General features: G+C 38.9%; 2 protein-coding genes across 13 annotated transcripts; one reads left to right on the forward strand and one right to left on the reverse strand.

Moving 5' to 3' along the window:
- The first annotated feature begins 33669 nt into the window (after positions 1-33669).
- ST3GAL6 (ST3 beta-galactoside alpha-2,3-sialyltransferase 6) lies at positions 33670-111630 on the forward strand. Of its 12 annotated transcripts, XM_045088251.1 has the most exons (13): positions 53517-53648; positions 72132-72330; positions 84757-84807; positions 85027-85282; positions 86784-86883; positions 89615-89692; positions 91666-91769; positions 92768-92831; positions 103059-103154; positions 105981-106167; positions 106271-106408; positions 109355-109507; positions 110876-111630. In XM_045088251.1, the coding sequence occupies exons 5-13, from the start codon at positions 86795-86797 to the stop codon at positions 110960-110962; spliced, it is 996 nt and encodes a 331-aa protein (XP_044944186.1). In that variant the 5' UTR covers positions 53517-53648; positions 72132-72330; positions 84757-84807; positions 85027-85282; positions 86784-86794; the 3' UTR covers positions 110963-111630. The 12 variants fall into 12 exon arrangements, with proteins under 12 accessions (XP_044944189.1, XP_004771966.1, XP_004771969.1 ...); XM_013045596.2 differs by lacking the exons at positions 84757-84807; positions 85027-85282 and adding an exon at positions 80188-80290; XM_045088253.1 differs by lacking the exon at positions 84757-84807.
- A 923-nt stretch (positions 111631-112553) lies between these two features.
- DCBLD2 (discoidin, CUB and LCCL domain containing 2) lies at positions 112554-217815 on the reverse strand. Its single transcript, XM_004771915.3, has 16 exons — positions 217237-217815; positions 194395-194622; positions 158023-158160; positions 137912-137963; positions 135166-135238; positions 134714-134847; positions 133033-133073; positions 131974-132189; positions 131061-131185; positions 125758-125908; positions 124918-125004; positions 124643-124768; positions 121316-121409; positions 119178-119227; positions 116790-116927; positions 112554-116141 (listed from the first exon to the last, which is right to left on the reverse strand). Exons 1-16 carry the CDS (start codon positions 217439-217441, stop codon positions 115672-115674), a joined length of 2328 nt encoding a protein of 775 aa, XP_004771972.1. The 5' UTR covers positions 217442-217815; the 3' UTR covers positions 112554-115671.
- Positions 217816-288358: the final 70543 nt, after the last annotated feature.

Here is a 288358-nt window from a genome sequence, read left to right on the forward strand (position 1 = left end):
CTCCTCTCACTCCTCCGGTAATGTAACCGTTAGGCCACCTGTAACACCGTCATTTAGTTTAGTTTTTTGTTTTTCTTGGTTTCATTGTGATAAGGACACACCATGAGATATATCATCTTAAATTTTAAGTGGACATTGTTGGCTATACACACGATAGCCAACCTCTAGAGCTTATTTATCTTGTTTAACTGACATTTTCTGCCTGTTGATTAAACCATCATTTAGCTGGGTCTGATTTTAATTGTTGTAGATATTGAACCATAGAGCATGTATCAGTATTCTTTTGCTTACGTTAATGAAATTCATTCATTCATATTTTTCATCAAACCGGAGTTTGTTCATGTTCATTGCCAAAGAATTTTTCCATTGTTTGAGTATACCACTTTTATTTGTCCATTCTTATTTGGGTGAGCATTTATATTGTGCAGGTTGGGGTCATTGTGAATAATATTGTGATAATTCGTACATGGCTGTACCAGTTTTCTATCTCACAAGGGGCAGGAGAGTTCCTGTTATTCTATATCTCTGCACTTGGTACTGACAGTTTCTTCTTTTTTAATTTAACCTTTCTGTGTGGGATAGATTGTTATCTTGACGTTGATACTTCCCTGACAACTACAGAGGTTGAAGAACTTTCCTACACTGGCTCATCATTTGGCTATCCCCTTTTGTGAAGTGCTTGTTCAAAAGGTTTTTGAGCATTTTTTTTTTTTTAAGATTTTATTTATTTGACAGACAGAGATCACAAGTAGGCAAAGAGTCAGGCAGAGAGAGAGAGGAGGAAGCAAGCTGTCCGCGGAGCAGAAAGCCCAATGCAGGGCTCAATCCCAGGGTCCTGGGATCACAACCCGAGCAGAAGGCAGACGCTTTAACCCATTGAGCCACCCAAGCGCCCTTTGAGTTGGGTTTCCTGTCTTATCGTTAACTTTTCCTACTAGTTCTTTATATAGGATCTTCTCTTTACTCTGTAGCTTGCTTAGTTGCTGCAGGCATTTGGATTCTCTAGTTCCTTTCCAGTCAACAGTCTATTCTTACCTATTGTAATATTATAGTAAGTATTGATATTTAGTATCATAGTGTTCCAACTTCTTTTCTTTTCTTCCAGATGATCTTAGATCTTCTCAGCCCTTGCATTGCCATACGCATTTTAGAGTTAGCCTGTCCATTTTTTTTTTTTCCCCACGAAACCTGCTTGGGCTTTCATTGAAGTTGCATTAAATCTGTAGGTCAGTTTAGGAAGCATTTTACATATTTAGTATGTTGAGTCTTCCAAGCCATGAATATGGTGTTTCTTCCACTTGTTTGTTTTTGTTTTGTTTTCTTTTGTGGTTTTTATTTTATTTAATTTATTTATTTGACAGAGAGAGAGAGATCAAAAGTAGGCAAAGAGGTAGGCAGAGAGATGGGGAAGCAGGCGCCCTGCTGAGCAGAGAGCAGTGTGGGGCTCAATACCAGGGCCCTGAGATTATGACCTGAACCGAAGGCAGAAGCTTAACCCACTGAGACACCCAGATGCCCCTCTTCCACTTATTTGTATCTTCTTTAATTTATTATCGATAATGTTTTGTTATTTTATGCAGAGAGATTGCATCTTTCATTATTTTTTAAAGATTTTATTTATTTTTTGAAAGAGACGGAGAAAGAGAGAGAGCATGAGCAGGAGGTAGGGGCAGAGGGAGACAGAGAAACATACTCGCCATTGAGCAAAAAGCCTCATGTGGGGCCCAATCCCAGGGTCCTGGGATCATGACCTGAGCCAAAGGCAGATGCTTACCTGACTGAAACACCCAAGCACCCCTCTTTCATTGTTCTTAACTAGATTTTGCTATTTTGATGCTTTTGGAAATTTAAATTTCTCAAGTTTTTATTTGTTCTTAGGATTAAGAAATATAGATTTGGTCTATATTACCCAAAGCAATTTGCACATTTAAAGCAATTCGTATCAAAATACTAACAGCATTTTCACAGAGCTAGAACAAACAGTCCAAAAATTTGTATGGAACTCAAAAGACCATGAATAACCAAAGCAATCTTGAAAAAGAAAGAGCTAAGCTGGAGGCATCACAATTCCAGGCTTCAAGTTATAGTACAAAGCTGTAATGATCAGGACCATATGATACTGGCACACAGACAGACACATGGATCAATAGAACTGAATAGAAAATCTGGAAATGAATCCACAACTCTATGGTCAATTAATCTTTGACAAAGCAGGAAAGTCTATCCAATGGAAATAAGACAGTCTCTTCAACAAATGGTGTTAGGAAAACTGAACAGCAACATGCAAGAGAATAAAATTGGATCAATTTCTTACACCATACACAAAACGAAATTCAAAATGGATGAAAGACATAAATGTGAGACAGGATGCCATTAAAATTCTAGAAGAAAACATAGGCAGTAACGTCTTTGACTTCAGCTGTAGCAACTTCCTACTAGATATCCTGAGGCAAGGGAAACAAAAGCAAAAATAAACTATTGGGACTTCATCAAAGTAAAAATCTTCTACACAGCAAAGGAAACAATCGACAAAACTAAAAGGCAGCCTATGGAATGGGAGAAGATATTTTCAAAGGACATATCTGATAATGTTACAGGATTTGTGTCCCCTTAGTGGCCACGGGTCTTGGCCACACTGGTTTGAAGAATGAAGTCATAGACCAGAAAGAGTGGTGAGCAGCAAAGTTAAATTCACTGAGCAAGTGTAAAAAAGCCCCTGGAGAGGGAGAGGGACCTGAGTGAGTTGCCTCCAGAGTTTCTAAGGTAAGGGGGTTTTATGAGCTCTTTTGAGGAACTATCTTAAGCAATCAGGGTGTGCTGAATCATGCCAATCAGGGCTTTGGTCATGTATTGTCTACCTATGGATTAATGTCCACGTGCTGATGGTCTTTTTTTGCTAACATCTGGAGGCTTATGTCTTAACTGTCACTTGCCCCTGACATTGATAAATGCTTTTGTGGTTAGTTGTCTTCTTTTAGGACATTTTGCAGAGGTCATTTCTGTAAAGGCTGCAAAGCAGAATGTCAGGGCAGTCCTGTCAAAGCTGAAAAACAGGATGTCAGTGCTGTTTTATCTTAGCCATCCTGACTCTATATTTCCTTGTTGAGGACCCTGGCCCTGACCACCTAACAGTCCAACTAACTCCTAACAATAAAGAGTTAGTACACAAAATCTGTAAAGAATTTATAAAACATGGGGCACCTGGGTTCTCTATTGGTTAAGTGTCTGACTCTTAATTTTGGCTGAGGTCATGATCTCAGGGTGGTGAGATCCAGCTCCGTGTTAGGCTCTGTGTTGGGCTCTGCACTGGGCATGGAGCCACTTAAGATTGTCTCTTTCTCTTTCTTTGCCACCCCCCTGCCTAAAAACAGCAACAAACAAACAAACAAACAAAAACAACAACAAAACTTATAAAACTCAACACCCAAAATACAAATCCAGTTTAAAAGTGGACAGAAAAGAGGGGCGCCTGGGTGGCTCAGTGGGTTAAGCCGCTGCCTTCGGCTCAGGTCATGATCTCGGAGTCCTGGGATCGAGTCCCGCATCGGGCTCTCTGCTCAGCAGAGAGCCTGCTTCCCTCTCTCTCTCTCTGGCTGCCTCTCCATCTACTTGTGATTTCTCTCTGTCAAATTAATAAAATAAAATCTTAAAAAAAAAAAAAAATAAAAAAAAAAATAAAAAAAAAATAAAAGTGGACAGAAGAAATGAACAGATATTTTTTTAAAGAAGACATACCGATGGCTAGCAGATGCATGAAAAGATGCTCAACATCACTCATCATCGGGGAAGTACAAATCAGAAGTACAATAAGACATTACCTCACACCAGTCAGTATGGCTAAAATTAACAACACAGGAAAAAACAGGTGTTGGTGAAGATGTGGAGAAGAGGAAACCCTCCTGCACTGCTGGTGGTACTGCAAAACTGGGGCAGCCACTCTGGAAAAGAGTATGGAGGGTCGGGGCACCTGGGTGGCTCAGTGGGTTAAGCCTCTACCTTGGGCTCAGGTCATGATCCCAAGGTCCTGGGATTGAGCCCCGCATGGGCTCTCTGCTCAGCAAGGAGCCTGCTTCCCCTCTCTCTCTGCCTCTCTGCCTACTTGTGGTCTCTGTCTGTCAAATAAATAAATAAAATCTTAAAAAAAAAAAAAAAGAGTATGGCAGTTCCTCAGAAAGTTAAAAATAGAACTACCCTATCATCCAGCATTTGCATGACTAAGTATTTACCCACATGATACAAAAATACTAACTTGAAGGGATACATGCACTCCAATGTTTATAGCAGCGTTATCAACAATAGCCAAATCATGAAAAGAGCCCAAATGTCCATCGATTGATGACAGGATAAAGAAGATGTAGAATATACATACAACGGACTATTATTCAGCCATCAGAAAGAATGAAATCTTGTCCTTTGCAACATTGATGGAAGTACAGAGTATCATGCTAAGCAAAATAAATCGGTCAGAGAAAGACAAATATGATGTCACTCACATGTGGATTAAGAAACAAAACCATTGATAACAGGGGGGAAAGAGGGAGGCAAATCAAGAAACAGACTCTTAACTGTAGAGAACAAACTGAAGGTTACTAGAAGGGGGTAGGTGGGGGGATGGGTTAAATAGGTGGTAGGGATTAAGAGTACACTAGCAATGAGAACTGGGTGTTATATGAAAGAGTTGAATCACTAAATTGTACAGCTGAAACTAATATTACACTATTACACTGACTAGAAATAAAATTCTAAAAACAAACAGGAAAATCACAAAATTGTTCGAATATCCCGACTTACCTAGGAATGAAAAACCTCTTATTAGGAGGATGGTGAGCAGCGCAGAGGTCTGAGCTTCTCAGGATTCTCTATATCTTATTGTAATTGTAGTCAGTTTTGACTTTCTAAACATTGGTTTAATATTTTATTAATTACTATATATTATTATTTTAAATATTACACATTCATTAAGATTGACCCATGTATTTATCTTTTCTGTCGTTCCTCATTTCTTCCTGTTTCATTGCACTTTCTATCTGGAACAATTTAACTTCATCTTTTTTTCTTTTCTTTAAGAAAGAGAGCATGGGGGCACCTGGGTGGCTCAGTGGTTAAAGCCTCTGCCTTCTGCTCAAGTCATGATCCCAGGGTCCTGGGATCAAGCCTCACATCGGGCTCTCTGCTCAGCAGGGAGCCTGCCTCCTCCTCCTCTCTCTCTCTGCCTGCCTCTCTGCCTACTTGTGATCTGTCTGTCAAATAAATAAAAATCTTTAAGAACCTTGAAGTTAAAAAAAAAAAGAAAGAAAGAAAGAAAGAAAGAAAGAAAGAAAGAAAGAAAGAGCATGTGCACGTATGAGTAGGGGTGAGGGGCAGAAGAGGGAGATAATCCTAAGCAAGTTCCATGGCCAGCGTAGAGCCCATCTTGAAGCTCACTTTTCACAACCATCATCATGGCCTGAGAGGAAATCAGGAGTCCAACACTTAACCAAGGGAGCCACCCAGGTGCCCCTGAAACAATTTACCTTCTGACTAAAGAACTCCCATTACTATTTCTTTTTCATTATTGATATTTCTTTAGTATAAATTGGTGAATATTTCTCAGGTTTTTTAAAATTTGAAAATATCCTTATATTGCTTGCATTTTAAGAAGACATTTTCAGTGAGTGTCAAATTCCCGTTACTGTTCTTGTCTTCTTGCTCTGATGTTAGGTGTCATTTTATGTTTGTGGCCTACCTTCTTTTGTTAAGAATTCAAAATCTGTCTTTTTGCTGCTATTTTGAAAATCATGTATCTTTTTCCTCTAGATTGTATTAATATTTCCTTTGTTTTTGTTTTTTGGGGGTTTTTTGACCAGTTTTACTATGATGTACTTCATTTTATCTGCATATTCATTTTATCTGTATTTAATCTGAACGGCGTTTATAACCTCCTGAATTCATGGCTTGACATTTTGTAAAATTCTGTCACTTGATCTTCAAATTCTGTTTCTGCTTCATTTGTCTCATCTGGATTTTTTTCCCCTTTTTTGTTTTTTTTGATACATTTCAATCATATATATAAGTATTTCACCATTTCCCATACATCTCTTATGTTTCTTCTTTTTTAAGATTTTTTTTTACTTTTCCAGTTTCTTTTCTCTCTGTTCTTTGCAGTGGATATTTTCTCCCAGTCTATGTTCTGATTTACTAAAGCTCTCTTTAATTGTTCCCCATTTGCTTTAATTAACTTTTAAATTTTAGTTATTAGGTTTTTATCAGTTCTATAATTTATTTTTGAAGAATTTTTATGTTTTCCAGATTTATGCTGAGATTTTATTTTGTCATCTAATTTATCAAACATATTAATATATTATATAAGGGTCATGTATAATAATTCCAATATTTGGATTTCCAATGAATATATTACTTGTAATGTGTTTTTCTCTTGCTTTTCTGTCATGTTTCATGTCCTGGTACACATAGTAATGTGTACCATTTGATTTATAGCCAGACAATATATATGACAAATTATAGAGATAATTTAAGACTCTAGACAATACCATCTTCCAGAGAGAATCTATTTTTGTTTAGCAATTGGATAAGAGAAAGATTAATTGTAATTTCATCAAAGATTTAATTGATTGGATGCCAGCCTTCATTATATTTGAGGGCACATCTAGCCCTTCTGGAGTTTCAAGTTAGGACTGGAGTGTTCACCCGGGCCTCTCCTTCTTGGTGGGCCTCAAGTCCAATTTTTGCTACCAACACTGTAAGACTGTTGGAAACTCCGCTCAACTCTTCAGCCTCTGCCTTCTGCTTACAAATAGGCAAATCTAAAGAGCCAAAGCCAAATTGGGCTCCCTTCTCTGTACTTTCATTCTGTCTTGGCCTAAGTTCCCTAGAAAAGAATTGTTTGTTGGGAGGTGTACCCCCGAGATAGTGAAAGTAAAGGGAAAAAGAAAGTTGGGCAAAAAGGAAGGAAAAGTGAATATAAACCCGTGTCTTATTGCAGAGGACCACAGCTACATGAACCGTCTAGGGACAGCCTTGTCTTAGAGCACTCTGTCAGATGGAGAAAGGGAGAGGAATTTATTCAGTGGCTTCCTCCCTGAATGACTTATCTTTCACTGGTCAACTTTTATCCCATAAGGCATTAACTTCTATGCATTTCCAGGTTTTTCAACTGGCCTCTTCAGACCCACTGGAGAAATGGAATTCTATGCCCTGCAGCATGTTGCTTCATCCAACTCAAGTACTAGGGAGAGAAATCAGATACTTGCTGAGTGCAGTGGGGGGCCCGTGGCCATAGCTGCTGCAGCTCCACCTGCATCAGGCACAAAGGAAGCCATGCTGGTGCCTGGCACTTACCCTGCAGCTGAGGCAGGTTGTAGAGTGGTTGATGAACCAGTGGTGACCTCAGGTCCATAGCAAGTTTGAGGACCTGGAAGACTGATAGGGCTTAGAAGATTTGAGAAGTTTCCTCAATTTGTCCAATGTGCTTTCTCCCAGGAATCTTGATCTCGTGGCTTCAGAATTCTCCAGTGTCTTCAAACTGATGGTTTTATATATTGTCCAGAATTTTAAATTCTCAAAGGGAGGTTTGACTTACAACCAAGTACTCCCTGTTACTAGAAAATTAAAAAAAAAAAAAAAAAAGTGATCTTTCCAAGATCTTATTATAGTAATACAAAATGTTTATCCTATGCACCACTGACCCCCAAACATAGGTGAAAACTAGTTGACATTAGATTTACAGTAAAATTAATGGAGAATCAAAATGTCATGTTCTCACTTGTAGATATAAATCACCCCTGAATTTTACATTGACTCCTCAGAAAAGTTCAGTCAGTATTTTTCAGTCAATGTCAAGCTGCCCTTGATTTTCTCGGATTAAGCCACTGACCATATTACTCATCTAATGGAAAGTCCCACCCTGACTTAAGTACTAATCATGGGTGGTGCCATAAAAGGGCATAAAATTTACCAACTACATCATCCCCAAGGCAGAAGAGTCATAACTGGTTTAATCCTGATTGCTTCAAAAATTCAATTGATACTGATGAATATCTCTCCTTCCCCTTCCCAGCTATAAACCTACTTCTAGTCTAAACTAGCCTGAGATCAACTCCTTGTGAAATACTGTAAGGATTTTAGAATCTCCTCACCTGTTGCTGTAAAACATTACTGACTCTATGAACCCTACAGATATTATTTCCTTTTTTTTTTTTAAGATTTTATTTATTTATTTGACAGACAGAGATCACAAGTAGGCAGGGAGGCAGGCAGAGAGAGAAAGGAGGAAGCAGGCTCCCTGCTGAGCAGAGAGCTGATGTGGGGCTCGGTCCCAGGACCCTGGGATCATGACCTGAGCCGAAGGCAGAGGCTTAACCTACTGAGCCACCCAGGCACCCAAAGATATTATTTCTTAATGAAACCACCTTATAGAAGTTTACTATGGTATCAGTTCTGTATTTTATGTAATATGCAAGAGAATGTATCAGTGGAAGGAACTCTATTAGGAGTTTTAGGTAAGAGTCTATTCTCCTACTTGTTACCTTCTCAGGACACCTACAATGGATCTCCTAATGTAAAGATCACCTTTTAGAGAATGGTAATAGATGCATGCTTATTGATAAAAACCATGGAAATCCAGAGAAAGATAGCTTTCTCCAAAATAACACTAAAGAGATTTTAGGGTAGTAACCCTTCTTTACTTCTTCCCAACCTGTCATTTGTCACCACCATGGGTCATCCTCGCTACTGTAATTTGAATGTGTGGTCACTGGGAAATGTTGACCTTTCCAAAGAGAAGAAGAACTTTCTTCAGTAAAGGGAATATGTATGGCTGTGGTTCCTGCTAGAAACTAACTTACAGCCCTCATCTCAATATTAATAAATACTTTAATCACAAAATGGTGTATGGAGTTTAAAAACTACGTGTGCAGTATGCTCTCATTTATTTGATATGTATGTCTGTAAAACTTACATGCATGTATGAGGATATACACTAAAATGTTAAATGTTTTATCAGGATGGAAATTATGGGAGCAATCTAATTTCTATGAACTTATTAATATTGTCATCATTTTACTTAATATGTACTTTTTTTTCCAAAACACTTTAAAAAAAAAACTGCTTGCCAGATGTTGGGCTTTTCTAGGTACAATACATGTGTTACGCTCCTCTAGGCAATTAGATCAGGTAATAAACATGAAATGCATAGAACAGGCCTGGCACATAGTCTATTCTAAATAAATGTTAGCTATTGTGTTTACTATATAGAAAATTAAACTCATCTTTTTCACAAACTGCAAATTTTAAATATCTATATTTAGGGTCTTTTTTTTTTTTTTTTTTTAAGTATATGTGCTGCCGAAGCAAGCACTATATTTAGGGTCTTAAAGAACTACAGATCTACAAAGACACCAAATGATCTACTAGGGATGCTTGCCTCTCTCTTTCTCTCTCTCTCTTTTTTTTTTTTTAAGTGAAGTATAATTGAAACAGGGAAAAAAGATTTATGATAACCTGTAAGCAAAAAAATATGCGGTTGGAAGTCAGCAACTCTGTGAATGCTGTCACTGGTTAGCTAAGGTTATTTAAGCTGGGCAGAAAAGAATGAAAAAATATCTGCAGAGGAAAATGATGGGCAAAGGAAGAGTGGAAGAGAGAAGAGATGGCAGAAATGGAAAGGAAAGGAAAAATTAGAAAGAATGTAAAAACTCATTGGAGAAGGAGAAAAGGAGAAGATAAAATGTAAGTGACAAATGAAAGAGGGGCATCTACAAAAACCAATCAGTGTTACTTACATTTGCCAGGTGTTCTGCTAAGTGTTTTACAAGAAATGGCTCATTTAATTATTAGAACAATCTTCTGAAATTAGCATTTTATTATCCCTACTTAACAGAGGAGAAAACTAAGATTTTCAGGATTTAAGTGATTTTTTTCCCCAGATCATGAATTGTATCTCTTTAATAAGATTATATCCACAAAAAAAAAAAAAAATGATTTTCTTTGAGCCTTCTTTGGTCTGATTTGTCTTTTGAGGGGTATGTTGTCAGATCTTTCCAGATTATAAAATAAAAAACCAAAATACCTTCCCCTTGCCTGATGTCCTCTATCTGGTCATTATTTACTATCAATCTGTGAAGCAAGCAGGCTTATTAAGGTTCAGAGCAACTTAATATGAAGAGAAATGTGAGGCCTAACTTTAATACTATGTCCATATTTTCTAAATTAAAAATTAAATTGTTAATTTTAAGACACTATATCTGCAAACTTATTATGTGTGAAATTTTGGTAAGGTGTAAAGAGAAAAAATCACAAAACCTTTTTTGAAAAGCATCAAATCAAATAAAATTTGTTTGGCTCCAGAATTTTAATACTGTTACCATAATACCTGACATCTATGTCACCCCTCATTTAGTAAGAAAATGAGGGGGAATTTTTAAATTTTAAATTTTAAAAACAAACAATTTTTAAATTTTAAATTTTTAAAAACTTAAAAAACTTTAAAAAACTTTAAAATTTTAAATTTTAAAAATTTAAAAAAATTTTTTTAATTTTAGTAAGAAAAAATTGTTTGTTTTTAGAAAGAGCTTAAGAGAAAAAATAGTCCCTGTGAGGTTTTATACTTTTTGCAACCTTTGGTTAAAAAAGAGTTCTAGGGGGCGCCTGGGTGGCTCAGCGGGTTAAAGCCTCTGCCTTCGGCTCGGGTCATGATGCCAGCCTCCTGGGATCGAGCCCCACATCGGGCTCTCTGCTCTGTGGGGAGTCTGCTTCCTCCTCTCTGCCTGCCTCTCTGCCTACTTGTGATCTCTGTCTGTCAAATAAATAAAATCTTAAAAAAAAAAAAAAAGAGTTCTAGGTTGGTAGTCATAGGGTCTGGGTTATTAAGCTCCTGCTCTGTCAACTGTGCAATCATTGCCTCAGCCCCTAATTTCTCTGAGTCTTAGTTTCCTGTGGAATGAAAGTTTAGATAGTATGTTTAGGTAATATGTTTGCAAAGATCCTAGGACCATGTAGCCTATAAAAAATAAGGGAGGGAATTCTCTGTGATGAGAATTAGGTCATAAGGAACTTTAAAATTAATATTTTAATGTTTCTAGTAACACTTTGCTAGAAATAAAAATCACAAGTTAAATGATGATTGTTGACTTTTACTTGATGCCATAAGTGATAGGAGACATAGTAATGGTAGATGATTAAACTGAACAAAAGAAACAAAATAAGGGCACCTGACAGGCTCAGTTTGTAGAACATGTGACTCTTGAGGTCAGGGTCATGAGTTCAAATCGCACATTGGGCATAGAGCTTACTTAAAATGAAACAATCATCCATAAGCGTCAAGTTAGTAAACACTATTCATCTTCAGTATTTTGTAATATTTTGTATAAGACATGCAATAGTCAACAGCTTGGTCAAAACTGAAGTAATCCAAAGAGAGTTTCATGCATTTTACTGATCTAAATGATAGGAATCACTGGAGTAACACAAAGTTAAAGTATTTTGGGAAGTCAGGAGGGTGTGGCGGAAGGAGAAGAAATAATTACTCAATAGCTCTTACTTGAGCTGAATAATTACTCAATAGCTCTAAACTGAACCATCCTTCAGTTAAGTCAAATAACACCAACACATTACTATGTTAAGATTCAATAACTTGATACTTAAGATACTTGTTTCCAATTTAAAGATTGGGAAAACTTGGGGTGCCTGGGAGGCTCAGTTGGTTTACCACTGGGCTCTTGGTTTTGGCTCAGGTCATGATCTCAGGGTCATGATCCGGGTAATGAAATAGAGTCTTGCTTTGGGTTCCCTGTTCAGCAGGAAGTCTGCTTCTCTCCCTTTCCCTCTGTTCTTCCCTCACTCATGTGCTCTCTCTCACACACACACAAATAATTAAATAAGTCTTTAAAAGAAAAAAGATTTGGAAATCATGAAAAGTAGAAAACTTGATAAAAAAATTTTGGGGAAAAAATTTTATTTATTTATTTGAGAGAGAAAGAGATAGCACACAGAGGGAGAGGGAGAAGCAGACTCCTTGCTGAGCAGAAAGTCTGAAGTGGGACTTGATTCCAGGACCCCCTCAGATCACAACCTGAGCTGAAGGCAGACACTTAATTGACTCAGCCACCCAGGTGCCCATGAGGAAAAAGAACATTTTAATTAAGTTTTTAAATAGTTATGTTCCTGAAATCAGTGAGTGAATATTTCGTTTCAAGCAACAGAAGACACTGCTGAAAGTGGCTTTAAAAATAGGGTTTTGCAAAATGGAATTGGAAGGGAGACAAACCATAAGTGACTCTTAATCTCACAAAACAAACTGAGGGTTGCTGGGGGGAGGGGCGTTGGGAGAAGGGGGTGGGATTATGGACATTGGGGAGGGTGTGTGCTTTGGTGAGTATTGTGAAGTGTGTAAACCTGGTGATTCACAGACGTGTACCCCTGGGGATAAAAATATATGTTTATAAAAAATAAAAAATTTTTAAAAAATAGGGTTTTGTTACTTTATAACCCAGAAATCTGGAGGAAACTATTTCCAGGTTTGTTAGAGCAGTTCCATGATTCATCAGTGTCAGGACGCCCTATATGCCATACGTGGTACATTGATTGACTCCATACCTTCATGCTTGCAAGATGTTTCCCCGTGTTCCAGGAACATGTGTAAATATGACAATGTTTGGGGCCCAAAACGGAGTCCCATGGGTCACTTTTTGTTAGAGAAGAAACCTTTTTCCAGACTCCTTGTTTTCCACTGCCCAGAACTGGTGCCCTTGCCACAAAGGGCATGCCCAGGGTCTAGCAAAGCAGTGCCCGCCATTTCCATTTCATAAAAGCCATGCGTTGCCGCCATGGAAAAGGGGGTATGCAGCCAACACACCCACTATTACATGTTGGTCTATGTCCTTCCAAACATTTCCTCCTCATAGAGTTTTTATCTGCACTGCTTAAATCATACTCTGTATCCTGCCTTTATACTTGTAACCTGACTTTATACTTCATATTTTACCATACGTATTTGTCCCACAGTAATAGTCTTTGGAAATTTTATTTTAAATGGTGACATAACATTCCATGCCAAGAAACATACCCTAATTGACTTAACTTGTCCTAAGCAGCATTCCTTTCATTTACACAATACTTAACTGGGTAGTAAGCACTGTATACCAGAGGCTTTACACCAGGGCCTCTAATCTTGACAACATTCCAGCAAGGTAGCTATTATCATTTCGCATATACAAATGAGGACACTGGATCTCAGAGGAGTTAAAGCTCACTGATACTCCTGTTGGTCCACGGCAGAATCGGGAACTTGAGCTCAGGCCCACCTAATTCCCACACCAACTAACACAATGATATTTATCCAACATTGTTGTGAAGGGCAAAAAAGAAATTAAAGCCCAAATGAGTGGGCCAATTCATAAATATAAATTAGGTAAGTTTTCTCTTGAGCAAAACCAACCAGAGCAAACCAAACAAAAACCCGAATTCATGCAGGCAACCAGCAAGTGGCCACAAAGCTGTAATGGGAATGTAGCTCTATAAACATGTATGTGAAGTTACAATTCATCATCTTACTTTTAGTAAAGAGCATCAGTCCTTACTCAATTTGCCTCAGTAGTTACATCAAGCTGATTGTGACATCTTGTTTTTCATAAACCTTGATCAGGCTTATTGTCATGCTTTGTTCTTCATCGTACTCATCATTTCTTCCTACAGTTGCCCCTGACAGTGTAACTAGCACATACAATTAATTAGTCACATTCTTCAGCTTCCTCGGGAAGGTTAGATCAAGTTCAGCTCCTCAAAGCACCAATTAGAAAAAGCTCCCGATTTAAATCTTTGAGGTCTAAATAAATTCCATTAGCCAATGGAACATTCTATAAACCATGTATTTTTACGGTATTTCCTATGTTACACTTCGTCCATATCCTCAAGCAAGGGGCAGTCTTTTTGTTCTAAAGATATTAAGAATTCCACACGGTTTCCATAGGTGTCAGCAGTTAAATGGAATACGTGAGTAAAAAATGAAAAACAGGGGCGCCTGGATGGCTCAGTCAGTTAAGTTAAGCGTCTGCCTTCAGCTCAGGTCATGATCCTGGGGTCCTGAGATCAAGCCTGTTTCAGGCTCCTTGCTTAGTGGGGAGTTTGTTTCTCCCTCTGCCTGCTGCTCCCCCTGCTTGTGCTCACTCGCTGGCTCTCTATCTCTGTCAAATGAATAAATAAGATCTTTAAAAAAAAAGAAAAGGGGGAAGGAAAGCAAGCAAAGATGGAATAAAGAAATGAACACACAGGGCAAGAGAAAAGTGGACAGTGCTAAAGTTCCTGTCAATTCTGTTGTGATAGAATAAATTCTAGGCCAGACTGAAAAACAGCACAGGGCACATGTGTCTAGCCCTCCAACAGGACCAGCAGAGACGCAGCCAAAAGGAACTGCTGTCACTGACTGAGTCACTTCAGGTTATGGTCTCTGAGGACTTCCCCTCCACCCTCCCCCAGAGACTTGGGCTCCTGGTTACAACAAACTCCCTCCCCGTATGGTTTCAGGCACTTTGGGCCTAGTCCACTTTGTTTTCCTATCCTGTTCCAGGACCTGCCCCAAAGGGCTTTCCCAAATACCACCTCTTTTCTTTTTTTTTTTTTTTTTAAAGATTTTATTTATTTATTTGACAGGGAGAGATCACAAGTAGGCAGAGAGGCAGGGGGGGTGGGGGGGGGTGGGGGGGGGGGGGGGGGTGGAAGCAGGCTCCCCACTGAGCAAGGAACCTGAAACAGGCTTGATCCCAGGACCCCGAGATCATGACCTGAGCCAAAGGCAGCGGCTTACCCCACTGAGCCACCCAGGCGCCCCTATACCACCTCTTTTCAATGACAAGTCCTCACTTCTTACTTCCACAGGCCCCTGCTGTTCTTGCCTAATGGTGTGGGTGGTGCCGGGAGAAGGGTGACAAAAAAAGGCTTCCTCCGGACTTGACACAGCAAAGCCAAGTAGGAAACGATGCTGGCAGCTTTCCCGGTGAGGCCAGACATGCACTAAAAAGTGTTGACAGTATGGCAGATGGGAAATCAGTCTCTCAGAGAGCAGGGAACACTCACAGAGCCTCGCAGCCACGTTGTCCTCTGCCCTAGTTATCAGGGGTTCCCTAGAGTCAATAAATCCAAACGTTCTCAGTCTGTCTGGCCACACCAAGATAATTTATAGGATTCAGCTTCATCGTGGTTTTTTGTCTCATCCTGATAGAAGCCTCTGGAAGGAGAAAGGAATTCATAAATTTGCTTCAGTTTAATCTTTGTGACTAACCAGGAAAAAAATGTTGTTCCTACTTTTTCTCCATGTTAGATTACTAATGTTCCCACTTGGCACCTCATTAATAATCCAATGCTACAAGTCTGGGTTTTATTTGAGACAGGAGCAAAATCATGTGTAAACAAAGATGTGAGAAATAAATCTTATTGGAATATTCAACATATATAATTATATATATTACATAATATATGATTTATAATATATACTATATAATTATATTTATGAAAACTCTTACTGGGATATAGTATATATTATGATTATATTTTATAATTATTTATTAGATAAGATTCATTAGCCAATTTTACAAGTTCATAAAAGAAGAAGAATAGATTTTGGATAAATACAGATGTCTGGCTTTCATTATAAGCAGAGTAACAAAGGACAACTTGACTAACTTTTCAGGCATCAATAAGTTTTTTTCATCACTGAAATGAAGGTGATGATATCTACCTCAGATGGATGTTAAGAATTATGAGAGAGGATGTCTATTGAGTGTATGGTATAAAATGAATGAAATAAAATATTAGTTCCCTTTCCTCTCTAACCCATCAGCCCAACAGAACATAGATTTTTTTTAAGCTTTTCAGTCAGTCAGCAAATATATTGAAATATTAAAATATTATGACTATCAAAGAGTTTACAATCTAGTTAGGGATATAATGTTAAGTCACATGGAATAACAAGAGAACAATAGAGTTCACAATTTAATCAAATAATCAATTATGCAACTTATGGTTCCAGTTAATGAATTATAATTGTTGAGAAAAATGAAATAAAAATGGATGAAAGGTTTTTTGTCATGTAGTCTTTCCCTCTTCTAGAATCTTCTAGGCATTCCGCAGAGCAAGAAATAAGTCTGAGTTAAAACTTAACTGTATAAAAATATTAATATATATTTTTCTATATAAAAATAGACTGACAGATATACTTGACAACATTTTTAGGGGTGCTCCAGACAAAGTTCTAAAATCTCTTTCAAAAACAGAAAAATCCTCTTAAGAATCCATGTTAAAATCAACCTCTCCTTCTGACCTTCTTATAATCCTCTAATGTTTTGTTGCAACTTTGTGCCTATCATGATGATTATAAAAGCATTTTATATAGATGAATTGTCCCATGCTTATTTGCATTTGATAAAAAATAATCAAAATGTATAAAATAGTAAGAATCCCCAAGCTCCCTTCTACTCCCATTCACCAAAGAAGCAGATAGTCTATCAAATGCCAAAAATAATAAAAATATGCAAATCTCCCTTTGGAACTATCCCAGGGATCAAAACTCTATAGGGAAAAAAATACAAATCTGTAAGGCTTTCCATCATTGCCTTTTACCTTTAAAGCAGTTGATAAAAAAAAATTTTCATTTGTAAAAGCATTTTCATATGATTCATGAATCAAGTTCCTTCTTGGCCATCTAATAAAAACCCAGGATGTTATTTACTGTGTCTATAGAAACTACTCTTCCATACATCTCTGGCCAATTCTTTGCCATCTGCTAAGGAACTATGTATGACGGTTTTACTCTCAAGAATCAGACAAAATCCTAAGTGTGGCAGAAAGGTGAAAAGTATCATCTGGATAAAAACCCAATAAACTCGGTAAAAATTAAAGAAAAGAATAAAGTAACTTATACATATTCTGCTGACTATGTGCCAGACACTGTTCAAAACATTTTATGATTGGAGCCCCTGGGGCACTGAGAATGTTTTTGATGAGATTAATATTCATATCAGTGGACTTTGAGTAAGGCAGATTGCCCTCCATAATGCAAGTGGGCTTCTTAGAATCCACTGAAGGCCTGATAGAACGAAAGACAGACTGACAGTTAATGGTCTGACTCTTGGTTTGGGCTCAGGGTGTAAGTTCAAGGTCACAGGATAGAGCTCTGCGCTCAGCGCTCAGTCCGCCTGATTCTCTCCCCCAATCCCTCTGCCTCTTCTCCCCCCTCAAATAAATGAGCAAATCTTTAAGAAACACCCCACATGTTATATTTCATTTAATTCTCCTAATAGTCCTATGCTGCAAATATAACCATCCCCATTTTTTAAATGAGAAAAGTGAGTTGAGAGACCGTCACTTACTCAAGGTCAGAGAATTATAAGTCAGCATTCGAAAGGATAAATGATTGTTCCAAAATGGGTGTTTCAGAAGCAGTAAATTTTGAGTGAGTATGTAGAATCTGTAGCTGGTATAATTAAAGAATGGAGTATTCTGTTCAGAAATTCCTTTAAATGTACATTTTTGCAAACCTCCCTTTAAAATAAATTAGTCTACTTTCTTTTCATATAAATGATACATGTCTGTATATGTTTATATACTACATAGAACAAATCATATATATGTGGTTTATTTTAAGGAATTGGCTCACATGATTATGATGGCTGCAAAGTCCAAAATCTGCAGGGTGGACCAGCAGCCTGGAGACCCACAGAAGAGCCATGCAATTTAAGTCTAAAGGCCATCTGCTGGCAGAATTCCCTCCTGCCCTGGGAAGGTCAGTCTGTCTTTCGTTCTATCAGGCCTTCAGTGGATTCTAAGAAGCTCACTTGCATTATGGAGGGCAATCTGCCTTACTCAAAGTCCACTGATATGAATATTAATCTCATCAAAAACATTCTCAGAGAAACATCCAGAAAAATGTCTGACCATGTATTTGGGAACCATGGCACAAAATTAACAATCATATATGTGTCCATCATATATATTTTTTTCATAAAGAATGAAAGATACTCTTTTGTGCCTTGAGGATCATGAATAGGAACATTTCAAATCACTGGATAAGGGCTAAAGATATAGAACATTGGGCCAAATTATGTACTGACCACTGGACAGAACTCAGAATTTGGTTTTGTAAGTAAATCCTGAATAGTATTAGCTTTATTTGTGATCTACCTCTTTCTCTTAAAGCCTGAGAGCAAAACAAAACAAAAATTAAATTAATCAAGATGCTCAAGTAAAATGAGATATTTCTTCACATAAATACTGTACCCATTTATCTTCCTATCTGAGGTCTACCAAAAAGTTGAAGAGTAGGACATGCTTTAAAAGTCATTTTTGGGAAGGATTTTATTTTTTGTTCATTTATTAATCAGAGGGATAGAGAGACAGAACAAGTAGGCAGAGTGATAGGCAGAGGGAGAGGGAAAAGCAGAGTCTGCGCTGAGCAGGGAGCCTGATGCTGGGCTCAATCCCAGGACCCTGGGATCATGACCTGAGTCAAGGGTAGATGCGTAACCAACTCAGCCACTCAGGCCCCCCTTGGACATGCTTTCAAATTCATTTTATGAGACCCACATTATCTTGATACCACAATCAGACAAGGACACCACACACAAAAAAGGAAATATCAGGCTAATGGACATAATGAGCACAAATGTAAAAATTCTCAAGAAAATATTAGCTAATCAAATTCAACAATACATTAAAAAGATCATACACCATAATCAAGTGGAATTTGTTCCAGGGTTGCAAGGATAGGTCAGCATATGCAAATCAATCAATGATACAACACATCAACAAAATGAAGGATGAAAATCATATTATCATTTCAATAGATGCAGAAAAAGCATCTGACAAAATTCAACATTCATTTATGATAGAAACTCTCAACAAAGTGAGTACAAAGGGAACATGCCTGAATATGCTAAAGGCCACATATGACAAACCCATGGCTAACATCATACTCATCAGTGAAAAGCTGAAAGCTTTTCCTGTAAGGTCGAAAACAACACAAGGATGCCCACTGTCTCCAGTCATACTCAACATAGTACATACCTCATAGACGTTGCAGGTTTGGTTCCAAACCACCACAATAAAACAAATATTACCAAAAATGGAGTCAAGTCGATTTTCTGGTTTCCCAGTGCCATAAAATTTATGTTTACATTATAATCTATTAAGTGTGCAATAGCATTATATCTTAAAAAACAATGTGCAAACCCTAACTAAAAACGTTAACCATTGTCTGAGTTTGAAAGATTGTGAGAATTACAGAATGTGACACACATAAAGTGAGCAAATGTTTCTGGGAAAAATGGCTCTGATAGACTTGTTCAACATAGAGTTGCCACACACATTTGATTTGTATAAAACATAGTATTCACAAAGTGCAGTGTGAAGCACGATAAAACAAAAGGTGCCTATTGTGGAAGTCCTAGCCACAGCAGCTAGGTGAGGGGGAAAAGGCATCCAAAATGGAAGGGAAGAAGTAAATCTGTGTCTGTTTGCAGATGATAAGATACTATATACAGAAAACCCCCAATACCATTAAAAAACTGTTAGAACTGGGCGCCTGGGGGGCTCAGTGGTTTAGGCCTCTGCCTTCGGCTCAGGTCATGATCTCAGGGTCCTGGGATCGAGCCCCACATCAGGCTCTCTGCTCAGCGGGGAGCCTGCTTCCCCCTCTCTCTCTGCCTGCCTCTCTGCCTACTTGTGATCTCTTTCTGTCTATCAAATAAATAAATAAAAATCTTAAAAAAAAACTGTTAGAACTGATCAGTGAATTCAAGTAAAATTACAGGACACAAAATCAATATATAGAAATCTACTGCATGTCTATACGCTAGTGATATACCATCAGAAAGAGAAATTAAGAGGAAACAATCCCATTTACAATTACTATCAAAACAATAAAATGGCTAGAAATAAATGCAGCTGAGCAGCTGAAAGACCTGTACACTAAAGACACTGATAAAAGAAATTAAAGATAGCACAAATAAATGGGAAGATATTCTGTGCTCATGAATTGGAAAAACTAATATTGTTAAAATGTCCTCCTATCCCCCCCCCCCCAAAATCCACAGTTTCAATGCAATCCCTATCAAAATTTCAATGGCATTTTTCACAGAATTAGAACAAATAATTTCGAATTTGTATGGAACCACGAAAGACTTGGAATAGCTGAAGTAGCCTTGAGAAAGAAGAACAGACCTGGAATATCACAATCCCAGATTTCAAAGTAGACTGTCACGTTATAGTATTCAAAAACAGTATGATGCTGGCATAAAAACAGACACACAGATCAATGGAACAAAAGAGAGAGCCCAGAAATAAACCCACACAGATATGGCCAATTAATTTATGACAAAGGAGCCAAGAATATACAGTGCGGAAATGACAGTCTCTTCAATAAATGGTGTTGGGAAAACTGGACAGCCACATGCAAAAGAATGAAACCAGACCATTATCTTACACCATAGACAAAATAAACTCAAATGGATTAAAGACTTGAATGCAAGACTTGAAACCTAAGACTCCTAGCAGAAAACAGAGGCAGTAAGCTGCTTGACATTGGTTCTACCAATATTTTTTAGATCTGACTCTCCAGGCAAGGGAAACAAAGGAAAATTTTAAAAATGGAACTACAGCAAACTAAAAAGCTTCTGTACAGAGAAGGAAACCATCAACAAAATGAAAAAGCAATCTACTGAATGGGAGAAGATATTCACACATCATATATCCAATAAGGGGTTAATATCCAAAATATATAGGGGCACCTATGTGACTCAGGACCCCCATGTTCATTGCAACATTATTTTCAATAGCCAAGATATGGAAACAGCTGTGTCCATTGATGGATGAATAGATAAAGAACATGTGATATCTATCTATCTCTATCTATCTACTCAGCCATAAAAAAAGGAAAATTTACCATTTTCAGCAATATGGATGGCCTTATAAGGCATTATGCTAAATGAAATGAGTCAGATGGAGAAAGAAAAATATCATATGATTTCATTTATATATGGAATCTAAAAAACAAAACAAATAAATGAAATAAAACCTACGGAGAACAGATTTGTAGTTCTCTATAACTACCGGAGAGGTAGGGGGTTATGGGGTAGGTGGAATGGGTGATGGGACTCAACTGTATGGTGATGGATGGTAATGATAGTGATCACTCTGTAGTGTATACAGAGGACAACGTTGTACACCTGAAATTTACATAATGTCATATACAAATTTTACCTAAAAAAAAAAAAAAAGAAGAAGAAGAAGAAGTAAATCCACATTCTACCTAAGCCAGAGCTGGGACTAGGGCAGATTAGACAAAACATGCAGATATTTTTGCTTTTTTAAAAAAGAGTATGACAGACCTCCCCCTACAAAATTACATACAAATGATTTAATTAAAGCAGTGTGTTAGTTCCCAGAATTTGTTGCTGGCCCAAGTGATGAGAAATTATCCAAAGCACAGTCACAAATACTCTCCAGATGGTACGCCAGACAGTCCATTGGGAGGCCAAGTAGAGAATAAGGGAATATATTCTTTCTCTTTACATGTAGTTTAGTTTAAAGTAAAATACGAAATCAAATATTCTTGTTGACACTTGCCCTTGGGATTATCTATCAATCACTTGCCATATACACCAAGAAAGAAAGCCTGAGGGATGGCTGAAAGGTAAACAATTTGATAAGGCACCCTCCACTAGGGGTTGCTACATATGGCAGACCACGTGGGTCTAGTTCAGGGGATTTATGTGTTCTAGTCCTATTTTCAACCCAACTGACCCTCACAAAATGAACGGGTGACTAAAACACATATTCTGGCAATGAGTTGAAGGTGCTAATAATACACAAATAAACAGTAAGAAAACTGCAGAGCTTCACTCCTGTTCCTACCACCAGCTCTTGTCAGACATATAAATTAGCAAAAATATTATTGAAATGCCAATTCATTTTTTAAATTTTATTTATTTTTATTTTTAAAATTTTTAAAATTTTTTTCACTTCGGTTGTTTTTAATTTTAATTCCAGCATAGTTAACATACAGTGTCATATTAATTTCAAGTGTACAATATGGTGGTTCAACAATTCTATTTTTTTTTTAAGATTTTATGTATTTATTTGATGGAGAGAGACACAGTGAGAGAAGGAACACAAGCAGGGGGAGTAGGAGAGAGAGAAGCAGGCTTCCTGCCGAGGAGGGAGCCTGATACTAGGCTGGATTGCAGAACCTTGGGATCATGACCTGAGTTGAAGGCAGATGCCTAATGACTAAGCCACCCAGGTGCCCCAACAATTCTAAGCATTACTCAGTGCTCTTCATGGTAAGTGTGCTCTTTAATCCCCATCATCTACTTCATAATCTCTCCACCCGCCTCCCCTATGGTAACCATTGTTTGTTCTCAATAGTTAAAAGTCTATTTCTTGGTTTGTCTCTTTTTTTCCTCTTTGTTCCTTTATTTTGTTTCTTTTGTTTCTTAAATTCCATATATGAGTAAAATCATATGGCATTTCTCTTTCTCTGGCTGATTGATTTCACTTAGAATTAAGCCCATTAACTCCATCCATGTTGTTGTAAATGGCAAGATTTCTTTCCTTTTATGGATGAGGACTATTCCAGTGTGTCTTGTGTGTGTGTGTAGCTCACATCTCCTTTATGTCTTCATTTATCCATGGACACATGGGCTGTGTCCATAATTTGGTTATTGTAAATAATGTTGCAATTAACAAATTTATATAGTATTATTATGATCTACGGATAATATAAAAAATAAACACTACTATTTATTTAGTTTAATTTTAATTTCATTTTATTATAAGATTGCAGAAATGGCCACACATTCTATTCATCACTGTTTGCATGTCCTTTTGCAATGTGACTATGGCAGCCACTCCCACGAAGAGCTAAAGTCTATTCTTTTGTCCCTTGAATCTGGACTTGACCACATGGACAAAGGGATAGAAGGGAAAATTACACAAGTAGAGACTTAAAAAGTGGTTGTATATTGGGGCTTCTTCCCTTCCTGCTTTTGGGAATGCATCAGCCACGGGCATGTAAGTAAGCCTGTGTTAGTCTGCTGGATGATGACCTGTGGCTCAGTACGCATATGAAAGCCAGATAACCACCAGATACGTGAGCCCACTGACTGCCAACTGACCAGGAAACATGAGTAAGTCTAGCTAACAAACAGAAGAACCAATCCACATGTCAACCCATATAGGATCGGGAGCTAATAAATAAAAGGTTATTGTTTTAAGCAACTAAGATTAGGAGTGGCTAATTACATAGTAAAAACTAATATAGAAATTAGTACCTGAAAGTGGATGGTTGTTGTTAAAAACAAAATCTAAAACATATTGCCTTGGGTCTCTGAATTGCACAGTCTGAAAAAACATGAAGAATCCAGTAACAAAAGCCAGAAAAAGGGTAACTAAACTATTGGTGGTTGCTGGGGGAAAAAAAAAAAAAGTGAGAAAATTGCTCTAGCTGGCCAGAAAAATGGCAATATGTATCACGTAGTTAAAAGCAGTTGGCTTGCAGTAACTTAAAAGATTAAATATATTTTTTCTTCTAATGAATTTATGGACCTTGCAAGATGATTTCCCAGCAAAATTTTGAAAGTGTTGATTGGTTTCATTTAGCTGCCTGGGAAGAAAGAAACTAGCTAAAGAAAGAATTTATAAAGGGAATTTATAGAAAACAGAACTGCTTCTCATCTCTAATCACTTTAGCCAGTAAAAATCCCTCAAGTGAAAGAAGTCTGTGGCCAAAGATCATATCAAGATATGGCTATTAAAATTGTATTAAGATATTTTAAAGAATTAAGGTCATATCTACTAGACCCTCTCAACAAAAAAAAGTGAGCCGGGTCTAAGAATTTTAAGAATTCTATCCCACAACAGACACACCCACAAATTTCTATCTTCAAAAAATTGTGATGTGGCTTTTCTTGAACCAAGTAGTCTCAAGTTAGATTCATAGCAAAACCACAAAGTGTTGAGAATGGTATTGATGAGGGGCGCCTGGGTGGCTCAGTGGGTTAGGCCGCTGCCTTCGGCTTAGGTCATGGTCTCAGGGTCCTGGGATCGAGCCCCGCATCGGGCTCTCTGCTCGGCGGGGAGCCTGCTTCCCTCTCTCTCTCTGCCTGCCTCTCCATCTACTTGTGATTTCTCTCTGTCAAATAAATAAATAAAATCCTTAAAAAAAAATCAGTATTTATCAATAAATTTATAAAAAAAAAAAAAGAATGGTATTGATGAAAGAACCACACACTTGGGGTGAAAAATTCAAGATTGCTCAAATTACACAATAGCTTCTGGAACCCTTGCTTTTTACTAGGAGGAAGCTATTTAGCTATAAACTTGGGCTTTGCCTTACAGAAAAGAACAAAGTCCCAGAAGACGGAACCAAGAGCTCAGAAAGCAGAAGCCAAAAGCCTTGGAGGACAATGGAGCAGGGAGCTAAAACTGACCTAATCAAGAAATATTTCTTGCTCCCAGAATGGAGAGACCTGGCAACAGATGTCTAATTGGATTTCAGAATCATTATAGACCAGTGGCTACTATGTGTTTCATACCCTTCCCTTTTTCAGTGTCAGTGTGTACTGTCATGGTCCTGTCTCTGGGTATGTTGGGGACAGTGGGTATAAGTGGGTATGTTGGGGACAGATAGTCTTTTTTTAGTTTTTTTAGTTCTAGAACAAGAGGAGACCATGAGGATTCTCATCTGATCTGATTTAGATCACAAGGCCCCACACTAGCATGATGCCATCATTAGATGAGATTTTGGGGGTCTAACATGTGGAAGGAATAATTATTATTTTATCCAAAGGCTAGACTGTGCCAGATTGCAAACATGGCTCTAATACTTGGTAGTTTCTTTCATCTTGATGAAATACATGTATTTCTCTTTGAATGTAAACCAGTCCTATGACTTATTTCACCATTAGTAGGTACCAAAAGTGATGTTGTGCCAGTTCCAGGCCTAGAACATCTTTGCTCTCTCTTTCCAGGTCAACCATCACCAGGTGGACATACAGGGGCTACCTGCTGCGTGATGAGAGGTCTATGGCCCAGTCACCCTTGTCTCTCCAGCCAACAGCCAACAGAAACAGGAGCGGAACTGCTTGATGTTTTTACCTGCTCAGAGATACCTGAGTGAGCCAGCTGAGTGAAATGAACCAGTTGAGAAAAGCACCCAATTGATCCCAGCCCAAATTTCTGCCCTAAGAATTATGAAATTAACACATGGTCACTATTTTAAGTGCATAAATTAGAGGCAGGGGAGGTTATCACGTAGCTTAAGTAAGTGATACAAACACCCAAATGTCACAGAACAATTTATTGCTATCCGATCCTTTCTCCTCCCATCTTCAATTCTTTCTCTGACATAAACCAAGGGTCTGTATAGCAGTGGGTCCGTCTGGGATACTGTAGTCCCTCCCAGCAGTCTATTTGTCCACATCAGCTCAATGCTATGTTATTCGAGGTAGCTTGAGAGCTGATGAGGCAAGTCACCCCCAATGTACCTTTTGCTTCTTCAGGTGAGTCTTGGCTATTCTTGCCCTTTTGTTCAACTCTGTAAATTTTGAATGAGTTGATCAAGTACAGTAAGACAAAACAATTTATTAAATCTACAAACAAATTGGGGAAAATGGACATTTTCTTTAATGGGCTCTTCCTAGCCATAAACATCTCTCCATTATTTAAGTGTTCGTTGGTTTCTTTTCATATGTTTTTATAATTTCCTACATAAATTTTGGTTATATCGTTTTCAGATTTATTCATATGTGCTTTATATTCTTATCATTAATAGAAAATAATATAAAATAAATAAAAATAAATTGGACTTATAAATAACCTTAGTCATTTTTTTAAAGATACATTTATTTACTTATTTATTTGCAAGGGGGAGAGAGAGCAAGCAAGAGCACAAGAGCAAGGGGTGGAAGAAGCAGACTCCCAGTGAGAAGCAGACTCCCTGCTGAGCAGGGAGCCCAAAGCAGGGTTTGATCTCAGGATGCTGGGATCGTGACCTGAGCCAGGTGCCCCAATAATCTTAATCTTATTAAGATAATCTTAATAAATAAATATGAATTAGATTTTTAAAAATTTTTTCAACTGACTGCACCAAAGTGTAAATGACTCATTAGTTATAGTAGTTTGTCTGCATATATTTCAATATTTTATTTAGACAATAATCTAGACAAAACAACTCTCTCTCTACCCCTCATGCTTGGATGAGTTCAAAGCAACAGCTGCAGATATATGTAAGAACAGAGAGAAGAAAAAGAAACAAAGCCAGAGATGTCCCTTTCTCCCACTAAAAGTTGCAAGCGTGAAGCAGACTGAGAGAGGGAAAGGAGGAGCTACTTGGATAAGAGGTGTGTAGTTTTGACAAGAGTGGAGGTAAATTATCATAAGACCACACCAAACTTTTATTTCCTAAGCACAGCGGCAAGAGGCCTGGCACAGTAGAGCACGCGTTCTCTTCGATGTCCCAATCTATGAAAGCAATCTAAGCTGTATGAAGAAAACAAGTGTGACATCTATTTAATGCTTGTCTGAGATAACAAGGAAACTCAGGTACCATGAATAAAAGCGGGAAGTGAAAACAATATGAAAGTTCCTCAAAAAATTAAAAATAGAATGACTATATGATCTGGCAATTCCACTACTGGGTATTTACCCAAAGAATATAACACCAACTCAGAAACATATATACACCGCAATGTTTATTGGAGCATTATTTAAATAGCCAAATTATGGAAACAACCCAAGCGGTCGTTGATAGAGGAATGAATAAAGAAGAGGTGGTACTTATATACAATGGGATATTGCTCAGTCATAAAAAAGAATGAAATCTTGCCATTTCCCACAACACAGATGGATCTAGACAGTATAATTCTAAGTGAAATAAGTCAGAAAAAGACAAATACTGGCTGATTTCACTTATGTGGAGTTTAAGAAACAAAGAACCTGGCAAAGGGGAACCAAGGTTGCAGATGGAATGACCCTTGCCAATCTGCTGAGTGTAAAGCAAGTGGAATATGCAGTGGCTACAGTGTAATCACAATGGCCTTTTAAATGTGGAATAAGGAGGAAGATGGTCAGCGTCACAAAAAGATGTGAAGATTCTATGCTGCTGATTTTGAAGACAGAGGAAAAGACCAGAAGCCAAGAAATATATGTGGCCTCTAAATGCTGCGAAAGGCAAGACGACAGTTTCTCCCATTCAGCCTCCAGAGGCAATGCCACCCTGCTGACAATGATTTTAGCCCAGTGAAACTCATTTCAGAATTCTCACATCCAGAACTTTAAGATAATACTGTGTTGTTTTTAGCCACAAAGTCTGCGGTGATTTGCCACAACAGCAACAGAAAAATAATACAGATCCCAAAGGGATGATATATTTCCAGAATGTTTTCAATACAGGATTGTTAGGGAAGACTATGGCTATAGAGATAATAAAATAATTTTTATAATGAATGTTAAAAAATGAAACACAGCACGCTCAACCCACTCACACGAGTTCAACAAACAGAAGCTCTTGCTGATTGAGTTGGACTTAATGAAATTAAAAGCATCATCTGCCTCTGGGAAAGGCAGGGCAAGGTTCATTAAAAATTACATTTATTGGCAAAAGAAGAGCTGAGTCATTATGAGCCTGAAACATAAAAATGATTTCAGTCATTCTACAGAATTCAAATGCCATAAATAGAAATAAATGCCCTTGTCTGCAACCAGTTCTTTCTTACTCTTTTCAGATATTTTGATCTTTTGCCCCAAATGGAAAAAAAAAAAAAAGTGATATTTGTAAGTGAAGCAAATAATTAAAATTTCATGACACTCAAAATATGAGTCATGAGGGCTATTTGGGAAACCTTTTACGTGTAGGAAATGCAACAGAACTTTAAGTTCACAGAGTAAGAGTCCAGTAATCCTTCTGTCTCTTTCTCGAAAGGGTTACTGCTTCCGTATGTGAGAAGTGTTTTCAACTGCTTTTCAGTGGCATTTGATATTACAGCAATGACCTCATCGTTTAAAATTTTCCTCTCGGGTCTTAATATGTCTTGTGTTTTAGAACTTTTACTAATGAAGGGATTTTGTGGTGGTGGTACAGTAACCTCAAAACATTTGAAGAAAAGACAAATTAGTTAGCTGAACGGTAACCAGGATTAAAAGGACTTCCTGTTACGGAGAAAGGAGCTGAAGATAAGGGTCTAGCCAGAAGAACAATCATTGACTTCATCCAGCGATATGAAACAGCACATTGGATTCCCTTTTCATGCTTTACCCTTGGCCTCTGCCCCTTGCTACCTAAGACCCTCCCCACAGCTACTCCAGACAGAACCCTACCTGGATATCCCTTCTATTTTCTATCCTCACATCTGATCAAAGCTCAGCTGTTTTCTCATTTCTCTGCTCCCATTTCTAGCTATTCTCATTAGGCAGCAGCTCATAAACTAATACCTATGTGATATTAATGTAAATGATTCCAGTATTGTTTTTTCTCCCTGGAAGCCAGTGATGACTCAGACCACTGTTTCTGTCCTCTAATTCCCATCCACCCACCCAGGGAGTGTCTTCTTCGTCACTGCCAAGTCAGTTGCTGGAATTTATGTTGAAAGGTGGCAATGGAGGGAGAACCTGAGAGGTGAGAGGGGGAAGGGAAAAGATTAAGTTAATCCTCAAAAGAAAGAGATAAGAGAACACTGGAAATTTAGGACAAATGAAAGGTGCTGGTGTAGTGTGGTATAAGGTAATCCGGGAAGAGGGGAAAAGGTAACACCTTTATAAAAGCACAAAAATTAGAATTCCATTTTATCTCTTAGTTACAAAAATGGAATTTTTGTAACTAAGAGATATTTGATATATTTGATATATAAAGGTAACACCTTTATAAAGCACAAAAATTAGAATTCCATTTTATCTCTTAGTTACAAAAATAGAATTTTTGTAACTAAGAGATATTTGATCTGGACTTCTATGAATGAGACTTTATGCCCCAAACAAAAAACTGGACCATATGGGTCAGAGGTTCAAAGGATTGCATACCAACTCAGCCTGGTTCACCCAGGAATTCTCCAGTCTTATCACTAAAATTTTCACATCCCGGAAACTTCAGTTTTTGTCAAACTGGGATGTTTGGTTATCCTAAGTCATTAAGGGCCAATAATGGCTTCACAGGTTCTGTTTCCTGAAAGAATAGTGAACTTATTTTTCCTGAGAATTAGTTGCTGAGGATAAAGAGAAAATTATGATGACATTTGTCAAGAAAAGGATGAGGAAAATGGAAGAAAGGCAAGAGGAAAAGAAAGAAGGCTGAAAGGGAGAGAGAGCGCGTACACATAACTGCACTTGTGTATGTGTGTGTGTATTTCAAGGGAGGACCTAAAGCAATCTTGACCTAAAGCAGTAGTTTTCAAGCAGGAGTGATTCTATCCTGCAGGGGTTATTTGGCAATGTCAGGAGAGAGTTTTGGTTGCACAACTGCTATCTACTAGAATCTAGTGAGTAGAGACAAGAGTGCTGCTAAGCATCCTACATAGGACAGCCCTCCAGAGCAAAGAATTGTCCAACCCCCAAAGTCAGGAGTGATCAGAAAAGCATATAGGAGGAGGGTTGGGTTTCAACCCTGTCTGGTTTTCAAGTGTCTAAAATGGCAATGGTAGTATAGAAATGGAGTGCTAGAAGAATATGAGCAAAAAAAAGGAAACGGGTGTCAATTTCTTTTATTATTCAGATGCGCAGGTCTAGGATAAAACACTTGACCTTGCAAGTAATGGTCAAAACTTTTCTCCAAGGTTTTCTGAGGTTAGGAAAAGGGGAGTATTCCACTTTGCTCAGAACCTATAAAATGTAGTGCCAAATTGGTATTAAATCAGTCATTAGAAAATCATCTCACGAGTGTTAGAACCAGCTCATGCATTCCCTCAACAAGCATAATGTTCTTTCATGCCAAGATTCTTGAGGTAACTGGTGATGCAAAGATGAACATGATATTCTGAGAATACAAAATAAATAATTATTTAAGATGAGCATTATGCCATGGGAACAGAAGAAAGAAGGTTTTTGCTTGAAGGTATCTCAGAATAGGTAAAATTTTACCTGGGCCTTGAAAAATGAGTAGTAAATGGGAGTAAATAATCCACCAGAGAAGGCAAGGGAATGATAATCCAGAAGAAGGCAAAGGTAAGGGCAAATCATGGGGGCTTTTAAGAGATGTGGACCTAGGTCTTTGAATACTCATCTTTGTAGCAAGTAGACTTCATGGAAAAAAAACAAGGAAGGGATTGTATATGAGAAGTTAAGGAAAAGATTACCAGGATGCCTACAAACTTCTCTGAAGTCAAACAACATATACATTGTCCCCCACACCCACAATTGTCCTTTCCCCTCAGAGTCAATCTACATATCCCTCCCTATTGGTCACTAAAATGCTCTTCTTCAATGTCCCTCTATGCACCTCTCAGGCCAAAGAGAGTTTTCTGTCCCTGCACTATGCACAGTTCAAACCATCTAATACTCATTTACCCCTTTGTTGTAATGACTGCATTTCCTGAATATACATCTTATAATTGCACATCTACATTGGGAACTTTCTAAGAAATGGACCAAATCCATATGGCTTGGTTTCCCCAAGGATTAGATTATCACAGTCATCAGCAATCACATGTACAGAATAAATGTTGGTGAATTAATATTATTAAAATAAAATACTGTCGCATGGGGACCAAAATGGAAGAGGACATTTAAGTATGAAACATTTAATATGGTGCTCTGGTTAAAGGTTATATTTAGGAGGGAAAAGAAAGCATTCTTCTAGACCTGTGATTAGAAAATATTATGTATTTAACACATGGTACATCTTGGACACGCAATAAATATTTGTCTAATAAATGTCAAACAAGATGTTCGAAATTGAGTTGATATTAACGGTTAGATTTCTTCTAATGTGTCAGGTCCCTCTTTATGTCAGCATTCTAGCTCTGTGCTTCTGCTTTCAATGCAGAATTGATAAATGATCAATTGCCCTGACATAGTCCCAAATGGTATGACCATGTTCCTACAGAGCTGCATTCTTTTGAGAGATAAGCAGATAGTGTTTACCTTGGCTGACACAGTATAGGGTTCTAAGGAAGCTTTTTAGTGGGTGGGAGTGGGTGGGACGTGGGTTCAGTCTTCTTTGAGAAAACCATGAGCCAATATATTGGACTTCATTTGGGCTTTTTCTTGATGGTTAAGCCGCCAATAGGTTTAACCAGAGTTATCAACAAACAAAAATTTTAGAATCATGAAAACTTCAAGCTGGAAGGAAGCTCACAGGCTCATTTTATCTCGTTCCCTGACTCTTGAGCCTAATGCAGCATCATTCTTGCTTTATTTTTTGTATATATTTATTGATGAAAAAATTTAAATATTTACATGTATTTATTAACTCATTCAAAATAATAAAAATAAGCCCATTACACAGTGTCATAATGTAAAACTATGAAAAATAATTATCCTTTCCAAACCAAAAAAGACTGTAATACAAGCTACATTGTTGTCTATGTTTATAAATCTCTTTAATATTTAGCTTAAGAGGCAACTGGAGTGTCATCTGTCTGTGCCTTCAGTCTCTTGCTGTATATTGTTTTGGCTGAAATAAATGAAGAAATTCCAGCCTCACACAGAAGAGTAACTGAAAAAGAAGGAGGCATTTTATTTTTTTTTTTTAAGATTTTATTTATTTATTTCACAGAGATCACAAGTAGGCAGAGAGGTAGGCAGAGAGAGAGGAGGAAGCAGAACAGAGAGCCGAGCAGAGAGCCCGATACGGGGCTCGATCCCAGAACCCTGGGATCCTGACCTGAGCCCGAGGCAGAGGCTTTAACCCACTGAGCCACCCAGGCACCCCTGAAGGAGGCATTTTAATATCTTTTTCTAATAATTGAGGATATTTTCTGCCACTATGCCAGAATTAGACATTGTCAAACTCTGAAAAGGAGACTTCACTCTTTTGAGCCTCAGGACTACTGTGAGAATCACATCACATAATATCCTTAAAGAGCTTAGGAAGGTGTCCGCTACATATGTGCATGTGTCTGGATATGCATACGACATATATATGACATATATGTATAGCTACATATACATATGTGAGGGGTTATTAAAAAATGAGATGGGGATGGAAAGACCCTAAAATATGAGTTACAACCCATAGGGATCAATTGATTGTTTAAATTCCACATTACAACCACTCTTTTTTTTTTTCTTGGTCCAGAATTGTTGCTCAGACTTGCTTGCTATTTTACGAGTGATTTAATACATGTATAAAAGAATCAAACTAAAATATAGGGAATATATTTTCAGTTTCAGAACCAGCCCTTGGGCACTGACTAAATGCAAAAACTTAAATGTTCTTAGCCTTCAGAAAAAGGTAGCATGCATTTTATATATATATATATATATATATATATATATATATATACACACGTACATACGTGTGTATATATACACACACATATATATTTATAAATAACTTTATATATAAAGCTTATATAAAATTTTGTATAGAGGGAAAGACGCAGACACTCACATCCCAGTTGTAAAATGTGGTTTCTTCACTTTGACCTGAGATAAGGTGGTTAAAAAACTTTGGTTGTTGATAAACTTTACGGGCTTTCACAACACAAAGACTCCCTCCAGGGGGTCAGATGATCAGATAAGTGGTCACTTGGGCGAAACTGAATGGCAAGGGAAAGACTGCTTCTTGTAGCTACCAGCTCCGGGAAGAGCACCTGGCGTGGACAGATGAAGAGAATTCTAAGAGCAGAGGCCTCTCTTTCCAGGAGCCAGCTAGTAGTACCAAGCATGTCAGGGGTTCGGACCCAGGCCTGCCTGAGCCCAAGGCCTGATCCTCTGACTCTCACTCCTCATTCTCTGGAAGGCAGGAGGCAGCGTCAGTGGCTCCCTCCTACACAGCGTCCTGCTTCCCTTCCTCATTTCACAAAGCCCCAAATCTGAAACCCCTTGTCCTTCTCACTGCAACAATGGGAGCTGAATTTGTTACTCTACCAAATTATGCAAAGAAGGTAGGGCTTAAAAGAAATCATCCCCCAAAAGGAATTTCCATCATCTCATATACAGCTGGCGCGAACCAGAGCTTAGAAAGGCAGGTAGTTTCTCTTGGATCTATCTGCGAATAAACTGACCCTGGGAAACCATTTCCTAAAAGCGATTCTTCTGGTGCCCCTCCCAAAGTGGGAAGTTTTGTTTGGTCGGGGGTTGGGTAGTTAGTGTAGGATGAGATGAACAATGTTATAGTTAAGGGGGGCCGGGAGTGTGGACCCCACTGCCTTCCTCTGTCCTCGGGCTCGTCAGACCAGGTGGCAAGGACGAACTCCTTGGTTGCTGGCAGCACTTTTCAGGCAGAATGGGCAGTAGAAGGGCTTTGGGTCAGCCCATTATTTCCCAGTCCTGACCTCCCTCTGCCAAACTCTGCCCAACCAACTCCCTCACTTTGGGGGGGTGTCCTTTTTTTTTTTTTTTTTTTTTTTTTCCTGTTGATTGAGCCAAAGGCCAGGCTCAGATCTAAGGGTGGGAAAGCCTTTAAACAATTTGCATTTGAAAAGAGGAAGTAGAAAAAAAAGAAAAGAAAAACACTGAGAGGCCCAGCCAGCTGTTTCCTACAAAGCTTTTGACAACTTCGCAGCTGTTCACTGTGCTTTTGCCCCAGTGGAAACCAGCTTGCACTCTAGCTGGGACTGCGGCTCTTCTGGTCTCCCTTGCCTCTCCTGACAGCTGTAAACTCACCACTTGTCATTTCTCTTACAAGGTAAGATTCTGGGATTATGCTATGTGAGCTCTGAGACCACTCGGTCCGTTTTCGACTCAGTTACAAGCAAAGCTGTACTTTTCTTACAAAAGCCAGAATAGATGAGGTCGTACAAATACCTCATTTCATCCTCGTAGTTGCCCAGTGAGGAGCACTGTATTATTATCCTCACGTCACAGGTGAAGAGGGTGACACATATGCCGCGTGTCCAAGTCATCTGGCTGACCCCCAGGCCTGACTCCACACTGAGGCTTCCAAAAAACATTTTCCTACCAGGTGTGTGCCTGTTAAAAACAGATTTCCAGGCAGCCAACTCAGAGACCCTGACTGGGCAAATGTGGAATGGAGTCCCAGTCTCTTTCCGAGAGATGGCTCTCTGGTGAAGGCAGGATTTAACCCTTCATGTGCTTCTCTACATCTTTATGTATCCTGCTTGGCATAGCCCTTGCACATTTCTCAGCTCTGATTAATCGTTCCTTCCTCTGCGTTCTCAGAGCACTCTGTTCTCATTGCTAGTACAGCAGGAAACAAACACATTGTGTTAAAATTAGCTGATGTTGTGTCTGTCTCCCTGACTAGTTACTTGATTTCCAGAATCCTGTTTCTCTTTTACTTCCTCTTCTTGGATTGCTTCTTCCATTGATCTTTCCATAGTTTGGTTCTCCTTACTCAGAAGCACAGGTGGGCATCCACTTAAAAGTTCCCTCCTCGGAGAAACCTTTTCTGAAGACCTTAAGAATCAATTAAGAAGACCATAACTCATTCACTGTCACATTACCCAATTTCATCATCTAGCATGAAGCATAGAGCTTCCCGCAGCAGGTGCTCAGTTAGGACCTGATTAATCAAAGGCAGATTCAGTACATTTTTAGGGCACTGGTAAAAGAGGTTGCAAACATTTTTTTTTTTAAAGATGTGGACGTATAGTTATATTTTTAGACTCTAGAAATCATGTGAAAATAAAATTAGAATCTTTCTGGCCTCCATCCCACTTACATTATGTCCTAGTATTATTTTTATATAAAATTATATATATGTATATACATATAAAGATTTTATTTATTTTAGAGAGATAAGGGGAGAGTGCAAGTGGGAGGGAGGGGCAGAGAGAGAGAGAGAGAATCTCAAGCAGAAGCTGCACTGAGCACAGAGCCAGAGGCAGGGCTGTCTCACAACCCTGAGATCATGACCTAAGCTGAAATCAAACACTTGGTTGTTTAATCGACTGAACCACCCATGTGCCCCATATAGAACTATATGTTGAGAATGGATTTCATAACATTTGGGAGCCTTGAATCTCTCAAGCTTTTAATCTGGCACTAGTATATGTCTGTTAACATCTTTGTGCTCTAAAAACATTTTGAAAATAAATTGGGCAGGTGATATTACCTAGTCCTATCTTGAAGTGGTTTAAAAACAAACAAAAAACAGCGCAAGAGGAGATAGCATCAGATTTCACAGGTTAAGGGCTGAGTCCTACAAGTCTGCCCCCCCACCCAGCCCCACTTTACGTGCCAATCCCAAATCCAGTTTTGTCACCTGTGCTGACCTACCAGCTATAGACTGAAGGGTCTAATGACCCCTCCTTGGACTTAATGAATTAGCTAGAGCAACTCACAGAACTCAGAGGGACATTTTACTTACCAGATTGGCAGCTTATTATAAAAGGATATAGTTCAGGAGCAGACAGACGGAAGAGATGCATAGGGCAAGGTATGGAGAAAGGAAGGGAGCCTCTAAATCCAAGAGCACCCCTCTCCCCAACTCTCTACCGTGTTCGCCAACCCAGAAGCTCTCTCCCACCCCCAGCCTTTAGGGATTTGTGGAGGCTTCCTCACATAGACAGGATTGACTCAGTCATTGGTCATTAGTGACTGGACTCCATCTCCAACCCCTCTCCCCTCCGCAGAGGTCCCGGTGTAAGTCTGAAAATTCCAACCCTCTAATTACACACGGTTGGTTCCCCTGGCAACCGGCCCCTTCCTTAGGTTCAGTCCTCAAGTTATCTCATTAATATAACAAAAGACACCTTTGTCACTCTCAACACTTAGGAAATTCCAAGGATTTTCAGGAGCTCTGTTCCAGAAATGGGGCTCAGCCCTGATAGATACAAGTATACCCACTTTTCAAAAGTTTGAGTTAGGTCACTTCACTTTTATGAAAAAGTTGTGTACCTCCATACCTGTTTTCACTAACTGAACACAATCTAAAGAGGATTTTCACTTAGTGGCAAGAGGGTTCCGTGTTCATTGTGCATGGAGCCCTTACAGAGGCAGCACAAACAAAGCAGTGAGAGGGGTGCCTGCTCTCAGCATCTCAGCCTCAGGCTGCCATAGCTTTGAACTTGTGTCTGTTGGCATCTGTGCTTTTTGTCTATTTATTTTGTGCCCCTGCTAGCAAGATGTGTCCCAAGGTATTGGAAAAGTCTAAGAGAGGTTATTTTGGGGGTTTGAGAATGGTCAAAAAATATTTTCACATAAATTTCAGTTTACAAAGGCTTTCACAGGAGTGCTGCACTTTCAGATAGTGGGGGAAATCTGTGTCTCTTATTATAAATTACAATATTATACCAGTCAAGGGGGGCCCAAATGCCAGAGCATTGACAAATAGTAGAAAATAAGAAAATATGGGTTATGCGCTTTATTTTTTTTTTAAGGATTTTATTTATTTTTCGGAGAGAGAGCACAGGCAGGGGGAGGAATAGGCAGAGGGAGAAGCAGGCTCCCCGCCGAGCAAGAAGCCCACCTGGGCTTGATCCCAGGACCCTGGGATCAGGACAGGAGCCAAAGGCAGAAGCTTAACTGACTGAGCCACCCAGGCATCCCTGGGCTATGTACTGTAGACCTGGAAACACCATAAAAGTGATTGAAACGTAGCAGCAGACTTGTGGAAACCATCGCTTTCTAACTAGAAAAGGGTCTGCGAGAAGTGGAAACGCTTGGTCTTTTCAGACATTGTAATTAAAGGTTGCCTGGACTGACATCGTTCCCTAGACTCGGACATGACAGACCAGATTTTCTTGCTCTGTCCAGTTTTTAAAGAAAGGATTCTTACAAATGCGTTGTCCATTACCAAGTGTTCAACAAACTTTGGCAGAGATGTGCCTGAGAATGAAACAACTTTTTTTTCCCACCTGTAAATGCCGACAGGGGTCCTGTAAAATCTATAAAGAGGAGCAGCACGAGAAGAGAAAAGCATGTCACCATTATCTCCGTTATCTCCGAGGAGCTGTCCCTTTGCAGAACCTAAACTGGGCCAGCAAACTGTTTCAACTCATTCTGATTCAAAATGAGGATCCGATGGAGGGGGTAGAAGAGGAAATGCAGGGAGAAGCCTAAGAAGATTGTGAGGGGATTGGGGGTGAATGGTCCAAAAAGGATGTTTAGCAGAAATCAGGGACAGTTCTCTCTTCCACACAAGGGAAGAACGGTTATTAAATCATCTTTTCCGGCAGCCTCCGTAATTTGTTGTTGCTGTTAACATAGTTCCCTATCTCTTGGTTTAATTTTTGCAATAACAGAATTTGTTTGTGAATATATAGTGAGTTCAGTGCAGTGCTAACACATTTTGATATCATAAAATTGTAGATATTTTAGAAATCAGGAAATTAGAAATTTTTGCCGAGGCAGAAATTAATTCTGGGAGGGATTTAGTTAATGCAAGCAACCTATTCCATTTCTACACACCCTGTAGTGTTAACTGTAATTGGCTGGAAGGTACATATAGCGCTTTAATGATATGACTTGATCCAAGAGATAAAATTGAGGATAAACAGATAGAAATGAACCCAAAATGTGTCTAACAGAATCTCCTACCAGAAAATCAGGTCAGTAATCTGCACTCAAAATTCATTCTCAAAGTCAGCATTTTGATTAGACCAACAGAGAGTCTGTGGTTATTTTCTGCCGATAGCCTGCATTGTCAAGGGGTCTGTGCTGCTAGTTTTTTTTTTTTAATTTTATTATTTAACACAGAGAGAGGGATCACAAGTAGGCAAAGAGGCAGAGAGGGAGAAGCAGGCTCCCCTCTGAGCAGACAGCCCAATATGGGGCTCAATCCCAGGACCCTGAGATCATGACCTGAGCTGAAGGCAGAGGCTTATCCCACTGAGCCATCCAGGTGCCCCTGTGCTGCTAGTTTTATAAGCAGGGTGCTTCCTGGGCTGAAGAAGGAAATATGTGTGCTTTTTCTAACACTGAGTATATTTGACTATATTACATATTAGTGTAATAAATGACAAACTAAATGATGATTCCAGGGTTGGATAATCTAGTTGTTCTTCCAGCCCTTCAGGGATCCAGACCCTTTCTGTATTCTCGCTCTATCTTCCTCAGATGTTAGCTTTGTCCTCACATGTGTCTGTCCTCTCCCACTTCAAGATGGAGGCCACATCTCCAGGCATCACATCTTCATACAAAGATGTCTCACAGTTGGAACAGAGAATGAGAGCATTCGCTTTCCTCATGTATCTTTTGAAGAGATGAAGCCTTCACCAAAAGACTTCCTCTCCTCTCACTGGCAAGATTTGGGTTGCAAATTCCCATTCCTGACCTAAATAACAACAAAGGCAGTGGTTAACCACGCTTGGCTCAGACCAATTCTGGTTTACATCCCTAGGGCTGGGGAGAAGCCCTGCCTCATTTAAAGTTTATGGCCGGGGCGCCTGGGTGGCTCAGTGGGTTAAGCCGCTGCCTTCGGCTCAGGTCATGATCTCAGGGTCCTGGGATCGAGTCCCGCATCGGGCTCTCTGCTCAGCAGGGAGCCTGCTTCCTCCTCTCTCTCTCTCTCTCTCTGCCTGCCTCTCTGCCTACTTGTGATCTCTCTCTGTCAAATAAATAAATAAAAAAAAATAATAATAAAGTTTATGGCCCACTGATTCCTGAAAATACTTGGGTTTCTATTGACAAGGGTATAGAAGAAAATGGATGTACTACAGACCACCCCATAAAGAAGGCAGTATAGGGGCGCCTGGGTGGTATTGGCAGTTCAGTGTCCTACTCTTGATCTCAGCTTAGATCATGATCTCAGTGCCATGAGATTGAGCCCAGGGCCAGGCTCCGTGCTCAGTGGACAGTCTGCTTAAAATGCTCTGTCCCTCTCTCCCTCAGGCCCCTCCCCCTGCTCTCTCTTTCTCTCAAATAAATAAATACAAATCTTAAAAAAACAAAGCAAGACAAAAAAAGACAGTGTATTTTGACAGCCAGTGGTGCACAGAGAAAAGATTATATCATCTTCAGGAGGAAAAAAGGAACTTATTATTCACAAGTTTTTTTCCAGTATGGAGATGAATGTTTTTTCCATTTCCACTTGGGCTTGGATACTTTCTTCTGGATAGGAGTAAAGTAAGTCTAACTTCTTTTGCTGTGCAGGCTGCCCTAGCATAATATCAAAATACAGTCCTCACGTGACTCCAGCTCACACCCGGGGGCTCCTCAGCCGTCCCTCGTGGTGTCCAATCCTTCACTGTGTCTTCTCACTGCGTGTCCCTCATTTCTCCCCAGCTAACTACAAGAAACTGAACTTTTAAGACCCGGCTCTGGAAAACCTTTCCAAGTTCTCTGTGACCATGATATACTCCATGCGCTCTAGTCACTGTCCTCTCCGCCTCCCCCTCAACATCAATATCTATGGAACTTGACATGCTGGCCAGTGTGCCCGAGGCCTTATCCAGAATCTCACTGAATCTTCATCAGAGCCCCATGGGACAGTTCTAATTCTGCCTCAATTTCAGAAGGGACAAAATTGGGGCATGGAGAAATTAACTAACTTGCTTAGATAACACAGTGTCTAAATGGTGAGGCCAGGGTTCAAAATCAGATGATGAGTTCAGGGTCCTGGCTCATAAGCACGGCGCTCCACAGTCTCCTACAGAATCTTCTGTATCCGCAGACTGCTCCTTGCCCTGTGCCTGGCACATCATGAACACAGATATTTGCTGAGTGAATGAATGATCCATAGTAATCTTCTTCTGTATAACACCATTTATTAATTTCTTCCTGAGACTGTAATGCCCCATATTGAAAACACTACTGCAAGTGTTTTTTGACCAGAAAAAATAAATGACATAGGTGGGAAGTCAAACAATATCACCCCCGCCGAAAAGATGTATATATATATGAAAGCCCTAAAATTATGAATATGCCACATTGAATAGCGAGAGAAACTTCACAGACATGATTAAAGATTTTGAGATGGGGAGACTATCTAGGCAGACCCAAGGCCCCAAGCTCCCTAAAAGAGGAAGACATGGGGGTTCAGAGGCAGAAAGGGCATGTGTTGAGAGAAGCAGGCATTGCAATTGGAGAAATCTGAAGATGCTACCCTGTAGGCCTTGAAAATGGGGGAAGGGACATCCATAAACCAGGGAACATAGGTGGCCTCCAGAATCTGGAAAAGGCAAACGGACCTCTCCTCCGGCCTCCAGAAGGAGCCCAGTCTTGCTGACAAATTGGTTTCAGACTTCTGGCCTCCAGAACTGTAGGAAAATGAATTTCTATTTTGTCAAGCTAATAAAGTATACTTTACTGTAACAAACTTTAGCAGTGGGGGACACGGGCAAAAAAAAATTGAGCACAGATACTTTTCTTAATGTGGTTATTTTGTTTCTACTGATAACTCAGCCTTTTGATAGTAGGCACGTTGGATTTTCAGACTGCAAGTAGATGAAAACATAGATTCTCTCCATTTTCATGTTCTCCTTTAAAGCATCTGGATGCCTGTCCTCTTATGTCACCAGCTCCTCTGGATTGTCACCACCGCCCTAGGGCCTGCTGCTGCTGCTGCTACTGCTCAGTTAGAGGTTTGTCTCCCAAGAGGCTTATTCCCAGGAAATGACACAGTGCCCCCGTCCTTCGGGCTGCCTTCTAATCACAAAGTCTAACATTAGCTACGTATTTGGACATAGTCAGATTTTAATTCTAAATTTCTAAAACCTCTATGGGAGAGGAAAAGAAGAGTTATTTCCAATCAAATCATAAAATATCCCAACTTCAGAGTATTTCAAATCTGGAAAGTGAGTGATAGAAGGAAGTTTCTAACTTCAAGATAATCATTGCATTTAGGATATGAAATATTTATTATTTTACTTAGTTTTGCCTACCTACTTAAATTCGCATTTTATACGTCACATATGCCATGTTCTTCCTCCTGTGAAACAGAGCTATTATCTGCCTCACAGTCCTTTAATAAGGAGTTTTATTTGGGAAGTTGGTATATTTAATCCCCTAAATCATGCTTCTTAAAGGGCGTGGTCCCTGGATTGGCAGCATCAGTGACTTCTGGGAGCCTGTTAGAAATCAAAGTTCTTGAGCCACATGCTAGTTCTATGGAATCAGAAACCCTGGGACAGTGTCCTGTAATGTGCATTAGGGCTTGGAGCTATATCAGGGTAATCAGGGTCAGAGTGTCAGGCATCTTTTCAGAAAAGTCACTCACATCTCAGTGGCTAAGAATCCTTGGGTAGAAATTTTCTTCTGGCAAATTCTGAGTATATGTTTACTCTATTTTAAGTTAAGGTAACCCTAAGAAAGGAAAATCCCTAAGGAAAAAAAAATGAGTGAGGAAGATTATTTTCTGCATAGAAGAAATCACAAATGTCACCTTTCAAGATGGTCCCATTAGTCGTCTCTAGTTTCCACAGCTAACAGTTACAATACCATAAGAAACAGTATCTGTTCACAAGTCTGCTAGTCTGCAAGCATCATTAAGGCAGGCAATCTGTCAGCTCCCCACTGTTTTCTTTGAACCTCACCAGTGCAGGACACAAACATAATCTCAGTAAGCACCTGTAGTCTGAATGCCTATCTCCCTCAAATCACTTCTCAAGGCCAGAACTCCAATATCTAGAATTCTGCATGTCGGAACCCTCTAAGGCTGCTGTGCTGGGCATTTGGTGGGTTCTCAATAAAATCTAAATGAATGAGTCAACCTTTAAGTACGATGTACTGATCAAATTCCAATTCCACTACCAACATGATCATAACATTTGGCTGGAAATAAGTAGACATGGGTCGGTGATAAAGGAATTTCTGTTGTACTATTGATGAAGTCCCAGAACCTAAGTCAGGTTCGGTGGGGTGAGGTTCGGAGCCAACGGCTAAGAAAGAATTCTTAAGACGTCTCTGGTGCAAAAATGTGGTTTATTAAAGCACGGGGACAGGACCCGTGGGCAGGTGGAGATGCAGCTGCCCCGGGGTGTGAGGGATGGCAGGTTATGTACCCAGCAGTTGAGGGAAGGTGAGGGGAAGGAAGGGTTCAATGGAGTTTTCATATGCTAAAGAGGGCCTACAAGGTGCCAGGATGTCCCAGGCCTACCTGAGGCCTTGCCCTTGCGGCTTGATCAATGTTATATTTAGACCAGCCATTAACATTAAGATAGTTGGGAGACTTTTTGGTGGGATGTCACAATCCTGCTATCAATCGTCTTTGTTAGTGAGATTTAGGACATTTGTAAACCAAGGGAGACTCCTGTCTAGCAGGATTGTGAGCTCTGCTAAGTTAACTATTTGCTTATTGTTCATGGCAGTCAGGGCTGCCCGAGGGATGCTACACGTATGACTGAGGGGGAGCGGATGGAGAGGGGGGTGAGAGGGGTGCAAGGCGCCAGCTTTTGCTTTGTCTTCAGCCAGCCTCGTGCTCCCTCATCACTATGATTTTGCAAAATATTTGACATTAGAGCACTTAGATTGTGCAAGTTATTTCTGCAGAGATGAAGTAAAGCCAGCTAGCAAAAAAATGCAAAGTTATTTCAAATTAACCTGAATTTTGATCAGGATCCATTTTATTACGTCTGAACTAAAACATGGTTTATAATGATGACAAATCATATTAATTACTTACACAATAAAATATTAAGTAAGGCTGATAACTGTATGCATCCAAGAGTAATATGGTGGTGATTTTATAATAAATCTGTCACCTGCAAGTTTGCCATGTAATTTTTTTGCAGGCATATTTCTCATGTCCTAGCTTTTATATTCATGGTTGATTTCATGAAAGGACCCCAGCCCTTGGTTTTCTAACTGGATATGGAGAGAATCAAATATGCAGCAATTTTGTTTCTTGTTGTAACTGGCTTAGAGAGATGGAGAAAAAGTAAATTAGAATACTGAAGGAAAGAGTCTTCCCCCCACAAAAACAAGCTCATTAAAATTTGTTTAACCATTAACCAAAGTTAAACACTTGTTGTCTTGAATATGCTGGTAGGTATTGTGTGTGTGGCTTTAGGTGGGGTTATAATTCTTCTCACTTGTCTAGGAATCCTTTGTTCTCTAAATTCAGAGGAGTATCTCCCAAAAGAACACAGTTTGGGAAAGGCCACTAAATTCCAAAAGCAAGTATTTAATCCATTGTGAAATAGTATTTGTAAAGAGAGGAACTTGGAAGGCCCACTGAAGGCTGCATCAGACTCCGTACTTGTTAGGCCACTCCTAGATGAGTCTTTATTTTTAAGGACAGAAGACCATAGTTTCAACTAAGGAAAAATAGAAATGTTAATGTAATGTTAAAATTTAGTTTGAAAATTAAAAAAAAAAAAAGACATAAATAGATCACTACTTTATCAACATCCAGAAACTTGGGATTTAAGTTATATCTGTTCTCTCTCCCCCCCTGCCCCCATCTATGTCAGAGTTAATTGAGAGATTTCTAAGCAAAAGCATTAGTTCCCTTTCCCTCTGCCAAGGGAAGGTATGTGCCTGGGGTCTGGACTCACTCAGACCTGGGTATGAATTTGATTTTATTTCTGTTTTCGTTTCCTTCATACTGTTTCAGTAATATTGAACTCCTGGGTTTGTTACAATGAAATGGGATATTGAACACAAAACCCCTCCTTAGAGCTCCACAGATGTTACTGTTTCACCAGCCCTCTCACATCTGCCTAAGCCTTCATTCATTTGGGGGCTGCCACACTCTGCCTTGTGTTGTTAGAGAACCTTTAGTAAGACTTTGTCTTAACCTCTTACATCTTCTCACAGACCCCCCATGGAATCCCCTGAAACCTCTTACATCCGGCCCCCCACCCCCCACCCCCCCACCCCCGCCGACCCAATCCCTGCTATAAATATCCCTCCTCCACCCCAAGAAGATAACCAAGTTTTGGGGTTTTGTTTGCTCAATGACTTTTTTGTTACAGGTTTAGAAATTAACGGATCTTAGAAGACATCTCAGCTTGGGCTGTTGTTGCTTTTCAGAAGACTGACAGAGAGGATGGAGTCCAATATGTCTTTCATTCTAGTGGGGTAAAGGGTCAGGGAGGCAGGCTCCTTCCTGCCTCCCTGGGGAAGCAGAGAGGCAGTGAGAAAAAGAGGGAATCATTTCAACTGAAATCAAGATGAAGAGCTCAACAAGAGATATTTGAAGATTCTTGAGGGACTAAGCTCCAGGAATGCAAAAATGTTTGCCTGTTTTCCCCACTAGCAAACTATTCCTAGCACCTACAGCAGGTGCTAGGCAGATAACAAGCAAGTTATTTATTTAATGACTGAATATGGACTGTGTTAAGGACATGAAGGATGAAGTTCAGGTAAGATGGAGAAAAAGGAGGAGATCAAGGGGGTGCCTAGGTGGCTCAGTCATTAGGCGGCTGCCTTCGGCTCAGGTTATGATTTTGGGGTCCTGGGATCGAGCCCCCAGATCAGGCTTCCTGCTCTGTGGGGAGCTGGCTTCTCTCTTTCTGACTCCCCCTGCTTGTGCTCCCTCTCTCTGTGTGTCTCTCTCTGTCAAATAAATAAATAAAATCTTAAAAAAAAAATCAAGTATAACTGTAAGGTTTTAAAGGTGGTAAGGCAGAGGAAAAGCATTATCAGTAATAAAAAGGAGTAAGTGAAAAGGAAAAGCTGGTCAGAGTGGAAGACTAAAAATGTGGCTTTAGATTTGTTGACCCTGCTTTTTGTGAAATACTCTGCATGCAGCAGGTGCTGACAAATACACACTGAACTGAATACTTAGCAAGCAGTGGAAGATGTAAGACCCAGAATTAAAGTAGTCAGAACTAGCAGTAGATGACTCCCGAGTCCCTTCCTGGAAATGAGTGAACCCTTGAGAGATCCAGATCCAGAATAAGTGTGTTCCCCTCACGGCATGGCATGTGCACATTTTCTGAAGTCATGTACAAATGTATTTATTAATCGCCTCTGTTAAATAAAATTTAGGGACAACTTCCAAATATTTAGTATTGGAATTTTATGGTTTTCCAGCCTATGGATTAACATTTTGTCTGACAGATTCTCCATGGCGGGACTCCTAACTCTAAAGGCCCTAGGAAGATTCAATGGTTTTCAGCTTTTTAATCTATAGCCGGTAAAACTTTTATCAACTATACAAAATTTGGTGGATCCAAATCTACGAACTAGTTGACTTGGTTAAAATGGCATGAATTTATCATGTGATGAGTACAGAGACTTACAGTAAAGTCCTGCCTACTCCCATCTCTCTCTTTAAGCAAAAACAAAATTAGGTGCTTCCCTTCAGTCCCTTAGGTAGATTCAGAAACCCTCGATTTTATACTAAATGATGATAAAGATTAAAGTTATTTATATTTACCATGTTTGAAGCACTTCGGATAGCTGCTGGGTTAGTGTCTCGCCATGTGGCTAATATGCTGACAATAATTAACAGTCCTGTGCAGGATTTGGAAAAACTGCTACCAATATGGCCCCCAAGTGCAGAAAAATAAATTTGGAAGCTTACCAGGAGATACAGTTAAGTCATATTGTAAAAATTGTAAGACAAAAATTGATGACTAGTTTGACCCCAGGAAACAATTGTCAGTTTGAATCCTTCATTTTACCTTTACTTCAGATGTTCCTGGTGGTTCCTATATCTAGAACTCTTTATTACTGATACTGATTCTCTTGTATTCATAATGTCCTATAGTGGAATAAGCTCTTCGGGGTGGGGAATCGAAATGACTGCTGAAGAGTACAGGACTTGCGGGCTCTTGGGAAGCTGCCGAACATGCTTTCCTTGTGATAACCCTGATGCCATTACAGTTAATGTTTCTGCTACTATAATTACCCTAAAAATGGGATCTATCCCCCAAAGCGATTTCAGGCGTGAAAGAGAGTATACTCAGGCACAAGAAATAATGACTAGGGCCTTGAAGAAAGGTTTCAGTAATCTATAGTCTATGTATCCATGGAGAAGGTATTCTGGTTTGGAGAACTGGTACCGTGGGAACTAGAAATGACCACCATACCATGTCAGTTGACATCTTGATATCCACACACAAAAAGCTAATGAAGGTGTCACAGGATTCTCATTCAGTTAACCAAGGTTGTAAGTTTTTATGAAATCTCATACTCTAGCATAATGGTCATTAATTTTCTCATATCCTTCATCTTTTGAATAGAAAGGCACAATGTCACAGATGTGAAAAGAGAGCCTTGGAGTTCAAACTGGGTCCAAATTCTAGATTGGAGATGTAAAAGTTCTGGTCCTTGGACAAATTATGTAGTTTTGTTGTCTTCATCATCTCAGTTTACAGGTTGCTGTGTGTAGTAAACAATATAATCTATAAAATCACCTAGAGTCTGGCAGGAGTATAATAAATACGAGCTCACATTTGAGCTTATCTAGTGGCTGCCATCTTGCCTTCTTTCTTCCCCTTTGTACTTGGTGTCTCTTGATCTTATCTTCAGGTACAATGGCAGAAAGTTGGGAGAATTCTTAGGTATTCATGGGCAGTGGTTCTTAGTGAACTTTCCAGAAGCAACTTTGTGTCCCAGTGGTATCTCTCTACTTGGCAAGTCACTCTCTTTTAATATCCTTTGGTGATGTGATAATCTCCTACAAGTTTGGGAATAGACAAGTTCCTTTAATTCTGAGGTTGAGAATAACAGAAACCCAAAACACAGTCACAATCAAGGTTCTGATGGAAATGGTACAAAATCACCCATTTATATCAAAGCTTTTGTCATTACCTCTCAGAAAAACCACTGATCACTCCCCCAACTCCCCAAGAAGTAAAGCTCAATTTGTTATGTGTCTCTAAGCAACCACATGTAAAAATTCCTAAAGCACAAAATGGTTGAAAAATTCTCCCTTTTTTCAGTTAAAAATAAATAGTGAAAAATCAAACATTCAGTATTGTATAATTTAGAAAGAAAAATCCTCCAGTGAGAGCTAACATTCATAGCTTATGCGTATTCCTTCTAAAACCTTGTGCACTAATGTCAGCTGTATTATAACTATCATTATTTCTTGTTCTTAAAAACACATTTAACAACATCAGAATCCTACTAGGCAGTGTGATACTTAAATTTAATAATATCTTGGACATTATTCCAAGTCATTAGGTAGAAGACTAGCTCATGGTTTTAGAGACTCTACAGAATTCTATAGTATATGTGTACCCTATAATTCCAAACTTTACTAAAGGCAATTTGAGTTATTCCAGTCATTGTAAGCAAGATTTATAAGGCAATTCTTTTTCTTTTTAAAAGAGTTTATTTAGAGAGAGAGAGTGAGAGCAGGAACACAAGTAGGGGGAATGGGAGAGGGAGAAGCAGGCTTCCTGCCAAGCAGGCTAGGGCTTGATCCCAGAACCCTGGTATCATGACCTGATTGAAGGCAGATGCTTAAAGACTGAGCCACCCAGGTGCCCCTCTCAGGCAATTCTTATGTACGACTTTATATAACTGTGCAAGGATTATCTGTAACAGGAGTTTTTATTGGTGGGATTTCTGTATTAGAGTATGCAAATTCAATAAGTGCAGTCAAGACCCCTCAAATTTACTAGAATATAAGCTACATGGGAAGAGGAATTACATTTCCTTCACTGCTTAGATTAGTGCATGGCATAAAGCAGACATACATAAGGAATATAGGTTTTATTTTTTTCTTCAGAGAGCTGCTTGTCCATGTAGTTTATCTATTTTTCCATTAAATTCTTGTTTGTTTGTTTTTCCCCTAAGAGTTCTTGGTAAAGTAAGAAAATTAACCATTAGCCACGTGTTGCAAATACTTTTACCCAGCTTGTCTTTGTACGTCTGTGTATTTTGCCATTTGGAAGGTCTATATTTTCATGAAATCAAATGTATTAACCTTTTTCTTCATGCTTCTTTAATGTTTAGTTTTTTTCCCAGCAAAATAAAAACAAGACTCATATAGGTTTTCTTCTTATTCTGTCAGTGTGGCCTTGAGGTTTTGTTTTGTGTTCACCTGATATTTCTATTTTGGTCTTTGTTGATTGGGGGGGGGAAATGCATTATATAGAATGGAGAGTACACAGGTAGGGAACCACCAAGGTAGAGAGCTCAGATTTATGCCTCAACATGGACACATTTTTATTTGGGATTTTTAATCTCTTTCCCCAAATACATAAAAATAACTGTGTTGTTATCTTCTTTTAATTACAAAAATTATTCAAGTACATTGTAAAAAGCTCAACTTATCAGAATATTTAGAATAAAAAGCAAAAATCTTCCTCCACTTTCTCTCTCTGCCTCTATAATTCCACTCTCTAGAAGAAATCTGTCCATGCTCCCTATGGATTCACAAATATATACACACATATTAGTGGTCCTTTATTTTTTTCTGCTTGATATTAATACCTATGACATACCATACATACATTCAACATATAATTTCTGAATGTAGAATTTCCAAAGCCAGTGTAGTGCAGCTGCTACACATCACACATCAGTGAACTGAATGTATATACATACACATTTATAATAGCTTTGCAATGGCTGCATTCATGGTTAGGATACACCACAATCCAATTAGTCACTCTATTCCTGGGCACTGTTTTCCTGCTTTTAAACATTATAAGCAATGCCGCTATGCCCACCCCTATTCGTGTTTTTGCATTTATATGTGATTATTTCTACAGATCACATCCTAAAAGATGGATTTTCTGGTTTGAAGGTGACAAGCATTTATAGCAGATTGGAGTTGGGGAAGCCACGAGAAGCCCCTTTATCATTCCCAGCTCACTGTAAGGACTCCTTCCTTGCACCCTGCTTCAGGAGTGCTACTGAAAATAGTTTTGTTTTGGTTTGGTTTGTTTAGAGAGTGAACTTTTGAACATGAAAAGATCAAGTAGAAACTCATCTGAGTGTGGGCTGATGTATGCTTCGCCCAAGGATTTCCACTTTTCCGGATCCATCCTATAAAAACCTTCTCCTGAAATGAAACAGTGTAAGTTCATTAAGCTCTAATCCAGCTGTGATGAGAGACAAGGGGGTTAGCTAAAAATGTGAATCAGTGGGCTCAGTGCCCCAAGGGAAGGTACCTGTAATACTTTGACAGAATAATCAGTCATGGAACTGGAGCAGAAATTAGCAGAGCATCTCCACAGTTGGGGGAGGGTGGTACATCTCCCTCCTCTCCCTGGAGTGGGAGTGCTCCCATCAGCTAGGACCGTGGTCCCGGTTTCCAACACTTCTCATGATTGCGGAAGTTCTCTGAGCAAGATGTCCCAGGGTGTAGAGGTTTGCAGACTGCCCGCCGACTGCCCCCATCCAACCAGATGCCCTACCTTGGGGTGTTTGTTCAGGGACCTGCTGGGTAACCAGAAGGGCTGCCTGTCCTCTTCTGGACCAGGTAACCAGGAGTCAGCTAAGAGATCCTCTGTCTTTTCCCACCCCTACCTCTTTCCCACTCCTCTTTCCTCCTTTGCTTGGCTTGAGGCCAAACTGTCATCCAAGAAGGAAAGGTAAAGACCTTTAATTCGGGTATTGAAATTCAAGCTCATAACAACCTTGTAAATTTGATAGCAATCACCAAATTGCCCTCTACAAAGGAAGTTCGACTTCATACTTCCTTGAATAGTTTGACACCTTGATGAAACGCATTAAGCTCATTAACCTTAGTTTTTGCCAGTCTGACTTCTCATTATTATCTACGTTTTCTTAAACAATGTTAGTATAAAAAGACATGAAAATCAATTCACCTGTCTATGGACTATTTGTATTTCTTCCATAAATTGCTTGCTTATGACCCATGTCCTATTTTTAAATGGGGTATCTTTTTTTACAGATCCATAGGAACTCCTGACATGTTCTGAATATTAACTCTTTTAACAATACACTGACGTGGTCTTAATTATGGCTTCCAGCATACAGATAGTTTATATGTTCCTGTGCTTAGAACACACTGAACCCCAGCGCCATCCTCCAGTTTGTGGAAGGACAGCAAATACAGTTCCTGAGACGGGGCTGCTAAGAGCTCTGAAATCTTGACAGAAGTAGTAGAATAAGGAGATGCTACTGTTGACGAAAGTTGCAAAGAAGCTTCCACAGAGACCTGCACTTCTTCCAGCTCCAGCGGTATTGAGGAAATCAACACAATGGTTATTTTCATATGCAAATACGGGGCTGAAGCCCAGCTCGCTTTGGAGAAGTTAAGGCCGTGCTTAACAGAAAACAGTTTCCCCACTCTGCAGGGATAGGCAGAGTTCTAAGTGAGGAGAGACACTGCCTCCACCCTGTGGCTTACTCTTTTTGCGATGCACCTGTTCTTTAAATAATTGCTTACAGTAGATAAAACCCCAAGACACCCAGAAGACCAGGCTGGCAGGATCTTCCCTTAGAGGTGAAGGAACAATGGGGTGCAAAGATGATGACCTTGGTCAAACTCAGTCTTGGGCCAGATACTATTTAAAACTGGAGAACCCCAGCCTTGAGCAATGTTAGAAAAAAGGAAATTTCTTTTTGTTATTAACTTAGAAGGGAATGATATTGTGAGAAAGTGGCCTCTTGTCATTTTCCAGCTCTGTCACTGGTCCTGGGGTTTACCAGAAGTGACGGTCCAGTGGAGAGCATACCACTTTGAGCAGGTCTCCTCTATATGAAGTAGACCGTCCTACATCGATCATGCCAGAAAAGCCTGTTCTTGGGATAGGACAGGTCGCCTGTAAAAGTGATATAATATAATCTATCTTCAGGGGTTTGTTCTTTTGGCAGGACCTACATTGGGATTGAGAAAGAAGTACTATTTTCTTTAACCTTACTCTCTGCTGTGCTGAATGGCATCCCAGGGTGGTGTGGAAAACCTGACTTTTACTTGTCCCTAGGGTCACAGAGGCCATATCCTATGGAGGAACAATGTGATTTTAACAAAGAGATTGTAGCATCCATAAGCACAAAAGAAACCTAGAAAACTTGGCCAAACCTGTAGGTATGTACAGGTTTGTATGTATGAATGCATGTACACTGCCTAAATATATTATGATTTGGGATCATTAAAAGAATTTGCCCAAGAGTCCTCTCCTCCTTCCTGGTCCTTCCCCTCTAACTTCATTAGAATACACCTTTTATACAAAGGCTAAATTACATTTATTTATGGTGTCCCCCCCCCCCCCCCCCCCCCCCCCCCCCCCCCCCGCCAAACAATTACCAAAAACACTATCCCAGAGAGAGCTAAAACCCTATAATCCCATTACTCTGCTTAATTCTTTATCATCTTCCACAGGAATTCAAAATTTTTGCATAGTTGCAATCATGTGCCCATAGAACGATATATCCTGTATTTGAAAAAAATTAATGTTACACAGCTCAAAGGTCCCTGCCCGCATAACGACACAGACATGAGCTCTTCTGGAAAGAAAACTGATCTTGGTCTCAGGCACTTTCATTTGAGTCATAGCTTCAATGTAGACAGAATGACCTTGGGCAGATTTCTTTCTTTTTTTTTTTTTTTTTAAAGATTTTATTTATTTATTTGACAGAGAGAGATCACAAGTAGGCAGAGAGGCAGGCAGAGAGAGGAGGAAGCAGGCTCCCTGCTGAGCAGAAAGCCCGATGCGGGACTCGATCCCAGGACCCTGAGATCATGACCTGAGCTGAAGGCAGCGGCTTAACCCACTGAGCCACCCAGGCGCCCCTTGGGCAGATTTCTTAATCTCCAGACTGTATTTCTTCATTTCTAGAATGAGATTCTTCTCGCTTGCAGGATGGAAGGGAGGAACAGATATGATGCATAGGCAACTCAATGTTGGTCAGTGACCGGTCTTATTTCCTGAACTGATGGTTTTTGTGCCAAGCACTGGGCCAAGAATTCTTTAGATCGTCGTCTATTTAAATCCTGACAACCCCTGAAGATAGGTTGCTTTATATCTCTTTTACAGGTGGCACAGAGGAAGAACACTGAGGCTAAGGCACATGCTCAAGGTCACAGGGCATGCCAGTGGAGGAGGTGGAATGTGAATGAGGTTAGGGTGAACAGTGTCTTTTTGGCCACTCCTATAAGGCAGCACAAATGCCACATAAGAATAGCAGATGACCTGTCCCCTTAGCACATGACTTTGCAGATCCCCAAATCCTAAGGACTGAGTGAATGAGGTATAATACTGGCTTAATTCTGAAGATCGTGAACAAAAGAAGGACAATAAGGAACTCAGACAAAACTAAAAAGAGCAAAGCAACCTCAAGGAAAATTGACCTAGGTGGGCAAATTTCCCAAACATCATTCACTACTCTGATGTCTCCGGAGTGACCTTCAAAATTTCAAAATTTGTGTGGGTTACTTCAAAGGCAGTTTGTAGAAAAGGAAGGAGATAGGCATGTTCTGAACACTCAAGTTTTTTGATTGGTAAAACCGGGATAATAACAAGTGTTGTCTCCCAGGGCTGTTGTTAAAATTAACACAAATACCAGAAGGCCCAGCACAGATGAAGGACTTTATTTCAGTGCGGGGACACGCTGCCGCTTTGAATTAGACCCAAGTCTGTGGCTCTTCTCTCTGGGGTCATTTGATGGCATGTGATTACGATGTTCACTGTCCAAAGGCTGGAGCTACTAATTGAATGCTGCGAGACAATGAATTACTTCACAAACACTGAAATATAAAAAGTATTCAGAGCCATCCAAGTATGAGGACATTATTAATTTATGCTTTTCTCAAGAGAGCTACTTTAACAAGAAAGAAAAATCCACGTCCCACCTTCGTTCTTCTCCCTAAAGTAACGTCTCCTCCAAAAGACAAAGAGCACTAACCCATTTGTCCTTGAAAGGCGGAGCCCAGGAATTCTCGAGTTCTGAACACCCCCTCCCTTTCTGCTAGGGACCAAACCGCCTGCCTTACTTGGTGTCACAAAGTCTCCGGTGCGCCAAGCAAATGTGTTTTTTTCTGCGGCCCGCCGCCCCGGCGGGGAAGGGGAGTACCCTGGCCACCCCACACTTTCCCCGCTGCAGCTTTCCAAACAAACCAAGGCGGGATGGGAGTGTCTTCTTGGCTGTGGAACTCGATCCTCCTACCTTGTCCTGAAGCCACCCGCTGCTCTTCCCCGGCCCTCCCTTCGTGGTGATTTTCCTGTCCGGGACGCCCGGGAAGGGCGCGCGGCTGGTGTCCGCCCAGCCCGAAAGGTACGGGCTTTCCCGCCGCCCTGCTTTCCGGCCTCCCTGCTCCGGGGACGCGGAGCCCCCCTCAGTCTCCCTCTGCATTGCACCTTCCTCCGTGAACTTGGGGGCGGCCGTGGTCACCGCGCGTCTGGCGCCAGCAGCCGAGCAGGAGGAGCTTCCCCGCGGCTCCGGAGGTGCTCGGCGCAGTCTCCCGGGATCCGGACCGGGCGCGGAGCGCAGCGCACCGGCTGGCGGGCGCCTCCGACTTTCCGCAGCTTGCCCGCCTGGTCGGTGGAGGAATCGTGCCCGCGCCAAGCCTAACCCGGGCCACCTTCCTCCGGTTTTTTCCGCCGGCCTTGGGCTTCGGCGGCCCGATGCGGCAGGCGCCGCGGGAGCAGCAGCAGCCGGCTGGAGCGAGCGGCGGCGGGCGGAGAGCAGCGGGCCGACAGCCGCCCAGCCCCGCATACCCCTGCAGTCTTCGCTCCTGGGCCTTGGAGGGTAACTCTCTCCCGCCGGCTTCCCTGCGCGTTTGCATTGCCCTGGTGAGGGGGACTGGGGATCGGGGAGACCGAGTTCCCCACGCTGGTTGGGGCGGCCTGGGGTCTGTGCAGCTTTGAGCGTCGCGGGTGGGGGGCGCGCTGAACCGACAGCCCCCTCCGCGCACTCTGCCGACCCCGGCAGCGTCCGAGCGCTCGGCCTCCTGGTTTAGGGGCTGGAGAGACTGGACACCCGGGGCAGAGAGGACTTGCCGGGCGCTCGGACCCCCAGGGCGGGAGGAGGGGCGTTGCGAGTCGGGAGGACCTGCTTTGGGACCCGCTTTTCTCAAATCTCGGGAGCTTGGGCACTCGCGTGCCGACAAGGGTGGGGGCTCCTTGCTCACCTTTGTTTTGCGAAAGGGCCTATCCGCGAACGGGGGCTAGAGATCTGGAAGGTTCTCGTCTTTTATCTTAGAAAAATTTCCAACAAACCCTCCTTCCCGCCACAGTAGAACTAGACCTAACAAAACAAGCACCGAGGCAGTTTGGGGGAAAGAGCGGTGGTTGAGAAACTCTCAAGGTTTGGGCTCCCGTTAGTTTTCAAGGTAAAAAAGAAACGACTTGTCATTTTGAGGCCGTTGCTCTAGGGTTCTCTGGAGATCTCAGCCTCTTTCTTCTGTTATTTTGGCTTAAAAGAAAATCTGTAGACGATTTCTAGAAACTAAATACAAACCCCAAACACCTTCTTACAGGATCTTCAGTAGAAGGGGTGGGGAGAGAGGTGTGTGGGGGGGAGTGGGGGTGTTGCTTGCTGTTAAAAGGTAATATTTAAAAACTGTATGTGGGAGAGGGGATAGGAATAACATCCGTGGATGCCATCAGAAACCACAAAAGCCGCAGATTCTAAACTCAAAAAAGTCACATGCATCTGAGTACTCTGATTAGGTGGAGAGTTAAGGGACTGCAGGAGGGCCAGAAACTCCTTACCCTCCGTGGCTCTTCTGACCGTTTTCACACTGACATTTAGGTTTCTGATGGCTGCGTGTACTGTGCTATCGTGTGGGTGTTTGACTTTCCGGTCTTCAGACTTCCTCTCCCAACTGCAGTCGGTGACACTGTCTCATTTACACGGAGATGTTCGTTCAGTATTTGGGAAGATTTGGTCAGGGTATGAGGTTATTTTCCTTTTGAAAATAAGTTGATTTGACATTTGTAAATTGGTTGTGTAGCTTCCTTTTCTTCTCAGCAAGGACTGTTTTTCACACCCAGATATGCAAAAGAGACACTCAGATTGTTTTGTAGTCTGTTGTCACTGAATAAGGCCAGTTGCCTCAGGGACACTTTATTTTATTGTTTTTTAAAGATTTATTTATTTCAGAGACAGCAAGTGAGGGGAGGAGAGGACAGGGAAAGGGAGACAAATCTTCAGGCAGACCCCCTGCTGAGCACAGAGCCCAACACCAGGCTCCATCTCTGGACCTGCTCATGATCTAAGCCAAAATCAAGAGTAGAACACCTAACCAACTGAGCCACCAGGCCCTCCGACTCAGAGACACTTTAGGTAATGGCAGCTTTGGTTTATAAGGAGAAAACCTTTTCAGAAACTGATTGTATCACCCTGATTGGGCTTCATGAGTCTTCCTTAATTGTTCATATGGAGGAGGAGATCTTCATTCCCTGCTCAGTGGAGCTTCTTTCCTGGAGTGATATTTTTACCGTAGTCCCTGAATGTCACCGTACCAGATTATATGTCTCCTTATAAAGATGCAACAAAATGAGATCACATTTCAGATTTGTTGGAAATAATTCAGTTTGTTCTTCTGCCCCAAATCCATAAAAATCTTTGAGGCTCAGAAAGGAACAGATACTAATTGGCAGAAGAATACCACTGAAAGACTGTTAAAGAAAAAACAACAACAACAAAAAAAACCAACCCTAAAATGTAAGTCTGTTTTTTGTGAAAATTGCAAATCTCAAATTATCTCATTCCAGAACATAGTGGTAGCTGTTTTCTTCTGTTGGAGATACTTCTGTGTTCCACCTTATGTGGAATATTGTAGGAGAGAGGTGAAATATGCCACATTTCCTGTATGTCTCTGATAAACATCTTCTGTTAGCCATGCAGATTACCACTTGGCTTCTGTGGAAACTACAATTCCATCCAGGGTTGGGGGCCAGATAGTTATTTAATATACATTCCAGCTGATTCCAGTAACATAAAGCTCACATGGCAGGCACTGTGATCCCCGGTGTGTTAACGTGTGTTATTTTATTAAATCTTCCCATCAACTGTATGAAACAGGCATAATTAGCTCCATTTTATAGTTAAAAAAAAACTAAGATTGTCGCAGCATAAGTGACTTAGAATGGATCACATAAAGGTCTGCTTAACCTCTGCCTTACACCCTCCCAGGAAACCTCTGTAGTGTACATTCTTTGTGCATATCGTTCAACTTTGCCTTGTACACACTCAAGGGATATATCCTCTGATCTGAATATACTTTCGTTAATTCCTCCTCACTTGAACAGGTGGTCTGCATACTTTGCCCTTCCTTCTGATAGCTCCTGACTTTCATCAATTAGTCATCTTCTGTCTTCTTTGTATCTTTGATGTGCCACTTTGGTGTGCTATGTCTGGCCAAATTCAGGAGGCTATGTTATCTCCAAGGCATTGTGTTCCAAAAATTCCTTTCATTCTGGATATATTTTCCCTGAAGTTCCTACTCAGCCTTCTTTCCTAGAAGAAGCCTACCCAGGGGCATATCCCTACTCTGAGAATTTCAGTGAACTTCTGCTGTTTATTCTAACTACAGTGGATAACAGAACACATCATAACTTCCAGGTGAACCCTTTATGGGTTAAAAATAAAAATATATTTGTTATTACACTGTATGTTAATTATACTTCAATAAAAAACGTATTTGATTTGTAGCAGGCTTGGTGTATAGTGTACAAAGGATACAGTGGACATAGCAGCATGTTAGTAAGAAACTGTATTTCTGGTTCTATATTAAGATGTTAGAAGTACTGTTCCCTCACATGGTGAGGTGGCAGGAGTTCTTTCCCCAGGTGGTGACTCCCAGCACTGAATAAGCAATGGGGTCTTAGACTTGATCAGGAACTTGGCTGCCATAAGGTCAGGCTCAGAAAGGGTAAGATCCTGGGGATGAGTTTGAGAATAAAAGAAAATTAAGGAGCAGTAGGAACTGAGTCTCTGTTCCATGGCCCTGTTTCCTCTTCTGGGAGACTTTTTGTCATCCTCAGGGTTGGGGGATGGGCAGCTTACCATTTATTGTCATCCTTCTGCATTGACTGGAGAGGGACTTTCCTCTTCTTGGACCACTGGGAAAGAGAGGAAGGAAAGCACCGAGCCCTTGGGATTTTTTTTTTTTTTTTAAATCACGGACACTGAAAAGCTGGGTGAAAAGATGTTCTTTTCCCCCATTTTTTTTTTCTTGCCTTTTAACCGAAGACACTATGCTTAGTAGCATGTAATGCTGGTCTTTGAAGGATTTTTTAAACCTTGACCTGCTTTCATCTGGTTGGGAATGGAAAGGTCTGTAGGAGATGAGGAGAACGAAGTCTCCAGTTGAAGACATGGCAAGGAAGCTGGAGATATTTGCAAGAGAAGCGACCAGCCATAGGTTGTGGAAGCTGGTCCAGAGTTGGTGTGGTTGTAGGTTGCAGTCACTGTGGTGGAAGATAGGGGTGGCAAGGGAGCAGAGAGTGGTTTTTGTGGTAAATCCTGGGTGACTTTCTGCATAGTCATCCTTAAGGTAGGAATTGAGTTTCAACTAAGGTTTACTGAGTATCTGTTACCTACTGGGAGATGTTCTAGGTGCCAGAGGGGGGGTAGGGCATGCATTGTTGAACAAGAGAGACTGCGACCCTGCTCTTAGAGACCTTATGTTTTTGTGGGAAAGAGAGTCAATAATCAAGGTACAAATAAATGAAAAAAATATCTTTCAGATACAAGGCAATACATCTCGGGGTGTGCTAGAGAGGGAGCTTCTCAGAGGAAGTAGTATTTGAACGGAAATGTGAATGATGAGAAGCAGCTGTCAAGTGAAGACCAGAAGGAAGAGCTTTCTAAAAGGAGGGAACAGCAACTGCAAAGGCCCTGAGGCATGAATGGGTGGGAACATTTGGAGAACTTGTAGTTGGAGAGGAGTGCAAACGGAGAGTTTCAAGGTGGGAAACAGTCATCTGAAGCCTTCAAGTCTTGGAAAAGAGCTTGAATTGTGTTTTCATTAGGATGGGATGCCACCAGAGATTTTTAATTAGAGATTAAGTCCATCTTTGCCTAGCGGGCATGGGCTTTCCAGTTGGTGTCTCTCACTTCCTCTCCCTGTCGTCCTTTTTCTCTATCCTTCTCCCTCTGTCTCCTTCTCTCTCTCTCATACACACACTCACATGCACACACATTCATCCCTAGTCAGCTTTACGTCTCTCTGTTAATTGGCCATCAGTGATTTCTCCTTTCTCACCCCAGGCCAGGGCACAGGCATCCATGCAGAGAGGCAAGGCTCAAAGGACCCTGGGCCCTGAACCTCTTGTCTCTGAAATAAATCCATATGCTCATAGTTTCATCATCATGCATACAACTCTGCATCACTAGCTCTGAGTTCTCAACCTCTCTTCAGACTGAGCCTCTAGATAGCTCTAAGAAGTCTCTGCGTTGCCTGGGTGGTATCGGAAACTAGATACTAAAAATTACGTTAATCAGGCAAATCAGTTGCAGTTGATATCTTTCGTAAGATAGTGATCGTCAGAAGAGGTGAAAATTTAAGTAATCCAAAGGCCGTGCCTTTTCCTGTATACCTGCTCCTTCTCTCCCAGACAGGCTGATGTCTATGCGGTCTGTTAGGGGAGGTGTGTGTGCTTTTTAGAATACAGTTCTAGTAGAAATGTGCAAGATTCTTGGACTCTTTGTTACGGGAATATCCTATGCCTGAGAAATTTCTTTTGTATTGGTCTTTGTAGATGATCTTAGAGTAATACTTAAATCATGAAGGCTTACGTCCAAGCTATTATCTCCTAGTAGCACTGGTTTATCAGAAATGAACAAGTCCTCAGCATTTTAGCCATTGTCCTTTGACTCCAGAAAAGTGCTTCATCGCCAGTATATTACCATCTGGGGGAGCTTGGTTCACTCCTTAGAGAGAAAATTATTATTGAAATTCTTTAGCCAGATGCTCTTTTATTTATTTATTACCTTAAATACTTCTTGTCACTAATATACATAACTGGAATAGCTCACTTTCAGCTTTTTATATCTGTCTCTGGTTGATGGCATAAAATCTGGAATACCTTTCTATCTGATAAGGCAATGATTACATCTTGTCCTGTTCACCGCTGGTGTACCTGGTGCAGTGTCCAGAATGTTACAGAGAGAGCAAACATTTGCCAGATGATGCAATCAGTGTCCATGGATTAACCCACAGTGTTGCTGTATTAGCTCAGTTGTAATGTCTTTATAACTGTTACGATTCATTTTTATAACTATGAAGATTATCATCTTGGTATCTCAAAAACTTTACCAATTGGAGAAAGCAGGTGAAAGATGAATTCATCCTTGTGGATATGTATATATAAATTAAAACTCTCTTGGCTTTGCAAAGTTTCTTCTTTTTGAAAATATTCTAGTGTACCTGTGTTGACCAGAAAGAGACCAGTATGTAAATATCAGATGGATAGTTTGGTTTTTTTTAAAGATTTTATTTATTTATTTGACAGACAGAGATCACAAGTAGGCAGAGAGGCAGGCAGAGAGAGAGGGGGAAGCAGGCCCCCTGCTGAGCAGAGAGCCCGATGCGGGGCTCTATCCCAGGACCCTGGGATCATGACCGGAGCTGAAGGCAGAGGCTTAACCCACTGAGCCACCCAGGTGCCCCCAGATGGATAGTTTTAAATTTGTTTCCATGTACAGTAAACTTACTTTTCTTTTCTTTCTTTCTTTCTTCCTTTTTTTTTTTTTTGAGTAAGCTCTAAGCCAGGATTGAACTCATGATCCCATGAACAAGAATCACATGTTCAATCAACTGAGCCAGCCAGGCACCCCAGTAAACTTACAGTATACTTTATGTAATTTATAATTTGTAATTTATGATTATTTGAGTTGGGTTAGTCGGGTCTGTGGTCGTACTACTGAGGAAATAAATGTGTGTGCCAAAGGTGTGAATAACAAAGTCATTTCCCTCTTTCATAGCACATCTTTAAGTCCACGATTTCAGGCACTTCAGTAGGCAGAGACATGCATTTCTCAAGTCCCAACACTCTTTATGGACTTTCTTAGATTCCTGTTAGGTATCATTTAAGCTAATTAAATGAGATACATACAAATGCCCTGAGGTGGCAAAAGTTCTCTTCCTCAAGATTGCCAGAGCTGGGAGGAATGGGAAGAGGAGGGACGTGGGAGGGGCCATCTGGGGGCTCCAGCTGAGACTCACAGTGACAAGTTTCTCACCAAGAAGGATGTCTTCCAGAGCACTGTTTTGGTTAATAGAGAAATTCCGTATTCATATTTTAAAAATTCTAAATATTTAGAATTCTGCCTTCTAGACTTTCTGTCCCACAAACACATAATGCTATATAAACACAGCCTTCTGGTTTTCCAGCTGTCTCCATGGAGTCCACTCCCCCTACTCCATCAGATTTCAGTCCTCAAAGAGGTTCTCAGTCCTTTATGCCTGACAGTTGGTGGCATTTTCTTCTTAGAAAATATTCTATTGCAGATATTTAGGGCAGCACAGCAGATGGTGCTGCTTTTATTAAAATTAAAAATGTTTGAAAAGAAACTAATAAATAAGGTAAAATGTATGAAACAAAATTAAATGCTTATATTAAAACCTTGTGCAACCCTTTAGTATTTAAGAGTTGTTTATGTATTAGAGGGTAGAGGAGGTGTAGAGATTAAAAAAAAAAAAAAAAAAAAACCCAAACAGCACCCTGTTTTAATGGATAGTTTATAGCAGCTGTATTTACAAGTTGAAAATGGGTTATCCAGGTCCATTTAGACAAGAACAATTAGATGATAATCCAGGCCTTCAACTAGGGTATGAAAGGATATTCAATTCCTTTTTAGCAACAGCGATTAAATTAATGTATAATTTTATTTAACTGATAGAACCTGAAAGCTAAAAGAACTTTCTGTTGTAAATGTAAATGATGTTTGTGAGATAAAGGACACTTCTCTCAAATTACTTTTGCTATTTGGAGCAAAAATTTAGGTAAATGTCTAAGTAGTTTAGCTAATTACTCTTGCTTGATTCTGGCTGTGCTACACATAAATTAGAAATAGAATTTTTTGATAAGCAGGATATTGAGAGAGAGTTATGCCTTCTGATCATGAAGTAGCTATATATGTTTTCCAGGTACTGAATTGTTTGAAGGACAAATCTGGGCCTCCTATTACAAAAAACAAAAATGTTTTTATACCTTTGGTGGGTGGGGTCTTCTACTCCAGCCATAAAATGATAGAGTTATATTCTTACACAAAATCTTCTACTTAAGCTCTCCACCTGTGATCACCAGTATTCCTGTCCATGTACCTTTTATGATAACATCCTTTAAGCATGGTTTTTATTATGGAAATTTTTTTCTACTCAAGAATCCAGAGAATTTCTCCAGCGGGTCTTTGAAGTTTTCTGTTATCTCATGATGCTACCTTTCACTTTACTCTCCCATTTGGACCTGTAGTCACCGCAAGCCTTCCAGTGCTTTAACTAGAGATGTTCTGTTGATACGTCTTGCCTTTCTTTCACCTTCCACTCGACCCTTCCCCACTTAGGCCAGATGATAACCTGTGTTGGTTTTCTAACTTCATGGCTTATAACTGCCTCACTCTGCCTCAGTTGCCTAATGATTCTTGGCATCACTTTCCTTATTTATAAAATCGACATAATGGCCACATCACAGTATTGCAATTAAAGAAAACACATACAAACAGGTCAGCATAGTTTCTGCCAGATACCATTTAACCGTATTACGCCATTATTATTGTTACAACTCTGTGATGATAGCTATTATTATAACGCTATTCTCCCTCATGTAGTTAAAAATTAACTTTCTCCAGAAAAACTTTCTGCTTGACTTCATCAAGCTCTAATTTTCCCTTAGGTCTGTTCCATCTTAGCACCTGGCTTCACTTTGGACTTTATTACTGTACTCGTGTTGTTGTATTTCTTTATTCTTTGGTGAATAAAAACAAATGTTTGGGCATCTATGATGTGCCAGGTGCTATGCTATTTATTAGAGAGGGATCCAAGGTCACATGGAGGAATGCGGTGTGTGTGTGCATGTGCACACACGTGTGCCCCCACACGCATGCATGTGTAGGCATGTGGGCTTTGGGTGGAATTGGGGATGAAAATCTTTTGGTTGAATAGCACTAGGAGTTTTTCACAATAAACTAGGGTTAAGAAGTAAAAATTGCTCTATTCAGATGCCCACTAAAAATCTTAACATCTTTTAGCCTGATTTTTGTTTGTTTGTTTGTTTTAAGATTTTATTTATTTATTTGACAGACGAAGATCACAAGTAGGCAGAGAAGAGCCGGATGTGGGCTTGATCCCCATGACCTGAGCCGAAGGCAGAGGCTTTAACCCGCTGAGCCACCCAGGCGCCCCTAGCCTGAGTTTTTTTAGATGGTTTAAAAAGTATGATAGTTACTGTTATTCTTGAAACAGCTTTACACATACTTTCTTAGACTCTCCTCTGTCCGCATGCGAGTGAAAGTAGAATACAAAAGATGATTCTGAGCTATGGTGGGGAGGGGAACAGTTGGGAAGGTGGGGAAAACGTTCCAGAAAGCGCAAACAGCATGGTCAGAGGTGCTGGAGCATGAAACAGTGTTGAGAATGACTAAGAACTGTGCAAAGGTTAGTGCTTTTAGATCATAATGTTCAAAGTCAAGCATTTTAGGATATGCCACAGGAGAGAATGTAGGTGTCAGCTCAGTCAGACTCAGAGACCTATGGCCTGTATGTTTAGATCTCCCTAAGAGGTTATGCACTTGGGGAATGAAGGTCTATATGGACAATTTATAATAGGCAAATTCTTCACATTGCTTCTAACATTGAACTTGGATTTTACATCATGGAGTATGAGAAAAGGGTGGAAACATTAGTAATGGTGATGTATCATTGATGTTAGAGCTCTCATTTTTAATAACCCAAGTATTTCAAACATAGAAATCTTAAATGTCATTTGAGATTTCTGAAGCATGGGATTCTATGTGCAATGTGAGAATAGGGACAGAGATATACAGGGAGAAGTGTTAAGAGATCACTACAAATTCAGAGCCTTGAGACTTTTGGTACCCTCTGATACATTTTACACAATAGAAAGCCAAGTGTTTCTGTTCATAGCTTCCATTTTCTATAATTAGATGCTGTGTGTTTTTACTCCAAAAAGAAGTCTTCTGCTAAGTCTGAGTGGTGTCCAGCATTTTAACTCTGTCCTTTGGTGTTGATTTCTCTTGCCTGGAGATGAAGCAATCAGACCCAGAGCACCCTAACCACAAGAGTTTAGAATTCCCAGAGAAGAATGAGATGTGAAAGAAAAAACACTGGAACTTACTTGAACTGTAATTAGCCTGAAAATGGAATGTGTGGGAGAGGTCTGCAAGGAGAGCAGGAAAACAGAGGGCAAAGCAAAAAGTGCCCTAACATGTCTCCAGCACTCTTGAGGGGAGAATGTATCCTTAGGACTTATAATGGGTCTCTGCTTATCAGACAGAATTTTTAATTATCACCCCTTTATAGAAGTTGCCAATCTGCCAATTCAAATATATGTATTCCTTGGCCTTCACATTTTTCTCATCTGAAGTAAATCACTTGAGCATTTGTGGTAACACACCTGTTCCTAGGAATTGACCATCTCAGGTAAACTGGCTGCTCAAGTGGCTGACGCTTGGGCGGTGGCTTCTCTCAGACAATGCCCCTCTCTTGAGCCTCTGCTAGGGTTCTTGGACGGCTCCAATTTCTCTATTTTTTTTTTTTTTAAAGTATTACGGAGGAGTACAAAACCATGTAAGTGTAGTTTGCTACATTTCTTCCCAGTGAGCCCACCCATGTATATACCTCTAGATGAAGAGCTCGTGCGTTGCCGCCCTCCAGGAGTGCAGTGTGTGTGGGCTCCCACCCTGTTGCCGCTTCCCACACCCCCAACCTAACCACTGTTCTGACTTTCTCGGCCGTATGGTAATTTTTTCTTCTTCCATTACTCTTTAATTTGAATTAACATCCAGGTATTCTAAATAGCTCTAGAGCGTCAGAGTCCTCCTGGCTGAGGGTGAGGACTGGGCATTTCAGGAAGCGTATTCTGAATTGAGTTGTGGCCCTCAAAAAGGTCATGTTGAAGTCCTAAATCCGAGTACCTCAGCTTGTGACCTCATTTGGAAATAGGGTCATTTCAGCAGCAGTTGGTTAAGATGAAGTCATGCTGGAGTAGGATGGGCTACTAGAGCAGTGTGACTGGTGTCCTTGTAAGATGCAGCTTGTGTGCAAAGACAGAGACGCAGAGTAACACCACGTGAGGTCCGTGGGATCGAATGATGCACCTGAGAAATGCCCATGAGTGCTAGCAACCCCAGAAGCTAGAAAGAAGCAAGGAAGGATTCTCCTCTACAGGTTTCAGGGGGAGCTTGGCTCTGCTGACACCTTGATTTTGGGCTTCTAGCCTCCAGAACTATGAGACAATAAACTTGTGTTGTCAGAAGCCACCCTATTGTGGTACTTTGTGCTTGCAGCTCTGGGACACAAATGTAGAGGGTCTGCAGTGGGCATGGTGGCCTGATTCCTCGTCTCTGCGGCCCCTGAGGGCACCTTGGCCTCGGGGCCGAATTGCCCTGGCTACGCTCCGTCCAAGCTGCTCCTGTCTAGACTGGCTCACAGAGCACTCTGTCTTACTCCTGGTTGCTCGGTGTCTGTGCTGTGCCCCGTAGGGAGAGTTCATTACCATTATATGGCTTTTTCTTTATTTCTTCACTAGTGCTTTCATACTGAGCCAGGTTGGTTTCCTGACATACCCGAGACCAAAGCCCTGCACATCAGCCCTCTGTGCCTTTCTCTCATTGCCTAGTGGGTCTTTGCCGAGGTGTCCTTAGCATCGTACTACACCCAGAGTGGGGCCACATCCTCCATCCTGTTTTCTCCAGTTCCTCTGGTCCAAATCCTTTTTTATGGGGGTTGGGGGGAAAACAACTTTATTCTTTACGAGAAATCTTTATTTTCAAATAGTTATGGCATGCTGTAAGTAAAGGTTTCATTTTGCCGACATTAGGTATATCAAAGGCCAGTTCTCATCTGAAAAAAATTAAAGAAGCAGTCAGATCAAAAAGGTGTCTAACAGGCTTTAGTAAGTAATAAGGAACTATGAAGAGCATATTGGATAACAGAGTACTTTATTTAGGGAAGAATTAGTTTTAGTCTGCCTTCCAACTTAACTATTTTTTTTTTTTTTTTGAGTTGAGTTTCAGGTGTTAGAGAACCACAAGGACCGTACTGTTCTAAGGTCCGCAGGGTGACTCCATGGATTCAGGCAACTTCCTCTGGTCTTCTTTTTTACCCTTGCTTTGGGATCTAGGGACTCACTGGTGGCTTTTGACTTAAATGCTCTTAGCATAAACTCTCTTTCTCTTAGCTTTGTATGTCTTAGCATATACCCCTTCCTTTCGGTTCAGAGGTCATTACATACTGCTACTAACTATGGAGCAGTCTAAAGGACATTTTTAAAAAATGACTGGACATGGGAAGTTTCAAAGGTTTAAGTGATCCTACTTTTGGCTTCTGTTCTATTTGTGGTGCCTTATTCTCATGCTGAGTCTCTTTCAGCTTCTAGTTCCTACTGTATATACTATTCCTATTTCTATTTTACCCTTTGAGGGGGAATGAAAAAAAAATCGTAGCTTTTGGGCTAATCGTGTATTCTGTACAATACACATATTATGCAATGAAAACTAATAAGATGTGCACCTGAATCTCTTGGTAAGAGGTTAGAATGAGGCCAAAGGTTATGTTTGGTATGTTTGTCTTGGTTTAAATGTGTGACTGTATGGACTTGCTCTCTTGACTCAAATACCCCTTACACTCTGAGATCTTGTGCTGTGGGATATCTGGGTAATAAATACCTGTGGTGGATGGACAGATGGATGAGTGGATGATGAAGCTGCTCCCTCTTGGCCAGTTATTTTATTGAACTGCTGGTAGGATAAATTTAACTTGGGTTCAGGGCCACCTCTAGAAGCCTGGAAGTATTTTCCTAAGCTCAGGAGGATTTCTTGGGCTAGAGTCCAGGGATCTAGAAGTGTTATCTCCTTGGCTTGCCTATGGAATGTGCTAAAACATTTGGCTGGTTGTGCGAAAATGGGGCCACACATTGGGACCCTCTCAATGTGATGGAGCTACTTCTTTCATTTGAAACCCAGATTTCTTTTTCTCTTTACCTACGTGGGGATGCTGTATATTTCTTTGGAAATCTGCTAGGAGACTTGAGTTCCCTTTCCTTCTGAAGACAAATGTCCTTCTTCAAATTCCCTTTTGCATTTCCGGACTAAGTTATCGTATAGTATGAAGAATGCAGCCATTAGTAAACAGTTATCCATATTTTAAAAATCTGCCTTTTGAGGCTTTCCCAGAAATCTTTTTTTATAGAAAAGAATGTTAAAGGCATAGCAGTCCCGGAGATGGTTCTTCACAGATTTGTAGAGTTAATTTCAGTTTACACTTTATAATAAAACTTGCTACAGTGTCCTTGAGCTAAAAAGTTTCATTAATGTAAATCAATGATTGTTTTTAGTCACACTGTTTATAGGTCTAACAACTATATTTTATGGCTTTGTCTAATTGTCTGCTTTATCAACATTGACCCTGGCACATAGTAGGCACTTGCCAATCCCTTGATTCTAAAGAAAAATTTGGTTATCTTTCTGTGTGGTTGTACCTTGGATTATTTTCTGGCCAAAGCACAGAACAAAGCATTCCAGAGAAATGTTTGTTTTGTTTATCTGCTTGCTCAAATGCTCTGATTTTTCTGCCCAGTGTGGTGTGCCCAAGAAGAGAAAGTGGTTGTAGGATACAGACTATTTTCTCCACCTACTTTCTCTTCACTATGTTTTGTCTTGAACAGGGTTAGTATAGATTCAATTTAGCTGGAAATTTACTTTCCCATTTAAAATACACTTAACTTCCCCTTTTCAGAGAGTGATAGTATTTTAATTATCTAGGTATTTCTATATGACTTGAATTATCAAAGATTTCTTTCTTTAGAGAAAAACCCTATTTAAAAGGGAAATTTCAATTTTATCTTTTTTTTTGTGTGAAGATTTTATTTATTTATTTGACAGAGATCACAAGTAGGCAGAGAGGCAGGCAGAGAGAGAGGAGGAAGCAGGCTCCCTTCTGAGCAGAGAGCCCGATGTGGGGCTCGATCTCAGGACCCTAAGATCATGACCTGAGCCGAAGGCAGAGGCTTTAACCCACTGAACCACCCAGGCTCCCCCAATTTTATCTTTTTAAAAGATTTTATTTATTTACTTGAGAGAGAGAGAATGAACTGTGGGGAAGGGCAGAGGGAGGGCGAGAGAAACAGAGAGAGAGAGAGAGAGAAAGAAAGAGAGAGAGAAGCAGGCCCCTGCAGAGCAGGAAGCGATTCCAGGACCCAGAGATCATGACCTGAACTAAGGGCAAATGCTTAACTGACTGAGCCACCCAGGTGCCCCGGAAATTTCAGTTTTAAAGTATTTCCAGCAATTTGTAAGATTCACTGTCTCAGTAAAGTATTTTATCTAGATTGGAAAAAAATTTTTTTTTGGCTCCAAAATGGCATTTAGATAAGCTGTCCTCTGAAAGCAACCTGAATGTCTGTTAGTAAGGAATGGATAACTTTATGATATATTTGGTGGATAGAATATTCTACAGAACTTGAAAAGAATGAGCCAGACCTTTCTGCACATTGGTATGGATGAAACTCAAAACCTAAAATGTAGAGTGAAAAACACAGATTTCAGAATGTTATATATTTGTTATGTAAATGTTAAACATTACTTAGAACAATATCATATGCCAGATAATGTTTATGAATGTGTGTGTACAGTGCATGCATACGTATGCTTATGAATAAAAAGTGGACTGGCTCTCTATCAAATTCATGATAGGTTGTCCCTGGGAGAAGAGGAGCAGAGATAGGGAGGGGCACATAAATGTGCATTTTTAAAAAAGTCCCTGGGTTGGGGGTGCCTGGGTGGCTCAGTGGGTTAAGCCTCTGCCTTCAGCTCAGGTCATGACCTCAGAGTCCTAATTCGAGCCCCACATCGGACTCTCTGCTCGGCAGGGAGCCTGCTTCCCCCCATCTCTCTCTGCCTGCTTCTCTGCCTGCTTGTGGTCTCTGTCTTTCTGTCAAATAAATGAATAAAGTCTTAAAAATAAATAAATAAAAAGTCTGAGAAGATATGGTTATTCAGTTAATGGGCTCAGGGACATTTGTTATATTGACATATGGACTTCTATTAACATTTTTGTAATAAAAAATTCTGTGTAACATTTCCTAACGGAATAGGTTCCTACCAGGAACCATGTATTTATCAAGACTCTGGGAATGAGAGACTAAAGCTATTCTAATACATCTCATTCACGATGCCATTCTGTGAAAAACGAAAAGTTGACAGAATAAATCTTGAATGGGAGGAAAGCTCCAGATTCACCTGCTCCTGGGAAGTTCTCGTGGCTTACGGGTCCAGAATAAGGACTCAGGCAGCAGACCGCCTAGACCAAACCCTGGCTTGCCACCTTCCGGGTTTGAGACCTTGGACAGGTAGACCTTTCTAAGCCCTTCTGTGTCCCTAGCTGTAGAATTTGAGTAACATTGCCCAGGCCAGGGCTGAGGAGGGCCTGTGAGCTCATGCGAGGGGTACACACTCCCCAAGATCAGCTGTTAACTGTTTCCAGCATTGTTCTATCAACAGCCTCAGTTCTTATGTGTGTAGTTTTCATTCTCACCTCAGAATCTTTGCAAATGCTCTTTCCTCTGCCCAGAATGTTTTTCATTTTCATCTCTCTCTCTTGTTAACTCTTCAGTGGAGTTCTCCGAGAATTTCCCCAATTCTTCAGAGAAGCTTCCCTGTCCTCGACTTGGGTCAGTCGAGGACATACCGCAGCTGTAATTTAAATAATTACTTGTGAACCGCTTATTAATATCTGCCTCTCTCCTGGTTGGTAATCTTTTTTTTTCCTTTTCTACTTTATTTTTAGTGCCTAGAACAATGTCTGATAAAGAATAGGCATTGAGAAACTATTTATTGATTAAATCAACAGTTATTGTATAAGATGGTGGAAACTTTTGGAGGTAATTTTTTGAGCAAATAAATTTGGCTCACTTTGCCAAAAGGATTAACATACTAGTATTAGTAAGTGAATCTAGGATTACGTGATTTCATAAAAAAATACATATCACATGTATTGGTTTACTTATAAAAATATTGTAAAGTACCCCAAATTAAGATTTGCATCATATTTGTAATTCGGCTTTAGATAATCATCTGATGGATAGTAATATAAGAATCATCACATATTTTCATGTACTGTGGAAAGCAGGAATATTTTCAGTACTTTAATCTTAAGATTTTATGTAGGTTCATCTGATTGCTTGCCCTCATGTTAATTCACTTTTTTTCTTTTAAAAATAGCAAAAGAGGCATTAACAGGTGATACTTCCCAAGGAGCAAAATAAACCAGGTTCATTCAGAATTAACTGACAAGTAAATAAGCAGTTTGAAAAAAATGGCTTTTGTCAATTGGATGGAATGCTACTTGTAACCTTTAAGCAAACTGAAACAGCCAACTCTGACTTTCAGAATCAGAAGAAGGGCAGGAAACAGATTCCCTCTTACTTAGTTGTTGGTTTATTTACTCGGGGAGAGAAACATAAGAACACTTCCAAATTTAAGGAAGGTCTGTGTTCAGATATTAATTAGTGCATTTCTCCAGGAAAGATACCGCATAGGATTTTTGAAGTGATTGAAGTCCAGATTTATTAGATAGGGGAGCAGAGCCAGAAACAGGGACTTTGAAAACACTGAAGGCATTTTTTATGACTCTGATGGATGGTAGGGAGGTGAAATTTCAGGACTAGGTAAATAATGCAAAGCCCTCCATTGAAAAAGGAGACCACAAATTGTAGCCTTGGGAGAATTACCCCTTCCCCACCTTTGCAGACACATGACTTTATACCACAGATATGGTATATCTATGGTATATAAATTTGGGGAAAAATTTATAGCCATATTTTCTTTCACTCTACTTCTCTGTTAATGTTGTATAGGGAAATCATAAGTAACTGCATTTTTGATTGCTGAATGCATATTTACAATAGAGTTGCTTGGTTTTAAATATTTGCCAAGCTTGGAGTGTGATCACCATTTTTTTTAATGGAAGTAAAACATTTCCTCTTTAGAATTGTGCAAAATTATTGTTCAAAAGCATGACGGGGGCAGGTACTGCAAGATACTACAATACAGACTTTCTTTGAATTTTGAATGTGTGGACTCACAAAATCCTGCTAATTACCACTTACCCTATTTATTAGTCATCTGCCCCCAGATCAAGGTGGGAGAGTACTTTTGAAGTCATACAATTAGAGGATTCTGTGCACTTTGGGGAACACTAATTTAAATCACATTTTAAGGCTGGTAGTCGAGTTATATCCTGGACACTCTTGACTCACAGCCTTGCATTACTGGGCAGCTTGCTAGAAATGCAGATTCTTAGGCCGCACCCCAGACCTACCTAATCAGAATCTACAGTTTATCAAGATGCTCAGGTGATGCCAATGGACATTTAAGTTTGTTAAGCTCTGCTGTCCAAATGCCCCCAAGTGATTTTTAGAACAGAGTGTTTTTAGTAACAAGTGACTCATTATCTAATAATGTAACCTGTTATCTTTCCTGTATTATCTTTAGGCAACCCAAATTTTAGCAAGTTCTCTCTTTCTGAGCTGAAACCTAACTCCTTGAATATTGCGTTTACTGGGTTTGGCTTAATAGCCCCCCCACCCCACTCAGCCTTCAGAACCAGGCTAATGCCTCTTCTTCATGATGGTCATTCAAACAGGAACTGGGCGATCCTGTTTCTTGCCTTGATTTAAGTTTCTCCAGGTCTAAGTCAGTCCCTTTCCCCCAAGCTCTTCCTGATATGATACTTTTTGGGGTTTCTTTACCCAATGTTCAGACTAGATAACTTTAAAGGACCCTTTCAACTTCAAAATTGTGATTTCTCCTTTACTTTCAGTACTAGTGGGCAGAAGATGACAGAAACCCAGGAGCTGTACTTTCTTTGCATTTAAGGAGAATGATTCTGAGGCACAAATGTATAATTATCCATAATTTCCTTAGGCTCAAAATTCTGCTTCACAGTAGAGACTTCCATTATAATAATAGCTACTAGAGAGCACCACTTTGCCTTTCTTGTAATATCTAAATGCATCTACTTCTGCATTTCAAAAGTGGAAATAAGCATTTTTTTGTGTCTCTGTGAATTTTCAATTTCAAAGAAAAAAATTCCCTGTAATCCATGACTTAACACATTAGCAGATTTCGTTTTCCTCTAGGGTCATTCAGTAATGTGTCACATACACATCCCTCTTATACATAGAAATAATTTTCGTGTTCTCAGTTTTTAAAATGTTCCCTTCTTTACTTGGTGGATTCTGAATATTTTTTCATGGTATTTAATGATTTTCATAGTAGTTAAGCACAATTATTTCCTTATGGTAGGACATCAGAATTCATGACTGCTTAAGTAAAGTATTTGTCATATTTTTATTGGTTTGGTTCTTTGATATTTGTTTCCTAAGGATTTTTTAAAAAATAACATTTTTTACTACCACATATAAAGAGCGTGCAATTTTTGTTTTGTTTGTTTTTGTATCAGGATTAGTCTTGTGTAAGAAAAGCTGTAGCAAGAGCAGTTTGGGATATTTTTTTCAAAAAAAATTTTTTTTAAAGGAAATAGCCCACAGCACATTTTTAAACAAGTTGTTCTTGTAATTTCTCTATGCTTCCTTTCCCCTCATTTTCTTCTAGATATTTTCATTCTTCTTGACCTCCTCCTCGTTCTCCTGTCTGTCTCCCTTCCCTTCCTCCTTGGAGGGTTTTCAGAGCAACCGTGTCCCCCCTCACCTCTGCATTTAACAATAAAGCTGTGTGTATGTGTGGAGAGAAGCTGAAAAGTAAGACAGATGGTTCTTTCATTACCGGGTTATTTTGGATTAATTGAACTGGATTTTTTTGTTTTTCAAGAAGCCTGAGCTGGGTCCGGTGGATAGCCAGTCACGAGCTATAGTAATGTAATATATGCTGCCCATTTTGTTCTTGGATTTTTTTGTTTGTTTGTTTGTTTTTGGTAATTTCGTCACCCTGTCAAGCATTTTGGGAGGGGTCAGAAGTGAGTTTACGAAGATGATGTATTCATTGAACATTTTTTAATGGCTTAAAGTTTTTCTTGAGCAGTGAAGCCCATTCGTACTAAGCAATGCTATTTTTGTGTTTTCTTTCAGCACTTGCAAGTGGAGAAGCAGCCCAACTCTTTATCTTGGATGATTGCTAGTGGAGAAGCTCTGACAATTTAGCAGGTGGGCTCCTGGGCCTCTGGGACCCTTACTACATCCTTTGCCTTCAGGAGCAGAGTGACCTTCAGGAGTAAGAGTGACCTTCAGGAGCAGAGCGCCTTTGGGAAACAGATTCCTAAAAGTGCAGGTAAGACACTACCGCTGTCTCAGACTTCTTAGTTTGGAGTTTGAACACTTGGAAGTTTCTTATAAAATGTTGCCACCTCTAGCAGATGACTTTTAGATGCCTATTAATATATCTCTTACTAGTTCAACATATGACCAGAGGGGCCATGAGACTTTGAATATCACCAGTGACTGATCAGCATATCCCAAGTTGAGCTATAGAAGTTGTAAATACTTTGATTATTATTTTAAAATTTATTTATTTAAATAATAGCTATACTCACTGTGTGGCTAGAACTCATGACCTCAAGATCAGAAGTTGCATGCTCTTCTGGTTAAGCTAGCTGCCCCTTAAATTTATTTATTTATTTATTTTCTTAATGTGGATAGATCATCTTTGGGACTATTCTTAGCCAATATGGAAGGGAAAGAGTCAGAAACTGAAATACTGAAGTTAAAAACAGACCATGTGCATCATGGCTATTGTAGAAACTGCTATTAATAAACTGTGTAACCTTAGGCAAGATGCTTGCCCTCTCTGGGCCTTGTTTTCTCAATAGAATGAACTCTAGTTTCCTTTCCATCCTTAAATACTACAAGTAATAATAATTAAAAAAAAATTTTTTTTTTTTAAAGATTTTATTTATTTGACAGAGAGAGATCACAAGCAGGCAGAGAGGCAGGCAGAGAGAGAGGAGGAAGCAGGCTCCCTGCTGAGCAGAGAGCCCGATGCGGGCCTCGATCCCAGGACCCTGAGATCATGACCTGAGCCGAAGGCAGCGGCTTAACCCACTGAGCCACCCAGGCGCCCAGTAATAATAATTTTATTAAAGTACCTTAATATGATTTATAGGCATATTCTCTTTACTATTCCTGGAACCCATGTACAAATTTAAAATCCCACTTCATATATTTATTCTGGGAAAGCTCTGGAGCTCAAATGTCCATCAGGAATTAGCTCCACGTTTTACCCATTCGTCTAAACCGTCTTCCTGGTTGGTGAAGGCTTATCAGAAAGCCTTCTTTCTGAAGGCTTCTTTGCTAGAAGAAAGTTACTCTTCTAGCAAATTTGTTACATTACTCTTTTGTTTGAAAATTGTTTTTGTGAAGGACACCCATTGACTGAGAATATAATGCTTTCTTTTTTTTTTTTTTCAAAGATTTTATTTATTTATTTGACAGAGATCACAAGTAGGCAGAGAGGGAGGCAGAGAGAGAGGAAGAACTTCGCAGGCTCCCCGCTGAGCAGAGACCCCCCCCCCCCAATTTGGGGCTCGATCCCAGGATCCCGAGATCATGACGTGAGCCGAAGGCAGAGGCTTTAACCCACTGAGCCACCCAGGTGCCCCAACATAGTGCTTTCTTTAGTGGTACTGGCAAATTCGGACATATACAATGGCTTTGGGCTTTGGTCCTTGGGAATCTTTTGAGCTTCACTGTCACACCGAGATTACTCATGAGTGGTTTCAGGGTCCTGAGCCCCTGGGCTGGCAGAACTCTTGACCACCGCAGGACTCAGGCTGGACATGGATCTGCAGGTTTCTTATTGCCAGACATACCTTCATATATTGGAATCTGAGCCATCATCATCTTGGTGATTTATGGAACTGTCTTTCCTGCCAGTCTACACATCTCCTGGCATCAGATGGAAGTGCGGATTCTGGTGTGTCCTGTGCTCTAATTCCAGCCCTGCCACTTACTACCCTGGGGAAGGGATTCTTTTTTTTTTTTTTTTTTTAAGATTTTATTTATTTGTCAGAGAGAGAAAGAGCACAGGCAGACAGAATGACAGGCAGAGGCAGAGGGAGAAGCAGGCTCCCTGCTGAGCAAGGAGCCCGACGTGGGACTCGATCCCAGGACGCTGGGATCATGACCTGAGCCGAAGGCAGCTGCTTAACCAACTGAGCCACCCAGGCGTCCCTGGGGAAGGGATTCTTGAGGACGTTAAAATTTCTCTGTGCTTTAGTGTCATCACCCGTGTGGTAGGGATGACAGTAGTACCTTTCTTCAAGGGTGGTTTTGAGGAGTAAAGGAATTAAACATGTAGAATATTTAGAACAGGTCTATTATGTAAGTGTTCAGAATGCTGAAACTATTTTTATTGCCATCTGTTGCAGTTCCATTTTCTATTCCCATTCTCTAGGGCTGAGACACTCAGCTCCTCACCCCTACCTTGTTAGACATTGCTGATTGTCTCTTTCTTTCCGAATCTAGAATGCAATATTTGAATACTTCTCAGTGGCATAACAGCGTAAGATGAAACTGTTTGTCCACTCAAATTATTTCCAGAGTTCTTGATTTTATTTCTTGTTTCAAGACATGAATTTGATACGCTGATTCCAAGTCTGGGTTGTTTGTTTTTTTTACTAAAACTCCAGAGCAGTTGTATTATGAAAAGAATAAAAAGATGTTGCTTCTATAGCCAGAAATTGGGTCTAATTCTGACGTGAGTTTTGCTGGTGGATTACTTCTACCTTGAACCCCTTTCATTTTTTATTCCGAAGCAGATGAATAAGTCTTCCTATCAGGGATGCTTTGAAATGTTGAAATGAATGTGCAGAAATAGCTAGCTTAGTAATGGAAGCTTAATTTTCTGAAGCTATTATTAGTGCAGTGGCATTAGTTCTTCAGGGTCTTTGCCAAGATGTTACAAAGTTCATGTTTTAGTAAGACCTTGGTCTGTGGGCAGTTAATATTTCATGAGTTTTAAAAGAAGAATGAGGGGACGCCTGGGTGGCTCAGTGGGTTAAGCCGCTGTTTTCGGCTCAGGTCATGATCTCAGGGTCCTGGGATCGAGTCCCGCATCGGGCTCTCTGCTCAGCAGGGAGCCTGCTTCCTCCTCTCTCTCTCTCTCTCTGCCCGCCTCTCTGCCTACTTGTGATCTCTGTCAAATAAATAAATAAAATCTTTTAAAAAAAAAAATAAAATAAAAGAAGAATGAGAACAAGTTTAGGAGAGTCCTTACTGCATGCCCGACTTTTACCTGAGGGCTTTATATTTACGACGTACAGTAGCTCTCTTGGGTGGTATTATTGCCATCTTATAACGGAGGACACTAAGTTATAAAGAGATTAAGCAACCTCCCAGGGTCCTGTAACTGGTCAGATATGTAGAGCTGAGACTCAAACCCCCAGGGTCTGATCACTGTGCAGGCTGCCTTAACACCTAATTATGCTGCTACCTGCAAAGAATTAATTGTATGGAGTGAAGAGAAGATGGAGCCCGACATGCCAGGCTAAGCAATTTTACATTTATTTGGCAGATTGTGGAAAGCCACTGATGGTTTCCCTGCAGAGTGGGTGACAGAACGAGAGCTGGGCTTTGAGGATTTGGTGCCAGGTGCAGCACGTGGGCTGGTTTCAAGATAGATTAGAGATCATTGCTAGGAGCTGAGAAGAAACGTTCACATGGCTTTAGGGACCAGCATTAATTAAGACAAGACCTTGAGAACGCCCACATTTATGTGTGCCCGGGAGGAGGAGACCTGGAAATTGTAGGCAGAGAAGTTAGAGGAGAGAGACCCAGGGCGGTGAAGTGCCCCCCGAAGGAGGTGGCTTGGGAATTGAAAACCGTGAAGGTTGGAGAGGACTGAACAAAACCAAGACTAGTGGGTTATTACCATGTCCCTACCATGAGACTGGAATCGAGCTAGAGGAAAGTCCACATAAAAATGTCTTGTTGTGCCACGGACTCTACTACTTGTGAGTGAGATCCCCTTTGGCAAGTTTTTAAATTTTTCTAAATCCTGACTGTCTCTTCTAGAATATGGTGACCTAAGACCTTTCTCTGTCAACATGCCGTGAACTCTTTCTAGCTCTGAGGTCTGTAAATCCGGGGTTCAAGCTGTGAACAACAGTAATGGGGCCCGAGGTTGTAAAGGTTTGGCTGGTGATGCAGTTGACCATTTTAGGCAATGCAGAATGAAATATGTGCCCTGTAGATATGAGAGGAGTATTTCCTCTCAAAATACCAGGAGTATTTTGGTGATGGTGGTAGCAAGTGGAAGAAGACCGAAAACGATATAGGAATGAAAATGTTGAGGGAATTTACAAGGCAACCACAAATATTCCCTAGAATGTGAGGGAAATTCTTCTCAAGCCACTTATTTCAGACAGAATCTGACTGGTTTCTTCTGGAAAATTGAAAAGGCCAAGTCCAAAAGACTTAGCAAAGATAGCAGGTAATGTAGAGTGAGCTTCTGGTTCCTCTAAAAACCCTTTGGGATATCTCCCAGAGCCCTGACCCTCTGGGGGTGGTTCACTAAATTCACTAAAGTGAATTTAAAAAATTTAGCCACAGTTATTAACCTGTTAACATATAATATTCCTTGGAGGTTCTCTTTACCAGACTGTCTCCATCAGTACTTCTCAAACACACAGATCACCTGGGGGTCTTGTTAAAGCATCAATTAGTTTGATGCAGTGGGTCAAGAGTGTGGAGCTGCAGTTCTGCATTTCTACCAGGTTCCCAGGTGTTGGCAATACTGCTGGTCCATGGACCTCACTTTGAACAGCAGGAGTCTATAATAATTTACTCTAGGGGCACCTGGGTGGCTCAGTGGGTTAAGTTGCTGCCTTCGGCTCGGGTCATGATCTCAGGGTCCTGGGATCAAGTCCCACATCGCTTCCCTTCGCTGCCTTCGGCTCGGGTCATGATCTCAGGGTCCTGGGATCAAGTCCCACATCGCTTCCCTCTCTCTCTCTCTGCCTGTCTCTCTGTCTACTGTGATCTCTCTGTCAAATAAAAAAATCTTAAAAAAAAAATTTAAAATATTTTACTCTAGGTCTCTCAACAGATAGTCATATTTAGAAACAGTGTAATGGTTCCCTTCTCAGACTCATCTCGGGGAGTACACACCCATGATGAGCTCTTGATACTAACAGATGTATCAGTTCTTACTTCTGCCAATGATTTGTATTATTCAGTGGCATCAATAACTTGGATTGTTATAGGAGCAGTTTTTTGTGTTTTTTTCCCCCCTCTTTTAACTGAGGAATTCAAGCAAATCTGTTCAGGAATAGGCACGAGACTACAATATAAAGTTTTTATATAAAATTAAACATACATTTACTGTATGACCCATGAGAGCATATGCTTATTCAAAGACTTGTACTTGAATGTTAAATGTTGTTGCTAAAAGTAGCAACAACAAAAAATGTGAAAAGAGGGACGCCTGGGTGGCTCAGTTGGTTAAGCCACTGCCTTCGGCTCAGGTCATGATTCCAGGGTCCTGGGATCGAGTCCCACGTTGGGCTCCTTGCTCGGCGGGGAGCCTGCTTCTCTCGCTGCCTCTGCCTGCCTCTCTGCCTGCTTGTGTGTACTCTCTCTCTGTATCTCTGGCAAATAAATAAAATCTTTTAAAAAAAAATGTGAAAAGAACTAAATGTCTATTAGGTGGTGACTTGATAAATAGTTGTGGTAGAGTCATAAAATGGAATACTACGTGACTGTAAAAAAGGAGTGGATTCCTGATATAAGCAACATGGACAATTTTTTCAAAAGCATTTATACTAATTAAAATAAGCCAGATATAAGGTTCTTATCATATGCTTCTATTTAAATGAACTTCTAGAAAAAGCAAAAGTATTTCAATAAACAGATCAAGGCCCAGGGAGTTGGCCTTAAAGAGGAAATAGGAACGTGGGGGTGGAGGTTGATGGAAATATTTAGTATGATTTTAGTAGTTGTTACATGACTGTATACATTTGTGAAAACTCATCAAATTCTATACCTGAAAGTGAATTTTATTATATAAAAATTTTATCTCAATAAAGTGAATTTAAAAAATGTAGCCACAGTTATTAACCTGTTAACATATAATATTCCTTGTAGGTTATCTTATGAGTTGGGTCTTAATATAAGGAAATAGAGAAAATTTCCACTCTGGGAGAAGAAATGGGTCTCTGGGAGAAAATATGAATAAACAGTAGGAATGTAAGAAGTTCCTTTAAAAGCTTCTTTGTGTATTTTCAATGTAGCTGAGTCTGAAGAGAGAGATCTTGGAAAACAGGAACTTCAGTTCATTTATTTTTAGCATCCAGTATAGTATGCTATTAGCTGAATGATTTTAGTGTGTCCCACTGTGCTATTAAAAAACAAAATTCTGCTGAAAAGTCATTTCTGTCCTTTTTATATTCTTTGCAGTAAGCACAACCAATTTTCAGGAGAGGATTTGGTCATCTGCTTTGGCAGGGAAAGCTTAGCTTTAATTAGGTAAAAAGATCTGTTTACATCTGCTAAGGATGAAATCTGGCAAAAGCACTGGGTTTCTGGACAGACTGAAAGAAGAGTGTGTATATGTGTGGAGAACTAGCTGCCTATCATTGTATTCGCTGAAGAATTGGGGGAGGGGGAGAGAAAGTTAATTGTACATGTTTTCCCTTTGCCATGCAGAAAGAAAAAACTATGTATTTAGAAATCAGCCAGAATGTATACAGTTGGTCCAATTTGTTGAAACTAGACAGTTATTTTGTGGGTAGTGGTGCATATATCAAACTTTCTATTTACTCAGTAATGTCAGATTTTTTCCCCCTTAATTTGTATCAGACAGTAATAACTCAACATCTCAGATTTAAACTTTACTTTTTCAGGTATAAGATGGCATAGTAATTTTGTATGTGCTACTCTTTATTCTTTAATTATGGCCTATTGAGAATTATCAGGTCCTTCCAGCAGAAATCTCATCAATCAGAGTACTGAGTCTTTAAGATTTATTTTTTAATTATAAAGTAAACATTTTTCATACTATGTTTCTAGGTGTATTTTAATAAATGCCTATATTTAATGTGTATCATTCCCTTTTTTACTTTAAAAAGGGTGTTATGTGAATATAAAGTTGATGATGTAATAGTTAAAAAAAAACGGTGATTATAGTTTCCCATATATACAATTTAAAAGTTTTCCATAATGTACAGTTAAACTCAGATCCGAGTTTGAATTCTAGCCACTGTTGTGGTAATTCAGCATCTCTAGCATGGAGATGATGATATACTTGCTTTCATCATCATGTGTGAAAAGGGCTTAGTGTACTGTTGGGCATTTGGTGAGTAACTTAATCAACTGTGCTGTTATTTACACATGATCACCAGCACCAAAGGGTAACGGTCCTTTGTATGATAAGAGGCTACCAGGTACATTTGGGTCTTCCAGTTAGTAATAAGGACCATCCTTTAAAAAAGAGGTGGCAAATGATTTAAAGAGGACTGAGCCCTTTCTATGGGTCACTGTGGGGTCCTGTGTGTCTGTGTTGAGGCTCGGGCTATATGGAGATGGCCAGGTCTAGGAGGCTTAGGGGACCTTTGGGGCTGAACCAAAAAATCGAGACATTACTACGTGGCTAGAGCTGGAGCTACTCCTCACAGGGACATGTGATGACAGCGTAGTCAGAACGGAGCAATCAATACAAAGAGGAAGCCGGGCAGCGTGTATGATCTGCTGGCCAAGTTCACACAGTCTCACGTGTGTCAGTGTGAGCTGAGGACTGGTGGAGAGCTGTGTGGAGAAGGAACTCCCGGACGGCTGAATGGGTGCTGGCAGCCAGCCGGGCCACCTGGAAAGGCTGTGGAGGTGAGCCAGGAACAGAGGCCCCTGCCTGAGGGGAGAGTTGTGGCTGAAATCCTGCCCATGCCAAGGTATTGTGCCCACATGGCAGGGGTGATGAAGGGCCCTTCTTGGCAGGAGGGCCGTTCTTGTCCAATACGCACAAAGGTGCAGGTTGTTTGCTAAGACCGTTGAGCAGCAGTGCGTGGTGTGCAAAGCCAGACCGAGGAGTGGAAGAGCGGTCACTGTCCTCACGGAGGCAGCAGGGGCCCTGGGGAACAGAGTGGATGGGGACATGGTTCAGATACAAGTGACTAAAAAATTGGAAGTTTCGCTGCAGAGCCGCTGGGGTGAGAAGAGAAGAAGGTCTGCAGAGTTCGCCAAACAAGGATGTCCTCCAGTGAGCTGCCGGCATTTCAGGCCTGGTGAAGGAGACGGCGAAGGTCCGTGGGGAATCTGCTAGAACCTGACCAAACTGTGGAGGTGTCACTCCAGGGCTCCTCAGGCTCTCTTTCCTTGGGGCTGGTGGGATCAGTCTCAGAGCCTGGGTGGACCTGAGCCCACGGACAGGAGGGGCGTTAGGAAGCATCTCCCCCCCAGTGTGGTGGAAGTGTCCCAGAGAGGCCAGGCAGGCTGGGTCTGTGTGCTCAGTGTCTGGAAGAGCGAACATGAAGAGTGTTTCTTCCTTCATGTTGTAGGATGCTGAGATACCCACAGGGCTTTTGTGCTTGGTGAATAGAACAGTTATTCCAGAGCTGTTGTTGAACATGTTTTGTTCTCGCTGGATGTCGGTAAAACAAACTCCTTTTGATTTGAGAAGGCATGAGGAGAGTCCAGAAATAAAAATCTGACCACTTTCAAGTGTCATTCCATAGGATCCGTTGGTTTGTTTGTCCTTTTAAGTAATGCCATCAAGCTTGCCCGGAGGCTCAGGAATGTGCATTGAACCAAAGGCTCTCCTGTTTGCTTCTCCTATTTGCTTCTCTCGGTAGTCGAGTTTGAGAATCGTTGCCATAGGGCACTCAACAGAACCATGGAAGACAATAATGGGTTTCTTGAAATCCAGCAGAATGAGTTGGGAAGGGCAAGGGGTGGGAGTCATAGGGTTTTGCTTCTGCCCACTTTGTGATTGTAACCTTCCTCTTGGTTTCCTCAATCCCTGGGATTTATACTGCATAAGGAGCTGGTAGGATAGACAAATGAGACAAGTGTTATGTAGTGCTTTGTCTGGTGTCAGAAAGATGCACGCATTTATGAAAGCTCACATCAGGAGAGCGGCGTACAATGCATGGGCTCCTGTCAGATAGAAAAGGGTTGGAGTTCTGGGTCTATTATTTGTCAGCTCAGGGAAGTTACTGTTCCTGTCAGGACTTCAGTTTCCTTATCCATAAAATGGGAGCTGTAAGTTTACTATGATTCTGATCAGTCATTATCCATGGCGCTTTTGCCACATGCTAGGCATTTCTGGTAAAAAGAAAAAATGCAAAGCATCTAATTACGGAATGTGTAACTACATTCAACAGCTATCTACTTATCGTCTGTGTGACAAGTATTAGAAATGCTGAAAATGCAATGATAGATGTACTGTCTTGCCCTTAGGGAGCTCAGAGTCTCATCCAGATGACTACCATAAAATCTGTCATGGTCTCTGGATTTCAGTAAACTCATATTTTTTTCCCTCTGTTGTTCTCTTGCATTTACAATGGCAATGATTCTCAAACTTTGGTATGCGTAAGAATGGTTTTGGAGGGTGCTTGTTTCAGTGCACGTGTCTGAGCTCCAGAGATTCCAGTCCCGTAGGAACTCAGGAATGTGATTGTTACCTGTTGGGTCCCCCCAAAATGGGTACCCCAATAATGGGTCCATGATTAAAGGAGCGAGACTGATACAAAGCTAAAGTCAAGCAAAGCTTTATTTTGTGCCAAGCATCAAGAATCAAACCGACCGTCAAACAGACGGGTCCAGGCCGCCCCTCCCTGCTTTCCAGACTGACTTTTATAGAGCAAAGGCCATGTGGTTGGGCCTGGCCACACACAGGTGGCCAAAGAAATTGTAACACACACAGAAAGCCGTGCAGTCATGCTCGGTGACCAACTGAGTTACAATTTACCCTAGTAGAGATTTGAACCAGCCTATCACCTAGTTCAGAATTGGCGCCCAAAAGGTGCCCAAAGGGTGGGGCCCATACTCCTGGGTAGCTAGGAGACAGTATGCACCCCCACTGATTGGATACCTCCATCTGGTCTGACCCACCCTTGTATTTGGACTTTGTTACCTGGGACTGGTTTCCCCAGACTTGTTTTTAAGTAAATTCCCCTGGGCGGGGGTGGGGGATGGTGGTGGTGCAGACTAAATTTAAGTTTTATAACAAAATGGCAGTTCAACCGGGGTGGGGCTGCTCTGGCTGAATAGGCCCTTACTTTACCAAGCCCCCATCGGGTGCTGACCCTTGGACCTGCCACATCACTTGGGAGCACGCTGCCCTGGAGCCCTTTCCCTTTTACAGAGATCTGAATTTACTCTTTAGGAACTCTAGCTGCCAAACGAATATTGTCAGGAAGTTATAGATTAGAACTATCTTTTGGGCTCCCCTCACTCACGCCTTTTGTCTTGAGAGACAGGATGACACCAGGAATAGAACTACGAGGAAGAAATGGTTAGACCTTCAGTCTATTTCTGTCTTTCAAGCTGTGTGACCTAGGGCAACTCAGTCTCAGAGACTTCCAGTTTCCTCATTCACCAGGAAGATCATATGTCCGTGCCATTTATCAAGCTTGTCTTGAGCCTTAAGTGAAGTGAGGGACATAAGAGCATTTTATGAACTTTAAAGCTCCATATAAGACACACTTTTATTATTAAAGAGAAGGGAAAACCGTTGCTCAAGATGGAGCTCACTTTGACATATGGAGAGTATTCGTAGATCGATATATTATAATTTGAGAAGAAATAGTTGATCTCTGCCAATGATTCCTGTTCTCCCCGTGATGACTTGTACCCACACCTGAGATAAATAATTGCTTTATAACTTAAATTTTGTAAAGAATGTTATCGGCACCCTGGTTTTTGGAACAGCTGCAGCCAAGAAGCTGGGTCTGTCATGTTTTATGTCAAGATCTTGAAACTAGTTTGTAATGGAAGCTCCACCGGGCTTTCCCCCACCCCCACTTCCCCTTAAAGCAGGCACTCTATGTTAAATTCTGGTTTTCTTTTGAAATATTAGTTCAAAGCAAAATGGTCATTCCATTTATAGAATTATAATTAGAGAATCTGTTTGTTACTGAAGGTTTTTTCCCTACGAGCCGGCAGAGGAACTATACATGTGTATCACAAGGTTATCTGGGCTGGCCCAGTCTGCTTTGCAACTTGAATATGCTTTGAATTGCCCCTGAAATACAAGAGAGAGGCTAAGCTTTCTAAGTTTTTCTCAGCTGGTGTATACAATGGCTCTTCAAGAGTAGGTTCATTTTAATCTTTAAAAGGAAAAAGGAACGAAAAAAAAGAACGTTATTAGTGAATGAAAAAGAAAATCTCGCTCTCATACTTCTGTGCTTTGTAAAATAATATATGAATTTCCTGAAGAATGCATTTTTGGGGAAGAGATGAGCAAGTCGAATTGTAAATACTGAGTTCTTTCTCACAGTCTTCATCTGCGGTTTTATCTTACGTGTAAATAGGTTTTTAGAAGTTTGCTGATACTGGTAAGTGGCATCCACATTGGGTGTTTGCATAAATGATGTTATTGTTGGTGGAGCCTTAAATATCTGAGCATTTAGACAGATTGTTTTGTGACTGTATTGCCCCGTGGTAAAATACCTTCCAGGACAGTCTTGAGTAATTTAAAACTGTTCCCGTTCAAGTGTATCTGGTGGATTCTAAAACTCCCAGAGTTGCCAAACACCCCAGATGTCCGCCACCATCAGCTTGTACAACAAAAGGGGGTTAATTACAGTGTATTTTCAAGGGAGTTACAGGATATATAAATAATCCCATTGTGTTCTTTGGAGTCTTTTATATTTATCCTCTATCCATGTTTGGGTAATACCTACATGGTGGAGGGGAGCATTCTGCTGAGGTCACATCATTCAAAGGGATGAGACAAGCCAAATCCACATCAGTCCCCTGTGAGCACTGATAGGCCTGTATCTTGTCACCATGAAGCGTTGCTCATGGCCTTTGGTCAGGACTTAATATGATCAGGTCTCCCCTGTATGGACCCCAGTTCCCTGACCTTCCTCAGGGCACCTAGTACGAGGGGAGGAAGGAAAGCTAACATTTGCTGAACAGGTATAAGGGCCAGGCTCTGGGCTAGCTAACTTCTCTTCCATTCTTCAGTTAGCCATTTCAGTGATGCAGCTGACATCCAAAGGCCTCACTGTCTTAGATTTTTACCGATAATCCCAAACCTTAATTCTCTCCATCATTTGGATTTTACCAAGTATTTCTTAAGAAACATAGAACCATACCTTTTTTTTTTTAACCTACGAATAATAATCCTGCAATTTATTTCTTGCTTTTTACCATGAAGAATTTAAGGCAATTTAAAAAAGAAAACCAACCCATAGTACATCAAGATAGCATATATTACAAATGGCTGAGGAAGACAACACAAAGTGGAAAGAGATGTGCAGGACTGAGGGGATGGGAGAGCAGACCTAGATGTTCCTTACATGCTTTACTCCCTTTGCCATCAGAGGAAGTGGGTTTTCTGCCAAAACCACACGCAACTACCTTTTCCTGGTAAGCCAGTGAGAATGCTGCGTAGGCTGCATCAGGAGAGACCAAGGCTAACTTTGGCTTTCTCAAAACCCGTGCATATTACAACTTCGAAAAAGAGCACGGCAAACTTTAGTTTAGGAAACCAATAGCAGTGAAATACACAAACTTACTCAGCATGTATTTTGTGCCCTAGGTTGTGTGAGACAGCCATCATTTGGGGTCATCTACCTAATAGGTCCAAGAGGTAGGTTGTGTGCTCGCCCTTGTAAACAGGTGAGGATACTCGGGTTGGAAGAGGTCAGCTGATTTAACTAGGCACCCCCCAGAGTTAAGTGGAGCGGGGCCATGAGTCATGTCTTCTGATTGCTAAGCAGTGTTGACTTTTCAAGGGGAATTATGTATACTAAGGGAGATGTGTCAAGTTAGCTCATTTACCTCCTCTATTTGCTTTCTCCTTACATAGGCATTTCTAACTAACTTATAATAATGGCACGTGGGTGTGATGGAAGTAAGAAGCCGCAGCTGACAGACAGCAAGGGAGGGGAAGCCAGCCATCTCCATTGCATGAAGACTGCTTAGCGACAGTCCCACACCCTTCCTGGTTCCAGAGAAGCCTGGCACAATTATGACATTTGTTAAGATGACCCACCTTATCAAGGAAAGCTCAGATCCTGTTTATTATAGTCTCGTATGAAGACAAAGGAGTGCTTTATTTTAAGGTTTTCATTTGGTCTTATTTTACTGTTAAAAGGGAGACAGCATGATATTATTTAGAAATGTATCTCCTCAGACTCATGATGTCTACCCTGCCTTGGCATGATTGAGGTTAACAGATAAGAACAGGAATGGGAGGAGTGGCATGTGTAATTGCCCAGATGAACCAGAAACTTGATAAGAGAGGCAAAGAGATGGCCTACTTGTTTCAAATCACAAGCATTGGGAAATCTATTATAAGAACCATATGATGTATTGTCTTTTGCATTGAATTGCATGTGGAAGTGAGAACTTACTCATTTCTAGGAAGCAAAAGTGAGAACTAAATATGGTTAGGTTTTTAAAAATGTATATGTCTTATAAAGGGTCTTTAAAATGATACTGTAGAGAGGATAGTGTCCAGATGGATATGGTCCAGATGGATATTTATCCATCTATAAATGTATAATGGACCAAATTGTCTATGTAGTGCAAAAACAAGTAAGAAATTAGCTAAATTTACCTGTGCTATGATATTGAAAAAATCAAATGGGTATACTTAAAAGTCTATAGAAATTGGAGATGTGGGAAATCCTTTTTAGTAGATTTTTTTCTTAGTTTTTATAAAATGACTTTTTTGGTTTTTGTTTGTTTGTTTGTTTGTTTTTTAAGAGAGAGGGAAGAAGGTGGCTGTGGGAGAGAGAGAGAATCCTAAGCAGGCTCCATACCCAGAGCCCAACTCCAGCTCACGACCCTGAGATCACGACCTCAGTCAAAATCGAGAGTCGGACACTTAACCTACTGAGCCACCCAGGCCCCCTTCCCAGTATTTAAAAGTTACACAAAGGACCTGTAAAAATTACAATGTAGAGGGGGTGCCTGAGTGGCTCAGTGGGTTAAAGCCTCTGCCTTTGGTTCAGGTCATGATCCCAGGGTTCTGGGATCGAGCCCCACATTGGGCTCTCTGCTCAGCAGGGAGCTTGCTTCCCTCTCTCTCTCTGCCTGCCTTTCCGCCTACTTGTGATCTCTGTCTGTCAAATAAATAAATAAAATCTTTTTAAAAAATTACAATGTATAGCTTTGAAAATCATTTTGAGCATTGAAGAAATGCAGTGTTTGTTTACATCTTAAGGCATACATTCACTTTCTATGGAGAGAATGAAAGATTTTTTTTAACGTTTCTCAAAACAAGTTTTGGATATGGAATATATGTGTAAAATTCTGTTCTGAATGAGTTTTTTTCTTCTCTGACATGAGAAAGTAGTATGGAAGCCACCAGCTTTGAGACAGTGGTGCTGTTTGTTGTACCTGCTATGTTGTATTGTCTAAAGAGGCTGAGGAGAGAGAGAGAAAAAATGTTCCCTTTCTGCAAATTTAGTGGATATTTCAAAAAATAAGAGCCCTACATCATTTACTTCTCCTTTTCCTCTGTGTTTGTTCACTGATCTTGTATTTGAGCCTTTGCGTGAACCCATCTATGGAACAAATAATACTGCCTTTTCTTTGGACTTCATTCCTGTTTTTCAGTTGGGCCAGCCATGAGAGGGTACCTTGTGGCCATATTCCTGAGTGCTGTCTTTCTCTATTATGTGCTGCATTGTATATTATGGGGAACAAACGTCTATTGGTAAGTTTGCTCTTTATTATTTTTTTTTTTAAGGAATTTATTTATTTGAGAGAGAGAGAGAACAGAGTCGGAGGACGGTCAGAGAGAGAGAGAATCTGAAGCAGACTCTGCGCTTAACAAGAGCGTGATGCGGGGCTTGATCTCACGACCCTGAGATCATGACCTGAGTTGAAACCAGAAGTCAGTTGCTTAACTGACTGAGTGAGCCACCCAGGGTATCCCATTATTTTTGCTCTTTAAAAATAATTCCCAAACTAGGCTTTCACAGAGACACACAAATGATACTAGAGGGACCTGTAAAACAAACAAACAAAAAACAACCTCTTTAACATTTTGAACCTTTTCTAATAGCTTCCCATTATAAGTTGGAGTTTTACCACTCCAGTGTCTCCCATGTTGTACTCTAACAGTTTAAAAACTGATAAAATAGCATTTCTTTTTATTGACTTTTCAGTGAAGCAGTGATGTTGATTCCATATATATTTCATCTTGAATTGATGGAATAATTTTTGGACTCAGTGGTACTTGACTGTTGAGCCTAAAATAAGAAATTACTGATTAAAATATAGACACTACCTGTGGTTCTCTTTGTTTAAAAATATTTGGTGAATATAGGTGTACATTATGAAACCGTGTTGACTTTAAATGTTACATATAAAACTTGGAAGAGGTACAGGTAATTTTATTGCAAAGAAAAACGTATTAAATAAGCTTTTAATCATTTTCCTTATTGTCAGTCCTTTGACTAGGAATAAAGTTTTGATGATCTTTAAATCCTGAGTGGATGGTTGTATATGATATCAAAATAAATCACATGGTAATTTCCTGTCTTAAACTGTCACTACTCTTTGCCAGTTTTTCAGTAGGAGATCCTAGATCACGTTTCTGGGTTTTGTTTTGTTTTGTTTTCCTACTAGATAAAAAAAATTGATGCTTCTGAATTTATTTCACCACTGGTTGATTGAAAAATTATTGTAATGCTCTTCATGGAAGGAAGTTAGGCAGATGGTCCCTGGGAAAACCCTATGCCAGGTGGGTAGGTTTGGACCTAAGTTTCTAGGCTTTGGACTTAAATACTGAGCTAGAGGACTTCGAGGGTTTATTACACACTACATGAGGGTTATACCATGGGGATCTCTCCTTCCATCTTTGCCACATCTTATCTCTGTCCCACACTTAGTAATGGAAGACAGAACAGAAGAGAAAGCAGGGAGTTTACCAGATGGCTACTTCCCTACAAATCCTATTGTGTGTCACAAGGGGAATGATAAGGAAGACAATATAAAGAATCTGAATTCTACACAGTCTTTTGTCCTCAGGGTTTGAGGAGTGTTTATGACACGCTTAAGGTAACACACTCACTCCAGTCACATAAAGTACCGTGGGAAATTACCCCAGGTGGGTTTTGTGCTGTGAACTTGATTCCTTAAAAATTATTTAAGACAGATACCCTTTTAAAGCCACTCAAAGTTTGTCTTCACAATCTTCTAAAAGGTCTTCTGTTTGAATAACCTTAGAAACCAAGTAATGGCTTATAGTCCATTTTGTCCTCTGAATATAATTTTGTTTTTATGGTATAATGTCCTTGTCCACCATATTTACATGCCTTCCTTACATATAAATCAAGGGATTCTTGTAATTTGTGGTATTCACCAAAGATCCTTTTCTGATAAGGACTTCATTAGCTTCGCAGTTTAGAAACCTAGCAGTTCCAACTATGCGGAATTTTTTAACAAAAAAATTGAAAATTGAGACCAATTCTTTTAGTTTCAGTCCTGTGATTATAGAAGAAATTGGATTAGTTTTTTAAGATGAGTTCCTCACATCATTGATCATTAACATGTTCTTCTTCTTCTTCTTCTTCTTCTTCTTTTTTTAAGGATATGGGTCTTTTTTTGACAGACAGAGATCACAAGTAGGTAGAGAAGCAGGCAGAAAGAGAGAGATGGGGAAGCAGGCTCCCTGGTGAGCAGAGAGTGGGGCTTGATCCCAGGACCCTGAGATCATGACCAGAGCTGAAGGCAGAGGCTTTAACCCACTGAGCCACCCAGGCGCCCCATTAACATGTTTTTTTTGTTAAGCAGTAATGAAGCTGGCTAAATCTGGATCCTGTCACCGTGTTCCCTTCATTTATTTTTGTTGTCGTGCTCTGTCTTGTTTCACAATACCCTTTTAAATTGTGGAGACAAGCAGTCCATTCAGCAGACCCAGAAGGGCCTAACCTATGCCAAGAATAGAGGAGAGTTACATATGGCTCTGAATAGTGTGATTTGTGGAAGCCAGATCACAAGGCTGCGTCTGTGGAACTGCAGGTCTGTGTTTCTGTGGCAGGTGTCCCCAGATGTGGCATGGAGGACCGAGATAGCCATGAGCATGGGTGTGTGGTGGGTTTCTCAGGTTCTGGGTTGGGGGTACTTCTAAAAAGTCAGCCTGCTTGGGGCCTCCACAGTGTGGTAATCCTGGCCCTACTTGAAGGCTTTTTGTTTGGTGCTCACTGAATTACTTCTGGGTCACTTGTCACCTCAGCCTTTCTCATTCTCTTGCCTTATATCCATGCATCCTCCAACATATGCAAGGTACTGTCTTCCCTCAAGGGCTTCTGTGAGAATTTTTAGTTCCATGACTGAGTAGCCTTGAGGTGGTGGCACTGAACAGATTCCCAGGGCATTCGTTTTCCTCTGGGCGGGCTGCCTGGTTCTGGTTTCTGACTGACCCTATTTTTGTCTCCTAGGGTGCCACCTGTGGAAATGAAGCGGAGAAATAAGATCCAGCCTTGTTTATCGAAGCCAGCTTTTGCCTCTCTCCTGAGGTAAAAATCTAAAAGAAACTGTGACGGACGAAATGTTCAAAACGTGTTTGTGATCATTTTTCACACTTGTTTACTTTTTTTCATGTAAATCTTAGCAGTAGAAAGTAGACACTCTTTATTTAGGAAAGAGCTTGAATATCCTGTCTCTTTTTGTGCTTTTAGTCAGAGCTCTGCATATATTTTCAGCAAAGGCATTGAAGAACTCAGTCAGACCAGTATTCTTTTCACACAGGTGAGATTAGAGAGACTGATTTGTGTTTGATTATAAAAAAGTGAACTATTCTTCAGGGTTTTACTGCCCCGCCCTTGTTGTTCCCATGTTGTTTTTCACCTTTATTATTTTGTGGCTTTTTGTCCCTGGCCTCTAGGTTAAACTTTATGATGAGACCTTTTTCCTGACTTTGAGGGACTTTCAGTGAAGTACTTGGAATGTAAATAATGATCTTTATATGGTAAAGCCATATAAAGCACTTGTAGAATAGCCACAAATATTCTTTTCCTCTGTTCCCTCAACTTTGACAGATTGCTGGTCAATAGCTTCTAGAGAAATAGAGATAAATGACAGTCTGGTCATTTTAATTGTGTACAACAGGTATGGGCTTTTCAATATTTTACCCACTAAGGATCAAAAATGTCTATTTTCTTTTAGTATGTTACTGCACCTTTTCATTGCTGGTTCTTAACCTCTTGGGGCTATAGATTCCTTTAAAATCAACTCTCTAGGAAACTGCAGGTACAGAAAACATTTCTGCCTATGATCACAAGTACGCATGGCTAGGACCACTGGAAAGGAATATGTTTTACTTTGGAACCCAGTCTACACTGGGATAAATGCATTTTACCTTGGAACCCAACATGTATAAATAAGGCTGGATCCTTGAGAGTGCTCTCACAGTCACAGTTAAGTCTAGCGGACAGATCCTGCGTCAAGCAGGAAAGGCTCATCCTCACCTGTTTCCTTAGTCTGAACATGGTGTGAGCTCTCACGTAGCTCTGAAGACTTTAAGCTTATGGGACTTGTCCAAGGTTAGTGGCTCGTGAGTGGCAAAGCCAAAAGGAAACCGGAGCTATGTTACCCTTATCCCACTGTAGTTTATTTCCTTCTTGTCATACAGCCCCTGAAACCCCAGGGCACTGTGATCTGCACCTGCAGTTTTTAGACTCCGAGAGCAGAGCTGATAAGACTGGAAAATGGGGTCAAGCGTGAGGGTCAGAGTGTGCGATAGTTTGACTTGTTCCTTCTCTTTAATTAAAAAACCTTTTTTTCCTACGTCATACTGGCTCCATAAAGAAGTAGTATGGAGGTGAAATTCATTCAGTCATTCATTAAGCATTTGTAGCCTGCTTACTCTGTGCTGGGTGCTAAAATTGGGGGCACGGGGACAGGAGCCCATCCCACTCTCCTCACACTGCTCACTTGTCTGCAACAGGACCCGAGTGGGGTCAGCAGTGCAGGACAGAGCAGGCAGTGAGAAGACGGCACCCACAGTTCTTGTTCTTGAGAAAGTCTGAATGATATCAGAAGAGAGTTTAATCCTTGGCGCATCGAATTTTTATCATATTTTTATTTTCACAGCTGACACAACTTTGTACATATGGAATTTTAAATTGGGGAGTGGCGTAGCACCCATGCTTTTATTTTCCCTTATTGCCTCCTTTGTCTCTTCCTGCATGTGGCTAACTTGTTTTCGCTTGGTATTGGTTTGTTTTTGAATTTCGATTCCCACTCTCTAGCCCCTGAAGCTATGATATAATTTTGTTTCCACAGCCTGGAAGGTGTTTGCACTCTGGTTGTATAGTTCCATTGCATATTCCATTCTGTGATTTTTAAAGAATTTAAAAAATAATTACACATTCACATATAGTCAGTATATCAGGAAGAGTACTATACTGCAGTTGTCTTCAGCTGTGATTTTTAGAAGGCTACAGTTAATGTAGGCATTTGGGAAAATCGCTTTTTCTTTTTCTTGCAGGTTTCATCAGTTTCACCCTTTTCTGTGTGCAGCTGATTTTAAAAAGATTGCTTCCTTGTATGGTAGCGATAAGTTTGATTTGCCCTATGGGATAAGAACATCAGGTCAGTAATATTATTCGTTACCTAGCCCTAGTCATGTGAATGATGTTTGATGTGAACCACCTATTTATGTAATTTTAAGGCCTTAAAGGAAATGATTTGGAGATGGGATGAAGGAAATTAAATATTAATATAAAAACCCTACCCCTTTTTGAGGCAGTGTAGAATTTAAGAATATAATGGCACATTTGTTGTTTTTATTGAGAAACTGCTTTTTCTTTGATTTAGCCCCATGCTGTTATTCACGCGTCCTCATGCCTTAGTTGATTCCCGGTGTAGAATTAGCAAGGTGACCCTGTGAGTTGGGTGAATGTCCTTTCCAGCTCACCTTTCCGCCTCTTTACCTCTGAGTTTTATTTATTCCATCAATTTAAGATCTAGCTCCTGGATCAGCCTTTTGACCAGAGGGTGTTTTACTTTTGCCATATTGAGAGAGAATCCATCCCTCTATCTACTAACAACAGAATAGTTTTCTCTTGGCTTGTCGGCAGGGGAACTGGCTAGCTTTACGTTGTAGATCTAGGCGAGACCCGGAAAGCCCAAGAGGTGACAGGCTTACAGTTTTCCAAGTTAGATTTTGCATATTCAGCTGATCCTGGTGTATTGTATGCGTGGGTATGTATATGTTTTAAAAACATACAGCAGAGAATTTAATAATACAGCTAAATTTACTGAAAATTGGTTTCTAGACTAATGTCAGTTTGGAAGTCTATATTCTATACTAATGTCATTTGACGTTGATATTTATTGTTTTCAGATTAAGCATCTTTTCTTTTTTTCTTTTCTGTACTTTTTGTAATGTGTCCTCGGAGCATTTTTGAGTGTGCCTGTTGAATAGTGCTGGCTAAGTGCAGCTGTATTGTTAATTTTCACCATGGAATAAACCCCTGGGGCTGTTACCAGTTTGAAATGGGTTTGGGGGAGGGAAGGGGACAGATGGCTTACTAAGTACCTAAGAAGCCATAATTCCTTTTATTTATAATATTTCATTTGTTTTCTAGCGGAATATTTTCGACTTGCTCTTTCAAAACTGCAGAGTTGTGATCTCTTTGACGAGTTTGACAAGTGAGTTTATTTCCTTGCTTTTGTTTGACGAGTTTGAGCTAATGAGGTTCAAAATGTGCACCCCAATTTAAAATGTCTTCATACAAGAAGAGTCCTTAGTATTTGTGCATAACTAAAACCTCTAGTTATTTCTGTGATACTTCAAATAAAACACAAAATTAATTTAGAAGCTACATAACTGGTTGTCTTAAAAGTTTGCAGAGAGCCTTACGATGGTGAGCAGTCCTAGTTCCAGGTCAAGACACTGTATTCCACATTCGTCTTTTCTAAGTTGTTGGTACTGAAGAATTAACTTACAGCCTCTGTTGCTCAACTCACAGCCCCCTCCACAGGCTGTTTCCTGTACCTTCCTATGTATCTTTTTAACATGAGGGTCCTTTCAGTTTCACTTGTATATTGGATTTCAGAAGCAGCTCTCTTCCTCTTACTCAGAATTATACTGGAGGGAAGCAAACAGCTTATTTAGATAATACATTTTCTGACTGCAAAAGGTCATGGAGTTTGTAGAATACTCTGGTGTCAGGTTAGCTGTGTAGGAATGAAATTGCTAAAGATAGACTTCTTAGCAGGTATACTTTTAGAGAGGTAGAATTTCTTCTCAAATTTTTAAGCTACATTTTAGGATTTGGCCAGTGGTCCCATTGGATGGTACAGGTGGTCTGCAGATGTCAGGCCTCCATTGAAAAGGAGAATGACAGAATATTCCGTCTTGCTCAAGAGGACAGGGGAGCTATTTAGTGGAAACATAAGTGAGGGTAGTGGACAGGGGTATGAAAATGGAGATAGACTTTACAGAATAGCTAGAGGAACAGTGCTTGATTTTGTCTGAATTTATCTCCTTTTTCTCTGGGAGCCCAGATTATGAGTGTGGATTATGTAATAAATGTTGATCATTTCAGCTTGTATTTACTTGTTATCATTTAAAACTATGTCTTCAACTTAATTTCAGTTTTTGATTGCATATCAACACCAACCACATACGTTCTTTCCTCACCTAAAGTTTTATAGCTCCAATGGGTAGAATATTGTTTTATGCAAACCTTTGGCAAATGTGCATTCTATCATGCTTCCTAATTTTTACCATCAATCTTCAAACTATCCCTGACAATCCTTTTTTTTTTTTTTTTTTTTAATGGGGGAATTGAAACTAGACACACATACATAGTTTGCTGCAGTCAGCAAATGCTGGAGCCAGGATGTGAATCTAGAGAGTTCTGTCCAGTGCCTGAATGTTTGACATAAGAGTAACCATCACAAGATCCTTGTCCCTGTAAATGTGAGCTACGGTCAGGATTCTTGGGGTAGGGGGTGCGACAAGAAGTTTCATTCTTTCCTGGTTTTTTAGAACTATGTTGTACTGTATGTAGTTGCTTTCAGAAGCCCTTCTCACACAGGTGTTCATCATCTGTGTGTCCCTCAGGCAGGCTCTTCCCTCTCTTCTTGCTGACTTGACCTTGCTGTTCCCCACCCTTTGTCCTTTGTCACTGAGCATGTCCCCCACCCCCACCGTCAACCCGTGTCAGGCTCTGAGCATCACCCGAATTAGGAGAGGTGGGTATGGGTGGTGAGGAGGGATTAAAGATCTTGCTGATCGCACAGGAGCCCTTGAGTCTGAAGTTGTCCAGGGTCGAAGTAGAATAAAATAATGCAGTCAGAGACTTTTCAGGTAGAGAGGGAATGGAGAATGTCCTTGTAGGATGCCCGCAGAGTGCGCACAGGGGATGCGTTCAGATACTGAGTCGGCGTTGCTGAATGGCTTGTTTGACTGTGCAAACCTGTTTCCTAGGGACTTGAGAAAGAGTATTTTGAAAGCAGATCAGAATACACTTATGACACTACTACATTCGCTGTGCATATTAACTTTTGGGATGGGTTCACATGTAATAGTAAATTATACCTATATTTTAAGCAAGTCATTCTGCATTTCTCTGGAAGCCACTGTACAACACAAAGACTATAACAGACCAATCCGTGCCTGAGTAGTGTACTTTATATAAACTCCAGAAGGGCAGAATATACAAAACTACCTTATTGTTGCCTCTGAGTCATCTCACTTTGGTCACCATATATGACCTTAAACATCTCCCATTTCTCTTCTCCACCTGGGAAAATTGCTCAAGAGGAAGCAGACCGGAGAACAGTCTCTTTTTCAGGCAGGGGGTGGACTACCCCAGCCAAGGTGTCAGGAGGTGGCCACACACAGGCCTGGTGGAAGCTTCATGGGCCTGGGAGGGTATAGGTTGCTCTCTCTATTTGTATAGGTCTGTAGGTTGGGCAGGGCTGAGCAGGAGAGAGGGGGAACTCGGCCTTTCCAGTCCCTTCTGCTCTGTGGGTTGCTCTCTTCACGGATTTTATTCTCCCTCTGTCCTCTGTGTCCCTTCCAGAAAGGTTTAGACATTTTGTCATTGTTTCAAATCCAAATCCTTTCAGTTCTACCAGATCTAAGTCCTAGTTTTGTTCCCTTGCATTCCTTCGCTTGTGTGATGCCCTCCGTTGGGACACATTGCACAGTGAATGGCAAAGCTCTAAATATCAGATGTGTTTACAATATGGGAAGCTTCCCCTTTCTCACAGGTGTGACATAAATGAAGCCTGCATGTTGACGTTCCAGAGCCAGTCTTCTAGGATGATCGGCAGGGACCTGGGCTGTTCTGTTGTGAGTCTGCCATTCCCATATACAGAGCTTCCTCCTCAATATCCAGTATGATGGCGGGACCTTCACCCATCATGGCTGCATTCTGGCCAGTAGGGAGGAGCAAAGGGGAAGGCCACCCCCTGCCCATTAAGACTTGCCTCCTGCTTTAAGGACATTGCCCAGAAATCACATATAATACTCTTTTACGCCCAGGGGTGTGCTGCAGCCAGTTGGTACCAGCTTGAGAGCTGTAGTTCTTCCCAGTTCCATGTTCAGTGCCATCAAGGTCTAAAGTTGAAATTAGCCACTTGGGGGCATTTATACCATAGAAATGGGCAACACTGCAAACCAGGGCTTCTCCTATCATCTCTTTTTCTCCCAGAGAGAGCTAGTGGTTAACATCAGTTAGTAGCCACTAGGTTGTATCCCATTGGCTAGGGATATAATCACAAGGTCATACTGAGCTGGAAGGTGGGCGAGAAATGTAGCTTTAAAAGAAAAAAAAAGTTGTCTTTATTAAAAGTGGCTGTGTGCCCACATTAAAAAAAAAGTCTTATTTTAAGGGACAAAGGAAGCCTTATTGAGGGGCAACTGGTCTCCAAATATTTAGGATTCTGAAGTCAGTTACATGACTATACCAACCTAGCTGAGTGCTTGAGGAAGCCAACTGTGGTTTGCCTCTTGGAGAATTGATCACCCGTGAAAGCTGTTGAAACATATTGGTGTTGTAGTTCATTTTGAAGTGGCATTTTTTAAAGTTTTTAAATTTTATGTATTATTTTATGAATTTGACTTTTTTAAAAAAGATTTTATTTGAGAGAGAGCCCACATGCAACTTGGGGGGCAGAGGGGATCTCAGGTAGAATCCATAGTGAGTGCAGAGCCCGATACAGGGCTCAGTCCCATCACACTGAGATCGTGACATGAACTGAAATCAAGAGTCAGCTATGTAACTGACTGAGCCACTCAGGCACCCCCCTCATGAAGGACTTGTTACATATGCCATATTGGTCGGTAATGTTAGTAGAGTAATTCTCAGGCAGAGAGAACCTTTTCCTGAAGCTAATACCATGAAGAAGTTGGTCAGGAGATAAACAAGGAAGGGAACAGGAGTGTGTGTCTTTGGCCATGACACTTGTGTGAAAGACTCCTGGAGCTAAACCATTCCAGGCTTGTTCTCTGTTCTGCCTCCTCCTTGGCTATCCACTCCTGGTTTGCCACCAAAACACAAACCAAACCAAAAAAAAAAAACAAACCAGACTCACCTGTACATTTTCTAAGTTTTTGGTCATTTAGTAATTATAATAATTTGCCTCCCTTTGTGTAATCATATCTGTTAGAAAAATATCTGCGTTATAGAAGATTGCTTTTCCCCCTAGTTTTGTGACAGGGATCCTCTGTTCTCTGTGAAAAGAGGGTGACTTGCAATGGGACAGTGTATTACTCATTTTATTTTTCTTCTTATTTTAAGTATTTTTATTGGACTTTCTCCTTCGTATTGTTTGAGTTTCTCTCCTGAGTGATGGCCCAGCAGGTTGGGGTGGGGTAGACACTGGACCCTGAACACTGGACACTGTCCTGTTCTGTGAAGTCCAGGGAGCCAGATTCTAAAGCAAAGTGGTGGATGCTGGAGATGGTCAGAGGCAGGAAGGGTGGAGATCTGCTCCAACTCCCTCATTTGAAAGGTGAGAGAACTGAGGTGATAAGGAAGGTTATGTGGAGGTCTGCAGACGTCTGGTCTCAGGACCTCCCTCCACATTTTAACAAGCAGAGAAAAGAGGAGAAATTGAATGTCTTGAACTGAGCATCATCTGAAGAGATAAGAATAAGAGCAAGAGAATTCTGGAACTGTGAATTCTTTTGGACATATTCTTTAGGATTTCCATGCATTATATATTACATATATGTATTATATTATATTATATATATATATATATATATATATATATATATAGTATATTACATAGTTTATGCCTTTATCCTTAACCTCAAACCATTTTTAACCAGATGAACTTTAATATTCTGGCAGGGTTAAACCAAAACATCTCTGGGTACATGAGTAAGTTCATTAAAAACACATATATGTTAAATCGGACTTTTTTTTCTCTTAAAGATACCTGATCTCGGTAGAATCTTCTCTGAATAGATACTATCGGAAAACATTTTTCTTTGCTCATCTCTCACCTGAAGTTCAAGCACTGGCACTGAGCCAGCAAGTATGGCAAAGGGAAAAAGTCTCAAATGTTGACAAGCCACTTTTTAATTTTTTTTCAGTTTTATTTATTTGACAGAGACCCAGTGAGAGAGGGAGCACAGCAGGGGGAGTAGGAGAGGGAGAAGCAGTATAATTTGTTTTCCAAACCACTTTTTTCAGTTGAGATGAAATTTACATAAAACGAACCATTTTAAAGTAGACAGTTCAGTGGCATTTAGTACATTCACAAAGTTATGCAACCACCACTTCTAGCTCCTTTCAAAAAGACAAACCATTTTTTAAAAACAATTGGAGCAACCCTTTTCATGTTGGTTTTGTTTTGTTTTGTTTTCATATTCTTCCTGTTACGGAAATGCTCAGATGGGCTATCAGGCCAGGACTTAGGCAGCAGAGGAGATGCTTTATTTATTTATTTATCTATCTATCTATCTATCTATCTATTTATTTATTTATTTATTCCTAGAGAGAGCTGGGGGTTGGGGGAGAGGGTGAGGGAGAGAGAGAATTTTTAGCAGCTTCCAAGCCCAGTGTGTTAGCCTGATGTGGGACTCGATCTCAAAACCCTGAGATTGTGACATGAGCTGAAATAAAAGGTTGGGCACTTAACTGACCTGTCCAGGCACCCCTCCCCACCCACCAAATAAAGTGCTTTATAAAAAGAGGTGGGGTGTTTGAGGTAGCCTCTAGGTTCCTTTCTAGCCTCTGTGGCACTTTGTTCAGAAGGTACCGTGAACCAGCGGTTCAGAGTGACAACTTCGGTTCTCTTGCTGTCTTTTCCATGTGCCGCTGCTGTGGATTTCTCAGGGGGCTCGGGTTCTTCTCTTTCTGCTCCAAAGCACAGCTCACACGAGGTGTCCATGTTTGACCCACTTCATTAACCATTGAGGGTATTTAAAGAAATTGCATCACAGAAAAGCGACACTTAAATGTGCCCCTGTTATGAGGTCCATTTTGGGTGTCCATGTAGCTCCTGAGCTCTGGTCTATACCCAGGTCCCCGGAATGCTGCCATTACCTTAGTGGGACATGCTCTCCCTTGGCCAGAGCGGCAGAAACCCTGAATCACGAACTGTTAGCTCCCACGCAAATGCATGAGCCAGCTCTCCACCTCCTGCTGCCACCATCGCCTTCTGAAAGCTGCCACATTCTGTGAAGCACGCTTGAGTCCTGCTTTGATGGTTGTAGAGTAACCACACACAAATATCTTACCTAATCGAAGCCCTGTGCTAAGTCCATTGCTTGCTAAATGGGCAGGGATTTGTGACAGCTGCCTCGTAGTTCACCCAGGCAGGATCCATTAATGTTGTTTCAGCAGAGCTGGGTCAGATGGGCATCCAGCCAGGGCGGGAGCATGGCCTTAGACAACCTACAAAGAGGAAAAAGATATGGACTTCAGCAGTTGTCTATGAAAAAGAGCCCAGGCTCCAAAATGTCTCAGTGCCTGCATCACTAACCCACCCATTCTTCCCTCTGTTTTCAGTCAAGAGAAGAACTTTCAAACCATGCTCTTGCTCTGGGTAAAATCTTTTCTAGAGCTTCTAATAGACTTCTCTAATACCTTTCTGCCCAAAGTGGGGTCATGGGGCCACTCCAGACCAGCGACTGTTAGGCTTGTGAAAGCAGGGCTCTGTGAGCAGGCATGCAGGGTAATGGGTGTTGGGAAAATGGCCAGTGGGATCTGCACAAGATTGTTACACTGAAGATGTAGTAATATATTTTAATGTGAGTGATGCTACTGACAGGAAAAATGAATGTCAGAAAGCATTCAGAAGACAGGTCACAGATCATTTGAAATGGGCGATTCATGTTTACTTTCTCTGTCTTGATGGTTGTCGATGTTTACCTCTGCCTAAGGTAGCCAATCTTCTGGGTTTGCCCGGCTTGATGAGAAGCCTGCCGTTCACGTGGGGGAAGTGTAATCCCTCACCATGACTATTTCAGCACTTTTTCAGGTTTTCCATTAACAGGTTCAGGCACTCTGGAATGATTTTGTTTTCTGGGTGAGCGGTTTGGGGCATGTGTATTTCCCTACCCGTTTCTGGAGGGGGAGAAGGAAGAACAGATACCTCCTTTTCCAAACACAATGTGAGAAAACAGTCATCGATTGTTTGGTAACAACCAAACCAATTTCTAAAGTGCACAGCCTATGAATCAGGAAGTTAAAGACAGGAAGGTACAGTAATATAAAGGAGACTATTCTTGTCCTCTGGGGACTCACAATTGTCTGTAACTATTTGTGCATGGAAGTGGTATTCATTAAATATGGTAGAGTTATACAGTCACCTAAAGGACCCTGGAAGTTACTGTTTCACACCTCAGGATGCAAGGGAATCCAGGAGCCCAGACCAGGTGGATGAAGCCAAGGAGATGATGAATCACATTTTTGGTGAGATGGGTCCCTGCTGGGGAGAGCGTTGTGAGCTGTGTGGTTCAGACTGTATCAGTACATAGTTCCCAGAGTCATGGGGGCATTGTGAAAATTAGCTGTAGATGAGATGCTGTTGCCGAAGAGTAGTCCTAGGAATGCCCCTTAAAGAGTTTCTAGTATTATATATGATCCTCAGAAAGTTGTGCAGGTCTTTGCATTATCCTTTACCTGGCAGAAAAGTGAAATTTCCTGGACGAGATTTCCCTTCAGAGGTATTGGCAAACTGTTTCGATGGCCAAGGGCCTTCCTTCCAGCTGCCCCCTACAAAGCTCACAGAGAAGAAAATAGAAAGTGAAATTTCTTAAAGTGTGGTGACCATTCCATAGTAAAGTGTCTTTAGAATTGGAGTTCCTTTGAGTGAAGCAGTATCTCTAAGATTACTTTCCATTTTTCCCAAGTCCTTGGACCTCCTGGGACAATGAACAGGGAGAGGCCGTGTGGTTTGTGTACATACAAGGAAGGACCTTCTCTCTGTGGCTGATCCTGGGGGCTCTTGTAGTGGAGATCTGCCTCCAAACCTCAACTCCTTTTTCCCTTGATCGGAGGGTTCGGTAGGAACTGTGAGAGGAGGTCCAGGACCTTGAGCCTAAGTGGGGACTGGGAATGTGACATATTTGTATGATAGACGATTGCTTCCCTTATCACAATACTCTTTTGGCCACCCGTGATCTAGGGCTTGAGGACTTGCTGTAATCCAGTCTGATAAAAATAACACTGAGAGGAAGCCCCTGTGAGCACGAGGGTTCAGCCTGTGGGTTTATTGCTGAGCAGTGCTGAGGGAACTGGCCTTGCCTGGGGGTGCACTGAGCTGCCTCTTTCTGGATTCTGTTTCCACTTCAGAGATGAGGTTTGTGGGTCCCAGGTCCTTTATTGAGGCTCTGGGTTGAAACTCTGGAGACACGGTGGTATGAGTTCCTATCCAGCATGCTATGTTTGATGATGTTGGAGTCAGGCAGCCTGCTGTCAGGCTGGATATCCCAGGACCGCACGAATGCTGTAGCCCCTGGGGTGCCTGGGGCCAGGACTGGGAAGTGGCCTCCGGCCATAAGGGAGGAGGTTAATCTGGGTGCCATCATGGTAGCTGTCTCTCCTCCAGCCCCATGCAGTTCAGTAGGAACAGAGCAGGTATTTCGATCCTCCGTTCCTAGCGACTCCCTCCCCAGTGCCCACAGCATTGCTCAGGGGAGGTAGAGCCCATTTCAGGAGGTTCAGCTTCTGTTTTGTATTAAACTGACCCCAGCGTTCTGGAAGGAAGAATCAAACAAGCTGTGCAGGTGAGAATTGCCCTTGTTAGAGAGTATTCGTAAGATGGATCTGGTGAGGGTAAGGACAATATGCCCAGAGGGGAAAGGGTTTGGAATGTTTGCCAGTGTTCTCGTCTTGTCCATGCTACCTGGTCGCAGGGCAGAGCACCATTAAGAAAGTTGCCTTCCTAGAATTCTAGAGCATATTGTGATCTGTCCATGATAAAAGTTTTGGGGGCACGTCGTCAAGGAGTGCGTGGACAATGTCCTCCTTACCCAGTCTCTGACCCCGTGACACTGTCTTAGATTTGACTCTGTAGACACTGACTTAGACTTGACTCATTAAGTGGGGAGCTAAAAGCCCTAAATTAAAATGTGTGAAAAAGCATTTTCTAGTACTAAAAACTCACCAGATAGGTGAGTTAAGCAAATTCTAATGAGAAAAGGTCAACTTAATGCCTCTGTATGTTCAGTGGGTACATTATATATACTCTTTTTAACCTGATAGGGCCAGTGTGTGGCTTTTTCTAATTATTCCTATATTCCTGCATTCTCTATAATTATTTATTTTTAAGTTCTACACCCAATGTGGGCTTGAATTCATGGCCCCAAAGTCAGGAGCCACATGTTCTTCCAACTGAGCCAACCAGATACCCCTCTAAGTTTACATGTTCTACAGTATTTGTGAATTTTGCTACTCATTAATTTCCTAAATGCCTTAAGGTCTAGAGTTCATTTGGTCTGCTTTATTTCATGGTTTTTAGAGAAACAGTTTCTTTCTTTATACTTTTGCATCATGATGGTCTTGGAAGGACAGTCTTAGCAGGCTTCCACTCTGTTATGTCATGCCCCGTAAAGGAGAAGGATCTGTATTGTCATTTCTTAAGGCCTGGCCGGGAGGTGGTGAGAGCCTGGAAACAGAAGGGCCAGGCTGGGTTTGCTGAAAGCTGATGGTGCACAGTGCATGGTTCTAGGCTGATCCCAGCCAGCAACAGGAAGTCCCACTTCATCATCTACTTGAAAGCTCTCTGCTAGGGACACAGCGTGAACTTTTAGTTTATATTGGTTAAGCTCCAAGAGGCAGTACATGTTTGGGGAATTGAAGTGCTCATGGGCAGGACCGGGGAAGATACACCTTCCCCACCAGATTCCAAGCTGTCTCCACACTGATAAGACACAACAGTGACCCAGAGCTAGAACCTCAGTATTCTCAGGGAGTGAGAAATGCTGGTGAAAAAATGGACAGCTATGTCATGTATACACACTTGTATCAATATTAACATGCAGAATTGTAGGCCAAGTGGTATTTTTGTTGTTCGAGGGTCTGGATGTGAATCCTGATTCTGCCTCTTGGGAGTATGGCTTTGAAATGTTAACTAACACTTCTCTGAATGCCTTTCTTCATTTGTAAAATGAAAATAATGGGCTTACTTATCTCAGCAGGTGGTTATGAGAATCAAATGAGGGAACACGAATGGACTCATAAGCAACTGTTAGTTGCTTATGATCATATGCTTCCTGTGGAATGTTACTTCTTAAATCCTATATCTTTCTAATATAACCCTAGACCTGGACAATTGGTTCTTTTTCTACTTGTGCAACAAATGAAATTTGGCATTGGGTTCTGGAAAGTTTGAACGAATTCTTGGAATCAGCCAGTTATGTGAAAGATGGCTCAACCTTTCGCATGTCTTTTTGCCCAACAGTGTGCCATGTAAAAAGTGCGTGGTGGTTGGTAATGGAGGAGTTTTGAAGAATAAGACATTAGGAGAAAAAATTGACTCCTATGATGTAATAATAAGGTAAATATATTTTCTATTTGCTAACTTGGAATTGTTTCAAAAGATGATCGCTTAGATATATTTAAGTACATTAACACAACCAGTCTCTCAGGCATCGACTAGACTAGGCCTAGATTTTTCAGCTCATTCACTTAGAAAATATTTGTGAAGTCTCCTTAATATGCCAGGCAGAATTTTAGCAACAGGGTGTATAGCACTGAATAAGAACAAGTTTCTTGCTCTGTGTGGGGTTTTCACTGTAATGAAGAGAAGAAAACAGTAATGAAAGAAATAAGGAAATACAAAAATAAATGCCATACAAACAGTTAAAACATATGTGACAGTGATTGAATAGCCACTTGAGAATGGATGGGTGACCACTTTGAGGAGAAGACCTCTGAGATGGACCCAAGTGACCGTTATAGTACCAGCCGTACGAAGACTAGGGAAGAGCAATCCGGGCACCAAGAATATTTAGTGCAGGGAGGCTATGAGCCTGGGTTTGAGAAGAGTAGCAAGAACACCAGTGAGGTAGGAGGGCAGCCAGCTCAGGGAGAGTGGAACAGTCAGAAGCCGCAGAGGAAGGAGGCTGTATAGGTCTGTGTAAGTACTTGGATTTTAAGTATAATAGGAAACCTTTGAAGATTTTTAAGCAAAAGAGCAATTTGATCTGGTTATATTTTTAAAATTACTTGGCTGTAGCATGGACAATGGGATATGAGGGACAAGGGTAGAAATGAAGAAACCAGTTAGGTGGCTATATTCAGGCAGACGATGGCGGCTCAGAAAAGGATTGTCATGACAGGGAAGGATGGAAGTGGATAGACTGAGACATGTTCTCGAGGTAGAGTTCTCAGGATTTGCTGATGTTAGATGTGAGGAGAGATGGGAATAAAGGAACCACATAACGCCTTCTGGGTTTTCAGCTTAAGAGATTGGATAGAGGTACTATTTATTGAATTGGGGGAAGACTAGGGTAGGAAGATCTTAAAGGAAAAATCAAGATTTCTGTGTGAACATGTTAGGTTGGAGATGCTTATTAGATGTGTAGTGTTAAGTCAAGTAGGCATTTGGTTAAACAGGTTAAAGGCTCGATGGTAAACAGCCTATGGGCTATATTAAACCATGGTATCGGCAAGATTTCCCAGGGAGAAACAGAGCAGAGGTCCCAGGACGGAGTCTTGAGATATTCTATACTTGGAGGTTGAGTGAAAAAAAAGAAAAAAGGAATAAAAGAGAGGGAGGAGGATCCACCAGTGAGGTAGGAAGTGTTTTAAAAGAGAGGAGAAGGGGTCAACCATGACCAGTGCTGGCCAGAGGTCATGCAAGATAAGAGAGTTCACTGTTGGACTTAGAACCTGAGGCTCACTCATACTCTTGGCAAAGGCAGACGTGGAGACCTGATGGGGGAGTGGCCCAACCAGAGTGGTTTGAGGAGAGAATGACCGGTGAGAAATTGAGAAACCCATGTAGGCAATTCTCTGGAATTTTGCTGTGGAGTTGAGAAATGAGATGGTAGCTGGAGATAGTTACAGAACCAAAGGAGGCTGTTTTGTTTTGTTCCTTTTATAAAGATAGGAAATTCTAGAGCATGTTGGTAAGCTGATGAAAAATGAGTGAAGAGATGGGTGTGGTAGCAAGCTGGGATGGGGCTTGAGCGTAAGTGCGGTTGGTCCTTTGTAATAGAAAGAAAAACTGGGATTGTAGCTACGGCTACCAAGAGTCCCACAGATGGAGTGGCAGGAAAATGAGGGCGTTTCACTGAAAGGTTGAAGTAAGGTCATTCTGGGTTGTGTGTGTTGGGAATGGCTATGAATAGTCTTTTGAAGAGAGGGGCAGTGGGTTAGGATGACCTGACAGTCCGTGGGGGTTTTGCTGGGTTACGAGCTGCCAAGTACTTCTGCATAGTGAGGTCACCTTATTTTCTGTTCACTGTTTTGAGGAAGCCATGAAAATTTATCCATGTGACAGTTTTAAAACACAGGTTTCCTTACCTTTAATTGTCTAAACGTTTGATCATCCAGAACCACAGCAAACCCTTGTGGGAGACTGCTACGGGCACAGCGTTTATGAAAGTCATTTCAAGTGTTGAGACTGTCTTACATTACATGGAGTCAGTGGCAAAGGGTGAAACAGTATTTATCCTCCCAGGGGACACCGTTTTGGAAACAAAGCATTCCTTTTAATAGCATGCCTTCATAGTGTATGTGTAAATAGTGCATGTCTAACTTTGGCACTGAGCATAAAACAAACCCTACCGTGGATCCTTTGTGGTTCTTTAATTCACTCTAGCAGTAACATTTATTTGGTTGTGAGTGGGTATAATACGGCAGTTTTATATTATCACTGTATTACAGAGCTCAACAATTTTAATGGGTCTTCAGATCACCTTCGGTGTGATTCTTGTCTGTCAGTCCATGTGCTACATGACTGTGTAACCTTGGACAAGTAACTTTCCCTCCCTCTGCAGGGCCCTTCTCCAAGGAGTTTTGTCTGGATGTACTCCGAGGTCTTTTTTAACTCTAGTATTCTGTGGTTCTGTGTTCCCATTGTTTTATTTAGTCTTTGGTTTTCCTGGAGGTGGGACTGAATTATCGTGGCCCCACAATTACTGTTCAAATCCAGATGAACATTTCTGCCTTAAATCAAGCAGCTGTTTCATGAAAGGAAATTATTACCTTAAAAATAGGAATTTTAAAAAGTTGTCTTAAAAACCTTGTCTTGTAGCTTTAAGCACTGGACCCATGGCTACTGCTGTTTGTCCTATTCTGAAAGTTCTGTAACTTGTGATGGAATTGGCACATACTACACGTGGTCTACATATTTTGTGTGTTTTACTACCCACAGAATGAATAATGGTCCTGTTTTAGGACATGAAGAGGAAGTTGGGAGAAGGACAACCTTCCGACTTTTTTATCCAGAATCTGTTTTTTCAGATCCCAATCACAACGATCCTAATACTACGGCGGTTCTCACTGCTTTTAAGCCGCTTGATTTAAAGTGGCTGTGGGACTTGTTGACGGGTGGCAAAATAGTAAGTTGGCAACATTGATCTGCCTTCAGTTTTTGTTTTTTTTCCATTAAAAAAAAAAAGACCACCACAATGTTCTGTTTTCTGTGTTCTTACTTTATTTCAGAACATTAATGGTTTTTGGAAGAAACCAGCCTTAAACTTGATCTATAAACCTTATCAAATCAGAATATTAGATCCTTTCATTATCAGAATGGCAGCTTATGAACTGCTTCACTTCCCAAAAGTGTTTCCCAAAAATCAGGTATGTATTTTGCTTTGCACAGTTCCAAGCTAAAGATCTGGCTAGGGTAGGGTGGAGAGATCATAGGGTTCTCAGAAAGAATGAGAACCATGACTCATGAGGTGGCGGTAGTGAAATTAGGTGTCTGTGGGTATTATGTTTTTTTTAGATTGCAAGGAAAGAACTGGAGTGTTCTGGTCCCCCCTACCTCGCCCTTGCGGAGCCCTTCTGGGGTCTCCTCTTACAGGCTCCAACGACTCATTTCTCCTAACCTCCATCTGCAGAGTTCTGCGATGAGGAGAGACTGACTGGTGGGGGCGCTGCTGGGCAGGCTCTGCTCAGAGTAGCGGGACGGGGCTTCGGGACAAGCACAAGACTATTCAGGCTAAAAAGAACTCAAGGGCTCTGATAAAAATATCACAGGAAAGCTGGTGGGAAGGTGAGGAAGGGACAGGATGGTTCAGAAATATTTCTGTGGTAATAGAGATACTGGCACTGAATTCTGAGGAAATGTTGAAACTCCGAATTCTTCAATTAAAAAGTCTTACCAACTTTGGCTCTTGTAGCCCTTTTGTTTACATTCCCTAGAAGACAGTACCCTCTGGACCCATACAGTGGCAGGGATAGGTTTTTCATTTCAAGCTTGAGAAACTGTGACATAATGTCTCTGCTGAAATGAGGGTTTCTTTTTGTAATCAGGGAAAATCCAAAGAAATAAATACACCTCACGTATCTTCTTTTTTTTAGTATGATAAAAAAAATTCTAAACTTCAGAATTACTAGATTCTAATGCTTTTAATGAAACCACTTATAAAAGAATATATATCAAGTATATTTTGTTTAAATTATATATTAATATATTCTGTTATTATATATTTATATATATAAAAATAAAGGAAATCATCCTTTTCACCCTGTAACTCTCATTATTCCTTAAGCTTTTTTTCTGCCATTTCCCCCCTCCATTTAACTATTCTCTTTATAGATCTTTCCATTTATATCCAGCTTTTTTCCTCTAAATTATTTAGAAATGCATGTGATTATAGGGATTTTCAGCCCACTTTTGTGATTTTTGTATAATAGACTCCTAGAAGTGGAATTCCCAAGTCAAAAAGCATAAAGCCTGGTTCTGGAAATGTGAAGTCATATGGATGATGTGGACAAGAGAAAAAAAAAAAAACAGGAAGAGAGGCCTGCTTGAATTAGGTTAAAGAGAACATGGGACAGGAGCAAGTGGAGGCAAATCTTCAGAGTTTTGTTGGGAAAGGGAGCACAGAAATGGTTGGAAGCCATGGGATCAAGGATGGTTGCTTTTGTGGTTGTTTTAAAGCCAGATGCCATGTTTATATGATGGAGAGAACGATTGGACAGAAGAAAATGATGAGCGCAAGGGGGTCATTGTAGATGCAGATTTGGTGGCAGAGAAGAGACGGGAGGAAAGAGTGCACGAGGGGCGAGGTTGGCCACGAGGGGCGAGGTTGGCCGGAGGCAGGGACAGGCACATCGCATCCATGGAAGGAGCGCTGAAAGTACAGGTCAAACTGAAGGTAGGTTGGGAAGTTGGGGAGCTGGTATAGATAGCTCTTCTGTTTCTGTTAGTGAAATGAGGATTCAGTGGTAGGTTTAAAGGAGGAAGGAGGATGAGGCTGTTGGATATAAAGGAATAAAATTGTCACCTTGGAGAATAAGAATGGAAATTTGCTAGGGGAGTACTGCACGGCCACTTGAGACTTTGGACATAAACGTCACGTGTACCTGAGCACGTATGGTGTTTTCTTTTGGCTTGTTATGCTGCTTGGTTGTGGGGTGAGCCGGGGTTAAGATTCTGTCAGGTGATGAGCTATTTCTGTCTGTGGGTGCAGAAAACGGAAGGATTATAATGATGGATGAAGGCCTCCAAGGCATGAGGAAAGGAAGTGGAGGACACGATGGGGAGGGAAAGAGTATTGGGATCAGTGAGGCTGAATGACTCCCGGGTTGTTAACCCGACCACTAATTTCCGTTTCTAGCAGATGGCAAAGGCTTATGGTGTTCATCATAAGGCATGGGGTAAAGAAAAGCTTATGCAAAAGGTAGTTAAATTTTCAGAGGAGCTTGCCTCCTGGAGTTTATTTGATATTTTTGTGCTTCTTGGGTATTTTCTTTTCCTCCTCAAAATCATAATGTGTCATTTCCATGGAATCTGTAAGTCACACCTTGATGGAAAGGAAATCTCCTTAGATGGCTGTGTTAAGATGTATTTTGTTTTTGCCTTTAAAGGCCATACCGGTGAGAATTAACACAGAATGAAAATCCTTCTGTCAAACATCTGTTAATGCATTTTTAGGAGATATGTGTATGTGAGGGGGATGCTTGGTTTCTTTCCTTTTTGATTTTTAAAGTGATAATGATCGAGTGGAGACTGTGACATTACTCTGTATACATCTGGACTTTTTATTTTCTATAGAAGTCAGAATCTTACTATTTGCCATTGAAGTTAATTGACTAGTCTTTCCCCAGAGCTGGTTAAATTATCAGAATTGTAAAAGGGATCTCTTTTAAGGCTTATGTGGAGCCTCTTACTTACCATGATCCCATCCATTAGCGAGTTAACCTGTCCTTCCGTTTCCTGTATGGGTTGGAAATCCGCAGGTGCTGCTGTTTGCACAGGAAGCCTGACTCAGCATGTGTTATAAAAGGAGGCAGCAGCATCCTTTTCCCTGAGCCTTTTCTTCATTTGATAGTTGTCCTCTGGGCTAATACTATAGTTAAGTTTTATTTGAAAGATTTTCTAAGATTTTCATCACATTTATATGCTTTTCAGAGTTAGGAAATTAACCGGGGTTTGGGTCTTAGACACGATGAGGGTTTATCTTAGGTATTTCTCACCTGGTACGTGTTCAGAAGTCCTCGTTTTATAAGATGAGGTCACCCAGTTCTGGAAACATCTTGTTTGAGTTTTAAAAAACCTTTCATTTCCCTCCCCAGAAACCCAAACACCCCACAACAGGAATTATTGCCATCACGTTGGCCTTTCACATATGTCACGAAGTTCACCTTGCTGGTTTTAAATACAACTTTTCTGACCTCAAGAGTCCTTTGCACTATTATGGGAATGCCACCATGTCTTTGATGAATAAGGTAATACATACCCACTTGGGTATATCTTTGATCTTTACAGTCAGAAAGCTTCTGTTTTCTGTTTCCGCATTTTTACTGAGGGAACAGCTTTTGAGTGTGAAGAGCTGCTTAACCCTACCAAGAGCTACTAAAGGCTGAAACTGGGACTCGCATCCAGGCAGTTCCAATCTGTGGGTGTCAGACCCTTGGGAATAGGACATCGTATCAAACCTGTATGGACACCAAGCCTTATCTTAGATCATGTTTGCACTATACAAATACGCATGCAGACCATTTGTTCTTGCTAATATCTCAAATTCACTTAAAAGCATTAACACAGAACAGGGACACTCCTCCACATAAGAGGATCGACCACAGAATACACGGGAAAGATGAAGGTAGATTTGGAGTTGAGGAGATGATGTAACTTCTTGCTGTGCTTTTCAACCTTTTTTTTTTTTTTTAAGTAGAGGAGGAAGTCTATGACATTTTAACTCTATGAGGGAATATTCATGGTCAAAAAGGTTGCAGACGTTTATAGTAGATCATGCTTCTCTTGAATTAGAGATCAGTGGTGGTACACAGGATCTTTAAGACTTAACTGAATAGGTAGTTGTCTGAGGTTAATAGCACATCACAGGTGACAGGACTAAAATGTTATCTGTACATTTTTAATATGGAAATATGAATAGTTTGCTGTTAGGTAGGGATATAGCATGTGTAATCAGTCCCCTTAGATCATCATCCTCAGACACTACTATAAGCCAAAGGTTAGACCTTTGTATTACTATATTACTTCATCTCCCACCCCTTGTGAGACAGACACTTGAGTAGTAAGTGTTAGTTGCCTAGGACAGATTGCAGGATTATTTCTCCTCAGCCCTAATCTTTTAGCACTCCTGGGATTTCTAGTCATTTAGATAACAGAACACTGAAACAATTTCCTGAGGAAGATTAGGCTATCCATCAACAGAATAATTAAAAAAAAAATCTGTTATGCATGCTTTACAATAGTTTCTTTGGGCTGATTTCTGTGAGTTTCAGGTGCTGCTTTTATTAAAGTGATCAACGCATTTTGACTTAAAATTCTGGCCTCTAGTTTTATATCCTGATTTAGGAGATGGGGGAGGGGGGAATGATATGAAGGGGTGCTCTTAGGTGAGGGTTTAAGTGGAAACAGCAGGCTAAATTTAGGAAACAGATTCTTTTGCCAAATTCCTTGGCAAAAGAATGAGCAAAGAGAAAGGTAACAAAAGTTAAAAGTCTACCTGTATACTTGTGACTGGAGTTTTTCATTCAGAAGCTTTTCAGATACACTGTAGTCAATTATTCCTGTTAAAATTTTGATACTGGGATAGATGGTGATTTTATTTTTCTTTTCTTCTCCAGAATGCATATCACAATGTGACAGCGGAGCAGCTCTTTTTGAAGGACATTATAGAAAAAAACTTTGTAATCAACTTGACTGAAGATTGACTCTACAGACTCAGAAGACTATGCTAACAGTATTAGTTTTATTTTTATACGGCAGTTTTTAGTTTATTTTTAAATATGTTGGATGCACTTGTCAAAAAATTGTGTATATTAAGTCTGTTGCTGCCTGGTGATTCATAACCACCAGCTTAATTTCTGTGAATATATTTAATTTATAAAAACCAAGATATGTTTAGTTATCAGGGAAAGTTTTGATTGCATTGTTTTTAAAACAAGCTAGTTTTCCGAAGTGTTTCTAAACATCTTTTTATATAGACTTCATCTTAGACTTTTGAGGGGATGTGACTTCCTAATAAGGGGCTTTAGCTGACCACAATTTTTGAACACATTTGGCTACTCTGAATTAGTGGGGCGTGGCCATCTGGTTGTGCCTTGATACGGCAGACTGGAGCCACTTTCGGCATGTAGCTACATGATTGTGTTGTACCTGAGGAAACAGATTTGAATCTTAAAGCAGCCCTGAACACAGCACTAGGTATGGTTATGGAAATCTAAGATCAGACTGGTTTCATTAAGCTTTTTTTGTCCTGCAATTAAGTAAACCATGATTGTAATGAGTAATCTGGTAAAAGGAAGGTGTGTCTTTAAGGTAAAGGAAATAGACTACACATGAAATTCTGGACGAGTAAATAAGCTAAGAATGCCACTTACCAAAGCCTGGTGACTGCATTATTTTAAAGCTCATACAAGGTAGCAGAGCTCGGCGGCAAGCTTAAGGAGAGCATTATTAAATTTTCTGCCTGGCCTAATATATTAAAATGTGAAAGTTTACTATTGGAATTAAATTAGAAAAAATGAAGATAAATCCTTGAGACTCCTCCTCAAGCTGTTTCTGGATTTAAATGGGACTTTCATGAGAGATTTCAACTTCAAAGGGGAAGGCTTACCTGGCTACCTAGGCTGCATCAGAGAAGAGTGCTGCTGGATGCAAACAAGTCAAAACCAACCCTTCGAACAAATGTGAGCTAGTGTCCCTTCTCACTTAATCCAGCCCATGGCTATGGGGAGGGAGAAAGGAAGAGAAGAGAATTACAAGAAGGATGGAATTAAAAGTTCTCAGAAGAGGTAAGAGTTGAAAGAACTGTTATCTTTTGAACAATAATTATCACTGGGAGTCACGCTGGTATTACTGGGAACCAACCAGCCTCTCTAAAGATTATGTCAAACGCAGTAGAAGAGGGGAGAAAATTCCTAATAGATGTAAGCCAGATCTACACATGAAACATGGACACTGTTCTGTTAGCACCAGCACACTTGCACAGTACCATGATCTCACTGGATTCCTCCAGTAACTGAGGTGGAAAACGTGGATGTTCGTGTGACCCTGCCCTCCTACCACACATTGAGCCTGGCTGCTCAATTTCAGTCTGTGAACTAATTTAGGCTTCAAAAATGGATGGTAGTAAAAATAAAAAACCACTGGTAGCATTTTCAAATGTTCCTATAAGGTTTAGAATAATGGCAGGACAATTTCTGACTGATGCTAAAACTGAGAAATCTGGCATTTTGTGTAGTGTGAGAGAAGACTACAAACTTCAACATGGTTTTATATAAGCCCAAGGAAAGTCTCAGCAAGACACATATATACAATTTATTAAAAACACATGAACACATTAAGATCTCACTATTTATACAATCTAGATTCTAGCAACATATACACATACTGAGTGACTACAGTACATGCCGAGGTAAGAAAAGTACATTCCGGGAGAATATCACTGACCCTCAAGCCATTTTTATTTCCAATATGTATTTCGATAGGTTTTGTTTCCACCTTTCCCAGTGCCAAAAAAAAAAAGAAAAAGAAAAAGAAAAAACTAGTCATAAATTGGTGCCACAGTTGAGCTAAAAAGTATTTTAATAACCATCCAACTCTTATTAGATTTTGCAGTTCAGGGACTTCAAGTTCATGGCAGGAAATCAGAGCTAGAAGGCAGTTTTTTGTTTTTTGTTTTTTTTTTTTTTTTTAAAGGTAGAGCTTAGTTATCTCTCTTTAAAGGGTTTGAAAAGTTTTTGTCCCACAATCTATTAGTTCTGTCCTCGGACCTGTTGTTTCCATAGCCCTTTTGCTCTCCAGGTTTTAATGTGAGGCCAAGGCAAAGAAGTTCAAGCTTTGTCACCTTCTATAGAATTTTAGATGAGTGCATTTTCTGCTGGGGTCAGGGAGGGTAAGAGTATACATGACACCATAGTTTCAACTGCTGGATAAATTCTCTACACCAGCCTTTTCACCAGCAGATAAAACCACTGTTCAATGCAAAGTGCAAATAGTGAAACGTGAATTTAAATAACTGGACTAGATCCTACACATATAATAGGATCTATTTAGTGTTCTAATCAAATATAAATCAGCATTCACAATATCTTTGACTGGGCTGGTTCCTAAGATCATGTAACAGTGAAGCCAGCGTCACTTTGTGAAAACCTGTAAGGGCCCTACTTCGCTGTACCTCTGTCGGAGTCGATCTTTAGAATTGTGTTAACAGGAAAAAAAAAATTAATCCAATAAACCAGAGTGACTTAAATCTTTAAGATATTTCAAGCAGGGAATAAAAATTCAAGGTTATTTAGTAAAGAAAAAAAAAGTTACTTTCACATTTTCAGTTGATTGTCTCCACAGCTGCATCAGACATAAATGTAGTTAAAACCCAAAACAAAACTCTAATACGAAAACAAAGGAACTAAAAGTACAAAGTCAGAATAACCCTCTGTATCAGGCTCAGCTCTTCATTTAAAAAGTAAATATACAAAAGCAATAAAAACTATTTTGTACAAAATCATTGGTAGTTTAAGGACTGCACGGTGGCAAAAACATGCATCATTTAAGAAGAAAACATTTGCCTCTCAAAGAGTTCCATGGGAAAATCAGGTGCACAAAATTAAATGAAAACAAGCATCTTTGGGAGAATGAGATAATTTCTCTTAAAGCTTCTCAAACAGGCATGTGATTGGAGAAGTATATTCACTGTGTACTGAAGATGAATAGAAAAATAAATCAGTTTACTCTCTTCCAACCTGAATGGGGATGACTGCATTAATACACGTGCTTTACACATTCATGTCTTAATAAACGTTCTACATCTGTGCTTGTTTCAAATGTTCTGAAACAGTATATTTCTTCAATGAATAAAACGATGCCTCAAAGTTTGTCTGAAAAAGCAAGTGAAGGTAAGACCAACAAAAATAATACTAGAGGGCAGAGAGGCTGTAGAAATAATTCTGCTTTTGAAGCAATACTTTAGAGTTCTGATATACCCATGGAAGCCAAGTGAAATGAACACTGTCTTTTCTCACATCTAGCAAATTGTGGAAACGACTGGGGGCACAGGCCAAAAGAAATGGCTAGAACCTGATGGGAAATTGTATGTTTTAATCATAGGGCCAGCTTCTCAGCCTGCCAAAGATTTTTAAAGATTCTTAACACTATGGGCTAATAAATTACAGATGACTTTTATTTCACCCATCTAAAACTAGTTCTGGGCAAATACTGAAAAAGAAGTTGCCTGGAAATACCAAAACCAGACATCAATATTCACCTGCTGCTAGAACATCTGTTCCACAGGCCTGCGGTGAAGGACTGTCAAAACTCCCGTGACACAGAGTGGGCACACTCACACAGAGCTGAGGAATTCATGCTGGCTTCCTATTTCCTTCAGTATTTCACTGTGGATAATTAACAATACTTTTTGACCAAAAATAACTTCAGATTAAAATATATATATATATATTAAATCAAAGAGGGCAAATCCTTTTTTTTTTTTTTTTTAAGGTACTTTATAAGACTACTGAGGAATGATTCCGCCTTTCACTGTGGTAAACATAAAGGGTCCTATTTACGGTGTTCACTCAGATGGCCCCACAGGTACTCACAACTCGCCTAGGACCAATCCCACTGCAAATAAAGTCGGGCAGGGAGAGAATCTCTGCTGGAGCTTTTTAAAATTACAGGATTCATGAGGCTGGTGGAGCAAGCATCACTCACTAAAAAAAATTCAAAACCGTTAATAAACACAAGAATAGGGCTGGCCCCAGACAGAACAAGTAGGGATGAAACCAGGTCACGTGCCATTAAGTGTTAAAACTCTGGAGAGTGTCAAGAAGTGAAAAAAAAAAATCAATGACCCCGCCCTTTAGAAGTCCATTTCCCACCTATAGACCTTCCTAAGATAGGTAAGTGTATGACTGCAATCAAAAAATGGTATCACTAATTTTTAAAAAAAATCTGTAAGGAATATAGGAATAGAAAAGAGCTCATGATAGTACCCACCTTTCACAAAGAGCAACATTTCAAGCCATTAGACATTTCAAGAACAGTACCTTGCGTTATTGCCCGTCAGGTGAACACAGCCACCTCTTGAGTTCATCAATGTACCTGCAGCATTGGTAATAAATACTCTCAGTGATTTTTAGTTTCTTTGAAGTGCATAGTAGGGAGCATTTTCTGTATCAAAAAATAGTGTTTTACAGTAGTAACAAACAGGATGTTTGCAATTGAACTGGCAAGCCGTCACTGCCACAGTAACACTTTTAAAGCAAGATGGCAAGATTAGTAGTTCCCTGTACCTCGGTCATCACATTTTCCCCAACCACATCTGTGACAGATACGTAATACATTCTATATATTACTACCACTAACACACAAAAAAGGCCATGTGCTTTAAAACGATGCTTTATAACAAGCAGCATCACCTTCAAAGAATTTCTTTAAAAACATCACATTCACCATCCCTCCCGGCTCCTGAAGCCTCCTGTGTGCTCTGTGGCACCTGGTACACCAGCTCGTCTGGGGCACTGGCACCTGGCTTCCCACCTTTTGGGGTGTCATACTGGGCACGGGCGGAGGAGCAGCTGTCAGTCCTGGAAAGAAGAGTGTTGTAGGCTCCCACCAGTGGGGGAGGCTGGTTCCCTGCAGCTTTGAAAGTGGACGTTGAGGAAAGACCAACTGAAGCTGTGGGGTGCCCAGACATATCCATGATGATCGGGGTTGCGTATTCGGGCCCGGTAATTGGCAGTGGTTCAGCATAGGCATGGTAGACTTCTTGGACCGGGGAGTTGTAAGGATCTAGGTCAGCATAACTTGCTTCTTTCCCTTCTTCTGGTTTAAAGGTGGATCTCTGATGAAGGGTGCCAACAAGTCCTCCCACAAGTGGCTGTGCATACTCTGTGGATATTACAGAACAAACAACACAAAAGTCACCTCATTCCTACAGGGATCAGATAGTCCAGGTGATAGTCATAGCCTGACACCAAAAACAAACACTTCTTTATGGCACTTCTGTTCCTATCAATACAGAACTATGGATTTCTCTACCAGAACCAACTTAAAAAAATTAAACATGTTATCTTGTATCTCCTAAGAAGTTAATATGCTATAGAGTCTCATTCATAAAATTTTACAGAGAACGTATATGCTCTTGAGATTTACAAATAATGTATCACTGGGGAGAAAAAACCCCACTTCATTATTAGATATTTTCAAATAGGACAATGTTTAAAATAAATATGAACTAAGTTAACAGGATACATATTATAAGGCTCACTATAGCTTTGCCACTCTTCACACTCAAAACTCCAGGTAAACACACAGAAATGCCCAGAGCTTTTTAGAAATGAATGCTCTTATTTTTTGAACATGGAAGGTGCAGAAATAACTTTCTCAAGGTCATCCTTTCAAAAATTAGTTCTACCTTAAGAAAACAGTTGACCTGTTACATAGGAAAAAGAGAAAAGACACTAGAAATCCCGAAGCACTTTCCAGCTACGTGTAGCAGTGTCTTCCTCCGCTCTGGGGAGGGAGGCACGCAGTTACCTGCAGAGTCGGTCTGTAGCACAGCGGTGACTTCTCTGGGGCTCAAAGGATTGACTTCACTGCTGCTGTAGCGAACAGGGGTCTCCTCGTGTTCCACAGACTTGGCAGGGAGAAACTGCTTCATTCCTTTCCACCAACCTTCATGGTGATTGGAAGCAAGAAAGACCATTACATAAAAACCCAGGTCTGAAATGATAACACTGTTTACAGGAGAATTCCTGCTGCATTTAAGCCATTTCTCTAACACATCTGTACAAAATAGCCTCTATGTTCAATCTCTTTTTTTATTTTGGCATAATACACATTACAGAAAATTTACCATCATAACCATTTTTTGAGTGTAGGTCATGTGGTTTAAAATGTTCACACTGTTGTGCAACTACCACTACCATCTCTCTCCATAACTTTTCAGCTCATGAAACTAACACTATTCCCATGAAACGGTAACTATCCATTCGTCGTCCCCCTACCAATGGCGACCACCACTTTACTTTCTGTCTTTATGATTTTGACCACTCTAAGTACTTCATCTAAGTGGAATCATACAGTATTTGTCTTTTTGTGACTGGCTTATTTTGCCTCACATAATGTCCTCAAGGTTCATCCATCTTGTAGCATATTACAGAAAATCTTTCCTTTTTAAGGCTAAATAATATTCCACTGCTTGTATACATTTTGCTTTTCCACTCATCAGCTGAGGGTCAGGTGGGTGGCTTCCACAGTTTAACTGTTAACAATATTAAGTTTTCAATCCACGAACATAGAGTATGCTTTCATGTACGTCTTTTTAAATTTCTTTAGTAGTATTTCGAGTTTATAAAAGTCTAGTACCTCTTTGGTTAAATGAACTCTTAAGTATTTTATTCTTTTAGATGGAACTGTAACTGAAACTTTTTATAATTTCTTTTTCAGATTGTTCACTTTATGTACAGAAATGCAATGTGTTGACTTTGTATCCTACTAGTTGGCTCAGTTATTGGTGCTAACAGCTTGTGTGTGTGCAATCTTTAAAGCTTAATTCTCTTTTAAATGTTTGGTAGGATTTTTTTTTTTTTCAGAGATTTTTGATTATTGACTCAATCTCTTTAGTCAATTCATATTTTCTATTTCTGGAAATTTGTCCATTTCATCTAGATTATTCAATTCTTTGGCATATGATTATTCATAATATTCTCATAATCTTTTTTTCTGCAGAATCAGTAGTAATGCCTGTACTTTCTTTTCTGATTTAAGTAGTGTCAATCTTTTTTTTTTTTTTTAATTTTATTTATTTGACAGACAGACATCACACGTAGGCAGAGAGGCAGGCAGAGAGAGAGAGAGGAGGAAGCAGGCTCCCCACTGAGCAGAGAGCCCGATGCGGGGCTCAATCCCAGGACCCTGAGATCATGATCTGAGCCGAAGGCAGAGAGAGGCTTTAACCCACTGAGCCACCCAGGTGCCCGTCAATCTTTTTTCTTATTCTATCTAAGTTTGTTAATTTTGTCAATCTTTTTAAAGAACCAGCATTTGATTTCACTATTTTCCCATTTTCCATTGTGTTTCTCTCTCTTATCTTTATATTTCTTTCCTTCTGGTAGCTTTGGGTTTAGTTTGTTCTTGTTCTAATTCCTTAAGTTGCTGAAGTCTCCCCACCCCCCTTTGGTGGAGTATCTAGTGCAATGCAGAACATGGTAGAAATTCCCAATGGAAGTATACCCAGAAGCAAAATCATTGCTCTAAAATTGTTGGCAGATATAGTTTGTCTGTTGTAGGGTGGTTTTTGTTAAGTTTTTCTAAAAAACATACTTTCCAAGGTCTACCTTGGGGTTTTAGCAGCACAGAATCTGCCCCCACTACTGTTCTTTTCTGCCTTAGTCACAGCAATGAACTCTTTTGCCTTTTATTGTTCCAGTCATGAGACTGGAAAGTAGGAGACCAGTAGGTGTCACCTGCTGCAATGGGCCACACAGAATAGGAATTCAGAAGATGACAACTCATCACGGCAGAGAAGGCAGACCTCACGATTTCCAAACTAGTAGGCTCTACCTGGGAAGTACCCACAGCAGAGTGACAAACACACACTGTGTTACCAAGACCACAATCCTTTTATGCAGCGTTCACACAAGCCATAAAGAAAGCTGGTCTCAAGAAAAACAGATACGTGGGACAAACCGCATGGGTTTTCCAGGAAAAAGGAACAGAGTGTGTGTTATGAGAAATTTTCATTTCATTACTTATTGACCAGAAGAGATTTTACAGAAGAGCAAAAGTGGTCAGAACGTTAGAGGAACACCATTTTTCTCACAGGCTGGGGAGTTTGTGTAGGCCTGAAAACAGCTTTCCTCTTTCACTACTGCCACGTGGAAGGGTGGGACTTTCCTCTATGGGAGCAAAGTCCTGAGTTACCTGCCCGGTCCCAGTAAGGTAAGTCGTAGGTGCCTTCGGTTTTCTTCTTTCTGGAAAAATACAGAAAAAAACATGTTAGCAAACAGTGAATTCATGAGTAAGACAGCTCTGAAAGTGCAGGATAAACACTCAAGTTAATAATTACTCAGGAGTACACATTTCCATTTGCTGACCTACCCGGCAAGGCCCTCCATTTCACTTGCCTTTCAAAGTTGCCCCTGCTGAAACTCATACTGAACTCTTTTTTTTTTTTTTTTAAGATTTTATTTACTTATTTGACAGACAGAGACCACAAGTAGGCAGAGAGAGGAGGGAAGCAGGCTCCTTACTGAGCGAGAGCCCAATGCAGGGCTCGATCCCAGGACCCTGGGATCACAACCCGAGCTGAAGGCAGAGGCTTTAACCCACTGAACCACCCAGGCGCCCCTCATACTGAACTCTTGATAAATTTTAAACTATCTCCTGAGATACTCTGTTACCCAAGGTACTTCCTACTCAAAGGATAAAGGAATAAGAAAGGCTAAGTCTGTAGATAAAAAGAATCTAATCAAAGACCCACAGGTAACATGTGGGTCTTTATGAGACAGTTACTGTTAGGTCTGTTTCAGTTTCTAATACAAACTGCAAATCCATTGACTTCCATCTGTATCCTCACAATCTGAGGATTGTGTCCTTTAACCGCTAGCCCAGAGGGATCTCAGGACTTATCTCCCACCTTCCAGACAACCTGACTCCCAATCCTTACCCTCTGTGCTCTGACCATAAGTGGATGGGACTGGACTGCCTGACTGACCACACATCCAGGGCAGAACTCCACTTGGCTGTATGTGGACCGGGTGACCTCAGACAAGTCACATTTTCTTCTTCTGTAAACAGTACCTGCTTTGTAGGTTGTCTGAGGATTAAATGAACTGAACCATGTAAAGCACTTAAAATAATGCCAAAAATCAGCTTTCACTCTCTATAAAAACGAGCTGTTGCTACTCTCGTACTATTGCTTCTACCCAATTCCTAGAGAGCAGCCTGAACTTTCTGCCCTGGATTTTCCCTGCCCTCATAGTAACTTGTTGGGTCTCTGTCCAGACCGCCTTCCCAAAACCATGAGTCCAGGATCCATCTGCTTCTTTGGCCTCCTCTGTGGCATGTACTGGATGGAGGCACCATCGCTGCCCATCGTCCTCACTGTATCCTCTCCCAGCCTGTGAACTCTGGGGCTCAGCCCTGGACTCCCAGGACATGGTCAATACTCAGCACGAGGCAGGAGCTCAAATAGTTGAGTGAATGAATGAAGTCATTCTCCTGTTCCACCAAACCTGTTCCTGCTGCTCTGTCAGCTCTACTCAGGACATCTCTACTGGTCTAAGTGCACAAGCCAGAAACTTCGGATCGTCCAGGATCCCTCCTCCTTCCTTAGCAGCCAGTTGCACCTCATCAGATAGCGTCACCCGTCTGCCTCACCCTCCTCTGTGAGAACCCCATCTACGAATGAAACCTGAATCCCTCTGTCCCCAGAGGCCCGAGATATACTTCAGTTCCTCCTCAGCGCTCTCCTGTGCCCAGCCCATGCGTGAGCCCTCACTACCCTGCCTATACTCCACATCTCTGTGCCTTCACTCAAGCACAGGGTCTGGGCTGTGCTCCACTTTCCGCCATCCAGGCAAACCCAACGTTCTCATTAAGGCGAAACAAACTTGAGGATTACTCTTTCCTGCAGGAAAGCTTTCAGATACCTCTCATGGTTTTCACATCTGTGCTCCCCAGCACTTCAAAAAGAACTCCTTAAGGCATATTACAGTTCCGTGTCTTTGTCAACCAACCCTGCCAAACACCTAGGGGATAGGAGTTATGCCTCATTCTTTCAGGAAATATGACTAAGCACCTGTTATGTGTCAAGCCGTGGTTCTTATTAATGTGTATATTCCAGCACGGAAAGCAGATTTTGATACAATAAAGGTACTCAGTGACTATGCTACTGAACATACTCCTTTTTTTACGTATTGTATTTTGACTTTAATAACCACCTTAACTCTCCCCTTCTCAAAAAGGTGAATGGTAGTTCACCTCCTCTATTTAGATTCTACTTCACGCTTGGAGACTCCCCTTGTAGGACCAGTCAGGTGAACTGGTTATGGACTCACCTGTTCCTCCAATGCCAAGCACACACTACAACGAGGATGAGGGTGGTGAGCACCATGACAAGCACCGGGACTAGGACCGCAGCCAAGGCTATATCTGAAAACACACCAAACAAGAGTTGTGAAGGGAAGGTGGGAAGCTTACCCACATCATCCTTCAAAGCTTTTCTATCTTAGAAAACACCATACATGTTATTTATGAAATGAGAGTGGGCATGTGTGGGTAATGGCAGAAGCTTTCACAGATAACGTGGAATCTGTCACACTATTTGCTTCAGCTTTGTAGATACTTAAAATTTTTCATAGTAGCTTTTTAAATCAGCAAGATAAACTGAAAGACCAATGAAACTTGGAAAATATATTTCTGAATATGTGGTAAAGGATTACTATAATCTATATATTACAGAATTTATATGTCAAAATAATCAATAGAAAAGTCAGCAGAGATGAATGAGCAATACAATTAAAAAAATACAAGTAACCATTCCACATGTCAGCTTCACTAGTAATCACAGAAACAGAAGTTAAAATAGGAATAAGATGTTACTTCTGCTCATCAAATTGGCAAATATTTAAAAGAATAACTGCTAGAAAGGATATCAGGAGACAGTTATTTTTATGGGACTTTAAATGTATACTTTCTGCATCATTTTGGGGCAATATGTATAAAAATCAATCACTTGGCAATTCCATGCCTAGAATTTATTCTTAGAAAAAAACATTTAAAGATGAATCTTTGAAGAGGTTTCCTGCAAAAGAGTGAAAAACTGGAAATAATCCAAATGCCCAACAATGAATGGGAATAAATACATCATAATACCTTTCTCACAGAAAAATATTACTATATACCATATAACTTCTATAACATATATGCTATATGATTACAGTATATTGTCACTATATATCTATATCTATCTATATATATACACTATATAATATCACAATCCAGCAATTGGAAATGATATTGCAATATGATGGGGTAAATATTTATAGATATGGGAAGATAACAACATAGTGTAAAAGTATGAAAAAACCTATAGTTATCAACAGGGCAGAAAAGGATAATGCTTGAGCCTACAGGGACTAGAAGATCATCTAACCCCTTTATCTCACTCTTCAGATAAGGAAGTCCAGGCCCAGATCCAGCAAATGGTCTGCCTTAGGTTGTCTGAGACGTCAGCAACTTCCCTAGTCTGGCACCTCCATCCTGGCAATGAGGAGAGCAGCCCAGCAGCAGCCACCACCAATCCGTGCTGGGGGCTAAGCACCAGACACAGTAGGCCCTGACCCTCAGCGTCTTATGCACCCTTAGACTTTATCCAAGAGAAAGAGTCTGCCCATACGGGGGAGGGAGAGGATCATCAACCACCTGAGGCCTCCGAGAAGCTGGATGGACAGGAACGAGGGCACAGGTGGGTCAGCTTTGGACAGTCTGAGGAATTCCCTCCTTCTGCACAGTGGACACCAGGTACAGAGGATTTTACAGGCTCCACAAATAGGGAGTTTCCTTCTACTTGCTTTTATTTTCTTTTAAAAGTTGAAGAAGTAACAGAGTGAGTGAAGAATCTCTGAGTCAAGTGTTTGAAGACTACGGAGAAGTGACTGCTGAGAAGGGACAGAAGAGCTGACCAGAGAGAGAAAGACCGCTGGCTGGGGCTGAGGGCCCCACCTGGGGAGGATTCAGGAAGCCAGAGTGGCACAGATCTGCCCACGATATGATTTTCTTTAGGGGCACTCTCAGCCTACATGTAAAAATGGAAAAGAAGTGCATAGAACAGAAATCATGACTTAGGGTTAGAAAGCACTAAGAATTCAGAAGGGTGAAAGTTCTTTATCCCTCAAATTTGTGAAACTGGAGAGAAAATAATCAGGTTCAAGTAGATACAGTTTGATTTAATGAGAGTTTTTAAAAAAATCTGCTTAAGGTTCAAAAAATAATAAAAAGTCTATACACCACCATCCCCAGAGAAAAGGAGACCAGGTCTTTAACTGAAAAGACTGGTCCATTCTTTGTTATTCTTCTGAAGCTTATAGGAATGTTAGCTCTGGAAGTAAACGCTTTAAGGACACTTTTAGTCTTGAGATTTCAAGATTCTATAATCAGACTTTAAGATGAACAATACTTTTAAATGGCTGTTCATGTGGTCTGGGATCCTGTCCAAACTGACAACTTCCGCAAAATTAGAAGTTCTGTAGGACACGGAGATCTCTTGCTTCTATGAAGTCTTGCTTCTCTCTAGCTTTTCCAGCAGCATGAGAAAGAATCAGATCTGTTTAGAAAATACCTTAGAAGATGGGGAAAAAAGTGACAGGTGGAAAGTTGGAGAGAGTTATCTGAATCAGGCAAATTTTCAGAAAATAAGAATGAATAAAGTTCTGTGTGGCAGAAGTTACTTGGAATGAATTGTTTTCTCTTCTCTGCATTGTCCTGAAAATGCTTTATCGACCAATACTGAAATTAACTCCTCTGTGACACTGATGGTTTTTTCTGAATTCATCTGAAATTTTGTTTTTCAAAAACTAGTAAAATCAAAGTATAGTTTCATATGTATTAATACCTTATTTATTGGCAATAAGATCTGAAAGTAAATTCTATTACATGTATATTTATAATATGAAAAAATTACAATTGTAAATATTTTGAAAAAAAAATTTTTTTTTAAGAATTTAATTATTTATTTGACAGAGAGATAGAAAGCACAAGTAGGCAGAGCGGCAGGCAGAGGGAGCAGGAGAAGCAAGCTCCCTACTGAGCAGGGAGCTGAAAGCAGGGATCAATTCCAGGACCCTGGTATCATGACCTGAGCTGAAGGCAGCCACTTAACTGACTGGGCCACTCAGGTACCCCGAGACCAAGTTTTTTAAAGAGTACAATAATTCACAGTATGTTTAGAGAAGTATTAATTTTCACCCAAACTCTTTTTCCCCCACTCTTGCCTTTTGCCACCAAATTCCCTATCCAACAAATTAATATATCACCAGAGGGGGGAAAAGAAGTTTGATTCCTGCTATGGTTTTAGTTATTTCTAGAAATAGAGACTCCTTGTGTTTAGCTGTGGTGAGAAAAAAGATCACAAGAGGAGACCCAGAATATAGCTGCCATCTCTATATATTTAAAGAACGATTCTGCATGACACGAGAGAAAAGAAATCAGAGCAATGTAATCAGTTTCTTTTCTAAGGAGAGGAATTAAAGTTTTTTCAGTTCTTAAGAAATACAGTTGAGAGGAAAAGAAACAGAGTTTAAAAGCTAGACTTGCTCCTGAAAATTCAGTTACAAACAACATAAACTGCTACAATGTAACAGGTGTCAATTTCTGAATCTGCACACCTTTGGTTACACTTGGAGTCACCGTAGTATTTTTGATCTCAGGAGTGGCTGTTGTTTGCTCCGTTTGTGCAGGAAACTCATTGTTACTGCGAGGTTGTAGTGGTTGAGAAAATTTGGGGGCTTGACCTTGAAAAAAAGTTTTAAAAACTCTTTAGTTTTTTATCTACATCAACTTGATTAAAACAGAATTATTTTATAATGCTTTTAATATATTTATGGAAAATTATAACACAGATTCTGGGAATACCAAATTCTCATACTTAAAGGAGGCCTACCTTTGGCTATTTTTGGAGGGGCTGTAGTGTTTGTGAGGTCATTGCTGTTCCGAGGAGGTGGAGGTTGAGTAAGTTTTGGAGGACGACCTTGAAAAATGGTTTTGAAAAGTTTATACATTTTGCTTATCAGAGTCAGACTTAAAAACAATAACTTAAATATCTTCAACATTTCCGAGAGAACTTGGTTCTGCTCAGTAATTTTAAATTGTGGACAGCAATACATCAGAAGGATAAATACACTATGCATTAAACACACAAACTTACTGGGATTTCTCACTTTTTATATAATTGTCTTAAAATAATTTTCACAGAAGAAGAACACAGAGTTGGTGGCTGATGTTAAACTCTAAAGCCACAGAAGCATCGTCACAGCTTGACATGCTATTCGCTCAATCATTTAATAACTGTGCAGGGCCCGCCATATGGGGGCATTGTAGTAGGCTTTGGAGATACAACAGTAAGTATTAAAATATTCTATAATACTGAGGGAAGTTACTTCCACTTCTAATTTTTTCAAAGGAAAAGGCATTTGGACTAAGGTTACTGTTATAATCATAGGTGTTGGTGATACAATATTATACTACATGGGACCTGATTAAAAATTGTTAAGATTGAGACTAGATCTGAAAAGCAATCTCATTACATTATCTCATCTCTCTTCTTCCACTTGTAATCTTGAAAACCATTGTGGGAACTGACTGTTTAATAGGATAACTATTTCTTTTAAAATTCCTCTTTAAAAAGATACTGTAGTAAAAGCCAAATGCTCATATTATCATTCTTTATTTTCTCTGAGAATAGCAAAGCCACTTGAAATTAAACAACATACTGTTGCTTTACCTTTAGGAATAAACTGACATCCAAGCAGTTCCACTTTCATGGCAATTTTCTGCTGCCATTGCGTAGGATTCACTCTAATAAAACGTGCAATAATTGGTGGCAAAAAGTTATTACGCACATCCTGGTGATAATCTTTGTTTCCTTGAAATATCTTTAAAAAACAAAAATTGGTACTTTACGTCAACAGAGGTCAGGGCTAAACTGTTCCACTGAAACATATTTTTGGTTTATGCTTTGGGGCTTAAATGAGATCTGTAAAGTATGACAGTAGGAATTAACTTCTCAGAAAATAAATTAATCATAATTTGGACAAACTATTAAGAAGGTACACATTCTTCATCAAAAACTTATAAAAGTACTGAATACAAAAATGACTTTAAGATGATTGAAACATAACAAATATGCTAACTTGGCAATCTGAGAATCAGTTGCAGTGAGACAGTATAATTCTCTCAATAAATCAGTAATACCAGTCCTGTGGAATTACCTGCTATTTAAATACATTAATTTTCTTCTCAAAGTAAAGCATGATTGAACATATAAGTCTTAAAGGAAATGCTTTACTGTGTACTTTTCAGAATTTTTCTCTCAAAAGAGACAGAAAGTGAACATACACTTAAGGAATGCGTAACAGTTATATACCTCCACCTACTGGATAAACTACATAAAGACAGTTCCCATAGTATCCATTTTCATTCTCTGTTGCTATCTAAACCAGACAAGTGATTCTGAAACACTGCTGCCTAATTTTTATGATCCTAAGTAAATAGCAACAGATGCATTACATGTATTATAGGAATAGTATTTAGGTAAAAATATGATTTCAAGTGACTATCTCATCCCCTCAACCATTTTCAACAAATAATGATATTATGATAAGAGCTCTTATTTTCATGTAATCAACTCAGCTGTTCTCCCTGACAAACCCATGAAATAGGCAGAACCCAGAAAACTGCAGCTCCAGAATGTAAATGGACTGCATAACCAGTCGATGACTGAAAAGTGACTTGAGTCTAAGTCTTCTGACTTAACCCTAGGCCTCCACTAAGCTTAAAGTTCTTCTTGCTTCTTTTTTTTTTTTTTTTAAAGATTTTATTTATTTATTTGACAGAGAGAAATCACAAGTAGATGGAGAGGCAGGCAGAGAGAGAGAGAGGGAAGCAGGCTCCCTGCTGAGCAGAGAGCCCGATGCAGGACTCGATCCCAGGACCCTGAGATCATGACCCGAGCCGAAGGCAGTGGCTTAACCCACTGAGCCACCCAGGCACCCCAAGTTCTTCTTGCTTCTTTAGGCCAAATTACCTGGCTAGTTTCTAAAGACTGCTAATAAATAGGTATCTGCCTAAAATTACAGCAGTTTGTATTTGATGAGTTAATGTGAGGGCAAGCAAATGTTTAGCTCTTCCATCAAGTCATGTCCAAATATAGCTATTTTCTTTTGGCTGACTCACAAAACATTAGATTGTAAACTTCTGAGATGTGTTAATAGCCTTTACTTTCTACAAGGTTTGTTTTGAAGTTATAATAATCTCCAAACAAGTAACTTTTCATTACTTCCTCAGCTATTACTCTGAAATAAAGTGAAGGCAAATATTCGCAGTCTATTATGCATTTGTGGGACAGGAACAATAATCACTTTAGGACATAAAAACCATCCCCTGAGGGGCGCCTGGGTGGCTCAGTGAGTTAAAGCCTCTGCCTTCGGCTCAGGTCATGATTTCAGGGTCCTGGGATCAAGCCCCGCATTGGGCTCTCTGCTCAGCAGGGAGCCTGCTTCCCTTCCTTTCTCTCTGCCTGGCTCTCTGCTTACTTGTGATCTCTGTCTGTCAAAAGAATAAATAAAATCTTAAAACAAACAAACAAACAAAAACAAAAAAACATCTCTGAGGTTGTACTCCACACCACAGTTTCATTTTTATAAAAACCTTAAAGGAGAAAGATTTTATATAAATTAGGTAAAAAAGATCTGCTATAATCTGTGAGCATTTATTATAAGCTCCTGTGTGTAGTGAGGTCTGTAAGGAATCATGAGGATAAAAAGGGAAATGGAAGCCCACATTCCCACTCTCAAGGAACTTAAATTTTACAAGATACTGCCACACACAGATATGGCACACTATTAAAAAGCAATACATTGGGGTGCCTGAGTGGCTCAGTGGGTTAAGCCTCTGCCTTCGGCTCAGGTCATGATCTCAGGGTCCTGGGATCGAGACCCACATCGGTCTCTCTGCTCTGCAGAGAGCCTGTTTCCTCCTCTCTCTCTCTGCCTGCCACTCTGCCTACTTGTGATAGCTGTCAAATAAATAAAATCTTAAAAAAAAAAAAAAAAGCAATACATTATGAAGCAAGTTGTCTTGCATTTTCTGAAAACAAACCCAAAAGCTGTCTCAGTCTGTATGTGCTCATGCATGTGTGCATGCTCAGGAAATGAACACACCAATTACTCTTGAGTTGGGTAGATGAGGGAGCAGATGGGCTAATGTGAGGTAAGAGATTGATATTCCATATAATTCAATGTAAGGCCTTCCACTCCTTTCCAAAACAAATAGGGACTAAGTTTACTCTTTGCCTTAAACATATGAAAAACCAGATACAATATATGAAGCAACAGTTTTCCAACACTGGACAATAGGCAGCATAGGGCATTAATCCCAGAGAGAAGAGAAACACATGAGGTGAGCCTTTCTACTGCCCCAATATTGTCTGGAGAGCACCTTGGTGCTCTCATCTAAACGAGGACACAGAGCTCCGAGATGGAGAGGCCAAGATAGCTACAATTTGCAAGACATAGTATAGGAGAGAAGAGAACTGCACAAAGAGAGGGAGACTTCTCGGATCTGTAGGAAGGTTTCCCCTAAATCTTCAGTTGCTTGTAAAGAAACAATCTGTGGATGGTAAAAGAACTGCTGGAAAGGAGCCAGAAGAATGATTCTCAGAGCTAGGCAAGGGTGGGAATAGCTCACATTACCAACAGATAGTGTGGAGAAAACTCGTAATACATGAGACTGGGTTGAGTACCTGGAACAGTAATGACAGTAGAAAAAAATTAGAACTAAAGGCTGCTCAGGTCCTGCCTAACAAAGCTAAAATGCAGGTTATCCAAAGTAACCTGTGTCCCTGAATAAAGCTCAAAATTAGATAAATAATAAAAGAAAACCTAGCACTAAGCAATGTAAAAGTTCATAATGTTTGGCAACTAATAAAAAATTACCACACATGTAAAATATAACCCATAATAACCATCTACATGAAAAAACCCACATGTGACACATCAGTAGACAGAATCAGTAAATAAGGGCATCAAAGGAGCTACCACACATCCTGTATGTTTTAGGGGCAGAAAAAAGCATAAGCATGCTCAGGAGAGACTTCGAAGAAATTTAAAAGCCAAAAACTGAAAATCTAGAAGCAAAAATATAACACTGAAGATAAAAGTACACTGGATGGGATTAATAGATTACATGTTGCAGAACAGATTAGTGAACTTAAAGGCAGAACAACAAAATTTTCCAGACTAGAACATGGAGAGAGATTTAAAAAAAAAAAAGAACTGGGCATCAGTAAACTGTAATTCATAATATTCATGTCATTAGAATTAGGGAAGCAACATATCTGAGAAAACATGGTCTATACTTTTACAAATTTGAAGCAAATTATAATCAACAGATCCAAGAAGCTCAAAGAAACCCAAGCAGAAGAAACATGAAGACAAATACACAAAGGCACATCATAACCAAATTGCTTAAAACAGATGGTAAAAAGAAAATCTTAAAAACAGCTAAGGAATAAAAAGAAACATTAAATATTGAGGAACAAAGGTATGAAAGATAGAATTCTCACTAGAAAAATGCAAACCAGAAAACAGTGGAAGAGCATTATTTAAAGCATGGAGGGAAAAATAACATCAACCTACAATTCTATACCTTATGAAATTATCTTTCAAAAAATGAAGCAAAAGAGAAAAAGTCTTTTTCAGAAACATAATTTAATGGTGCTAGATGTTTTTATAATATAAACATGGATAATGCTTATAATTTAAAAAAATTAACTATATTCCACAAGTACAATAAATATTCTATAAATAAATATGGATGTTCTCAGACTAAAAAGTAGCCAGGTCTGGGGTTATTAAACAGAAGGAAGATAGGTTTAAAGACAATACTGTTATTTACTTCAATGGGTAGAGCCTCACCAAAGATGAAGGTCAGGTGATAACAGGCAGAAGAGAGGGAAGAAGGCCTTGAATAACAACAGAAGAGTTTAGATCCATATGACAGATTATAAGGAGCCCCTGAAGTTTTCTGAATAGAGAGATAAGAAAAGTGGTAATTGAAGATATATTAGCAAATCAGATATATCATAGAGAACTGGTAGTATCATATAGGTGAAATGAAACTCAGGGAAGTTTCATAAAAAACAAATCGTGCTTATAATTTCAGTTCTAGATAAGAAGAAATCTACTGTCCTCGAGGACAAAGACTCCCCCAGTTATAAGGTCCTCATGGTGGATTGTGGGCCAGAAGCCCAGGTGAAAGGGATATCTAGAGGACAGCCACTTCTCCCTACTCCCCACCCCTTATCATCTTCTCTGGAGCATTCCTGAATCATCACTGTCTGCTAACTAAAATAGCAATTTGATAATTAACATGGAAGTTAAGGAAATTCTTTGGTAAAAAAAAAAAAAGCAGAAGTTTTCTAAGATAAAATTTGGTAAGGTGATCTTGAAATGACCTTTCAAGTCTATACCCAACACTAAAATGCACTTATGCCTTTGGCTTTTGTCCCCCTTGCCTACATACATGAAATCTGGGAATAAATTAAGCTTTCTATCATTCTGTGGATTAACAAGAAAAACTTATTTAAGACAAGAAGTTACAAGTTCCTTTTTAGAATTTCTTCCTTTTTTAAAATAAGTTACCACTACTTACTGAAAATCATTCATTCAATCATTCATTTATTCACTGACATAGTCTCTACACTCAATGGGGGGTTTGAACTCATGACCCTGAGATCAAGAGTCCCATGCTCTACTGACTGAGCCAGTACAGCATCCCTCTTTCTTAGAATTTCTTAATAAAGTACCTAAACAATTGAGTTAAAAATGTTACAATCATCCAAAGAGACCCAGAGCCACTGAGAATTTCCTAAGCATAGTTAGAAGAATAAGGCTAATAACCAACACAACCTAAAATAACCAGAAGAGAACAAAGACCAAATGATAGCTAACTTGAACATCACACAGGAGAGCTTTCATGATTTTTGGCAAAGGCCCATTTTTTAAAAGACCCTGGCACTCATTTTACCTTATCCTGTTCCACACCAGGCTCTCTGTACACAGTCCATCTCTGTCCATCATCACTGTATAGGATTTTATAGGCGGACACATAGTAATTGTGTTCCACCATAGTGGAGCCAGTGGTCACAATGCCTGGGGAATGGAAAGTTGCTTTCATTAGTGCACAGGGTCTGATCCTTGAAGTCTACTCAGCATTGAAGCATAAATACCTAAAGTATACTGTTAAAAACATCTTTGCCAAAAGCACACTGCCATCTCTAAGTGCAAGGTTTCATTATAATAGCACCTAAATCCTTAGCTTTGTTCCCTTGTAAAGATACAAGAATTATGAGTGCACATGAGGAAAGGACTGATCTATTTTGACAGCTTGTGTTCATATCACTATAAAATACATCTCACCTACCATGTAATAATGACTCCCTGGGAATGAATGGATTAAAACAATTATTTTTTTCAGTACCAAATCAAAATTACCTAAACCAGTTCTAATATATTATTCTGACCATTTGATAAATTGCCCCAAATAAATCTGGATTCAGCACATGCAGAATATTATTTATAGCACTTAAAATGAATTCCTTGAACATAAATTTCTTTAATAACTCTAAGAGATGGTTATTTCAAATGTCAAGATCACTTAATTGAAACATTACCTTTAAAGAACCTTATTACAATGAAAAAGAAAAGCTTAAAAAAAAAAAAAAGGAGAGACGAAAAGCTAAAAGAAATCAAATGCCAACTCCTTTCCTCTACCAAATTTTATAAACCTATATTCAGGAATATTTAACACCAGTAAAGAAAACTTAAAACCATACAATTACATTTGCAGTGACCTAATTTTCTATGAACATCTTGGATGTCTTCAGGTTTCCAAATACAATCAAAATTATAAATCATTCTAGAAAATTATGCCTCTTAACCTGTTATCTTCTTTTCTTTATTCAGATCTATTTGTAACCACTGATATTCATCAGTGGCAAAAGCAGCCCAAGGAGGTCCAGGTTTCTTCAGCCGGGCCTTTTCAGGTCTCCAGCTGTTCTCTTGCCCTGTGTGGTCAGTCCATTCTAGCACCGATGATGCTGTTATTTGAGGATCAGCAATCACACCAGATTCCATGCCCAGTGTTCCATAACAACCTGAAACAAAAAAGACAGTAACTTGGTTTCCAGATATAAATTTATGATCTGTATAAATCTGCTCATTGGAAACCTTCTAGTGCACATGCCATTAACATAAACTATGCTAGTAATATGCTCTAATAGAGGAATTTCAAAAGTAGGCAAATGTTTCTTGGGTCTATGTCTTTGTGTCTCATCAGGCAATGTGCATAATATTTATTTATAAGCAATAACCACCAATTTAATGGCAATACATTATCTTCTACCTGGAACACTATCTCCAGATCAGTGAATGACTTACTCCCTACTGCCATTAGGTGTTTGCTCAGATGTCACATTTTCCACAGGGCCTACCCCACTTAAAACTCAAAACCAATCCCTCCTGCATTGCCTATCCTCTTTCCTTATTTCTCTGTATCTTCTATAATATTATATAGAGCATATATGTTAATTTATTTATCCAAGGTTTACTGTCAATCTCTCAATACCAGTATTTAAGCTCCGAGAAAGGAGGATTTTGCTTATTCTGCTCACTTTTGTTTCACTAGCACCAGGACAGTGCCTGACAAATCAAAGACACTCAGTAAGTATTTTCTGTGGAATTAATTACTTCAGACATACTAAAAAAAAAAAAAAAATCACCTTTCCTAAGGAACTCTCCTTGCTTACATGATCATTCCCCAACTAATATAAAACCTCCAGTTTATTCTGTCCATTACATTATTGTGATATGTTGTGTGAAGGTGCCAAAAAAAAACCCAGAACCTCAAAACCCCAGCAATTGGCATACTGCATGATCGTGTTTAAATTATATTTACTATTATACACATTATAATAAGTTACAAAGTCTGAGAGGCTTACCACTTGTCTTAAATGTAAAAAGACTTGTAGATAAGTGTCCCCTGAAAGAGAAAAGTTATTCTTGGTGACACTCACATATTGACTTCCCCATATTTGTCTTAGTAAAACTTTTTCTTTTCTTTTTGTTTTAAAATATAAAGAACTAAGGGTATTTTATGGCCATACATATGACAACTAATGCTGTTCTTAGCCAAAAAAAAAAAAAAAGTCTCATTTCAAAGCAGAACAACTTCTGAAATCAACATAAACAATTTTCTCTGCAAGTCTGCCCATGTGCCCTCTACTTATCTTTCGTGAAAATACACTGATTCCTCAAACTTTTCCGCATCATTTGCTTTTGTTGCAAGTATGCTGTAATTCCCAGAGAATGAAGCTTAAGCTTCCTGGGGGTAAACAGAAAAAAAGCTGGCCACAAAGAGGAGAGTCTGCATTTGGTACAGGAAACAAATATAGCTAAGAACAAGTGACAGCGTGATAATGCAGCACCCCATGTGGATTTCAAAGGATTGGCAAGTAAATGCAGTGGGGGAGAATGGAGCCCTGGGACACATGACTAGTTTACCAAGGACTCTAAAGAACTTGAGGGGATAAAACCATCAGTGTATGCTCCCGCCTTCAGCACAACATTCAAAATGTTATTACAAGTGGATGCAACCTGTCCTTATTTTTTCCTTAGAGTATGAAAGAACTGACAAAAAAAATTATTTGTAAAGGCAGAAGAGGAGAAAGGAATGATAAGGTCTGCATAAAATCATCTAGAAGAAACCAAGAGAAGGAAAGGTTGCTAACTCTATACCAGGAATGGGCAAATGATAGCTCGCTCATGTATGGCCTGTTTTGTGTGGCCAGAAAGCAAAGAATGGTTTCTACATGTTTAAAGAGATTTAAATGAACCAAGAGAGGATAAGTGACAGGGACATTTGGCCCATAAAGCCTAATATATTTGCTAGCTGGTGCTTTATAGAAAAAGTTTGGTGACCCCCGTTTTGTACTGTCATGGATATGGATCATGCTCTCATCTTCTGAATGAAAACTGGCCCAGAATCTCTGAAGAGAAGCTGGTTTCAATTAGACTTAGTATTGTCTACAGAACTGAGCCCATATAATAAGCAAGATTTACCAAAACAGATTCCAAGTATCACATTTCTATTTAATGTTTCAACTTTTCCTGCTTTTGATGCCTAGTCTGTGTTTCAAAAAACAGATCACTGTGATGACCATAAAAATACACTCTTAAAATATCCCCTTTGGAGGAGAGGAGGATTCATAATATGACTACCTCTGACTTGTGTCAAAATTTAATTTATAGAGCATTTCAGTTATCCTCAATCTATCTAGGTCAAACAGGCTAGAAGAAACAGAGTAGTTATGCCTCCTAATCTTTGAAATGAAGTAAAAATTTGGCCACAGACTTTTAGACCCTTACTCTAGAATTTTCAAAATTCATAAAAGAACAAGTCATCCTTCTAAATGACTACCTTTGCGATGGAGAACATGCCAAGTTATGCGACCCTGCCTGTGCTCTTCAGTACACATGGACAACGAGCACACAAGAATGGGATGCTCACCACACAGATGTTTCATGAACACCATTAACAGTGACGTTGCTGAGGTCTAACTAGCTGGTATCCCACCCCTGCCCCACACCCTTCCGTATAGAACCAATAACGTAGATACTTACACCACAGACGTGACGTTGTTAGCCAAAGAACTCTCATAGTACGGGATACCTTTACTAATTACAACACTGATTTGGCCACCCAAAATGTTGGACACTACTCCTGCGTGTACACCAGCCATACACAAGGGTGAGGACTTGAGAAAAGGAAAAACGAAAGATTAGTATTTAATTTTCTTTGATAATTTATAAACAAGACACTCAGGCTTCCTCAAGAAATGAGTCAACTGGGGCAGTTTTCTCAATAGACATAGGATTACTGATGTGGTAACATAGTACAGACTCGTAGCACAAGAAAAAAAATAAAATATCACATACAAAATACTAAAAAGAAGTAATTCCTAGAAAATAAACAAGATTAAAGATACATAGAGTAGGTACAGCAATCTATTTTGGAGTTAAAAAAAAGAAAGTTCTATCACAACTTGAACATTAAGTCTGTTGCTTAGACTTACATCTCTATATCCATGAGGGATTGTTCCAGATATCTCAGCAAAAGGAAGCAGACAACCAGCTGGGCAGTATTTACTGTGAAATAAAAACAAGTTAAAGGGTATAAAATAGTTCTGTACTTACTGGGGGGAGAGAACAACAACAACAAAAAATCACATAGTTCATTTTTCAATTCATTCAAATACTATAATCTCGATACCCTGAGAAGCACCACTTCTAAAAAGCCCTTTCAGACTTTATTCCATCCATCTATATAAAACCTCTTCGGGGCGCCTGGGTGGCTCAGTGGGTTAAGCCTCTGCCTTCGGCTCAGGTCATGATCCCAGGGGCCTGGGATCGAGTCCCGCATAGGGCTCTCTGCTCAGCAGGGAGCCTGCTTCTCCTCATCTTTCTCTCTGTCTGTCTCTCTGCCTATTTGTGATCTCTCTCTCTGTCAAATAAATAAATAAAATCTTAAATAAAAAAAAAAAGTTTGAAAAAAAAAAAAACCTCTTCGCCCACATATTTAAAATAATTGTGCCATATTCTACATACTGCTTTATTTTACTTCATAATGAAAACTTCACAATGAATGACAGACGTATTTTTACTATAAGACCTATTTATATTTAACAGCTACATGCTGTTCTATTTTGTGGATAAACCACGATTTATTTCACCAACCCTCTACTGATCAAATTTGACTTAAAAATGTTTGGCATCAGAGCGCCTGGGTGGCTCAGTGGGTTAAAGCCTCTGCCTTCGGCTCAGGTCATGATCCCAGGGTCCTGGGATCGAGCCCCACATCAGGTTCTCTGCTTAGCAGGAAGCATGCTTCCTCTTCTCTCTCTGCCTGCCTCTCTGCCTACTTGTGATCTCTCTCTGTCAAATAAATAAATAAAATCTTAAAAAAAAAAAAAAAGTTTGGCATTCATTCATTCATTCACTCATTTCTCCCACCCAGCCACTCAACACAGTTACCCAAATGTCTATTATGTTGTCTTTTGAGTGATGGGCTATGCTAGGTACTGGGTTTACAAAACATCAACCAAATAAACATGGCCCAGTCTTCCCTGGGTTTATACTCCTGAGGTTGGGGGAAGACATTAAACTAACACTTCTATGAGTAATTAATCAGATTATGATTCTGCTATGAATAAAAGGCACTCCATGAAATAGCTAGGAGAAAGCAAACGTAATCCAAGCAATACAAACATTCAGTTAATTTACTATGTGCCCGGCAGCCTTCTCAGTACCTCAGGAACCACACAAGAACACCAATAGTAGTACTAGTATTATCCTCATTTTACAAATGAGGGAACTGAGAAACAGTGTGCCCAGCTCCCATAACTGGGAAGTGGCACATGGGCGCCAGAGTCGTTGCTCTTGCACAGGGCTCTGCACTGCCAAAGTCGGGAAATGGGGCTCTGAGGAAGTGAAGCCTCAGCAAAGGGAGGGAAATGCACCCGAATGGATGGAACAGTAGGCTCATAAGGAGAGGTGACCTGTTTGCTTCTTCAGCTGAGGACGACCGTGTGGGCAGAGTACAGTGAGCTCTGGAAAACTAAACGGTTTAGTTTAGGCTTTTCGTTTAAGGCTTCGTGCAGAGCCTTGTGGACTATGGGAATGAGTTGGGAATATATTCCTAATTAAATGAAGGATTTTAAAGCTTATACACATAATCTGAAAAAGATTATTCTGGCTCCTGAGAAGAGCTGGGAGGAACCCTGAGACCTTGGTGGGCTGGGGGTGTCGCAGTCCAGGCAAGAATAATCAGCAGCTTGCCTGTGGGTGCTACGGATGGAGTGGAAGCAGGGGCTCTAAGACCCTGTGGCAGGCTGTGTGCGAGACACTGAGGCCAGCGTCCTCTCTGCTGACCGAGATCTTCCCTAAGTGCTGATGAACACACCCATCATGCAGACAGAGAACTTTCTTTGAAGACAAAATAAAGTCTGCTCTTTGGGAAGTGGTAGCAAGTTGGGGGCAGGTTAGTGAGACCGGTCTTAGAAGATGAGAATAAATAAATGTGCCAAGCAGAGAGGAGTAAATCAATTCCAGGCAAAAGTTCTGAGAGCTCAGAGCAGTGGAAAGAATCCGTAAGTACGTAAGATGAGACTGGAAAAATGGTCCAAGGGCTACCTGTGAAAGATCCTGAAACCCAGGCTAAGAAATCTGGATGGCATTTTGTCTTAGTAATAAGGAGCTCCCGAAGATTTTAAAGCAGGGGAATGATCAGGCATTTATTTTAGAATGAAACTTGGCAGCAACGTGAGCGGCAGAATAAAAGCCAGCAAAGTGGGAAATCAAATAGAAGGGCATCCCAGTCCAGACAAGAGACAAGGATATAAAGCAGGGAAACAGTAGTAGAAATGCTGCTTGGGCGAGGACACTGAAGAATTCTGCCACAGCCTAAATAATTTTCTTCTCTTTTTTGAGGGAGAAAAAAAAGCTCCTCTAACTTCATTACAATTTTGCCAGATTTTTAAAAGCAACCAGTTCTACTTTTAAAGTATTATTAAAATACTTTACTTTCATACTATAATACTTTCATTATAGAAAAGATCCAAATGCTACAATTAAAGCAAAATTTAAACACGGTAACTCAATGGCTTTAAATAAGCTATAATTTATTGATATCTTAGAATAATTATTATATGTCACACCTGTGACACATATAGTAATGCACATTAATCATAAGTGTTTAAGAATAATGACGAAATGGATGAAGAGTAATATTTAAGGGGAAAAATATCACAAATATGGTCATACCTGAACTCAGGTTCCGAAAAACTGGATGCAGTGTCTAAGCAAGTAATTAGATCTAGAAAAACAAAAATAAACAACGGATTCAGTAATACATAGGTTTACTCTTACTGAGCCACCAACTGTTTCCAAATCCCAAATGATATTGTTCTAAATTTTAAATCTCAACAGCTATCAAGGTAGGACTAGTAAGTTTTTACAAGTTTTTGTTAGTCATGATTTCTTTTTGGTTTTATGTATCTTGATTTCTGGGGCTATGCCTCTCCAATACTGTTTGTTACCACACCTCCTCATAGAGTCCTCTGTGTTGTCTATATACATATACAGACACACATACACACACATACATAAGGTACACAGGTAAGTATAATGTATAGACTTAAAATAACTTCTACAAAATACAGCTGCTCCTGAAAAAAGAAAATTACTATATAACTAAAAAGTGATCCTCTGCTAATTACACACAACGGAAACAATGAAAAGAAAGATGAATTAATTTTGTTACTCTAAGGAACAGATACTAAAAATCTAGTCCATGGCCAGGACCAGCAGCACCAGTTCATCTTCTGCAAACTAACAGAAATTCAAATTCTTGAACACCATCCAGATTTACAGAGTCTCTGGCAGTGGAGACCCCAAAATCTGCTTTAACAAAAGCTCCAGATACATCTTAAGCACACTGAAGTTGAAGAAACACTAATTTAAATAAGAAGGAACTTTAAAATTTAACATTTCTATCCAGAAATCAAATCTGAATAGGAGCTAACCTGTTTCTTTCATCAAGACTTAGTTTGTAGGCTGGGGAAAAGTGGCTCTTGGTTGTCAACATCATCCTTCTGCGCTAGGACAGAGGGCCAAGTCCTCAACACAGCCCACAGGTCTGGAAGTGGTGGCCTGGTCCTGTCTTAAGTCTGGTTTTGTACCTGTGCTGGGTTCCTGCCATACAAGCCTTCTTTGGTTCCCCTGGCACATGCTACCCACTTTACCTGGCATGACCTTCTACTGTCCCTTCGCCTTGCTAGCTTAACTGGCACTTCCTTACAGATATTCCTCATCTTCACAGGTCAAACACCCTGAGCACACAGTAGGCACCTATGGGTTTTTTTTTTTTTGGTTGTTTTAATGAATAGTTGACTATTATGTGTTCTCAAAGTACCACGTGTTATGTAAGAACAATCCACTGATGCAGCTGGACAGTACTAAGCGACATCACTGCATGATGCCTGGTCTATGGTCACCTTTGTTTTGTCAGCAGCAATCACAGCATATGGCATAACAGCAGGCTTTCAATCAACATTTATTGAATAAAGGAAAGAATAAAAGTTTGTGACTGTTGGCATGTTTGGCTAAGCCCAGTCATGGACTAATTTGTATGAAGGTAAACCTAGAAGGCCCTAATAAGGCGATCACAAAGGTAAGTGATTTCACATATAAATGCTTGGCTGAACAAGTGTGCTGAGGATGACAATACACTGAAATAACACCCACAGGCATCCTGGCATGCTGACAGCATGCAAATAATCATTACATTTCTTTTTCCTTCTTTGGTCAGAAAGAGAGAGAGAACGCAGAAGCACGTAAGGCAGCAGGCAGAGAAGCAGGCTCCTTGCTGAGCAGGGAACCCAATGTGGGGTTCGATCCTAAGACCCTGAGATCATGGCCTGAGCTGAAGGCAGATGCTCAACCAACTGAGTCACCCAAGTGACCTGAATAATTTAATAAATAATATAATTAATTAAATTAATGGCTACCACAGCAAGCACAGATAACTGATTATTTTATAATTCTGAAGAAATTATGTGATTATCACCCAAATGAAATGTGTCTAGGAAAAACTACAGCACAATTGTTACACCAATAAGAAAGTGATATTTGAGAGCAATTACATGGATTAATACACCACGGGCACTTGAATGATGATCAAATCTGTGTTTTAGGAGTTTAGAAAAATACATGCCTGGATAGGGGTTCATGACTACCTGACTGAGTGACCAAGAAAAGTAGACTGAATTACCTATACCCTGGTTATTCCTGGCAATCTTCACCCTGCATCAGTTAGAACTGATTTTCTATTTTCCTGCTGTACCAACAGGATTTCTAGCTTCTAAGATTAAAAGTTGAATGTCCAAAAAAAAAAAAAAAAAGTTGAATGTCTAAAAGTAATAGCCTGGGATGCAAAGGTACCTACCTGTGTGGTCCAGCGTGGCATTCAAAACCACAAGAAGACTGCCAGTTGGCCTCAGTACTTTCAGGCCATGTGCCAGTATGCTGGCCAGCTACAGATATACTTGATCAGACCAGTGCTTTATTCTAAGTACATGCAGTGCTAAAACTCCAGATTATGCTATGCAAATGTATGCAACTCACTTGACTTCACTTTCAAATTCCACAGGCCCTCAAAAGAGGTCCCTAGGAGAAAAATAGGACTTCAAAATGGACAGCTATGAGGAGAGCCAAGAACACTAAAGGCAGAAAAAGAGAATCACGATTACGAATACCAAGCTTTATAACTCCACAGAGGCAAAGAAAACTTCAAGCCAGCAATTAAGATGTTTTAAAATGTGTCTTTTCTGAAAGCTTTTCCCAAGTAAACAGCCTTCCAGAAAACCAGTATTACTACAAGACTCCCGGCTAATAACACAGCATAGGCAAAATGAATACAGATCAAAAGAAACCATCTGCCTCACAGCCTTCTGATAGCAATGTATAAGAAGTTGTAATGAATGGAACAGAAGTGAGAGTCCAGAAATAAACTCTAGATTTAAAGTCAACTGATTTTGATAAGGATGCCGAAACAATTCAGTGGGGAGGAAGAATGGTCTCTTTAACAAATGATGCTGGGACACGAGGATATCCACATGCAGAAGAATGAAACTGCACCCCTACCTCAAGATCCCATACAAAAATTAAAGGGGATCTAAATTTAAGAGCCAAACTATATCTCTTAGAAGAAACTGTAGGTAAAAATTTGACCTTGAATTAAGCAATGTTTTCTTAGCTATGATACCAAAAACATAAGTAGCCACACAAAAATACATAAATTGAATTTCATCAAAATTAAAAACTTTCATGCTTCAAAGAATCCTATCATAAAAGGGAAAGGTAATCCACACAATGGGAGAAAACACTTGCAAGTTGTATAACCTGATAAGGATCTAGAATCCAGAATAAAGAATTATTCCAACTTGATTTTAAAAAGACAACTCAATTTAAAAATGAGCAAAGGATCTGGATAGACTACTCCAAAGGAGACATACAGATGGCCAATAAGCACATGAAAAGATACTCAACATAACTATCAGGGAAATGCAAATCAAAGTCACAATGAGAAACATGTTATACCCACTGGGATGTCTAGAATCAAAAGGACAGATAGTAATAAGTGTTGACAAGAATGCGGAGAAAATGGAACCTGCATGTACTTCTTGAGAGATTTTTAAATGGTGTAGCTGCTTTAGAAAAACGGTTTAGCAGTTCCTTTAAAAAGGGTAAAGACAGAGATACCATACAGCCTAGCAATTCCACTACTAGAATATACCCCCCAAAATGAAAATATATGCCCATCAAACACTTGTACATGAATGCTTATCAACTAATGAATGGATCAATCTGGTATATCTGTACAACAGAATATTACTCTGCCACAAAAAAGAGTGCAGTACTCATATGTGCTACAACATGGCCTCTGAAAACATGCTGAGTGAAATAAGCCAGCCACCAAAGCCCCCACATTATGACTCCATTTATATGAAATATCAAAAATAGGTAAATCTATAGAGAAAAAAGTAGGACTAGAGAGGGAGAGGGTTAAGGGGTAGGGAATGGGGTGACCACTAGTGACTGTGGAGCTTCTTCTGGGGTGAAGAAAATGTTCTAAAATTGACTATGGTGATGACTGCACAATTGTAAATATACTGAAAATCAATGAACTATGTATTTTGAGTAGGTGAAATGTATGGTATAATAAAAGCTTTAAAAGTGAAGAAAAAGAAGGATCATAAAAGTAGTCACAATTTTTCTTTATATAGAGCACAAGTGCATTGAGGGATGAAATAAAGCCTAGAAAAAGAGCCAGGACTGACAGTTTGCTTGTTTATTCATTCATTCATTTATTCACTCAACAAATATTTAGTAAGTATGTATTATGACCAGGTGTTGTTATAGGCAGTAGAGTTAAAGAATCTCTGCACATAGAAAAGGCATCCTGTGTGGGGGATAAGAGAAAGTAGTATGAATAAGAAACAGACACTATCTTAACAAGTGATAAATACATTAGAAAAAAATAAGGAAACAAAGGCAGGTAGGAAAAGTTAAGGGGTTGCGATTTTAAGGAACACAGGACAGATCTTACTGAGAAGGTGGCAGGTAAATAAAACTAAACAGGTGAGGGAGTGAGCTACAGGTGTGGGAATAACAAAGGATAGGCAGAGGGAATCACAAAGGCCCTGAGGAAGAAGCACACTTAGCATGTTTGTTGCCAGAGCGAACAAGAGAAAGAAGATTAAGAACTGAAGTCAGAGAGGAGTGAGAAGCCATCTCCTATAAGGCCCCGGAGGTAAGGACACTGAGCAAAGTGAGAAGAGACCTTCATTTTTACAGGATCATACTCACCACCAGGTTGAGAGCAGGCTGAAGGAGAGAAAGGACAGAAAGAAAGGTCAGCAAAAAAATCTCTGGTCATAACTGAGGTAGAGGCAGATAACTTGAATGAGAGTGGCAGCGAGAGGTGTTGAGAGGTAGTCAGAAGCTGATACATAAAGACTCTGAGAAGTGGCTAATGAATATAAAGTTTGAGGGAGTCAACGACAGCTATAAGGTTTCTGGCCTAAGCAAATTGAAAGATGGAACTTCTACAGAAAGTGCTTAGGCAGTGATTTCAAAAATTAGCAATGATAAAGCACCATTGTCAACCCAGCTGTCATGCTGGATACACTGTAAGATGTCCTGTAATGCCAAAAAATCAGTGGTATGTTCAAAGTGAAAGGCAGTATATGTATTGAGCTCTTCTCAACTAAGAGCTTCTGCATGGGACTTAAAAAATCTTTTAATCAAATATACTATATTTATATTTATATTATGTAATATAAATACAAAAATATATTATATATATTTATATCATATAAAATAATAAAAACAAAATATAGAAAAATAAATATACATTTATAATTATATATTTAATATATATTATAATTATAATAAAAATATAATTATAAATCATAAAATATATTAAAAATAAAAATATTTTATATAATAAAATATATAAAATAATAGAAATATTACATATAATATAAATATCTTTAAATATACAATATTATATTATATAATATACTATATAATTATGATTATATTATAATCAAAAATATTTTAATCAAATATATAAAAAGAGATAATACATAAATTATAAAATATATTAAATATAAATTTAAAATACATAAAATTATAAAATACATTTAAAAAGAATAAATACATAAATGTATTTACTGCTACAGAAAATATTAAAGACTGTATACTTCATTGAGGAGCTCTGGGCCATAGAGAGTGGCAGCAGTAGGATGCAGAAGGCACTCAGGGTTCTGCTGAAGCTGTTATCTATTCTTCCTCTTGTGCAGCCTGAAGGAGAACTGGCATCCATCATGTAGATTCTACACTAGTCTCCGCAGTACAGTCTACCCCAAAGTGAGTGTAATCGTAGTCCCTCTAGGAGGCTCCCTAATATCTGCTGCCTTCCTTAACCCTAGAGGGCTTTCTAGAGGAGGTAGGCCTCAGGTGGGGTTGCGGAGGCAAAATAATGTAATTGTGATGAAGAATATGAGAAAATACAGAAAAAAAGGCAGGTCAACAATCAATAACAGGATGAAAGATTTCAACATTTTCTTAACAAAAACACCAACATTAGATATTCTAAGACAGCTCCCAATTTAGTAATATTACTATCAGCCATAATTGATGTCCTAAAACAATTTTTTTTTAAATTTAAGTACAATTAAACATTTTTCTAATACCTAATAACTGCATAGGCTGGGAAACTTTATAATTGTCCCATGAAATATTTATTTAAACATTACATCTAATGTTAACCCATCATAACATCACAGAAATGTGATATTTTATAAGATCACAAATCAATTAAAAATAACATATTGTTTACTATATCAGAAATATTTTTGATTTCTGAGACAGCAGAATTATGAAATAGATTTAGATCTTCCCCCAATTAATATCCTGTTTTGTGTTCCTGAATGAACTGAAAAAACTCTCAGCAGTGTTAGCACTGACTACATAAACTGCTGGGTATAATTTTTGTACAGATGAAGCCATTCTTAAAGGAAGGAAGCCTGAGTGCCCATGTTTATTCTAATTCAAGAAAACAAAGTACTACAGTAAGTTACCATATTTATTTACCCCAAAGAAGAAAACAAATGAAGACAATGCATATTCTTCTTTATTTGCTCTAATATTCTTTAAATAACAAATTTCCCAGAGCCTGAAGGAATATGAAGTCATGCCTCCTAATTTACACTTTGCCAGCAACCTTGCAAATTATAGATGCTACTTTGTTCAAGGGCTACAGGGTGGAGGACAAGACTCATTGTGTTGCTCCAGCCAATATTACCATGTGACCCTGGGCATAATCCCTTGTTTCCATAATAGGAGCCTGGTATTAATGTACCATCTGCCATTTAGTGAAAGAAATTTACATATGTAGTAGAACATAATTTACTGTGATTCGGAGTTAAATAACATTTACTCAGTGGCAGATACTATAGGAGGCATTTTATACCTTCTCTCCTTTTACATACTGAGAGTGGAGATTAAATCTTATGTTTCTCTTAGAAATATTACAATGTCATCTATGGAAGCTGAATCTATAGTAGGAGCTCAGGTGAAAATAGCCATGCTTTCTTATGGATGATGCAGGCATGACTCGGTGCCTAGTAAGTAATGTAGTCAGGCCATAAGGTACACATGGTGAATCAAACCCTCTTCATACCTAAGTTCCCGCATGTGTGCATTAAAAAACAAATACAAGAATATTAAAAGTCATAGGACATTAGAATCTAAGATTTTATATAAAATATATGTGACATTAGGAATATTATAAGATTATAAAATATTAAAATTCCTGTGACCTACACAGTATTTAGGGTGCTAATGAACACATCGGTAAGAGCAGCAGTGAAAGAATATGTCACCAGATAACGTAAGACACCACAGAAACACAAACTCAGTCCCCTCACAGAATTCCTAATTCACTAAAAAAAAGAAACACAAAACACTAAAATCATTAAGGCCCTTCAGATTACCTGCACTTGCAATAAATTTTTTTTTATATTTTATTTATTTATTTATGTATTTATTTGTCAGAGAGAGAGAGAGCACACAAGCAGGCAGAGTGGCAGGCAGAGGCAGAGAGAGAAGCATGCTCCCTGCCAAGCAAGGAGCCCAAAGTGGGACTCGATCCCAGGACAATGGGATCATGACATAAGCTGAAGGCAGCTTAACCGACTGAGCCACCCAGGTGTCCCTGTAATAAATTCTATCCCATAAACTGAATAGCCTCTTTGGGTTAATACTCTCTTAACAGACTGTTTTAAAGTGCTCTTTCTCTGCAAAATTGTCAACACTTAATTGGTCAGCACAAACTGACACCAAAAAACACATTTTTCTTATTTGTATTACATACACAAAGTATTAATTTGTGTGTAAATAAAAACAAATCTAAAAATGTGCATATAAACTGAGACTTCATTAATAAAATCTTAAGAGTTCAAGAGTTTTTAAATGTCGGCTACCACAACAAAAATCAGGAACACAATAAAAATGCTAAAAATAGAAACCTAGCTAAATGTACTCAGAATTCAAAGATTCCCATAAAATTACTGTATAATTAAGGTAGCAAGCAATCTTAAATAACTCATGCTCTATTTTTTTTTTTTAAAGATTTTATTTATTTGAGAGAGAGACAGGGAGAGAGAGCATGAGTGAGGAGAAGGGCAGAGAGAGAAGCAGACTCCCCGTGGAGCTGGGAGCCCGATGCCGGACTCGATCCCGGGACTCCGAGATCATGACCTGAGCCGAAGGTAGTTGTCCAACCAACTGAGCCACCCAGGCGTCCCTCATGCTCTATTTTTAAAACCAAAAGCATTTCATGAAAAAACCCAACAAAATAAAACCAAAAACAAAACAATCAGTTATAGAAATCTGGACTCTATTAGAAAGTAGTTCTATATTCTACCCTGTTTCATTTACAAGTTGATTTAATCTAATAAGATGGAAAGAATGTAAGTATTTGCCAAAAAAATGTGGTTAAAGAAGGTAGCAATCAGAAAACTTTTAAACTATTGTTGTTAATTCTAAAAATAACCTAACAGTTTAGCAATTTTGGACATTGCTGCTATGAACATTGTGGTGCAGATGCCCCCCCCCTTTTTTTTTTACTACATCTGTATCTTTAGGTTAAATACCCAGTAGTGCAATTGTTGGGTTATAGGGTACTTCTACTTTTAATGTCCTGAGGAACCTCCATACGGTTTTCCAGAGTGGCTGCACCAGTTTGCATTCCAACCTACAGCATAGGATATCTCTGCATCCTCACCAACATCTGTTGCTTCCTAAGTTGTTAATTTTAGCCACTCTGACTGGTGTAAGGTGATATCTCATTGTGGCTTTGATTTGTATTTCCCTAATGGCTAGTGATGTTGAACATTTTTTATGTGTCTCTTGGCCATCTGTATGTCTTCTTTGCAGAAATGTCTGTACATGTCTTCTGCCCATTTCTTGACTGGATTATTAGTTTTTTGGGGGTGTTGAGTTTGAGAAGTTCTTTACAGATCTTGGATACCAGCTCTTTATCTGTAACATCATATGCAAATATCTTCTCCCTTCCGTGGGTTGCCTCTTAGTTTTGCTGTTTCCTTTCTACATCAAAAACTAATGATGTACTATATGCTGTCTAACTGAACATAATAAATAATAATAATAATAATAATAATAATAATAAACCTAACATATAACAATAATCCCGTCAAAAGGGAATATTTCCCAGGCTCAGTTGTTTGTAAGGCATAAGCAGATGACTCTCAGATTCTAAGGGGTCAGGAGGCAATGAATAAAGTGTTGGTAAATTCCAGTTAGAAAATTCATTAGTATATACCTTGGCTCATTTTATTTCACATGAAATTTTAAACTATTTACTATTTTTTCCTACTAAAAACGCACAAACCTACAAAAGTATGACCACTACAAAATTCTGGACTGGTAAAATCTGAAATAAAGAAGTTTAACATTACTTTTTAAGAATGATGTCATGTTCTACAAAAGAAGTACTGATTATCACTTCCTAGCTGCATGTGTAACTAAGACATATACATCTACTCCCATCAATTTATGGTACATAACAGAGGCTGCCTTAAAGGACTTGAAGCTTTCAATGCAAATATAGATAGGTCTTCTGAGCTTATTGTTCTAAAATTAAAATAACTTAAACATTATTGCCCAGAGTCATGCCACAAATGTGTTTTCCCTAGAAACTGGCTAATGTTAAACAGATTCAAAACCAAGTATTTGGATCACTCACCTATAAAATTTATTTTTCAAGTCCAGTGGTAAATGTTTTTAATTTTACATTTTAGAATGAAAATGTCAGTCTCCTTTATTATTAACTAGATAAAAAGATCTGACTTATGGACTCTGGACCTCTGAATAACTGGTTTTGCTTGTCTCAGTAAGACCAGCAATAACTTGGGAATTTCTCTCAATAGACCTTCTCACGAGTGGTTGCTAATATGAGGTCTAGGACGTCTCTAGGGTCTACATATTTTTTCAATTTTTAAATAAAAGTTTCAATTTCAAGAAAGGATGCTTTCTTGTCAAATGCTTTTTCTGCATATATTGAAAGGATCATGTGGTTCCTGTTCTTTCTTTTATGTAGTCTGTCACACTGATTGATTTGCACATGTTGAACGACACTTATGGCCTAGGAATAAATCCCACTTAGTCATGGTAATTTTTTTAATGTACTGTTGGATCCTATTAGCTAGTATCTTGGTGAGAATTTTGCAACCATGTTCATCAGTGATATTGGTCTGTTATTCTCCTTTTTGGTGGGATCTTTGGTTTTAGGATCAAGGTAATACTTACTGGCCTCATATAAAGAGTTTGAAAGGGGCGCCTGGGTGGCTCAGTGGGTTGAGCCTCTGCCTTCTGCTCAGGTCATGATCCCAGAGTCCTGGGATCGAGCCCCACATCGGGCTCTCTGCTCAGCAGGGAGCCTGCCTCCCCCTCCCTCTCTGTCTACTTGTGATCTCTGTCTGTCAAATAAATAAATTAAAAAAAAAAAAAAGAGTTTGGAAGTTTTTCTTTCATTTCTATTTTTTAAATTTATTTTTAATTTATTTTCAGCATAAAAGTATTCATTATTTTTGCACCACTCCCAGTGCTCTATGCAATTTGTGCCCTCTATAATACCCACCACCTGGCTCCCCCAACCTCCCACCCCCGCCACTTCAAAACCCTCAGATTGGTTTTCATTTCTATTTTTTTAAAACAGCTTGAGAAGAATAGATATCAATTCTTCAAACGTTTGAGAAGAATTACTCTGGGAAGCCCCCTGGCCCTGGACTCTTGTTTATTGGGAGGTTTCTGATTATTGCCTCAATTTCTTTGCTGGTTACAGATCTGTTAAGTTTTCTTATTTCTTCCTGTTTCAGTTTTGGTAGTTGTTACGTTTTTAGGAATGCATCCATTCCTTCCAGCTAGCCTAATTTGTTGGCATAGTCGCCCATATGTTCTAATAATGGTTTGTATTTCCTCAGTATTGGTTGTGCTCTCTCCTCTTTCATTCATGATTTTATTCATTTGGGCCCTTTCCTTTTGTTTTTGATAAAACTGGCTAGCAGTTTATCCATCGTATTAATTCTTTCAAAGAACGAGCTCCTAGTTTCATTGATTTTTCTACTATTCTCTTGATTTGTATATCATTGATTTCTGCTCTAATCTTTATTAATTCTCTTCTCAAGCTAAGCTTAGGCTTTATTTACTATTCCTTCTCCAGCTCTCTTGTTTCTTGAGAAAGGCTTGCTACAGAGGTTCCTCTTAGGACCATCTTTGGTGCATCTCAAAGGGTTTGAACAGTTGTGTTTTCATTTTCATTTGTTTCCATAGGTTTTTTCATTCTTCTTTAATTTCCTGGTTGACCCATTCATTCTTAATAGGATACCTTTAACCTCCATATGTTTGAGATCTTGCCAAATTTCCTCTTGTGATTAAGTTCAAATTTCGAAGCACTGTGGTCTGAAAATAAGCAGGGAGTGATCCCAATCTTTTGGTACCTTTTGACCCCTGACTTGTGACCCAGTATGTGACCTATTCTGGAGAATGTCCCATGTGCACTTCAGAAGAGTGTGTATTCTGTTGCTTTAGGATGGGATGTTCTGAATATTTTGAAGTCCATCTGGTCCAGTGTGTCATTCAAAGCCCTTGTTCCCTTGTTGTGATCTGCTTCAATGATCTGTCTATTGCATAAGTGGGGTGTTAAAGTCCCCTACTATGATTATCAATATATTTATTTTATTTTATTATTAACTGGTTTATCTAATAGGCTGCTCCCTGGTTAGGGACATACATATTTAAAATTGTTAGATCTTCTTGTTGGATAGACTGTTTAATTACCATATAGTGTACTTGCTTATCTCTTTTGGTTTAAAATCTAATTTGTGTGATATATGCATTGCTTCCCCAGCTTTCTTTTGATGTTCATTAGCATGATAAATGGTTTTCCACCTCCTCATTTTCTTTTCTTTTTTTTTTTTTTAAGAATTTATTTATTTATTTGACAGAGAGAGAGATCACAAATAGGCAGAGAGACAGACAGAGAGAGAGATGAGGATAAGCAGGCTCCCTGCTGAGCTGAGAGCCCTATGCGGGACTCGATCCCAGGCCCCTGGGATCATGACCTGAGCCGAAGGTAGAGGCTTAACCCACTGAGCCACCCAGGCGCCCCGCCCACCCCCTCATTTTCAATCTGGAGGTGTCTTTGGGTCTAAAATGAGTCTCTTGCAGACAGCTTATCAAAAGGTCTTGCTTTTTTATCCAATTTGATATCCTGTGTCTTTTGATTGGGGCATTTAGCCCATTTACATTCAGAATAACTACTGAAAGACATGAACTTAGTGCCACCATATTACCTGTAAAGCCTCTGTTTCTGTACATTGTCCTTGCTCCTTTCTGGTCTATGTTAATTTCTGGGCTCTCTCCTCGCTTAAAAGATCTCCTTTAATATTTCTTGCAGGGCTGGTTTACTGATCACAAATTCTTTTAGCTTCCATTTGTCCTGGAAGATTTTTTAAATCTCTACTATTATTTGGAATGACAGACTTGAAGGATAAAGTATTCTTGGCTGCCTGAGTTTCTCATTTAGCTTCCTAAATATATCATGCTTGTCCTTTTGGCCTACCAGGTCTCTAAGGATAAGTCTGCTGCCAATCTAATGTTTCTACCCTTATAGGTCATGGACCACTTGTTCCAAGCTTTTTTCAGTATTTTCTCTTTGTCTCTGAGATTTGAAAGCTTCACTACTCTATGTTGGGTTGTTGACCTATTTTTACTGATTTTGAGGGGGGTTTCTGTTTTTTCTGGACTTAAATGCCTATTTCCATCCCCAGACTAGGAAGTTCTCTGCTAAAATTTGCTCCAATATACCTTTTGTCTCCCTATCTCTGCCTTTCCTCTTCTGGGATCCCAAATATTCTAATATTGTTTCACTTTATGGTATTACTTGTCTCTTGAATTCTCCCCTCATGATCCCGTAGTTGTTTATCTTTTTTTTTCTCAGCTTCCTTATTCTCCATCACTTTGTCTTCTATATCATTAATTCTCTTTCTGTCTCATTTATCCTAGCAATTATAGACTCCCATTTTTTATTGGACCTCATGAATAGCCTTTTTGATTTGACTTGATTGGATTTCAGTTCTTTTATTTCTCCAGAAGGAGATTCTCTAGTGTCTTCTATGATTTTTTTCAAGCCCAGCTAGTATCTTTATATTCATTTTACTAAACTCCAGTTCTGGCATCTTACTTACATCCATATTGATCAGGTCCCTCTTGTTCTCTTTTTTGAGATGAGTTTTTCCATCTTGTCATTCTTGTAGAAAGTGGTCGCTTTTCTATTTGTAGGATTGCAGCAATTCTTTTCTTAGATCCGAGGTTGGGTTTACAGTGTTCTCAATGATTTGACAGCTATCTAGCTGAATTCCCAGGACCAGACAAAACTAAGATCTCCTACTCCCTTTTAAAAAAATTTATTTATTTGAGAGAGAGAGAGAGAAAGACAGCAGAGCAAGGAAGAGAGAACATGAGCGGAGTGGGGGGGAGGCTGAAGCAGGCTCCCCACTGAGCAGGGAGTCTGATGTGGGGCTCAGTACTAGGACCCTGGGATCTGAGCCAAAGGCAGATGCTTAACCAACTGAGCCACCCAGGCACCCCTTTTTTGATGAAAACTCTTCACAGTATAGGGATAGAGGAAACACACCTCAATATTACAAAAGCCATACATGAAAAGCCCACAGTGAATATCATTCTCAATGGGAAAAAACTGAGAGCTTTCCCCCTAAGGTTAGGAACATGGCAGCGATGTCCACTATCACCACCACTGTTCAACAATGTACTAGAAATCCTAGCCTCAGCAATCAGACAACAACAAGAAATAAAAAGCATCCAAATTGGCAAAGAAGTCAAACTCCCACTCTTTGCATATTACATGATATTCTATGTGGATATCCAAAAGACGCCACCCCCAAATTACTGGAACTCATATAGGAATTCAGCAAAGTGGCATGATATAAAATCAATGCACAGAAATCAGTTGCATTTCTGAATACTAATAATGAGACAGAAGAAAGAGAAATTAAGAGTTGATCCCAGGGGCACCTGGGTGGCTCAGTGGGTTGAAGCTTCTGCTTTTGGCTCAGGTCATGATCCCAGGGTCCTGGGATTGAGCCCCGCATCGGGCTTTCTGCTCAGCAGGGAGCCTGCTTCCTCCTCTCTCTCTGCCTGCCTCTCTGTATACTTGTGATCTCTGTCTGTCAAATGAATAAATAAAATCTTTAAAAAAAAAAAAGAGTTGATCCCATTTATAGTTATAATTATACCAAAAACCATAAAATACCCAGCAATAAACCTAACCAAAGAGGAAAAGGATCTGTATTCAGCAAACTATAAAACTCATAAAAAAATTGAGGAAGACACAAAGAAACAGAAAAACATTTCCTGCTCATGGAATGGAAGAACAAATATTGCTAAAATGTCTATGCTACCTACAGCAATCTATACACTCAATGCAATCCCTATCAAAACATCAACTTTTTTCACAGAGCTGGAAAAAATAATCCTAAAATTTGTATAGAACCAGAAAAGACCCCAAATAGCCAAAGTAATGTTGAGAAAGAAAACCAAAGCTGGTGGCATCACGATTCCAAACTTTAAGCTCTATTACAAAGCTGTCATCATCAAGATAGTATGGTACTGGCACAAAAACACACATTTAGAGCAATGGAACAGAATAGAGAGCCCAGAAATAGACCCTCAACTCTATGGTCAACTAATCTTCGACAAAGCAGGAAAGAATGTCCAATGGAAAAAAGACAGTCTCTTCAACAAATGGTGTTGGGAAAATTGGACAGCCACATGCAGAAGAATGAAACCAGACTACTTTCTGACACCATATAGAAAAATAGACCCAAAATAGATGAAAGACCTAAATATGAGACAAGAATTCACCAAAATCCTAGAGGACAAGGCAGAAATCTCTGAATTTAGCCACAGCAACTTCTTGTCAGACAAAAGCAAAACTGAACTATTGGGACTTCATCAAGATAAAAAGGTTCTGCACAGCAAGGGAAACAGTAGACAAAACCAAAAGACAACTGACAGAATGGGAGATACCTACCTGCAAATGTCTTACCAGATAAAGGGCTAGTATCCAAAATCCATAAAGAACTTATCAAAGTCAACACTCAGAAAATAATCTAATCAAGAATGGGCAGAAGATATGAAGACATTTCTTCAATGAAGACATACAGATGGTCAACAGACACATGATAAAATACTCAACATCACAGACACATGATAAAATGCTCAATGTTGTTTGGCATCAGGGAAATGCAAATCAAAACCACAATGAGATATCACCTCACATCAGTCATAATGGCTAAAATTAACAAGTCAGGAAATGACAGATGATGGCAAGGACATGGAGAAAGGGGAACCCTCTTACACTTTCGGTGGAAGTGCAAGCTGGTGCAACCACTCTGGAAAACAGCATGGAGGTTCCTCAGAAAGTTGAAAATACAGCTACCCTACAACCCAGCAATTGCACTATGAGGTACCCACTCCAAAGATACAAGTGTAGTGATCTAAAGGGGCACCTGCACAACAATGTTTATAGCAGAAATGTCCACAGAAGTCAAACTATGGAAAGTGCTCAAAAGTCCATTAACAGATGAATGGATAAAAAAGATGTGGTATATATGTAAAATGGAATACTACTTAGCCATCAAAAAAAGAAATCTTGCCATCTGCAACAATGTGGATGGAACTAGAGGGTATTATACTAAGCGAAATAAGTCAATCAGATGATCTGACAAACTATATGATCTGACTGACTTGTTGAATCTAAGAAACGAAATAGCAGACCACAGGGGAAGGGAGGGGAAAAATAAAACCAAATAAAATCAGAAAGGGAGACAAACTGTAAGAGACTCTCAATCATAGAAAATAAACTGAGGGGAGGCGGGAAAGAGATGGGGTTACTGGGTGATGGGCATTAAGGAGGGCATGTGATATAATGAGCACTGGGTATTATAAAAGACTAATGACTCACTGACATCTACCTCTGAAACTAATAATACAGTGTATGTTAATAGAATTTAAAATTTAAAAAATTAAAAGATAAATAAATCTTTAAAAAAATTTCAATTTCAGAAAGTCTAGCTGGAATTTGATATAATTATACCAACTCAGAGTAAAAATACCAATCCTCTAATAATTACTGCATGTGTTAATAATAGTTGTTTTGTATTTCTTTGGGTAAACAGAAAAAGTTCCTTTCACTGGCAGATATAATCTTTCAAAACTGAGATTTACAGGTAAAAATTAAGAGATAACTGGTAATGGAAAAGACTGGACAGTACTGCTCAAAGATCATTAAAACTAAATGAGAGGAATAAAACCATGAAAGTTATGAAAACTGACACAAAAGTAAAGAGGACACAAGTAAAGTGTCCTAGACACAACGGGGGTATTCAAGGAGTTCTGATTCATACAAGAAGGCTTCTTTGTGTCCAAAGCCTCCTACTACAACTGAAAATCATGTAGGAAGAATCTTAGTATTTTGAAATGTTTTCTTGTAGCAGATAGGTCTGTTTCTCAAGTCTTTAGAAAGGATTAGAATCTGGCTTAAATCTAGAGTTACATTTATAATAAGACCTCTTAATTCAATCATTTCTGACCCAGAGTCCTCCAATAGCCTCTTCACTGGACTCCCTACTATTATTCCTGTCTTCAACCCACTTTTCACAGACCAGAAAAGATGGAAAGAATAAACAAAAACAAGTCCAATCATATCACTACTCAGCTCTAACAGCTTCCGTAACTCTTAGGAATAAGCTCCAACCCTGACATTTTCTACAAGGCCCTGAATAACATGAACTACTCACCAAACAGTCAATTCCACTTTAGATGTGCCAGCTTCCTTTCTTGCTCCTCCAAAGCTTCTTCCCACCACAGGGTCTTTGCATCTGTTATTCTCTTCCCTAGAATAGTTTCCTTTTCCTTCTTGTCCATCTAGAACCTCCCAATTAATCCTTGAGTTCCCTGCTTAAAAGTGACTTCCTGTAAAAGTTATTAGGCTCTTTATAATCTCCCACTCCTCTCAACCTTCTGGCCTATTGTTGGAAGTTTCCCTTCATCATACTTCTTGCCGTAACTGGAACTGAGCTTCTATCATGTGTTTAATGCTTTTTCCCAACCCTGTACTGTAAGCTCCATGAAGGAATAACTGTCTCTTATTTATACTGCTGCTTTCCCAGTGCTAGGCATATTGCAGGAAATACGGCACTGAAGGAAATATAATTTTGCCATGTGTTCTTGCATAAAGGCATGAAGATTAGTCTACCTCACACAAAATCATGACTCTATTAACAATACATAGCATAACATTATCAAGTGTTTGTGAGAGTTTAACAAACAAAGAAGCTGTGTAGCAAAAATTTTCACAATCTTTTTATTCCAAAATACTCTAAATTTCTAACTAGGTTGCTAAGCTGGGGACACATAGTGATGTTCCTTGAAAGTATTCATAGAATTCAGTGTGGCAGCAAAGTTTCCTGGATGGAAACACACTGGCTCTCAAACCAAAGTCAATCAGCATTCAAATGAATGAGTCATTAAAAGAAATTGTGTCTGAAAGGCCACCCAAGAAGAAATGGTAAGAAATTCACCCAGGGTTCTCTTGGATTTAGCCAATTGACTTTTTTTTTTTTTAAAGATTTTATTTATTTATTTGACAGACAGAGATCACAAGTAGGCAGAGAGAGAAGGGGAAAACAGGTTCCCCACTGAGCAGAGAGCCTGATGCTGGGCTTGATCCCAGGACCCTGAGATCATGACCTGAGCCAAAAGCAGACGCTTAACCCACTGAGCCACCCAGGCACCCTGTCAATTCACTTATAACTTCAAATAAAACAAATGCTTTCTAGAGGAAGCAAGTATACACAGAAACCTAAGTAAAAACTCAGGAAATAGGTGTGAAATGAGGAATTCCCATGATTATGCCTTTACTATAAAAAAGTTCCAGACTGGGCGCCCGGGTAGTTCAGCAGGTTAAAGCCTCTGCCTTAGGCTCGGGTCATGATCAATGGTCCTGGGATCCAGCCCCACATAGGGCTCTCTGCTCTGTGGGGAGCCTGCTTCCTCTTCTCTCTCTGCCTGCCTCTCTGTCTACTTGTGATCTCTGTCTGTCAAATAAATAAATAAAATCTTAAAAAAAAAAAGTTCCAGATTATGGTAGATATTTCAAAGAACTTTGGTATCTAAGATTCATGTAAAATAGTGATATAACCACTTGAAATCTGGCAGACATATGTTAAGTCTACAACATACTGATTCTGTTACCTGAGATCGCTGTCAAATCTTAAACTTTAATATAGGACATTCAGTTTTCTGTGGAACAAAAAAGCTCCATAATTTAAATATACAATATAAAATTTTTTTTTTTTTTAATGAAGGGATATTTACTTTCAACAGTGTTAGCAAGGGGCACCTGGGTGGCTCAGCTGGTTGAGCAGCCAACTCTTAATTTTGGCTCAGGTTGTGGTCTCGGGGTTCTGGGATCCAGCTCCATGTTGGGCTCCACACTAAGCAGGGAGTCTGCCTAAGGATTCTCTCCCTCTCCCCTTTCCTGTACTTGCGTGAGCACGCGTGCATGTGCACACTCTAAAATAAATAAATAAATCTTAAAAAAAAAAGGAACCTTCAACTCAATATTTAATGAAGAGAGAAAAGGGAAAATATGAAAAAAAAAATGAACAATTTAAACTGATAGTGAGAGGAGGCAACTCAAGGAGCTTTAGAAGCAAATGAATTGTATATTTTCTATCCTCTCACCTATGAACTCAAGACTTCCAAGAAATAAACCTGAAAGGATGGGAAGCTACCATCATCTCACTCAGTGTTTTCTATCTTACTTACCTGATAGTGGGGAATGAATATGTGTTTGTGGTAGGTGGTAGTGAAAGGAGGAAACTAACATTTGTTTCATGCCTACTGTGTCATGGGCTTACAGACACTACACACATATTAGAGTTAGTCCTTGTAATCAATCCACAGAGGTTACAGAAGTGAGATGACTGGCCAGCAATCACCTGGTGAACATGTGACAGAAGCAGGGGTGTTCCTCCTACAACACCTTGCTGCCTTACTTGCCCTGGTTCTGTCGGAAACATTTTCATTCAGTGTGATGTTTCCAGTTTCTTCCTTTCCATTATTCCATCCAAATAAGTCTTCTTGCTCATTCTCTCAGAGCAATTTTATTAGCTTTCCCACTTTGTTCCATAGCTCAGAAATTAGGAAAAAGTAAACCTTTCTTCGCACAGAACAGCTGCTCCTCTATCACATTCTAAATAAACTGCTAATGATACCTATCGTGTTTATCTCAAACCCACCAGAGCTGAAAAGGAACAGCTTGTACTGCTCTCAGTCATTCTCAGTGCACAGTGTTCTCACACGTAGAAGGTTCTCAATTTTCTCATTTATATAATATAAAGTAACAGCTTTTTAAAAATTTTAAGTTGTCAGCTTAGTTAAATCATTGTTCAGTATCAAAATAATCATCTATTTTCTGATTTAAATGACTGCTTTGTCGGACATATCCTTGCATTAGGAGCACTTCCTAAAACTTTCCTACCACAGTGCTCTTAATAGCAGAGGAAACAAATCCATGCCACAGTAGCCAAAATTCATGAGAGATTTTATTCAAGTCTCACATTTTATTTTAGAAATTCAAGTAAATTTTGCATTCTGTTCCATTCAATAGTCTTGCTTTTAATTTCCCTCCTTGGCACTATCAACAGTAACAATCTAGCCAGTATCTCAGGTTTATTTTGCAGCATCTCAGACAGCATTCCCAAGCATACTTCTGGTGGAGTCAGAATTTATTCTTTTGAGAAAAATGGTAATGTGGTCTTTAACATAGTGCTATGAAATGGTAAGCTGTGGATAATGAAACTATATTTATATGACACATTTCAATAACTGACAGATTTCTAAAACATTATTGTCATTTGTGTTCCAGTCTTATAAAAGTGAAAAATTAGTATTTCCTCTACTGTGGAAAGTGTATGAAACTTATATAATTATTAGTATATGGAATTTATAAAAATTTAATATACTTCTAATTTTTAGAATTCTGAAACTAAACTAATTTTATTCATAAAGTTTATATTTGTGTTATTAACTGCTTAGTCTTTATTCTAATCTCGAATAACAAGTACTAGAAGAAACACTTCATTTTTATTTTTACAAATTGTAAAATGTGGAAGTTGTGACATAAAGTTGAAAATTACCTTGTTTCTCTATAACTGAGTATGAGGCCAAAAATCCTCGTCCAGAAACATGAATCCCACTCATGAACAGCACTGTAATTTCATTGCTTTTTGATTCAATTGAATGATTCATCTGCAACCCCAGACCACAGTATTTGCCTAGGAATGAAGAAAAAAAGATATTTGGTATAACTCTCATAAAGTCAGTAATATTTACAATGAAGGTAAGAAAATCAGAAAAATATACCAAACTGGACATTAAATAGAAAATGATGACTAGAATGTTTAATGATTAAAAATCACATTACTCTGAAGAAAAAACAGCCAAGCAATAACTGTACATAATTCAAAGGGAAAAAAATGGTATAGGCATCAGTGATCTTACAAGGTTCAATTTCTTGTGAAAGACATTTCTTGTACACTCTTAGAATAGTGAGGAATTAAAAAAAATTTATCTTAAAGCATTTCATGCATGCAGGTGCATGCATGAAAATTAAATAAGCAAATGTATAGGTAATCAGTAATTTTCTAACATACTCCCCACTAGGTGCCCCTAGATTCCTGGGCTTAGGGTACCCCTTAAACCTTTTTCAGACTCCCCTCAATTCTTCTTCCAGGGATGACTGAACTTTAAGTCAATGCATTTAGGTAATCATGCACAGTCCTACAACTTTAACTATGCTTTGACAATTCACATACACCTCTACCCAAAACTTTTTTCTTGAACTTTAGGTGTATATATATCCAACTGCCAGCTTTTTTCCTTTATGTTTAACAGACATATAAAAAGCATATCCTCAATATAGATTAATAAAAGGGAAAAAGAATAAAATTAGAGCAAGATTTCCACCAATAACTAACAAAAATGCATTTTAAAAAAATATTTTATTTATTTATTTGACAGACAGAGATCACAAGTACGCAGAGAGGCAGGCAGAGAGAGAAGAGGAAGCAGGCTCCCTGCAAAGCAGAGAGCCTGATGTGGTGCTCAATCCCAGGACCCTGGGATCATGATCTGAGCTGAAGGCCGAGGCTTTAACCCTCTGAGCCACCTAGGCACCCCCCAAAATTTTAATTTTTCTTAAGGCATTCTCTTAAGTGCCTGGTAACCTAACAAATTCTGAATAAAGAATAACATTCCAAAAATGTTTTTGGTTGTGGCAACACCATTCTAGAATAAGAATAATGTGTCCTTCCAAAACCACCATTTTCAAGGACTATGTATGTTTTTGTGAATAAAATATCCTAAGCAATCAAGGAAAGCCCAACAGAACTGGTACGGGAGTTTAACAATGTCACAGGATCAATATAAAAAACCAATTATATTTCCACATACTTGTCACAAATACTCTGAAATGAAATTTTTAAAACTTCTAACAGCATCAAAAATATTAGACTATTTGGGACAAATTTTTAAAGAAGAAATTCAAGGGATGCTGGGGTGGCTCAGTCAGTTAAGCATCTGAATCTTCATCAAGGTCATCTCAGGGCTGTGGCATCAAGCCCCCTCCCTATTGGGCTCTGCCACATGGTGGAGCCTGATTAAAATTCTTTCTCTCTGCCCCAATCCCCAGGCTCATGGCACGTTAAAAAAAAAAAAACAAAAAAAACCTCAAAACCAGTACACCACAAAACAGAAACCACTGCTGAGAAAAATTAAAGGAAAACTAAATAAAATGGGAAACAGACCAACTTCATGAAGTGAAAGACTCAATACTGTTAAGATGTAAGTTCTCCCTACATTGATCTATTGATTCAATGTAATCCCCACCAAAATCCTAGTTTTTGGGGGAGGAGTCAAGATGGCGGAGAAGTAGCAAGCTGAGACTGCTTCAGCTAGCCGGAGATCAGCTAGATAGCTTATCTAAAGATTGCAAACACCTGAAAATCCATCGGCAGATCGAAGAGAAGAAGAACAGCAATTCTGGAAACAGAAAAACAACCACTTTCTGAAAGGTAGGACCGGCAGAGAAGTGAATCCAAAGCGACGGGAAGATAGACCCCGGGGGGAGGGGCCGGCTCCCGGCAAGCGGCGGAGCAACCGCGCACAAAATCAGGACTTTTAAAAGTCTGTTCCGCTGAGGGACATCGCTCCAGAGGCTAAACCGGGGCGAAGCCCACGCGGGGTCAGCGTGGCCTCAGGTCCCGCAGGGTCACAGAAGGATCGGGGGTGTCTGATGTCGCAGAGCTTGTGGGTATTGGAACGGGAAAGCCGGCTACAGAGACAGAGCTGACAGTAAGCTCGCAGCTCCGTGTTACCTTGAACCGGTCGCAGGCTCGGTGAGCTCGGAGCGCGGCCGGAGGTCAGGCAGACGGGAGTAACTGGGCGCTGTTCTCTGAGGGCGCACTGAGGAGTGGGGCCCTGGGCTGTCGGCTCCTCCGGGCCGGAGACCAGGAGGCCGCCATTTGTATTCCCGTCCTCTGGAACTCTACGGAAAGCGCTCAGGGAACAAAAGCTCCTGAAAGCAAACCCGAGCGGATTACTCACCCCGGCCCCGGGTAAGGGCGGTGTAATGGGTAAGGGCGGTGTAATTCCGCCTGGGGCAAAGACACTTGAGAATCACTACAACAGGCCCCTCCCCCAGAAGATCAACAAGAAATCCAGCCGAGACCAAGTTCACCTACCAAGGAGTGCGGTTTCAATACCAAGGAGAGCAGCAGAATTCCAGAGGAGGAGAAAGCCAAGCACGGAACTCATGGCTTTTTTCCTGTGATTTTTTTTTTAGTCTTGCAGTTAATTTAATTTTTTCTTTTTCATTTTTTTTTTTTCTCGCCTTCGGGTAAAATTTTTTTTTTAACTGTTACCTTTTTCTTTTTTAACGATTTTTTACTAGTTTATCTAATATATATATATATTTTTTTACATTTTTCTTAGGTGTTTTCTTTTTTTAAAAATTCTTTTCTTTTCTTTTCTTTTTTTTCTTTTTCTTTTCTTTTTGTTTTTTTCTTTCTTTCTTCCTTTTTGAACCTCTTTTTATCCCCTTTCTCCCCACTCACGATTTTGGATCTCTTCTAATTTGGTTAAAGCATATTTTCCTGGGGTTGTTGCCACCCTTTTAGTATTTTACTTGCCCCTTCATTTACTCTTATCTGGACAAAATGACAAGACGTAAAAATTCAACAAAAAAAAAAGAACAAGAGGCAGTACCGAAGGCTAGGGACCTAATCAATACAGACATCGGTAATATGTCAGATCTAGAGTTCAGAATGACAATTCTCAAGGTTCTAGCCGGGCTCGAAAAAGGCATGGAAGATATTAGAGAAACCCTCTCGAGAGATATAAAAGCCCTTTCTGGAGAAATAAAAGAACTAAAATCTAACCAAGGTGAAATCAAAAAAGCTATTAATGAGGTGCAATCAAAAATGGAGGCTCTAACTGCTAGGATAAATGAGGCAGAAGAAAGAATTAGTGATATAGAAGACCAAATGACAGAGAATAAAGAAGCTGAGCAAAAGAGGGACAAACAGCTACTGGACCACGAGGGGAGAATTCGAGAGATAAGTGACACCATAAGACGAAACAACATTAGAATAATTGGGATTCCAGAAGAAGAAGAAAGTGAGAGGGGAGCAGAAGGTATACTGGAGAGAATTATTGGGGAGAATTTCCCCAATATGGCAAAGGGAACGAGCATCAAAATTCAGGAGGTTCAGAGAATGCCCCTCAAAATCAATAAGAATAGGCCCACACCCCGTCACCTAATAGTAAAATTTACAAGTCTCAATGACAAAGAGAAAATCCTGAAAGCAGCCCGGGAAAAGAAGTCTGTAACATACAATGGTAAAAATATTAGATTGGCAGCTGACTTATCCACAGAGACCTGGCAGGCCAGAAAGAGCTGGCATGATATTTTCAGAGCACTAAACGAGAAAAACATGCAGCCAAGAATACTATATCCAGCTAGGCTATCATTGAAAATAGAAGGAGAGATTAAAAGCTTCCAGGACAAACAACAACTGAAAGAATTTGCAAATACCAAACCAGCTCTACAGGAAATATTGAAAGGGGTCCTCTAAGCAAAGAGAGAGCCTACAAGTGGTAGATCAGAAAGGAACAGAGACCATATACAGTAACAGTCACCTTACAGGCAATACAATGGCACTAAATTCATATCTCTCAATAGTTACCCTGAATGTGAATGGGCTAAATGCCCCTGTCAAAAGACACAGGGTATCAGAATGGATAAAAAAACAAAACCCATCTATATGTTGCCTCCAAGAAAACACATTTTAAGCCCGAAGACACCTCCAGATTTTAAAGTGAGGGGGTGGAAAAGAATTTACCATGCTAATGGACATCAGAAGAAAGCAGGAGTGGCAATCCTTATATCAGATCAATTAGATTTTAAGCCAAAGACTATAATAAGAGATGAGGAAGGACACTATATCATACTCAAAGGGTCTGTCCAACAAGAAGATTTAACAATTTTAAATATCTATGCCCCCAATGTGGGAGCAGCCAACTATATAAACCAATTAATAACAAAATCAAAGAAACACATCAACAATAATACAATGATAGTAGGGGACTTTAACACTCCCCTCACTGAAATGGACAGGTCATCCAAGCAAAAGATCAGCAAGGAAATAAAGGCCTTAAATGACACACTGGACCAGATGGACATCACAGATATATTCAGAATATTTCATCCCAAAGCAACAGAATACACATTCTTCTCTAGTGCACATGGAACATTCTCCAGAATAGATCACATCCTCGGTCCTAAATCAGGACTCAACCAGTATCAAAAGATTGGGATCATTCCCTGCATATTTTCAGAACACAATGCTCTAAAGCTAGAACTCAACCACAAAAGGAAGTTTGGAACGAACCCAAATACATGGAGACTAAACAGTATCCTTCTAAAGAATGAATGGGTCAACCGGGAAATTAAAGAAGAATTGAAAAAAATCATGGAAACAAATGATAATGAAAATACAACTGTTCAAAATCTGTGGGACACAACAAAGGCAGTCCTGAGAGGAAAATATATAGCGGTACAAGCCTTTCTCAAGAAACAAGAAAGGTCTCAGGTACACAACCTAACCCTACACCTAAAGGAGCTGGAGAAAGAACAAGAAAGAAACCCTAAGCCCAGCAGGAGAAGAGAAATCATAAAGATCAGAGCAGAAATCAATGAAATAGAAACCAAAAAAACAATAGAACAAATCAACGAAACTAGGAGCTGGTTCTTTGAAAGAATTAATAAAATTGATAAACCCCTGGCCCGACTTATCAAAAAGAAAAGAGAAAGGACCCAAATAAATAAAATCATGAATGAAAGAGGAGAGATCACAACTAACACCAAAGAAATACAAACTATTATAAGAACATACTATGAGCAACTCTACGGCAATAAATTTGACAATCTGGAAGAAATGGATGCATTCCTAGAAACATATAAACTACCACAACTGAACCAGGAAGAAATAGAAAGCCTGAACAGACCCATAACCAGTAAGGAGATTCAAACAGTCATTAAAAATCTCCAAACAAACAAAAGCCCAGGGCCAGACGGCTTCCCGGGGGAATTCTACCAAACATTTAAAGAAGAACTAATTCCTATTCTCCTGAAACTGTTCCAAAAAATAGAAATAGAAGGAAGACTTCCAAACTCATTTTATGAGGCCAGCATCACCTTGATCCCAAAACCAGACAAGGATCCCACCAAAAAAGAGAGCTATAGACCGATATCCTTGATGAACACAGATGCGAAAATACTCAACAAAATACTAGCCAATAGGATTCAACAGTACATTAAAAAGATTATTCACCACGACCAAGTGGGATTTATTCCAGGGCTGCAAGGTTGGTTCAACATCTGCAAATCAGTCAATGTGATACAACACATCAATAAAAGAAAGAACAAGAACCATATGATACTCTCAATAGATGCTGAAAAAGCATTTGACAAAGTACAACATCCCTTCCTGATCAAAACTCTTCAAAGTGTAGGGATAGAGGGCACATACCTCAATATCATCAAAGCCATCTATGAAAAACCCACCGCAAATATCATTCTCAATGGAGAAAAACTGAAAGCTTTTCCGCTAAGGTCAGGAACACGGCAGGGATGTCCATTATCACCACTGCTATTCAACATCGTACTAGAGGTCCTAGCCTCAGCAATCAGACAACAAAAGGAAATTAAAGGCATCCAAATCGGCAAAGAAGTCAAATTATCACTCTTCGCAGATGATATGATACTATATGTGGAAAACCCAAAAGACTCCACTCCCAAACTGCTAGAACTTATACAGGAATTCAGTAAAGTGTCAGGATATAAAATCAATGCACAGAAATCAGTTGCATTTCTCTACACCAACAGCAAGACAGAAGAAAGAGATATTAAGGAGTCAATCCCATTTACAATTGCATCCAAAACCATAAGATACCTAGGAATAAACCTAACCAAAGAGACACAGAATCTATACTCAGAAAACTATAAAGTACTCATGAAAGAAATTGAGGAAGACACAAAGAAATGGAAAAATGTTCCATGCTCCTGGATTGGAAGAATAAATATTGTGAAAATGTCTATGCTACCTAAAGCAATCTACACATTTAATGCAATTCCTCTCAAAGTACCATCCATCTTTTTCAAAGAAATGGAACAAATAATTCTAAAATTTATATGGAACCAGAAAAGACCTCGAATAGCCAAAGGGATATTGAAAAAGAAAGCCAACGTTGGTGGCATCACAATTCCGGACTTCAAGCTCTATTACAAAGCTGTCATCATCAAGACAACATGGTACTGGCACAAAAACAGACACATAGATCAATGGAACAGAATAGAGAGCCCAGAAATAGACCCTCAACTCTATGGTCAACTAATCTTCGACAAAGCAGGAAAGAATGTCCAATGGAAAAAAGACAGCCTTTTCAATAAATGGTGCTGGGAAAATTGGACAGCCACATGCAGAAAAATGAAATTGGACCATTTCCTTACACCACACACAAAAATAGACTCAAAATGGATGAAGGACCTCAATGTACGAAAGGAATCCATCAAAATCCTTGAGGAGAACACGGGCAGCAACCTCTTCGACCTCTGCCGCAGCAACATCTTCCTAGGAACAACGCAAAAGGCAAGGGAAGCAAGGGAAAAAATGAACTACTGGGATTTCATCAAGATCAAAAGCTTTTGCACAGCAAAGGAAACAGTTAACAAAATCAAAAGACAACTGACAGAATGGGAGAAGATATTTGCCAACGACATATCAGATAAAGGACTAGTGTCCAGAATCTATAAAGAACTTAGCAAACTCAACACCCAAAGAACAAATAATCCAATCAAGAAATGGGCAGAAGACATGAACAGACATTTCTGCAAAGAAGACATCCAGATGGCGAACAGACACATGAAAAAGTGCTCCATATCACTCGGCATCAGGGAAATACAAATCAAAACCACAATGAGATATCACCTCACACCAGTCAGAATGGCTAAAATCAACAAGTCAGGAAATGACAGATGCTGGCGAGGATGCGGAGAAAGGGGAACCCTCCTACACTGTTGGTGGGAATGCAAGCTGGTGCAGCCACTCTGGAAAACAGCATGGAGGTTCCTCAAAATGTTGAAAATAGAACTGCCCTATGACCCAGCAATTGCACTATTGGGTATTTACCCTAAAGATACAAATGTAGTGATCCAAAGGGACACATGCACCCGAATGTTTATAGCAGCAATGTCCACAATAGCCAAACTATGGAAAGAACCTAGATGTCCATCAACAGATGAATGGATCAAGAAGATGTGGTATATATACACAATGGAATACTATGCAGCCATCAAAAGAAATGAAATCTTGCCATTTGCAACAACATGGATGGAACTAGAGCGTATCATGCTTAGCGAAATAAGTCAAGCAGAGAAAGACAACTATCATATGATCTCCCTGATATGAGGAAGTGGTGATGCAACATGGAGGCTTAAGTGGGTAGAAGAAGAATAAATGAAACAAGATGGGATTGGGAGGGAGACAAACCATAAGTGACTCTTAATCTCACAAAACAAACTGAGGGTTGCCGGGGGGAGGGGGTTTGGGAGAAGGGGGTGGGATTATGGACATTGGGGAGGGTATGTGCTTTGGTGAGTGCTGTGAAGTGTGTAAACCTGGTGATTCACAGACCTGTACCCCTGGGGATAAAAATATATGTTTATAAAAAATAAAAAATTTAAAAAAAAAAAAAATCCTAGTTTTTTTTCTTTTTAGAAATTAACAAGTTGAGGCTAAAATGTATATGGAAATGCAAAGACAGAGAACAGCCAGAACTGTGTAGTGAAAAAGACAGTTGAAAAACTACTATAACCTGACTTTAAACTTATTATAAAACCACAGTAATCAAGACAGTGTACACTGTAACAGCAAATCTAGATCTGTATCTAAATCTTTATTTATGTTTATGTCTACACCTGTATCTCCACATATTTCAGTAGAGTAGAACAAGAGTTCAGAAATAAACCCACATATGTGGTCAACTGATTTCTGACAAAGGCATGAAGGTAATTTGATGGAGAAAGGATAACTCTTTCAACACGTATACTAAACTAGCTGGATATAAATATGCAAAAACAAATGAACTTAGAACTTTACTTCAAGTCAAAATGGATCACAGACCTAATTATAAGAGCTGAACTTACAGAACTCTTACAAGAAAACACAGGAGAAATCTTTGTGAATTTGGGCTAGGCAAAAAGTTCTTAGATCCAACACCAAAAAGCAAGTCCATTAAAGAAAAAAGTGAGTAATCAGCACTTAATCAAAATTTAAAATGTTCCCTCTTCAAAAGACACCAGTAAGAAAATGAAAAGACACAACACTGACTGGGAGAAAACATTCACACAACGTTAATCTGATAAAGAACCCACAACTCAAACAATTTCACCTTAGAAAATGGGCAAAAGATTTAAATAGCCACATCTGTAAGATTTTATTTATTTACTTTGAAAGAGAGAGGAGGAGAGCATAAGCAGGGGCAGAGGGACAGGGAGAAGCAAGCTCCTCACTGAGCAGAAGACCAACAGAGGGCTCCATGCCAGGATGCTGGGATCATGGCCTAAACTGAAGGTAGATGCTTAACCAACTGAGCCACCCAGGTGTCCCAAAGAGCCACATCTATAAAAAAGACCTACCAAATGGCAAATAGATACATGAGAAGATGCTCAAGAGCATTAGCCATTAGGGAAATTAATATTAAAACTATGAGATCTCATGACATTCTCACTAAAATGGCTATAATCAAAAAGACTGTTAATACCAAATATTGGTGAAGATGTGGAGAAACTGATATCTTCAAACACTGATGGTAGGAACTGTAAAATGGCATAGCCATTTCTGGGAAGCAATTTGGTAGTTTGTTTTTCTTTCTTTCTTTTTTCTTTTTTTTTTTAAATTTTGTTCATTTATCTGACAGAGAGAGAGAACTCACAAGTAGGCAGAGAGGCAGGCAGAGAGAGATGAGGAAGTAGGCTCCCTGCTGAGCAGAAAGCCCAATACAGGGCTGGATCCCAGGACCCTGAGATCATGACCTGAGCCAAAGGAAAAGGCTTAACCCACTGAGCCACCCAGGCATCCTATTTTGGCAGTTTCTTAAAAAGTTAAAATTTGTATATATTATCTCACATAATCTAGCAATTCCATTTCTGTTATTTATCCAAGAGGAAAGAAACCACATGTCCACAGAAGGGTTATTCAAATGGTCACAGCACCATTGCTCATATTTGCCCCAAACAAAAACAACTTAATTGTTTATCAACTAAGAGAAAAAAAAATGTGGTATATATTCATATAAAGAACTACTACTCACCAAAAGACAGAAACGAACTAATGATACATGCAGCAACATGGATGAATCTCAAAAACATTACGCTAAATAGAAGAAACTATTTATGATCTTTCTAGAAAAGATAAAAAAATTTAGAAATAATACATCAGTGGCTACCTGGGACTGGAGGTAAAGTGCACACATGGGCACAAGGGAACTTTCTGGTGTGACAGAGTTTTCACTAAAATGTGAACTCACATTTTAAAATGTGATGTTGCACAGCTATATAAATTTACTGAAACTCATCAAACTATGCATTTAAAAATAGGTGAATTTTATGGTATGAAATAATAGCTCAATAATAAGGTTTTCAAAAGAAATATAAACATTGTCTTTTTGTATAAACCATCATCTTGTAATACTACTTTTGCCCTAAATTGAATTATTTAAACCTATGCAACCTTAATTTTGAGATAACTGCTAAAAGCCTACTCTTTCCATTTTACTCTATAACTGTTTTTTATTGAATATAAAGGAGATCATGCTGTTATTAAACACTTCTCCTTGCAGCGCTAAGTGTCAACTCCATTACTGGGAAGTAGTGTGTGGAAGAAGGCGGCATGGGACAAAATGGAGGACCCAGATTCTATACTGATTTCACCTCTAACAAGAAAGTGTTATTTTGGATTGCCACCAATGTTTAATTTTCAGATTTTTCAGCTGTCAGCAGCTTGGAATAGATAGCTGAAGGCCATTTTCTGCTCTGACTCTGTGGACTTTTTTTTTTCTTTTTTTTTTGCATAAAACAGTTGATCGTCTCTGATAATACACATTGTTTCATAACTTTTTTTTGAAGATTTATTTATTTATTATAGAGGAGGGGAGAGCTCACACACACACACACACACAAACACACACACACTAGAGAGGGAAGAGGGGAAGCGGGGGAGGGAGAGACAGAGTCTCAAGCCGACTCCATGCTGAGCCAGAGCCCCACTCTGAGATCATGCCCTGAGCAGAAAACAAGAGTCGGACACTTTACTGCCAGAGCCACCGCGGAGCCCCAGCTTAACTGGTTTTTAAGTGGCAGTATGGCTCTTCGGTCATTATACAGAACTTTTAAGAAAAGGTTGCAAACAAAAAACTAACAACCAAAAGAACTAATCTAAAAATAACAATGAATATACTACATTTATTCAATTAAAAAAAAAAAACACTTAATTTGAAAGCCAAGAAGATTCAGTCTACAACTTCTCGACTTATTTAGCATTTAGTAAATCAATACCAAACATCAAGGCATGTGCATGAGCACACACACTGTCTTAGGTAATAAGGTATTCAATATATGTCTTCCCTCCTCCTTTATTTCTTTAAAAACACCTGTGGAGGGGCTCCTGGGTGGCTCAGTCATTAAGCGTCTGCCTTCAGCTCAGGTCATGATTCTGCATCTGGCTCCCTGCTCTGCGGAAGCCTGCTTCTCCCTCTCCCACTCCCCTTGCTTGTGTTCCCTCTCTCCCTCTCTTTCTGTCAAATAAATAAATAAAATCTTTAAAAAACAAAAAACACCTGTGAAAAAGAAAAGGCTTCCTAGTCCTAAATATGGCATGCAATTTAAATAAAAATTAGTATTAACTTTAAATAAAAAAAATATTAAAAATTTTAAGTCAAGCAAAGTAACATTCAAAAAGTCCTATAACAGTTACTATCACATATATAAAAAGAAGAGATGATTAAATCTTCAGACTTTTTTCAATACTAAGTAACTAAAAAACAGACCAGTAAATAGAATAAATATTAAACAGTTTATTTTTGAATACTAAATATTTTCAAATAATGACTTAACAATAAAAACAGTAGTATAAAATTGATGTTATTCCACCTTACCTTAAATATAAAATATCTGAAACTATAATTTATTAGCAAAGCCAAATGTGTGCAGAGCCAGTGCCTATCACATTAAATCGTAAGGCCAAATGGGAATCAGTAAAGGCAAGAGAAGTTTTACCAACTAGAATCTCTACATAAGTCAGTTAACACTTGTAAACATGAACAAGTTTCATCTGGGCTCACCAGCACTAGCTGTTCCTTGTCACTTAAGGACCTACGTATATGTGTGATTTTATTACAAGGCTGATTAAGGCCCTCAATACAAATAATGACTTTTCAGATACTCTTAGGTACAAATGAAAAAGATCCTACTTAAAGAATATTATCTTGCCATGCAAAGTTGTCTTTACAAAAATATTATCATGTATACTAATGCTAGGAAATTCCAAATTATTAGATTGAACTGCTCTAAAAAATTTTAAAAACTGACAAAAATATATTCTCAAAATAAAATAATGTTTAAAAAAGTTTGTCCAACCCTTCAATATGGACAGAATAATAACGATATTTCCTATTAGCAAGTACACAGCTTTACTCCTGTTTCTTCAGTCATTTGGAGTTACCTTGTCCTCTGAAATGTGAATAAATTCAATCTGTGGTAGAAATAAAACTTTTTAAGAAACTTCCTTCTGTGAAACTCAAAAGGCAGTAAGTGCTAAAAGAACAAACAATCTCAATTTAAAAAAAAAAAAAGAGAGAAAGAAAAGAAGAGTACAGTGGCTAATTTCATAGGTGCTTAAGCGAGCTCAATATATACCAGATAAACACCTTCCCTCACATCTTATAGCCAGTCAAAATGAATGTCTCTCTCCTCACTTGGTTACACTTTCATCAAAGGTTTTAACCATTATAAAGTAATGCAAGCACCTAGCAAAATACTCTGGGAAAGACGAAGAAAATTCAATCCCAGTCTGGGCAATGTATCTTAATCTGGGCAACATACTAGGTACTTCTTCACTTCCATTTTCCTAGTTTAGCCATTCAAAGGTACTCCTAAATCATCATAAATCATTTAATTGTTAACAATTATAGGTTCTACTGATGGCTCTCAAACCCCACCAATATGTCTAGAAATTTCTCATGGACAAAATAAGAATTTCAAAAAATAGTATATGGATATATACACAAAATTATAAATAAAAAAGTTAATCAAGTATTTGATTAATCAATCACCATAAGACCTATGAAACATTGATTTTAGTCTAAAAGAATCCAAGTGCCAGGCAAATAAAAATGTTTTTGAAAAATCATTACCCTTAGGAAACTACAGTAAGAAGAAAAGATCTAAGGATTAGAGCAGAAACCAGTGAAATTAAAAACAAGAAATCAATAGAGAAAATTAATAAAGTCAAAGGCTGGTTCTTTGAAACAAAATTCACTAAGCCTCTAATAAGGCTAATTAAAGAAAAAAAGAGGACACAAATCACTAATATCAGAAACGCAATTGTTGACACCACTATAGACCCAATGGTCATGAAAAGATAATAAAGGAATAGTACCATGAACAAATCTATGTCCACAAATTTGTTAACCTAGATGAAATGAACAGGTCCCTTGAGACACACAATTTGACAAAACTCAAAAAAAAAGAAATAGACAATCTGAGTTTTTATTTTATTTCTATTTAAGAAATTGAATCAATTAATAATCTTTCAAAAGAGAAAGAACCAGGCACAAATGGGTTCACAGATTATTTTTACCAAACATTTAAAGAAGAGTTATACCAATTCTCTGCAATCCCTTTAAGAGGACAGAAGCAGGGGAATACTTCCTAACTCCTTCTATAAGGCTATACCATTAAACCAAAATCAAACATACTTCGTAAATGAATACAGGTCATTATTCTTCATGGAATAGACATGAAAACTCGTAACAAAATATTAAAAAATCAGGAGCGGCTGGCTGGCTCAGCTGGAAGGAACAGTATGCAACTCTTAATCTTGGGGTTGTGAGTGTGAGCCCCATGCTGGGTGTAGAGATAACTTAAAGATAAAAATCTTTAAAATCTAACAATGTGTTAAAAAGAACTATACACCATGATCAAGTGTGATTTATCCCAAATATGCAAGATACGTTCAACATTTTAAAATAATGTAATCCATCCCACATCAACATGCAAAAAAAGGAAAGTACTGTGATCAAATCAATAAATGCAGAAAAAGCATTTAACAAAATCCAATATCCATTCATGACATAAACTCTCAGTGAACTAAGAATAGAGGGAAACTTTCTTAGTTTAATGAAGAATATTTACAAAAAAAACCCTAAGCTGATATCATATTTAACAGTAAGAAATTTGAAGCTTTTCCTGTAAGATCAGAAACAAGGCAAGAATGCACCCTCTTACTACTTCTCTTTTACATCATACTAGAAGTATAAGTTAACACAGGAAGATGGGGGGGGAGTACAAGATTGTATAGGAAGAAATAAAATTGTTCACAAATGATGGGATTATCTACGTAGAAAATCCAAAAGAATTGAAAAAAAAAAAAAACCCAACCCTCCTCTATTAAGCAATTATACAAGGTTGTGGAATACAAGGTTAATGGATAAAAGTGCTCCCCTATATAATGACAATAAAAAACTGGAATTTGAAATTAAAAACACAATACCATTTACATTAGCAGCCCCCAAAATGAAATAGTGGTAAGTCTAATAAAATACGTGCAAGAACCATGTGAGGAAAACTAAAATATTCCAAGAGTGAAATAAATGGAGAAATGTTCCATGCTCAATGACAGGAAGACAATATACTGTCAAGATGTCAGTTCCCGCCAACTTCATAGATTGAATGCAATCAAAATCAAAATCCTAGCAAGCTGGGATAATTGGATATTTGCAGGTAACAGAATGAAATTAGACTGCTATCTCATATGACTCACAAAAATTAACTCAAAATGGATTAAAGATTTAAATGTAAAACCTGAAGCCACAAAACTTCTAAAAGAAAACATAGGAATAAAGTTCCTTGACATGGGTCTCGGTGATTTTAATGACACCTAAAGCACAAGAAACAAAATAAAAGATAAATAAGAGGGTCTATATCAAACTAAAAAGTTATACAGCAAAAGAAACCATCAACAAGGTGCAAAGACACCCTATGGAATGGAGACCATTCCAGTGACCAACCATTTATTTGTTAAGGGGTTAATATCCAAAATATAGAGAATTTATATGACTCAAAGCAAACAACAATTATAACAACAGCAAAACGCAATTAAAAAATGGGCAAAGGACTTGAACAGGATTTCTCCAAAGAAGGTACAAGAAAGGCCAACAGGTACCTGAAAAGATGCACAATGTCATTAGTCATTAGGGAAATGAAAATGAAAAACGCAATAAGGTATCACCTCATGTCTCTTAGAATGGTCATCATCAAAAAGGTAAGAGCAAATGCTGGTGTGGATTTGGAGAAAAGAGAACCTGTGCACTGTTTGTGGGATTGTAAACTGGCACAGTCACTACAGAAAACAGTATGGAGGACCTTCCAAAAAAAAAAAAAAAAAAAAAAAAGAACTGCCATATGATCCAGCAAATCTATTTTTGGTAATTTATCAAAAACAAATAAAAACACTAACTCAAAAAGGTATCTGCAGGGGAGGAGTCAAGATGGCGGAGAAGTAGCAGGCTGAGACTACTTCAGCTAGCCGGAGATCAGCTAGATAGCTTATCTAAAGATTGCAAACACCTGAAAATCCATCGGCAGATCGAAGAGAAGAAGAACAGCAATTCTGGAAACAGAAAAACAACCACTTTCTGAAAGGTAGGACCGGTGGAGAAGTGAATCCAAAGTGACAGGAAGATAGACCCCGGGGGGAGGGGCCGGCTCCTGGCAAGCGGCGGAGCAACGGAGCGCAAAATCAGGACTTTTAAAAGTCTGTTCCGCTGAGGGACATCGCTCCAGAGGCTAAACTGGGGCGAAGCCCACGCGGGGTCAGCATGGCCTCAGGTCCCGCAGGGTCACAGAAGGATCAGGGGTGTCTGAGTGTCACAGAGCTTGCGGGTATTGGAACGGGAAAGCCGGCTACAGAGACAGAACCGACAGTAAGCTCACAGCTCGGTGTTACCTTGAACCGGTCACAGGCTCGGTGAGCTCGGAGCGCGGCTGGAGGTCAGGCAGACGGGAGTAACTGGGCGCTGTTCTCTGAGGGCGCAATGAGGAGTGGGGCCCTGGGCTCTCGGCTCCTCCGGGCCGGAGACCAGGAGGCCGCCATTTGTATTCCCGTCCTCCGGAACTGTATGGAAAGCGCTCAGGGAACAAAAGCTCCTGAAAGCAAACCCAAGTGGATGACTCACCCCGGCCCCTGCTAAGGGCAGTGCAATTCCGCCTGGGGCAAAGACACTTGAGAATCACTACAACAGGCCCCTCCCGCAGAAGATCAACAAGAAATCCAGCGGAGACCAAGTTCACCTACCAAGGAGTGCAGTTTCAATACCAAGGAGAGGAGCAGAATTCCAGAGGAGGAGAAAGCAAAGCACGGAACTCATGGCTATTTCCCTGTGATTTTTTTTAGTCTTGCAGTTAATTTGATTTTTTTCTTTTTCATTTTTTGTTTTTCTTCTCGCCTTCTGGTTAAATTATTTTTTTAACTTTTACCTTTTTCTTTTTTAACGTTTTTTAACCTGTTTATCTAATATATATATTTTTTCATTTTTATATTTTTCTTATTTGTTTTCTTTTTTTAATAATTCTTTTCTTTTTTTTTTTTCTTTCTTCCTTTTTGAACCTCTTTTTATCCCCTTTCTCCCACCTCACGATTTGGGATCTCTTCTAATTTGGTTAAAAGCATATTTTCCAGGGGTTGTTGCCACCCTTTTAGTATTTTCCTTGCTCCTTCATATACTCTTATCTGGACAAAATGACAAGACGGAAAAATTCAACACAATAAAAAGAACAAGAGGCAGTACTGAAGGCTAGGGACCTAATCAATACAGACATTGGTAATATGTCAGATCTAGAGTTCAGAATGACAATTCTCAAGGTTCTAGCCGGGCTCGATAAAGGCATGGAAGATATTAGAGAAACCCTCTCGAGAGATATAAAAGCCCTTTCTGGAGAAATAAAAGAACTAAAATCTAACCAAGTTGAAATCAAAAAAGCTATTAATGAGGTGCAATCAAAAATGGAGGCTCTCACTGCTAGGATAAATGAGGCAGAAGAAAGAATTAGTGATATAGAAGACCAAATGACAGAGAATAAAGAAGCTGAGCAAAAGAGGGACAAACAGCTACTGGACCACGAGGGGAGAATTCGAGAGATAAGTGACACCATAAGACGAAACAACATTAGAATAATTGAGATTCCAGAAGAAGAAGAAAAAGAGAGGGGAGCAGAAGGTATACTGGAGAGAATTATTGGGGAGAATTTCCCCAATATGGCAAAGGGAATGAGCATCAAAATTCAGGAGGAGGTTCAGAGAACGCCCCTGAAAATCAATAAGAATAGGCCCACAGCCCGTCAAATAATAGTAAAACTTACAAGTCTCAGTGACAAAGAGAAAATCCTGAAAGCAGCCCGGGAAAAGAAGTCTGTAACATACAATGGTAAAAATATTAGATTGGCAGCTGACTTATCCACAGAGACCTGGCAGGCCAGAAAGAGCTGGCATATTTTCAGAGCACTAAACGAGAAAAACATGCAGCCAAGAATACTATATCCAGCTAGGCTATCATTGAAAATAGAAGGAGAGATTAAAAGCTTCCAGGACAAACAAAAACTGAAAGAATTTGCAAACACCAAACCAGCTCTACAGGAAATATTGAAAGGGGTCCTCTAAGCAAAGAGAGAGCCTACAAGTGGTAGATCAGAAAGGAACAGAGACCATATACAGTAACAGTCACCTTACAGGCAATACAATGGCACTAAATTCATAACTCTCAATAGTTACCCTGAATGATAATGGGCTAAATGCCCCTGTCAAAAGACACAGGGTATCAGAATGGATAAAAAAACAAAACCCATCTATATGTTGCCTCCAAGAAACTCATTTTAAGCCCGAATACACCTCCAGATTTAAAGTGAGGGGGTGGAAAAGAATTTACCATGCTAATGGACATCAGAAGAAAGCAGGAGTGGCAATCCTTATATCAGATCAATTAGATTTTAAGCCAAAAACTATAATAAGAGATGAGGAAGGACACTATATCATACTCAAAGGGTCTGTCCAACAAGAAGATTTAACAATTTTAAATATCTATGCCCCCAACGTGGGAGCAGCCAACTATATAAACCAATTAATAACAAAATCAAAGAAACACATCAACAATAATACAATAATAGTAGGGGACTTTAACACTCACTCACTGAAATGGACAGATCACCCAAGCAAAATTTCAGCAAGGAAATAAAGGCCTTAAATGACACACTGGACCAGTTGGACATCACAGATATATTCAGAACATTTCATCCCAAAGCAACAGAATACACATTCTTCTCTAATGCACATGGAACATTCTCCAGAATAGATCACATCCTGGTCCTAAATCAGGACTCAACCGGTATCAAAAGATTGGGATCATTCCCTCCATATTTTCAGACCACAATGCTCTAAAGCTAGAACTCAACCACAAAAGGAAGTTTGGAAAGAACCCAAATACATGGAAACTAAACAGCATCCTTCTAAAGAATGAATGGGTCAACCGGGAAATTAAAGAAGAATTGAAAAAAATCATGGAAACAAATGATAATGAAAATACAACGGTTCAAAATCTGTGGGACACAACAAAGGCAGTCCTGAGAGGAAAATATATAGCGGTACAAGCCTTTCTCAAGAAACAAGAAAGGTCTCAGGTACACAACCTAACCCTAAATTTAAAGGAGCTGGAGAAAGAACAAGAAAGAAACCCTAAGCCCAGCAGGAGAAGAGAAATCATAAAGATCAGAGCAGAAATCAATGAAATAGAAACCAAAAAAAAATAGAACAAATCAACGAAACTAGGAGCTGGTTCTTTGAAAGAATTAATAAAATTGATAAACCCCTGGCCCGACTTATCAAAAAGAAAAGAGAAAGGACCCAAATAAATAAAATCATGAACGAAAGAGGAGAGATCACAACTAACACCAAAGAAATACAAACTATTATAAGAACATACTATGAGCAACTCTACGCCAACAAATTTGACAATCTGGAAGAAATGGATGCATTCCTAGAAACATATAAACTACCACAACTGAACCAGGAAGAAATAGAAAGCCTGAACAGACCCATAACCAGTAAGGAGATTGAAACAGTCATTAAAAATCTCCAAACAAACAAAAGCCCAGGGCCAGACGGCTTCCCGGGGGAATTCTACCAAACATTTAAAGAAGAACTAATTCCTATTCTCCTGAAACTGTTCCAAAAAATAGAAATGGAAGGAAATCTTCCAAACTCATTTTATGAGGCCAGCATCACCTTGATCCCAAAACCAGACAAGGATACCATCAAAAAAGAGAGCTATAGACCAATATCCTTGATGAACACAGATGTGAAAATACTCAACAAAATACTAGCCAATAGGATTCAACAGTACATTAAAAGGATTATTCACCACGACCAAGTGGGATTTATTCCAGGGCTGCAAGGTTGGTTCAACATCCGCAAATCAGTCAATGTGATACAACACATCAATAAAAGAACAAGAACCATATGATACTCTCAATAGATGCTGAAAAAGCATTTGACAAAGTACAGCATCCCTTCCTGATCAAAACTCTTCAAAGTGTAGGGATAGAGGGCACATACCTCAATATCATCAAAGCCATCTATGAAAAACCCCCCACAAATATCATTCTCAATGAAGAAAAACTGAAAGCTTTTCCGCTAAGGTCAGGAGCACGGCAGGGATGTCCATTATCACCACTGCTATTCAACATAGTACTAGAGGTCCTAGCCTCAGCAATCAGACAACAAAAGGAAATTAAAGGCATCCAAATCGGCAAAGAAGTCAAATTATCACTCTTCGCAGATGATATGATACTATATGTGGAAAACCCAAAAGACTCCACTCCCAAACTGCTAGAACTTATACAGGAATTCAGTAAAGTGTCAGGATATAAAATCAATGCACAGAAATCAGTTGCATTTCTCTACACCAACAGCAAGATAGAAGAAAGAGAAATTAAGGAGTCAATCCCATTTACAATTGCACCCAAAACCATAAGATACCTAGGAATAAACCTAACCAAAGAGGCACAGAATCTATACTCAGAAAACTATAAAGTACTCATGATAGAAATTGAGGAAGACACAAAGAAATGGACAAATGTTCCATGCTCCTGGATTGGAAGAATAAACATTGTGAAAATGTCTATGCTACCTAAAGCAATCTACACATTTAATGCAATTCCTCTCAAAGTACCATCCATCTTTTTCAAAGAAATGGAACAAATAATTCTAAAATTTATATGGAACCAAAAAAGACTTCGAATAGCCAAAGGGATATTGAAAAAGAAAGCCAACGTTGGTGGCATCACAATTCCGGACTTCAAGCTCTATTACAAAGCTGTCATCATCAAGACAGCATGGTACTGGCACAAAAACAGACACATAGATCAATGGAACAGAATAGAGAGCCCAGAAATAGACCCTCAACTCTACAGTCAACTAATCTTCGACAAAGCAGGAAAGACTGTCCAATGGAAAAAAGACAGCCTCTTCAATAAATGGTGTTGGGAAAATTGGACAGCCACATGCAGAAAAATGAAATTGGACCATTTCCTTACACCACACACACAAATAGACTCAAAATGGATGAAGGACCTCAATGTGCGAAAGGAATCCATCAAAATCCTTGAGGAGAACACAGGCAGCAACCTCTTCGATCTCAGCCGCAGCAACATCTTCCTAGGAACAACGCCAAAGGCAAGGGAAGCAAGGGCAAAAATGAACTATTGCGATTTCATCAAGATCAAAAGCTTTTGCACAGCAAAGGAAACAGTTAAAATCAAAAGACAACTGACAGAATGGGAGAAGATATTTGCAAACAACATATCAGATAAAGGACTAGTGTCCAGAATCTATAAAGAACTTAGCAAACTCAACACCCAAAGAACAAATAATCCAATCAAGAAATGGGCAGAGGACATGAACAGACATTTCTGCAAAGAAGACATCCAGATGGCCAACAGACACATGAAAAAGTGCTCCATATCACTGGGCATCAGGGAAATACAAATCAAAACCACAATGAGATATCACCTCACACCAGTCAGAATGGCTAAAATCAACAAGTCAAGAAATGACAGATGCTGGCGAGGATGCGGAGAAAGGGGAACCCTCCTACACTGTTGGTGGGAATGCAAGCTGGTGCAACCTCTCTGGAAAACAGCATGGAGGTTCCTCAAAATGTTGAAAATAGAACTGCCCTATGACCCAGCAATTGCACTATTGGGTATTTACCCTAAAGATACAAACGTAGTGATCCAAAGGGGCACATGCACCTGAATGTTTATAGCAGCAATGTCCACAATAGCCAAACTATGGAAAGAACCTAGATGTCCATCAACAGATGAATGGATCAAGAAGATGTGGTATATATACACAATGGAATACTATGCAGCCATCAAAAGAAATGAAATCTTGCCATTTGCGACAACATGGATGGTAGAGCGTATCATGCTTAGCGAAATAAGTCAAGCAGAGAAAGACAACTATCATATGATCTCCCTGATATGAGGAAGTGGAGATGCAACATGGGGGCTTAAGTGGGTAGGAGAAGAATCAATGAAACAAGATGGGATTGGGAGGGAGACAAACCATAAGTGACTCTTAATCTCACAAAACAAACTGAGGGTTGCTGGGGGGAGGGGGTTTGGGAGAAGGGGGTGGGATTATGGACATTGGGGAGGGTATGTGCTTTGGTGAGTGCTGTGAAGTGTGTAAACCTGGTGATTCACAGACCTGTATCCCTGGGGATAAAAATATATGTTTATAGAAAATAAAAAATTAAAAAAAAAAGGTATCTGCATCCCCACATTCATAGCAGGATTATTTATAACAGCCAAGATATGGAAACCCCCAAAGTGTACAACCATGGATGAATGGATGCATACACATGCAACAAAATATTACACAACAAAATATCATTAACCCATAAAACACAAGGACATCTTACCATTTGCAACAACAATGATGAATCTTAAAGGCATTATGCTACGTGAAGTAAGTCAGAGAAAGACAAATACTGTATGATCTCACTTATATGTGTAATCTAAAAAACCACCACCAAACTCACAGAAAATAATATAAAGCTTATGGGTGCCAGAGGCAGACACACTTAAGGGTGGGGGTGGGGGAACAGGAGATGATGGGTGTTCACTGAACCTACTGCAGTGATCATTTCACAGGATATGTAGATGAAACCATCATCCTGTATAGCTTAAACTTATATAGTGATGTATGTCAATTTTTTCCCAATAAAATTGGAAGAAAAAAATCCCAGTGAGTTATTTTGTGGCTATCAACAAAATGATTCTAAAGAATATATGGAGGGACGAAAGACCCAGTATAGCAAATATAATATTGAAGAAAAACAAAGTTGGAGGAATGACACCACCCATCTTCAATACTTAGGGTAAAGCTACAGTAATCAAGACAGTGTGATAACTGGTGAAAGCACAAATAGATGAGTGAAAAAGAAGAGAGATCCCAGAGCTAAATCTGATATAACATGGTCAGGTGATCTTTGACAAAGGATCAAAGGCAATACGATGGAGCAAAGATAGTATTTTCAAGAAATGGTGCTGGCACAACCAAACAGCCATATGCAAAACAATGAACCTAGACATAGACCTTATAACCTTCACAAAAATTAATTACAACCCTAATAGTAAAATGCATAACTGTAAAACTCCTAGAAGATAACATAGGAAAAAATCTGAATGACCCCGAGTAAGATGATGACTTCTTAGATAGGACACCAAAAGACAGGATCTATGAAAGAAACAACTGATAAGGTGGACTTCATTAAAATTAAAAACTTCTGCTCTGGAAAGACAATGTAAAAAGAATGAGAAGACAAGACACAAACTGGGAGAAAATATTTACAAAATAGGTGATAAAGGACACATCTGATAAAGGACTCTTACCTAAATATACCAAAAACTCTTAACATTCAATAAGAAAACAACCTAAAAATAGGCCAGACACCTCACAAAAAATGCACAGATAACAAGAATATACAAAGGTTCACTAAATTACATGTTATCAGGGAAATGTAATGAAAACAATGAAATATCGCTATATACCTATTGGAATTTAGAATGGTCGAAACCCAGAACACAGACAACACTAAAAGCTGATGAAACTGTGGAGAAACAGAACTCTCATTCATTGTTGGGGAAACAAAACTGGGGATTCTTTTTTGGGATTTCTTACAAAACTAAAAAGTCCCATCATACAATCCAGCAATCACATTCCTGCTGGATAGTTATTCAAAGGAGTTGAAATTTTTAGTCCATAGAGAAACCACACACAGATGTCTACAGCAACTTAATTCATAAACTGCTAAAGCTTGAAAGCAACCAGGATGTCCTTTAGTAGGGGAATGGATACATCCAGACGATGAAACATTACCTGATACTAAAAAGAAATGAGCTATCAAGCCATGAACAGACATAACGGAACTTTAAATGCACATTACTAATTCAAAGAAGAGAGTTTGTAAAGATTGCATATTGTTTCATTGCAATTATATCACCTTCTGGAAAAACAAAACAATAAAAAGATCTATCTACAGTAGAAGACAATGAAAGGATCAGTGGTTGTCAGACATTGGGGGAAGAAGGACAGATAGAGCACAGAGGGCTTTTAGAGCAGTGAAAATACCACAATGATGGATACATGTCACACATTTTTCAAACTTACAGAATGTGCACATGTACACACACATCATTAGCCATCAAGGAATGCAAATCAAACCCCAGTGAGATACCACTTCGTACCCACTACACCATGAAGGAAGATCAGGATCTAGAAAAACTGAAACCTACTATACTGCTAGTAAATGGTGCAGTTGCTATGGAACAGTCTGGTGGTCCTTCCAATGGTTAAACACGGACTTAGCATGTGACCTAGCAACTGTACTCTTTGGCATATACCCAAGAGAAATGCAAACATATGTTCACAAAAAGACTTGTAAACAATATAGTTCGGAGCAGCATTATTCATAGTAGCTAAAAATTACAATCAACATAGTCAGTATCCTGGAGTTCCCAGGATAAACTGTCATGGAGATGTGGTGATAAATCTGAAAGAAAGAACGATCTAACCTTTTGGAAAGAGAGGAATTTTGAGCATTGAGATCCGGAATCTGCTTAAAAAAAAAAAAGAGAGAGAGAGAAGTGTCTCTTGCCTTTCAGGAGAAGTAAGGTTTAACCTAATGGGAAAAAGTACAAGATAGAAGTGGATCACCTGTGTGGAGTCCTGGGTACAGAAAAGGGTTTGGGTGCAAGGCTGTGAACCCCCTTGGAAATGTGAACTGCAGTAGGGTGTGAGGAAGGCTCTGTGGAGAAAGTGGCTAAGGACTCCAAGTGCGCGCCACAGGACATGGCGGTAAGGGCCTCAGGAAACATGGTAGAGGCTAGAGCCAATGATCTCTGAGATAATTCTAAGTAGATAAGCCATAGGATACTTGACTATTTTCTTTATCATGGAAACTTAGGTTTCCAATTTTTCCATACTTTAGATAATGATATAATAGATTTGTTTACATGTACAACTTTGTTCCATACTTAAAATAATTTTCAAGGCAAGATTTTTTTGAAATCAAATTATAGGGTCATGTTGCTTTCTAAAAGTTAAACTAACTTATACTTCTACCATCAATATAGAGTGTTTATTTCAAGGCAGCATTTGTATCACTTTTTTCCCAGTGTATAAGTACTTTTAAAAAAATCTATAAACTACAAAAATTTAGAATATAACAAGAAAACAATAAAGAACAATAATCATTTTCACATAATCCTATTAGACCAAGATAATAGCTAATACCACTTGGGAGGGTACCTTTCTCCGCCTCAGCTCTCTCCATCTGTTAAATAAGAACAATAGTGTTTATTGTCTACGCTTATAAGTCATTAAATGAGTATAAATGTGTATATAGGGTGTTTACACATATGCACAAGCATGGTAATACTTAGTTCTTCATTCATCCTTTTCATGCACTGTCTTTCTGTGACTTTAACAGAAACTATTCCTACTTTCTGCTTTGCAGAAAGGCTGTATCAATTTATTCTCCCCACCCTGCCCAGTAGTATTAGAGGTAAAAGAAACTGGTAATCTGTTGTTTTCTTAATCCGTGAAGGTGAACTTTTCCAATGTGTACTTAGTTTAAAAATTTCCTCTAGTGTGTGATACTCTTATGCTTCTAGAGTATTTTCTTACCAGGATCCCTGCCTTAAAAAAATTTTTTTAAACTATCTGTACATTGCATATATGGTAAGAGGGAGATTTTCCTGGGTTGGCTTGACCTAATCAGTCAGGCACTTTAAAAACTTTCTTTTAGTGCTTTCTCAGGTTAGTCACGTAACTGGAAATTAGAGAGAGAAATCTCTACTGGGCTAGAAGAAAAAGAACACCTAAGTGGTAAACACTCCATGTGGTCTGTAGGAACTGAAAACAGTCTCTGGGCAATAGGTAGCAAGAAAATGGGGACCCCAGTTTTACAACTACAAGACAGTAGCAGTAGTCAGTGAGCTTGAAGAGAACCCTCAGCTTCAAATGGGAACCACCCACATACCCAGCTGACTACCCTGATTTCAGCCAGGCAAGACATGTCAAACAAGACTTCTAGTATACAGAAACTGAAATAATAAATTCTGGTAATTTAAGCTACAGGGTTTGTGATAAGATTATAAAACAACAGAAAGCTAATACAGCCAGAAATGTACTTTGGTGTACCAGCATGTGTCATTTTATTGTGTTTTGCTTTATTGTGCATTGCAGATAACTGACTTTTTTCTTACGGGTTGAAGGCTTGTGACAATCCTGCACCTAACAAGTCTTTTGGCACTATTTTTCCAACAACCATTGCTCACGTTGTGTCTCTATGTCACATCTTAGTAATTTTTCAAGATTTTCATTTTGTTACATCTGTTATGGTAATCTGTGATCTGATGTTACTATCACAGTTTTGAAATCCCATGAAACCCACATGACTGGCAGACTCAATAAATGTGTGTGTTCTGGCTGCTCCACCAAACAGCAATTGCCCATCTCTCTCCTGCTCCTCAGGCTTCCCCTTACTCTGAGACACAACAATACTGAAATTAGTCCAATTAATGACCTTCAATGGCCTCTAAGCATTCAAGTGAAAAAGCCACATCTCTCACACTTTAAATCTTAAATCAACAGCTAGAAATGACTAAGCTATGGAAGAATGAATGTCAAAAGCTGAGATAGGTTGAAAGGCCTCTTGAGCCAAATAGCCAAACTGAATGCGAAGGAAAAGTTCTTGAAGGAAATTAAGTGTTACTTTAGTGAACATTAAATGATAAGAAAGTGGAATAGCCTTATTGCTGATTTGGAGAAGGTTTCAGTGTTCTGAAATGATCAAACCAGCCACAACGTCCCCTTAAGCCAGAGCCTAACTCTCTTTAAATCTGTGAAGCCAGAGAAAAGTGAGAGGGCCGCACGAGAAAAGTGGGAAGCTAGCAGAAATTGGCTTATAAGGTTTAAGAAACCATCTCTAGACCATAAAAGGTATTAAGGTTACCATGTGTTTTTCAAAGTCTATGTTAACCATACTTTTGGTAGATGATGAACAGCAACAAACCTTGGAAGTTGTTAAATGGAAATATTCTGTATTTAGAAGAGAGGAGAAATCCCTCTGATTTGAAATAGATTAGAACTGGTATTAATACTGTCACAAAACTTCAGGAATCTGATTTATGTTGTTGATTAAATAGAAGATCATTTAGCCTCTGGAGAGATTTGCTACCGAACAACACTTCTCTTATAAACTCACAACTTAAAAAAGACATGAAGGGGGTGGGGAGTTATTTGCTATAGCAAAAAGCACATCAACTGTGTCCACCTCCAACAGATACAACAGAGGGAAATGGAATTTGCTTAGGAAAGATCACTCTTAATTTGCAAACAGATTTAGGCATGGCTTTTTAGTGCCTATGTATGGAAGCACTTCTAATTGGAAAAAGAAAATTCCAAATTTGGAACTGTCAAAGTAATTCATCAATAAAGTGAGCCCCTGAATATCCAGGAACTCAAAGAGGTATGCAGCGAGAATTCAGTGATAAAACCAGACGGGCCCATTGCTGCCCTTAGAAAGCTGAGTGTAAGACAACACAAACACATATTTGGAGCTCCTAAAACACAGAAGAGGCCATTTTAATACCCAGAAAATGTTTAGAGAAGAGACTACCACTAGGTAATGTCCATCAATACAGCTTCTTTAAGAGACAGGCTTCAAGAGTGAGATGGAAGTGTAGAAGCAGCTCTGTGACTTACAGTGATTTCATGTTCTCTTTTTGAATGACTAAGATGCCTTCCCATAATGATCCTGCTTATATTGTGATTAACAACATGTTGTTTTAGGCTGGATTTAGCATTACTTTTAACTGCTTCAACAAAGACTTACCTGGATAGGATAACCGTATATTAATACTTAAACTATTTAAAATAATTTAAACTATTTAAACAATATTGCACTGTATATAATATTTAAACTAAAATAAATAAAATTTAAAAATAAATAATAAAAATCATTATACTCAAAAAAACAAAATGTACCCATGTCATAAATAAAAAAATAAAAATTAAAAAATAAGCAATTAGGCTATTGGGTATATACCTAAAAGAACAAGTAACAAATATTTGCTATCTTTAAAAGGAGTAGCAGTGGGGAGCCTGGGTGACTCAGTTTGTTAAGCAGCCACCTTCAGCTCAGGCCATGATCTCAGGGCCCTGGGATCAAGCCCCACATCAGGTTTGGTGCTCAGCGAGGTATCTGCTTTTCCCTCTATTTCTGCCCTTACCCTCTAGCTCATGTGTGTGCATTCGCTCTTTCTCTGAAATAAATAAAATCTTTCTTTTTTTAAAAAAGTCTTCATTCTGTGTTTTTTTTTTTTTAAATAGATTTTACTTATTTATTTGACAGAAAGAGAGAGAGAGATCACAAATAGGCAAACAGAGAGAGAGGGGGAGGCAGGCTCCCAGATGAGCAAAGAACCCGACGCAGGGCTCAATCCCAGGACCCTGAGATCACGACCTGAGCCGAATGCAGAGGCTTAAATCACTGAGCCACCCAGGTGCCCCTCAAATAAAATCTTTAAAAGTTTTTTTTTTAATTAAAATATAAAGTAAATAAAAGGAATAACAGTATCATCAATACTGGATTTACCTTTCTTACTTTTCTGTTTTTTTTTTTTTTTTTAAGATTTTATTTATTTGACAGACAGAGATCACAAGTAGGCAGAGAGGCAGGCAGAGAGAGAGGGGGAAGCAGGCTCCCTGCTCAGTGGGGAGCCTGCTACTCCCTGGGTGGGGGGGGGGGGGGGAAGAGGACTACTTTGGAAACTGTAAAGGGAAGAACAAAGCAAGAGGGGGAAATTTTAAGTCCTGCAAGACACCCCCCCCAAAAGTTATACAACTCCTTCCCCATTACAACCTCTTCTCCAAAAAAGAAAACATCTATGACACTAACAGAGTGCTTTGATGAAACTACCACAAACTATAAAGTAAACCACTACAAACCACTACCTCTATCCCTACAAATATCTAGACAGTCTTTATCTACTTAAAAAATAAATACTATAAAGGGGACCCTGGGTGGCTCAGTCATTTAGTTCTTGATCTCAAGGTTGTGAGTTCATGTCCTGCACTGGACTCCATGCTGGGTATGGAGCCCATTTTTTAAAAAAGGGCAGGGACGCGGTTGGGTGGCTCAATTGGTTAAGCATCTGACTCTTGATTTCAGGTCATGATCTAAGGATCATGGGATGGATCCCTGTTGTCAGGCTCTGAGCTCAGCAGGGAGTCTGCCTGGGATTCTCTTTCCTTCTGCACTCCCCACTAGGTCTTCTGCTCTCACTCTCTAAAATAAATACATAAATCTTTATTTATAATATATAAAACTTATACATACTATACTATATAACATATATAAGTTGTAGAGAGTATATATTACAAATTATATATATAGTACAAAACAAAAAATTTATATATATGTATATATACATATATATATATATATATATATATATATAAAATAAAACAAAAAATGATAATTACAACAATTCAGTTTACGGAAACTCTCTTCCTCTAAAAAACAATAATAAACCAGAAGGAAACTGCAACACTCCAGACTTAATTAAATGTCCTCAAGCAATTGGGGATATGATAAAACCCCAAAAACAGAAACTCAAAAACTAAAAATAGAAATGGATAATATCCAGAAAGAACTAAGAGTTGATCTCACACACACACAAAAAAAAGACAATTATGTAAAAAATGAAGACCACATTACAAGGTGCACAAGGAATAATGGATTCTAATGAAACATGATAATGAATGTTGAAAAAAAGAAAAATGAACCAAATAGAATAAAAAGGAAATAAGAAACTAAAAGCACTGGTGAGAACGTGGTTGAAATGTTAAGAAAGATCCAAGTTTCTCACACTTAAAAATGTATCTAAAAAAGATGCACAAGAGAATGGAACAAACATAATATTAAAAGTATCATCTCACAAAACTTTCCAGAAATAAAAGATCTGGATCTATGTATTGAAAGAGCTTACTGGATACCAGTGAAAACCAACTCAAAATGACCAACTTCAACACATTTCGTTATAACACTATTCAGATTTTAAAGGTAAATAAGCTAAAAATAAATAAATAACCTGGCAATAATGGAAGATTATTTAAAAACAAAAAGAAACTCAAAAAAGAATAGGTCAATCAAGGACATATTTATATATAATCAAGCTGTCCCTCATGTCTCCATATAATAAAGATTTTAGAATAAGCAGTTTTAAGCATGCAAGATATTCTACATCGCAAGTCATGCTTCAGGAATCAATCTATTCCAAGATGAACTTCTTCCACTCACAATATGACTGGGAAAACTTGGGCAAAAAGGCAGAATGTGAACATTCAAATATTTTTAAATACAAACCTAGGAAAGTTAGAGATGGGTTGAAGAATAAGATATTGTATGATGTAGGCTACATGTTATGAATTTATTCTCTAAAAGAGTAAAAACAGGGAGAGAAGGAAAGAGGAAAGTAAAACAGTTCATTGAAAGTTATATAACAGGCAGGAGTTACAGATAACTGGTGGGATTTAATGCCATTAAAAATAGACAAATCAGATAGTAAAGATTAAGACAGCAAGGGATCACAGGCATTTTTAAAAGTAAATTTGAAAGATAGCACTTAGAACAAGATTATAAGATTTATTAAGCTCCAAAAGCAATTTAAAAATAGGAGGAAAGAAAACAATGTAAAGAAACAACCAAAACAAATACATTTTAATTGTAACTTAAAACACGACAGAGTTGAGACAAAACATTTCAGTTTTATAAGTAAGTACAAATGGGCTTAATTCAGCTATTTAAAATAAAGATTTTCAACTGGGTTCACAGAGTTAAGAACCAAAAATGTGCTACATACAAAAACACACCCAAAACAAAATGATCTACAAAGGCTAAAAATAAAGTGTAAGAAAAGGCAGGTATACCAAACAAATGAAAACAGTAAGAGATACGGAGGAAGATGTGCAAATGGGACTGTCAGTCAAAAAGAGAATTCAACTCAAAGTATTAGACATGACAAGAGACGAACTTTTTAATACTGGAAGTCACAATTTAAAATAAATATATTACAATTAACACCTTTATAAAAGCAAAAAAAAAAAAAAACCAAACAAACAGAAAAACAAGGGGAAAAGAAGAGAAATACCAATAAGAGATGAAGTAGTTAAAAATAAGGATATAGAAAATCTAAACAATAAATAAGACAGATCTGAATGAGAATCAAACTTTACATCTTGCTATTAGAGAACACACCTTCTCAAACATACATGGGACATTTATAATAAAGCTTGTATATTAAGTTATACAGAAAATATTAGCAAGCTCCATAAAGTAGAGATACTACAACTACATTTAGAGATACTTATGACCACAATGCAGTAAAAGTAAAAATTATTAACATTAGCAAAGAAAGCTATTCCAACTGCAAATCTATTTATGTACTATATACCCAATAAAAAACATGTACCGAGTAAAAGGGAAATACAAAACAAAATTAGAGACTTCCAAAAAAAATACCGATACAATAAATCAATCTGTGGTATATCAATCTTAAAGATGTGATCAAAGTAAACGCCACAGCATTAGTCAGCAACAATGATAGAACAAATATAAATGAATTAAAATTTTTTTGCTAAAAGCTAAGAAATAACAAAATAAGCCCAAAGCAAGCAGAATGAAGAAAATGAAATGAGAACTAGAAACAGAAATTAATAGGTTAGAAAAAAAATAGATCTAAATATAATAAATCAAAATACATTTTTTGAAAAAAAAAATAGGCAAACCACTTGCCGACAATCAAGGGAAAAAAGGGAGAAAGCACAAATGAACAAAACAAAAATGATATGAAGGAAATAACCATTGGAAAAAACCACTGAAATAACCATTAGGAAAAAAACCATACAATTCTATTTTGCAGACATCACTACAAATAAATTTGAAGATTCAGGTGAACTGGGTAATTTATCAGGCAAAGAGCTTACTAAAACTGAACTACTTAAAGATAAAATTTGAACGAGATCCTTCTCCTTGGAAAAAATAAATAAGGACCTATTCTACCAAAAAAGCATCAGGCCTGGATGGTTTCATAGAGTGAAATCTTCAAATACCAGCTTGTTCAAAAACTCCTACATTTTTCAGAGCAGGGAAATAAAGGAAAACTTCTGAATTCTTTGCATTTATATATGTGACATCAATACCTAAACCTTATAATAAGGACAATAATTATACCCATACGCTAGTGTATAAATTATATATTAATGTTTGCTTATCAATATTTATATAAAAATAAAATAGATTATTAGGAAACAGAATCCCATGCCACATTAAAAGAATGACAAAACAAAGGAATACTGTTTCCAGGAATGCAAAGTTGGTTCAAATTAGGAAATCCATTAATTAATCCACCACACAAATAGATTTCAGAAGAAGATCATATAATCATCTCCACAGATGCTAAAGAAGCTTTCTGACATAATTCAATTCTTTCCTAACAAAAAACACTCAAGAAAATGGAAATAAAGGCACACTTCCTGTTATATATCCCCCAAAATTAATTTGTTGAAACCCTTCCCACTCCAGGCCATGTGAACATATTTAGAGATAGGGCCTTTATGGAGGTAACTAAGGTTAAATGAGATCATAAAGGTAAGGTCCTAATCCGACAGGATTAGTGTCCTTATACAAACAGAACAGAGAAATCACTCCCCGCTCTTCTCTGCCATGTGTGGACATAGAAACACAGTAGCTGTCTGTAAAGCCAGGAAGAGAATTCTCCACAGCAATTGAATCTGACACAACGATTTCAGACTTCCAGACTCTAAAGCTGTGAGAAAATAAATATGTTGTTTAAGCTATCCAGTATATGGTATGGCAGCCTGAGCTAATATTTCCATTAAGATCAGGAACAAGGGGCGCCTGGGTGGCTCAGTGGGTTAAGCCGCTGCCTTCGGCTCAGGTCATGATCCCAGGGTCCTGGGATCACTCCCTGCATTGGGCTCTCTGCTCAGCAGGAAGCCTGCTTCCTCCTCTCTCTGCCTGCCTCTCTGCCTGCTTGTGATCTCTGTCTGTCAAATAAATAAATAAATAAAATCTTTTTTTTAAAAAAAGATCAGGAACAAGAACCATCTCCACTACAAATTAACATAACAATGACTGATAACATTAGCCAATATAATTAGATAAATCATTCATAGGCACAATTGGAAAAGAAGTAAAACTATCTCTATTTGCAGATGTGACTGCGTACTAGAAATTCCTAGAAAGTGAATGATAAAACTGAATTTAAAAAAAAAAACAAACAGTAAAGTCGGATATAAAATCATCATATAGAAATCAATAGTCTTAGGGTGCCTGGGTGGCTCAATGGGTTAAGCCTCTGTCTTCAGCTCAGGTCATGATCTCAGGGTCCTCAGATCCATGCGAGCCCCCCATCGGGCTCTCCGCTCAGCAGGGAGCCTGCTTCCCCTCACCACCACACCCCACCTCTCTGCCTACTTGTGATCTGTCAAATAGATAAATAAAATATTAAAAAAATAAAGGAAGAAATCAATAGTCTTCATATAATTAGTAACCAGTAAGAGGATACAATGGCAAAACAAAGCCAAAATATTTCCACTTACAACAGCAACAGAGAAGATATTTAGGAATAACTTTACCAAAAAAAAAAAAAAGTGTAGAATCTACACGAGAAAGCTCAAAACACTCTTGAAAACAACAAAATTAGATTTCAACAAATAGAAAGAAAACAGCTCTTGTTCTTAAACAGGATAACTAACATACCAAAAGACAGCTTATGAACAATCACAATTAAAAAATTAACAAACATTTTTATGAAGTTGGACAGGTTGATAATTAAACTTCATATGGATCAATAAACAGGTGAGAATAGCCAAGAATACACTAAAAATGAACAACCTTAAAGAGAGAGACACATTAAAACACATTATAAAGCCTCTATCATTTAAATTGTGATGTTTTGGTTATGTAAATATTGATCAGTGGAACACAACAGAAAACCCAGAAATCAAGTATGTACAGAACTTCAGTGTATGATAAAGTCAGTATTTTAAATCAATGAGGCAAAGGCAGACCTTTAAATGCACAGTGTTAGGACAAGTGACTAGTCATCAGGAAAATATACACTTAGATCTACATTTTGTATCATATAAAAGAATATCCCCAAATGGACCAAGAATCTAAATATTAAAAAAAAGAAAGAAAGAAAAAAAGAAAGAAAGAAACCACATACATGTACTAGAAGAAAATATAGGTAAGTTTATATTTAACTGAGATGTAACAAGAGGCTTTCCGATTAGGATTCAGAATCCAGAAGCAAAAGAGTAATAAATTTGCTATACTGGAAAAAACCTTCATGGCAACAAAACTGTGTAACAAGTTCCATAGGGGCTCCCAGGTGGCTCAGTCAGTTGAGTAGTCTGCCTTTGGCTCAGGGCATGATCCCGGAGTCACGGGGGGTGAGATCAAGCCCCACATTGGGCTCCCTGTTCAGTGGGGAGTCTGCTTCTCCCTCTGCCCCTCACTCTGCTTGTGCTCCCTCCCTTCTATCTCAAATAAATACAATTTTAAAATAAGATAGTAACAGAATTCCTAGTACCAGAGGGGAAAAAAAAAGACCAAAAAATCCTGATAGAAAAATGAGCAAATGACACAAAAAGTTATTCTAAAAAAAACACCTTTGACATACAAAAAAATGTGTTCAGCATCACCCATACTAAGAGAAATACAAATCACAAGTATACTGAGATACAATTTCCCACCTATCAACTGGCAAAACTTAACAAAGCATGATGATGCACATGCTGGCAAGGCTGTGGGGAAACAGGCATTTTTACGCATTGCTAAATGGAAATCCAAGCTGGCACAACCCTTGTAGAGGGGACTCCAGTAATATCTAACAAAGCTATATATGCATTTATCGTTCGAATCAATAGCTGCATTTCAGGAATTTATTCTGAAGCTACACCTCCAAGAAGACAAAAATACACTTGCATGAAGTTACTTGTTCCAGCACTGTACTGGAAGCATCTGTACACAGAAGTGTGGTTAAACAAACTGCAGTACCTCCACACTACGGAGTTCTCTGCAGCTGTAAAAAGAATTAAGGGCTACATCTATGCACTGTTGTTGGAATGATTTCCTTGTTAGGAGGGGGAAAAGCAAAGTAAAAAAGAGTACCAATAGCATATTAGATTTGAATGTCTCTAACAAATCAGATCTTAAAAAAATAAATATAGGGGTGCCTGTGTGGCTCAGTCTGTTAAAGTCTGCCTTTGGCTCAGGTCATGATCTCAGGGTCCTGGGATTGAGCCCTGCTTCAGGCTCCTTGCTTAGCAAGGAGCCTGCTTCTCTCTCTCCCTCTGCCTGCCTCTCTACCTACTTGCCATCTCTCTCTGTCAAATAAATAAATAAAATCTTCAAAGAAAAATAACTGTAACATTAACACACTAAGAACAATCATTCCTGCTACCACTGAATGCCCAATTCCTCTTAAAATTCTCTGGATTATCTTAACATGTCTTCCTGCAGCTTGAATCAAGAGCAAACAAGGTCCACACATTATTTTTGGAAGATATAGCTCTTAAAGTACAATTCCCTCTACTTCTCCCCTTTCTCTTTTTAAAACGCTGTTTACAGAGTCTTTATGTTTGATAAAATGTGTTTCTCTAGCTCCTTTATTTCCTGTAAACTTCTAAGGGCTTGATGGGACTGTGGCTCACCTTTTTTCACTGCTGTTACAAGACTGCTTAGGTGGTACTGTTTACTTCCTACTGCATCACGTGTTTACTACAGTTGCCCTCTGTTAGTGTTACAGTGGTTTCTAGATCCTTAGGCAATCTGAGTCCCTAAAAGCTTATCTGAGACCATATGTTCATAGCAACATACACATGGTAATCAAGCTAACAGATTAACTAAGAGTTGACTGAGAGACAACTGAGGTTATCTATCAGCATCAGAGAAGCTGGCCAGGAATTTGGCCTCTCATAGGCAAGAGGCCAAAAAGTACTGAAGAAAGGAAGAATTTGACTTGATATGGAGAAGAGGCTGGCAGACAATGAACACCATGCTTATAGGATAGACACTGGGTTCCAGTTATAGTTCTAAAAGATATTTTATACACTTGTACCAATGTTTCCAAATTAACTCATAGAGTATTCAAAATTTATTTTATGATGTTAGTTCACTCAGTCTTAGACATTTTTTCATCTTTAAGCCTAAGGGACTAAGCCAGATTCTCCACATGACTACAAGCAGACTCTCCCGGGAAACCTTTAAAATCCAAATCCGGAGGTGTGGGTCCCACCTAATCAATTCTGTTTCAGCTGCTCTAGGATGGGGATATAGTATTATTTAAAATCTTTCCAGGTGACTCTTATATGCAGCCATAATTGAGAATCACTGATCTTAGCTAAGAATAACAGCAGCAGCAGCTAGTGCTAGTAAGCACGTACTACATGTTACTGACTGTTCTAAGAACTTTACATGTTACTAGTTCATTCCCTCTCTTACAAGTGAAAAAGACAGGTCTGGTAACTTGTCCAAAACCACACAGAAGCTAACAGCTGAGCGAGGATTTGATACCAAGCACTCTGGATCCAAAACCTATGCTATTAATCACCATGATATTCTGTCTCCTATGTGTGAATTATACTTATATTCTGTAACTGCAAATAAAATGATTAGAAAAAAACAAAAAAATAAGATACTTAACATCCTCCTTAGAAACAGTAGAGTGACATCCTGTCGCAGAAGTACCAACAAGCTTATCTGGAGAGTAAATAAACAGATAAGAATCTTCTCTTCCCGAAGATTCAAATTTGAGATTTCCACACATAATCCACATAAATAGTTTCCTACATATCATTCTATATAGTCTAGTTATTTAACGTTAAGTATCAAAAACTGCTTCAGTTTTAAAACTCAGGACAGTGATGTATTACATGTACATTTACAAGAAGATTTCCTACCTATTTCAGTTCTGCTAACTCCAATGCCATTAAAAATTCTCAAGTAATTAAAGTGACAAGAGTCTGAATCTTCAATGTCAAAGTCACCAAATTTGATGCGCACTCTCTCCCCCATCTTTACACGGATCTCCCATTCGCAAACGGTGCTGTTGGGATAGGTCTGTGGATAGTTTATGGACGTGAGGGTTCCACTTTCAGGGCCTAGTACAGTATGTCCACATCCATCACCTTAAAAAAAATTAAAAGAATAAATTATAATTATATCTTTAACATTAGAAATAATCAGGATATTTTTGGTGAAAATTTTAAAATATGTATGACAGCTGTTTTATTCAACACTTTCCTTACACATGATAAAAGGGATGGCAGAGTTCTTAGTGTATCTGCTCACAGGAACCAAAAGCAGTCAGGTAAGGTCAAATAATCAATGATTACCCTTATGAGTTCAAAGAGCTTTCTAATTTCAATGAACAGAAGAAAACATAGCTTAGCAACAACTTTATATACATAATAAATCTAATCTTTAAAAGAATATCAAGTCATAGTAATCGTTCAAAGTAAATGTAAACTATACAAATCAAAGTATGTGATCAGCTTCATCCATTCATCACAAACCCTTCTAAAATCTGTGAGAAGTAGAATATCTAAAAACACTTTACACAAAATGCTGATTACTGACCATATTAAGTATTTCAAGGCACTCAGTCTTGAAGGCATTAAGCTATTTTTAATAAAATTTAATTTTATATTCTATTGAAATTTGCTTTTTTAGTAGTCCCTCTCCAAAAACCTCCCTTTTTCCCTACAGAATGAATGGTGAGAAAAAAATACCAGTTTAATGACTTAGTAAAGATTAGGAAAAATAACCTTCATATCTTGGTAGCAACATTATCTGTTCCAGAATTCCTTCACTGTGGGAACTCCGGAAACTTAATATAGTATTATTTGCATCCTCCTTTTATCATAAAATTCGGTGTTGGAGCACCTAGAAGAGGCATGGAATGTCTCAGCTGCTGCTCCAACTGTACCATGTAGCATTCCTTAACAACGGGATTCAAATGAATCTCTTTCTAAAAGGAAGATGAAGACATTGTACTAAAATGATAGTATTTTTTTCCTTCAAAATAGCCATTTATAATCACCTTTGGAATAGTTCAGTACTTAGCACAAAAAACCTCTATCAAAAAGTGGCAGTGCTGAGTTTTAAAGTCAATATGGATATAGGCAGCTGTAAGAGGATTTTTCTACTATATTATTGTTATTATTAAGAATAATGCAGTGCTGATACCATTTACTGGAAAAGATGAATGAAAGCTTTAAAAGCCTGCGAATAAAAAATTAATATAGTATTTAGCAAGTAGTTGCAAAACAGTTATTAACTAGATGTATAAGGAGCTGAATATGAACCAATGAAAAAATAATTTCAAACCAGTCTCAAAATTCACTTCAATAAAGGAAAAACTATTTACCTACTTTATGATGACACTTCATATCCTTTCCTGGTCAAGAAATTTTATTCTCAAATCCCTACTAGTATTGTTGGCCCACTTTTAAAGGTCAATACTAGCAATCTGGTCTCCTAAAGAAACATCTATAAGGTTCAGCTTTTGAGCAACACTGAACTTTAGCTATCTCCACACCCACTTTCATACTATACACAAAAACTAGGCACAGCCACTCAATAATATATAAAGGCACCATGAAATAAACATGTGAATTTTTGTGATACACCCACTCATCTTCTGCAAATATAGAACTTAAACGTTATACAACTCAGAAGAAGAAAAATTAAAATTTTCCCCAAAACTATGATGCAAATACCTTGAATACCTCTACTGAGTATCATCTAAATTAGAAAAACAGGGACATAAAGACCTTCACTATGAAAATAAACTGTAATATAAATAAATTTTGAATAATATTAAAATTTTTCCTTAGAGAAAAAAACTATCCCCTAAGACAAAGTTTCTAACATTATGAAACTACTCTGAAAACATTCTCTCACTATTGAAAAGATGAAACTGCTTTCTAGAGTGTTTAAATCTTTGAAAAGTAGCCACTGAACAAATAACTCAAAATATAAATGTATTTTCTTTAGTCGATAGAAACTAAAGCAGCTTTTTAAGTGGCTGGAAGTGCAACAGATTTTAGGAAGCCAAAAATTTCCTATTAGCAGCTGAATTCATGACTTTGTAATGGCAGACTGTCCCATCTTATGTATTCCCCACAGACTATTTAACTTAAGGTTGCCATTTTAAAATGATTTTTACAAAAAGAGTACAAGCAGTGTTAGGAGTAATTTTTAGATGTCTTTATGCTCGTATTTATGTTTCATGGTCATTAAACACACAAAGTGTTTCTTGCCCTTTCCTCCATAAAGTATAATTTCTACAAGTTAACAAAATAAATACTAACTGCTGAAAAACAGGACTTTTGCATGCATGCTGATGAAGAAAACAATTAAAATGGAGCTGTCTTTTTTCAGTATCTTGTGAGGGGGAGGGCATGAACAGTCCACAAGTAATGTGCCAAGAATGTTCTAAAATATGTGATGGAGCTCAGAGCTTCCTCCCCTAGCAAAAAAGATGGTATGAACCAGAAACCAAAGTTAAATGAAAGTCTCAAATGTACTACGAAAATGAACAACTTTGAATGTTTCATACTTCCAAGACTATTCAAGAAGTTTAACCTGACAAGACAAATAGATTAGCTGGCCTGGATAAACACCTACCCCTATGGAGAGTATGTTTAAAATATCCCAGTTTGAAAGGGGAGGCTGGGCTTATACATTATCACTAGGCCAGCAGTTTTCAAATTTTTTCTCAGCTATTCCAAAGTAAGAAATACATTTTACACTGTGACCCTATACACTCCTGCACGTATGATCCCAACCCACTGAAGGGTCCCCACCAGCACTCTGGAAAACACTATACTAGGCATCCTAAGGTCGTAATGTTGAATTCTCTAAGAAGACCTTGTGCTCACTTTTACCCTTAAGTTAGAAAATGTGCTTCCAGTTTTTCAATTCTTAAAAGCAAATCCTATTCTGTACAAATACTTAAAATGACAAAGTATTTAAAAGTAAAAGTAAAATCTGGAAAAAAGTTTTTATCAGTTAATCACCTAATCATCACTTACACAGTGATGCTCAAATGGGGGAAATGTGGAAGCTCCCACAGGAGCAATTTTACCTCCTACCTGGCAATGTCTGGAGATATTTTGGGTTGGTTGTCACAACAGAGGGGGTGAGCTGGCACCTGGTGCTGCTAAATATCCTACACTGTGCATAGGACAGCCCCCCAGAATAAAGAATGGCCGATGTTAAACATCAACAGAACCAAAGTTGAGAAGGCTGACCTAGAGCAAAGTCCAGGACACCTCAGACAGAAGATCTGAGTGAGTTCTTAGCTGAGCTTCCGCTGGCCCAAAGGATAACGCTATTCTGTCCACTGCAGGTACAACCCGAGGAAGCAGTTATACTAAAGATTTTGAGTCCCATGTCCCAATTTTTAAAACAAGTAAATGGAAGTTGAAGAAAAGAAAATGTCCTTTTTATTAGTCTACAGCCCTTGAGTAATTTTTTTTTCTGGGTCAACACCCCTTAAAAGTAGGGTCTGAAAAAGGTAGTGTGCTAACAGGGTCAGAAGTAAGTCTCCAAATTTTCTGCTTAGTTTTGTATGCTGGAAAAAATAATGACTGGTGACCAGGGTACACCACCTACTGTTATTCATTTTCACATGGCAGAACTGACAAAGACAGCATAACTATGATGGGAAAAATAGCTTGCAAAATGGTTATCTGAGTACCAATCCATGTGCCCTCATCAGTAACTCCAACATCACCAAATCTTTCTCCTTCTCCACCTCCATCAACACCACCATCACTGTCAGCTTCTCCTCCTCCTCCACCTCTAGATGGTCTCCACCACAGTATAACTGACCATAAAGGACAGAAGCCTGTTAATGCAATTTCTGAATTTCAGTTTTATTTCAGTGGAGAAAAAACACTGGAATTTGATCTTACTGCTCCTTTGTTTGGCTGCTGATTATCTAGGGGATTACTCACAGAACATGTGTTCACTTCCTCCGAAGAGGCTAAGGTCAGATGTGTTAAGCCAGATACAAATTTTGGTATCTTTCCAGGAAAAAAAAAAAAAAAACTTTTTTTTAAAAACTACTTATCCCTAGAGAAAACAAAACATTAAACATTTAAATAACAATGAATTAATACAACGAAGAACATATTCTTATTTTAAGCTGCTCTAAACTTCAGATCAAGTGTTTGCTGTTTTTTTAATCAATACATGCTCGTGCCACTGATGACCTGTGACACTGCAGCCACCCCCATATTTTAGTCACATTACTAATACGTAATGTAAATTATCTTAATGATTGACTTGTACTAATATAAATACTGCTTGACTTCTGAAAATACTTTAACAGTACCAAACACAAATGCAGAAACTTGCATAAATATGCCACAAATGTGGCATAATATACGTAATATATAAAGTAATATAACTTCTATTATAATCATTATAAACTAAGAACTAAGAACATTTTTTTTTCCAGTGAGCTTTCAAGGACTTTTTTCATCATTGTCAACAGGTGAGTCTAACTGTATTCCCTCTAAATAAGTGTCATTTCTGTCACATCTTATAATGTATCTGTGAGAGCTTACAATAACTGAAAATTAAAAAAAGGCATTTAGGATAGACATGTACTCCAAGGATTAACTTGCAGGAATTAATGAATATATCCTATTTCATCTGGCTACAATGAAGATTTTAAATGCAATATTTAGCACTGAGAATTTTTGGACTGAGGTACTATTATCAGTCCCATAAGGTTTTTTAAAGTTGCATCACTACAAATCTCAAGTAATTCAAAGTACTACTTTAATTTTGCTCATTTAAAAAAAAACACTCCATAAGGATATGCTCTGAAAGCCTAAAGAAGGTCACTATGGCAATTTTTAGAAAAAGAAATAGTTCCCAGCTTCATTCTTTTTTAAGCTCAAACTATTCTCTGCATGTGTGGTAATTTACAAAATTGAATTACATGAAGGAATGTGAGATGTATGAATCCTCTTTAACCCCCACCAAACAGTCCCTACTTAGAACACAGTGGTTAAGCAAGTGAGCTCTGGAGTCACAGAATGAATTTAAATGCCCTATCCACCATTCACTGTGACCTTCAGGAAGTTATTTATCTCTGCTAAACCCCAGTTTTGTAAAATGGGGATACTAACAACTCAAACACATAGGGCACAAATTAAATGAGATATTATATGAAAACACCTAGTACTGAGTGCCTAGCCTGTAATAACATGCTCAATAAACTCTCTTTGTTTGAGGATACTACAACAGTCCAAAAAGACCAGAAAGGCTTTTGCCCATCATATGTAGATACAGGGCAACTGGCCACAACATGAAGTAACAGAACAATGGTCCAGTGGAAATTTACATTAGCTTTAAGGTTTCAAGTGCACTGTCTCATGAAAAGTACAAATCTATGAGAAAGTAATGCTCACTCATCTTCTCCCTGATGACCTTTACTTTCAGTAACTCTCTCAGAAGCACAACCTGGAGTTTATTTTTTGCCATTTTTAGAAACACTTCTATCCACCTGTGAAAACTCAAAAACTTTACTTCTATCCACCTGTGAAAACTCAAAAACTTTAAATTTAGTCTCAATCTGCTGGTCAGTATCCTGACCTTTCAAGGGTCTTATACCCACATACTTTCTGTGAATTTGACTTCTTTCTTTTCTCCCCTTCTGCTAATCTTGTCCTGGCCTCATGTCTTTCCCTGCCCAGACTGGACCTCGCGTCCAGTATTAAGTACCTATTCCTGACAGCTTTACTTCCTTGCCACCGTGTCCTTCCTAAGTTTCTGCCTGTCAAACCCTCAACCCTGGATCATATGATTTCTCTTGGCCAAGGAACTGAGCACTACTGAGGGGAAAAAAAAAAAAATCACAAAGTCTAAGGGGGATAGCCATATTCCAGTCTCAAAAAGCCACTCGGTATTCTCTTTCAGTGGTTCTCAGATTTTGCCAACATTAGAATCACCTAAGGGCTAATTAAAGGTTCTCAGATCCCCCTATCTCGAAAGATTCTAATATACAGGTCAGAAAAATTATCTTACACTTGGAAATTGGTTTAAAAAAAACCAGGTGAGCAGCACATCTTTTAAATGTCACAGAAGCCAGAAGCTGCCCAAGGATTACAGAGCAAAGTACTTAGCTGGACTTGCTATTTATCGCTGCTTAAAGGTACCAGTTTTAGTTAAATGATAACATTTAGCTTGTTGTTTGGTAGAAAGGCAGATCACTTTTGTACAGTTGAAAAGATAATCCTAAAGGTTACTGTTTATGACCCTATTGGCCCATCAACCAGCTTCAGCCATCTAATCTAGCAATTATATCCTAAGATGATAAACTCCTAGTTTCTCAAATATTCTCTGGACAGGATTTAACATCTTACTGGTTCCTCATTAATGAATGAATTGAATAAAATCTTTGATATATGTTCATTTTACATTTGCAAGGCAGGTATAATTTTGCCTTTTTTGCAAGTTATAACCAGTAAAATAGCTCTACAGTGCAGCCTAGGTTTTACACTTTAACAAATCATCACAAATACTAACAGCAGCAACAAAATACCACAAAATCTCTTTACAAGTGTCCCCTAATAGCTACCATCTTCTTGCTCACTTTCCCATAAGAGAAATTTCTTCTATTCTCCATATCTCACATTTTACTTTGCCTCCTATTCTAAATCTGAATGCACTGCTACGGGTTGGATTCCTTCCAAAGAGATATGTTTAAGTCCTAATTTCTGGTACCAGTGAATATAATCTTAATTGGAAACCATGTTTTAGCAGATGTCATCAAGTTAAAATGAGGTCATACTGGATTAAGGTAGACCCTAATTCAAGAACTGGTGTCCTTATAAAAAAGAGGACAGTCTGGACACAGACACAGGAAGGACACTACATTAAAGAGGCAGAGGTGGGAATGATCCGAAGGAACTCTGAAGATCAAAACTGCCAAAAGTTAGGAAAAGGCAAGGAAAGATCATCCACCCACCCCCAGCATCTTCAGACAGAGTATGGCCCTGCTGATAGCCCAATTTCAGAATTCCAGTTTCCAGAACTATAAAACAGTGAAGTTCTATCATTTTAAGCACCTGAATTTGTGGTAATTTGTTAGGGCAGCCCTAGGGAACACAGACCTACCTCACCAATAAAACTATTTGCTAAAGCAGCCAGTTTCTAAGTCGCCAAAAGTCCAAGGATACTTTTCCATCCTTATCATTTATGACCTTTCTATATTATCCGGCTTTGCTGACCCTTCCTTCCCTCCCACCATCCTTCCTTTCTTTTTATCTTCTCTCCCTCCTTCTTAAAATTCTTCTTCCCTGGCTCAGTTCTTTCTTTATTTTTTTACTTATGTTAGTCACCATACAGTATGTCACTAGTTTTTGATGTAGTGTTCCAAGATTCATTGTTTGCGTATAACACCCAGTGCTCCACGCAGTACATTCCCTTCTTAATACCCATCATCGGGCCAACCCATCCCCTCATGCTCCTCCCCTCTAAAACCCTGTTTGTTTTCCTAGAGTCCATAGTCTCTCATGGTTCAACCCCCACCCCGATTTCCACCCCCCCTTCATTTTTCCCTTCCTTCTCCTAATGTCCTCCATGCTATTCCTTATGTTCCACAAACAAGTGAAACCATAGTTGACTTTCTCTGTTTGACTTATTTCACTTAACATAATCTCCTCCAGTCCCATCCATGTTGATGCAAAAGTTGGGTATTCATCCTTTCTGATGGCTGAGTAATATTCCATTGTATATACGGACCACATCTTTATCCATTTGTCTGCTGAAGGGCATCTCAGCTCTTTCCACAGTTTGGCTATTATGGACATTGCTATGAACACTGGGGTGCATATGGCCCTTCTTTTCACTACATCTTATCTTTGGGGTAAATACCCAGTAGTGCAATTGCTGGGTCATAGGGTAGCTCTATTTTTAATTTTTTTGAGGAACCTCCACACTGTTTTCCAAAGTGGCTGTACCAACTTACATTCCCACCAACAGTGTAAGAGGGTTAACCATTCTTCACAACCTCTCCAACATTTGTTGTTTCTTGCCTTGTCAATTGTTGCCATTCTAAGTGGTGTAATGTGGTATGTCAGTGTGCTTTTGATTTGAATTTCCCTGATGGCTAATGATGATCAAATTTTTCCAAGTGTCAGCCACTTGTATGTCTTCTTTTAAGAAATGTCTGTTCATATCTTTTGCCCATTTCTTGACTGGCTTATTTGTTTTTTGAGTGCTAAGTTTAAGAAGTTCATTATAGATCTTGGATATCAGCCCTTTTTCTGCAGTGTCATCTGCAAATATCTTCTCTTTGTAGAAGATATTTCTGCAAAGAGAAATATCTTTGGGTTGCCTCTTTGTTTTGCTGACTGTTTCCTTTGCTGTTCAGAAGCTTTTTATCTTGATGAAGTCCCAAAAGTTCATTTTCACTTTTGTTTCCCTTGTCTTTGGAGACATATCTTGAAAGAAGTTGCTGTGGCCATTGTCAAAGAGGTTACTGCCTATGTTCTCCTCTAGGATTTTGATGGATTCCTGTCTCACATTGAGGACTTTCAACCATTTTGAGTTTATCTTTGTGTATGGTGTAAGAGAATGGTCAAGTTTCATTCTTCTGTATATAGGTGTCCAATCTTCCCAGCACCATTTGTTGAAGAGACTATATTTTACCATTGGATATTTTTTCCTGCATTGTTGAAGATTAGTTGGCCATAGAATTGAGGGTCCATATTTGGGCTCTCTATTCTGTTCCACTGATCTATGTGTCTGTTTTTGTGCCAGTACCATGCTATGTTGGTGATCACAGCTTTGTAATATAGCTTGAAATCGGGCAATGTGATGGCCCCAGCTTTTTCTTTTTCAACATTTCCTTGTCAATTTGGGGGGTCTTTTCCGATTTTTAGGATTTTCTGTCCCAGCACTTTGGAAAATTATCTGTTAATGTGAAAATTATCTGTTTAGGATTATCTGTTGTAGCACTTTGAAAAATGCCATTGGTATTTTGACAGGTAGGACATTGAAAGTGTAGATTGCTCTGGGCAGCACAGATATAGATACTTTAACAATGTTTATTCTTCTGATCCATGAACATGGAATGTTTTTTCATCTTTTTGTGTCTTCAATTTCTTTCATGAATGTTCTGCAGTCCCTAGAGTATAGATTCTTTACCTCTTTGGTTAGGTTTATTCCAAGGTATCTTATGGTTTTTGGTGCTATTGTAAATGGTATCAATTAACTAATTTCTTTCTTGATAGTTACATTGTTAGTGTATAAGAAATCAACTGATTTCTGTGCATTGATTTTGTATCCTGCCACATTACCAAACTGCTGTATGAGTTCTAGTAATCTGGGGTGGACTCCTTTGGGTTTTCCACATAAAGTATCACGTCATCTGTGAAGAGAGAGTTTAACTTCTTCTTTGCCAATGTGAATACCTTTTATTTCTTACTGCTGTCTGATTGCTGTTGCTAGGACTTCTAGTACTATGTTGAATAATAGTGGCGAGAGTGGGCATACTTGTCGAGTTCCTGATCTTAAGGGAAAGGCTCTCAGCTTTTCCCCATTGAAAATATTATTTGCTGTGGGTTTTTCAGATAGATTTTATGAAATTGAGGAATATTCCCTCTATTCCTATACTCTGAAGTATAGGGATACTTACTTCAGTATTTTGTCAAATGTTTTTTCTGCATTGAGAGGGCCATATGGTTCTTCTCTCTCCTCTTACGTTTTCTATCACCCTGATTGATTTGCATTGCAGGGATGAATCCCAGTTGGCTGCAATAGATAATTCCCTTACTGAACTGCTGGAGCCTATTAGGTAGGATCTTGTTGAGAATTTTGGCATCTATATTCATCAAGGACAGTGGTCTGAAATTCTCCTTTTTGATGGGGTCTTTGCCTGGTTTGGGATCAAGGTAATGCTGGCCTCACAGAATGAGTCTGGAAGTTTTCCTTCTGTTTCTATTTTTTGAACAGCTTCAAGATAATAGGTAGAAGAAATAATTTCTTCTTTGAATGTTTGGTGGAATTCCTCAGGGAATCCATCATGTACTGGACTCTTGCTTTTTGGGAAGTTTTTGATCACTGCTTCAATCTTATTACTGGTTATTGGTCTACTCAGGTTATCAATTTCTTCTTGTTTCTTGGTAGTTTATAGATTTCCAGGAATGCACCCATTTCTCCCAGGTTAATTTATTGGCATATAGTTGTTGATAATAATTTCTGATAACTGTTCTATTTCCTTGGTATTGGTCGTGATCTCTCCCATTTCATTCATCATTTTATTAATTTGGGTCCTTTCTCTTTTCTTCTGGTAAGTCTGGCCAGTGGTTTATCAATCTTATTCTTTCAAAGAACCAGCTTCTAGTTTCATTGATGTGTTCTACTGTATTTCTGGTTTCTAATTCATTGATCTCTGCTCTTATTTCCCTTCTTATGGGTGCATTAGGCTTAATTTGTTGTTGATTCTCCAGTTCTTGAAGGTGTAAAGATAGCATATTCTGGATTTTTCCATTTTTTTGAGTGAGGCTTGGATGGCTATATATTTCCCCATTAGAACCACCTTTGCCGTATCCCATAAGTTTTGGACCAATGTATTATTATTCTCATTGGTTTCTGTTTAAGTTCTTCTTTGATTTCCTGGTTGACCCAAACATTCTTGAGAAAGATGGTCTTTAGTTTCCAAGTTTTGAATTTTTAAAAAAGATTTTATTTATTTATTTATTCTACAATAAAGAGAGAGATAGAGAGCACAAGTAGGCAGAGTGGCAAGAAGAGGGAGGGGCTCCTGGGTGGCTCAGTGGGTTAAAGCCTCTGCCTTTGGCTCAGTTCATTATCCCAGAGTTCTGGGATCGAGCCCCACATCGGGCTCTCTGCTCAGCAGGGAGCCTGCTTCCCTTCCTCTCTGCCTGCCTCTCTGCTTACTTGTGATCTCTCTCTCTCTCTCTGTCAAATAAATAAATATAATCTTAAAAAAAAAAAGAAGAAGAAGAGGGAAAGGGAGAAGCAGGCTATCTGCTGAACAGGAAGCCCAATGTGGGGCTCGATCCTAGGACCCTGGGAATATGACCTGAGACGAAGGTAGCCGCTTAACCAACTGAGCCACCCAGATGCCTCCCACCCCCTAGTGTTTGAATTTCTTCCAAACTCTTTCTTGTGACTGAGTTCCAGTTTCAATGCACTGTGGTCTGAGAATATGCAGAGAATAATCTCAATCTTTTGGTATTGGTTGAGACCTGATTTGTGACCAAGTATGTGGTCTAGTCTGGAGAAAGCTCCATGTGTGCTCAAGAAGCATGAGTATTCTCTTGTTTTAGGGTAGAATGTTCTGTATCTATCTATGAGGTCCACTTGGTCCAGTGTGTCAAAGTCCTTGTTTCTTTGTTGATTTTCTGCTTAGATGATCTGTCTATTACTGAGAGTGGAGTGTTGAGGTCTCCTACGATTAATGTATTATTATCAATATGTCCCTTTATTTTGGTTAACAGTTGGCTTATGTAGTTGGCTGCTCCCATGTTGGAGGCATAGACATGAACAATTCTTAGATCTTCTTGATGGACAGAGCCTTTAAGAATGATATAGTGCCCTTCTGTATCTCTAACTACAGTCTTTAGCTCAAAATATAATTTGTCTAATATGAGAATTGCTACCCCAGGTTTCTTTTGAGGTCTGTTGGCATGAAAGTTGGTTCTCTAACCCTTCACTTTTAGTCTGGATGTATCTTTACGTTCAAAATGAGTCTCATATAGATAGTATATGGATAGGTCTTGTCTTTTTGTCCAATTTGCAACCCTGTGCCCATTTTATGGTAACATTTAAGCCATTCACGTTGAGAGTGATTATTGAATAATATATTATTGTCATGTTGCCTGTGAAGCCCTTGTTTCTATAGATGTTCTCTTTAAATTTCTATTCTCTATCACTCTTGGCATCTTTGTTTTTGTAGAACCCTCCTTCATATTTCTTGCAGGGCCAGCTTAGTCACAAATTCTTTCAGTTTCTGCCAGTCATGGAAGCTCTTTCCCTCTCCCTCCATGAACATGGACAGCCTTGCTGGATAGAGTATTCTTGGCTGCATGTTCTTCTCATTTAGTACCCTGAATATGTCTTAACTAGCCCTTTCTGGCTTGCCAGGTCTCTGTGGACAGATATGATGTAAATCTGATGTTCTTCCATATGTATGTAAGGACTCTCCTGCCCCTAACTGCCCTTAAGATGGTTTCCTTGGTTCTAAGTTTTGTGAGTTTTACTACTACATGCCAGGGTGTTGGTCTGGTCTCCTTGATCTTGGAAGGAGTCCTCTCTGCCTCTAGGATACAAATGCCTGTTTCATTTCCCAGACTAGGGACATCCTCAGCTAAGATCCGCTCACATATATCTTCTAGATGCCTCTCTTTCTCCACCCACTCAGGGATCCCAATAATTCTGACACTGGAAGGTTTCATGGCATCATTTATTTCTCTAATGCTGTTTTCATGGATTTTAAGCTGGCTGTTCCAGGCCTCCTCCTGTTCTTCTTTTCTATCAGTTTGTCACCTAGATCACTAACTCAATCTTCTGCCTCATTTACCCAGCTGTTAAAGTATCTAGGTTAGATTGGATCTCATTGACAGAACGTTTAAGTTCTGCCAAACCAGCTCTCATTTCTGCCTTTAGAGAATCTATGTTGTCATTACTGGTTTTCTTTATCCTAGCTATTGTCTGCATAACTGTTACCCTGAAGTCTAGTCCCAACATCTTGCTTATATCCATATCCATTAGTTTTGTGGCCAAGATCACAATCTCTGAATCTTCCCTGTGTTGGGGGTTCCTCCTCTTAGTCATCCTGTTGAGTGGTGGTTGAGGGAATGTATGGAGTCTAAGTTATTGACCACAACCCAAGCAAGATGCACCTGTTTTATAGGGACCTTAGGGTTGTCGGCCCCTTGTTCTTCCAGCCTGTCTTCTGGGGGAGGGACTGCCACATTGTTACTCAGGCAACTCTGTTTGGGCAGAGTTGCCCTTCCCCCCTGGGGGGGGATGGGCTGAGTGAAAACCGGTTTTTTGGAGCTTTTGTTCTCTGGTGACTTTTTCTGGCAGCTTTCCAAGTCTCTTCCAAGAGTCAGAGCAGAAGTGACCACATCCAAACCTCTGACTCAGAACAGAGACTGTAGTCTGTTCTTCAGTGAGCTCTCCAGACCACACAGTCTCGTTTCTGTCTGTACTTCTAAAAACTGCAGTCCTGGGTTGTACGTCCCACAACAGCACTCTCAGCCCTCACTTCCAGGTCCAGGTACATCTCTATCCTTTGTGATTTTTAAACCGCCAGCCATCCCCGGTTCACATGCAGGGCCCTAAAGTCCTTTCCCCACCGCTACCGGTCTGTGAGTCTGCATCCAGTCCCCAGTGGGGGAGGCTTTTGCCTTCCAGCATTGCAAGGTACTGGAGGCTCCCTCCCCCTTCTGTTTATCTCCTGATATCTGACTGCAGAATCACAGCATCCCCCTTCATACCTTGAAACCAATCACCAGAGATATTCTATTTGTAGAGATCCAGCTATATCTTCTTACATCACAGGCTGCTTTCATGGGTGTTCAGAATGGTCTGGTACCTATTCAGCTCAATTCGGGGACCAGCTGAAATAGGGTTCCCTACTCTTCCACCATCTTTGCAACTTCCTGCAACTTTCTTTGCACTAACTGCAACTTCTCCAGCATCTTTGTGGACTTATCTTCTTAATACGGACTGCTGTTTTTCAGGTCTTCCCCCACTCTGTATTTTACCAGGGATATCTCCCTACTCTGACTTCAGTTAACATGACGTCTCCACCCTTCTCCTAATTCTCAAACCTGTCATCTGCTTACACATTAACCACTTCCGTTCATACTACATACTCATTCAACAAAAATTTACTGATTACCGAAACAGATTTGATTCTAGCTCTCCAACATTCTAAAAAGAGAGGTGAGTTCTATATTTAAAAACAGTTAAGAATGTTAAGGAGCTATCCTTGCCTAATATTTAAATCCAAGTGTGTCGGATTCCAAAGTATCTGTTTTTTTCACAGTCCACCAAAGTTTGAAATAGTGAAGACAAACAAAGTGCTCAGGTTTTTCAGAGTAAACACAAGCCAAAGCCAAAAAAGCAAAAATCTGACAATTTAAATGATACTTTCAGTAGAGCAGAGACCAGGCTGCAAGGAAATCAGCATTTAACAAGTATTCGCTGTACTCCTGACACCAAGAAAAGGTACAGCACGGATGTAGTATACTCATTAGAAAGTTCATCACTAAAAAAAAAGCAGAGATATAAGGTACCTAGAAAGCAAACAGCTGAGAAGAAAGATGCACATGAGTCAGTGGTAGTTTGAGCATGACCCCAGGTATGGAGTAAAAAACACCATTCAAATTTAAATTATACTAAAACACAACTTGCATTCCCTGATTAAGCAGTGTTCTGGACAAGTGGAAGATATGATTTCAGGAAGAAGAAGAGAAGCAGAAGGCAGTTCTACTGTGCTGGGATGGGAAGCAGGGCAGGAGTACAGTTCTACAAAGTAGGACAGTCACACTGTTCCTGCTGAGCAGTAAGCCCCACCAGAGATTTGATTAGTAGTCCTTCACTTTGTAGATCTAGTCACAAAGGTCGCATGGCCTTCTCCAGTAACTTTAAGCTACCCAGAATCAGAGAAGACAGAGGGGACTGGCATGTGGACATTTGGGATCAGTTAAGGACAATGGAAGAGCAAAGAGATGAGGGACCTGTAAGGCTGGGATGCGAAAGTGAACGTAGAGATAGACAAATGGACTGGATGAAGGCAGAGGAACCTAAGGATGATGCTTTACTAATTCTTCAGGTACAAACTCCTGTGTGCCCGTCAGTGGAAAGTCCTCCAGAATCTTGTTCCCACTGATCTTTCCAGCCTTCATTTTTCATTCGCTTCCTTAGAGACCAAATTATTGAAACTACCTGAACACTCTCCAGGAACTGGAGCTGTCAAAGAAAAAGGAGGCAGGCAACTACTAGAGCCAAAACTGGGGAACGCTGGTAATGCCAGAGGTGGCCATTAAATCAGAGTCTGAAAGACAGGGCAAAGGAGTGCACCCAATTTGCTGACAATGACTTAGACTGCTACTGCTCTTAAAGACGACCTATCTGACAAGATGGGCACAAACAGTGTTTCCTCAGAAGAAACCATGGCTATGTGCAGAGGTCTAGAGCAAGGACTCCTCTCACCAAAGCAGCAAAGAAGTCTACCTCCCAGACAGAGGGGAGCTGGAAAACACTAAGCAGAGTGTTAGGCCTTGAGCAAGTAGGTAGTAAGTAAGGTTCAACAGGGGGCTCTACTCTCAGAAGACTGAGAGGTGCAGGCTCGGACTGCTAACTGTGGGGAGGTGACAACCGACAACAGCATGAAGGGTGTGTAGACACCCAGAGACTAACATCAAATCATGTAGCTGGAGCAGCAACTTCACTCCAGAAATGTGTTCTTAATGCATATTTTTTGAACGACATACATCATGCTAAGTATTAGAAATAAGAAAATCAGTCTAAGTGATTTTTCTGCCAGGACAAATACATATATCCAGTGTGATTACTGAATGAGAAGTAACTGAAAAGCCCTGTCTGGAAATGAGTGTATGGTGATGGTTAAAGAACTGTTTTCCAGGATAATACCCAAGAAGGGTTCTGAAGGAAGATTAGAAGTTTACCACGCAAAGAAAGAAAGACCCCCTTTTCTTTAAGTAGAGAAAACAGCATATATAAAGAAGTCGGCATAGGGAACAAGGCAAAAAAACAAAAACAAAAAACCATGAAAGTATACTTTAGAACAGTAAAAAGTAGCTCAGGGGCACCTGGGTAGCTCAGTCATTAGGCGTCTGCCTTCGGCTCGGGTCATGATCTCGGGGTCCTGGGATCGAGCCCCATATTGGGCTCCCTGCTCAGCGGGAAGCCTGTTTCTCCCTCTCCCACTCCCCCAGCTTGTGTTCCCTCTCTCCCTGTGTCTTTCTCTGTCAAATAAATAAATAAAATCTTAAAAAAAAAAAAGTAGCTCAGTCTTACACATAAACTACAGGTAAAAGTTGAGGGATGCTGGTATGAAATTAAGACAAGGAGGAAGGGAGAGACCAGAATGCAGGCAGAAAAAAATCACATTTATAATATGCAAAGGAGTTTGGATTGTATCATACAGGTCATCAAGAGGCTGCCAGCCACACTGCTCCAGGAAGGCAGGACCCCCATGCTTAAGAACCATGGCCAGCAGCAACCAACCAGCCAATATCTGCCCCCAATTATTAGGCAGGAGCATGCTAGGCATGGGGCTCAAGATGGAAGCAGGAAACCAGGACCACGGGCTTAGAGTCTTGCTGCTACTCATTACAAGAGGACAGGCTTTTGCACTCCCAGGCTTTCCTGACTTCTTTCTGTTCTGATGCTGTGCTCTTCCTTCTCAAATATCTGTCTTCCCTGTGGACTACAAACCTATCAATCCTTTAAAGCTCACTCAGTTAAAACACTTTATCAGCAACAACTTTTTCTTTTTTAAAAGATTTTATTTATTTATTTGACAGACAGATTACAAGTAGACAGAGAGGCAGGCAGAGAGAGGGGAAGGGAAGCAGGCTCCCCGCTGAGCAGACAGCCCGATGCGGGGCTCGATCCCAGGACCCTGGGATCATGACCCAAGCCAAAGGCAGAGGCTTTAACCCACAGAACCACCCAGGCGCCTCATCAGCAAGCACTTTATCTCCTACTTCCTATGAGCTCTTTTTTCCTTCAAACCCACAGCAACAGGCAACTTCCCTTGCTTATTTTTCTATATAATTCAACTTACAGATCAATATTTCCCCAACTAGACTGTAGGTTCCCTATAAACAATTACAATGTTTCACTCTTCTCTAAATGTCTCAGAACTGTACTGACACATGTGCACACATGCCTGGAGGCTCAGAGTTGGTACTACTTCATGCTGCAATTTCTTAATGAGAGGATGATAAAGAGTACCAGCATCTTTTCTTTGATCAACCACAATCTAGTTTTGACTGCACACTTGCATGCAACCAGCTCAACAAAAGCCTTGCAAGAAACTTGGCCCATTCTCAGAAAGCAGCTGAGGGAGCTTGCACCTTGGGGGCTCTTCCCCATAATTCAAGTAGCTAATCAACATTTTTCTTCCAAGTACATATCCTTCAGAGTGCAGGCTGATCTAGAAGATAATGTTTTAGCATACTTTTAAGATTACCCCATTAGCCCATCTGTTTCAGTGGAAACCCTCACTCATTAAATACTAGTTTATTTGATTATCTGTATTTTCTGTCCTTGTGGATTATACTGACTTAATCTACATAATGATTTGGGAAATTAGTATTACGTACGTTTCTAAGCTAATATTTTGAACTGAAATACCTTTTTAAAGATCCCACCCTCTATGAAGAATTTAATCAAATGGACTAAGAAAATACTGCAGCAGCAATTCCAAACAATACAGTAATTACTTCATAATGTCTTGTGATGAATTTTTACATTTAGAATTTTTTTGCTGTATTTTTAAGTATGCTTGTGTGTCAAAAATTAGGTCACACAATTAATTTCAACACAATATGTCTACAGAACATAACACAACATGATTACAGAACATATTACAACCATGCAAGATTATTATGTAGATGAATATGGAATAGGAAGAAACATAAAAATCACAAATTGATAGATCGGAGGTAGAACTGTGGGGGTGTGGGTAATCAGCAATTAAGTTTTTGGTTTTGAACAACTATAACTATCTGTACAATATTTAAAAAATAAAGTGGCAAGGCCGTGGTAAGGTTGTAAACTGAATCCATAAGCCACAGAAGAAAAACTGTCAAGCTGTCTCACTTCATATTTCAACAACCACACTTCACTATCTCTATGAAGCTTTTCCTAATCCCAATAATTTTATGTCATCATTCTACATCCATCCAACTAATGAAGAAGTTCAAATAGAAACTATTTGCATGTATTCAATTAATGTGCAATATTACCACCTGAACTTTCACATCCTAGGTTCATTTTGTAAAGTATAATCCTAAACCTAAAACTACTTCTATGTACATGTAATCTTTCCACATCATACTATAATCTCATAATTTCTTTTTGGAAATTAATTCATTTGTCATTTTCATAGCAGCACTGGTACTTTCACTTACACAGATTTCATGATCTTAAGGTTTTTCTGTTTTGTTTTATTTTTATGTTAGTCTTCTAGAATGAAGCTCAGATGTTTAGATAGAATTATTAACCATCTCCAGTGGGAAATCGTATTTCCTCTTTGCTTGTAACATACGGAAAGCTACCTAAAATGATGAACCAAAATTTTACAATTAATTTTTCACTTTTAAGTTTGAAAAATGTGGATTTTAAATCTAGTCATTAGCACACGCAGAATTTATGTTATATATCTAATTCTCACTGGGCAACATTAGTTAGAAATATAGCAGAAAAAGGATGCTTTAATTTTTGCCTCTGAACAAAACTACATGTAAGAGGCCTAATGTTTTATCAAACCAAGAAAAGACAACTGAAAATTCTAAATTAACCTAAAGTTGATATTAGAAATAATTAAAAATATTTATTACTGAGGGAGATGTGTTCATTTCTGACAATTCACAAATATTGTTGAAAAACTATTTATCTGCATCACAAACAAATAAAGCCATTACTTGACAGAAAAGAATTTTCCCCCACACATTAATTTGGACCTCATTGTGAAATTGAACAATTAAGAATGAATTTGGGGCACCTGGGTGGCTCAGTGGGTTAGGTCTCTGCCTTCGGCTCAGGTCATGATCTCAGGGTGCTGGGATCGAGCCCCGCATCAGGCTCCCTGCTCAGCGGTGAGCCTGCTTCCCTTCCTCTCTCTCTCTGCCTACTTGTGATCTCTGTCTGTCAAATAAATAAATAAAATCTTAAAAAAAAAAAATGAAATTGTCTTGTTTCATAAGATGAGTAAATAAAAATCAATACCTTCGCAGATAGTTCGTATTACTAGGCAAAAACAAGTCAGTTTTAATAAATCGTAAAAATTCCCTGCTATGTTACCACATTCAAATAATCTAACCCAGAAAGTAGTGGCAAAGCCCTCCAGAACATGAACTAGGAAGCTGAGCTCCTGAGATGAAGGGACACAAATTTCTAGTCAAAATGTAAATCAGGGACACAGAAACATTCATAGACTTTCAACTTCCTATTAAATACATTTATTACAGTAGCAAAGATGCAATTAGCATGATAAATTTGACCAATTTAAGTTTTTCAGATGTGTTACAGAAAAAAAATGCTTTCAACAATAAAAAGATTTTGAAGATGAACTCAACATCAAATTTAGATCTTAAGGGGCTCCTGGGTGGCTCAGTGGGTTAAACCTCTGCCTTTGGGTCAGGTCATGATCCCAGGACCCTGGGATCGGGCCTCAGAGCCTCAAAGCCTCACATCAGGTTCTCTGCTCAGCAGGGAGCCTGCTTCCCCCCACTCTCTGCCTGCCTCTCTGCCTACTTGTGATCTTTCTCTCACTCTGTCAAATAAATAAATAAAAATATTTTTTAAAAAATTAGAACTTAAAAATACAATGGAAGCTGTATCTAAAACACCATCATCATACAATTAAATGTGAGGAAATATAATCTATAAGTAAATGAAATAATATTGTTTAAAATACATCTCAGTTGTAAAAGGCTGACAAATTTTCAGACCAATGATAAATTTTATTCTGAGCCAAATGAAAAGAGAAATCACTGTCAGCAGAAAATCTGCTCAGGAATAGCTATGTATATAGCACTACAGCTGACTCTTGAACAAGGCAGGGGTTAAGGGTGCTGACCTCCCCGTGCATAGTCAAAAATCCATCTGTAACATTGTACTCTCTCCAGGAACTTACTGCTGACCAGAAAACTGACCAGCCTTACATGTAAGTCAATTGACACATATTCTGTACATTACTGGTATTATATACTGTATTCTTACAATAATACCTAATTTTTTCAGTATTTTAAAAATATTTCTAGGCTATGCAGTTCCTCTGAGTTTTTTCCAATTTCAAATTGTAAATCACCGAAAAATCTTCTAATATGTTTATTATCAGAAAAAAAATTGGCAGCTATCCGTGCACTTCAAACCTGTGTTGTACAAGGGTCAACTGGAACTGGAATGAGAGTAACATTTGCTACTTTACAATGATGTCTGAAAGATTTTTTAAAATTCCCGAGGTATGGTTCTCTACAACACATATATTAAATGCACTTCTACCTAGACTGGCTAAAGAAAGGAAAACCTAAATATCACAAAACATTTTTTCCACAGCTTATATTTTGACTGTATGTGAACTGCAGAAAATTTGGAAAAGCAAACAGGAATTACCTACAACTCTACCACCAAAAGGCTACTACTATTACTTCTTTTCAGTCTTCTTCCTAAGATTTCTTAGAGAGTAAAAAGTACAGTTTGTCACTTAACACTACAATATGTAGACATTTCCATTATTAAAAATTCTGTAGATGTTTTAAAACACTGCTTCTCATTTTGAAATTAGACTTCTTTTCAGCTTATGTGAGGGAATACAATGGACTCCAAATCATGTCTGTTAGATTGTTAAGACTGGTTTAAATGCAATTCCACTACAGACTGCATCAGGGTCCTTTGGGTAAAAAAAAAAGTTATTTTTAAAAATTAGGGAATTAAAATCTCAAAACTCCTGAGTTTCCAGTAATATATACCCGACTTGTTCTTCTTTATCAACTTCATAAACTCAAAATTAATAATGATAATCAATTGAAGCTATATTATGCTTTTCCATTTACAAAACTCCTATGTATTATTATTTCATCTTTGTTAGGCTACAAAATAGGTATTTATTCTCATATCACTGATGAAGAAAACAGAGGTACAAAGAAATTAAATAACTTCACAAAATTTACCCAATCAAAAGAACTAGAAATCAGAGGTCTTTTAAATTACCACCAGCATTTCTATTTGTGTTAATCTACAGTTTATATAAGACATCACTGTGAAAGAGGACCATTACTTGTTAAAAAGGCTGTGCTAAAAACTGAAATTACACCTTGGAAGAAGATAAGGGAATGTTGCATGTTAATTAGGCCTGGTTCATGAAGTTCTGAAGCTTAAGGCAACTGTCTCATGTGGGGAGACATAAACTGATTCTATACTGTTCAAAGATTTTTTTTTTAAAAAACGATATAAACACTCTCAGTCTAGAAATAAGCAAAACAGAGTATTCTGCTTATGTAGTTACATTCCTTTCTGTATCAACGTACCTTGTATTTTTTGTGTCACCTTGTATTTTTTGTGTCTCGGTTCCCTTATGTTTGAAACGGGATAACACTATCTTGGATGGGTGTGGTGAGGGTTAACCAACTTAATATATCACTTAGAACTGTGCTTGCCACAAAGTAAGTCCCAATTAATGCTGACTGTAGGTAAGCCTTCTTGTTTTTTGTTTCTCCTACTAGGAGGAAAATACAAGCATACACTCTAAAACTTCAGTGGGGGGAAGATTATCACACCTCAATTTATTAAGTGCTGATGCTTAAGAATTTAAGAAGATAATCTAACTAAAAACATGAATGTTAAGCATCTGAATTTTAAGTTACACAATGTAGAAATGTGCCTAGAGCTAAAAGAGGTCAGTTCAGCAAATATATTTTTCTTTATTGCTACATTATACTTCCACATGCCTGTCAAAGTTTCAGCATCTTCATAATGACAGGCCTATGGCCATGATTCTACACTTCTCTGAAAACCATATGAGCAACTTTTCACCGGGACTTAAACATGGAGATCAACTTAAAATAAAAATCTTCCCAGCAATAAGCAATAGTCCAACCCATATCCTTCTTACTGCAATAAAGAAGGAAATGCAACGGAAAAATGTGTTCAATAACTGATGCCAAACTGATTCAAAAATTGTGGTTCGCTGCCTGAAAATAGTACTAAAGGGTGGGGGAGGAATCAGCCTTGCATTCTCTTTCCATTATGATGATTATTCAATAAACAGTTTTGCTCAGTTCTGAAATAGGTATTTCAAGGACTGTGGGTGGAAAAAAAGTTTTGTCACTTTCTGGAAGGGCTTACCCTTTTAACTCCGAATGCTCCATCTGGAAACAGCACGTGCCTTGGGTCAGACTGAGTGTCTGACCCAGGAAATCCAGATCACCAACAGGAATAACAGTAAGGTAATCATAAAGGGCATGTCCTGAATTCCAGACTCGAAGCTAACCAGAATCCATTCGCTTTTGAACCTGCGCAGTTTTCACAAAAGATGATAATTATCTCCACCTGCCTTTAATTGGTTTAAGATGCTACTTAATTACCTTGCCTTGCTACTCTGTCCATCAGTGTAACCTAACTTTAGGGGTCACACTTCCAAAACTTCTCTTTTTCCGCCCAACGATTTTCCCCAGAAAAATCCAATACCAAAACGGAGGCCTTCATAGCAGGGTCTCGCTTCTCTCTTTTCGGAAAAACCAAAGGCCTTGACAAAAAGTAAAGCCGCGCCAACTTGAGGGACAACAGGCAGAGCCCACCTTTGCAAATGAACCCAGCGAGTGCTCGGCCAGGTCTGGCCAGGCACCAAAGCTCACCGCACCCGCCCCAGTGCATCTGCAGATTCGGCGCCCCACCGGGAGACCCGGCATCCCGGAGGCTCCCCCAGCGCCCCCGCCGCCCCTGGGACTCCGCGCGCTGCGCACTCCCCGCGGACCACTCACCTTGCTGGGCTCCGGTGTCCTCGAGCAGCAGGACCAGGATAAGTAGGAGCAGGAGGAATAGAGGCATGGGGAAGGAGGAGGAGTTGCAGAGGGGAGGGAGAGGGCGGGAGAGGGGGAGCGCGGCCCGGGCGGGGGTGGCGGCCGCGGCCCGGACTCGGAGACCGTGAGGGCTGCGCCCGGCTCTCAGCACAGCCCGGCTCCCCATCGCGGTGGCCCGCAGTCCGCCTGCATAGTGCGGACGCCCCGGGCGAGGCGGCGGCGGCTCGGACTGGAGAGCCTGAGGCAGCGCGCGCTGCGCCCCGCGCCGGGACCCTCTCTGCCCCTCGCTCCGCTTTCGCCTCCTCCTCTTTAGTTCCTTCCCTCCGTTCCCTGCCCCGAGACCCCAGACCAGAGCGCAGGGTAAGAGAGGAAAGGAAGGGGGGTAGTCGAGCCGCGGAGGAGCTGAGGGGGACGCGCCTCCCGCACCGCGTTCCTCTACCCGACCCGGGCTCTCGCAGCACACGCCCGGGGCTCCGGCTAGCTGGCAGGCAGGCCAGCCGCCCGCTCCCTCGCGCTCCCTCGGGCGCGCACTGACCACGCCTCTTCTACCCGCCACGGCCAATCCGCAGTTGGCTCCGGTCCGTCTCCCTCCGCGCCTCCCAATCAACACGCTCTCTCCTCTGTCGGCCCGTTAGCTCCCGGCCCACTCCTTGAGCTCAACCGCCCCTCATCTCTCTCCTCCAATCCCCTGCAGCCTTAGCGAGGCGTCCCACCCGCCTCCCCCAATCCGGGTTCCGCCCCCAAGCTCGGGCCCCCGGCAGCCCCGCCCCGCCCGCGCGCCTGTTATTGTTGGGACCGCAGCCCAAGCTGATCTCGCCGAGGCCGCCGCTTGCTCTGGTCAATGACTTCCGGGACTTCCCCCATCCCTCTCTCCCGGCTTCTCAGGCCCAGCTTTTTCATTGCTCCTCCCCTGCCGCGCATCAGGCCACTGGAAGGGGTGGGAAACCAGGATCCTGGATGGCTTTAGCTGGGAGCTGAGGCTAAGACACATTTTACCAAAAAATAGAGCGTGTGTTTTTTTTTTTTTTTTAATTAAAACTACAGCCAGTTGTTGCAGCAACTCTACTTTAAAATTAAAAAATACAGTGTTCGATATAAAAGAATATGTATTTCTTGTTTCCTATGCCTTTTACTCGATTTACTATATTCGGGGCGGGACAAAAAAAAAAAAAAAGCATATAACAAAATCCCTGCCCCAAAAGCAGTTTAAACCTAACATCCTAACATTCATTCAGCCATTCTACCAAGAGGTGTTGACCACCTGCTATCTGTTAGCAAAACTTATGCTGAGACTTGGGGGATTTACAGCCATAATACAGAAATCTTTCCAGGATCTAGTATTGGTACAGAGAGGGAAATACATCATGAAAGTCAGAATGCAACAAATTCGATGGAGTCTGTAAATGTAGTGACAAAAACAACTGGTTTTGGGAAAGGGGAATCCACAGGACTAGGCAGTGATTGGTTTTAGGAGAAAGGTGCCATCCTGGATTTTTTTAATATGGGCCCCCAAGAAAAGGATGGTGTCATTAACAACTACAGAAAACTGGAAAGTTGTGTCAGGTTGTGAAGGCAAGTGAATTAATTTTGGACATGCTGAATTTGAGACGCTCACTCAGCAGCTTGAATTTGAAGTTCTGTAACAGGCAGGTGGACATTTTTGTCTAAAGCTCAGGTTGAGGAGTGCCTTGAAGTCATGGGTGAGAGTAATAAATGGATGTGATATTCAAAACCATGGAAGGGACGAGTATCTTCAAATGAAAAGCTGAGAGTTGAGAAGGATGCTGGCAGTCATCTTGTTCAACTCCACTATAAACCCCTCATGCATTCAACTCTTCTAACAAATTTAATCAATAAGCATGTATTGATGTCTGTTAGACCTCACTATGCTATAGAACTAATGCAGGCAGTGGACATAAGAAGTTCAACAGGAGGAGCCTATGTTCTGTGGGGGAGGTGAACAAAATCATTTCTGTCAGTGACATTTTGGAGGTATAAACTATGGTGGATATGAAACTCCAGCTGAGTCTTGAATAGAAAGACAAAGTGTAGAAAGTGATCTTCATCTTGGATAAAATCTTCAATAAAGAGATGAAGTGATCTGAAGCTACAGAGAAAGTAGGCTGGCTTACAGGCACCAAGGCAATCGAGGTCAATCCATGTTGAGGGAGCTCAATGCGGTTAACTGCTGCTGGTTTCACAAGAAGAGCTGAAAACGAGTCCAGAAACATTGATAGGAGCAAGATCTAAGACAGACTAAGGAGTCAGGGTTTTATTTATTTATTTTTTAAAGATTTTTATTTATTTATTTGACAAACAGAGATCACTAGTAGGCAGAGGGGCAGGCAAAGAGAAAGGGGAGCAGAGAGCCCGATGTAGGGCTCAATCCCAGGACCCTGGGATCATGACCTGAGCTGAAGGCAGTGGCTTTAACCCACTGAGCCACCCAGGCGCCCTGGGATTTTATTTTTATAACACTGAGAAACCCCTAAAGGGTTCTAAGAAAGTGCGACATTATTAAATTTTTATTTCAGAAAACTCAACTAGGCAGGAGGGTGAGGAATAGATTGTAGAAAGAGCAAGACTGGAAGCCAGGAAGAGCTCATCCATAGACCAGCCCAGTGACCTGTAGAGTTAAAAGCAGTGACAGTGAACCTGCACTGCAGGGGCAGTAGTCTTGGACCGGGGAGGCTGACATGAAGGATATTTATGAACGTAGTGACTGATTAGATGGGAATAAAGAAAAGTCAAGGAAGATGCTCAGGTTTCTAGGTAGAAAGCATTGCCTTCCACACAGCAAGGGAACATGATAAGGGAAACTGGTCTGGTTGAATGTGGAAGTAGAAGATCTTGAGCTCAGTATTGGACACGTCAGACATGAATGCTAACATGACAAGCAGTCAGTCACATAAGAAGATTTGTAGCAATAGGCTCTCTGAGACAACCCATCTTTTTTGTTGGACAACTCCTTTCATGAGTTCATGACGACTTTAAGGCCACAGAAATGGAGACAGACTGAGATATTGTGAACCTCAGGCTGGCACTCTGTTGACTACGTGGAACTGCTCCAGGGGCAGAGGATTCGCCCATGGGTCCTTGGTACTGTAGAAGCCTTGCTGGAACAGGCAAAACCTGGCCTATAGTCCCCTCTACTCCTTGATAACACAGCATGAAAAGATGCCAAGTATAAATACCTAAAGTAAGAGGTAGGAGTACTCACATTTTTTATCCCTGTTTTACTGACTGTCTGGTATTTTGAAGGGTGATTTAAAGTGGAGAATAGAGTAGTGAAGATGTTCTGAATGAGGTCAGTAGTAGGAAAGGGATGAAGAAGGAAGGGGCAAACTGAAGTTATATTTAAAAAGGTGAAATCAAAAGTTCTGGGTGACTGATATTCTCTATGACAATTATCGTATTTCTATGCTTCAACTTCCTTTTGATCTGGCACTGTAGAGTATGGAATGCTGGCTACAGAACATCTCTGGAGATCCTACTGCTTTATGTATAGGGGAATTATAGGTCTAACACAGATGCAGGAGATGTTATAGGTATAACACAGATGCTAGTTCAGTCCCTATTCTCTCTCCACTTCTGAGCATTGTCACTCTACTGAGTTGCAAAAACAATGACAAATTGCTCTGTGATGATGAAAATCTCCTTGTGGGACCATAGGCCAATGTGATGTGCATTCATTTCTAGGACAATGCCTGGATAGAGCAGAATTGTAGTTTACGTTACCTTTCTCACTCTCTGCATGCTGCTTTAGCCAACTTAGTCATCTTCCTTACCTCTGGGGCTTGGGTGCGTTTGCGGGTTAACATCCAGAGAGGCAACGGGAACAATACTTGTCCAGGATCCATGTGACTCAGAAGGCTGGGTAAGTAGGAGCTGGGGATTCTAATCAGGATCCAAAGTGGTTAGGTCTGGAGGAAGCCACCATCATAGGAGTTAGAGGCTCCCAGAAGCAGTTAGAAGCTCCCAGAAGGCAAGCTCAGGTCCCAGCTCCTTCCTACAGGGCTTCAAACAGATATGGATTTTGGAGCTTCCCTTGGGGACAAGCTCGACAGAGAAAACACAAATCGAGCAGTGTCTTCATTGCACACCAGTTTTCTGACATGTGCTAGGACTGGCAGCAGCTATAGTAATCTCCATTCATTGGTAAATGAATTAATGCTTTGGATGAAGGCTGTGGGGAGGACTAGGGCTTCAAGAAAGGAACACATGGGATGGTTATATATGAAATATTAGGAAATTAAAATGTGTCATTTTTTTTAAAGATTTTATTTATTTATTTGACAGAGAGAGATCACAAGCAGGCAGAGAGGCAGGCAGAGAGAGAGAGGAGGAAGCAGGCTCCCTGCCGAGCAGAGAGCCCGATGCGGGACTCGATCCCAGGACCCTGAGATCATGACCTGAGCCGAAGGCAGCGGCTTAACCCACTGAGCCACCCAGGCACCCCAAAATGTGTCATGTTTGGGTGTATTTATGTTTGTACCATGTTAGGAAATTTAAAAATAAATATAGAGTCTTTTTAAAAACATTTTAATTAATTTATTTATTTATCAGAGAGAGCGAGAGCAGAAGCAGGGGGAATAGCTGGCAGAGGGAGAACCAAGCTCCCTGCAGAACAAGAAGCCCAACATGGGACTTGATCCCTGGGCCCTGGGATCATGACATGACCCAAAGGCAGACACTTAACAAACTGAGCCACCCAGGCATCCCTAAATATAGTCTTATCCTAAATTTTAATTCACCATATCTTGTTTCCCTTTTTGTCTTCTCTCTCTTGTTCTCTTTCTTTCTTTATTCCTATCTTTCTTTCTCTTTCTTTTCTTTCTTTCTCTTTCTTTCTTTCTTTCTCTTTCTTCTCTTAATTGATAATGAATGGAGGGATAGAGAACATGGAATTGATCTATAGAGTAAATGAAAATATGTACAGAATGGTCACAGCCTACTATTTCTGCTTCCAAATGAATCCCAGTTCAGCCACTGCTTAGGAAATGATAATGGAGGGAAGGAACACAGGGACTGGTGTCTTTGCTTCTGTTCATACAGAAACATCTGGGTTTTAATGGTATGATACAATAAGAATCATTGGCACCATCATTGCTATTAAATGTCTGTTAGGCATTAATAAAACAGAAAAGACTCATTTAATATGGCATTTATACTGGAAACCTTGGGATGATGGTATGTAATGAATCACTGGTGGGCTTTATCAGTGAGAGTGTATTTTTGGCAGGGTAACAGAAAGAGGAAGCAAATGAGAATTCACTTTTGTGATCTTCCAGTGGGATAGGAGAGAGAAGAATGTGGCAGTTCTGGGGAAATATTTTAAACTTCAAAGACCAGAGCCCTCAGATCTGGTTACTCTTCCCCCAGGAGCATTTTCTTTGTCCTGTTGACTGTTTGGACAAATGTTTGTAACCAAGATTGTTGCTAAATGTCTGAATTCTGCTGAGAAGACATTCTTCGTTTTTGTCAATAGAAGCGGTTTTGATACATTTTTTTCCTTTTTATCTTGTACCTTCTTTCAGTTAGTCATTTCATTCAAACCTAACTCTCAGGTTTATTATTCACATCTTCTTAACTTTGGAAAACTATTTAGGTAGTACAGCAAATTTAAGACAGAAGTGTTAGGAACCTAATTTATTATAGAAGATATTTAATTTCTGTTAGTGGATAATGGTTAAATACTTTTTTCTTGGCATAGTTCAGCAACATGATGGACTTAGATTATTTGCCCTTTGCCTTTTTCTCCACTACAATCATCCCTCTCTTTCTACTCCTCACCCCCACCAATACCCCTTTGGTTTTTCTAGTAACATAAACACTTAACCAACGCATTCTCTTGCAGCTGAGAACAAGGCTTCAGCTTGGTATTTTGTCTCTAAGGGAGGCAGCCAAAGATTTTAGTAAAATCATGTGACAACTGCCCTCCAGAACATCAACATCATGCTTAGGAATGAAAGAATTAAATTATTCGTGAATGGTAACAGAAAACTGAAAATGAATAGGGAACATGCTAGAGGATCTGAGATCATATGATTTAGGTGTGCAGTAGCTGCCTGCCGCCCCTGCTGGATGCCCATATTCTTTCCTGCGGGACCTTTGCTGGCAACACAGTCGAAAATTAAATACACAGAGCTGAAATGCTATTTGGCTTCTGAAAAGTTGTTTCACGAGCTCATGCAAATAGCTGTGGACCAGACTCCTGTATCCACCTTCCATTTGAAAGTGCTCTATGACTTCCAACAAGGCTCCTAACCTCTCTATGCCGCAAATGCCTTTTTTATGAACTTCATGATGGGCTCAAAGTTTGACAATTCTCCCAAATTTTCACTATCCATTACTTGTTTTCATCTCATTTCTAAGTCCTCAATTCCAAAATAGCTATGTAATGTATGAGGGAGAGGAAACACCAGCTGATGACCACAGAATTCCTCCCTAGGAGAGCATTGTCTGTGCTGACCAGGAGGGAAGGGTGCACTTATTCGGAAAATAACCCTCGTGCCCCCTAACCCTGGCCCAGTGAGCCCTTTATGAACTGGGGCTGGTTGAAGAACCTCAGTTCTATTCAGTGAAAGAAGCAAATAGGACCTGGGAGTGGAGAGGGTAAACTTATCAGGATGGAGATGAGAAAACTCAGAGGACATAAAGCTGGCTGGAAGCTGGAGCTCAGGAGATGTGGAAAACAGTAAAAATTTTCCAGTAGTTAGAATGCAAAGATGCTTTGAAAGGTAGATATAACTAATGAAAAATTGTTAGATGTTTGCTATATGTGCTATATTGTTACATCTCCCACCATCCCCCACAACCTAGACTTTCTCCCAAACTCTCCCTTAAATTTACCACAGTTTAAGCCTTGATTGTCATTAAGGAGAGCATGTGAGGTGCTGAGCACCGGGTGTTAAACGCAACTGATGAATTATTGAACACTACATCTGAAAGTAATGATGTACTATATGTTGGCTAATTGAAGTTTTTTTAAAAAGCCTTGATTAGATGAAACTCTGGGGAAGGGGGTCTTACAAGTGAAGAGGGGACAATCAGGTTGGTGTCCAACATATTGATTCTTCATGGGAGAGGGCAGTGTCCTCAGGAGGTGAAATGAAAGCAGAGATAAAAAAGAGATCAGGAATAGTAGGAGATTCCTAGAACCAGAGGTTTTGAGAAGCTTAAACCTTCCCACTACTCACCATCCTCTTAACAAAGAGGCTTTCAGGGGTGCTGAAACAGGGGTGGCTCAGTGGGTTAAAGCCTCTGCCTTCAGCTCAGGTCATGATCTCAGGGTCCTGGGATTGAGCCCTGCATCAGGCTCTCTGCTCGGCAGGGAGCCTGCTTCCTCCTCCCTCTCTTTGCCTCTCTGCCTACTTCTGATCTCTGTCTGTCAAATAAATAAATAAAATCTTAAAAAAAAAAAAAACACAAGAGGCTTTCATTCCTAGATAAGTCAGGATATTTGAACAATTTTTGTCGTTTTCCTATTTGTTTTTAAGTTTTTATTTGAAGTCAATGTAATACAAGCATGTTATCAGTTTCAGGTGCACAATATAGAGATTCAATGATTCTATATATCACCCAGTGCTCATCACGAGTGTTCTCTTTAATCCCCATCATCTATTTCAGCCATCTCCCCCTCCACCATCTTTGAACAATTTTGTCAAATATAAAAGGAGCCCATGACTGACCATAGCAAGCGAGAGGATTTAAAATCATCCAGACAGCTGACATTTAGACAGAAAGGACACAAGGACAAGCAAATAATAGTACAACAATTCTACTTTTTATTTTCTAAGAACCAAGAGAAGGGAAATAGAAATTGGGATTTTTTTTTAAACGCAGCAACTATTCTTTTGAATCCTTCTATTAAATTTTAATTTAGATCCTTTAAATTTAATAATTTGATAAAATAGAAACTAATAGTTTAAATAATAGCAAGACTTTGGAAATACAATGTTTAAAAGGAATACCTAAGGTTTTTGAAACCAATAAGTATATCATCTTCTTTATATCACATTCACAGCCTAGTTGTTGGACTGATTTTTTAACACAATAAGGTATAAATGAGATGCAGAATATATTCTACATTTTCCTTTAAATAGATCTTTTTATTGTGGGCATTCTATTAACCATGATTTTAAAATGGCAAACTATGGACTAAAAGGAAATAATATGTTGTTCAGATAAACCTTACCTTCCCTGAGCATCTGCATTAGTAATCGGGCTTTAATGCCAATGTAAGTAATACTTTACAATTGACTGATATGTATGATCATTTGTTCATCGTTAACATATCACACGAAAGTAAAAATACCAGATATTTTTCTAAAGGATTCATTGCAGACCAAGATAACTCCTGGAAGGGAAACAAAGGAGAATGCAATTTCCCTGAACTTGTTAATTAAAACAAACAAACAAACAAACAAAAACAAAAAAATCTTGAAGGATTGTATATGTCTGGGGCTCATAGAATTTTGAATAAATAAGACTTTTCTCACCATGTATCTGGCATGATTTACTGGTTATCCCTTTAAATCAATACTTAGTTCCCATTTGTAGACCTGAAGAATGTGCCTTCGCTTTTGATGCATGTAGTCAGTGTATTTGATACTACTGACGTCGAAGGAGAGAGCTGGCCTTGGTAAAAGACACATATTACTGAGTCACAAGTAGTCCTGCAGCAATGAAAATTTATGGATTTCCTACTTACTTAGTACTCATTTGGAAGACCCCCAGAGAGTCACAGCTTCATCTCATCACACAATTTAACTATTTGTTTAGCTGTTTGATTTGAAACAGTAAAAGTGGTTTTATTTCCGAAAAATCAATGACCAGACATAAAGTAACTCAGGATTCACTTTAGTCTTTTTGTCATTCGCTATTATTCTCATATTGATAAATAATATTGAGAAAGTACTTCATTATTACAACTGAAATGTATCCACTCACTCTAGATGCCATTAGAAAGCCACATACGTATGGAATTAATCAAATCACCTGCAAAATAATGTCCCAGAAAACCAGAAAACCATGCTGAATCAGCACCCAGATTTTATTTTAATAATAACTGCAACAGTGTGTATAATTAGATTGAAATTCTCTCCAAACTCAGACATTCATGCGTACTTATGGCAGCCATCCATTTAAAGAAATTATAGTTAGTCACGGCCCAGAATGAATTTTTAAACACCATCTGTGCCCTAATGGAAAACAAAATGAAACAAATGAGGCATGTTTGAAGATAGGTTAAAATATTATACTCAAATCCCATCTGTAATCACATATTCTCCCCTGCAAGTTACTTCCCAGCATTTATGTCTATATATTTGGCATGTAGAGACTTTGTTTTCTATATCCACTTTTTCCTGGTCCTGGAATCATTTTCATAAAAGTGTGTTTTATTTCATTCTATCATATGAAATAATGCTCATCTTTATTTTCCCAAACTAAATGAACACAAGAGGAAGTTAACATTCATGAAAAATAGAGTGACTAGCTTCTAAACATTTTTCTTTAAAAGTTGTTCCTTCCCGCATCGGGCTCTCTGCTAGACGGGCAGCCTGCTTCCTCCTCCCTCTCTCTCTCACTCTCTCTCTGCTTGCCTCTCTGCCTACTTGTGATCTGTCTCTGTCAAATAAATAAAATCTTAAAAAAAAAAAAGTTGTTCCTATAGACTTGATGTAGCTAATGAATGTTAAGAAAACTGCATATGAGAGAAGACAATACAAAAACTGTATTTAGAAGAGAATCTGAAGATATTTTGAGAATGTAAAATGTCTTTTCAAAAAAATGCAAAGAAGCTCAGAATTCTAACTCTTACCCACAGAATATTAATTTTTCCCCATCAGGTTTCCAAATTGACTTGAAAACAAGAATGATGCCTTAATTTTATGCTTTATGGAATGAAATGAGCTACTCTGTTGAAACGAAAACCTGCAGAATCACCTGGTGCAACTTTCCAAGTTTGGAGAGCCTCTTTTGGAAACCTGCGGCCTCCTTTCAGTAATGATAGGGAAAATTTTGAGAATTGGGTTAGAAGATTTAATTCTGACAGCCACACTGTGTGAGTTCATTAGGGTTTTTGGCTTTTTCAGATTTATATTTAAAAATCATTATGTGTCTATTTCCACCAAACTTGTGTCCATCCTAAGCCGTATATCTTCCCTATTCCTTCTCCTTTGCTGTAAGAGTCTAAATGAAACACTTTGAACCATTAATGGAATGTAGTTGACCCAGTGCCCTCTCTGTCACAATGTTGATTCACAGCCACAAGGAGCAATGGGCAGCAAGCCCAGATACAGACAGTGTCTAAAACTCAGCAACAGGTCAAATGTGCTGCTTGCTTAATGGGTCCCTCTGTCTTGAGCAAGCAGGTCACCTGTCCCAGTGGGTACAATTTCTCATGGTAGGAATTAGTTGTACACAGTTTCCTGTCACCAGGATTCCTCAGAAGGCTGTTTGTGACCAGGATGAGGTACCCTTCTGCAGCAACTGAAGAAGCATGTGCTCTAATGCTGGCTGCCTCCTACGGTCAGGGACTGTGACCGGAAGAGGAAAGGGAGGGGGATTCATGTTTAGTGAGCCTCTACCTCTGCTTGGCATTTTACCCATGTGATATTATTGGTGTCTCACAGAATTTCAGTGAAGTAAGTATAATTATTAACACATGGGCACATGGATTCAGTGATTAGGCTGGGACTCAGCTAGAGTGAGACTCTAGGCCTGTCAAATGTGAGTGCTCATGTTTTTTTCCACTTGACCACACTGCCTCCATAGTTATTCTGGGAATTTTGCTTATATCACTCAATGACCTAAATTCTTTTCAAAGCCTTCTACAAGTAGGCAACAAAACACCTAATAAAAGCACGCTTTTTTTTTTTTTTTTTTTGTCACAAAATAGGTATTTGATACAAATGCCTATTTTGGATACTGTTAGTAAATGTCCATTTAATCTCTTGAGTTTTCTGAAATTTCATCAAAAAATTCAAATCTTGAATATTTTGAGAGGTGCACAAACTTAGATTCTGGAGTTGTTTGTTTAAATTCAGTGTTCAGAGAATGTACTGGCCTGCTTCCTCTTTGCATAATGTAGTCCCACAAAGGCTTGGAGAATCTGGGAGATTAACTTCTGGTTAAAAATTGTGGATTGACCACAAACATTCTTTCCTCCTACTCTGAAAATGATGTTAAAATGACATCAGGAGAATTAAGAAGGTGTACAAATAAGGGCAAAGGCTAAGGAAACCTCAGGCAGCAGACTGGAATTTAAGAACCAGAGCTGAAAATTGAGTTGGGAGAGCGCCTAAGTACACGTCTTCATCCTGAACTAAAGGGCTGTAGCGCTCTTTCACCATCAGGCTTTCATCAAAAGACCAGGCCACATTGTTATCTAAACGTTACATGGAATGTTCTGAAACTTCACTGAGGTTCTGGAACATTCTTCCATGCCATTACTATCTGTGCTGCTTAAATTTTGTCTTACGCCTGCTCTTGGTTGCAGTATCTGGTAAACTTTCTCTGGGTTGCAGTATCTGGTAGGCTTGGCCAGTGGTTATATTCATCCCATATTCCTGGTGTGTCAGGGCCTGTTTGCATTTTAACAGCTACTTACTAAGTGAGCAAGAGCGTGTATTGATTTGGTGCCACACTAACCTGAGAAGTGGCAACTAATTTCTACTGAGTCAGTTTGGCAACACGAAAACATGAAATTTTCTAATGAAACATGCAAGAATTTTGTGCCAAAATTAACTGGGTCTTGATAGCATTTCTTTTCAACCACCAGTAGATCTTAGAATAACACTTTAACACCATAACCCCAAGAGAGACAGTTACTATGTCAAAAATCATGCCTGTATCTCTACTTAGCCCCACCACTCTTCCTCCTCCATGCTTTATGCATTGTTTGCTATACACAATGGCATAAGGTCCACCCGCACATCTTCACAGTGTAAGCAAATGGCATGCTATAAACTACCAAGAGTTAGCTGGAAATCACAAATCTCTTTTTACACTTTTGGATTCTCTAAGCATACACTTAAGGTTTTAAAGAATCCCTTCCAGGAGTTGGATTTTTTTTTTTTTTTTAATCTTGTTGTGAAGGAATCCATAGACCATTCATTTAAGATCATGGGGTTCTTAAAAATCCAAGCTTAACTGTGAACATTCTACATACAGGTTTAGAGGGAATTATTTGTTGCTAAGAGCATGGGCGATTTTACATAATTTTAGTGTCTTTTGACAGTGGATAGCACCATAGTAGTTTTATGATAAAGGTATGATGAATCAATAATGTATAGATGAAAGGAATATGACTCTTTTGTACTAAAAAATTCTCTAATAGTTTAGATGCCAGGTATCACCCTTCTATTTCTGGTTTTACCACTAGCTTCTGTCCTAAGACGCATGTTACAGGACAAAAATAAAAGATAAACCTCTATTTACTTAAGACTGCATATTCAACATTCTGCTATTTACAACAAAATGTGATTCTAACTAAAGCATGTGTAGGGAAGGAGGATGTTCCACTGAAACAAAATATAAGGCAGGTGCACACTGGCCATTTTCTGAGAGGAATTTGAGCTGAAAAAGACTTTGTTTTAAATTGGTATAACAGACCCTTTCATGAATGCTGAGTACAGAGTTATAGGAGTCTGCTATTCCTTAATCCCTAATATGATTAAGTATTAAGTCATTTCTAACATGTCTATGATATTGTCCATAATACTATAGCAAGATATAAATATGAGTGAGGAATGGATCTCTAATAAGCTCTAATAGAAGCTTATTAGAGATGACTGGATAAGCACAAAGATATATGATACAAAGTGCAGTCCAGTGCATACCATGAAATAGATATAATAGAGAAAAACATTGCATTTTGTTGAAAGGATCTGGAAAACTTCATACAGAAAGCCTTTGAGAATGGACAGGATCTCATCAGGTTGAAAGGTTAGGACACTATCGAAGAAACTGGTACTAAGCCATGAAGGTGGGTGTGATCTAAAGACCTATTAGCTACCGTATAAACTATATTAATTTTTTCAGCTCCTGATAACTGTCAAAATATCATTTTAGATCATTGAGATCCCCCACTTACATTTTAATTAAGCCCCCTTCAATACTCTTGTCAGAGAAAAAAATTTATTTCCCCATTTAGTTCTAGCAATGAAAGTAGGGACTAGAAGATACTGTTTTGGGGGTATTAATGTAAATGAATTCCTTATTTGTATCCACTGTCTGTGAGAGAGCCTGGAATATACTAGTGCATTTTTATTTTCCATGATGATTTGAAAGATGCTTATTTTAATGATATCAGGATTATAATAAATGCAATCTCCTTGACTATCCTTGCCCACGGTATAATGTGTGATGTTCTTTAATTGCGTTCCTTGTCAAGCAAAAGGAAATTATACAAAGGAAGTGATACAGCCTGGGAACAGATAAGTGTTGCACTTTGTAAATTGCTCCAGAGTGTGGGAGAATCCCTAATGAATTTTTGATCATCACTTATCTTCCTTAATTTTAAAATGCAGTCTATGACATTCTTTCCTGATGGTAGGATGGAGAGATTACCCTTCTTCAAGGTTGCCAAATAGCTAATACCATGGAAGCCTTTGCATGTAACCTGAACAAAACATCCAAATGGCCGAAGAGATTATAAGGGTTTCAGAAAAGAAATTCAAATAATAAAAAAAAATGTATATATAACACATTAGGCATTAGATCAACGTGTGGACACCAAGAACAGGAATAATGCTACTTTTGAGATTGCCACATGTAGACTGTGAACCGGTCGTCGATTCTAGAGAGTGGCATTCAAAGTCGGTGGAATGGCACTCCTGTTGTTGAGCAGTGCACAACCTCCATGGCCACACAAGGCAGCCCAGGCCATTCTTTGAGTTGTCTTTTGTTTTGCTTATTGTGGCTGCAGGGGTTTCCTTGCCAATTTTCCCTGTGTTTTTGGCCTTTCTTCTAGCTCTTACTTTTTCTGGAGCATTGGCAGTGGGATTGATCGGCAGCTGGGTTATCCTACACTGTCTTTGGCTGTGTGCTTGACTCCCTATATTACCCCAAAAACTAGCCTTCATGTACCCACAGTCTTTGTGGGATGGTTAATGGGATGTTTTTTCCTTTGTTACCTCTTATTTGTAGGCTCCTTCCAGATATCAAGGTCTTTCCCTGCTTATGACTTTTTGCTTTAAAGACAATCACAGGGGTGCCTTCAGCTCAGGTCATGATCCCAGGGTCCTGGGATCAAGCCCCAGATAGGGCTCTCTGCTCCTCGGGGAGCCTGCTTCCTCCTCTCTCTCTGCCTGCCTTTCTGCCTACTTGTGATCTCTGTCAAATAAATAAATAAAATCTTTAAAAAAAGAAATAAAGACAATCACATTTTGTTTCTGTGCCCTTTTATTAGAGGGACTGTATCATATATTGTCTGATCAGAGATAACTTAAGATGTGGTATATGGTCATTCTAATATAAGGATGATATTGATAATGAAACTGGAAAAACAGGTATAAACTGGGACTGTGCTGGGCATCCTAGTGTGTCAGATCACCTATCCTTCTTTTTCTCTAAACTGATATGCAACAGGCTCACATCTTTAAGAGAGAAGCTATGTTTGGAATATTTAGATTTGTAAACAAACAGCCATTGTCCTAATGTCCCTGAAAGCACCTCACTTCATGGCATTTCTTTCAGGACTCTCCAGACCTCCCTACACTTTAGCATCTAAACTGCTAAGCCTTGGCATGGCTGGAGGCCTCTAACCTGTCCCAGGCCTAAGGTTGGCATCTGCTGTGATAGGAGCCATGCCAATCCCTTGCTCAATGCCTATAATATTACCTCAGCCTTTCCCCCGTCTACAAAGTCCTTTTTTCTTTTACTCACTCTGTCATTCCATCAAAATGCAGTCCCAATACTGTGAGAATACCCAAGCTTCAGTTTTCTTCCATCCCCACCTAGAGATGTGTTACATTCAATTTTGTGATGTTGGTTATATACATGTCATAAATAGTGAGATATTTTTTCTGACTCAAGGAGAGAAAGGTATTTTTGAATTTGTTATCAGCCTCATAGAACCACATTGTGGTTATGGTCACTTTAGGCAAATGGCTTTGAAAGAAGAGCTCTGTCTCTCATCATAACAGCATTATAGAAATACTGTTTCTGTCTGTGAACTGCCTTCTCTGATTGGAATGTGCAGAAGATAACTGGTCTCCATGAATAAGATCAGAAAAAACTGAAAAAGAGTGCCAAAGAGTGTTATGACTTAAAAAGGGGGTAGAAAATGATTGTGTCTTTTGCTTAAAAATCACAAGGCAAGTATTTCCAATTACTGGGTTGAATTAAGACATTTCAAGCAGTAGGAAAAAAAAATGAGTTTTGCATTTGGTGAAACAAATTCTCCCTTTTTTGAGAGTACCAAATAAGAAACCAGGATTAAGTTCCCCCTCCCATATAGCAACTGTGGATTGAAGGGTGAGTTTGGTGTTAAGAGCTAGTATTTTCATGACTTCATATGAATGTGAGATCTGAAATATTTAAAATGCTAAGAGGACTTTAACAGGAACTTCTTTGGGGGAATTGGTGTCTTTTTTGTCATGCCCAGAACTGAGATTGAGAAAGGCATAAGGAGAACATAAAAAGTCTAGGAATGTGATGGGGCTACAGAAAGAGCATATGACCTACAGGGAAATGAAAATCTGGTTTCAAATTCAACTCTGTCCTTCGGTAACTAAACTCTCTGTGCAGCGACTTCCTCTTCTTAGAGCAAGGCAAATACTTACTTTCCCCATGAGGTTATTGTGAAGATTTTCCAATTTAAAGTAGGTAAAACAATTAGCATGCCTACCCACAGTAAGTGCTTGATAGATTTGTACAATAAAAACTGGGGAAGTTAGATGCAGAGTGTAGGAACTAAGGAGATAATTTTTAAGGAAGAGCCTAAGGCAAAAAGAAAGGAAGGATCGGTAAGACCCGAAAATTAGATGGGGTCTGGGAGTGTGTGGAGAGTTGGAAGAAGACCATAAAATGAAGGAAGGAGAAACGATGAAGCTGGCACTCCTGGAGGAACTGACTCCAAGTCAGGTTGATACCAAAGGCAATCCTGGCATATACATAATCCCCTTGCTTCTCTGGAGATCAAAGTGGCAATTTCTCTCCAGGATAATAAAAAGAAGGCATACTTTTACAATGACTGCACCCCATGGGTCAGTGTTTAGATGGGAAGTGCATAGCCCTGACATCCAAGCACTCCTGGAGGAGTTATCAGTGTGCTTTGGGAGGTGCTGTGAGGCCCCTGAAATTGTGTGAACAATTTGGTGTAGATTTGTATTTTCTGGGAACAGACTCCATTGCTCTCTTCAGAGTGAACAAGGATGGTGGTGGATGTTAAGTCCCCAACATTCATTCTGTGGCCCCCTCATTGCAATAGCAGCAGTGTAATTTGGGGAATTAGCATCTCCTCTAGCGAGGTGTGCTTGATCTAAGAACACTCCCGTACCCCGCTACAATAACTGGTTTGTTATTAGGAAGAAACAGACCTGATATAGCCATCGCTCAGCTTTCCCCCTGACTCTTGAGAGAAAAAAGCTGTTCTGCCTCTAAAAGCACATGTCTGAAGAAGCACATGGCCCAGCCTGGAAACCAGCCTACAATCATGGCAGGATGAATCTGACATTGAGGGTAGAGAAATAGAGATGAAGAAAACTGGAATCTTTAAGACATTCTTGAGCCAATGGTTCAACAATGTCCTGAAGCCTGACCTACATCTGAACTTCCTCTCCTGTAACTAATAAATGTTATCATTTAAATGAGCTTGAACAAGGTATTCTGTTACTTTTAACCAATTGTATCTGTAGTGACCTTCAAAGTGTGAGAGCCAGTAGTTTATACCACATTAAATCAACAATAATCATAGAGAATGCTTAAATGAACTATTCAATGTTTAAAGCCTTTTCAGTATAACTGAACAACATGATGTATTTCTGTATTCTGCCTCATCCACAGTGCTTAACAATACGTGCTTTTTCATTCCGATACAATTGTTGGAGTACCCGTGGACGCTTTAAAGTGGGAAAAGGACGAAAGAGCACCATCATTCAAAAAGAGGTGGTGGTGGGAGCTTAGGGAGTGTGTGTAGGGAGGTCTCTAATTATGTAGTGCATATTACTTCATCACAATAGTTCAGAAAAACTCAGGAATACAAGAAGTGTAATTGGGGGGCACCTGGGTGGCTCAGTGGGTTAAGCCTCTGCCTTCTACTCAGGTCATGATCTCAGGGTTCTGGGATTGAGTCTGCTCGGCAGGGAGCCTGCTTCCTCCTCTTTCTCTCTCTGCTTGCCTCTCTGTCCACTAGTGATCTCTTTCTGTCAAATAAATAAAATATTTAAAAAAAAAGTGTAATTGGGACAGTGCACAATACAACTGCATCAAGGCATCACTGGGGAGGGAGGTGTCTGCGTTTAGGTCTTGATCAACCCCTTGCTAGTCTTTTGCTCCAGAGATAACTCCTTCAGTTTGGTACTTGGCAGGAGTGATTAAGTGCTCTCACTTCATTGGCAAATGAATGCTCTGAAGGCACCACCCCAGCTTGTGCTCTGCCCTGGCCTTTGCAATCTGCAGACAGCTAAATCCTAATCCAAACTTTAGTGATAGACTAGTCACCCAGGCTCTTTCTGCTATGCACCCTCTTCTCTAGACTGCAGAATCTTGCTTAGGCTCGTCAGCTTGCTTTCTTTCTAGAGCACTCTCATCTAAACCCTGCATTCTGTTCAGAGCCCACAGTAACTTTCAAATACTCTCTATATCACTTTAGGTCTTGCACAGCTTGGGAGGATGAGGATGGAAACCTATGGCCCTCTATTGGCTAGATCCACCATGCTGCCATGACTGTGTCAGGCTGTCTCTTCCAACATTGCAAGCAGAAAGCTAGGCAAATGTCCACTCTACTCTTAGAACTTGAAGTAAAACCAGAGAGGGAATTCTAGTATGCCCTTGCCACTATCCTCTTTGCATTTTTACCAGTTACTTAGGCTAATGAATAGAAATCAGTCCACAGATGATACAATGCTGGGAAAAATGAATGAACATAAAATCATAGCTGCAAATGTCTAGTGCTTACTATATCCATTTTTCTATGTGCTTTCCATATATTAGCTTACTTAATTCTTATTTCATAGGTGAGGAACTTGGGATATGGGGACATTAAGTCACTTGCCTGAAGCCACACAGTGAGGAAAGAATAGAGTAAGGTTTGAACCCAAGTAGACTGGCTCTAAAGTACATGCATTGGGGTGCCTGGCTGGCTCAGTTAAGCTCTGTGTTGGGCTCAGGTCATGATCCCAGGGTCCTGGGAGCAAGCCGCATATCTCCCTATTCAGTGGGGAGCCTGCTTCTCCTTCTCCTTGCTTGTGCTCTCTCTCTGTCACTATCTCTGTCTTTCTCTCAAATAAATAAATAAAATCTTTAAAAAAAATAGAGTACCTGCATTAACCATTACATTTTGATACCCTTAGCATAGTATAATTGTCAACCCAATAGAATGGATTCTTTAGATTAGCTAAAACAAAGGGTAGAGTAGACTCCGTAGGAAATACAGATTTTATGATAGTCTATATGACAAAAGACAAGGGTTTTTAATTGGTTATCATCTGGATATGAACAGGAATAACTGCTTTTTAAAAGGTTAACACAATCCCAGATTTCTGGCAAAGAAAAATATGATTTAGCAAAATGAAGGCAATTGTCCCACTGTATTCTGACTATTCCAACCAATAGATTATGCTAGAATATTTCATCTAAGTCTAGTGCCGGAGTTTACAAATAACACTATCAGACTCAAGATGTCTAGTATATAAGCCAAAATGATGTTCAGTCCAGTGACCACTTCATATGGAATGGGACAGAAACTTGTCAAAGAGGCCAGGTAATAACAGTTTTTGGATATTCCAAGAGTCATTGTAAGAAAGAGTATGATCTGTGAGGTCATGGAGCTAATATTTCAGCTCAAGACTAGAAGAAACTACGTAAATGTTCAAAGTCTTCCACAGTGGTCAGGACTGCCTCATTATGCAGCAACATAACAGAAGTTTGAGGAAGGGTCTGGATGATTCTTTGTTGAACATCTCATCTGATGGAAAATGATATTCATTGAAGTTCCATTCCGACAAAGTTGTTTTAGGAATTTGGCTTTTCAAAGGTAGTTTTTAGCCAAAAAATCCCACAAAAAAAAAAAAAACAAAAAAAAATTTCCCACACAATTGTAAATTCAAAAACATCAAATTAGTATAGGCTTCTCCAAACTCATATTAGCACATAATGATGGGCAACACTGCCATGAAACTTGAAAGAATGAAACTTAAGATGAAATTCTACTTATTTACTTATCATATGTTTTGCAAAAATATCAAAAGCCCAATTTCAAAAGGATATTTTCCTGCAACTTTAGTGTCTTTAAGTACTTTGGCTTTGGGAAGATACTGAAATAAATAGAAGTGTGCATGTGAAGTGGTTGATTGTCGTGTCAAGATGACCTGTATCCCAACTGCTCAAGTGATGAGTGAAGAAGGCAGAAAAGGTTCATGTAATTAGAGAAATGAATTCTGGGTAACCCCAAAGAACATGTCTTGTGAGTCATTCATGTTAACATTTCTTTGAACTTTGTCTATCCTAAGGGAGATGAAGCAATTACATAGACATAATGTCTTCCCCTTTCAGTACAATGCATCCCACATTCCTCCGTCCATTCATCATCATCAGCAGTATTTGTGTTCAGTGCTGTCATGCAGAGCTATTTGCCAACAATTATTAAAAAAAAGAAACCAAAAGGTTATGCATTAAGGAGACCAAGCAAAACCAATTTTCATAATCTGTACTGTAAAGACATCAATCTATTAAGGGGGAAAAGTCACGAAGGAACCACCGAAGGATACTCTTGCATCAGTGGTTATCTCCAGAGAGCGAAGAAGTAAATGAAGTGTTTAATCTATCACTAATGATTTCTCTTTGAACAGAATCCACAATGGCTATGACAGTCATACAGCAGCCTAATCCTCTGTTTGCTGTCCATTTGACCTACAGTCTCACTCACTGCTTGTGAAAACTTGTTTCTCTGGAACTTCATCATTAACTGCTTTTTTTTCTTCCAAACAACAACAGTAACAAAAATACTCTAAGATTTTATTATCAGAGGCATTTCAAGCATCCTGTCTGATACAATATTGCTCCTATCTCTCCCAACTTCTTAGATAAGAAGGAGAATATTCTAAATATATTTTTCTCTTCTCCTCTTCTTCCCTCTCCTCCCCTTCTCCTTTCCCATCCCTTCTTTCTCTTCTCTCCTCCTCTTCCTTCTCCCCTACCTCTGGAACTCATATTTCCCTGAAAAATTTAATTTTTCTTCTGTCCCAATCAGCCTTCTCATACAACTAATAAAATAACACTTCTATAGTGCCCGTCATGTACCAGGCAGAGTTCTAATCACATTACCTATATTGGCTTATTTAATCCTTTCAACAATTCCAGGAGATATGCAGTATTATTATAATACCCTTCTGTAGAAAGAAAACTGAAGCATGGAGAGGTTATGTAATTTGTCAGTGGTCATGAATACAGGTTTTGTGGTTCCAAAGTCTATGCCTGAACCAGTGACATATACCACTCCTTTAACACTAGGGTTTTTTAGAGCAGTGACTTCCTTTGAGACTGAAGAAGAAGGGAACTATCATCCTGGGTTTCTAATTTATGCTAGTTGCCCAACATATGTTATCTAGTTAGATCTCTGTAACAAGTTAGGCATTATTATCCCTGCTTTCCAGACAACATTAACAACTTAACTAGCTTTTACATGAGGCGTCATCTTTGGGATGGTCCTCTTGCTCATTCTGGTATCCTGGCCTCCCAGAAACTCTAGAAACTTTGCATTAGTCAAAGCTTCATCTTCCTTCCTTCCTTCCTTCCATCTATCCTACTCTCCTTCCCTGCCCCCCTCCTCCTCTTCCTCCCTTTCCCCCTTCCTCCTCTTCGGCCTTCTCCTCCACCCCTCCATCACCTTCCTTTTCTCCTCCTCCTCCTCCTCTTTCTTCCTTCTCACTATTTTGATTTACTCTAAGGAATTCCTTCTCTCATCTGGGAGGCCTAGGAAACCTCCAATATCCTCTGGTTGTGAATCATATTGCTGACTCTGATCTGCATCACACATTTTCCCCCCTTTCTTTCTTATCCCAAATCCTGAAATGGGATATTAAAAGGAAATGATTAAAGGAAAACTATATGCATCACATTATAAAAATGATTAGGTTGAACCATATGAAACAAATCTATGTAAGTCAAAAAGGGCAACTTAATATGGATCAATATCTTATAAGTTTTACAATCTCCACTTTTATTTCCATAATTTGGAAAATATAAATTACAGAAAAAAGACTAATTTTAAGGGAAAATATAATTCTATTACCAAGAAAAAGTGTCAGTATGTTTTATATAATTTTATTTCTTGTATAAAATCATTATAAGTGTAGACTAAGCATTCCTGACAGCTAGCATTTGCCATGCTGCCAAACCTCACAGGAAAATTTAAAAATACATTGTTCTCTATGAGAATAAAAATAAAGCATATGAAAATCTGTGGAATGCAGGTGAACAGTGCTGAGAAAAGTTATAGCACTGAATACTTTTAAAGGGAGAAGACTCTCAATTTATTAATCTAATTTTCCATCTTAAGAAACTGGAACAAGAACAACAAAGCAAGAGAGAAAGGAAATAATAAAGATCAGAACAGAACTCAGTGAGCTTGAAAATAGAAAAAACAATAGTGAAAAAAGACTTAGCTCTTGGGGCATCTGGGTGGCTCAGTGGGTTAAAGCCCCTGCCTTCTGCTCAGGGCATGATCCCAGGGCCCTGGGATCAAGTCGCTCATCGAGCTTCCTGCTCAGCGGAGAGCCTGCTTTTCCCTCTCCCTCTGCCTGCTGCTCTGTCTACTTCTGCTCTCTCTCTGTCAAATAAATAAATAAAATCTAAAAAGAAAAAGACCTAGTTCTTCGACAAGATCAGTAAACCTCTAATAAGGCTAACAACGCAAAAAGCGGAGGGGGCAGAGAAGAGAGAAGACATATTGCCTATGTCAGGAATGAAACAGGTGATATACTACAGACCCTGCAGACACCAAAAAGGTAATGGGGAATACTATAAACACCTCCCTACACATAAATTTGACAGTTTAGTTAAAGTGTACCAATTCATCAAAAATTACAAAATAACACAACTCATTCAGTATGAAGTAATTTGAATAGTCCTATAACTAATAAAGAGATTGTATTCATAATTTAAACTATCCCACATACTTTCCATTTCATTTTATGTGGTTAGTACTAGCTGATACTAAAACTCAGCAAAGATGCTACAAGGTTTAAACAATAACAACAACAAAAACTACTGACCAATATTCTTCATGAACATATACACAAAAACGCTCAATAAAATATTAGCCAATTGAATCCTGTAACAGGCAAAAAGGGTACTATACAACAACCAAGTGGGATTAATTACAAGAATGCATTGGTGGTTCAATTGTTAAAAATCAGTCAATACATTCCATTATTAATAGACTAAAATCACATGATCATATCAACTAGTGCAAAAAACTCATTTGATAAAGAAATTTTTTTTATTATAAAAACTAATCAAACACAGAATAAAAGGGAACTTCCTTAACCTGATATAAGGTATCAGGTAAACAAGGCACAACTAACTTAATACTTATTGGTGAAAGACTAAATGTTTTCAAAGACAAGAATGTTTACTATCAAATCTTCTATTCACCATTGTACTAAAAGTTCTAGCCAGTGCAGTAAAACAAGTGAAAGAAATAAAAAGCATATAGATTAGAAATGAAGAAATAAAAATCACCTGACTTCTAGATGATCTGATTATCTATGTAGAAAATCCCAGAGGAATTGCAACAAAAGCTCTGAGGATAAATAATTAAGTTTTGCAAGGTTACATGTTAGAAAGACAACATAAATGTCATATTTCTTTTTTTTTTAAAAGATTTTATTTTTTTATTTATTTGACAGAAAAAGAGAGAGAGCACAAGCAGGGGCAGCAGTAGGCAGAGGGAGAAACGGGCTCTCCACCGTGCAAGGAGCCCAATGTAGGACTGGATTGCAGAACCCTTGGATCATGACCTGAGCTGAAGGCAGACATTTAATCGACTGAGCCACCCAGGTGCCCCTATCAATCATATTACTAAATACAAACAATGAACCACTGGAAGTAACATTAAAAAACAACAACTCATATGATAGTTACATATAAAAAAAGAACTACTTAGGTATAAATCAAAAAAGATGTACAAGATCAATATACTGATAATTACAAAATGACAATGGAAGTACAAATCTTTAAGCTCTTTGGTTAGGTTTATTCTTAGGTATCTCATGGTTTTTAGTGCAATTGTAAGTGGGATCAATTCCTTGATTTCTTTTTCTGCTGCTTCATTAGGTATTTAGAAATGCAAGAGTTCTGTGATTAATTTTATGTTGTACAACTTTGTTGAATTTGTGTATCAATTTTAGTAATTTTTTGTGGAATCTTTTATGGAACACTTACGAAAGAAATGAAGAGGACATAAAGAAATGGAAAAATAGTCCACACTCATGGATTGGAAGAACAAATATTGTTAAAATCTCTATCTTACCCAGGGGCATCTGGGTGCTCAGTTGGTTAAGCATCTGCCTTCTGCTCTGATCCCAGGGTCATGGGACTGAGCCCTTCACTGGGCTCTCCGTTCAGCAAGGGAGTCTGCTTCTCCCTATGTCCCTCCCCTATTCCTTCACTTTCTCTCCCTCTCACTTACTCTCTCTCAAATAAATAAATAAAATCTTGAAAAAAAATCTATGTTACCCAAAGCAATCTACACATTTGCAGTCCCTATCAAAATAAGAACAGCATTTTTCACGGAGCTAGAACAAGCAATCTGAAAATTAATATGGAACCACAAAAGACAAAAATAGTCAAAGTAATCCAGAAAAAGAAAAGCAAAGTTGGAGGAATCATGAAGTTGGACTTCAAGTTTTATTACAAAGGTGTAATCATCCAAACATTATGAGATAAATGGCTAGTATCCAAAATCTATAAAGAACTTATGAAATCAACACCCAAAGAACAAATAATCCAGTCAAGAAATGGGCAGAAGACCTGAACAGTCATTTCTGCAAAGAAGACATCCAAATGTCCAACAGACACATGAAAAAATGCTCCATATCACTTGATCTCAAGGAAACATAAATCAAAACCACAATGAGATATCACATCATACCAATCAGAATGACTAAAATTAACAAATTAGGAAATGACAGATGTTGGTGAGGATGCAGAGAAAGGGGAACCCTCTTACACTGTTAGTGGGAATGCAAGCTGGTGCAGCCACTCTGGAACACAGTATGGAATTCCCTCAAAAAGTTCAAAATGAGGCTACCTATGACCGAGCAAAGGCCCTAGTAGAAATTTACCCAAATGATACAAAAATACAAATCGAAAGGGGCACATGCACCCTAATTTTTATAGTAGCATTATCAACAATAGACAAACTATGGAAAGAGCCCACCAACTGATGGATGTTATATATACACAATAGGATATTAGCCATCAAAGAGAATGAAATCCTGCAATTTGCAACGATGTGGATGGAGCTAGAGAGTATGATGCTAAGTGAAATAAGTCAGAGAAAGACAAATCTATGATTTCACTTGTATATGGAATTTAAGAAACAAAGCAAATGAACATACAGGAAGGAAAAAGAGAGAGGGAAGCAAACCATAAGAGACTCTTAAATATAGAGAATGAACTGAGGGTTGATGGAGGGAGGTGGTTGGGAAGGGGTTAAATGGGTGATGAGTATTAAGGAGGGCACTGGGACAAACAGTGGGTGTCATATGTAAGTGATGAATCAGTAAATTTTATACCTGAAACCAATTTTCCTATATATGTTAACTAACTAGAATTTAAATAAAAACTTGGAGAAAAAAATGATGATGAAAGAAAAAATTTTTTTAAAGATTTTATTTATTTATTTGACAGAGAAAGGGAGAGGGATTGAGAGAACAGTGGGAGGAGGGGTAGAGGGAGAAGAAGACTTCCTGCAGAGCAGGGAGGCTAGTACTGGACTTGATCCCAGGACTCTGGGATCATAACCCAAGACGAAGGCAGACGCTTAACCAACTGAGCCACCCATGCACCCAATGAAAGAAAATTCTTAAAGAAACTTAAATATATTGGGATGCCTTGGTGGGTCAGTTGATTAAGCACCTGCCTTTGGCCAGGGTCATGATCCCAGAGCTCTGGGATCTAGTTCTGATCTGGCTCCTTGCTCAGTAGGGAGCCTGCTTCTCCCTCTACCTGCTGTTCCCACTGCTTGTTCTCTCTTTTACCTGCTCCCTCTCTAATAAATAAAATTAAAAAAAAACAATAAGTGAATAGATATACTGTATTTGTAGATTGGATATATAATATAGTTAAGATATTTATTTTGCATCAAGATATTTATTCTCCATTAATTGACCTATAAATTTAGCACAATTTCAATGAAAATTATAGCAGGACTTTTGTAGAGCTTAAAAAGTTGATTTTAAATTTTATGTGGAAAGGCAAGGAACTAGAATATATCAAACAATTTCAAAAAGATAAAATCCCTAATTTTAAGACCTGTTATACAGTTATGGTAATGAAGTTAGTGTGATATTAGCAAAGGGACAGACATACGGATCAACAGAATAGAATAGAGAATCCAGAAATTGACCCAAACAAATGTGGGTGATTGATTCTTAATAAAGGTCCAAAGTTAGCTCACTGAGATAAGCATAACCTTTTGACAACTGGCATTGGAAAAATTGGATAGCCATGGACAAAGAATTGAACTTTGGTCTAACTCATACCCTATACAAAAATTAACTCCAAAGGGATCATACATCTAAACATAAAACAAAACAAAACAAAAACCCTGCAAGCTTCTGAAGAAAACAGAAACTCCCTATGACATTGCATTAAGCCAAGAATTCTAAGAAAGAAAATATTGATAAATTGAACTTCACAAAATTAAAGCTTTTGCTCTGTGAAAGACACAGTTAAGAAAATGAAAAAGACAAATCACAATCTGAGAGAAAATAATTGCAAATCATATATCCAATATCTAGAATATAAAAAGAATTCTCAAAGCCTGATAACAATAAAAACAACAACAACAAACAACCCAATTTAAAAATGGGTAACATATGGATGGCAAACCAAGCACATAAAAATGTTCTACATTATTAGCCATTAGAGCAATCCAAATTAAATCCACAGTAAAGTATTACAACACACCTATTAGAAATTTTAAACTTAAAACACCATCAACAACACCACCAAAACTAACTATAATATCAAGCACTGTTAAAAAAAAAAAAAAGGAGCACTAGAACTTTCATACATGTTAGTGGGAATACAAAATGGTATAGCCACTATGGAAGAGAGTTTTGGAGTTTCTTAGAAAGTTAAATATATGTTTACCATATGATTTAGGAATCTTACTCCTAGGGGTATGTAAAATTAAAACCTATATCCACACAAAAACAGTGAAATGAAAGCTTACATTCACACTAGAAATCCTGTACATCAATGTTTTATTCATAATAGCCCCCAGTTAGAGATAACCCAGATGTCTCTTAATGGGTGAATAAACTATGGTATATCCATTGAATGGAATACTGCTCAAAATAAAAAGGAATAAATTATTGCTATATCAACATGATGAATCTCAAAGCTATGATGCGTGGAAAAAGCCAGTCTCAAATGTTACATACTGTATAATTTTCTTTATATGACATTCTGGAAAAGGCAAAACTAAAGGGATATGGAACAGATCAGTGATTTTTGTTATACATAGCTCTTTGTCCACTGTCTAGAAGTTAAAATTTCTGGAAAGTTATTGCTACTTTTAGTTAAGCAAAAGAGAGTATGTGGGGAAAATTTTTTTCTTCCTTTCATATCTAAGATGGCATATTGCTAAGGTTCTTCTCAATATGAAAGGGTAAATTCATTGTCATCACCTTTCTCTTTAATTCAGAAATTGTCTGAAAGATAAGGTTTCTGAAATCAGTAGTTACTTATTGAAATATTCTATTCATTTGATACTTGGAAAGAAAGCCTAGATTGTAATAGTGACGCTTTCAAGGATTTTATTAATGATAAAAAATGAAGGTGTCAGATCTTTCTGATTTTTTAAAATAAAATAGAACAGAAATTAGAAACTGAATGTAATATCTTTTGTCAATTTAAGCCTTGTTACTCTAGTGGGGAGGGTATGGGGAAAGAGCATGGAGGAATTATGAAATCTTGGGTTATGGCTCTTGAACTTGACTGTGCATCACAATCACACGAGAGCTTTCTCTGACAGATTGGCGGGCCCCACACCTCCAGCACATTTCTCTTTGGATAGACAGAACAGCAACAGGAACAATTCTAGTGTAAAACTGCCTTGCTGTTTCAGGCACTGCACCACCATTTTGGGGTATTTCTGCCAACTCAAGGGACTGGCCAAATGATTTAGAAGGGAACAGGAATGGCAAAAAGCTGGGTGCATTGCATGTTTTCAAGGCCATTGCTTAGTTTTCTTTGGACCCTTGCACTAAACAAATGGATTTCTGTTAAATTTAAACTTTGTTTATTCTCACAGTAGAAGAATCATAAATGACTCAGTCTGTACATTGCTGTCCAGAGATTTCTCTTTTTGGTATTAAGGAGTGGAGCCACATGATCTCCTATAATCTTATTATAGATTCAGTGGTGCACCTGAATTTAAGTCAGGGTTCTTCTGGAAACACACAACCACCATTACAGGTATTCTTCTTGGCTACATTTCAGTTACATGAGAATTGCTTTAACTATTCTGACTCTGCTGATCTCTTCCCTTTTACTGTATTTAGCACTAACTCTCTTCCCTTTTACTGTATTTAGCATTAACTTTAAATTAGAATGTATGTGGTTGAAAATAGATTTTCAGCCACAGCATAAATTTATAGATGTGATTTTACTGCAATTCAATTTCCTTTAAAGAAGGGATGACATATTATCAATATTTAACTCTGTGCTTATCCATTCTGAGTATTTCACTTGTAATTACCAAGTTGTTACACACTGGTTGTCATTTCTATTAAGCACACTTTTTACTCAAATAATACACATCTGAATGGAGTTTCCTTCTCTCACCTCAAACTTCATTCTCCCTGCAGTCAGGACAACAACAAAAGAACCGATGAAACATAACTAAAATTTACAGATATCATGTATTTTATGAGTTGGAAATTTTTAATGTCCTATGGAAAAAATATGGAAATAGAAGGGACTGTAAAGATTATTTGATTTAGCTATTTTGTTTTACATATTTAAAAAATATTTAGAGCACATGGGTGGCTCAGTCAGTTGAGTGTTCAACTCCTGGTTTTGGGTCAGGTCATGATCTTAGAGTTGTAGGGTCTAAGATCCTAGCATCTCAAAGGATGTATAAATTATTATAATTCACTTAGGTCTGTTTGATGAGGCTTTTAAAAATCTCATAATTCAGATATATTCTGATAAAAAAAATAATGCACTGCAGGATTTAGATACGGATTTCCTTCCAAATAGTTCATTAAAATATTTGATTTAAACCAAATAAAAGTGATCATTAATGATGTAGTTCCGCTGAGTTCTGAGTGGGACAGGGAGAAGCTTGCAGAAGGAATGAAGGAATGGAGGAATGAAGAGCTAAAGTGAAGCCATAAGAGAAGTAAATGGCCCAATGGCAATGTATCTGGAATAAACTTTTCTATAATAACTTTCTCAACATTCAACTTTCTCAATTTCTCAACATCAACATTTATTTTTCAGACTTCTATTTTCCTTCACTCTGTGTGTTTTTACCATAGCTTAAGAGACAGGTAGTTAAATGTTAGTACTGGTGGCAATAATACATTTTTATGACAAATTAAATTCTACTTGAATATTATTAATAATAATGAATATGATTTCAGGATCAGGATTATTTGTTTACCATTTATAATTATTATTTAATGTATGTTAGTTTTTTAATCCTTAATACCAACTAATAAGGTAGTTCCATTTATTGTCAATATTGCCATTTTCCAGATGAAAAAATAAAGGAAGAGCAAGGTAAAGCTACTTGTTTAAGATATTCAGCTCATAATTGGTAGAACAGGGTCTTAAACCCAGGGATTTAAAACCAGATTCTTAATAATTCCACTCTTCTTTCTCTTAATTGAAATTCAGATTAGAAATATTTAAAAAGAAGATAATTTATGTGAATCAAAACAAATTACTCACGGAAAATAAAAACATTTTCAAACAGAAATTTAGCAGACGCACTGAGATATTAGTCCATCTGGTTTTTTTGGGTAACAATTACTGTTATTATATCTTCTTTAAACAAAAACCTGAGATTTTCATATCTGAGAAATGCAAGGATTTAAACATTTTATAATATAAACATTCTTTGTCTTAAACTCAGGATGACTAGAACCACAATCTTGAAAGTCATTCAAACTGGGTTCTTTTTTCAACAAGTATTTACTTGTTACTATTACAAACAGCTTAAAGAATTTTGAGATACAGTTCTTACCTTCATGGTAAGTTCTTACCTTCATGCTATTAGAAAAACTGGTCATTCACATTGCACATTAGACAACGACATCCATAAAGATGGGATATTAGCTTTAGTTAAGTTTCACAGTGAATACTACCCATGTAATCCCTTTGCTAGATGTATTCCAAGTAGGGATAGAGAATGGGGATCACTTATGGTAAGTTTCATGAAGGAGGTGAGCTTGAGTTAGAACCTGAATGCTGGGTAAGATGAAGACAGTGGTGAGGTGGGCTTACTAAGTGTGAGGTAGGATCATCTTGGTATGTTCAGATGATAGTGAGGAGACTGCTGTGGCTGAAACAAGGTAGCAGAGAGAACAGTTAGGTGGGTAGGGTTGGGTGTACTCTTAGGTTTAGGAGTTTAGATCTTAAAGCAGCATAGGACTATGAGAGGTTATAAGATGATGTTGAAATGTTTTAGGATGATAATAACAAAGACACTATGAATAGATTGGAAAGGGACAATCTCAAGTTCAGGAGAATAGCTAAGAGACTGGAGCACACATCCTGATATGAAACAGAAGATATGAAAGACAAGGGATTGTATGTGCCTCCTGCAGAGATGTCAGTCAAGCTAACTGATAAGCAGGACTATTCCCTGGGGAGGTAAGTTAAGACAGGGCCAAAACAAACCATATCAGAAGAGATAAGAATTCCAGAGCTCAAAAGTCAAGAAGCTAAATCTATTTTCAGTTACAGGATCCAACATGGGGCTGAGAACTAGAGATGAAGCCAAAAGGATCTGGGTGAAGGCAAGACCTGACCAGGGGGTGAGGAGATGGTATGGGGCAATGTGCAAATGCTGGGAGAAGGGCTAGAGTTTGCCTGTAGAAATGACTAGGTTGGCTAAAGCTCTTCTTTCCCATAGCCTACCTATTAGTCATTCTGAGCAGAGGTTGGACAGTCATCAGTCTGGCTTATGAAACATTAGGAAGCCTACTGTAGTTGCCAGCAGTTCTTGTTGGGCATTTGACCAGTTAAAATTTTGAGGAACTTGGAAAGCCTAGATTGGTTCTAGGCACTTTCTCAGGACTTTGCTTTTCTCTGAAATGAAAGAGTATTTTGGATAACCACAAATTTTGCACGATCTGAGTTTTGAACTTCAGAGAGATTGCAAGATGGAAATGAATTCAAGAAAATTGCAAAGCTGAATCAAGATGTTTAAAAATAGATAAAACCTAAAATTAAAATAATATAATTTTAGAGTGGGAAGGGGCCTTAGAAATTATTTACAGTTCCCCACCTGCAGTCTAAGCTAGAGTCTCAAAAATAACATTCACTATTGTGTTAAGAGTGTTTTTATACCACCAAGAATATTTCTATATAGTTCATAGCATTTAAATCTTCCCTTTTGTAATAGATTGGAACCATAGAGAAATGATTTTTTTAAAAGGTTTATTTATTTTAGAGAGAGTGAGAGAGAGAACAGGGGGCAGGGTGGGGGAGGCAGAGGGAGATGGAGAGAGAAACTCAAGAGGACTCCAAACCAATGCAGGACTTGATCTCATGACCCTAAGCAAAAACCAAGAACTGGGTGCTCAACTGACTGTGCCACTCAGGTGCCCTCATAGAGAAATGTTAAAATTTGCAATAATAAACTACCATGCATCTTATTATAAATCCCACTGATAATATTCATTAAGGAACAAAATAAATTGAGACACTTAGATATAGATGACAGTATAAAAAATCATCAAGATCTATTGCCAAAAATTACAAAAAGTTGTCTTAAATGATGTATTTGAGAATTCCAATGGAAAATTTCTAGCCTTGTTAATACTACTATTTTACTGTTGTGCTGCATATGTAAGTACATGTGAGATATTTAAACAGTAACATCTCATTTGTTGCTGCCAGTGAGAAGAACTGACAGGATTACTGGAAGTCATATAGAACCAGTGATGAATGTACCAGTGGGAAACATTTTAGGAAGCATAGAAAAAGAATTTTTTTACTTTAAATCTGAACATTGACCATGCCCAGAAAAGGACCAGGGATATTCACCTATTAAATTTCAGTCTAGCATGAGCAAATGAGCAACCATAAACATTAAGGTAATAAAAGAGAGAGATCCATGAGGGATCAGGATTTTCATTAGCTACACCTGGCTAAGTTTTTCATCAACTCTCTCTCTAAAGAGGAAGTGACACTAACACCAGGACCAAAGAAACCTATTCAATATTATTTTTAGTATGTATATATGTATTTATGTTTATAAATAGAACTATAATTTTATTATTCTAGTGTCACTTTAATTGAGAGAGGTAGGATTATGAGCAGAAGACATTGGATTAATTTGTAACAGATTTTTCTTCAGCAAGTTGAGTACCTCCTGGCTCATTTGCTTCACTGTTTTTTTCTCATTAATTTGAGCATGGGAAATATTCTTAAAAACCTTAGTACAGAATCAATCACAGAGACATAATCTGAAATAAAGTCATGTTTTTTCTCCACATTAAAAAAAGAAAAGACTAAAAGAGTATCAACACATCCTAACCAAACTATTTTCCCTGGAGAATGAATTTCCTGCTCACAAAATAGCTGTACATCCCATCTTATTCTAATTATAGTTTAAGTCAGATAATGAACTGTGAAAAGAATGTTACATGCCAGTGTACCTTGTCCCCATACTAACCAGCTTTGAACACACTGCAGTAAATGTCAGTTTGTCATTCCTTGTTTAAAATATGATTCTTGTGGTTCCTCTGGAGATAGCCAACTATAGCTTCAATGCTATTTAACTCCCTCCCCCCCGACCCCTCCCCCCGCCCCGAGCCACCCAGGCGCCCCTTCAATGCTATTAAGTCCTTCTTTGTTTTTTCTTTTAGATACTGTTGGGTAAGTTTAAATGTGCATCACTTTCCAATATAAGCCCTCATATATTGTAGATTTATAGTAGAATTCTTTGCTTTTCTGCAGTAAAACTATGGAAGTAAATTTGTGATTCATCTGTTCAGGTTGCAAAGCAGAATGACACATTTAAATTATGTTGACATCACTGACCAACTAGTTAGTAATGTCAGATATTTTCTAAAAAAAAAAAAAAAAGAAAAAGAAAAAATCCTGATCTGAATATCTGTCTTGCTGAATTAGCTAATTTAGGGAAATGGCTCCAAGAAAGACAGATGAGTAATATGCATGCCCAAGATGACAGAAGTACGTGAATCATTTTTATAAACACGGAGCCTATCTCTCCAGTCTTACAAACATTCAAGGCTGATTTTACATGGGATGAATGAAAACTGTGCCTTGCTGGTTCAGAGAGAGAGCACCGCAGATTACAATGAAGAGTTTGCCTCTACAAGGCTTTCTCATTAGAAATCCACATTTATTTAACAATTTAGCTATACACTCAGGCTTGTGTTGGACTCCTGGGGCCTAAGTCACATGCAGTGATTAGTCAAGACAAACTCTAATAGGAAATGTCCATGGACCATTTAGATTTGTAAGAATGAGAAAAAAATGACCCCGGCTAAAAACTAATGGTGAATATGGGATATCCAAAGGAGGGTATCTTCTGTGAGAGACAGACCAGGGATATTAGGTCTTCTTGTCCCTGCAATTTATTAAAACTGACAAAATGGGAAGTTACTAGTTATCTCCAGTACAAATCAAACCTCTATGAGAAAAATATATTGAGCCTAAAAATAAATTATTTTTCATTGCCAGTTAAGTGCTCATCCTTGTCTAGTAGCTAATCCTTGGACTTGTGTGTACCTATCTTAAAATGACTGAAATGAAATGAAATAAATGGTGCCTGAAATACAAACATCACCAACGTAAATGCATAAAAAAAGAGCTAAGGGAAATTTGAAACATTTCTGTGTAGTCAGACTTAATGGCACTTTGTCCAATGATTATTGTTTTCTAAATTTTTTTGATTACAGATATAAATGCTCTGGAAATCCCACACTGCCTTGACCATCTTTCTTTACTAACTGTCTAGGAATGCAAAAGTTTGGAGTTTGTGGAAATTCCTTTTTTGATTTAGTGTCATATGGAGATTGCTGAGAAGAAAATATGATTCTGTGTTTTTTAAAAATAAAAAAGTTCATAAATTCTTTGGAAGCCAATCAGTGATGAGCAGCTACATCCAGAAGAGAAGAGTGAGGCATTTCTTAATGAATCTATGAGAATTATATAAGTAATTTATTGTGCAGTGGAAGTAGCTTAGTGGAATAGCCCCACATGAAGCCATGGTTTAATTATTAGAATTCCCAAATGAGAGAAGAGGAAGACTAGAAAGGACTGGCCTCCTGGAAGAAATCCAGGTGTGCCAGATAGTTTTTTTTTTTAACTTAAATTTTTAAAAAGAAATTAATAATACACATCAATTATGGAGTATTTTCTATGTGCCAGGTACTGTGCTAAGTATTTCACATGCTCTATACCAGACTTCATATTAAACTGTTCTCACTAAGTAATCACAGGGACACTATGAGGTAAGTACCATTATTACTGTGACCATTTTGCAGGTGAAGAAATGAAGACTAAGTGGCTTGTTTAAGTGACAAGTTTAAGTGGCTTGTGTATGGTCGCACAGCAATGATCTGTGTCTATATTTGCCTAGCTTCAGAGCATACGTTCAACACGCAACATTATAGAAATTGGAGCAACAAATGCCTTTATTTATTAAAAGCAAACAAATCTCTTAAGTAAAATTATTTAAACTGAGCAAAGTTTGATTCCAGTTCAATCTGCTGCACTACTTCTCATCTCTATTCTTGGGAATCATATCCAGCACAGAGTATAGTTGCTTAATAAGAAGAATTTTGAAGTTATTTCTTGTTCTCCCACTCCCTCCTCTTGCGTCTCCTCCTCACACTCATGTCATCATTCTCATCAACATTATAAATTCTTGGCTTTAAGAATTATTTAGTTTAATACTCTTCGGAAATTTCAATTCTCCTTTTAACATTCCCACCCTGTGCTTGAATACCTCCCGTCAGGGAAAATTTCTCCCTACTGGTGCTGCCGATTCCATTTTTTGACTGCTCTGACAATGAGGAGTTTATCTTATATTAAAACTAAGAATTTCTTTCTGTGACTGAGTTTTACATGTTATTCCTAGTATAATGGCATGGCCTCAGAATAAGCTATTCTCAAAATTCATTTGCTGAGGAGACTAAATGTATTGCCGATAGAATAAGGTAATTGTTAAGTAAATGTGGTAAAAATTTCATGATTTTCTACTATTGGTAAATGGGAAGAGGACAAGTGAGGAGGAGAGGGGAGGGAGGTAAAGGAGAAAGAATTTCAAAAGCGTTGAAATAGACTCTTTCAAAATGAATGCAATGCTATTCTTCTATGAAGACCTAGCAAGCAAGTGGTTAAAAACAGAATGCCACAAAATTTCTCAGATAAATCAAAAAGTCTAAAATCTTCAACTAGGTTGTTTTTTTTTCTGTTGTTGTGTGGGGTTTCTGTTGTTGTTGTTGTTGTTAGTTTGTGTTTTGTAAATTGCTTCAGCCATTATGGAAAACAAGATGGTGGTTTCTCAAAAAATTAAAAATAGAGCTTATCATATCATCTGGAAATTCTATTTCTGAGTATATATCCAAAAGGAATGAAAAAGGGATTTCAAAGAGATATAGGTACTCCCATGTTTATTATAACATTAATCACAACAGCCAACAAATGGAAACAACCTAAATGCTGGACACTGGATGAATGGATACAGAAGATGTGTGTATATACACATACACGCACATAGTGGAATATTATAAGCCATGAGAAAGAAAGACATTTTGCTTTTGTGCCAGCATGGTTGGACCTTGAGATCATAACACTAAGTGAGGTAAGCTGGATAAAGAAAAACAAATATAGATAATATCACTCATATGTAGAATCTAAAATAACCAAATAGGTAAAAACCATAACATGGTGATAACCAGGGGCTGGGGATTACCGTGATAGGCGAGATACTGTTTAAAGGTACAAACCTGCAATGAGTAGTAAACAAGTCCTGCAGATCTAATGTACACTACAGTGAACACAAACAACAATATTCTATTAAATCATCAAACCTGCTAAAAGACTAGATATTAATTATCCTAACCACTAAAAGGGAATGATAATTATGTGATATGATAGAGGTGATAATTATTGTTACAATGACATTATAATATGTAAATGTATCAAATAAGTTGTATACCTTTATTTTATAGAGTGATATATGTCAAGTTATTTTTTAAAAATTGAAATATTTCAGTGAATACCACCACTTCAATAAGAAGGAAGTCACATAAAAATGTAGTATGGAAATAGCGTTATTGAAACTTGGAAAAAAAATGATAGGAGTTAAGCTATTAAAAATCAAACAGGTAGTAAATAGGTTAAATTCTCTGAGCTTCCAATTTCTTCGTCTATAAAATCATGATGACAGTAGTTTAATTCACCAGTGGATTAATTTAGTTGTCAAAAGCTACCAAACAGGGGCGCCTGGGTGGCTCAGTGGTTTGGGCTGCTGCCTTCGGCTCGGGTCATGGTCTCAGGGTCCTGGGATCGAGCACCGCATCGGGCTCTCTGCTCCGCAGGAAGCCTGCTTCTCTCTCTCTGCCTGCCTCTCTGCCTACTTGTGATCTCTGTCTGTCAAATAAATAAATAAAATCTTAAAAAAAAAAAAAAGAAGCTACCAAACAGTATATGCGCCATTGTATGATTTTGTAGGATTAAGTGCATAGAAAAAGTTCTGGAAAGACCTAGAATGGATGACTTTGGTTACATGGGTGCTTGGATTCTCCCTACATTAAACAAATATTTATTGTGTTTATATAGTGTGGTTCTTTAGACATTAATTTTAACTCCCTATTTTTTTTCTTTTGATGTATAATTTTTTAATTGTGGCCAAATACACATAATACAAAATTAATTATTTTAACCATTTTTAAGTATACAGTTTCATGACATTAAGTATATTCACTTTTATTTTTAGTATAAAGCTAGTATTCTGTTTTATTTTTAAAATTAAAAAAATTTAATTGAAGTACAGTTGACATCAGCACTCCGTTATTAAAAACAGTTCAAAGCAGGAATAATTTTCTGAAAGTCAATTAGAAATGAAAAAACAAAAAAATGAGAACTTCACCAACTTCCCACTCCTTCCAGATTCTGAAAAGCAGACCAAAATGAGTAAAGGAGGGCAAATTCAGCCAAATTTACAGTGACCAAGATGCCAAACACTGATGTCCACTTTTAAAAAATAATAAGTCTGAGATTAAATTATAATGTTGAGCAACTCGCTTTTACTTAAAGGGGCAAAAACTATTTGTAACTAAATTATCTAGGGTTTATGTCAGAAGTTGCCTAGTGTTTATATCTTTGTAAGACTTCTTTGATCTAAAAGTTTAGAAATTTTAAAAGCTCTTGGTTAGACTCTAGAAAAGATGGTCATCATAATTTCAGGGAATATAAGAGTCTCCTTAGCATTGGGTAACAGACCCTTCATGTCAGAGGCAGTATATTGCAGAACTGTTTCATATTGTCCATATGAAATTTTGTGAAGGCTCTTTCCCTGATTAAAAACTGTGGCATGCAGCATCTTCTGTCTCCACAGGTAAAAAGAATGGTGCTTGGGTAAGTGATATGTATGGTGCTAAATAATGTAGTCCTTGGAGAACCTTTGGCTCAGGGCCTGTTTTACCAAGAGATCTCACATAGCCTATGACATCAAATGTGGGTGTTTCATGAACAGTCATATTAGATTGCTAGTTACTCTATTTTGCTATAAATGTATTTTTATTTGAAATTTCCGATTTGACCATTTACACTGACAAGATTAACAGTGACAGTGTAGCAATAGTAGTAGTAGTAACACTGACAGGCACAGAGAGCTTGTTTGTTAATGTAGTAGGTATAACAAAGAGGCATCTGATAAAGTGGTAGGTGTTACTGGGAGTAGTTACATACTATCCAGGGAAAAAAAGAGATTCTGTTGAGAAAAGACAAGAGTCATTAGAAAGATTAACTGATATCAGAGCCCCACAATGAAAAGAGAGAGCACGAAATTATAGTAAAGAGAGTAGTATATAGGGTATCAGAAATCCTGAGTTTGAGGCTAGGTTGTCACTTACTAATGTTGTGCCATTGGATAAGTCATTTAACTTCCTTGATCCCAAGTTTTCTTATTTCTTAAGTATGGATAATAATTACTGGTGCTTTCCCTACTCATGCTAGAAGGAAATCTAGTAAGATGGGTTTCTCCCAGGAAGTAAATGTCCTTCATCCTGAGACAGAAAAGGGGATGGGTATTGGAATGCAAAAGACAGAGGGGATTTCTTCACTTTTGGAGTTCAGTGGTGGTGGAGAGGGAATAGGTGGTGTTGGGCCTCTGTCCTGGAGATCCCTCTGGAGCTAGACACTCTGTGGCACTATTGATAAGCAGTAAGGGACACACCTGTGGGTGTTACTTAAAATAGCTTTAGGAATTAACTTGCTGAAACACTGAGAACCTCAACCCAGAGTATCACTAACCTGATAATACTCAACAGATTTCTTCTACTCCAAACCTAGAGAAACTGCTTCTAAATCACCTGTGTTCCAACAGCAATACTTGAAAACACTTAAAATCCTCAGTTATTTGATAATTTTTTTCTGGTTTCTTTCCTTTTGGTGATGGTACCCAAGTTGCTTCACTTCCTAAGGTGCAGAATAATCCATCTCTTAGAGTTATAACAGGAAGGGAGACCCTGAGAAGAAAAAAGGGATGTTCTTGCAACAATGGGATGGGAGCTCAGAATCATTTTATTAAATGATTAAATATTAAAATTAGTGGTCTCCATTTTGTGTTCTAATGTAGTTATGTATGTATTTGTATATGTATGTGGTGTGTGTGTGTGTGTGTGTGGTGTGCATGTATAATTGCCCTTTGGAAACTCTGAAGTATTATGAAACCTCTTTTCACAGTCATTTGGCTGTATTAGTCAAACAAGTAAACAACCTGGAAGCTGGAAGTAATATTTAGAGGATATAAATGATTTAAGTGATGAAAATAACATTGGAGGGTAGGCCAAGAGGAACACCTGTAATAGACAGATTTCAATTTTTCAAAAAAGAACATCAGTAGAAGGAAGCTATTATGGACTGAACCATGACTCCTTCCCACTCTCCCCAAATTCATATATTGAAGGCTTAACTCCTAATGTGACTGTATTTGAAGACGGGGACTTCAACTAGGTAATTAGGGTTACATGAGATCATAACAGCGACCCTCTATTCAGGTAACACTGGTGTCCTTATAAGAGGAGGAAGAGACAGCAGAGCTTTCTTTCTCCCTTGTATGCAGAATAAAGGCCAGAGATGAGACATTAAAAAGTCAGCCATCTACCAGCCAGAAAGAGAGCCTTCACCAGAAACCAACCCTAATTGGCACCTTGATCTTCTTAGAACTGTGAGAAATAAATTTCTGTTGTTTAAACCATGCAGTCATGGTATTTTGTTATAGCAGCCCAAGCAGACTATAATTGAGGCCTTCCTGTCGAAAGCACCAAAACCAGTTTGTGACAATTATGACCAAATGGGAAGCAGCACACTTGAGAGTGCTTGATTAAATATCATTGGAATGATGGATGGATTGAGTTGTAGAAGCAGAGCATAATAATTTATGGATATGATAAATTATGAAGACAATAACAGCAACAGCAAAAAAATATCAATAGAGTAGAGTGCACAGTGGGGGAAGTGTATGGTGCTTGGTGCCAGGCTGTCAGAGTTCAAAGCCTACCTCCAACACCTGCTAGTTGTATGACCATGGGCAAGTTACATAAAGTGTAAGATGGTAAAACTACAATACACCTTCTATGTAATATACCTACAATGGATTACACTTAAAAGTTTTTTTAAGTGTACCTTTTTACTTTCAAAGTCTGATCACTAGAGTAATACTCACTAACTACCCTAGAAAGCACTCAGCCCTGAATCATATAATTCTCACTTTCACACATCATAAAAATATTCACTTTTGTTTTCAAATCAAAATCATTAAAATATATATAAACCCATTACTTGTTTTCCTAAGGACATGAAATAGCAGGTTTGATTCCTAGATGACTAACAAAATAACTCTACTGAAGAAGGACATAATGATTTTAATATTCTCTGTAAATTGACGTCATCTTAGGGTTTAAATCGGCGGATGCCTCATCCCCAATATTGTAATTCCTTTTGTCTCAGTGACATAAAACCTTTGTCTTAGTGACATAAAACTTGTGTCATAAAACTAAATAGTAATTTGGATAAGGCAATATCAAGGAAAAGAACATGCTCTGATGTTCCCAAACTAGGGGGGGGGATGGACCTAGAAAGGTAACAGCCAGTTGCCATGGAGCTCATGCCGAATGGGTGATTCGCGCCTTCTCTCTGGGACTCATTCAGTTCAGTCTAATTAGAATTCTTGGTGCTTATAATCACTGAAAAGATTAATCTAATGGGTGTATTTCTAGGAAGTAGTGGAATTTGTACAACCTATATTGTAGGTTTCCAGAAAAATTCACACAAAAATTCCAGAAAAATGACACAAAGTGTTATAATTAGATTAGGAAAGTAGAGCCAAATGATGGAAGAATAAGTTTGCTTTACTTCATGTTAAGACTTGAGTTATTAACCTCAGTTAGCTTGGTTAGCTCATCTGCTAAACTGTGTTCTCCTTTGAGATGAATTTCCTTGTAAAACTATTCACGTTGGTCATTACAGACTGAAGATGGTTTTTATCTCATCCTAATGCACTTGTAAAGAAACCCTTTTCTGACAGCTTTCTATTGCTAGGCTAATGGAACTGCCTGAGTTTATGATTATAAATGGCCTGTGGTTAGCCTTATTGGTTTTGGCAAGTAAACACTCTTATTAGAAACCTTTTTTTTTTTTTTCTTCTTCTAAGTCTTCATCAGTAGTTTTGGCAAAGACTTGGTTCATGAGTCTAACCTAAACCATTTATTCTGTACCTGGCACTTTGATATGTTTAGTGAACAATAATAAAAGCAATTTTATTCTAATGTAAATTTTTAAAAATTTAATTATTATTGTCATTATGAGGCTGTAATGCAGTCTTACTATGAAAAACTGGTATTTTTTTCTTTTAGGAAAAAGACATTTTCTTCAACTGCATATACCAGAAACACCATCATTTTGAATATTAGGAAAGGAAAATGACAATGATTTTCTAGAAATTCATTTACATATTAATATAATGCAAAGTGGAAAGGAATTATGACCATAACATTTTTTATTTCTAAATCTTGTTCTCTACTATATTTTCAACTACTTATTGGGTTGTTTCATTTGTTATTCAATGTCTACAGTTTTCAATGAACTATCTTTCTGGTCAGACCTATTTGAAGAATTAGCAATATCTTTGACCTATTTCTCAATTGTTATTCAAATTATCCTAAGTTGCTGTGATATCTACTTATTTATTCTTTGAAATAACACACATTTTCCCAGTGTGTCCATTTCTTTGCCATATCAACCCCGGGCCAAGGCTTTCACTATCTCACATTGTGTCTCACTCTGCTGCTCACTACCAATAACCCCTGTCATCTTAAGCTGCCATTTTCAGACTAGAATAACTCTTTTTGTTGTTGTTGTTATTTCTCCCTCAATTGTCTTCAGTGATATATCCTTTACACTGCAAGCAAGCAAACTGAACTGAGGAATTAATCATATTTCCATAAATCTAAAGACTCATTACTTAATACTTGCTCAGAAAAAGAAGAGATAGAGCCAAAAAAATTAAGACAAATTCTAACTTAAGATATATTAATATCTGGGGGAAAGCATGTACTGAAGGACCAAGGAAATATGGTACTTCATCTCTGTAACTCTAGAACCTAGGTTGGTACCTATTACGTAGTACATATTCCTAATTGTTTCATTACTACTAATCATTCATATTATTGATATTAATTATTAATTGATGGCAAATAAACACTATTATTTCAAATTGATATACAAAATCTTTGGTTCTCAGTTTATTCTGCCCCATCTTTAGAACCATATAGTTTTTATTTTAGTGTCTTTAGTTTCTTTACTCTCCTGATCAACTAAATTCCTTCCTCCAACCTTTTTTTCCCCTTATCGTTGTCTTCCAGTCGGGAATAACGTCCTGCCTATCCTTCTGTCCATTTAGTTCTTACATTTGATTATCTTACATTTAATTATCAGCATTGAACTACCAATCTTCCATTTGATTATCAGTAGTTTGGCAGTTGGTGTTGCTTATTAAGATGGAACAAGATAAACACCAACAATTATCTTGACAGCTGGTACTAGAACTTCACTTAATGAAAATAACTGCATGTGCTGCATGTGTTTAAGAAAACGTCCTCATGAATGTGAAAAGAGAGGCTTCTGAGCAGAGTCTGAAAGAAAGGCAGAAAAAAAAAAAAAAAAGGCGGGAATGCCCTGCATAAGAAAACAGTAGTAGCAAGAACTTGATTTTTATTTACTTATTTATTTATTTATTGCTTTGAGAAAGAGGTACAGGTATAGCAACTTGAGCAAGAAGCTGAAGGGAAGGCTAGAACTCAGAGACTGAAGCAAAGTTGACAGAAATAATCAAGGGACTTTTAAGCACTGAGGACTCTAGGATTCACTTATTTTTTCTAGCATCACCATTCACTTATTTTTTCTTAACCTGCTGGTATACTCTGCAGCATGCACAAAGACGTTGTGGACAAGGGTAAATTTTGTGACAGTCACATAGGTACAATGTCTGGGTTATCTGGTGTGGAACAGACAATACACATAAAACCTCAAGATGGTCCCTAAGTTGACATAGTACAAAATGAAGTTTGAGGCAGATGTAACCAGGAAAGCCATCCCACTCATGCTGCCATTGATATGAGTTAAACCTATCTCTTTTGTCCCTTTTGTAGGATCATTACAAATGTAGGATCATTATAAAATCAGTACATTTTGTCCCTTTTGTAGGATCATTATTAGCAGAAACCTTGGCTTGTTTCTTTTTTTCTTCCTGCTTTGCCAACAGAATATAATCATAGTATAGATTCAAAGATTCAATTTGAACAATTTGGCCATTTTCATTGATGCAGAAAGAAAATTCAGATGCACAGTGTGACTGAGGTTCAGTTTGATTTCATATATCTGCCCTTAATCACTAGAGATATATTTCTCAGTTACCTTATTTCTTATTATGTAATTAAAGCCTTGCTTACAATAATATTTCTCATCACTTGTCAGTAGAAACTAATAGGATAGCTCTAAGAGACAGAACAAGAATACAGCTGAGAGACTATAGTGAATAATAATCTTCGTGATTTATATGGGCAGGAAAAAACACTTACCTTGAGAAAAATCCAGATGAACATTTTTGCTTAACACTTATTCATATGTCATTTAACATAGTTCAGTATCATTTTTCACTAGCCTGATACCATCTAGCGTCTAGTTACTGTTTTTCTTTTGAAGGGAGCATGTGGGTGTTTTTTTACTGAGTTTCTCCACAGAGTAGTTTATAAGAAAAGCTAAAAGATTAATGAATATGAACTTCCTCCAGTGATATGAGTAGATAGAAACTGTGGGAAACAGATCTGTAAAGAATGCAGTACTGGTTAATTTAGGCTGACTCTCCAATGCTTATAGCTAGGAGAATTCAAGGGATACTTATTAAATCTGTTGGAGCAATTTGAACTAAAGTTCAATAAATAATTAATTGAATACTCAATAAATAATATTCATCATCTGCTATTTTGAAAGCATGGAATTAGGCACTGAGTGGAAAGCAAACATGAAGAAAATAAAGTCTTATTTTTAGAGATTGTATAATCTGTGATCAAAATCTGGTTTATAATATGGGCATTAAATTAACAATATCAGAAAGTGCCCTAAACTATAATAATGAATTATAGGGTTCAGAGGAGGACATGTCATTTTCTGTGGTTTGATCTGGAGACATAAAATTTGAACTAAACCCTGGGGTTGGGTTGGATTTAACAGGTGAGCACGGAGAAGAAGAGAAAGTGGAGAGGAATCCTAGGTGGAATGAATGACATCCACCTGCCTACAAAAATCTCTCTTCGGGATGCCTGGGGTGGCTCAGTTGGTTAAGCCACTGCCTTTGGCTCAGGTTGTGATCCCAGGGTTCTGGGATCGAGTTCCGCATCCGGCTCCTTGCTCAGCAAGGTGGGTGGGGAGGTGGGGGGTTGGGGGTTGGGGGGGGGAGCCTGTTTCTCTCTCTGCCTCTGCCTGCCTCTTTGCCTGCTTGTGTTCTCTTTCTCTCTGACAAATAAATAAATAAATAATTAAAATCTTTAAAAAAAACACCTCTCCTCAATTTACCTTAGCATTGTTACCTTTGTACTTACCAATTGTTAATTGTACTTAAAAATTGTACTTAATAATTGTAAATTATACTCAGTAATTGTACTTAACAATTACTCTTGTTACTTTCTGCTTGCCCTATGGCAACACAGGTCTTCCTGCTCTTCTAATTTATCCTCTGAAAAGCACTGACATACATGTTACTCTACTACTAAAAAACATTAAATGTTTCTAATTGCATACCTAAAAAATAAGATCCATATACACATATTCATATGTGTCCCAGTTCTATCCATGGTGATTTTTGTACCCTTCGGGGAACATTTAACAATGAGTGGAGACACTTTTGGTTGTCACAATTCAAGGGACAGTGTTTCAAGCCTCCAGTGGGAGAGGTCAAGGATGCCACTAAATATCATGTAAAGCAGAGGACAGCCCCCCACAACAAAGAATTATCTGACCCAAACCATCAATTACGCTGAGACAGTAAGGAAGAAAGCTTCACTGGACTTAACATTTTCCCGAACAAGTTATATACCTTTGCATTGCTGGACTGTTGGATACAGTCTTCCCTATACCTGGAATTCCCTTTCTTACTCTCTGCGTGGCAAACACACTTATCTTTCAAGTCCCACAAAAATATCATATTCCAGGGGCGCCTGGATGGCTCAGTGGGTTAAGCCACTGCCTTCGGCTCAGGTCATGATCCCAGGATCCTGGGATCGAGTCCCGCGTTGGGCTCTCTGCTCAGCAAAGAGCCTGCTTCCCTCTCTCTCTCTCTGCCTGCCTCTCTGTCTACTTGTGATCTCTGTCTGTCAAATAAACAAATAAAATCTTAAAAACATATATCATATTCAAAGCAAGACTTCCCCTAATTTTCCATATAGTCAGTTGGTCTAGCAATTTCCTCATACCTCGCTTATAACATGCTTCACAGACAATTGTAATTATTTACAGTGTATGTTTCTTCTACATTAGAGTGAGCTTTTTGAAGATAAGAGATCATGTTTCATTCACCTTCTCATTCCCAGTACTTATCAGAATAGCTGGCACATAAAAAAGAAACCCACACATGTTGATTTAGTAAATGAATGAGGTGGGATGAAAAAAATTATATGTATGCTAGAAACAGGGAGTAGTCTACTTTGGATGGAAAGGCAGGCATGAATGAAAGAGTAGTGAAAGCTCAGACTGTAGAGATATCTGGAGCTTAGATCATAGTGTGCTTTGAAGGTCTGGAGTTAGTGGTTTATTTAGGAGGATTTAGAGAAACTAGAATGTGTTTTTAATCAAGGGGTGACACAAAGTGGCACTGTACAGACACTAATCTGGTGGAGCTATTCGAAAGTATTTGGTAATTACGAAGCATTTACTCATTGGATCATAATGTATACCAGGCTTATGTAAATATTGTGGCTTTAGTGTCTGAGAAGAGAGCCTGTGAACTTAATCTGGGGTCACTCCCAAGCCTAGAAGAGTAAGAGAAGGAAGCAAAATGTCACTGTAATCGCACTACCCATCTCAGGGGATCTGTGTATTCCACTGAAGAACGGCAGTGGATCAGATTGGGGAAACTGTCAGAGGGAGTCTGAATAACCATTAGAACTGCTCAAAGTCAGAGATGCCGTGGGTGCAAGTGCCTGTGCCCCTCCTGGCAGATCTGCTTTCTTGGCATAGTCCATGGTGGGCATTGCTCTTGGTATCTAGATCATCATAGAGGAATCAGGTAGCTCTTGTGTCTATTCATCTTTCCCAACTTTCTTTTTATAGCCACAGCATTTCCTTTCCTTGGGAGAATTCCAGTCCTGTTTACCTGGTTCTGGTACACGTATCCACTACTGCACACCTAACCTCTACTTTCTAGGCACAGTGGGACACATGGCTCAGGCCGACCCAATCACAACACCACAACCGCCTGGACAGTTTTTTACAGGGTTGTGCACAACCAACCAAACCAGGCCAGTGAGAATTCTTCCCCAGAAACTTACTGTTGGAGAGGGAATGCTTTCTTCCACGCAGTAAGCTATAGGGATATGGATCTGGATTGTCAGAGGCCATCCTCTCTGCTGCATGGAGACACCCTACACAGAGTTGAAAATAAAGGAGCCAACATGTGAAGAGAAGCAGGGACCAACAGAAATAAGAACTGGATGAAGACAAATACTGTTGTGGCACTGAGACGTGCCTGGTCTGGTCTGAGTGACTGGTGTTTGTGGCTTCTCTTCCAAGTTCATGGCCTGTTTCAGTATGCTTCCTAACTAAAGGAGTCCAGTCACTTCCTTTTTTGCTTAGGTTAATGTTTGTTGGGTTGTGGTCATATGCAACCAAAGGAAATGTAACTAATAGCGATACAGGGAACATGTGTTGGTTGCGGGCTGAGATCTGAAGTATCAGCTCTTACAGTTGGACAGAATTTTCCTCATTCTTGATCAGGGACATAAAATAGGGATATTCCACCTTGATTCTCTACCAAATCCTTCTGAAAGTCCGACAAAATTATTAAAAGTAAAAACACAAATGTTTTAATTCTAATAGCAGAAGAGCTTAAGGCATTTAAAATATGAAGAATTCTGCTCTTCATCTGTATCATCTCAGCTGTGATTGAGAGTGTGTTCCGCCCTAGCAAGGTCTGCATGGCAGGTCCACATATGGCTCCTCTTATGTGGAGACTTAGGAACCACAAAGATGGGTTTTCTCCATCTCTTCCTGCTTGCCAACAGATGACAACGGGGGATAGCAGCAGCAGACACACTGATTTGGGGAGCAAAGAGCACAGAGAGCCAGCAGTCACTGAGGTGTGGAAGTTCTGAAATCCCACGGAGTGATCACCGTGAGTAGCTAGCGGAAGCCTTCCTTAATTCATGGCGTTGTGACTGTTCTCTGAAGGAAACTTTTGTCTCTAAGACTTCACAGGATGCGTCCATTTCCCTTTATTCTTCCGTGGATCTGAAGTGGGTATTGAGGGCGTGTTTCCTTCTTGGGGCTCCAGGGACCTCCTTAGAGGTTCAAGACCTATTTTAACTCAAATGCTTTTTGGTCAAAGTTCTTGTTTCTTTGGCAATTCATTCTCTTGAAAGAGGCTTTATTGGGATACTTAGTACTAACTGCCACAACAGACATTCTGAAACCTCCATGCGTATGCACCCAAGGGTTAATCTTGAGATGGAGGAAAGGGAGTGAGGTTCCTGCACCCTTCCTGCAACGTCTCCTCCAGCTAGCCATGTCTCTCCCACAGAGTCACTGATTCTCTCAAGGCAACAGGCATGACCCTTTCTCTGGGCTGCTGTACTGCTCCCTCCCCTCTTAATAGCTTGGGTGTCAGGCTATTACTAACTCTTGAATGTACAATTACAATAATCCACATCTCTGCAAATGTCTCTTTGTAAATAAACTCTCACGAAATTATACTATTTTGACTACACCATCTGTTTCCTCTTGAGACATTAAGCAATTCAGTGGGTGTCTCTGTTTGAATCGATTCTCCATGATACTACTTTCTCTTTTATTGTTGCTGTTGTTGTTGGCAATTTATCTATGTATGATGTCTGCTATTTGTGCCATTTCTGTGTATTTCTATTTAGTATTGTGTGTCTCTGTACTGCCTTTATATTCTCTGCCTTATAAGGGCTGTGATTCTCAGATCTGAAGTGTGTTTCTTTTTTTATTCTTTTACTTTGAAATAATTAAAATCCTGTAAAGAAGTAAGAAGAATAGTTGGGCAAGCTTCTTCATTTTGTACCATTTGACTAAGTGATTGATAAGATATCCTATAACCTCTAAACACTTTAATATAAACTCCAAATATTTCAGTGTGTATTTTTATAAATACATTCAATTTTCTATATTACCATACTAATACCACTGAAGTAAGGAAATTAATAGTTATACATGCTTCCATCTAAATCATGGATGCCATTCAAGTTTTGTCAATTGTCCCAATAATGTTCCTTATCATCACAAGAATTTAATACACAATCATGTGTTACACTTAGCTGTCATATTGTTGTTGTCCTTTAAATTTTTTTTTAAGATTTTATTTATTTCTTTGACAGACAGAGATCACAAGTAGGAAGAGAGGCAGGCAGAGAGAGAGAAGGAAGCAGGCTCCCTGCTGAGCAGAGAGCCTGATGCAGGGCTCGATCCCAGGACCCTGGGATCATGACCGGAGCCGAAGGCAGAGGCTCCAATCCGCTGAGCCACCCAGGCACCCCTGTTGTTGTTCTTTAATCAGGAACTTTTTCTTGGTTTCTTTACTTTTATGACTTTGACAGTTTCATCTAGTTTCTAAAATGTCTCCAAATTTGGGCTTATCTAGTATTTTCTTATGATCAGATTCAAGTTGTGCTTCTTCTAGTGCTGGAATACCATAATAGTGATTTTGTGTTCTTATTGCATCCAATTAGGTGGTACATATTTTCAATTTGTCACCTTGTTGATGATGTTAATTTTAGTAATTTGCTTAAGTGGTATCAGCCAGATTTCTCCTCTGAAAAGCATTTCTTTTTTTTCTTTGCAATTAATTAGCATTTTTTGTTGAGACTGTGTAAATATTTCATTTCTTGTCAAACTTGCACTCATTAATTTTAGCATCTCTTGATGTTCCTTGGCTGAACTACTACGAAGATGGTTGCTAAATGTTTATTTTCTAATTTCACCCTTCCTCCTGTGTTTACTAGTTGGCACTCTAGTGTAAAGAGTTTATTTCTCCAATTCATTTTTTCCCACTTATTTATATCATATGAATTTATGCATTCCTGTTCTATTCAATGGGTTATAATATTTTCTGACATTATTCACTCTGATGCTGAGATTGTCCCAGATTTGCTAACCCTTTCAAGATGACTTCCATAACTGTTTAACCATTTCTTTGCTGCACTGAATAAAATATTTAGGCTTATCTTTGATTTTCCCTGCTCTAGCACTGAAGTCAGCTACTTCCCCAAGGAACCCTGGTTTCTTTTAGCAGAGAATTGTATTTCAGAACCAAAATCTAAGCACTTGGAATGTTCTTTTTTTTTTAATTTTTAAAAAATTTTTATTAACATAGGAAAATTTAAATAAGAAGTAAATAAAGGTAAATATATACCATGAAAAAAAATTTTTATTAACATATAATATATTATTAGCCCCAGGGGTACAGGTCTCTGAATCGTCAGGCTTAAACACTTCACTGGTTTTTGAAGTATCATTGTACTCAGAACCCATCAATGGATAAAGCTGGGGAATATATTTAAGTATGTAATCTCTATAGATACATATATTCACAAGTATATTAGTTATCTACTGCTACATAACAAACTTGGTAGTAAGACAATGAACATTTAATACTTCACAGTTTAGTCTAGAATTCAGAAGCAGATTAGCTGGGGGTTCTGGCTAATGCCTCTCATGAGGTTGTTACCAAGACGCTAGCCAGGACTGCAGTTTTCTTAAGACATGACTGGAACCGGGGGTGCCTGAGTAGCTCAGTGGGTTAAGCCTCTGCCTTTGGCTCAGGTCATGATCCCAGGGTCCTGGGATCGAGTCCCGCTTCGGGATCTCTGCTCAGCAGGGAGCATGCTTCCCCCTTCCCTTCTGCCTGTCTCTCTACTTACTTGCAATCTCTGTCTGTCAAATAAATAAGTAAAATCTTAAAAAAAAAAAAAAAAAAGACATGACTGGAAGCGGAGCATTCACTTTCAAGGTGGTTCACTCACAGCTCTGGCAAGCCAGGCCGGTTGTTGGCAGAAGGCCTCATTTTCTCCTGTCATCGCTTTCTCCACAGGGCTGCCGAGTGTCATCAAAACATGGTAGCTGGCCTTTCCCAGAGCAAGGAAGCCAGAATGTCTTTCATGCCCTGGCCACAAAAGCCTCATTCTGTCATTGCCACAGTGTCTTCTTGCTTGCACAGGTCAACCCTGTTCAGGATGGAAGCAACTGTACAAAGGTATGAATAACAGGAAGCAAGAAAATTGGGGGTCACTTTAGAGGCTGCTTACTGCAGTATCTACATTTATTAGTTCTGTATCTCTATTTTACATCTATCCATCTTGTCTACCTATCTATCTGTCTACCATCTATCAGAAATTCTGTGTTTATACCAATAAATTCAAATTCAATCCAACACCACCGGATTCATACTAGTTTTTGTCCTTTCTGTGACAGGATGAGCACTGACTCTCATTATTCCCATATATTCTCAATGTATTTACTTATTTGATCACTCCTCCTGCATGTAACCCATCTCTTGGCCCCATGCCTAGCTACTTCCACCCTCTGGGAAAATGCCCCCTCACCAAGCATCTGGGCTCTTAGCCTGTGCCGGGTCACTGCAGCCTCTCCTCCTACCCACCCCACATGAACTATTTGTTCCCTAAGACCCCACCTAATGGCTTTTGAACTGAGTCATTCAGGAAGTTATTCCATACTATTCAGGAAGGAAGCTAAGTAGGTATGAGTCTGTTTTTGTTGTGAATTATATTGTGACAGTGGAAAGAATTTATAATAGATCTGGGCTACAGAAACAAACCTCTGGACTTAGTCTAAACTGAAAAATTCTCTCCTCATGGATAAAGAGGTCTGAGAACTGTCACATTTCCTGTGCATCTGGGTATGGTACTCCCTCCCTCCGTGAACAGATGCTTGTTTAAACTGTCAAGGACACTGTTATGTAGGCCACATTTATATTGTTTTATCCTCTCCCTTTTCTTTTTTTTTTTTTTTTTTTTTAAGATTTTATTTATTTATTTGACAGAGAGCAATCACAAGCAGGCAGAGCGACAGGCAGAGAGAGAGGAGGAAGCAGGCTCCCTGCTGAGCAGAGAGCCCGATGCGGGGCTCGATCCCAGGACCCTGAGATCATGACCTGAGTCGAAGGCAGCGGCTTAACCCACTGAGCCACCCAGGCACCCTCCTCTCCCTTTTCTTGCTTCCCATTTTCCTATTTTTCCTTTCTCTTCTGTTTCCTTTCCTTTCTCATTTCCCTCTGCTCCCCACAGCTTTCATCCTCTCCCATTTTGTTAAAGTTGTCTTTGCTTCAAGCTTTTTTTTTTTTTTTTTTTTTTAAAGATTTTATTTATTTATTTGACAGAGAGAGATCACAAGTAGGCAGATAGGCAGGCGGGGGTGGGGGGGAGCAGACTCCCTGCCAAGCAGAGAGCCCAATGCGGGGCTCGATCCCAGGACCCTAAGATCATGACCTGAGCCAAAGGCAGAGGCTTAACCCACTGAGCCACCCAGACACCCAAGCTTGTCACAATATCTATTGGCACACTCAAAGACATTGTTTTTCTGAGAGCAGCCTGAAGGTTGTTGATTGGCTGGTGCTAAACAAGCAAACCTCCATTCATGCTTCTTTTTAAAAAATGAGTATATTTGGGGCATCTGGGTGGTTCATTTGGTTAAGCATCTGCTTAGGCTCAGTTATGATCCCAGAGTCTTGGGATCCAGCCCCACTCAGCAGGGCTTCTGCTTCTCCCTCTCCTTCTGCACCCCACGCCCACTTGCACTCTCTCATGTACACTCTCTCTCAAATAATAAAATCTTTTAAAAAATGAGTATAGTAGAAAGACTGCTCATACTTTAGCTCTCTGTCTCAAGTAAGAATGTTATTTTGAAATCATGGTAAAAGATTTTTCCAAAAGTCACCATTAGTTCCTATATTTCTTCTAAAGAGCTTCTTACTGACCTGAGGACTTCAGTTCCTGCATAAGAAATAGGCAGAGGCAAGGCAGGATTTTTTACCCACAATTAACAATTAGTCTAGCAATTTATCCTTCTCTAAATTACACGCTGATGAATCACAAAAAACATCTTTTCTATTCCGATTCTTTCATTTCCCCCAGAAAGTCAGGGTGATTAACTAGATGAGACATTTCCTGAAAATTATGAAACAGAGGTTCCAGACACATCAGAGGGACAAAATGACTGAGCAAGTTGCTAAACCATTATGCCCTTTAAAAAAAAGAGGGACAGTGGATATATATATATATCCGGAATTAAAGGTTGGATTTGGTTACATCACCCACAAAATTACATGAAAACTGGGGGATTTGAATAGGAGTTTTTTTTTTTTTTTTCTCTACTCATAGAAATGTACCAGCATATTTGTTATGCCCTGTCTGTGGAGAGGTATGTGGTAGGGGAGATAGCACACACGACATGTCAGAGCCAGGGGACTGACATCTCTGAGCTCAACAATTCTTACACCTCACTTGAGCATAAGATGTGGAGAAGGTCAGAGGAAGGACTACCTACAGAGTGTGCACATGGGAATGCACACTCATTAGGGAGACTCAGTAGGGCGCTAGGGAAATATGAGCAGATTAGTATTTAGTACACTTCATGGGCTCCAAAGTTATCATTGCACAAAGCTAATCTGTCATGTCAGTTTTGTGCTGTGAAGAATTTACCACAGCTTGTAAAAGGCCTACATTTTTGAAATAAGGTCAATGCCAAATTTTATCTAAAGTAAGTCTCTAGAAATATCATTCCAGCAACTTAGGAAAAGGATGAAGTAAACAACTGTAGAAGATAAAAATTTTTTAAATGTGATGGTTGACACTTTAGAGGAATACAGAAAATTTCTAGATAAGATAGTATGACCACATTAGCCACATTACAGAATAGAGTTTCCAAATACCACTTTTATCTTGTGCTTCTGCTTAACTATGCTAAGATTTCCTGAAATGAAACTAAAACTGGCTTTTTATTACTGTTCCTTTCGATTTCAAAAAGATAACAAAATAGCAACATTTTTCCTATGAGAATGCTGACGATAAAATTTCTTTGTCTTCATTCTAACTCTAGTTTTTCTAGAAGCATTTAATGTTGTCCTTTAAGTGGAAAAAGGGGGCATTAATGTAAGGAAAATGCGTGAGGACAGAATGAGGTATGATCTCACTCTGGGGAAGGAAGGATTCAAAAGGAATAAAATCCCAGTGGTTCTTTTCCAGGAGTCATCATGGAAAAATTAAAAAACAAAAACCAAAACCGTGGTTTTACTGAGCTCTCCACAATTCAGTCAATCGTTCTCTTTTTTTCTTGAGTTTGTCTTTCATTTGTCTCTATGTGATAACTAAAAGGAGCAAGGTTCATGTAGTTTCCAAATAAGATTAGCAAATGATGAACAAAAATAAAAAAATATATAAAAACAATTTTCTGTTTATGAAAAGCATCTTTCCTTTCAGTGGGGGAGAATTCCATATGAACAAAATCATTAGAACTTTTTAACCTTGGCCTAGAGTCTGTCATTATTTTTTCAAAATATACAGTTTTCTATTTCCCATTGCAATTGTTTTTGTGCACAAAATGTTGGTCACGATAGTATAAGTGTATTGTCTTGTCCCTCTAGCATTGGTTACTCCTTCTTCTTATAATATCACCTTCCTTTTCTTTAAGATTTAATTTTTTTCCCATTTGTAGTTTCTGTGCTATGGGTGAGGCTGACTCTACGTTTCACTCAGCTCTCCTTGAGTGATTTGGCCCGACCAATCAACACATTGTATCCCTTGGTGCCAGTGGTTGGTTTCAGGATTAGCATGTGATCCAACTCAGGTCAATGGGACCCAATTCTGGGACTCAGGTGTACATATCAGTAATAAGAAACTTTTTTTCCCGGGATTTTTAGCTGTAGGATGGTGAGGGAGGCCTGCGGGTGCTGAAAACTATCACAGAACCAGCCCTAGAAGAAAGACAACACACAAGAAAGTGTTGAGAGGATTTGTATTTCAAATCTTTATAGAAGTTTAAAAATGAAGTTAGTTTTTTAGATCAAATTTCTGGTAAAAAAAAAATTAATAGAGGGCAAATCCAGACTATATAGTCAATATTGATAAGCAATAACTAAGCAATTAACCCTGAAGTTTAAACACTTATTTGCTTTAACTTATCCATATTTTAAAAATTATTTAACCAAACATTTTGTACTTGTGCAAGCCCTTATTTAAACCACTTTACCAGTAACAACTTCCTTAATCCTAACAAACCCATGCTGTGAGAATTATTGACATCTTCATTTAACCACAGAGGAAAATAGGGCACAGAGAGGTTACATAACCTTTCAAAGGTCACACAGAGAACCAGGAGCAGACCAGGGCTGGGAACTGGACCCTGAGTCTGACTTCTGTTCTATTCTGACAGCAGTTAGTCATACTGCCTTTTCAGAATGGTGCCCTATCCTCTCCAAGCTCATAAACAAACACACAGAATGTATTACTGTGCATTTTATGAAGAAAACTGACACAGATGGATAGTGTCACACAGCTTGCAAGTTAAAAAAAAAAAAAACGAGAGTCTGAGAGGCAATATGGTGTTGTGATTAAAAGTGTGGACTCTGCATTCAGAAAGCCTGGATTTGAATTCCAGCTACACTAACTCCAGCTGTGTGGGTAAATTATACTTTACCTCTGTATGTCTTTGTCTTCCCATTTTAAAAGGGAGCCAATAATAATACTTACCTTTCCAGGTTATTGTGAGGATTAAAAGCTGTAGTGTGTATATAGCATTTAGCATTAACTATAATTATTAATAAATCTTATCTTTTTTGTTATATTTCTCTATGCATGATGTTATTTTCTCTCTTTCCCATTTATACTCTGCCTTTTAATACATATTATTCCATATTCATTTAAACTAGTTCTTTATTTTCTTACAAGTCCATTCTTTTAAGTAAATCCAGTTTTTTAATCATCTCTGATCTTGTTTTAACTATTTCTCCCAGTTCTAATAGGTTTTTTTTTTTTTTTGGTACAATGAGGAAAAGGGTGAGATACAGAAAAGGCAAGTCCCCTAACTTTATCTTTGGCCTTTGTCTTAAGAGAACCAACAAGGTACTAGGTTATTTCCTGTTCCTGTAAAAGTTGAAAGATAGTTGTGTCATTTTTCAGCCCTTCAAAGAGTTTTCTTTGGAGAGGGACTATCCTGTATTTGTTAGAGAGTTGCCCCTGGTCCCCATGATTCCATACAGGAAGCCAGTGCACACATTAATTTGATTTTCAAAGGTAAAGGTCAAGAACCAATTAGTAGGTGAATTTTAAAATTTTGCTACTCTGTCTGAATGACTATTATGAAGGTATTTAAAAATATATACTGATATGATACTACTAGAAAATCTGTACTAAGCATTATTGATTGTGGTTGTTCAGTTCTTAAGCTAGGTGGATCATGGGCAGCCACAATTAGGTGCTTCAGAATATTCGCTCAACCTGGCCCAGTGACAGATGCTTTGCATTCACAGGAAAAGGGCAAAAGAGTGCTTCTCTCTATCCCTGAGAAAAAGGCCTAATCTGCCCCAGGAGGAAGCATTATGGCAATTAGAAGCAATCAAAAGAAAATTGTACTACATCCACCTTTTTCTTTTCTTTTTTTTTCTTTTCTCTTTTCCTTTCCTTTCCTTTCCTTCCCTATCCTTTCTTTTTCTCCATCCCTCTCTTTGCTCTTATGACTTCCTACATTAATCGGCATGGACATAAATTTAAATCTAATCATCATGTTTTACCGTAATTGCATACAAACTCAACAGTTTAGTTCCCCTGGAAATTATTTATATCAAGATAATAGCAAAGGCTGATGTAACTAAAATTTTCCAGTCTAACATTTTGTGGCCCAGTTAGATTTTGAAGTTAAAGGAGAAAATTGATATAATGATCTTTTCTTATTTTTTTTAAAAGATTTTATTTATTTATTTGTCAGAGAGAATGAGCACAGGCAGAGGCAGAGGGAGAAGGAGGCTCCCCGCCGAGCAAGGAGCCCGATGTGGGACTCGATCCCAGGATGCTGGGATTCTGACCTGAGCCAAAGGCAGCTGCTTAACCAACTGAGCCACCCAGGCATCCCTGGTCTTTTATTTCTTAAAAATCAAATTTAGTCTCTTACATTTTCTTACATGATAAAGAAATGTTAACAAAAAATATTTTCACTTGTCTGTTTCATCTTTATAACAATACATGTTATGAAACTAACATCACCCTTTCCTGTCAGGAATTCTCTACTTGGCCACTGCTGGTGTGATGTTGTGGGATTAAATGGACAAACATGAACTCATGTTTCCTGTGCTAATGTGGACCTTTGAGAAATATTAAGCAGTTTTTCCAAATGACTGGTTTAAGGTTTAAAGCATTCAAGTAGATAAAATAGAAGCATTGCCCTGCTTCATCTTGGCACCAACTTGTCATTGAAACCATGAGTCATCTTCTTCTTAACAAGTAAAAATGCTCTTAAAACAGCTCATAATTCAGTGATTCAGAAAGAATTTTGAAAAACTGATGACAATGATGTCCATTCTTTTACAAAGGCAACAAATTTCTCTGATTTTCTCAGGTCTAGGGGATTTTTCTAAGTTTTTGCCTTACTTTTTGTAGGCATTGAGCTGGCATAGGTTTCTTTTTCACTGGGATGCTGTCTTAGAGGTGAGTTCCTAGTGGCAAAACACTTGAGTTTACAGATTCCTTGATGAATTGAGCCATTGGTAAATTAAAGAAACTCCCTTAATGGTGACTTGCTTTTGCTCTTTAGATTGTTTGACTCTATGGGAAATAAAATGAAGCAAGAGGTTAAGATTAAAATTTTGAAGAAGAAGTAATAATGTGATGACTGACATATTGTCTAAACCAGAAAGAATCAAGTGCACATGGAACATTCTCCAGAATAGATCACATACTGATTCAGAAATCAGCTCTCAACAAGTAGAAAAACATTGAGACTATACCATGCATGTTTTCAGACCACAACACTATGAATCTTGAAGTCAACCATAAGAAAAAAATTGGAAAGCCTCACTGAGGTTAAAGAACATCTTACAAAACAGTGAGTGGGTTAACCAGGAAACTAAAGAAGAAATAAAAAACAATACCTGGAAAAAAATGAAAAATAAAACACAGCAGTCTAAAACTTTTGAGATGCAGCAGAGGCAGTGCCATATGCCAAAGAAAAACATATGGCAATACAGGCCTACCTCAGGAAGCAAGAAAATTCTCAAATACACAACCTAACCTTACATCTAAAGGAGCTATAAAAGGAATAACAAAGACTAAAGCCAAGAGAAAAAGGGAAATAATAAAGACTAGAGAAAATATAAATAATATGGAAACAAAAACCCTCAATAGAACAGATTAACAAAACTAAGAACTAGTTCTTCAAAAGAATTAATAAAATTGAAACCTTGCTCATCTGACATTAGAAAAGCAGCTTCTCCACATTTTCAGAAAGGCAGTAAAATATTTAACTCTGTGCTCATCTGTTCAGATAAATATTCAAAGGCATAAGACTTCTCATGGGCTTACTCCCTAAAATTCATTCTCAGGGGGAGGAGTCAAGATGGCAGAGAAGTAGCAGGCTGAGACTACTTCAGCTAGCCGGAGATCAGCTAGATAGCTTATCTAAAGATTGCAAACACCTGCAAACCCATTGGCAGATCGAAGAGAAGAAAACAGCAATTCTGGAAACAGAAAAACAACCACTTTCTGAAAGGTAGGACCGGCGGTGAAGTGAATCCAAAGCGACGGGAAGATAGACCCCAGGGGGAGGGGCCGGCTCCCGGCAAGCGGCGGAGCAACCACGCACAAAATCAGAACTTTTAAAAGTCTGTTCCGCTGAGGGACATCGCTCCAGAGGCTACCTGGGGCGAAGCCCACGCGGGGTCAGCGTGGCCTCAGGTCCCGCAGGGTCACAGAAGGATCGGGGGTATCTGAGTGTCGCAGAGCTTGCGGGTATTGGAACAGGAAAGCTGGCTACAGAGACAGAGCCAACAGTAAGCTCGCAGCTCGGGGTGACCTCGAACCGGTCGCAGGCTCGGTGAGCTCGGAGCGCGGCCGGACGTCAGGCAGACGGTAGTAATTGGGCGCGGTTTTCTGAGCGCGCACTGAGGAGTGCGGCCCTGGGCTCTCGGCTCCTCCAGGCCGCAGACCAGGAGGCTGCCATTTGTATTCCCGTCAACCGGAACTCTACGGAAAGCGCTCAGGGAACAAAAGCTCCTGAAAGCAAACCCAAGCGGATTACTCACCCCGGCCCCGGGTAAGGGTGGTGCAATTCCGCCTGGGGCAAAGACACTTGAGAATCACTACAACAGGCCCCTCCCCCAGAAGATCAACAAGAAATCCAGCCGAGACCAAGTTCACCTACCAAAGAGTGCGGTTTCAATACCAAGGAGAGCAGCAGAATTCTAGAGGAGGAGAAAGAAAAGCACGGAACTCATGGCTTTTTCCCTGTGATTTTTTTTAGTCTTCCGGTTAATTTAATTTTTTTCTTTTTCATTTTTTTTTTTCTAGCCTACGGGTAATTTTTTTTTTAACTGTTACCTTTTTCTTTTTTAACGATTTTTAATAGTTTATCTAATACATATATTTTTTCTTTTTAATATTTTTCTTCGGTGTTTTCTTTTTTTAAAAAATTCTTTTCTTTTTTTTTTCCTTCTTTCTTCTTTTTTTTTTCTTTTTTTTCTTTCTTCCTTTTAGAACCTCTTTTTATCCCCTTTCTCCCCCCTCACGATTTGGGATCTCTTCTAATTTGGTTAAAACATATTTTCCAGGGGTTGTTACCACCCTTTTAGTATTTTACTTGCCCCTTCATATACTCTTCTCTGGACAAAATGACAAGACAGAAAAATTCAACACAAAAAAAAGAAGAAGAGGCAGTACCGAAGGCTAGGGACCTAATCAATACAGACATTGGTAATATGTCAGATCTAGAGTTCAGAATGACAATTCTCAAGGTTCTAGCCGGGCTCGAAAAAGGCATGGAAGATATTAGAGAAACCCTCTCGAGAGATATAAAAGCCCTTTCTGGAGAAATAAAAGAACTAAAATCTAACCAAGTTGAAATCAAAAAAGCTATTAATGAGGTGCAATCAAAAATGGAGGCTCTCACTGCTAGGATAAATGAGGCAGAAGAAAGAATTAGTGATATAGAAGACCAAATGACAGAGAATAAAGAAGCTGAGCAAAAGAGGGACAAACAGCTACTGGACCACGAGGAGAGAATTCAAGAGATAAGTGACACCATAAGATGAAACAACATTAGAATAATTGGGATTCCAGAAGAAGAAGAAAGAGAGAGGGGAGCAGAAGGTATACTGGAGAGAATTATTGGGGAGAATTTCCCCAATATGGCAAAGGGAACGAGCATCAAAATTCAGGAGGTTCAGAGAACGCCCCTGAAAATCAATAAGAATAGGCCCACAGCCCGTCACCTAATAGTAAAATTTACAAGTCTCAGTGACAAAGAGAAAATCCTGAAAGCAGCCCAGGAAAAGAAGTCTGTAACATACAATGGTAAAAATATTAGATTGGCAGCTGACTTATCCACAGAGACCTGGCAGGCCAGAAAGAGCTGGCATGATATTTTCAGAGCACTAAACGAGAAAAACATGCAGCCAAGAATACTATATCCAGCTAGGCTATCATTGAAAATAGAAGGAGAGATTAAAAGCTTCCAGGACAAACAAAAACTGAAAGCATTTGCAAACACCAAACCAGCTCTACAGGAAATCTTGAAAGGGGTCCTCTAAGCAAAGAGAGAGCCTACAAGTGGTAGATCAGAAAGGAACAGAGACCATATACAGTAACAGTCACCTTACAGGCAATACAATGGCCCTAAATTCATATCTCTCAATAGTTACCCTGAATGTTAATGGGTTAAATGCCCCTGTCAAAAGACACAGGGTATCAGAATGGATAAAAAAACAAAACCCATCTATATGTTGCCTCCAAGAAACTCATTTTATGCCCGAAGACACCTCCAGATTTAAAGTGAGGGGGTGGAAAAGAATTTACCATGCTAATGGACATCAGAAGAAAGCAGGAGTGGCAATCCTTATATCAGATCGATTAGATTTTAAGCCAAAGACTATAATAAGAGATGAGGAAGGACACTACATCATACTCAAAGGGTCTGTCCAACAAGAAGATTTAACAATTTTAAATATCTATGCCCCCAACGTGGGAGCAGGCAACTACATAAACGAATTAATAACAAAATCAAAGAAACACATCAACAATAATACAATAATAGTAGGGGACTTTAACACTCCCCTCACTGAAATGGACAGATCATCCAACAAAATATCAGCAAGGAAATAAAGGCCTTAAATGACACACTGGACCAGTTGGACATCACAGATATACTCAGAACATTTCATCCCAAAGCAACAGAATACACGTTCTTCTCTAGTGCACATGGAACATTCTCCAGAATAGATCACATCCTCGGTCCTAAATCAGGACTCAACCGGTATCAAAAGATTGGGATCATTCCCTGCATATTTTCAGACCACACTGCTCTAAAGTAGAACTCAACCACAAAAGGAAGTTTGGAAAGAACCCAAATACATGGAGACTAAACAGCATCCTTCTAAAGAATGAATGGGTCAACCGGGAAATTAAAGAAGAATTGAAAAAAATCATGGAAACAAATGATAATGAAAATACAACGGTTCAAAATCTGTGGGACACAACAAAGGCAGTCCTGAGAGGAAAATATATAGCGGTACAAGCCTTTCTCAAGAAACAAGAAAGGTCTCAGGTACACAACCTAACCCTAAATTTAAAGGAGCTGGAGAAAGAACAAGAAAGAAACCCTAAGCCCAGCAGGAGAAGAGAAATCATAAAGATCAGAGCAGAAATCAATGAAATAGAAACCAAAAAAACAATAGAACAAATCAACGAAACTAGGAGCTGGTTCTTTGAAAGAATTAATAAAATTGGTAAACCCCTGGCCCGACTTATCAAAAAGAAAAGAGAAAGGACCCAAATAAATAAAATCATGAACGAAAGAGGAGAGATCACAACTAACACTAAAGAAATACAAACTATTATAAGAACATACTATGAGCAACTCTACGCCAACAAATTTGACAATCTGGAAGAAATGGATGCATTCCTAGAAACATATAAACTACCACAACTGAACCAGGAAGAAATAGAAAGCCTGAACAGACCCATAACCAGTAAGGAGATTGAAACAGTCATTAAAAATCTCCAAACAAACAAAAGCCCAGGGTCAGACAGCTTCCCGGGGGAATTCTACCAAACATTTAAAGAAGAACTAATTCCTAATCTCCTGAAACTGTTCCAAAAAATAGAAATGGAAGGAAAACTTCCAAACTCATTTTATGAGGCCAGCATCATCTTGATCCCAAAACCAGACAAGGATCCCATCAAAAAAGAGAGCTATAGACCAATATCCTTGATGAACACAGATGCGAAAATACTCAACAAAATACTAGCCAATAGGATTCAACAGTACATTAAAAGGATTATTCACCACAACCAAGTGGGATTTATTCCAGGGCTGCAAGGTTGGTTCAACATCCACAAATCAGTCAATATGATACAACACATCAATAAAAGAAAGAACAAGAACCATATGATACTCTCAATAGATGCTGAAAAAGCATTTGACAAAGTACAGCATCCCTTCCTGATCAAAACTCTTCAAAGTGTAGGGATAGAGGGCACATACCTCAATATCATCAAAGCCATCTATGAAAAACCCACCGCAAATATCATTCTCAATGGAGAAAAACTGAAAGCTTTTCTGCTAAGGTCAGGAACATGGCAGGGATGTCCATTATCACCACTGCTATTCAACATAGTACTAGAGGTCCTAGCCTCAGCAATCAGACAACAAAAGGAAATTAAAGGCATCCAAATCGGCAAAGAAGTCAAATTATCACTCTTTGCAGATGATATGATACTATATGTGGAAAACCCAAAAGACTCCACTCCCAAACTGCTAGAACTTATACAGGAATTCAGTAAAGTGTCAGGATATAAAATCAATGCACAGAAATCAGTTGCATTTCTCTACACCAACAGCAAGATAGAAGAAAGAGAAATTAAGGAGTCAATCCCATTTACAATTGCATCCAAAACCATAAGATACCTAGGAATAAACCTAACCAAAGAGGCACAGAATCTATACTCAGAAAACTATAAAGTACTCATGATAGAAATTGAGGAAGACACAAAGAAATGGAAAAATGTTCCATGCTCCTGGATTGGAAGAATAAACATTGTGAAAATGTCTATGCTACCTAAAGCAATCTACACATTTAATGCAATTCCTCTCAAAGTACCATCCATCTTTTTCAAAGAAATGGAACAAATAATTCTAAAATTTATATGGAACCAGAAAAGACCTCGAATAGCTAAAGGGATATTGAAAAAGAAAGCCAACGTTGGTGGCATCACAATTCCGGACTTCAAGCTCTATTACAAAGCTGTCATCATCAAGACAGCATGGTACTGGCACAAAAACAGACACATAGATCAATGGAACAGAATAGAGAGCCCAGAAATAGACCCTCAACTCTATGGTCACCTAATCTTCGACAAAGCAGGAAAGAATGTCCAATGGAAAAAAGACAGCCTCTTCAATAAATGGTGCTGGGAAAATTGGACAGCCACATGCAGAAAAATGAAATTGGACCATTTCCTTACACCACACACAAAAATAGACTCAAAATGAATGAAGGACCTCAACGTGCAAAAGGAATCCAAAATCCTTGAGGAGAACACAGGCAGCAACCTCTTTGACCTCAGCCGCAGCAACATTTTCCTAGGAACAACGCCAAAGGCAAGGGAAGCAAGGGCAAAAATGAACTATTGGGATTTCATCAAGATCAAAAGCTTTTGCACAGCAAAGGAAACAGTTAACAAAATCAAAAGACAACTGACAGAATGGGAGAAGATATTTGCAAACAACATATCAGATAAAGGACTAGTGTCCAGAATCTATAAAGAACTTAGCAAACTCAACACCCAAAGAACAAATAATCCAATCAAGAAATGGGCAGAGGACATGAACAGACATTTCTGCAAAGAAGACATCCAGATGGCCAACAGACACATGAAAATGTGCTCCATATCACTCGGCATCAGGGAAATACAAATCAAAACCACAATGAGATATCACCTCACACCAGTCAGAATGGCTAAAATAAACAAGTCAGGAAATGACAGATGCTGGCAAGGATGCGGAGAAAGGGGAACCCTCCTACACTGTTGGTGGGAATGCAAGCTGGTGCAGCCACTCTGGAAAACAGCATGGAGGTTCCTCAAAATGTTGAAAATAGAACTGCCCTATGACCCAGCAATTGCACTATTGGGTATTTACCCTAAAGATACAAACGTAGTGATCCAAAGGGGCACGTGCACCTGAATGTTTATAGCAGCAATGTCCACAATAGCCAAACTATGGAAAGAACCTAGATGTCCATCAACAGATGAATGGATCAAGAAGATGTGGTATATATACACAATGGAATACTATGCAGCCATCAAAAGAAATGAAATCTTGCCATTTGCGACAACATGGATGGAACTAGAGCGTGTCATGCTTAGCGAAATACGTCAAGCAGAGAAAGACAACTATCATATGATCTCCCTGATATGAGGAAGTGGTGATGCAACATGGGGGCTTAAGTGGGTAGGAGAAGAATCAATGAAACAAGCTGGTATTGGGAGGGAGACAAACCATAAGTGACTCTTAATCTCACAAAACAAACTGAGAGTTGCTGGGGGGAGGGTGTTTGGGAGAAGGGCGTGGGATTATGGACATTGGGGAGGGTATGTGCTTTGGTGAGTGCTGTGAAGTGTGTAAACCTGGTGATTCACAGACCTATACCTCTGGGGATAAAAATATATGTTTATGAAAAATAAAAACTTATTAAAAAAAAAGAATTAATAAAATTAAAAAACTGCTAAGCAGCCTTATCAAAAAGAAAAGAGAAAGGACCCAAAAAGAGAAAGTTATGAATGATAGAGGAGAAATCACAACAAATACCACAGAAATATAAACAATTACAAAAGAAAATGAAAAATGAAATATTTATGAAAAATTTATAAATTTTTCATTTATAGATGAAAAATTTATGCCAACAAACTGAGCTATCTGGAAGAAATGGGAAAATTCCTAGAAACTTACAAACTACCAAAACTGAAACAGAAAGAAATAGAAAATTTGAAAAGATATATAACCAACAAGGAAATTGAATCAGCAATCTAAAATCTCCCAACAAAAACAAAAGTCCAGGGGAATTTTAGCAGACATTTAAAAAAGAGTTAATACCCATTCTTCTCAAACAGTTCCAAAATATAGAAATGAAAGGCAAACTTCCAAAGTCATTCTATAAAGCCAGCATTACCTTGATTACAAAACCAAAGACTCCACTAAAAAGTAGAATTACAGACCCATATCCCTGATGAACATGGGTACAAAAATCTCAATAAAATACAAGCAAATCAAACTGTGATCACCAAGACAGCATGGTACTGGCACAAAAACAGACACATAGACCAGTGGAACAGAGTAGAGAGTACCAGATATGGACCCACAACTCTATGGTCAACCAATCTTCAACAAGGCAGGTAAAAATATATAGTGGAAAAAAGACAGTCTTATCAATAAATAGTTCTGGGAAAACTGGACAGCTGTGTATAGAAGAGTGAAACTTGGCCATTCTCTTACACCATACACAAAGATAAACTCAAAATGGATAAAAGACCTCTACGTGAGGCAGGAATCTATCAAAATCCTAGAGAACATAGTCAGTAACCTCTTCCACATCAGCCACAGCGACTTCTTTTGAGACATGTCTCCAAAGGCAAGGGAAACAAAAGCGAAAAATAACTTTTGGGACTTCATCAAGATCAAAGGTTCTGCACAGCAAAAGAAACAGTCAACAAAACAAAGAGCCAACCCATGGATGGGAGAAGATATTCACAAATGACACTTACAGAGAAAGGGCTGATATCTATAAAGAACTCCTCAAACTCAACACACACAAAACAGATAATCACATCAAAAAATGGGCAGAAGACATGAACAGACATTCTCCAAAGAAGACATACAAATGGCTAACTGACACATGAAAAAATGTTCATCATCATTAGCCATCAGGGAGATTCAAATCAAAATCACATTGAGATACCACTTTACATCAGTCAGAATGGCCAAAATCAACAAGACAGCAAACAACAAGTGTTGGAGAGGATATGGAGAAAAGGGAACCCTCTTACACTGTTGGTGGGAATGTAAGTTGGTGCAGCCACTTTGGAAAACAGTGTGGAGATTCCTTAAGAAATTAAAAAATAGAACTATCCTATAACCCTGAAATTGCACTACAAAGATATAGATGTAGTGAAAAGCAGGACCATCTGTTCCCCAATGTTCATAGGAGCAATGGCCACAGTCGCCACACTGTGAAAAGAGCCAGGATGCCCTTCAACAGACGAATGGATAAAGAATATATGGTCCATATATACCATGGAGTATTATGCCTCCATCAGAAAGGATGAATACCCAACTTTTGTATCAACATGGACAGGACTCGAGGAGATTATGCTCAGTGAAATAAGTCAGGCAGAGAGAGTCAATTATCATATAGTTTCACTTACTTGTGGAGCATAAGGAATAACATGGAGGACATTGGGAGAAGGACAGGAGAAGTGAGTTGGGGGAAGTCAGAGGGGAGACAAACCATGAGAGACTGTGGACTCTGAGAAACAAACTGAGGGTTTTGGAGGAGAGGGGGTGGGGGGTTGGGTAAGCCTGGTGGTGGGTTTTAAGGAGGGCACATATTACATGGAGAACTGAATGTGGTGCATAAATAAGAATCTTGGAACACTGAAAAACATATATTAAAAATAAATTTAAATTAAAAAAGAAAAAAATACAAGCAAATCAAATTTAGCAGCACATTAAAACAGTTATTCACCATGATCAACTGGGATTTATTCCGGGACTGCTGGGATGTTTTGATATTTGCAAATCAATCAATGTGATATACCACATTAATAAAAGAAAGGATAAGAACCATATAATCCTGTCAATAGATGCACAAAAAGCATTTGACTAAATATAGCATCCATTTTTGATAAAAACTCTCAACAAAATAGCGTTACACGAACCATATCTCAACATCATAAAGGCCATATACTGAAGACCCACAGCTCATATCACCCTCAGTGGGAAAAAACTGAGGGGTTTCCCTCTATGGTCAGGAGTATGACAAGAATGTCTACTCTTACCATTACTATTTAACATAGTACTAGAAGTCTTAGCTTCAGCAATCAGACAACAAAAAGAAATAAAAGACATCCAAAATTGGCAAGGAAGAAGGTAGACTTTTACTATTTGCAAACAACATTATGCCCTAGGTAGAAAACCCAAAAGACTGTACTAAAAAAATAGCTTGAACTAATGCATGAGTTCAGTAAAATTGCAAGATATAAAATCAATGTACAGAAATCTATTGCATTTTTATACACCAATAATGAAGCAAAAGTAAAAGAAATCAAGGAATTCATCCCATTTGCAATTGCAACAAAAATAGTAGGATACCTAGGAATAAATCTAACTCAAGGGGTAAAAGATTTGACTTCTGAAAACTATAGAACACCTATGAAAGAAATTGAAGAGGACACAAAATAAATGGAAATGCATTCATGCTCATGGATTGGAAGAACAAACATTGTTAAAGTGTCTATATGACCTAAAGCAATCTATACATTTAACGCAACCCCTATCAAAATACCAACTGCATTTTTCACAGAGCTAGAATAAATATTCCTAAAATTTCTACAGAACTATAAAAGACGCAATTAGCTGAAGCAATCTTCAAAAAGAAAATACTGATGGCATCACAATTACAGATTTCAAGCTATATTACAAAGCTTCAGTCATAAAGACAGTATGGTATTGGCACAAAAACAGACACATAGATCAATGGAATAGAACGAGAACCCAGAAATGGACCCAAAACTACATGGTCAACTAATTTTCAACAAAGCAGGAAAAATTACCCAGTGGAAAAAAGACAGTCTCTTCAAAAAATGGTTTTGGGAAAACTAGACAGCAATGTGCAGAAGAATGAAACTAAACCACTTGCTTACATTGCACAAAAAAATAAATTCAAAACGCATGAAATAGCTAAATGTGAGACAGGAATCCACCAAAATCCTAGAGGAGAACACAGGCAGCAACTTCTTCGACACTGGCTGCAGCAACTTCTTCCTAGACACATGGCCAAGGCAAGGGAAACAAAAGCACAAATGAACTATTTAGGAAATTCATCAAAATAAAAATCTGTGCACAGGGAAGGAAACAATCAATGAAACTAAAAAGGAGCCTACAGAATTGAAGAAGATATTTACAATTGCTGTAGCTGATAAATGGTTGGTATCCAAAATCTATAAAGAACTTATGAAACTCAACACCCTCAAAAAGCAAATAATCAGTTAAGAAATGGGCAGAAAACATGAATAGACAGTTTCCAAAAGAAAACATTCATATGGCTAAGAGACACATGAAAAGATACTCAACATCACTCATCATCAGGGAAATACAAATAAAAAACCACAATGAGATACCACCTCACACCTGTCAGAATGGCTAAAATTAACAATAAAAGAAAACAGGCATTGGTGAAGATGTGGATAAAGGGGAGCCTTCTTGCATTGTTGGTGGGAATGCAAACTGGTGCAGGCACTCTGGAGAACAGTATGGAGGTTCCTCAAAAAGCTAAAAATAGAACTGCCCTAAGGATCCTCAAAAAGTTAAAAATAGAATACTCCTACTAGGTGTTTACCTAAAGGATACAAAAATACAGATTTGATGGGATACACGCATCCCAATGTTTATAGCAGCATTATCAACTATAGCCTTAACTATGGAAAGAGCCCAAATGTCCATCGACTGATGAATGAATAAAAAAAGGCAATATCTATATCATCTATATCTATGTCTCTGTCTGTCTGTCTATCATCTTTGAATATTACTCAGCCATCAAAAAACAAAGAAATCTTGCCATTTGCAACAACATGGATGGAGCTAGAGTGTATTATGTTATGTAAAGTAAGTCAGTCAGAGAAAGACAAATACCATATACTCTCACTCATACATGGAATTTAAGAAACAAAACAGATGAACATAGGAGGGGAAAAGAAAAAAGGAGAGAGAGAGGGAAACAAACCATAAGAGAATCTTTTATTTATTTATTTATTTATTTGACAGAGATCACAAGTAGGCAGAGAGGCAGGCAGAGAGAAGGGGGGAAGCAGGCTCGCTCCCTGAGCAGAAAGCCTGATGCGGGGCTCAATCCCAGGACTCCAGGATCATGACCTGAACCGAAGGTAGAGGCTTAACCCACTGAACCACCCAGGTGCCCCCATAAGAGACTCTTAAAGATAGAGAACAAACTGTGGGTTGATAGAGATAGAAAACAAACTGGGAGGGATGTGGTTGGGGGGTATGGGCTAGATGGGTGATAGGTATAAATGACAGCATTTGTGATGAGCACTGGGTGTTGTATGTAAGTGATGAATCCCTGAATTCTACTCCAGAAACCCATATTGCACTATGTGTTAACTAACCAAAATTAAACAAACAGACAAACAAACAAAAACCCTAGAAAGAAATGTAGAGGTTAGAGGCAGTTGTTCAACTTACTCAAACAAAAACCACACACACACACACACACACACACACACACACACCCTGCTTAACGAAAATTAGGGGTTTTGAGGCTAATTAATTGTACTGCTTGGAGAATAACATTTATTTTGCCTATCTCTTTTTTGCATTTAACAGATTACTCTAACATAATTTGGATAGTCACAGGTTTTATAGTTAAGTGAAAGGAGTCTGGGTAAGATGGACTCATTTCATTTTTATAAATAAAAGGAGATTGTACTTATCAGTTTAACATAATAAGTATTAACCATACACTTACCAAAGTGATAGCCTAGGCTAAGGCAACCATCAGGAGATCCTTCCCAACTGGATGCAGTGTCCTGGCAAGTCAGAATATCAGAGTGATGGTGAAGCCAGGGACAGATAACATTTGGTGATCCAGGAAGCTGGGAAAATTGTACCATTGTCAAAAAGTAGAATGCTCAAGGGCGGGAATTAAGGTCTGTGAGTTAATTTCTAGGGGTAATATGAACAGTCCTGAATCCTACAAGAGCTAGACATTAGGAAGGTGACCAAAGGGGCTTAGAACAGGGATTGAGTCCCCAAACTTGCAATGACTGGGTTTCATCAAGGAGCTGAGTTCAGTTAGTCAATGAGTCAGACAATATAAAATAAAACTTGCATTCCATCAATATACTAGGTTCTGAGGGTACAAAGGGAAAGAAGACCTAGTTACTCTAACTTTACATAGTTAGAGACTGGAATGCAAATTTATGACCTAATTAGGAGCAAGTGTCATAGGACAATGAATGCTAGATCGAAAGGTGGCATTATTTATGTCTTTTCTGCCAAATGTCACGATTAGTCTCTTAGTTTGGAAGTAAGGGGTAGAGTCTGCAGGTGGGGATCAAGTAATTCTGTATCTAAGGAAAAGAAGGCTGTAGAGCTTAGGAAGTGTCTGGGCCTGCCTCTACCGAAACCCTGTATGTGGGAGCACATAGATGGCATCTTCCAAGTTTCCACAGGTATTTCCTTGTCCTAGATCCTGTCATAGCTTGAAAAGAGCAGATGAAAAGCTGTGAACAGAGTTGGAGTTCACCTTCACTCTAAGCAAATGGTGAGCTTTGCACATTTTAGTTAATCTGAATGTTTGTGAGTTTCATGAACGTAACGTGTGAGAAGTAAAATAATTCACTTGAGGTTGAAGGGAAGACAGACATGGTAAACCATGTTTTCCTCAGCTCATTTCTCTTGAAAGGGTAATCTTGATGCCTTGTTTTATCACCTAAAAGATTCACTAATAATTCCCAAATGTGATTTCTTCATATACCTCTTCATGGTACTTTATTGAATACCCATTGCTTGTACTAACCCTAAGGATGCAACCCAAACAACTTTGTCATTTCATATGCTATGGGACATAAGGTAATAAATACAAGCAAGTCTCTTTTGCAGTCCACCAAATATTGAGCTCAGTCCATTGGCAAGAAGTTCGGCAGGTCAGACTGGTGGGAATTAACCCTGGCCTGCAAATCAGAAAACTGAGTTATCAACTCTGCCTTCCTGTTTCTTGCAGAGTGACCTTGGCAAGATCCTTATCTTCTTTTATTTCCTCAACTCTAAATCCTGTAGGTCATGCATATGTTGCAAGCTTTAAATGAAATGATTGCATAAATACAAGTACTTCTGCTTTGAACCTAGAGCCTTTTCCAATCTCATTCCCCCCTCCTGTCTCTGCCCTCACCTTCAGCAAAATGCAATAACATTGGGCCTAGAATTTATGTTTCTTTATCCCTTCTGTTTTGATTCAGAAACACTTGTTATCTCCTACTATCTAGACAACAATGAAGGAGGCTACAAAGCAACACTTCTTGTTTCCTTGATGAGTATGGTTCAAGTTGGTTAAGCTGGTAGCCCATTTCTGGCACATTTAGCTTTCACCAAAATTCAAAAGGTTGGGATACATTGCTCTTTTCTGGTAATTTGGATTGATCAGAGAGAGCTGGTTCTAGTAGGATACCTTACTTTATAGTAACTTATTTGGGGTGCTTCAATGCTGAAATTAGTGCTTCTGTCAGAAATAGATAAAACAAATGTTAAAAAGTCTAGAATGATTTCAGTTTACTACAAATAACTGATAGACTAATGAGCTATTCTCCATCAAATTTCCTCAGGGATATACTGCTCTGATCAGATATACTGATTATTCTATTTTCCTGTGTGCTTTTGGAGTAGTGATGATTTTTTTTCAGAATATGCTCTCATTATTCTATTTAATTTTTAATAAATTTGTGTTACTAACGACAAAGGCAAATAATATTTTTGAGAACCACAATGATTTGCCAGGAATTTTAAATGTTATCAATCTTATTAGCTCCCCTTTGTCAAAGCTCAGAAATGTTTGTAAATAAACCAGATCAAACCATTACTATTTTCCCTGTCAGGATTCAAGGCCAAATCTGCCTGAGTCTAACATGCAACCCCTTCATATAATGCCTTGAGGCAAACCTCAAATTCTAACTTCAAGATTTTACTTGCCAGAGCGAGTCCAATTTTGCTTGTTTTCCACTTTCATGTTTTACATGAAGAGATATGTTTGTCTCCTTGATTTGGCACATGCTTGGTGCTCTTTAAATATAGAGTAAGTGAAGAAGTGGGTTACAGTTGCACTAGGAAAGAGCTTTCTGTGTACATTTCAGAAATACCCTGGAGAGCTTTTTTGGAGCCTGTGTGCACCTGTGGC

The sequence above is a fragment of the Mustela putorius genome, unplaced genomic scaffold (genome assembly GCF_011764305.1).
Source record: "Mustela putorius furo isolate JIRA1106 unplaced genomic scaffold, ASM1176430v1.1 tig00003834_pilon_pilon_pilon, whole genome shotgun sequence".
NCBI lineage: Eukaryota > Metazoa > Chordata > Mammalia > Carnivora > Mustelidae > Mustela > Mustela putorius.

Excerpts from the sequence above, each read along its gene's own strand:
- ST3GAL6 (XM_045088254.1), top strand. The coding sequence starts at position 86,795 with ATGAGAGGGTACCTTGTGGCCATATTCCTGAGTGCTGTCTTTCTCTAT. Across the intron at positions 91,770-92,767 it reads CTATGGGATAAGAACATCAG|CGGAATATTTTCGACTTGCT; the intron begins GTCAGTAATATT and ends TTTGTTTTCTAG. Across the intron at positions 106,168-106,270 it reads TGTTGACGGGTGGCAAAATA|AACATTAATGGTTTTTGGAA; the intron begins GTAAGTTGGCAA and ends ACTTTATTTCAG.
- DCBLD2 (XM_004771915.3), bottom strand. The coding sequence starts at position 217,441 with ATGGGGAGCCGGGCTGTGCTGAGAGCCGGGCGCAGCCCTCACGGTCTC. Across the intron at positions 132,190-133,032 it reads TTTTACATTTAAGACAAGTG|GTTGTTATGGAACACTGGGC; the intron begins GTAAGCCTCTCA and ends TTTTTGTTTCAG. Across the intron at positions 116,142-116,789 it reads GCTACAGACCGACTCTGCAG|AGTATGCACAGCCACTTGTG; the intron begins GTAACTGCGTGC and ends TAATATCCACAG.